At 44.8% G+C, this 288,358-nt stretch overlaps 3 protein-coding genes and 2 long non-coding RNA genes across 8 annotated transcripts in view; 1 reads left to right on the top strand and 4 right to left on the bottom strand.

The window, feature by feature from the left end:
- Nucleotides 1-764: 764 nt before the first annotated feature.
- LOC121142211 lies at nt 765-65,978 on the bottom strand. Its single transcript, XR_005879188.1, has 3 exons — nt 65,717-65,978; nt 63,748-63,874; nt 765-3,045 (listed from the first exon to the last, which is right to left on the bottom strand). It is a non-coding gene; the product is annotated as an uncharacterized LOC121142211 (long non-coding RNA).
- A 39,975-nt stretch (nt 65,979-105,953) lies between these two features.
- Nucleotides 105,954-153,849, top strand: Vangl1 (VANGL planar cell polarity protein 1). Of its 2 annotated transcripts, none has more exons than XM_040752140.1 (8): nt 105,954-106,109; nt 113,865-114,052; nt 121,297-121,435; nt 126,456-127,063; nt 142,337-142,470; nt 143,785-143,917; nt 145,138-145,372; nt 149,322-153,849. In XM_040752140.1, exons 2-8 carry the CDS (start codon nt 113,982-113,984, stop codon nt 149,580-149,582), a joined length of 1,581 nt encoding a protein of 526 aa, XP_040608074.1. In that variant the 5' UTR covers nt 105,954-106,109; nt 113,865-113,981; the 3' UTR covers nt 149,583-153,849. The 2 variants fall into 2 exon arrangements, with proteins under 2 accessions (XP_040608074.1, XP_040608075.1); XM_040752141.1 differs by lacking the exon at nt 105,954-106,109 and adding an exon at nt 106,240-106,914.
- A 7,344-nt stretch (nt 153,850-161,193) lies between these two features.
- Nucleotides 161,194-220,002, bottom strand: Casq2 (calsequestrin 2). Of its 2 annotated transcripts, XM_005076526.4 has the most exons (12): nt 219,232-220,002; nt 200,151-200,235; nt 197,136-197,236; nt 193,043-193,154; nt 187,603-187,676; nt 181,868-181,998; nt 180,593-180,638; nt 174,469-174,477; nt 174,153-174,207; nt 165,316-165,416; nt 163,314-163,388; nt 161,194-162,483 (listed from the first exon to the last, which is right to left on the bottom strand). In XM_005076526.4, exons 1-12 carry the CDS (start codon nt 219,463-219,465, stop codon nt 162,247-162,249), a joined length of 1,260 nt encoding a protein of 419 aa, XP_005076583.1. In that variant the 5' UTR covers nt 219,466-220,002; the 3' UTR covers nt 161,194-162,246. The 2 variants fall into 2 exon arrangements, with proteins under 2 accessions (XP_005076583.1, XP_005076584.1); XM_005076527.4 differs by lacking the exon at nt 174,469-174,477 and having other exon boundaries at nt 219,232-219,998.
- A 3,934-nt stretch (nt 220,003-223,936) lies between these two features.
- LOC121142212 lies at nt 223,937-224,850 on the bottom strand. The gene is made up of 3 exons (XR_005879189.1): nt 224,727-224,850; nt 224,250-224,369; nt 223,937-224,168 (listed from the first exon to the last, which is right to left on the bottom strand). It is a non-coding gene; the product is annotated as an uncharacterized LOC121142212 (long non-coding RNA).
- A 45,552-nt stretch (nt 224,851-270,402) lies between these two features.
- Nhlh2 (nescient helix-loop-helix 2) overlaps nt 270,403-288,358 on the bottom strand; it is a 21,677-nt gene continuing 3,721 nt past the window's right edge. Inside the window, exons 4-5 of one of the 2 annotated variants that reach the window (XR_005879379.1) lie at nt 284,817-284,966; nt 270,403-270,650 (exon numbers count right to left, since the gene is read on the bottom strand). The gene's annotated coding sequence lies outside the window, so the exon portion shown is untranslated. Of the gene's footprint in view, nt 270,651-284,816; nt 284,967-287,633 lie in introns of those variants that run through there. The other variant, XM_021230997.2, reaches the window with a different exon arrangement.

Raw genomic sequence — 288,358 nt, forward strand, 5'->3', positions numbered from 1 at the left:
AAAGGATGAGGAGAAGAAATAGAAGGAGAGATTTCGTACAAGGTGAAGTCAGCTTGTGCAGTTGAAGCTGGCTGAGTGAAACTGTACTTGTCAGAACAGGCTATCAGCCTGCAACCTGCAACTCCCAGGTATGGGCTGGACCTGCAGTCCACAGGTGGAAATTCTTCTGAGAGAAGCCTCCATACTACCTGTGGTGGTTTGAATGAAAATGGCCCCCCATAGGCCCATAGGGAAGTGGCAGAATTAGGAAGTCTGTCCTTGTTGGAGGAAGTGGAGGTGGGCTTTGAGGTTTCAGTGTCATTCTCTCGTCTCACTACCTACCCATCCATATGTAGAACCCTCAGCTACCTCTCCAGCACTGTCTGCCTGTGTGCCGCCATCCTTGCTGCCATGATGACAATGGGCTAAACCTCTGAGCTGTAAGCCAGCCCTGGTTAAATGTTTTCCTTTATAAGAGCTGTCATGGTCATAGTGTCTCTTCACACATTACAAACTCTAATTAAGACACTACCTTACAGACTTTCAAATAACTGAACCAGATGCCCAGATTATCTGTAGAACCATCCCCTGTACAAAGTCAACTGATACTAGACTTCAATCATACCTACAAAGTACCTTCCCTGCAATGGCTGTTCTAGTGTTTGAATACTCAAGATTAAGACAAAATAAGTTGACCTCTAAGACTGCCCCAGTAAAAGATATAGGACATTTTATTTTAAAACAAAGACTTTAATGACTTTCAGTCATGCACATAGGTGATAATTTGGAATCAAAGTCATTGAGAAAAGAAGGCTTTGTATTCTTGTCATTAACTCCATTTATCCAGTCAACAAATGTGTACTGACTACCTTACTGCCTGCCATCATTCTTGGTATTATCAGGAAGTACAACAGATAAAAATACTTCTCCCCATGAAATTCATATTCTTTGTATCATTGAGTGGTGGCTATTTTAAGCTTCCTTTTGGCAGTTAAATGAGATTGAAGATCAAATGTCTGAGATCCAAAGAAAGTGCTGTGGTACAGAGGTGAGGAGAAGATGGATCTAATATGGTAGCAGTTTAGTTAGAATCAAGGAAATTATGAGTAGTGTTAGGAGAAGTCAACAGCAACAACAATATCTAGGAGTCCCTTCCCTACTCTGCTGTATTAGCCTCCCTTGTCACCAGACATCTTTTAAGGTTAGAGACACCACCAATGGGTCACTGAGGTGAAATGGTGCCCAGCATGAGGACTGTACCACTGGAAGCAGAGGGCTGGCTGGAGGGAGGGGTATAGTATTCACAAGAGCAGTACATTAGTCAAGCTCTCTGGATAGAAATAGAACTAGTGGGGGGGTTGTCTTTGGAGATTTATTTCCGGGAATTGGTGCATGTGTCTGAGGGAGCCAGAAAGTCTGAAATCTATTGGGACGGCCAGCAGGCTGCAGGCTCCATCTGGAGCTGGTGCTGTGACTTAAGGCAGATTTACTTCTCCCTCCAAGGAATTTCAGTTCTGCTCTCAGGGCCTGAAGACTTTCCAGTCCTTTAGGCTGTTGATGTCTACTGGCTGGGAAGTTTAAGCACATTCACAAAGTACTTTTCCACAAGCACCTAGATTCATGGTTGCCAGAAATTGGCCAGGTAGGTACATAACATTAACCAACATAGGCGGAGAAGCAGAGTAAAGACGGAAGGAATCTAAGAGTCCTCTGAACAGTGAAGTGGAATGGACTTCTGTGAGTTGGTGCTTGAGACCATTTGTTTATTATAGCATTAGGGGGAAAAGACCAACAACTTGGAAGTAAGAAACAGAATGACCACATGCCTTGTGGGTGTTAGCCTGGAACAGCATCTCTACGGTCCACCCAAGGATGAGCTCATTTCTGGAGGCATATATAAGTATTAGAATCACTGTTTACTACTGATTAGATTTTATAAATTGTTATTCTTATTGGACTACAATGCAATTATTTTGTTTCATACAAAGAATATTTCACTCAAGAAATCATACTTTTCAAAGGTTATACTTTTATTGACCAGATCACTAATTAGTTTTGTTTCTTACTTCATTACTACTGTTTTCTGGCTGTCAATATCTCTGTGCATGCTAGATTCTTTGAAGAAGTATTATATTTTGCTTCTTCCTCATCAATTGATGTACAGCTCTTTGATGTGTACACATTCTATAGAAGACCTGTTTTTTTTTAAGATTTTATTTTTATTTGTGTGTTTGTGTGTGTGTGTATGTGTGTATTGAGTGTGTGGAGGTCACAAAAGGGCATAAGATCCTCTAGGACTGGAGTTACAGGTAATTGTGAACCATCTAACATGGATGTTTATCCTCTTAACCACTGAGACATCTCTGCAACCCCTGAGAGGCCTGCTATTAACATTTGAAAATGACATTTTGACCATAGGAAAGGAAAAATGACCCTGTTACATGACTTGCCCTACAGAGCTATGCAAAAAACATCTATTCACCACAGATAGGTATCTAATTACAGACCAAAGAAATGGTTCCATCTATGTCTAGCCTAGTGAACTTGTATGCTTATTGTAGCTACTTACAAGGGCATTTGTAAGGGTTACTTACAGGAGCATTGGTGATTTAAAGGCAGTTTCATGAGCCAACAACCCAAGCCAGTATGGGTGATTACTCATCAAGGGTGTATCTTGGAGCTCTGACTAACTTGCAGTCATTTATTCAACTTCAGTCTCTTTCTGCAACAACAGTCACCATTTTTATAATTTTAAGGAGGGATCTTGTGTTTCTTGCAAGTTTCAGGAACTTCCTGGGCCTTGTGAATTGGTTTACTTCCAGAGTCCTAAACTGCTTCCTTTTCTCTCAAGGAAGAAATGATTCCATTTGGTGGAAACAACTGCACGATAGTTCACTTCTCTTCTCATTCTTATCTTCTTTCCACATCCTCTTCTGTGGTGTTTATAGAGCTTTGGAAGGAATGACATGGATATCTGATTATTGTCTTCAATTTATGGCTGAACATTGGGCCACTATGCTCCTGCATCAGTTATTTAGTCTTGGAAACTGGAGTAGTTATCAGTACCTGCAGGGGAAAAAAGAACCTTCTGTAGTTGATTGGTTTTTACTCTTTACTATTTGGGGGCCTGCTACCCAGCTCCCAAATAAATACACAGAGACATTCTTTCTTATGAATGCCTGATCTTAGCTTGGCTTATTTCTAGTCTGTGAGACTTATTCTTTCTTATGAATGCCTGGCCTTAGCTTGGCTTATTTCTAATCTGCTTTTCTTAAATTATCCCATCTATCTTTTGCCTTTGTGTTTTTATCTTTTATATACCTTTCATTACTTCTTACTCTGTGACTTGCTGTGTAGTTGGGTGGTAGTCCCTGATGTCATCCTCTCCTCGTTTTTTCTTGCTCCTCAATCTTCTCTTCCCTGATTTCTACTTCTGTTTATTCTCTCTGCATGCAAACCCCACCTAGTTTTGTCTCCTGCCTTGCTATTGGTCATTCAGACAAAGTAACATAGCTTCACAGTTATATAAATGCAATATAAAAAATGCAACACTTCTTTGCATCACTAAACAAATATCACACAACATAAACAAATGCAACACATCTTAAAATAATATTCCACAGCAACCTTCTCTCCATGAATGAAAATCCCAACAACAATAATTTATGGGTATAAACACAAATGTTTTAGAAGGCAATTTGATGAATATATCAAATCTATATGTCAAAATGATAATAGTTGTTTCTCTTGGTGTGGCCTATGAACTTCCAAGCTATAAGCTTTTGCCCTGGCTTACAGACTAGATGTGAGTTCTTCCTATAGAGTAGGCATTAAATCCAACTGAAAGACAATTGGTTTCACCCTTAGCAGTTATAGCACTATTGCATCAGTAGACCAGTCTTGACAGATAATGTTCGTAATGTAGCATACAAGTTTCCATCGTCACAGAGGATTACTGGTGACAATTTTCTCTCATCTCTCACATGTTGTCTTCCACTATTAAATAGAGGAAGAGCTTTCTTCTCAGTCCCAGTATGATTTCTACATGTTACAAATAAAATATGATATATTCAGCAATAAAGATTTAGCATCTAGTTTTATCATGCAACCAATAGCAATGGCAATGGCCTTGTAGTTCAAGGACACCCCCACCCCAGCCAATGATTCATAGGGAGGTAGCCCAATTCTGGTACTAGAATTTTCGTTCAACAATCTTGTACAGTTGTTCTCAACCTTCCTAATACTGAGACCCTTTAATACAGTTCCTTGTGTTGTGATAACACCCAACCATGAAATTATTTTCACTGCTACTTCCATAACTATAATTTTGTGACTGTTGTGAATCATAATGTAAATATCTATGTTTTCTGATCATCTTAGACAACCCCTGTAAAAGGGTCATTTGACAACTAAAGGTGCCATGAGTCACAGGTTCAAAACCACTGCTTTAACTTCTGTTTTTGCTATTATTCAATATTAATTTCCAAATCTGTATAATACTCAGTCCTTTGCATAATATAGTGAAAACCCTTTTACAAAAGGTTAAAAGTATCTCCAAATTGCAATCACTATTCATTCCAAGTCAGTGCCAATCACTCTTGGATGTCTAAGAGGATATTAATAAACAAATATTAGCAAGGTTCTATGTAATAAGAAAACATATCATTATTTGCATCAATTACTTCACTAAAAGAAAAATGTTGAATATAACATCATGGATGGGGCACACTACTCTATCTAACTTTCCATAGTCCACAGTTAATTTACAAGAACCATTCAACCTTCATCCTGCAGTGCATCCTCAGTGACTGGGCATCTCTCCACCCACAGTCATCTTGGCAAGTTTGGATCAGGCCCAAGGGGCACAGAGCTGTCCTCTTGCCTATTGTACTTGAAACAGAAGTCATCTCCTCAGTCCTAACAGGCTCTGCCCAGCCCTGTGACCCTTGACTTCCCATAAACCATACCTGGTTGTAAAAAAGACCCCAAATAGCCAATTTTTATCCCTAGAATACTTTCTTACAGAGGAGAACAGCATACTCTGAGGAGAGGGCTAATATCCTACCTCTAGGAAGAGTTTACGCTTTTCCACATTTATACTGTTTTATTTTTCACACGTTTCATTAGCTGTTGTTTAATCTTCATAAAGGTTTCCAAGAAACTCATTAGGAGAACATTTGGTTTTCTGGTCATTGTTTTTCCCCTATAAACTCTGACTTGACACAAACTTTGCTACGTTTGCTTCTAAATCGTTTCCTTCTGCTAATCTGCCTTATGTCAATTGTTAACTTTGCATTGGAGTTTTCAAAAAGAACCTGGGAGTATGGAGGAAGCTGGAATTATTGTCCCTCTGTTGTAAATCCAAACCCCAGTCCTGGCCTTCTCTGTGCTGTGTCATCCCACGACTGGATACTGAGGAAAATACCCTAGAAATCTAAACTTTTCGCATTCTGTGTGACAGCCAGCTTTCTCTTCACTATGGAAAAACCAGAAAGAACATCTTAAAAGGAAGAAAGATTTATTTCACAGTTTTAGAGTTTTTTGTAACAGAATTTTAGGGCAAAATCCTAAACTATACTTGGCCACTCACCCTTAGTACACAGATTAAAGAAGCGATGATGAAAAACAGAGAGGGGGAGAGCTGGCCATGTGCACAGGGAGGGGGAGCAGACAAAGGCTCCCGTCATCCCAAGTCCATCTTCAGGATACTGGCATGAGCTCTGGGCTTACAAAGAGGAAGAATTGGACCAGGGATGAGAATTATGCCGAGTTAGGTGGGTCTAGTGAGGATGTGGTCCAGTTGATCTTTGAATATGGGTTCTGCAAGATCGTCAAAGAAACAATTAATGCTTCCAGGGGCAAAGTGATTCTCAGGAGATTATTTGTGCTCTAGGATACAGTCAAAGTCGCACTGTTGTGGATGGCTGATTTCATCCGGGGGCAGTCTGTCCTGAGAGATGTTGCTGATCGTGAAATCCAGAGTAAGTACAAGTTTGGAACAATGTCTGGAGATCTTTGGGGACCTTCGGAAGATTTGGAATAGGACATTATAAGACCCTGACCAGCCAGGCAGTGATGGTGCTGCACAAATTTAATCCCAGAACTTGGGAGGCAGAGGCAGGTGGATCTGTGTGAGTTTGAGACTAGCCTGTTCTACAAGAGCTAGTTCCAGGACAGCCTACAAAGCCACAGAGAAACACTGTCTAGAAAAAAAAACCAAAACAAAACAACAACAACAACAACAACAAAAAACAAGACACTGACCATAAGCTGTCTCAGTTGGTCTTATCTTTGTGCCTTTAAGTTCAACAGGTAATGGGATAGGTACCATTTGGTTTCTGGATACACACTGCTTGAGCAAGCATGCTAGCAGTAAGTCAGTGACTAAACGGATGGAGACAGATGGAAAACAAGAACAGTGATGTCAAGCTTTTACCCAGTATTTAGTTACTTTGTAAGTCCATTATGAGGAATCTGTGCTTCTTAATAAAAATGTTTTAAGTGTCACTGTAGGTTCAGGCCATAGTCAGTTGGTTCTATTATACGGGCCTGTGATGAGGCCTTCAGGGATGTAAGACTATGTCATGGAGCAAGGTGCTTACTGATGACACAGTAGTCAAAAAGTAGGAGGGGCAGGAACATGGCATACCTTCCCAGGACACACCCTTAGTGTCGTACTTTCACCAATCAGGTGCTAGCTCCCAATAATGTCATGTTGTTATAACAGACTAAAAACAAATTTGTGACAAATAATGGTGTCCTACCAGGAGGGAACTGACCTGTCTTTCCTTCGATAAGCTTTGACTTTCAACATAAATGACATCCAGCCACTTCTCATTCCTTTCTTTCACCTACTCTATCACAGCCTGTCCTTTCCACATGTCACTCTAAATCATAATGAGAACGTGTGTGACACCTCTTCCTCCCTTTTGAGCATCAATTCTTCAAACTTGCTGAATTAATGTTAACAGAACACAGGAGTTCAGACTTGATGCTTTCAAAGGAAAAGATAAACTCCATCAGAAGTAAAAGGCCTCTGCCTTCTCCCTCCCCGTGTTAGGTATTTTCTGTAGCTATGATAAGACACCATGACCAAAATCAGCATATGGAACGAAGAGTTTATTTTGCCTTGTGGTCCAGAGAGAGTGCCCAGAATGGTGGGGGAGGAGCTGATGCATGGTCCTGCAGCCATTTTGATTCCTAGTTTTCACTCTAGTCCACCAGCAAATCTGATTTATCCATACTACTGTCCAGCATGCCACACAGACTCATGTCAATAATGTCAATTACCAACCTCCAACCCAAAGGTGTCACTTGACTATCTGCTACAAAACTGGAGGATGATGGGAAGGTGGAGAGAGGTTCTTAAACAAGTCACACCCTAGTTCAGGAGGAAGCAGCCAGAATGATCTTGACACTCCCATCTGTAAGATTTTCCCTATAAAATTGTCCTTCTTTTTCCCTCATATGAGCATGTCATACAAGTAGAGAGTATGTCCTTCCTGGAAACAGGTCTTCCAGGTGGCACAGCACTAAATAGACAGGGTTGCAGGCAGGCTTAAGTACACACCCCGCTCCCTGGCTGCCCAGGCCTAGAAGCAGGCTGACCACTGTCATGTTACATAAGTCCTGTTTAACTAAGTCCATTGTTCTGTGGACTTTTTCATACTACCCCTACCCATAAATGTCCTTGAGACTTTCAAACACCTGCCTCAACCTAAACTGAAAAGAACACAGTGCCTCTTAGCCTAATTTGGTAATGTCAACCAACTGTAGACTCACTTTGTCTTGGCACATCCCCTCTCTAGCCCTCCTTCCCCATAAGGGGATCTTAGATGAACAGCCTTGTTTTCCTTAGGCCTGCAAAGCTTTATTTCAGACCCTTCCATGCTGTCAGCTTCAATAAACTTTCAGCTTAAAGGATAATCTGACTCTGTGCCTTTCTTGAACTCCGTGCCTTTCCCTAAGACCTCATTTTCTTTATGCACTCATTCATCTGTTGACAGACACCTGTGCTGAGTCCCTAACTTGGCTATTGTGAATGGAGCAGCAATGAACATGGCTGTGCAGGTTCCTCTACAGTATGATGACAGTGTTCTGGAGCCAGCTATACACCAGAGGTGGGGCAGCTGGGTCATATGGTAGTTCTGTTCTTAGTTTTTCGAGGACCATCCTTATTAATTTCCATAGTGCCTGGACCAATTTACATCCCCCGTAAAAAATATTTTCTTTTCCCCTCATCCTCACCAGCATCTGCTGCTATTTTCCTAATGATAGTCATTCTAAGATAAGATGGGGTCCTACTGTGTTTTTTGACATTTCCCTGATGACTAAGAATGTATTTCATGTTTCTTGGTCCTCTGTACTTTGTGTTTTGAGAACTGTCTGGTTTCGTTAGCTCATTTGTTGGTTAGGTTGTTTGACTTCTTGGTGTTTAATATGCTTTATTTTTATGTAGATATTAATCCTGTCAAATATATAGCTAGTAAATGTTTCTCCACCCTCCAGGAGGCTCTCTTCATGTCATCATTTCCTTTATTGTGCAGTATCTTTTTAGCTTTTGCAGTCCCGTTTATCAACTCTTGGCATTGTTTCCTGAGATATTGGAATCCTTTTCAGAGACTCCTTGCCTGCGCTTAGATCTGAAGAGTTTTCCCCTAAGAGTCTCTAAACAGAGGGGATGAGAGATGGAGAATATGGGCAAAGGACGTGGTATACTGGAAACAATACTATAAGTCGTATAGTGAGGAGATACCAATAACAATATTGTGAGAAAATAAAAGATGGGAATGAGTCTGAAGTTCAGTGACTCTACCTAGAGTGGAATGAGCAGGAATGTTCCACCTATCATTCCATAAAACCCCCTAGGTGCTTCTTGTTTTGAAACTGTGGAATATTTTTTCTTTGAGAAAGAAGAATCCCAACCCAGACCTGAATAAAAACTTACTCCCCAGGCTGGTAATAAGGTTCAGTGGACCACACAAGCCTGACAACCTGAGTTTGTTCCCCATGTCCCTTGTGGAAAAAGAAAGCCAATTACTGTACTACTGACTCTGACTTTCGCACATATCTATAGCATACATGACCTCACACACATACATATCAGACCTACATATGCAATAATAATGAATTACATTTAAATTATAAAAAAGAAATTTATTTCTCTACCAATCTGTTTCCTGGTGTGTGTGTGTGTGTGTGTGTGTGTGTGTGTGTGTGTGTGTGTGTGTGTGTTGGTGGTGGTGGTGTTTTCTGGTAGAGGCAGAAGGTTGAAGAACATTCAGCCTCCCATAATGTCATGATGACTCCATCAAAGATTAACAGGATTAATAGTAGTCAAGTCAGAACTGGCATGATTTATTCACTGTTGAGCAATGGGCTTCCAAGATATGAACTTTTGTTGGGGAGTTCACTTCATGTCTCTACCACACACTCCCTACACCCCTCCATAAAACTACTAATAAGCTACTACCCTCTTCCATCTGACAGTTAACAAGCCCTTCATGTTCATATCCTAAAATATATTTCTAGTTTTGCTCACTCCAGGGTCTTAGTTAGGGTTTCCATTGCTGTGAAGAGACACCATGTCCACGGTAACTCCTATAAAGGAAAACATTTCATTGGGACTTGCTTACAGTTTCAGAGGTTTAGTCCATTATCATCATGGTAGGGCATGGTGGCATGCAGAAAGATGTGGAGCTGGAGAAGGAGTTGAGAGTTCTACATCTTGATCTGCAGTTGGCAGAAGGAGACTGTGTGCCCCACTGGACATAGCTTGAGCATATGAGACTTCAAAACCTACCCCACAGTGATACACTTCTCCAACAAGGTCATACCTCCTAATAGTGGCATTCCCTATGGCCAGCCATTCAAACACATGAGTCTATGAGGGCCATATCTATGCGAACCTCTGCATTCCACTCCCTGGCCCCCATAGGCTTATAGTAATAATATAATGAAAAATGCATTTAGTCCAACTTCAAAAGTCCTCATAGTCTATCATGGTCTCAACAATATTTAAAAGTCAAACACCTATAAAAATCAAAATCAAAACACAGATCACATACTTCCAACATATAATAGCACAGGATATACATTACCATTCCAAAATGAAGGAAGGAAAGGATAGTGAGGAAATACTGGACCAAAGCAAGATGGAAAACCAACTGGGAAGACTCCAAACTCTGCATCTCCATGTCTGATATCAAAGTGTTCTTCAGATCTCCAGCTCCTTTCTTTGAGCTTTGTTGACTGCAGAACATTTCTTTCTCTTGGGCTGGTTCCATTACCTGTTAGCAGCTCTCCTCAGCAGGTATCCCACAGCTCTGGTATCTCTAACATCTTGGGGTCTCCAAGGAAATTCAGGCTATACCTTCACAGCTTTACACAATGGCCCTTCTAAGACTCTGTGCAGGGACACTCCTGCCACACACCTGGCCTCAGGGACTTTCCTTAGTCTTGGAGGAAGATTCCATAATCCCTGTCTTCTATCCTTAACTCTAAAGTCTGAAACACATAGCCAAAGCTGCCAAGTTCTGCTTGCTGGGACTGGAACATGGTCCCCTCATTCAATTACATCCTCACCAGCTTCCTGTCTTCCATGGTTTCCTTCACTGCCTATGCTTGGCTGTCATGGAACTCCATCTGTAGACCAGGCTGGCCTTGAACTCAGAGATCTGCTTGCCTCTGTCCCCTGAGTACTGGGATTAAAGCTATATACCACAAAGCCTAGACTTAAGCTGCTCTTTAATTCCTTTTTACAAATTGGAAACTTATCTGGGTGAGGTCTTGCCCTGAGGTCACCACTCCCTTTATTCTGTTTCTTAATGTTTATCTCCTTGAACACAGAATAATTTAGCTCCATTCCATTTCTTGGCCCCTTTTCTTCTCAATCTATACATTTTGTATTTCTACTTGCTCCTTTTCATTATAAATCTTCATAAGAGTGAGCAGTAACAACCATAACACAGAGTCAATACTAAGATATTTTGAGATTTCCTCTGCTAACAGAATTAATCCAAACTTCTTCAATTTAGCCTTGGGTAGACTCTTAGGACAAGGGCAAAAAGCAGCCATCTTCTCCACCAAAGTACCACAAGAATGATCTGTAGGCAACATACTAACATTCTTCTCCTCCAAAACCTCTTGATCCAGGCCTCCATAGTTCAAATCACCCTCAACAACATTGTCTTCCATGCTTTTACCAGTTGGCCCATTAAGCAACACTTAAAGCATTCCACTCCTTTTCTAACACAAAACCCCAAAGTCCAAATTCCTCCCTATGAAAACATGGGCAGACCTATCACAACAATACCCCAGTTCCTGCTACCAATGTCTGTCTTAGTTCAAACCATCACAGGGTGAAAGAACTCCTCTTTCCCCTCAGTGGTTCAGTACTTGGTTCCGATAATCAGTGTTAGTAGACAAATTAATGGGAGAAAAAGGTGAGCTCCGTGGTGCAGGCCTATAATTTCTGGTACTCAGCTGAGGCAACAGAATCAAAAGTTGAAGACATAAGTTTGATGAGGCGGGAGAAGAGGAGGTAAGAGTGAGATCATCAAAATTAAGTGTGTGTGAGGAAGCCTGATGGAAATGCACTAGATGGTAAACTAACTCAGAAATATAAAGCAAAACAGAGCTTGAATGGAGGTATACGGCTTTGGTGGACACTGCAGCTACCAGAAGACATGAGTTATTCAAATTAAAAGCACTGTGCCAGGTGTGAGACATCTTTCTGTGAGTTATTGTCCAAGAGGCACAAGAGGCCTCCAAAACAACACAGGAGATTGTCATTTTTGTTGGCTGCAGTCTTCTATTGTTTTGATAAGTCACCATGACCAAAAACAACGCAAGGAGGAAAGGGTTCATTTGGCTCTAACTTCAATATCACAGTTCACCACTAAAGGAACTGGAGTTCACCAAGGCAGGAAGCTGGAGGCAGAAACGGAAGCAGGGGCCATGGAGGAGTGCAGCTAATTGGCTTACTCTCAGTAGATTGCTCAGCCTGGCTTCTCATACAATGCAGGACCACCTGCCCAAGGCTGGTACCACCCACAGGGGTTTGGGCCCTCTCACATCAATCACTAGTTAAGAAAATGCCCCTACAGTCTTGCCACAGGTTATCTGATGGAGGCATTTGCTCACTTGATGCTTCTCATCCTTGATAATTCTTGGCTTATGCCAAGTCAACAAAACCAACCAGCGCAGTTGCCTCCATAACCACGGGGCAAGACTCTATCGTTAAACATACCACACTTATTGGAGGCAGGATATAGAGAAATAAATCTCAAAGTGACCAGAAAACTTCTTCCTTGCTGGGAAAAAAATTCAAGGCTAGACTGGGCTACAGAATGAGTTCAAGGTCAGGAGGGTCAACTTAGTGAGACCATGTCTCATATACAAAATAAAAAGATCAGGGTCCCAGCTCAGTGGGGGAGAGTTTCCCTAGTATGCATTCATCTCTAGAAACTAGTGAGGAAACAAATCCAACACAGAGTGCAAAGCAGGGGAAAGGAATAGAGATAAACTCAGCATGTATATGAGGTCATCAAAGGAAAACAAGTACCAAGTAGCCCAGGAAGAAGTGGAAGGTTACCAAAGCTCTACCAAACTCCTTCAAGCTGTCCTCTTGGTAAGAAGAAGGATAGTGAGGGGTGCAGGCCACATTAAAGAATGAGTAAATTGTTTTGGAGGTGATAAATAAGGCCAGGGAATAGACAACAGACTGAGAGTTTGTCTGGACTCTACAAGTGGTGTAGTCTACCTCTCCCTGATTGGAGACATTTAAAAGAGGAGTCTAGAAACTGAATGTCTTCTAGAAGTTCCCGCCTTTATGTAAGACAAGAAACTCAAAGGAAGGGTAGGATGTGTGAACTTTTGCAGAGCTGAAGAAAGGAATGGGCCTGGGCTTCTGCAAAAAGGGGTTGAGCAAGCTGTGGAGGCCCAGGAGGGGTGCAGAGCAAGAAATAAAGGTTTCTTGTTAAGCAGTGACATTTCCCAGGGAACAGCCACCTGTGGCCATCCCAGTCTGAACAAGTGCCAGTCTCCTCTCTGCTTCCAATGACAAGATCTTCCCTGGTCAGAAAGCAGGACCCCAGGTGGGAAGGAAGTCACCGGTATCTGCCATTGGTCTCAATCTGGCCCATGTCACCTGTATCAATGGAAACCTCTTGGACAAAGCAACAGTCCTCCAATGTTAACTGTGACTGCCAAGGTCGGCAATGGCATGTAGAAATATGCCAAGTAAACTTATTTCAGATGGCATATTTTGAGGTCTCAGAGTGCTCTAAGCTTGAATCTCAAAGCAGCACATTCTTGGGTACAGTTTTCTAAGTCCCAAATCACATCTCTTCAAGATGCCATAGACATCAGACCCTTAGCTTTCCAGACACTGGATCGTTGTTGGTTTTGTGAGCATGATTATTTGAACATGTGTCATAGGTGGCTTCAGCTGTCAAGTTGATGCAAACCTAAAAGACGTTTAGGAAGAGGACTGAAGAATTGGCTCTATCACACGGGTCTGTGGGCATGTCTGTGGGGCATTTTCTTGGTTGCTGATTGATGTAGGAGGGTCCAGCCCACTGTGGATGGTACCATTCCCTAGGCAGGTGGGCCTGGGCTGTACACAAAGGTAGCTGAATGAGAGCCCGGAAGCAAGCAGCAAGCGGTCTCTATGGTCTCTGCTTCAGCTTCTTCCTGGGTTCCTGCCTTGAGCTTCTACCTGGATTTCTGGATAAAGGACTGGAAATCAAGATAAAAATAAACCTTTTCCTTCCTTGGCTTGCTTTTGGTCATGGTGTTTGTCACAGCAGCAGAAAACCAAGCTAAGATAGTAAGGTCTCTTGAATCATGTGCATGAGTGCTCAGCTCTAGACTGTTAAATGAAAAGCAGAAAAAGAGAAAGAAAAAAACACCATCCTTGGGATGAAAAGAATATTTTCATTATCCAGATTAGCATAGAATTAGCTTTTCTGATAGCTTCAGTAGTTGACTGTACAGATCAACTTAGCAGCGTTTTATAAAAAGCTTCATGTCCCTCACCTAGGTATCATTTATTTCACCACTTCTGGTTTTCCTTTGTCTTTTTGGCTGATATGAGACAGAACCAGCTGCAGAGGTTGGGGAAAGACAAAATCTTAGAAAAAGAAGAGAGAGGCTGTGATTTGATTGACACAGTCTAGGAGTATGTTAAAGCAGACAGAGTCATCCAAAACTCCAAAGTGAATTTCCGAACCATCAAAAAGATTGCAATGAATAAGTAATAAAGCTGCATCTTCCACAACAAACAAACAAACCTGCATCTCAAAAACAAGCTGCTTGTGTTTGGTATCAAAAGCAGTTTAATTACATGGGAAGCCACTTGCCTCAGCAGCTGGATGCTAGTGATTGCATAAAGACAATGATAACTCATGCAAATGTGATAAAACCATCTTTTATCCCAAGAATAGCAACGACCTTACCTGAAAGTCATCAAAATGGATGAATTGGTGTTACTCTGGTTGCAGATAACAAACTCATTGGAGCTGGCTCGGGAGACTGGTCCCACACACCCACAGGAAGGGACTCATGCATGCTCACTAAGCCATTTCCTGGCTTGGCTTCTTTGCATTTAGCATCTATTTCCCTTCCCCCTGGGTGATGTGTACCCAGAGGTCTGAGGCTCTGAAGATGGTCTCAGGGAAGTGCACTTGGTGTTTTATCTCAGACTTGCTCATGCTTTCCTTTGTGGACATGGAAAGGGGTGATGGGAACACTTGGCTCAGATTAAATGTCAGCTTCTGAACCCAACACATGAGGCCAGCAGCTGCCACATGGTTATTCTGGGGAGAAGGAATTTGTGGAAGGCAAGATGGGACACTTTTAAATGAGGTCTCACTATGTAGCCTTCACCAACCTATAACTGACTGTGTAGACTTGGCCCTCCTGGAGATCAGCCTGCCTCTGCCTCTGCCCTGCCTCCTTCCCTGCCCCCACCCCACCCCGCTTCTGCTCTGGGATTAAAGACATGCTTCACCAAACCTTTATGATGAAGCTTAAGGTTTTCTCTTTGGCATACTATAAGCATATATATCACCATGAAGGAGCAACTAATAGGCTTGATTCTTTATTATATTCTTAAAGACAGGCCAACTTGCTTTTTATGGAGCAAAAACAATACCTTCCCCAAATGGTCTCCTGGATTATATGCACTCATACTTAGCACTGGACTGTTAAATGAAATGCAGAGACCTACCAACCACCCTTCTATGTATTCCATGTGCTACCATATTGTGTTTAAGGACCTGCAGGGCTAGGAAGGATTCTTGCTGCTTGTCAATTCTTAGCTCTGAAAGCTATTGTTTCTTGGCAGCCATCCATAAAGCCTCTGCTTGATTTCAAGGCAATTAGATCATTATGCAGGCTAGTCTCACTCTGGCTGGACCCAACTTCACTCCACCCTACTTCATCATTACTTTATTGATTCACTCAAAAAAACTTAAAGAGTGGTTCTTATCTGTCAGTCATGTAGATAGAAAGGTCATGTAGAGATAAAGTATGATCCTCTTGGGTCTATCAGAAAAAGCCATCTTACAAATAAATAGAGAATGTTCCATAAGCACCGTGATAGCCCATTCCACCCTCACTGGCCTTTAGGCCATAGAGCAACCTTATGCTTTGCATATCAAAATACTTGCTTATTTACCCCATTGCTGTCCACTGAGTCCTGCACAACTTGGCTATGAAAACATAACTGAGGTACAGAAAGAATAAAAGACAGGCACACTAATAGAAGAGCTGGGATCAAGTGAATTGTGCTCACTCTGATAGGGAAGCACCAGCTATGAAACAGCCCGGAACCTAGTGCTTTATTATGGGCAGCACCGGGGGAGGGGTTAGCTAATAGGAGAACTTTGTCAGGGAGCTATGTCAGGTTGCAGCAGACATCCAGGAAGAGGAAGCCACAGTTGCAAGACACGACTTCAAGGTGATCATCAACGAGCTATAACAATCTTTTGAAACAAAGGTAAGATTGCAAGATGGTTATAATAATTTTTGAAACAAAGACACCGTTGCCATTTTCTGGAACATGCAGTACCAAACCATTTGTGAGGCAAGGTGGGACATAGTCCAATCCTTGAGAAACAGATTTAATCATAAACAGGAATGAACCTAGTTTGTCTTTACTGTAAGATGGCTTTTATACCTAAAAACAGAGGCAAGCTGGTTCATCAGACCAATGAGTTTTTGTTCACATAGGCAAATTATTAGAACCAAGTTTTACCTTGGGCAGTTTTTTGTTTCTTTGGTTTATGTTTTGTTGTTGTTCTGAGACATTCCAAAATAATGTAACCCACTCTTGTTTCTAATTCTCTGTGTAGCCGATGATCACCTTGAACTACACACACACACACACACACACACACACACACACCATTGCCTCCACTTCTCGCCAGGGTCTGTACAGTCTGATGCAAGCACTCTACCAACTGAGGTACATACCAACCCTTTCTGATACAGTTTCACTGAGTAACGTTAATGGTTGTCTGGTTGGTTGGTTGGTTGGTTGGTTTTTGGCAGACATGCAATATTTCTTATGGAATCACCCTCCAACCTTTCCAACTCCACCCAATATTGCGTGGGCCTGGCACGTGGTCTATAGATCACACTTGGTGTTTTCAAAGAAGTAATTGTTGAGGAAAGAGCTCCTGCTTTCTTCTGTTTGGTGTTTTGTTTTGTTTCTGAGATCAGGTGAGTCTTGGGCCACCTGATCTTCTCCTTCCGGCTTCCCATCTTCATCTCTACCTCCTGGTGCTTACAATCTGGAGGAAATGAAGCTCTTAGGCTTGTTCGGGGAAATTACTGCTAACCCAGCCCTATTGATCCTGTATTGATACACCTTCCTCTGGGTAGTAATGGGCACTAGCTCTTTCATGGGAGAGCAGAGGGAGCATGTTCCAGGAGCTTGCTCTCCTGAGTCCTTGGACACTTTCAGACTTTTCTTGTTTTAGTGCAGCCCACAAACCAAAGGGAGCATTTGTTAATCTTTCTCCCAGGCCACTGTCCCCTAAAGGAGCCGCTTAACATTAATGTCAGTGGCAAAGCTTCTTGACCTGTGGGCTTTTGTTCAGAATTCCTCAGGCACAGGTGCCTGCAGTGAGACTTCTGTCCAATCTTTGTTAACCTGAGAAACTGCCTGAATAGTTAGCAAAAGTCAAAACCCCAGAGATCTTGATCCTGTGTGTGTGTGTGTGTGTGTGTGTGTGTGTGTGTGTGTGTGTGTGTGTGTATGTGTGCTCAGTAAGGAGTGTGGGAGCTTCCTGTGAGGCACACCAGCAGATGCCTATGGCCTGGAACCCTTAAGTCCCCAGTCTGAAGTACACAGTGTGAACCTGCCAACTCTACACTGAAAACCCTCCATATAGGTTTCTAACTATTAGTAAAATTGATTCAGTCTTTTATTCCTTTGTCCATTCATCTTTTGAAGTGGTCAGCGGGCTCTTATTATGTGCCTTCTAATCTTATTTTCCATCTTTAATTTTTTTTCCTTTCTGGGACAGCATCTCCCATATAAATGCAGACTGGCCTCAAACTCACAATGATCCCCCCGACCTTGGTCTTCCACGTGCCATGATTACCAGCATGAGCTAACATGCCTGGTTAAATTCCATCGTCAGTTTTAGTCTTCTTGGGAGAGCTGCCAAGGGTGAGGCTCAAGAGTGGACAGCCCAGCTGCAGGCCAGGAGGTGGGAGGCAGGACATGCTGGCGGCTGGGAATCATCTGGTAGGAAGCAAATCTGGCCATTTGTTCACCTAAGGAACTTGAGTGTTTATCTAAGTCTCCAGAGGGAGTGAGCCTGGCCCCATGTTGTGCTGGAGCAACTGCAAACTTTATGAGGGAATGAAGATTTCAACATGTGTCATCAGAAAGCTGCATAAGATTTTTTTTCTGGGCAGCAAGCAGGCCTCCTATACTCTTTGTTATTTTACTGTGATTATTTGAATTTTTTTGGAAGCTGAAGATGGTTGTGAACCACACAAAGTGATGCCCTACCAAGAGTCTACATAGGCCAATGGTCACATCCTCAGGACTCACATGCACTTGTAAAAGGAATCCCATCTCTCATTTCCAAAATAAGTGCTAATTTAAGCTCCACCCCAAATCAAGGAGTTGAATGAAGACCCTTTTGTAGAGTTCTTAGGTACCCACAAGGCTGGAGGCAGGCTGGCCCAGATGTCAGGTTGGTTTCATTTTCTAGTTTTCTTTTGGGAGGCAGTGGTAATATTTTATGTTTGGTGGGAGGGATAAAGGGAGGGAAATAAACCTACGTCATTTAGGGAGTAAGAAAGGTCTCCTACATTTGTTTACTATTGCCTTGATAAAACTTTTAACCAAGAGCAGCTTGGGGAGCTGATATGCTTCCAAGTCAGTCATTCCAGGAAGTCAGGGTAGGAACTCAAGGCAGAAACCCGAGACTTAATAGTTTATGAAGAATAAAAACTAAGCTGTGCTTAGTTCACAGCTCTTGGGGGTGGGAAGTCTAAAAGCAAGGTGTTGGTGACAGCCCAGCTTCTGATAAGGGCCTGCTGCTGCCTCACACCACGATGGAAGAGAGGAAGGGTCTGTGGTGGCAGAAGCAAGAAGAACCAGAGGAAACCGAGCTCCCTCTCATCAATCTCCTCTTGCCATCTATGCCTTCCATGCCAACCAGCCCCTTCTGCTAGAATGGAATGAGTCCCGTCATGAGGACGTAGCCCTAATGAGAAGATTCCTCTTCCAGGAATAACTTAGGGCCCACCAGTGCTCAGCACTGTTACCTCTGTAACTAAATTTCCACACAAGTTTTGGAGGAAGTGAACCATATATAAATCATAGCATTTGGCACCCCCAAACCCACATCCTTCTCACAGTAGAAAACATGTTCATTCCTCCCTATCAGCCCCAAAAGTCTCAATCGCTTGAGCACCAACTCAAAACTCTAAAGTCTATATCTGCATTGCAGTTTGTCTTAGTGGGATTCCTGTAGTCCCTGAGCCTGCAAATGCAAAACAAGTCATTGATTCCAAACTTCAGTGGTGGGATGGAGAGAGGAGAAGCAGAAGAAATAGGTAACAATCCCAGAAAGTCTAAGACCTCTTGAGCCTCATTGTCTTCTGCCTTGTCCTAGGCCTGAGTCCCCCTATCATCAGATCCCACTTGCTGGCTGTCCACACCACCCCAGGAAAGAACAAATAGGAGAATGTTCATTTTTGCTGGTAAGCAGTAACTAGTACTGGCTTCTGGTTTTTGCCCTCACCAAGGCCTTCCTAGCTTCCTAGCTTGGCGATGGATGTGCCAGCCAAGGGGAATGTTCAGGTATTTTGCCATAGTAACAGAAAATGGATTTGGACAACAGGATGCTAGCATTTCTACATGAACCTCTGCCATATGCCAGACCCTTTATAGTAAACGGTGAGCAGAATCTAGGACACATGTGGTGGAAAAACAGACACAAAGAAGGATGATCCGAGAAAGGTTCCATTAGAGCTTAGGTGTGACCAAGAGCAAAGTGGGTGTGGGATACAGGAGAGCATTTTCTTCAGCTGAAATATGCACAAAGCTTGTCGCAGGATACGGTGTGACCTATAAAGGAGCCCAACCTCAGTGAAGCTGAACAGGACAGTAGAATAGGGTGAGCTCAGCCCATACTGCAAAGGCCTTGGAGAACCTTGCACTTTATGTCAAGATGAATGAAACAACATTGTCACTTTGCAGGCAGAATCAGGTTAAAAAGATCCCTCTGAGTACCATATGGAGGGCAAGTTAAAGAGAGACAAGGTATAGATAGGTGTGTGACCACACAGTTGGTAATGTTACAAGTCCAGAAGAAACATGATGGTTTGTGCTTCTGACATTACTCTTTAAGCACTTAGTCATTCGAAGTTAAATTCAACTGACATGACCAAAAAAGTCCTAATAACTATAGATTAAAATGAGATACAAATTTATTTCAACCAGACAATCTGTAATTAGTTTAGGTTATGTAAGGTTAATGATTTCCAAATAGCTTCCATTTCTTGCTCTGCCTTCCTTATTGTGTAGTCTACCATCTGATCCAGCATTGCTGCCTGAGCTCAACCATTACATTTGTATTCCAGACAGCAGAAGATGGGGAAGAAAAAAGGGGCAGGCTTCCTCTCTTTGAGAGGATTTCTAGAAAGTCATATTCTAGATTTCTACTCCTACCCCATCTACCACAACATAGGCAATGGCCATAAGAGCTTAATGGGAGATGGGAAAATGTCATTTTTGTTTTGGGCAGTGAAGTGTCCAGCTTAGAGTCAGGGATCAGTTCTAAGAGGGAAGAATAAATGAAAGAGTACAGCTAATGGACTCAACAGCCCACTAGACCAGAGCTTACAATGAAAATACAATAACAGGCAAGAATAAGTAAAGAGCAGATACTTGAATATAGTAAGGAAAAATTTTTCAAGTCTCAATTTTCTACACATTTTGATGTTTAATTTTGGTTCAATTGATAGAATTAAATAATAGACTGAAAATATTCATCTTGAATGCAAAATGGTGTGCCACTGAAGAAAATGATTTGGCAATTCCCCCACAAGTTGAAGTTTAGAGTTATATGTGGTGTGATGCCACTGATCTACTCCTAAGCATGTATCCAAGAGAATGAAACCACATGTGCATATAGAGATACATACACAAATGCACACCGAATTCACAACAGCCCCAAGGTGAAGATACTACCAATGGCCACCAATTGATTAATGGAAAAGCAAACTGTAGAATATCCACACAGCATAATGTGACTCAGCATAAAAAGCAGTGGAGTCCTGATGCATGTTGAGTCATAGAAAGACTCTTAAACATGCTGAGTGAAAGAAGCTAGACACAACAGACCACATACTGTATGACTACATCAAACTGAAATGTCTAGAATAAACACATCTGTAGAGATGGAAAGCAGACTGATGGTTGACAGAGAATGAGAAGAGGAATGGGAAAGTATGAGGTTTCTCTTTAGAAGGATAAAAATATTCTGGAGTTAGTGGTAATGATTGTGCAACATAGTAAGTACACTAAAAACCACTAAATTGAACACTTCAGAATGGTGGATTTCCTGTTGTGCTAATTACATCTCAATTTAAAAATACTATCTTTGGTTTCATATAGTGTTTCTTTTAAGAAAGGCAAAAAATTCCAGTAATGTGTGTGTCTGTGTGTGTGTGTGTGTGTGTGTATGTGTGTGTATCTGTATGTGTGGCAGATAACATATTAATTCTTATTTTTTATTTATCACATCATAGTTACAGAAAGCAGAACAGTTATAATGTTTTGCCAGGACTTTGAATTTTTCTGAAGGATGCTTGTCATGGACTTAATGTTTCTGTGGCCCCCATGAACTCACTGACATTTCACCTCACAGTGTGATGGTATCAGGGACATTTGGGTTGTAACTAGATTCAGATGTGGTTATGGGGGCTTTAATAGAACATCTGAGACATTAAAGGACTTCACCTTCACTCACAGACCTGAAGTCTGAAAGCACAACCCAGGTTCTGATGAGATCCCTATGCTGTCTCACACAGGTAGAGAGCATTAGGAGGGAGTAGTTGGTCCCAAAAGGGGAGGGGAGGACAAATAAGCTCACCAGCATCATAAAAACCTGGTCTTATGAGAACTAACCTGATGAAAAAATAATCCAGGCCTTAACAAAGACATTAATCCTTCACTTAGACCCAACCTCCCAATGCCACTACATTGACAAACAAACTTCAGTATGAATTCTGGGCATGAGCCACATACAAAATATAGCAAGGGTTAAGCTTTCATGAACGGATTAGTATCCCCGTAAGAATCCCAATAGAAATTGCTTCCTCACTACCCTGTGAGGAACTAGCATAAAGGCTGCCATCTTTGAAGCAGGAAACAAGTCCTCACCAGACACAAGCTCTGCCAGTACCTTGATCTTGGACCTCCTAGTCATCAAAACTGTAATTAATAGATGTTCTGTGGTTAAGCTATCTAGTGTAGTACTAAACTGACTTTAGTGTCTATCCTCCAGTACTGGTGAAGGTGAGGTGTTCAGGTTTCTGCTGCTGTGAGGTGTATTTGTTACCTATCACTGTGTAACAAATGACCCCCAAGATGCAACAGCTTAAAACAAGCAATCCCACCACATCCGAGAGTAGCTAGGCAAGATTATTATGGCTTATTCTGCCTCAGGGTCTCTCAGAGAGTTTCAGTTGAGCTATCCTCCAATGCTGCAATGCTGAGAATATGCCTGGCATATAGTCCATGCTTCTGGGTGCCATCCCCTGTCTAGACCATGGGCTTCAACTGCTTGCTCTGTAGCTGCCCACAGAGATGCTGACAGTGAAGTTTCTACCACAGTGTTACCTAAGAGACATAAAAGATAGGGTGATTATTATATTTTCATATTAATCTCAGAAGTGACACCCTTCACATCTGCCATATTCTGTTGGCCATGGTGACAAGCCTAGTACAAAGTGGGAAGTGACTATGCAAAACATGAGTAAAAAGACTACTGGTGGCCATCTTGGAGTATAGATACCTCAGGGAACAGAGTTCAATTGTGGCTCAACAAACAAGTCTAACTAGAACCCTGCAGAGTGATGGTCACATCTTCCCGACTGGGTCACACTCAGAGTTCCAGACTGCAGTGTTACTCTCAAGCTAACACCAGACTCAGAGTAAGTCTGTGCCCACGCTAGTCCAGCATGAGCACAGACAGCACTCTTTCCTTCTCTGGGCCTCTGTCCCCTCCTTTGTGACCGAAGGGATGGTGACCTAGGCCACTGGTTTTTGTCCTTTAGGGATCCATGTGCAGCCAGAGAAAGCTCTGGTTTTATTGGGTACCCTTGTGTAAGTTTACTGGAAACAAGAAAGTAGGGCTGGAGAGCAGCTCAGCAGGTAAGAGGGCATACTGTTGTTGCAAAGGACCCAAATTTGGTGCCCAGAACTTATGTTAGACAACCTTCAACTGCCAGTGACTCCAGCTCTAAGGACCTCTTCTGGCCTCTATGGACACACAGACACACACAAGTAAAACATAAAATAAATCTTAAAAAAAAGGAGAGAACAAATAAGATTGCACCCATGCTCAAAAACAATAAGGACAAGGTAAATATGGAACCATGGTGCTCTGTGATACCCAAGCTCCAACTTGGAAACATCCTGTGCTCTGAACCACATAAGCCAAGGGTAGCAGCTTCCTTCCTACCTAAGAATTCTCACTTAGGCTCCATCCTGTGGTTTCCTAACTGGAGGGAAGCTGCCCTATATTACTCAGTCACTTTCTCTGTTTTGGAAGGGCAGGTCCCATGAAGGAAGGTTGGTCTTGGTGGCACAGACAGCAGGCCATTGTACGTGGACAGAAAGCGAAGCATAAGTTAGTTGACCCAGGCATAGTGAAGAGGATGGATCTAGGAGCAGTGATGGTCCTCTCAGCCCCACTGACCTTACCTGCAGTTGCCTCACAGGATGAGGCCATCGCTATAATCAAGGTTCCTTGGGGATGTGAGTAGAGGCTTTACTGTATTGGGGTGGGGTGGGGTACCTAAGGGCATCAATGGGAAGTCTCATAGAACCCCAGCCTCTGCCTGGCTCCCTCTGCCTGCTACCATGAGGAAAGCCAGCCCAGAATAGTCAGATCTTCTGTTTTCAAAAGAAGCCAGAAACGTAGGCTGAATTTTCCAATTTTTAACATACTGTTCAGGCCAAATAAAACATATTGCTGGGACAGACCTGATCCTTGGACCACCGGCTCACAGCCCTAGAATTCCAAATGAGTGACTCTAATTTAATCAAAACACCAGAAAAATAAAAATAATGTTTCCATTTTCCTGAGTGTTTGGCCTCTGGAAGTAATTATTAATTCCACTCTCAAGTGTCTATTGTGAAGCAGGCACATAGAATTCTAGAGTACACAGCTCACGCTTTCTTATCTCTCTCTGCCTAGGCCTTCTTTTACATGTGTTCCATGCCTGTCTATGTAAAACAGGGAAGAAAGGCAATGAAAGGGGAGAAGTTGGGAAAGTGTCTCATTTCACAAGTGCAGAGTAAAATTATGTTTCCAAATCTACCACCCCTGGACCCTCAGCAGGTAGCCCAGAGGTATTGAATGATCAAACATTGTGTGTCAGGCCAGTGAATTGTTGCATCACTGGACTGGGCACTTTATTCCTCAGAATGTTTCTGGAGTGCCTGGGGAAGAGACTCAGTGAGTAACACGTTTGCTGTTCAAAGATAAAAACATGAGTTCAGATCCCTTCACCCTTGTAAAAGCCAAGGGTGATGATGACCTATGTCTGTAACCCCGGTTCCTGGGATTGAAGCAGAGACAGTATGTGTCCCCAGGGTTCACTGGCATCCAGGCCAGTCAAAATGGTGATTTCTAGGTTCAGTGAGAGACCCTGTCTTCAAAAGGGTGGAGAAAAACAGGAGATACCTGAAGGTATAACTTTTGGCTTCCACTCGTGTACACACACACACACACACACACACACACACACACACATTTCTACAGCATGGATCTCTCTCATCACATGAAGAAACAGAACCCTAAGGATGACAAACCACTCTTCCCTATTCATAGGGCAAAGTTTGATTTGAGTCCATTGCACCTCAGTCCAGAGCACTAGCTTTTAATACTGGAGGAATGAATGAATGAATGGAAGAATGGAGGGTTGAATGAATGAGGAAGCAAGATGAGGCTTGCTCCCTTCCTCCTTCAACTCTCACATCCTATACTACCCTGCCTTCACTTCAAGCTCTGGTTTGAGGTCACATCTCTCCAATGTCCCCGAGCCTTCATCTTCTGTGACTCGGGGCCTCCCAGGAGCTGACAATACAAGGACACCTGCTCAGTTCTCTTCTCCCCACTTCCATAATGCTTAGCATCATGCTCCATGGAAGGGAAAGCAGCATGATTTACCATCGGAAGGTTATTCATTACCGGGGCATTCGCTTCTGTTATTTTTCGATGGTCTCTGGTGTGTAATCAGAGCTCATAAAAGTGCTACTGTGTGGGAGGTCCGCATTTCCTCCTGATCAAGCATCCCCAGATGTTCACAGACCTTACACTTTGTGCTCCCCCGCCTGCTTCCTTCACCTTCCATTCTCACTGTCCTCTGGCCTGGCTGAGGAGCCCGGCCTGATCCACCCTGCGGTTGGCTAATCAGTAGTCGGTCCCAAATGGAGCAGCTCGGCGTCTGCCTGAAAGCCCATTTCCCCTTGATGTGGTGGGGTGTCTGCTTCTACTCTGATTCAGAAATCCCTCTGCCAGGAGAACCCGACTCCGGACTGCGGATGGATTTCCTGACTGCTTCTGTAAATTACTGACAGCACTCCCTTGGTGCAATCGGAGAAGTCCCAGTGGGGTACAACATGGTTCAGTGGCTAGACAGGGGGTTGTCAAACATAGGCACAGGCAGTTCACAAACCTGCAAGTTCCGGATGCTGCTAAAGAGCCAGGGAACCACACGGTCCTCCAGTTAGGCCTGGGACTGCTTTCACAAAATACCCCAAATATGCTCCAGCAGGCCCAGAGAGGGGCCTCGTTACTTCATGCTCCCTCCTTGCGTCTATGGCTCTAGACTTAAGGCTTTGAGCCCTATTTCTGGGAAAGAGTACTAGAAAGGGCTAGAACAGTGGTTCTCAACCTGTGGGTCGACACCCTTTGACCATCAAAACAACCCTTTCAGAGGGCTTTCCTAACTGTTGGAAAACACAGATATTTACATTATAATTCATAACAGTAGCAAAATTATAGTTATGAATTAGCATAATTATAACCATAATTTTCTGGTTGGGGGGGTCACCACAACATGAGGAACTGTATTAAAGGTTGCAGAATTAGAATGGCTGAGAACCACTGCTCTAGGAAGGCTTACAGTACAACTTTGCCGGAACTGAGATTAAATTCTCATCCTGCTGCCATGGGCTGGTTCTGTGATATAAAAGAGAAAGGGACAGGGGATCCCACTGAATTTGGAGGATTATTTTCCAATGTCCATGAAGTGGGACTACCAAGAACAAAAATTATCACACCAAATAATTGTGAGAATTATCGTGGCTGAATGTATCTGGAATGGAGTAGGACTTTATCAAATGTTAAATGAATTTCTGAATTGAGAGATGGAAGACAGTTCCTCTCATTTCCCCTTCTCATTATTAAAGTGAAGACACAGTGTTGCCTGAAGCAAAGGAGCCCAGTGTGCAACTGAATACAATTCTCTGGCAAAGGAAGCGCTTCAGTTGGTCCTGGTCCTGGAGACTTGGCCTGGCCAAAAAAAAGTCTACTATTGTTCTGAATCAGAGATTCTCAACCTTCCTAATGCTGTGACCCTTCAATACAGTAGTTCCTCATGTTATGTGGCCCCCAGCCATGAAATTATTTTTGTTGCTGCTTCATAACTGCAATTTTACTACTGTTGTGAATTATAAAGTAAATATCTGTGTTTTCTGATGGTCTTAGGTGACCCTGAGAAAGGATTGTTTGGCCTCCAAATGAGTTCAGACCAACAAATTCTATTCTTTTATTTAATGATATTTCTTATGTGGCTGATGAAATGGCTCAATGGTCAAGAATACTGACTTCAGAAACTGGAAGCAACCTAGATGCCCCTCAACTGAAGAATGGATAAAGAATATGTGGTACATTTACACAATGGAGTACTACACAGCGGGGGGGGGGGGGGGGAAACAATGAAATCTTGAAATGCACAGGCAAATGGATGGAACTAGAAGAAACCATTCTGGGTGAGGTAACCCAGTGACAAAAAGACAAGCATGGTATGTACTCACTCATATGGATTTTAGACATAGAGCAAAGGATTGCCAGCCTACAATCCACACCGCCAGAGAAGCTAGGAAACAGGGACACTAAGACATACATGGTTGCCTGGAGAAGGGGAAAGGGACAAGACCTCCTGAGTTAATTGGGAGCCTGGGGGAGGGGAGAGGGAGTTAGGAGAAAGAGAAGGTGAGAAGGGGAGGGGAGAGAAGGACATAAGGGAGCAGGAAGATTGAGTTGGGGGAAGAATACAGAAGAATAAGAAAAGAAATACCATAACAGAGGGAGCCATTATAGGCTTAAAGAGAAATCTGGCACTATGGAAATGTCCAGAGAGCTACAAGTGTAGGGAGAGATCTTACTAGGTAAGATCCAACTTGATGCTTTGAACTGACAGTTACCACCCTAAACCTGGGTTGGGACTATATTGCTCTAGACAACTCCAGACTAGCTAGGTGAAATGGTGCACCTTCTTATTACACTCTGGACGAAGCTTCAGATAAGAACTTCAGTCAAGCATCTCCCTCCAAACAGAGACTAGTCTGTTTGAGACTTTCGTTACTCTAATTTTTTCTTCCTACAGAATCCCATGAAGTTATTGTCATCCCATTTCAGTAGGAAGTAATTCTAAGAATACAACACCCCCCCTTTCCCTACTGTTGGCACTAAGGGATAATTTACTTACTAAAGGTAAGACAGCCTTTCTACCTCCCTGCTTCTGTTGGTCAGTCTGATACTCTAGGCCTTAGTCAAAGCTGGTTGCCCCTATGCTGCTGTAAGACTTTGGGTGACTGTTCGGTAGCCTGCTGTTTCTGTCTTCGCTGCACCTTTGGAAGTTGCTCACATGCACTTCCTGCCTACCCTAGTATTGTTATCCTCCTTCTCGGGTCTTTGATGAGGTTGAAGATTAGACTGTCACAATTATTGCTCTCTCTTCCTAGATAGAAATATTAGGTACTAGACTTAAACTTTCCATCTTAGAACAGCTCTATAGTAATCTCTGTTATGCCTTTACCCTAGGACTGGATATGCAGTTCTTCCCATTTGCTCTTGTTGTTTCACTGGCTTTAGATCTTGAGGGTGTATGTTCGTACTTTTCCTTCTCCTGATGCATACTTGATTTTTGCCGTCTTTGTATTTAGTTTTGTATCAAGTCTAAATCTTTTCTTTAGACTAAAAAGGGAATTGTAGGGAGAGATCTTACTAGGTACCTGTGGTACAAACCATGCCAGTTTAGGTGTGGCCATAGGTGCATACAGGGGTGTATGGGATTAAGGCCTGAGTAGAGGCAGGAGCGCTAGCTCTCGGGGTGCTGGTCGGATCTCCAAGGGGGCTGAGATTGGATGCTCAGAGCACTGATCCTGGGTTATCGGTTTCACATGCAAGCAATTTCTCCCCAGTAAATTTAACCTACCTCACCCCTATCCCATGTATGGTAATCTTCTTCCAACATACAAGGATGACCCCAACTAACAATCTAAGCAATAGTGGAGAGGCTACCTTAAATGCCCTTCCCCAATAATGATATTGACAACTACCTTTTATGCCATTCTAGAACCTTCATCCAGTAGCTGATGGGAATAGAAGAAGACACCCACAGCTAAACACTGAGCTGAACTCCTGGAATTCAGTTGTGGAGAGGAAGGAGTGATGAGCAAAGGGGTCAAGACCAGGCTGGAGAAATCCACAGAAACAGCTGCCTGAACAAGGAGGAACTCATGGACACCAGACTGATAGCTGAGAAGCCAACATAGGACAGACCCAGACCCCCTGAATATGGGTATCAGTTAAGAGGCCTGGGCAACCTATGGGGCCTCTGGTAGTGGACCAGTATTTATCCCTAGTGTATAAATGGATTTTGGGAGCCCATTCCACATAGAGGGATACTCTCTCAGCCTAGACACACAGGGGAGGGCCTAGGCCCTGCTCCAAAGGATATGACAGACTTTGAAGATCCCCCATGGAAGGCCTCACCCTCCCTGGGGAGCAAAAAGGGGATGGAATAGGGGAGTGGTGGGATTAGGAGGGGGGGGAGGGAGAGGGAACTGGAATTGACATGTAAAACGAGCTTGCTTCTCATTTAAATTTTAAAGAAAGGGAAAAAAAGAATACTGGCTGCTCTTCCAGATGACTTCAGTACATTTCCCAGCAGTTGGTTGGTGCACCTGAAACTCCAGATCCAGGAGATCTGGTGCCCTCTCCTGGCCTCTGAGGGCATCTGCACACATAAATACACATAATTAAAAATAAAATATATATTTAAAAAATAATTTGTTTTATGAAAAATTTTACCTGTACAAAATCATTTAAAATGTAGGGAACAATGAAAACAATCCACCATCTAGTTCTAAACAATAACATTTTGCCACATTATATGTGTGTGTACAAATCTCCATTTACTAAGTTGTTATAGTCATGATTCTTCATCAGGCATTTACAAAAGATGCCATCCTTTCATACAACTTTAACATCACTGTAAAAACTAAGCAACAGTTCCCTAATATCTCCCACTATCTAATTCCTATTAATATTTCTCCAACTATCTTAGTCATTGTTCAATTGCTGGGAAGAGACCCTATGACCAAGGAAACTCTTACAAAAGAAAGCATTTAATTGCCATCTGTTTCAGAGGTTTGGTCCATTATTATCATGGTGAGAACATGGCGTCAGGCAGGCATGGGGCTGGAGAAGTAGGTGAGAGTTACACCCTGATCTACAAGCAGAGAGAGAAACTGTTTCTGGCACGGGCATGGAAACCTTGAAGCCCACTCCCAGTGACACACTTCCTCCAACAAGGAACTTCCTAATCTTTATAATCCTTTCAAATAGTGCCACTCCCTGTTGACAGAGAATTCAAATATTCGAGTCTATGGGGACCATTCTTAGTCAAACCATCACACTAACTATCACTAAGATGTGTCTTATGGCTTTGGGGAAAATTGGGATTCAGTCCAAATTGTTCTCAGTTGTCTGGCTCTTGAGTCTTTGCAAATCTAGAAGAGACCACTTCTCCACACAGCCCCAGCCCACACAGCACACACGCATGCATCACACACATAAACACTTCTTTTATCGCCTACTCTTTGGTTCTAACTATGATCCTGGGACTCCCGTGACTCTAAAGGAGTGGCTTGGATTGGCAGGCGAGTAGGGGTGTAAAGAAAGGATCCTGGCCAAGGCAAGAGCATACATGAGTAAAGACAGAAGGTCCTGGGCTGGGGACAAGGAACAAGGAGCCTTTAACTGGAAGGTGGGAACATCCTGAAGATACACCCCACAGTGACGGAAAATACATACAGGGGCTATTTCCAGAAATGACACAGGGTACTGTTGACCATGAAGACACTAAATCAACAAACACCCCTCAGCTCTCCCCCTTGGGCTAAAGCTAACTTCATCTCCCAAAGGTTTCTGGGAGGTCTCTTTCCCTTCCACATCCTCCTTCCTCTCCACACTCCCATCTTGCCTTCACCTCCTGCTGCTTTCTTGAAGCCTGATGCCAAGTCCCTCAGAAGTGTGCTGTCCTTAAAGAGCAGCTTCTGCAAGTCAGCTGAGTCAGCTGATGATCCTGCTAAGTGATCACCTCTCCCTGCGCTGATTCATGTGTGTGAAATGATCATACTACAAAGAGAGGAAGGAACAGAGGAGTGAGCCAGAAAAGCTCCACCTTGAAAAGTGAGGCTGGCAGAATCTACTAGAAGAAGGAAGGAAGAAAGGAAGGAAGGAACGAGGGAAGGAAGGAAGGGTGTGTGTGTGTGTGTGTGTGTGTGTGTGTGTGTGTGTGTGTGTGTGTGTGTTGAGGTGAATTTGGTCACGCAGGGCTTCAGAGCCAGGGAAGGACCAAAAAATGCTCTTTGACTGTTGGGGGGTGGGGTGGAGAACCATCCATGTTCGCAACCTGCTGGGATTTCAGGTATGTGCTAGCCACGGCCTGCAAAGCATCACCTCCTAGGGTTTCCATCACCTCCACGGTACCACTCTGGGTGCCAAGCTTGTAGCACATGCCCCTGGAGGATAACCATCAGGCATCCAGACAGGAAAACTGACTGGGAAATTCTGCAAGCTGCTTTCATTGCTGAGAGTCCATTTCAACAGCTGACCAAACAGTATCACAAACTTAGTTGATGAAGTACTGAGGAGTGCACATTCTTCTCCTCACACCCCTTACCTGCATGAGCATTTACATTTGGAAGCAGTCCAGCTGTTACTCTGGCCAGATGGCTCCCAGAATCGTGCCGAGGCACATCTGAGAGACAACATCTGGAAATCTTGGAATCGCATCTTTTTGCTAAAATGTGCCTGAGGGAGTGAGAGCTTCAGAAAGAAAAATGCAAAGCTTTGGTGACTGTTGTGAAGAAAGTGAGGTGTTAAAGTTTTTCTGCCTTAATTAAAACTTGCACAGAACAAAATAGAAATCGATTTAAAATCCTAATTGAAAACTGCTTAATGCCACAGGTAATGGGAAATCGACTTTTGAACTGTGTTGGGAAGACACCATTCATCTTCTTGATACTGGAGATCACAAGCTCATCATCTTTAGTACAGAGTTATGAAAAGGCTGGACCACTTGTAATGTCTGTGTTTAAATCATCTGTCCAGCGGTGATGACAGGTGACACCAGCCCTCCACAGGCATGTCTGTCCAGCAGATCTGGGACAAATAACCTTTCTGCGTTGTGACGAGGTGGAATGAGATAATGTGCAAGAGAGTTTGCAAAACAAAGAGCACTTTGTAAACTGGAAAGCATACACGAATACATCATTATCTGATAAAGAGACCATTTGGGCAGAACCCACTGGATAGAAAATTGACTTCACTGCACAGAAAGTTGTCATAAAGTCCAGCAAAAGGAAACTTATCAGCTCAGAAACCACAAAGCAAAGCAGGGATATTTCCTGCTGTAATGTGAGGGTCAACTGGCATCGCAGACCTGGGCTGAGGGGTAAAGAGCAGGTCTAGTTTTCCTAACTTTGACATCATTCTTTGTAGACTATTATCCTAATTTTGGACTTCCTTCCTGATTCTAGACTTTCTAGGAGCCACAGTTATCATAAAGAATTTGTGCACTCTTTGGCAGAGGCATCTCTGAGAGTAGGCTAGATAATTGCCCTTGAAACTATACTTATCAATGAATGAATAAATGGTGTTTCATTAATTTACATATTTCTATATTTCCATTTATGCAATACAACTTATTATCATTGCTATGTAACAAACTGCTCCCAAACTTAATCACCTAACATAATGACTCATTATTTTCATGATTCTGTCATCTGGCTGGGCGGTTCTGCTACTTGGCATTGGATCACTGATATGGCTGCAGACTGCTGGAGGCTACACAGATAGCTTGGCCTACAGATGGGCCTTCCCCATGAAGACTTTCATTTGTAAGAAAGAGGGCCATCTTCCTCCTGCCATCACAGCTGAACTAAGGCAAAGTCTTACCAAGCTGCTGGTGTGGAGTTAACGGATGCTCCTGTCACCACAGCAGGCTCAAGCTGCAGCCCAAAGTTAATGACAAGAAACTAACCAGGAGGTGTGAGTGCTGGTAGCCCACTGTGTGATCATCTGCTGTAGGAACCCATTTTGGGGGGACTTCAGTCAGATCCAGCCAAGTTGCCCAGTTCATATCTGAGAGGGGGAGAGTGGATTGAGAAATTAAAGATACTAATAAAAAGACAGAGACATAGAATAGTGTGAGGAGGGCAATTCAGTGAATGCTGAACACCCCAAGTTTATTATTTAACATTCTAATATAGCCAAACCAAAAAGGGGGAAAGGCAAAAGACTTCTTTACCATGATACAAGGAACAAGCAGACTTACTTCATTCAAACATTCAGTAACCACAGGTTAGACTAAATCTCTCATTATCTGACCTTGAGGGTTAAAAGTAACTACACCTGACACCAAGTGACCTGTTATCTAGGTAAGACAGCCACACCTTAGACCAAATCTCTCCTGTTGTTTAGGTAAGACACCTTAGACCAAGCATCCTTCAGTAGCCACACCTTAGACCTTATGACATTAACCTTGGAAGAGTAAGGATAGTTTTGAACTCTCTGACCTTAAGTCAAGATGAAGTGGAGCCATTTTATGGGTCTCCACAATCTGTGGCACCTTGATTCACTTACTGTAAACTCTAACCAGATCGTAAGGCCAGTAAGATGAGATGGCTCAGTGGGTAGAGACATCTGTGGGCCATCCTGGTGACCTGAACTGTACTCCTGGATGCCACAGGATAGCAGGAGAGAACTGACTCCTGAGACCTCTGGTTCCTATGACTTTTACATGACACAGTTCCAGAGATGAAGATCAATGGAAAGTGCAGCCTTGCAGAAAGTTCGCAGGAGGCAAGTATAAAACTGATCTGTTGTGCAGCTGAGATGCCTCAACAGGTAAAGGGGCTTGCCACCAAGGGCAACCCAGGTTCGATCCCTGGTACCCACATGGTAGAAGGACAGAAAAGACTCCCTCATGCTGTCCCACAGTATACACGACTATACACATACACACACTAAATAAATAAAACGAAAAACCCTATCTCTCTAAGCTAAGTTTAAATTATAAAAGAATATAAAATAATGCAGCATAGATTTTGCTAATTTCTAGATTCATAAAATTCAAAGTTAATTTTCTAAAGTTTCAGACCATGATTCTAAGTAAGAAAGACACTAGCCAGTAACCAGAGAAAAGGCAGAAAAGCATCAGGTATGTTAATGAGCTCTCATCACTGAAAAAAATTATATATACCACAACCAAATTTAAAGAAAGAAATGTTTCTTTTTGCTTGTAGCTTTGGAGGTTTGGAGCCGTGACTTGTCACTTTGGGGGTCACTGAGAAGGCAGGGCATCATGCTGGGAGCATGTGTGAGGATGCAGCCCACTTCACAGCAACTAGGAGGCTGGAGTCCTGGTACCTCTCTCAGGGCCATGCCCCAACCACCTAACTTCCTGCCACTGGGCCACACCCCTAAAACTTGCACCATCTCCCAGCAGTGCCACAGGCTGGCACTGAGCCTCTGATACACGGGCCTTTGGAGAAAACTTATTCAAACTGTAGCACTGGGCAAGCACACATGTTGACCAAGAGGCTCTAATCGTCATCCTAACACAGATGTGAAATGAAGTAGAAATTAAAGCCTGGTAATGAGATGGTTGTTTAACATCTTTGTGGATGCCAGTAAGCCGCATCTCAGTCAATCAGCTTGTATGTAGGAGACCCAGGAGTCTCCTACAGTAGTCTCCACAGGGGTCTCCCTCCATGTGCCTATGTTACCCAGGTGATAAGAAGGCAATCAAGGGCTTGTGGGTACCAAAATACGGCATCTACAGTAAACCGAACTGGGGCACTACACTGATGCCAAAGTAGAGGGAGTTACTTATGTCACCCTTCCTAGTGTTGCCATGCCATGTCCCCAGTTTTCTGTCTCAGGTTGATGTTTCTCTCAAAAGGCATGCTTGTTTCTGGGGCTAAAGCATGAAACACAACTAGGTAAGAGAAATATATCACCAAACAGCCTCTCCAAAACCTAAAGGAAAAATGACATTTGTAGGAGGCTAGTTCTCCAAATGGTCTCTATCTCTCCCTCCCTCCCTCTCTCTCTCCCTCCCTCCCTCCCTCCGTGCCCTTCCACACCTCTTTCTGGCACATATGTGTATACGACTACATGTGTGTGCATATGTGAATGAGGGCCAAAAGAAGACCTTAGGTGCTATTTATCAGCATCCGTTCACCATGTTTTTGACTCAAAGTCTCTTGCTAAAATCCACCAAGTAGGCTAGACTGACTGTCCAGCCAGTCCCAGAGATCCTCCTATCTCCACCTCCCCAGTACTGGATTATAAGCATGTGCCACCACACCAGCTTATTGTACTCAGGTTCCCATACTTGCAAGGCAAGCACTTTGCTGACCACGCTCTTTCCCCTCTGTCCACGCCTGTAGTTCCCAGGGTAGTTTCTAAATGTACAAAGATTACAATATTCTGAGATAGGGAGAAATTATTCAGAGTCACCCAGGTTGTGGGCTCTTTCATCCTTGAACAGATTGTTTCTCAACATTTGTACTCAGCAATCCTAGGGTGATGTCAGGACCCCTCAGCTGTGATATCCCATGGGATACATATGAGATTCCATCTACCCGGAGCAGTTTTGCAGAGCCTGGATGGACCCACTCATCATGAATTCTGGGCTCTGTTTAGTTTTGCCTATTTGTGAATAATTTATCTGTTTTAGCTAACTTAATGTGCAAGTATTCCAACTTCCTGGAACAGATCGTTTGCAGTAAGTAATGTCATAAGCAGTAGTGGAAGGAACTGCCCCTATTCTCCCAAGAACCCGGCTTCTGCACTTCCTCTGGGCCCCTTCCCTCTTCAGAAATGACTTCACCCTACTGTGTCCTCATGTAGAAGGCAACCCTGCCGCTTCTCCTTTGCTGCCTCTTGCCTCTCTCTGATCATTCTCCATCTCCCAGCCTTGTTTTCACCTGTTAGATATCCATCATCTTCAAAGGCTTCTCTCTGAAACAGAACTCATTCTAGAACCTACCACCCCATCTCTAGTCCCAGACTCTAACAAGAGCCACAAGGTAAAAATATTAGACAACATACATGGACTCTGCCTGAATGTCTGAATAGAATATCTTGCCAAGAGTTGGTCAGTTTTATGTATTTTTACCTTTCTTACCAATACCTTGGCTTGACCTCTGAAACACCATGCCTTGTGTTTAGATTAGTGACTATCTAATAACCTAGTTATTCTTCTAGGACGTAACCAGACTTGCTAACTCGACTTCCTACCTCCAACTCTGTCTTCTCTGGGATGTTTCAGTAAAACAGAGACACAAAACCTTTTTAATACATAAAGTGACTGTACCATATTATCAGCCCCACCCTCTCTCTCTCTCTCTCTCTCCTCTCTCTCTCTCTCTCTCTCTCTCTCAAAACGATTCTCTCTTTCAAAACGATTCTCTCAGCATGTTAAAAACCTCTGTTGAAGACCTAAAATAAAGAAAATGCTAGGAATACCTTCCAGAATGTGCTGGCCTTGTTTTGTGTGACTTCGTGGACATCATGACTCTGCAGACATAGCCTTTGGCTATCTTTGATTGATGATCTATTTTATGACTCTCTGGAGTCAGAGGCTAAGTTTTAGGAAACTGATAGTAATCAAAACGTTTTCTTCCACAGCAGTACAAATGATTTCTCTCTGTAACAATGTCAGTAAATACTGTCATGGTGACTATAAATCGCCGGATGCCAAATTCTGATTCAATGGACTTTGCTGTGGTTCCTTCCTCACTTAAGGAAGAGCCCTTCGATAATGCACATTATAAATTTCTATGAGAGAAATGAATTTTCAGCTTTGAAAATAATTACATTGCAGTAGGTTTAGATCCCCTAAGATGCCCCATGGACTTCTCCTGAGGGGAACAGGCCAATGGCAGCACACACTACTTGCATGTCACAGGACATGTTATTTCAAGGACATGTTTTCTCCACTCCCAGAGCAGCTCCAGGTGGTAATAGAGCCTTATTTTTCATGACCAACAAACACTTTATACCATCAAAAAGTGTGGCTTGTGGGGTTCAACTTAAATATATATTTGAAGCAATTAAATATATATTGCACATAATTAAAACCTGAAACCAATATTAAAGTAAGTCAATAAAAAAGTGCTGCATATAAACACGGATTCCTAAGGATAGTAATGATTTATTTACTTCTTATTTTTATATACTATAGAGAGGCCATATCTTTCTTTGGGTTCATTTCTGTCTCTTTAAGAAGGCTGGGTCTGGTGATGCAGACTTGTAGTCCCAACTGGAGGGCAAAGCAGAGGGACCACAAGTGCGATGGTGGCTTGAGCTACATAGTGAGCCTTTAATATACATTTGATGAATACATATATGGTCTTATGTGACTCTTCTTGGGTCACACAACATGAATCTCCCTGTACTCCAGATAGGGTTCTTGCAGCAAACAAAAGAAACAATTGTACTGTGGGTTAGCTTGATAAACCAATGGGTCCTGTTGAAGTTCCTCACAGGAGTCCAGGTGAGTGGCAGGCGTCTGGATCACAGACACACATTCCAGCATGGATGAAGCATGGATGATGCTGTTGCTGGGCGGGAGCTCCTTGACTCACATGCAGACTGCAGTGCCACGGGGGCTTTGTGAATCCTGTAACTTTACAGCATTTCCAGAGCCTTGTAAGTTTCCCTGACTCTGGGGAGTCTTCCTCCTCATTCCCGGAGGGAATGTTCTTACGTGGATGGAGTAACTACTCAACAAACAGCTGGAGGAGCACAGGAGATTTGAAATGCAAACGTTATGTTCTGTCCACACAGCACCATGCTTGCTTGTATGTGTGTCTGTCCTGCTTTGCCGCACTCTCCTCTGTGCTTCTTGTCCCTCTGTCTCCGCCATCCTATTCAACCAGCGAGTGAATCTAGGCATGCCTCAGGGTTTTTGCACTCGATGTTCTATCTGCTTAGGAAATCCTTTGTATGGGTCACTCCTTCTGTGGTTTGAGTATGGAATGTCCCCCCGTAGGTTCACATGACTGAACACAGTCCTCACTGTTTGAAGGGGTTGAGTAGAGCCTCAGTAAAGAAGTGGTCACTGGGGGCCAGCTTTGAGGGTCCATAGCTGTCACCCAGCCCCACTTCCTACCCACTCTTCCTCCTAAGTGCACACGCAATGTGGCCAGCCAGCCTCATGCTCCTGCCTACTGTCTGTCTTTCCTACTGTATTCCCTTGATGGACTGTATTCCCTTGGAACTGTAAGCCAAAAGAAACCCTTCTTCCAAAAACAAACAAACAAAAAAAAAAGCTGCTGTTTCAGAAAGCTGAGATCCTCAACAAATTTGAGGGGTCCTCAGAAGAAAGGAATTTACTCAAATGTGTAGTAACTGCAACTACGACCAGCAGAGAGGGCTCCCCTGTGCTTGGCTTTCTTCTAATAAGCAGCCCTAGTCCCTCTTCCTAAAATCCCTACTTACACTTTTCCACCAGAAGGTTCCCACACCAAAGCCAGATTTCTTCTAGGACCAGGTCAAATACCCCGGCTTCGGGGAAGCCTTTCCTACCTCCTCCAGGCAAAAGGACTCTCCTTCCATGGTTCTCCAAGTGTTTTCATGCTTCAGTTATCTCCATGGACACTGCAGAAGAGCTGGAAAGATGAAGACTGCTGAACATGTGATCAGCAGCAAATGAATGCGGAGACCGGCTTGTAGCTAAGATAGCATTCAAATCAAGGTTTCAGGACCAAAGCTGGCCATGGTGGCTCTCTGACATCCCAGGAAGACTGGCATGAGCTTGGGTTCAGCCTATGCAACAGGCCACAAACCTTGTCAAACAGATCTCTGTGTGTGTCTCTCTCTATCTCTCTTCCTGTATGTGTGTATATGCGTTCATTTGTGCTCTCTCTTCCTGGGCCCATGTGTGTTAGTGTTTTCTCTGTGTGTCACACACACATACACACACAGAATGGGAGGGAAGGAGAGATGGGGGAGTTAGGAAGGGAGAGGCAGGAAGAGAGAGAGACATATAGAACCCATATAGTTCTACACCAGCACTCTAGGGTCTGCTGCAACAATAGGAGATTCTTTAGCTTGGGACAATATTTGGTTTGGGATTGTGTGCGCCATTGCTACCCTCTTGTAGTAACACACTTGGCAGCCTAGTTCCTTCACCTGCAGGTACTAGACACACACCCCTGTCTTCAAACAATATGCTTAGCCACCTTACAACCCTCTCTACTCCCATCAGCATCAGGCTGCATGTACTCCCAACTCTGAATACCAGTGACTCCTCACCCCTATTAAATCAAAGCAGACAGTTTCTATTCAAGTTTATACCCATTGTATCTAGGTGTGGAGAATGGGATGATCAATCTGACCTGAACTGGTTTAGGGTTCATATACGATAAGTCAAAACTGTTTCCTCTAGTAAACTTTAGGGAGAATCCCCTATTTACCATCTTATACCCATGCTTAACAGAGTAGGCGTATGATTAAAATCAGATGCATTGTGGGAAGGACTATTCACATAGGAAAAATTAGTATATAACCTAACCTATCAATCAAAAAGAGAACCACTCTTACTATGGCCCTTAGTAAGCAACTATTTCTTCTCTTGAAGCCCACAGAAGAAGAGTCCCAAACAAGATCGGGAGCCCTGCCTACTCTCACACATCTGGCCTGCTGTGTACTATTGCTTCACTCCTAATAAAGTTACTTTGCTTCTTCACACCTGCATGAGCCCTTAGTTTCAAATCTCTGTTTCAGAGGCCTAAACTTAGTAAACCCCCGGTCCAGATCTACACCATCAGTAACAACTCCACTCCAGAAGTGGGAATGTAAATCCTCTTTACTATTGTACACTAATACACATTAATCAAAATCACAATCAAAGTAGTGCAAAAGACATCACCAGCAAAAAGAGCTTGGGAGGCCGATCTGATGTGGAATCCTCATCCCTTACAACTGGTGAGCAAGCAAATTACTTAATTTTTCTTCCTCTCGAGGTCAGAAAAACAATATCCACTATTTAAATTCTAGCAGGGCTGTTAGGATTTAATGCATGTGAAACACAGAGCCCCGTTACTGGCAGGAAGTAAATGTGGCTATTGTACTATTATCCTTGCTTCCTCCCTCGGGATTTCCTCTCTATTACATTTAGCAGATCAAGAAGAGGGCTGACCCAATTGCTCACCCTTAACACATTTTTAATCCTCAGAGTCTCCTTCTACTTGCCAAGGCTTTTGCCTCTGGAGGCCAGGGCCTGGGATTTGTAATCCTTCCTGAGCTGGGTGTGTATTTCTGGGACTCCAAGACTCTGAATGCCCCAGGTGACTGCAAGCAGCTTGAGTTCATTCCTGGTGAAGTCTCTGCAGTGTCCCCTGCAAAATCTGCATGTTTGTTTTGGCTGCTGGAGCTGGAAAGGCTGTGCTAAGGGCTGCCCCCGGCCTTGGGTGGACAGTAGCCTTGGGCCCTCATGTGAGAGAATGCATGGCCCACCCACCTAGAGGAAGCGGAGGGAGGGCTGGGAAGAGCCCTGGGTCTCCCCAGTCTAGAGTTACTGTGTGGACTCTTCACTCAAGGCTGTCATTAGAGAGGAAAGGCGGGGACAAATGGGCTGTAGGCTGGAAGTCTCCTGTACCAGTGGTGACTTCATCTTAGGTAGGCTGTGACCTGATGTCACCAAGCCTTTCACAACTGGGAAAACTCCAATCCGCTCCTGTTTCTGGAAGGTTCAGCTTCATTTTAGAGAATGGATGATTGAGTACTGGGATCATTAAAAGGACAAATTGCAAATGTTCCCCTTTAACAATTGCAAGAGTGTCACTGAATACCTGCCTTGTGGTTGGAGGGTGCACAGCACCCATGAGTCAGGCTCTCTGGGCATGGAAGACTGAGAAGATGTCCCTTGCTCTTTGCCAAGGTCCCCACACACATTCTGTGCAAGTAGAGTGGCATGTGTGTGTGTGTGCATGTATGTGTGTTCGGTGACTGTGGAAGCCATGCTGCTGCTGTCAACATAAGATGGACCTCTGGCCTCCTGACCTGGAGTGGGGAGACCACAGGGTGATGGGTACTTCCTCACCAGTGCTCGTAGCCTTGGAGCCACTTCAATCCTGACTGATGTTCATAGGTGAATGGATTTTCTTCCCATTGACCCTAAAACTACATCCAAGAACCCTTGCTGCAGGGTAGGCTCCCATGCCTTAGGAGGGCTGCTGCGCCCCACTCACGCTAGGTGAGATGCTTGCTGTGCCCTGGGAACAGGGAGGGCAGGAGTGAGCAGTGGGACACTGAGGACAATAAGGATGGACAGACAATGTCGTGGCTTGGAGGCTCCCTGTCTCTGGAAAGAGCGGAAGAGAAGCCCCTAGATAGTGAGACTTGAGGGCAAGGTCTTGTCTCTGCCTCCCAAACTGTCTTCTTGCAGTCTGCAGAGGAAGAGGAAACACTCTGAGAAGGGGGAGAAATAACAGGGATTGAACCCCTCTTCACTAAAGACATGCTATCCACAGGCCAAAAACAACTGCACTTAGCAATTTGAAGCCAGTACGTGCTGCTACACTCCGAGTCTGTACGAACATGGAAGACACGTGTTGTAATCCTCACTGTCCCATGTTAGACAATGAAGGCACCTGACCTAAGTGTCTGTGGTGGGGACAGATCCCTGTGACTCTTAGGCCCTAGCACTTGACCCATATAACAACAATACTGTGAGGTGCCGTTATTAATGTGTGTTACTCACAGGCCCAGCTTCCTATGCTGGTCTTTCTCTTGTCCTTCCAGTGTGATGGTCTGAGAAATGCCTGGGGCGGTGGTGAGGCACTCCCATGGGTGTGTCTGTGAGGGCTTCTCCAAAGAGGATTAACCTACCCCGTAAGTATGTGATGGTGTCACTGGCTGAAAGGGGAAAGGAGAATGCTAACTGGGTGCCAGCATCCATAGCTCTCTGCTTCCCACCTGAGGACTTCTGACCAGTCTTTCTCAACATGGCGGACTAAATTCCCTCAAGCCACGAGCCAAAATAAATCATGCCTCCTTAAAGTTGCTTCTTGCCAGGTGTTTGGCCACACCCAGGTCACCTTCCACCAATGCTTCCAACATTCTTGCCCTGATTTGTTTTTCTGCCCAGTTTTCACCTTGATGCCAGGGCTGGATTATGGAGGAGGTCCCTGACAATGTTCCCATGCAACTCCACAGCCAACGTGCTTAGGTAGCCCTTGTCTTCCGTGGGGTTCATGCCCCATCCACTGCCCAGGTTTCTCTTTCCTCAGTGCTACCCTTCCTTCCTCCCTTCCTTCCTTCCTTCCACCAGGACATGGCCCCCGGTGTCTTCCACACCCTAGGTCCCTTCCATCAATTCTCTGGCCTGAGGAACTCCAGGAATGATGTCAGCAGTGCCGACATTAAGCCAGAGGTGAGAGTGCTGGGCTAAGGGACAAGACTTGAATAGTCTAAAGCTGGGGCTAGAGAGAGGACGGAGCACTCATCACTCTGCTCTCTGTTCCCAGCACCCACGTGACAGCTCCCAACTGTCTGTAACTCCACTTTCTGAGGGTCTGACCCCCCTCTTCCAGTTTCTAGGGGCAGGGGACACATGTAATGGGTATACATATATGCAGGAAAAGCACTCATGCACATAAAGTTCAAATCCTCTAATTTTTCAAAATCTAACAGCTGGAAATACACACCAAAGGGGAGATGATGGAGGCTGGGGTAGGGTGAAAGCTACAGAACTGACTTGAGTATGAAGCATGTGTCCAAGGGTAAAGGCAGAGGGTACAGAGACGTGTGGTTCCTGCTTCTGCCAGAAGCAAAGGAGACTGCATGGGCATGGTCACGGGCAGCAATGGGACCCAAGACACCGGAACTCAATGCCACTAGCGACTCTCCTAGGAAAGCGTGACAGTTTGAAAGAAAATGATTCCCAAAGGGAATCGCACTATTAGGATCTGTGGCTTTGCTGGTGTAGGTGTGACCTTCTTGGAGGAAGTGCGTCACGGTGCCAGTGGGCTTTGAGGCTTCCTCTGCTTGTGCTACTCAGTTCATTTCCTCTTCCCTATGAATCAGGATGTATTATATCTCAGCTCCTTCTCTACGCCCTGTCTGCCTGTACGACACCACGTCCTACCTGCCGTGATGATAACGGACTAAATCTCTGAAACTGTAAGCCACCCAATTAGATGTCGTCCTTTGTAAGAGCTGCTGTGGACATGGCGTCTCAGCAATTGAAATCCTAATTTGTCAAGACAGAGGGAAAGAAGAAGAACAGAGTACTAGCTGTTCTTTGTTGCTGTAATAAAGCATGGTGACCAAAAGCAACTTAGGGAAGAAAGAGTTTATTTTGGCTTAGGGATCCACAGGGAAAGTCCGTAATGGTGGGATAGGCATGTCAGCAGGTAGCTGGAGCAGGAGGCTAAAAGATTTCATCTCAACTGCAAACATGAAGCAGAGAGAGTGACCAAACTCTCAAAGCCCGCCTCCAGTGACATTCCTTCTCCAGCAAGGCTCCCCAACCTAAACCTCCACACACAGCACCACCAACTGGGGACCGAGTGAGCCTCTGGGGCAGGGATGGGAATTGCTCCTTCAATTCTCCAGAGGGGTTGTTTATGGAGAATAGATAAGGACACCTGGCTCTGTGGAGGTGGGCATTAACGTACTTGCGCCTGACTCTGATGGGGGATTGTGAACATTCTGACCAAGAGGGATGGTGGTTTGGAAGGGAACGCCCCTCTGGGCTCTCCACAGTCCAGGCCTCTGACTGGATCTTCTTCGGTGCTTTTTGACCCCTCGCCAGAACTTCTGGCTGGACCAAAGTGTGCTTCCAGGTGATCACTCAGATAGAAGATTCCTCACCTGTCTGATGCCAGTAACTTTGGCCTCTTCCAGGCAGGCCTTTCGTGAGCAGACTGATAGATAGTAGCATGACTAAATGTCCAGCCGGATTTCTCCTTCTCTCCTCCTTTCTCTCCTCCTCACAGGAGGCAGAGAAAGACTAGGATTGAGGAAGCCGGAAAGTATCTAATTCTAGACTGTGCTTGTGGCGCCACCTAGTGTGAAGACTATGCCATTGCTTGTGCAGATGGCTGTCACGAAGTCCTGTCTTGGGTGTTGGTGTGTGTGAAATCCCTGAGATGTTTGCTAGAAATGAGGTTGGCTTCATATCCCGCCAGCTTAACTATGCTTGCCTGGTGTGGAATCTAAGGATATTGTCTGTCAAACATACAAGTGTTGAGAGTCGAACCCAGGGTCTTCTGCACACTCATCAAGTTCCATTGGGCTACACATTGTTGCAATGCTTTCTAGAAAACACCTCAGGTAAAATTTCCTAAGACAGCTCTATAGAGCATATGACAAAAACCACTACCTACGGATTGTCTCTCCTAAACGAGCTGTTCCCATTGGATAATATCATAGACTCGGCTGTTTTTGAGACACAGGCTGACCACTTCTACATCCATATCTTTAGACAAAATCTCCTGAATTTGAGATGGACTAAGTGGACTCTAGAACAACATGGCCACCTCTGAATTCTTAGTCTCAATATCTCACCCCTAATGCCAACACAGGCTTTGTACTGCCTGGGGTTCTCCAAACTGAACAATACAACATCACAGGCATGGGAACAAATTTGCTATGAGGCATTGGCTCATGCAATTCTGGAGGATAATAAATCCCCAAATCTGCTAGAGATTAGGGAGGAAGAACCTGGGCTCCAGTCCACAACCAGAGAACCTCAGACCTTAGAGGTGATGCTTTAGTTAGCATCTGGAGGCAGGAAAAGCCCCATGCTCCGGCTCACACACTTGGGAGGAGACACTCCCTTATTCCCAGCAGTGTGTGCTTTGTTCTCCTCACACCTTAGCTGAGACCCACCCAGGCTAAGCTTATGCAGCCAACTGATTTGAATGTTAATCTGTCAAAACTACTTCCACAAAGAGAATAAATAATATTTGGTCAAATGTCTTAGCTTCCCATGGCCAAGTTAACACGTACAGTTAATCCTTACAAGTCTACCCTTGTTGGCCTGGCACGTTCGTGCGCATGCTTTTGTGTACATACACACCTTTTTAAATCGTCTTTAGCCTTTAAATGAAGGCAATAAAATGGCCATAATCTGCTTACAGGGACACAGCTCTCCTGTGTACAACTGAAAACACACGAGACTCTTGCCATGGAAAGGAGGCCAAATCTTTGAGTGATGAATGTTCCTAATTTGACAATTTTAATATTACGATATAAAATTTAACATATTTGAATATTACCTGTATTGATTACTTCTTTTACTTGTGTGGCTAAAATATCAAAGAGGACAACTTAAGGGATGAAAGGTTTTATTTCTTTCCACTTCCAAGGGATCAGTCCATCATCCATTGGGCACCTCACAGGACAGCATGGCGGGGGAGGGGGAGGGGAGAGGATGAGAGCTGCTCCATTCATACCAGTCAAGGAGCAGAGTGAGTCAGGCAACAGCCAGTGATAACACACAACCACATGTCAGTGACCTACTTTCTCCAGCCACTTCCTGCCTTCTAAATCTTCCAGAACTTCCCGAAACAATGTCCCCAGCTGGGGACCAGTCTTTCAATACAAGAAGCTTCTGGATGACATTCATAAGCAAGTCACAATAATATAAATATACTACAACTATATTACATATTACATTATAAAACATTATATGTTTTATGCAACAAAAGGGAAGAGAGAAATAGGGGAAATCACAAATAATATATAAATACATACACATTCACTCTTTCTGTCTCTTGGTACCCTCATATTAGTTACCTTCCTGTTGGCTGAGATAAGGTACCATGAGCCAGGCAATTTAGGGAAGGATTAATTTTGGCTCACAGTTTCAGAGGGATAGAGTCCATGATGTCCGGGAAGGCAGGGCCATGGGAGCAGGAAGCAGAGAGATCATGTTTCCATCCATGCACAGGAAACAGAAACAAGCAATAGAGTGAGGCTATAAACCTTCAAAGTTCACCCACAGGGACAAAGTTCTCTACTCCAGCAAGTCTCTACTCCCTAAAACTTCAAAAACCTTCCCAAACAGTGCCGTCACCTGGGGACCAGGTGTTCAGCTACAAAAGCCTGGGAAAACATATGAATGAATTCAGGCTGGTCCAGTTTCTGGGAAAACTCTGACTGAAATAGGTTTGGGAACTCCGTGTGATGGCTAACCAAATACCTGAGGGAGCCATGGTTAAGATGGTATACAGAGTGAACCGTCCATTGTAGTTTGGACATGGAGTGCCCACACAGCCTCACGTGCTTGGTTCCCAGCAGATGGTGTGACTCAGGAAATGAGGGAAGCTTTCTGAGGTGGAGTGTGTTGGAAGAAGTAAATCTTGGAGGGCGTGCCTTTCGAGGGTAGCTTTTTCTGAGCCTCTCCCTGTTCCTGTCTCTGCTTCCTGGCCACCATGAGGTGAGAGGCTTGATTCCACCATGCCCTTCCATCGTACCTCCTTCTTATGCTGTTTTAATTCACACCCTGCTGTTCTTTCATAGGCAACTCAACAGCCCTCCTAACGGGCTTTACTGCTGTTCTCTCTCACTTTCTTAAATCTGTGTTTCCGCACATTAGTCAAAGGGATGCATTTCTTGATTCACTCTTTAAAATGCAAGAACTTTTAAATTTCCATAGTTCCCATGACCTGATGCAGAGGTTGGCAAAGGTTTTACTTGAAGAGGCATTGTATAGCCAGAGTTCTCTAGAGGAACAGAAGCAACAGGATGAATATATGCTTAATTGATTGTGTCTCTTTATATAAATTGCCTTACTGCTCTTTATATAAAGATTTATTAAATCATGTTAGATTCAGATAGTGACAACAGTTATCTTGCACCTGAGAGACTGAGAACCCAGTAGTTGATCAGTCTTTGACCCTGGGTGTCTTACAAATCCCAGTCTGGTGCCTAAAACCTGGAGGGTTTCTGGAGAGTCACTGATCCTTAGTTCATGGTGGCAGTATGGAAACGCTGGTTCTGATATCAGTGAAAGAAGCAGCAGCAGCAGGAATGGGGTAAATCAATTTGGGGAAGGCCAAGAGAGCAAAGGGCGAATGAATATTCAGCCATCCTCAGCCATGCCCTTTTTGTCTGGACAATTACCAGAAGGTGGTGCCCACATTCAAGGTGAGTCTTCCTACATTGATTACAGCAATGAGAACAGGTCTTCAGTTGAGGCTCCTAACTCAGATGATTCTAATTATATGTGTCTACACACCATACACACACACTCACACAAACACACTCACACAGACACTCACATACTCACACACACATCATAGGCACATATACACACACATGCACAGACACACACACACAAGACATGACAGACATGCACAAAGACAAACACACACACTCACAAACACATTGTATACATATTCACATACAAACATATAGACATGTACAGACACAGACATACACATACACACACCATAATCACAGATGCGCACACAAACAAACTTCAAGACATGTACACCCACACTCTCACATACATCATACACACTCATGCACAGACACACATAAAGACAGGAGAGTAGAAGACAAGTTGGAATGAGAAAGGGACTCAGTAGGACTGGGAGGGAGACAAGACAGGGTCATTGAGGGTGAATATAATCAAAATACATTGTATACATGCATGGAGATGTCATAATGAGACACATCGCTGTGTATAATTAATTATGCTAATAAAAAACTTTATTGAAAGCTTTATACCAGTTTTAAAAAATTAATAGATTATTAAACCCAAAGCCAGCAAGTGAAATCAAGACTCTGTCAATATCCAGGATGAAGGGGTGCCTCTTTAGACCACACAGGGGCTTTAGAGAAGAGTAAAGGAATACTCTAAGAGGCTCTAACTTAATGAAACTCAGATAAATTAATCAAGGTCTTCGAAGACACAAATTACCCATGATGCTACTCTACTAGAACCTTCTTAGATTTCTAAAGGAGATTCCAGGTCCAGAGTGACTTGACCGAAAGCACAGCTCTATTGTTTCCTTGCTGTGTAACCTTGAGATGGTCACTCAGCTTCTCTGGGTCTCCGCTTCCTGATGCGTAAAGATGCTTAATAATACTGCCTATGGTTATTTTGAAATTTAATGAACTAATGCTTGCCCAGTGCCTACCTTTAAAGGTGCTGAGTAAGGTCCCCATCACCCACTCTCTCAATCTTCTGTGGCCACTCCCGGCATCCAGAGGACCTGCCCACACAGGAAAGGCATCAGTCCTTCCAGACCCCACCTTCAAGCATCCCCAGCTTCAGGAAAGGTGTCAGGCCTTCCAGAACCCACCCTACAGCGTTCTCAGCTTCAGCTTCAGGAAAGAAGGAGACCAGTAGAGACAGAAAGACCCCACATGCACCCACTGGAAGAAGAGATGGGAAGAAGACAGAATAAGAGCTCACTCAGCAATAGAAAGACCAACATGACTCCACCAGAATCTAGAGAGCCAATGCCAGCAAGACCTGAATAGCACTACATAGACAAAGCAGAGGAGACAGACCTTAAAAATTATTTTCTGAAGATGATAGAGACCCTCAAAGAGGAAATGAGGAAATCCCTTAAAGAAATAGAAGAAAAAACAAAAAAATACATGAAATGGAGGAAAAGACGAACCAAAAAATTCAAGAAATAAACAAATATCTTAAAGAATCTAAAGAGTACCAAACAAATGAAGGAAACAACTCAAACAGTTGAAGGATTGAAAGCTGAAATAGAAACAATAAAGAAAACACAGAATGAGGGGATGCTGGAAATAGAAAAGTTGTGTAAACGATCAGGAACTACAGATGCAAGTATCACCAATAGAATACAAGAGATAGAAGAGAGAATCTCAGGTATTGAAGACTCATTAGAGGATATACAGTCATCAACTAAAGAAAATCACAAAACCAACAAATCCCTAACACAAAATATCCAGGAAATATGGGACACCATAAAGAAGCCAAACCTGAGAATAATAGGTACAGAAGAAGGTGAAGAAATACAGCTCAAAGTACAGAAAACATATTCAACAAAATCATAGAAGAAAACTTCCCTAACCTAAAGAAGGATATGCCTATGAAAATACAAGAATCTTACGGAACACCAAATAGGCTGGACCAGAAAAAGAAGTCACATCGCCATATAATAATCAAAACATCAAACCTACAGAATAAAGAGAAAATACTAAGAGCAGCTAAAGAAAGAGGCCAAGTAACATATAAAGGCAGACCTATCCGAATTACACCCGACTTCTCAATGGAAACTATGATATCCAGAAGATCCTGGACAGATGTCCTACAAACGCTAAGGGAACAAGGACGCCAGCCCAGACTACTATATCCAGCAAAGCTTTCAATTACCATAGGTGGAGAAAACAAAATATTCCATGACAAAGGAAGATTTAAACAATATGTATCCATGAATCCAGCTCTACAGAAAGTGCTGGAAGGAAAACCTAGACCCAATGAAGATAACTACACTCACAAAGACATAGGCAATAGATAATCCCACTTTACCAAATACCAAAAGAAAAAGGGAGAACCTACACACAATAACTCCACTATCAATAAATCAAGCACAAACAAGAATCATCAATCAATGGTCATTAATAACCCTCAACATCAATGGCCTCAACTTGCCTATAAAAAGACAAAGACTAGCAGAATAGATACAAAGAAAGAACCCATCCTTCTGCTGCATACAAGAAACACATCTCAACATCAAAGACAGACGTTACCTCAGAGTAAAGAGTTGGGAAAAGATTTTCCAATCAAATGAATCCAAGAAACAAGTAGGTGTAGCAATCATAATATCTAACAAATTAGACTTCAAATTAAAATCCATCAAAAGAGATGAAGAAGGACATTTCATATTCATCAAAGGAAAAGTCGATCAAGATGAAGTCTCAATTTTGAACATCTATGCCCCAAATACAAAGGCACCCACATGCATGAAAGAAACATTACTAATGTTCAAATCACGCATAAAATCTCACACATAGTAGTAGGAGACTTCAACACTCCAATCTCAACGCTAGACAGGACCTCCAGACAGAAACTTAACAAAGAAACAAAAGAACTAATAGAAGCTTTGACCCAACTGGGTTTAACAGACATCTATAGAACATTCCACCCAAATACAAAGGGATATACCTTCTTCTCGGCACCACATGGAACATTCTCTAAAATTGACCATATAAGAGGAAACATAGCAAATCTCCACAGATACAAAAAATTGGAATAACCCCCTGCATCTTATCAGACCACCATGCATTAACATTAGAATTCAACAATAACACAAATTGCAGAAACCCTACAAACTCATAGAGATTGAACAATGCACAATTGCACCATCCCTGGGTAAAGGAACAAATAAAAAAAGAAATTAAAGACTTCCTCGATTTCAATGAGAATGAAGACACAACATACACAAACTTATGGGACACTTTGAAAGCAGTGCTGAGAGGAAAGTTTATAGCACTAAGTGCCCACATGAAAAAAACTGGAGAACAGTCATACTAAAGAATTAATAGCACAGCTGAATGTTCTAGAACAAAAAGAAGCAAACTCCCCCAGGAGGAGCAGACACCAGGAAATAATCAAATTGAGGGCTGAAATCAATCAAGTAGAAACCAGAAAAACACTGAGAAGAATCAATGAAACAAAGAGTTGGTTCTTTGAGAAAATCAACAAAATAGGTAAACCTCTGTCCAAACTAACCAAAAGACAGAGAGAGAGAGCATGCTAATTAACAAAATCAGGGATGAAAAAGGGGACATAACAACGGACTCTGAGGAAATCCAGAGAGTCATCAGGGCGTACTTTGAAAATCTGTACTCCACAAAATTTGAAAATTTAAAGGAAATGGACAATTTCCTGGATAGATATAACTTGCCAAAACTAATTCAAGAACAGATAAACAATCTAAACAGACCTATAACCCCTAATGAAATAGAAGCAGTCATCAAAAGTCTCCCAAACAAAAAAAGCCCAGGCCCAGATGGCTTCAGTGCAGAATTCTACCAGAAATTCAAAGAAGAGCTAATTCCAATACTCCTCAAAGTATTCCACACAACAGAAGCAGGAGGCTCACTGCCAAACTGTTTCTACGAGGCTACAATTACCTTGATACCCAAGCCACACAAAGGCACAACTAAGAAAGGGAACTATAGACCAATTTCCCTCATGAACATCGATGCAAAAATACTCAATAAAATACTTGCAAACCGGATTCAAAAACACATCAGAAAAATCATCCACCATGATCAATTAGGCTTCATCCCAGGAATGCAGGGATGGTTCAACATTAGAAAATCTATCAATGTAATCCACCATATTAACAAACTGCGAAAGAAAAACTACATGATCATCTCACTAGATGCTGAAAAAGCCTTTGACAAAATCCAGCTCCCCTTCATGATAAAGGTCCTAGAGAGATCAGGGATAACAGGAACGTACCTGAATATAATAAAGCAATATACAGTAAACCAACAGCTAACATCAAACTAAATGGAGAGGAACTCAAAGCAATTCCTCTAAAATCAGGAACAAGACAAGGCTGTCCACTCTCTCCATATCTCTTCAATATTGTACTTGAAGTTCTAGCTAGAGCAATAAGACAACAAAAGGAGATCAAGGGGATACAAATAGGAAAAGAAGAAGTCAAGCTTTCACTATTCCCAGATGATATGATAGTTTATATAAGTGACCCAAAAAACTCCGCAAGGTTACTCCTAGAGCTGATAAACACCTTCAGCAATGTGGCAGGATACAAGGTTAACTCAAAAAAATCAGTGGCCCTATTATATACAGATGATGAAGTGACTGAGAAAGAAATCAGAGAAACATCACCCTTTACAATAGCCAAAAACAGCATCAAATATCTGGGGATAATGTTAACCAAGGAAGTGAAAGACCTGTATATCAAGAACTTTGTGTCTTTAAAGAAAGAAATCAAAGAAGATACCAGAAAATGGAAAGATCTCCCATGCTCTTGGATTGGTAGGATCAACATAATAAAAATGGCAATCTTGCCAAAAGCAGTCTACAGATTCAATGCAATCCCTATCAAAATTCCATCACAATTTTTCAAGGACCTGGAAAGAACATTAATCAACTTTATATGGAAAAACAAAAGACCCAGGATAGCCAAAACATCCCTATACAATAAAGGAACTTCAGGAGGCATCACCATACCTGACTTCAAGCTCTATTATAGAGCTATAGTCCTGAAAACAGCTTGATATTGGCACAAAAATAGGCAGGTAGACCAATGGAACCAAATCGAAAGCCCTAATTTTAACCCACATACCTACAAACACTTGATTTTTGACAAAGAAGCTAAAACTGTACAATGGAAAAAAGAAAGCATCTTCAACAAATGGTGCTGGCAAACTGGGTACTGGTATGCAGAAGACTGCAGATAGATCCATGTTTATCGCCTTGTACAAAACTTAAGTCCAAATGGATCAAAGATCTCAACATAAATCCAGCCACACTGAAACTTTTAGAAGAGAAAGTGGGAGATACTCTTCAACGAGTTGGTACAGGAGACCACTTCCTAAACATAACACCAGTGGCATAGGCACTGAGATCGACAATTAACAAATGGGACCTTCTGAAACTAAAAAGCTTCTGTAAGGCAAAGGACACAGTCAAAAAGACAAAAAGGCAGGCCACAGAATGGGAAAAGATATTCACTAACCCTACATCTGACAGAGGGCTAATCTCCAAAATTTACAAAGAACTCAAGAAACAAGTCCCCAAAACACCAAAGGATCCAATTAAAAGGTGGGGTACAGAGCTAAATAGAGGATTCTCAGTAGAGGAGGCTAAAATGGCCAAGAGACACTTAAGAAAGTGCTGAACATCCTTAGCCATCAGGGAAATGCAAATCAAAACAACACTGAGATACCATCTTACTCCTGTCAGAATGGCTAAAATCAAAAACACCGAAGACAATTTATGCTGGAGAGGATGTGGAGAGAGGGGAACACTCCTCCACTGCTGGTGGGAGTGCCGACTCATACAGCCTCTTTGGAAATCAGTATGGAAATTCCTCAGGAAAATGGGAATTAATCTACCACTAGACCCAGCAATTCCACTCTTAGGCATATATCCAAATGAGGCAAGTTCATACAACAAGGACATCTGCTCCACTATATTCATAGCAGCATTATTTGTGATAGCCAGAACCTGGAAGCAACCTAGATGCCCCTCAACTGAAGAGTGGATAGAGAAAATGTGGTACATTTACACAATGGAGTATTACTCAGCAGAAAAAAACAATGGAATCTTGAAATTTTCAGGTAAATGGATAGCACTGGAAGAAACCATCCTGAATGAGGTAACCCAATCACAAAAAGACAAACATGGTATGTACTCACTCATATATGGATGTTAGACATGGATCAGGATAGTGCCAGTCTGCACTTCCTCTGATAGAGAGTCTGGGAAACAGGAAAAAACCTAAAAGATATGCATATATGCATAGTACCCAAGAGAAGAGGATTGAGACAAGATCCTCTGAATGTATGGGGAACACGGCGAGGGGTGGGGGGGAGTGGGACCTGGGAAGAAGAGAGGGGGTGAAGAGGAAGAGAGTTGGTCATGGGGGAACAGGAAGTTGAGGGGGTGGGGGTAGAATAGGGGGAAGAGGGAATCATAGGCTCGAATACAGATCAGGCACCAGAGTGACCTCGAGTGATCTAAAGGAATAACACCAATTGGCAAGCTAAGCAATAGTGGAGAGACCACCTCGAATGCCCATTCCTGATAATGAACTTGATGTCTATAACCATCTGAGAGCCTTCATCCTGTGACTGATGGAAGCAGAGGCAAACACACAATTAATCACTGAACTGAACCCAAGGAACCCAGTAACAGAGAGAGAGGAGTGATGAGCAAATTGGCAAAGAATGGGCTGGCAAAACCAGCAGAGACAGCTGATCTGAACAGGGGAGAGCTCTTGGACCCCAGAGCGACAGTGGGGAGGCCAGCATGGGATTGATCTGGACCCCCAAAATGTGAGTGTCAGCGAGAAGGCCTGGGCAACCTATGGGGCCCTGAGCTGTGGATCAGTGTCTATCCCTGATATACAAACAGTCTTCGTGTGCCTATAGCACAAAGAGGGATGCTCTCTCAGCCTGGACTCTTAGGGGAGTGCCTGGACCCTACCCAGAGTAAAATGACAGACTCTAGATATCCCCTGTGTGGAAGGATTTGGCAATAGGGTGGGAGGGTAGGGAAGAAGGGGAGTGCGGGAGGAGGGGAGGGAGAGGGAACTGGGATTGACATGTAAAACAAGCTATTTAAAATTAAAATAAAAAATGATTAAAAAAAAGTTATGACCCAACTGAGTTTAACAGATATCTATAGAACATTCCACCCAAACACAAAGGGATATACCTTCTCCTCGGCGCCACATGAAACCTTCTCTGAAATGCACCACATAATAGGAAACATAGCAAACCTCCACAGATACAAAAAATTGGAATAACCCCCTGTATTTTATCAGACAACCATGCATTAAAATTAGAATTCAACAATAACACAAATCACAGAAACCTTACAAATTCATGAAAATTGTACAATGCACAATTGCACCATCCCTGGGTAAAGGAAGAAATAAAAAAGGAAATTAAAGCCTTCTTGGAATTCAATGAGAATGAAGACACAACATATCCAAACTTATGGGACACTCTGAAGAAACTGGAGAACAGTCACACTAGAGAATTAATAGCCCAGCTAGCTGAATGCTCTAGAACAAAAAGAAGCAAACTTACTCAAGAGGAGCAGATGCCAGGAAATAATCAAATTGAGGGCTGAAATCAATCAAGTAGAAATCAGGAAAACATTGCGAAGAATCAATGAAACAAAGAGTTGGTTCTTTGAGAAAATCAACAAAATAGACAAACCTCTGTCCAAACTAACCAAAAGATAGAGAGAGAGAGCATGCTAATTAACAAAATCAGAAATGAAAAAGGGGACATAACAACGGACACTGAGGAAATACAGAGAATCATCAGGGCATACTTTGAAAATCTGTACTCCACAAAATTTGAAAATTTAAAGTAAATGGACAATTTCCTGGATAGATATCACTTGCCAAAACTAAATCAAGAACAGATAAATAATCTAAACAGACCTATAACCCTTAATGAGATAGAAGCAGTCATCAAAAGTCTCCCAACCAAAAAAAAAAAAAAAAAAAAAAAAAAAGCCCAGGCCCAGATGGCTTCAGTGCAGAATTCTACCAGAAATTCAAAGAAGAGCTAATTCCAATACTCCTCAAAGTATTCCACACAACAGAAGCAGGAGGCTCACTGCCAAACTCTTTCTACGAGGCTACAATTACCTTGATACCCAAGCCACACAAAGACACAACTAAGAAAGAGAACTATAGACCGATTTCCCTCATGAACATCGATGCAAAAAATACTCAATAAAATACTTGCAAATCGGATTCAAGAACACATCAGAAAAATCATCCACCATGATCAATTAGGCTTCATCCCAGGAATGCAGGGATGGTTCAGCATTAGAAAATCTATCAATGTGATCCACCATATAAACAAACTGCAAAAGAAAAACCACATGATCATCTCACTAGATGCTGAAAAAGCCTTTGGCAAAATCCAGCTCCCCTTCATAATAAAGGTCCTAGAGAGATCTGGCATAACAGGAACATACCTGAACATAATAAAAGCAATATACAGTAAACCAACAGCTAACATCAAACTAAAATCAGGAACAAGACAAGGCTGTCCACTCTCTCCATATCTCCTCAATATTGTACTTGAAGTTCTAGCTAGAGCAATAAGACAACAAAAGGAGATCAAGGGGATACAAATAGGAAAAGAAGAAGTCAAGCTTTCACTATTCCCAGATGATATGATAGTTTACATAAGTGACCCAAAAAACTCCGCAAGGTTACTCCTAGAGCTGATAAACACCTTCAGCAATGTGGCAGGATACAAGGTTAACTCAAAAAAATCAGTGGCCCTATTATATGTAGATGATAAAGTGGCTGAGAAAGAAATCAGAGAAACATCACCCTTTACAATAGCCAAAAACAGCATCAAATATCTGGGGATAATGTTAACCAAAGAAGTGAAAGACCTGTATATTAAGAACTATGAGTCTTTAAAGAAAGAAATCAAAGAAGATACCAGAAAATGGAAAGATCTCCCATGCTCTTGGATTGGTAGGATCAACATAATAAAAATGGCAATCTTGCCAAAAGCAGTCTACAGATTCAATACAATTCCTATCAAAATTCCGGCACAAGTCTTCACAGACCTTGAAAGAACAATAATCAACTTTATATGGAAAAACAAAAGACCCAGGATAGCCAAAACAACCCTATACAATAAAGGAACTTCAGGAGGCATCACCATACCTGACTTCAAGCTCTATTACAGAGCTATAGTCTTGAAAATAGCTTGGTATTAGCACAAAAATAGACAGGTAGACCAAAGGAATCGAATTTAAAACCCTAATTTTAACCCACACACCTATGAATACTTGTTTTTTGACAAAGAAGCTAAAATTATACAATGGAAAAAAGAAAGCATCTTCAACAAATGGTGCTGGCATAACTGGGTATTGGCATGCAGAAGACTGTAGATAGATCCATGTCTATTGCCTTGCACAAAACTTAAGTCCAAATGGATGAAAGTCCTCAACATAAATCCAACCACACTGAAACTCTTAGAAGAGAAAGTGGGAGATACTTTTCAATGAATTGGTACAGGAGACTGCTTCCTCAACATAACACCAGTAGCACAGACACTGAGATCGACAATTAACAAATGGGACCTCCTGAAACTAAGAAGCTTCTGTAAGGCAAAGGACACAGTCAACAAGACAAAAAGGCAGCCCACAGAATGAGAAAAGATATTCACTAACCCCACATCTGACAGAAGGCTGATCTCCAAAATTTACAAAGAACTCAAGAAGCAAGTCTCCAAAACACCAAAGGATGCAATTAAAAAGTGGGGTACAGAATTAAATAGAGAATTCTCCATAGGGGAGTCTAAATGGCTGAAAGATACTTAAGAAAGTGCTCAAAATCCTTAGCCATCAGGGAAATGTAAATCAAAACAACTCTGAGATGCCATCTTACTCCTGTCAGATCTTACTCCTGTCAGAATGGCTAAAATCAAAAACAATTTATGCTGGAGAGGATGTGGAAAGAGGGGAAGATTCCTCCACTGCTGGTGGGGGTGCCGACTCGTACACCCACTTTGGAAATCAGTATGGAGATTCCTCTGGGAATCAGCCTACCACAAGACCCAGAAATTCCACTCTTAGGGATATATCCAAAAAATGCAAATTCATACAACAAGGACATCTCTTCCACTATGTTCGTAGCAGCATTATTTGTAATAGCCAGAACCTGGAAGCAACCTAGATGCCCCTCAACTGAAGAGTGGATAGAGAAAATGTGGTACATTTACACAATGGAGTACTACTCAGTGGAAAAAAACAATGGAATCTTGAAATTCGCAGGCAAATGGATGGCACTAGAAGAAACCATCCTGAGTGAGGTAGCCCAGTCACAAAAAGACAAACATGGTATGTACTCACTCATATATAGATTTTAGACATGGATCAGGATAGTTCCAGTCTGCAATTCCACTGACAGAGAGTCTGGGAAACAGGAAAGAACCTAAGAGAGATATGCTTGGTACCCCACAGAAGAGGAATGAGGCAAGATATCCTGAACAGATTGGGAACACGGCGAGAGGTGGGGGGGGGGGGAGTGGGAGCTGGGGAGAAGAGAGGGGGAGAAAAGGAGGAAAGAGTAAGTCATGGGGGAACAGGAAGGTTGAGTGGGGGGAAGAATAGGGGGAGAACAGGATGAGAAATACCATAAAAGAGGGAGTCATAGGTTTGAAGAGAGATCTGGCACCCGTGAGATCTCTAGCGATCTAAAAGGATGACACCAACTGGCAGCTAAGCAATAGTGGAGAGACCACCTTAAATCCCATTCCTGATAATGAACTTGACATCTACTGCCATGCTAGAACCTTCATCTAGTGACTGATGGAAGCAGAGGCAAACACCCACAATTAAACACTGAACTGAACCCATGGAACCCAGTGACAGAGAGAGAGGAGCGATGAGCAAATTGGCAAATAATGGGCTGGTGAGACCAGCAGATACAGCTGATCTGAACAAGGGGGAGCTCTTGGACCCCAGACCTACAGCTGGGAGGCCAGCATGAGACTGATCCAGACCCCCTGAGTGTGAGAGTCAGTGAGGAGGTCTGGGCAACCTATGGGACCCTGGGCAGTAGATCAGTGTTTATCCCTGGCATATAAACGGACTTCGTGTATCCATAACACAAAGAGGGATGCTCTCTCAGCCTGGACTCTTAGGGGAGTGCCTGGACCCTGCCCTGAGCAAAATGACAGACTTCCCTAAGTGGAAGGAAGTGGGGATAGGGTGGGAGGCTGGGGGAGATGGTGGGGGGTGTGGGAGGAGGGGAGGGAAAGGGAACTGGGATTGACATGTTAAGCAAGCTATTTAAAATTAAAGTAATAAAAAACAAAAATAAATAAATAAAAAGAATAGAAAAATGTCAGAAATAAACTACTGTAGTTTTCAATGGCAAAAAAAATCAATAAACGAAGATATAAAAAAAAGGTGCTGAGTAATGTACTCTGCTTCTTAAACAAAAGAACGAAATAAAAGTAAATCCACATAAGCTTGCAGAACACCAAAAGAAAATATCAAAGCAGAACAAAGACTTGTTCCCTTTTATCTTCTTACAATTAGCAATTAAGCAGGCTATATGCAATCTCAAGAGCACACAGCTGGTAAGTAGAGCTGTGATTTGAGCCAAGGTAATTGAGAATTCCAGTTGCTTAGCTCTTGTTCTGGGTGTTTTCTCAAAGGCAACAATGGACAATAGACTAGAGTAAAATGAATTAGATAAAAATAAATTTCAAATACAAGCAGAATAATTCATCTTCAGTCAAAAATTAGAGAATTAACCACAAAAGACCATCATTAAAGGAATTCAGGGAAGTTGGAGAGATATTGGCACAGTAGCAAGAACTTGTACCATTCTTCTAAAAGACACAGGTTCAGTTCCCAGTACCCACTTTGGATAACTGACAATTCCAGAGGGCCTGATGCCCTCTGCTGGCCTCCACAGGCATCTACACCCATGTGAGCATGCACGTACACACTGATACACACAATTAAAAATGAAAAATACATTTTTTTTGGTTTTTACGAGACAGGGTTTCTCTGTATTGTTTTCGAGGCTGTCTGTCCAGCCCAGCCTCGAACTCACAGAGATCCGCCGCCTGCCTCTGCCTCCAGAGTGCTGGGATTAAAGGCATGTGCCACCACCGCCCGGCTGAAAAATACATTTTTAAAAAGGAACTCAGAAGTTATTCTTTTAAAACAATAATTGCTCCAAAAGAACAGTATCTGTTATAAACCAGAATGAGAAAAAATAAAACAGTAACAATGCCACAAATGTGACTACGCTGCATGGCTTACACAATGTAATGATGACCAACCCTATGTGTTTAGAAAGCAAATAACATTAGCATAGTAATTACTGTAGGGTATTTGTACATTGTGTTTAGATATGTTGCTGTGAATGGTGTAATAAAAAGCTGGACAGCCAATGGTTAGGCAGGAGAGAGAGGCAGGACTTCCAGGAAAATGAGAGCACCTGGGCATGATTCTAGCATGCAAGAGGGACACCAATGAGACACAAAGGAATTGGACATACAGAATGAGAGAAAGATAAAAAGCCATGAGGCAAAAGGTAGATTAGTATAAATGGGTTAATTTAGTTCTAAGAGTTAATGGGACAAGCTTAAGCAAGACTGAACTTTCATAATTATTTTAAAAATCTCCGTATCCTTATTTGGGGCTGGTGGCAGAAAAGATGGGTGGGTGGACAGACCAGAATGGGTGTTCTAATGCCTTGTGTTCTGAGGGAGGACTAGTATGTATGGTAAAAGTTTTTCCTAATGTTTTTATTAGTATATATTAATCATACATAATAGTAGGTTGCAATAACATTTTCATGCTTGTATATTACTTATTTCTATCATTTCCGCCCTCTTTTATTCTCTTCCAGTTCCCACAAATTTTCATCTTCTTCCTGTCCAGGTCCCCATCTACTTTCTTATTTTAATACTTGGGTTACACATGGGTGCCATGGCATAATCATGGAGTTCAGAGGACAACCACAATACAGCCCTTGCCCTCCACCTTGCTCCTAAGGAATCTCTGAGCCTAGCTCCAAGCTTTGGGAACATTATCCTGTCTGTACCTCCCCATCTTGCCATAGAACTGCTGGGATCACATATGTCTACATTCTTTACTTCTAAACCTCAGGTGGTAGGGTTTGCACAGCAAGCCACTGAACCACCTCCCACACCACACCTTTCCCCTTTTACTTTTGTGTCTGTGTGTCTGTGTGTACATGGGGGAGGGAGACAGACCCCTGAGTTTCTACGGTTATTTGCAGGAGCATTAGTAAACTACTATATGAGAAAAAGACTGAAAAACTATTAACCTAGAAATGTGTGAAAATACAGCAAGAAAGTGTGTTTAATGCAAAAGGAAGACAAGAAAGAAGGGAAATAATAAAAGAGAAATGTTGGGCCCCAGCCCCCACAGGATCTCTATGAGTGGCTGGTCAGCCAACAAGTGCACCCTGTTTTCCAGTCCAAGTGCATCCTGTTTTCTGGTCCTGGCTTCCTGCCCCAGCCTTGCTCAATGACATCAACATCCAATATGAGGAAAGCACAATCTCTTCCATCTGGGGTTTTTCCACTGTGCTGTAAGCCTGTATATAAGGTTGCTCCCTCGCTACAATAATGAAGAGACCTCTTAGCACAAACGACTGGACGTCAGTTCAATCTCCAGGCTTTCGCCTGATATATTAGACTTGCTCGTGGCACAGGCACCACAGAGAAAGCAAACAGCAGCCTTTAAAGTTCTCATTATATGACCAAGATTGTTAAACTAGATTTTTTAAATTTATATAGGCATTGTTTCAAAGACAGGAACTATTGAGTGCAAAAAACTGGAAAACATATTCCATGTAAGCTTGGGGACCCAAGTTCCATCCTTAGAACCCACGTAAAGGTGGAAAGAGAGAACCAGCTCCACAAAGCTGTCCTCTGCCCTGCACATGTGCTTTATAACATGTGCATGTCCCCTCCACACATATATCATGCCCCACACACCTTACACACAATAATAATAAAGCAAATTTAAATACTGCAGCAGGAAGCCCTCAACTATATACTAAAAATTCTCAACACAGTCTCTAAGACCAACACAGTTATTTGAGCTAAAGAGAGTCCACGTGAAGATAAACGATTGCTTCTGACTGGAAAAGCAGCATTCCTAGGCTTCCTTGCTCCTGGCAGATCTTTCTATGAATGTAAATTGACCAGCAGAGAAAAACTCACCACTTTCCCCATGGATTTCTTCTTACCACCTCAGTAATTACAGAAATAGTGTGAAGAGAAGCCTGTAAGATTTGAACGCTGTAGTTATCTAATGAGCACACAGGGAACTTTTCATCTAATGAGAGAAGACACATCTTCCTCCAGTGCACATAAAGTTAATTTTGAAATAGGATGGTCTTAAGATCTGTACATGGAAATTTAGCAACATACTTCTTAATAATTCCTTAATAACTCGTGGACTCTAAAGTGCATGTGTGAGAAACAAACCCGTGTGCCTGCAGCCTTGGTCACCTACTTTGCCTCTCAGTCTGGGGTCTCCACACAAGTAGCTCAGTGCTCCGGGCTTTGGTGAAACACCGCTGTGTGGTCTGGATATGGCTGCTTAGTAGATGCTGAAGGGCCGGAGAGTCCATTGTGGAGACATCATGAATGAGCTGCCTGGGGTCTCCCTGTTGACTGATGGGAGGTGGACTATGAAAGGCAGCTGAGAAAATACTTCCTTGTCCTTTCTCTCTCCTGCATTCAGCTCTGAGGGGAGGGCCTTCCTTGCCCAGTGAGTGAACCAGATGCCAGAGGAATCCCTCGACCTTGTGACTCCTGTGAAGTAAACAGCATGCAGCATAGAGCAGCCTTGGACAAAGGTTCTCGCCTCAATTCTTCCTCTGTCACCTTCTCTGTCTTGGATTTTTACTGTCCCAAAGTAGTAAGGTCATCATTGCTTCAGACTCCTGTGTTTTTTCCTGGGGTGGGGGGTGGGGGTTCTGTCAGTTGCTCAGAGTGGCCTGGAACTCGTGGAGTCCTCCTCAGTGCTGGGATCTTAGAGCTATGACCAGCCAGGCTCTACATTCTGAAGGAGCTGGGTTAAGACATTTTACAAATGATGATCAAACGATTACCCACAAAACCCTGAGGAGTACAACTAGGAAGAGACGTGCTTTATATTAAAGAAGACTAAAAAACACTTACTAAGCTAGACAATAATAAACTGACCAGGGAAGGATTAGTAGAATAAACTAAAAAAGAATAGAGTAAAGGACACAGAGAGTTCAAAGAAATAGTAAATGAAATGGAAGACAAAGATTATAAACCAATAAACCAAAACAATGATTCATTGAAAATATGAATTCTTTAGAAAACTTGTGATACAATGAAGAAAATTGACACAAATAAAACACTAGTAATGACAAGATCAAGAGAATCTAGAGTAAAGACCTTAATGCTAGGGATCAAATATTTGAGGTAAATTTTATTTGGGCGTATTTGGAGTTTTACTTTAACACTTTAACACTGACACAAGAAGGAGGAACAGTAACTTTGGGTCAAGACTTCTGCATTTGGCAGGATAATGGTAGTCATCCAAAGACAGGTGTCTACGGACACGCTCCTAAAGCTACCCAGGACAACATACACAACCAGGATTACTCTTCTGCCACACCAACATGGAAAAGCATTTGCATACAGAGGAGGAATGAATCTGCCCAAGGGGCAGAGTCACCTGACTAACCTTCTCTTCTGTGGGGGAGCCAGAGAGCTGAGAGCTGAGACTAGACCCATACAGTAACAGAGAACAAACAGCCTCCGCCAGTCAGCTGTGGAAGGGAACACTTGAAACCCTTGGGAGGGTTAGAAGTTCAAGGTTTTCTTTGGTTAGAAGTTCAAGGCCAGCCTGGGCTACATAAGGCACCATGTCAAAATAAATAGATGGCTGTGATAAATAAATAATCTCTGTCAGAATTACAGCATCAGAATGAGAGCCTTCTACCCTGGGTGGAGATATTGTGATAATAATCTTTGAATTAAGTTCTTATCTGAAGAAAGAGTGTGAGCCTTAAAGATCACAGGGAGACAATCCTTAGAGGTTTGGTAATAAAACAAAACATAACACCTTGGGATTATATGACCTTGGAAACACTGTCATAAAATCTAGAACATGCCATCTAAGGTGCTACCTACACACACACACACACACACACACACACACACACACACACACACACACACACACACACACACACACACGGGACAACCCTTCATTAAAGAAACTGAATTTCATTGAACCAACAGCAGAGGGCGCTGTTGAATTAAAAACACAGTTGTTTCGGCTGGAGCTCAGTTCTTGCCGGTAGACTTCATGAGAGATGAGGGAAGAGCGAGATATCAAACCACAAGTTCTCATGCTACCACACGGAAGCCTGCTTCTGAGAAAGCTCCCTTCGAGAGGGTGTGTCCGGGTACTGGCTTTGCATTTTATTTTATTTTATTTTATTTTACTTTTTCCCCCCGAGACAGGGTTTCTCTGAGTAGCCCCTGATGTCCTGGAACTAGCTCTGTGGATCAGGTTGCCCTCGATTTCACAGAGATCTGCCTGTCTCCCAAGTACTGGGATTAAAGGCGTGTGCCACCACGCTCTGCTGGGGCTTTGCCATTTTGACCTAGTGTGTGCCAGTTTCAGTGTTCTCTTCCGGCTAAGACTTGGAAGATCTGCCTCATTATTTGGGGATCTCCCTGTCCAGTTCCAATTCCATTTCACAGGTGTCAATCGGATCTGCATTGCCTTAAGGCTTTTCCTACCGGGTTCTGCTTTTCATAGGAGCCAACACCTTTCACTCCTAATTCCATCTCTTTCCCGGAGCAGTCACGGGTCTCCCATTGCCTTAAGGCTTTTCCTACCACATGGCAGCGCTACAGGAACCCCATGGATGAGACACGCCAAGTAGATATGCATGTGCAATGCAGCTATAGATCACACCCGTGCGTAGCTAATTGCCCCAGTGGAAAAGCTGAGCTCCTGAGAGGTAAACCTGGACATTAAAAATGACTGATAACCAACTACCCTTTGCACCATCCTGATTCATGCCTAACCCTGAGTCCTGCGGTTAGAGTGTCATGTGTAGCCGTATTTAACAAGCAAGATGTAACAAATAAACTAGGTACCAAGGCTGTCACTTCTGCTCCTAGCCCTCCTCCTCTACCACTCATTTTAGACTTCCCTTCTACCTACCCAGAGCTTCAGTGGGGCCCAGATGCTCGCTGGGTATGGAGTTTCATGGTTTTGCATCCAGAAACAGATCCCCAGGTGGTAGATGTGTTTCCATTTGTGATTACGCTGCCAGTCACGTGGCTGAGGTCTGTAAACAGAAGCAGAGCTTTCCTTTTTTGTCTTGACCACTCAGTCCCAAAGAAACCACAAACGTTTATATTCATTCCATAATGCTCAGCCTATAGCTCAGGCTTATTACTACCTAGTGCTTACAACTTAAATTAGCCCATTTCTATTAAACTTTATTTTGCCACATGCCTCTAGCATCTTCCTTTCCCAGAGGCTGCTTGAATCTCTCGTGACTCCTCCCTTCTTTCTCTGAATATTTTGAGTTTGGCTTTCCCAATTAGCCTTATCCTAATCAGCTTTATTATCAATCAATGAGAGCAATATATATTCACAGAGTACTGAAGGATTATCCCACAGCATTTCCCCCTTTCTGTCTAATCAAAAAAGGGAGTTTTTAAGTTTAACGTAGTAAAATTACATACAACAAAACAGTTATCAAGTAAGAATTACAATTATGGGAGCAGAAAGGGGATGGGATGGGGGTTCGTGGGGGCAAGGGAAGAGGGGAGGGAGAGGGAACTGGGATTGACATGTAAAACAAGATTGCCCACATGGCTAGTTTTTGCCATAAAGAAAATTAACTCTATATGGAGTTTATTTGATACCCATCACCTTATCTGGAGTATATTGGTGCTGCCAGGAGCAGATGTGTCGCATTGTCATGAAAAATCTGTTATTAAAACATTTTAAATAAGCCAGGCATCGGTGGCACACGCCTTTAATCCCAGCACTCGGCAGAGGCAGGCGGATCTCTGTGAGTTCGAGGCCAGCCTGGTCTATAGAGCGAGCTCCAGGACAGGCTCCAAAACAATACAGAGAAACCCTGTCTTGAAAAACCAAACAAAAACAAAAACATTTTAAATACCCTTTTCCCCATCCTTTCTATGTCATCTCCCCTTCTTTTAGAAAAAGATTGATGACCAATAATAATTTGTAATCAACCCTCCTTAAATTAAAACAAACATTAGTAAACAATATTTTGGGAATTTGGGCATAATGATGGGTGGGCGCTGGTGATCTTTGAGGGACTCTGAGAAAATTTAAAATTATGGTCGAGTCCTGATTGATGTAGTCTGTGAGGTTGGATCATCTTAGCCAGCAGCTTGGAGAAGCTCTAAATGTAGAATTCAGAGGAAACTGCAACAGAGATTCTCTGAAACATTGGATCATCTGGGCATCCATTTTTAATCAGAGATTTTTCAGGGGGTCTTCCTCAATCAAACCTGATTTGTTTTTTAACCCAGAATGAATCCACAGCCTCTCATTTCCTGTGGAAATAAAAGCAGGACCTCTTTCCCAAAGTAACATATCTTTAGACTTGAATAATGAGGTTAAGAAATTTTTTAAATATATAGGTTGGTTTAATATAGTAGCTTTCACAATCAACTGTTTCCCAGTAACTAGCTCATTAACAGTAAAAAAGTCCAAAGAAAACACAATGAAATGTAAACCCCAGACTCTCTGTGCATATCCCATTTTACATGGCTTACTATATTTTATTACTCTATTCCCTTTTAAAAGACTTTATTATCCTTACAGCATTTTTTAAAAATCTATGACTGTTTCTACCCTTTTTCTTCTCTCTCCTAAGCCCACACATTTTTTTAAACACCTGTCTAGAGGCCTTTGGTCTGAGTCTGTCCTTACTGTGTATCTCTAGCACTTTTTGTCCATATGAGCAAAAGTTCTAAACCCACCATGCAGTGCCAGTATGTGTCTGGGTGAGACTATGGGAATCCGCCATGTTGCAGCTCAAGCCCGCGTGCTGCTCCCAGGGTACAAATCTCTGTACTGAGACCGACATGAAAGACACAAACTGTGAAGCTTCTCTGGCTTCATTTTTGTGTGGTCAGAACCCTACCTTTAAAGCTTTTGCAGGCTTTATGTGGACATCCGTGCACCATGTTGGAGGGCCATATGGAAACAGAGGTGGAGCTTTTCTTTAGTTCTGATCACCCGGTCCCAAATAAACACGCAAAAGCTTATATGAGCTCCAGAACGCTCAGCTTATAGCTCAGGCTTATGACTAACCAGCTCCTACAACTTAAATTAACCCATTTCTATTCATCTGTATCTTGCCACGTGGTTTGTGGCTTTACCAGTCTTCCAGCGTCTTGCCTCCCTGGCGGCTGCTTGCGTTATCTCTCACCCCACCCCCTTCCTCTCTGTCTATTCAGTTTCACTTTCCTGCCTAGCCTTATTCTGCCTTGCTATAGGCCAAATCAGTCTTGTTATCAGTCAATGAGAGTAACACATATTCACAGAGTACAGAAGGGTTATCCCACAGCAGAGATCCTTTGCTGTTAACAGGATAACAGCAAAGTTGTGACAGCTGTTCTTAGTTATCAGCTTCACTACATCTGTAATTAATTAAAACCCAAATGAATGGACACACCTGTGAGGGATTTTTTTTCCTTAATTAAAACATTTGAAGTGGAAAAACCCATTTCTAATCTGGATCTTTGAGGTGGGAAGATAGGTTTATCTTCAATCTAGACAGGCGGTTCTCAAACTTCCTAATGGTGAAAACTTTAATACAGTTCCTCATGTTGTGGTGACCCCCCAACCATAAAATTATTTTCATTGCTACTTCATAACCATAATTTTGCTGCTGTTATTAATTGTAACATAAATACATGTGTTTTCTTTTTTTTTTTTTTTTTTTTTGGTTTTTCGAGACAGGGTTTCTCTGTGGCTTTGGAGGCTGTCTTGGAACTCGCTTGGTAGTCCAGGCTAGTCTCGAACTTACAGAGATCCGCCTGCCTCTGCCTCCCGAGTGCTGGGATTAAAGGCGTGTGCCACCAACGCCCGACAATACATGTGTTTTCTGATGGTCTCCAATAGGGATCCACAGATTGAGAACCACTGATTTAGATCTTTTGAAGTGGGAGGACGGACCCTTAATCTGGACCACACCTCCTGCTGAACGCCTATATAAGGGACATAGAAGAAGGACCCCCCCCACTCACTCTCACTGGCAAATCCATACCCTGCTTATTTGAGATTCCATCATATTCTGAAGATATCCTGCCTCATGTACTGAATGACTATGGCCTTTTGGACCTTCTGTGCATAGGTAGCCATTGTTGGATTAGCTGGACCACAGCCTGTAAATCATTCTAATAAATCCCCCTTTCTACGTATAGAGAGATTCATTCTGTAAATTCTGTTCCTCCAGAGAATGCTTACTAATACAAAGGTCATGGGGAGTCACAGAGAATGTCTCTAACTGCTGGTGCTCAGGAGATTGCATAGCCCTTGGCACTTGATGGCAGCCAGAGATGTGACAGACTGGCAGGTGGGAGCAGTGGTAGGGAGTGGCCTCTGACGGAATAGCACCTGTGCAGGTCTTGGGTCTCAGCTCACTTAACCCTGCCACAGCTCCTGTGTAAGCCTGGGGAGGAGCCTTTACAGTAGCTAGCACTACAGCCTGCCGTGGCCATATTCGTGGCTATGACCACATTCACGGATGACATCACTAGGAAAAGAGCCACCACTGTTCCTTCAGGCGCTGTTGCCACCTCTGCAGCTCTCACAGTCCTGACTTCTCTGCAGCTGTCAGTAAGGCCCTCTGGCCACACAGCTGCATTTCTAGATCTGCCTGCTGACCCATCAGTTCTGCCCCTGTCATTTGTCATCGCTATGGGGCTAGCTGGGGCTCCGTCTCTGCCACTTGTCGGGGTCGCCTGGTTCCTGAAGTTGCCCTGCTTCTGTGGCTTGCTTTCCTCTGCAGCCAGCAAAGCATCCAGATGTTGCACCACTTCCCCAGCTTGGTGTGTGGGCCACTCTGCTGTCACAGCAGGTGCCCTGTACTTAGGTCCACAAGCCTGCCACCTTAGTGCCCTGTGTCTCAGAAGAAATTAGAAAGCAGAAATTGGTAAAGCAAAGTGGATAGATCCACATGGTGTCTAGTGTGGTAGAATATTATTTTCAGCTGTGTTAATTTTCTTTGCGCTGCATGCGTATAACTCTGTGAAGTTGTGATTCTTTGCCTGCCTAAAACACCTGATGGTCCTAATAAGGAGCTGAGCATCCAATAGCGAGGCAGGAGCAAGGATAGGCAGAAGGAGAAACAAGGAAGAGGGCAACTTAGAGAACAAGGTGGGGAGGACATCAGGGCAGCCACCCAGGCAGCCAGCCATGGTGTAAGACAGAAAGTAAAATATACAGAAGTAAAAAGAGGAAAAAGCCTAGAGGCAAAAGGTAGATGGGATCATTTAAGTTAAGAAAAGCTGACAAAGACCTGGGAGCAGCATCAGAGCCCAGAAGCAGAATCAGCGGAAGGCTGGAGCTTCAGACCTAAGAGCTGTGTCAGAAGGAGGCCCAGGAGCAAGGAGGGATCACCCAGTGAAACAACAGCAGCGGTTTCCAGCAGTAGCTTCCAGAAACTATAGCAAAAAGTTCCTGTAGAAAGAGTACCTGTGTCCTAGCCAGCATCCACTGCCATTTCTCAGTGAGAGAAACCCCACAACTACATTGACAACAGGACCCTCAGCCCCACCTACACCTCCATCGGGAGGAGTGTCCACTGGAGCTGTCACCCCACCTGCACCTCAGTGAGTGACCACCTGAGCACTGGGTCCACATCCACCAGGAGGACCGTTCACCAGAAGCTCTGCTCTACTCGTGCCCGAAGGAGCAGTCAACGGAGCACAGCCGTTGAAGTACAGAGATGCATAGACAACAAGGTAAGAACACACTCAACAATACAAAGACCAGTATGGCACCACTAGAAACTAGTGGTTCTACAACAAGACCTGAACATCCAATGCAGATGAAGTAGAAGAAAACGACCTTAAAATAACTTTATGAGGATGATTGAGGCCCTTAAAGAGGAAATGAAAAATTCTCTTAAAGAAATGGAGGGAAAGGCAAACAAGAAATTGGAAGATATCAACAAACCCCTTAAAGAAAACCAAGAAAAAGCTATCAAGCAAGTGAAAAAAACAATTCAAGACATGAAATCTGAAATAGAGCCAGGCAATAAAAAAACACAAACTTGGGGAATTCTGGAAATGGAAGTCTGGATAAACAATCAGGAACCACAAATGCAAGCATAAACAACAGAATGCAAGAGATGGAAAAGAGAATTTCAGGCGTTGAAGATAATTTGGAGAAATAGATTCATTGGTCAAAGAAAATTTTAAATTGAACAAATCCTTAACACAAAACATGCAGGGAATCTGGGACACTATGAAAAGATGGAACTTAAGAATAATGGGGATAGAAGAAGGAAAAGAAGTCTAATTCAAAGGTACAGAAAATATATTCAACAAAATCACAGAAGAAAACTTCCCCAACCTAAAGAAGGACACACCTATGAAAATACTAGAGGCTTAACAGAACACCAAATAGACTGGACCCACCAAAAAAGTTCCCTTGCCACATAATAATCAAAACAATAAGCATACAAAATAAAGAATATTAAGAATTGAAAAGGAGAAAGGTCAGGTAACATATAAAGGCAGACCTTTCAGAATTCCCCCCGACTTCTCAATAGAAACAATGAAAGCCAGAAGGTCCTGGTCAGATGTTGTCTAGACACTAAGAGATCATTGATGCCAACCCAGACTACTTTATCCAGCAAAGCTTTCAATAACTATAGATGAAGAAAACAAAATATTTCATGATAAAACCAAATTTAAACAATACCTATCCACAAACCTAGCCCTACAGAAAGTACTGGAAGGAAAATGCCAACCCAAGTATATCACCTATATCCACAAGAACATAGGAAATAGGTGAGCTTACAGCAGCAAACCCAAAAGAAGGGAATTGAACACACATTGCCATCACCAACAACAAAATAAAAAAAAACAGGAACTAGCAACCACTGGCCATTGATATCTATTAATATAAATGGTCTCAATTCACCTATAAAAAGACACAGACTAACAGATTGGATATGAAAGCAGAATCCATCCTTCTGCTGCATATAAGAAACACACCTCGGGCTGGAGAGATGGCTCAGCCATTAAAGGCTAGGCTCACAACCAAAAATATAAGAAACACACCTCAAACTCACAGACAGACATTACCTCAGAGTAAAGGGTTAAGGAAATTTTTCCAATCAAACGGACCTAAGAAACAAGCTGGTGTAGCTATTCTAATATATAACAAAATAGACTTCAAACTAAAATCAATCTAAAAAGATAAAGAAGGTCATTTGAAATTCATCACAGGAAAAAATCCATCAAGAGAAAGTCTCAGTTCTGAACATCTATGCCCCAAACACAAGGGCTCCTGCATTTGTAAAAGAAATATTACTAAAGCTTATGTCACAAATCAAGCCCCACACACTAGTAGTGGGAGACTTCAACGCCCCAATCTCACCACTGGACAGATCTGCTAGACAGAAGCTTAACAGAGAAACAAGGGGACTAACAGAGGTTATGACTCAAATGGACTTAACAGACATTTATAGAACATACCACCCAAACACAAAAGAATATATTTTCTTTTCAGCACCTCACGGAACCTTCTCAAAAATAGACTACATACGCAGTAGCAAACCTCAACAGATACAAAAAAAATTGAATATATCCCTGTACCCTATCAGATCACCACAGCTTAAAGTTAGAATTCAACAGCAACATTAATTTCAGGAAACCCACAAACACATGGAAATTGAACAATGATCAACTGAACCACTACTGGGTCAAGAAAGAAATGAAAGACTTCCTAAAATTTAAAACACAATGGAAGCAGTGCTGAGAAGAAAGTTCATAGCACTAAATGCCCACATAAAGAAGCTGGGAAAATCCCACACTAGTGAATTAACAAAACAACTGAAAGCACTAGAACAAAAAGAAGCAAACTCACCCAGAAGGAATGGATGGCAAGAAATAGTCAAGGTGAGGGCTGAAATCAATAAAATGGAAACACAGAAAACAATGCAAAGAATCAATGAGACAAAGAGTTGGTTCTTTGAAACTTCTAGCAAAATAGACAAACCTTTATCCAAATTAACCAAAAGACAGAGAGAGAATGTATCTTAACAAAATCAGAAACAAAAAGGGGGACATAACAAACACTGAGGAAATCCAGGGAATATCAGGTCATACTTCAAAAACCTATACTCCACAAAATTGGAAAACTTTAAGGAGATGGACAATTTTCTAGATAAGTGCCACATACCAAAATTAAGAACAGATAAACAACTTAAATTCACATATAACCCCAAGGAAATAGAAACAGCTATCAATAGTCTCCCACACAAAAAAAGCCCAGGCCCAGATGGATTTAGTGCAGAATTCTACTAGTTGTTCAAAGATCTAATACCAATACTTCTCAAATTATTCAACACAATAGAAACAGAAGAAACATTGCCAAACTCTCTTTATGAGGCTATAGTTACCCTGCTACCCAAACCGCACAAAAGACACAATTAAGAAAGAGAATTACAGGCCAATTTCCTTCATGTACATAGATGCAAAAATAATTAATAAAACACTGGCAAACTGAATTCAAGAACACATCAGAAAAATCATCCACCATGACCAAGTAGAATTTATCTCAGAGATTCAGGGATGGTTCAACATATGAAAATCCATAAATGTAATCCACCATATAAACAAACTGAAAGAAAAAAAAACACATGATCATCTCACTGAAAAACCCTTCGACAAAATCCAACACTTCTTCATGATAAAAGTCTTGGAGAGAATAGGGATACAAGGAATGTACCTGAACATGATAAAGGCAATATACAATAACCCAAAAGCCAACATCGAAATAAATGGAGAGAAAAAGCAATTCCACTGAAATCAGGAACAAGACAAGGCTGTCTACTCTCTCCATCTCTATCCAACATAACACTCGAAGTTCTAGCTATAACAATAAGACAATAAAAGGAGATAAAAGGGATACAAATTGGAAAAGAAAAACTCAAACTCTCACTATTTGCTGATGGTATGATAGGATACATAAGTGACCCCAAAAATTCTAACAGGGAATGCCTACAACTGATAAACACATTCAGTAATATAGCAAGATACAAGATTAACTAAAAAAATCATTAGCCCTCCTATTACAGATGACAAATGGGCTTAGAAAAAAAATCAGAGAAACATCGACCTTTACAATAGCCACAAATAACGTAAAATATCTCGGGGTAATTCTAACCAAATAAGTGAAACGCCTGCATGACAAGAATTTCAGGTCTTTAAAGAAAGAAAATAAAGAAGATATCACAAAATGGAAAGATGTCCCATGCTCTTGGGCAGGTAGGATCAACATAGTAAAAATGGCAATCCTACCAAAAGTAATCTATAGATTCAGTGCAATCCCCATCCAAATTCTTCACAGACCTTGAAAGGACAATAATCAACTATATGGAAAAACAAAAAATCCAGGATAGCCAAAACAACCTTGTACAATGAAGGATCATCTGGGGGCATCACCATCCCTGACTCTACTATAGAGCTATAGTAATGAAAACAGTTTGGTATTGGCATAAAAACAGACAGGTGGACCAATGGAGTTGAATCAAAGACCAGACCCTGATGTCAACACACACATCTATGAACACTTGATTTTTTACAAAGAAACTAAAAATATAAAATGGAAAAAAACCATATTCAACAAATGGTGCTGGTATAACTGGTTGTCAACATGTAGAAGAATGCAAATAGACACGTATCTATCACCATGCACAAAACTCAAGTCAAAGTGGATCAAAGACCTCAATATAAAACCATCCACATTGAACCTCATAGGAGAGAAAGTAAGAAATACCCTTGAATACATAGGCACAGGAGATACTTCCTAAATAGAACATCAGTAGCAACAATTAATTAATGGGACCTCCTGAAACTGAGGAGCAAAGAACACAGTCAACAAGACAAAATGACTCCCTACAAAATGGTAAAATGTAATGAGCATTCTTCCTGCCAGCCTGGTCCCAGAGCCCCCTCATCCCTAAATAACACACAGAGACTCTATTAGTTACAATGCTGTTGGCTAATGTTCACGGCTTCTCATTGGCTAGTTCTATCTTAAGTATTAACCCATAACTACTAATATATAAGGTCTTATCTTACTGGGAATGCTAGCCTCATGCATCCTCTCTTCCTGGGATCACATGATAACTCTCCACTCTTGACTACATTTCCCAGAATCCTCCTCAACTCCTAGTCCCACCTATCTTGCTTCCCTATTGGCCAACAGTGCTTTATTTATTAATAATACAAACATATACACAGAAGGACTTCCCCATCAGGAAAATATCTTCATCAACCCCACGTGACAGAGGGCTGATCTCCAAAATATACAAAGAACTCAGGAAACTAGAAATCAAACTACCAAATAATCCAATTAAAAATGGGTACAGATCTAAACAGAGAATTCTCAACAGAACAGTCTCAAATAGTGGAGAGACACACAAGGAAATGCTGAACATCCTTAGTCATCAGGGAAATACAAATTAAAACCACACTGAGATTCTATCTTACACAATCAGAATGGCTAAGATAAAAAATACCAATGACAGCTTATGCTGGAAAGGATGTGGAGAAAGGGGAACACTCTTCCATTGCTGCTGGGAGAGCAAACTTGTACAGCTGCTGTGGAAATCAGTATGGTGATTTCTCAGAAAATTAGGGTTCAACCTACCTCAAGACCCTAAAATACCACTAAAGGAGGCACATTCACACCACAATGACATTTGCTCAACTATGTTCATAGCAACATTATTTGTAATAGCCAGATCTTGGAAACAACCTAGATGCCCTTCAACTGAAGATTAGATTAAAAAAATGTGGTATATTTACACAATGGAGTACTACTCAGCAGTAAGAAAAAAATGACATCCTAAAATTTGCAGGCAAATGCACAGAACTAAAAAAAATATTCTGAGTGAGGTAACCCAAAACCATAAAGACAAATATAATATGTACTCACTCATAAGTGGATACCAGGCATAAAGCAAAATATATCCAAGCCTATAGTCCACAACCCCAGAGAAGTTTGAACCCTCTTCCAGAAACAGATGGAATCAGATGCAGAAATCCACAATTAACTAATGGGCCAAGCTCCTGGAGCACATCGAATGAGGGAGGATCAATAATATGAACAAAGGAGTCAAGACCATAATGGGGAAACCCACAGAATCAGCTGACCCAAGCTAATGAGAGATCACTGACTCAGGTCTGACAAATGGGGAACCTGCATAAGTCTGAATTAGACTCCCTTAATATAGGTGACAATGGTGTGACTGGGACAATATATGAGGCCACTGGCAAGGGGTTCAAGAACTAACTCTAATGCAATGATGCTGAGATTGTCCTAAGTCTTACCTGGTAAACAGAAACCTAAACTAAGTATCCTCAGGAACCTCGGGAGTTGGGTTTTCTGTTTGTCAAGAACCCTTGCCTGCTTCCAGCAGTCAACTACCACAAACAAAGTGCATCTGGTTCCTGAGTAACCTGGACAGTCTGCAAGGGATCAAATCCCCCAATCTGCTGACTTATATAAAAGCCGCTTTCTTCCCCGTCAAGCTGCTGTTTTCTACTGTCGTGAGACAGCCTGGCAATAAACTTTTGTTTGTTCCCAATAAACTTTTTCTACCCACAGAGTGGTCTAGTTCAGTGGTTTTACTGCACCTCGCTTGCAGAGATCATTCTCTTTCTATTTTTATTTTAAACATTATTATAAAAATAACATTGCAAATAACAAAACCGTCCCACATGGATATCAACCCAAAGCCCTTATAGCTCATGAACTTGTCTACAGTTAGAGCAACCATGCACAATGGAAGATGGGGGACTTCATGTGCTTTTCTTACTGAATATATTTTTAGGCATTTATCTACCACCAAAACCAGAAAATCCATGGCAGAACTAGCATCAGAAAAATGATATCCTCTCGAATAGCTCGTGTTCATTGCTTGAATTCAGTTCTTCCTCATCCATTAATACTCAGCCTTTCTCGTTTTCTTTTCAATATCTTACACTGTACCCACAAGTGCATTTCATTTGTTTGCATATGTGGATACATTACTGACTGGATTCTCTGTATGAGGAAGAACATGCTTCATGCTTTGCTTTCTTTCTGAGATGATAGGACCTTGTTTAATATTATAATCCAAGTCCATCCATTTTCCTGTAAATTTTTATTGCATTTCTCTTTAGAGCTCTCATTACTTGTTCATCTATTGTTGAACGATTAGGTTGAGTCCAATTCTTTGCTATAAAGAAACAATAAACATGGGGTGCAAATACCTCCACAATAGGGTGTGAAGTTCTCTGGATATATGCCTAAGAGTGAAATAACTGGGTCACATGGTAGTTCTACTTTTGATTTTTTTTTTTAGAAAACTACAAACTAATTTCCATGGTGGCTGTATTAACATGCAACATCAGTGGTGAATAAGGGTTCCTCTCTTGCCCCATCATCTCCAACATTTGTAATCACATTTATTGATGATTCCTTGAGTGAGGCGACATCTCAAAATAACCCTGAGTGTCTACAGGTGAGACAACATGAAAATACAAAGTTTCTAAACAGTAAACAGTCAGTAGAATTAACAGACAGTACACAGGATGGAAGTAAAATATTTACCGCCTACACTTCATAAAAGGAGCTAACACCCAGAGGTTACCAAGAATTGCAGAAACTAAATACCAAGGAAACAAAACTGTGAATCAGCAAATGGGCAAATGAACTAAATAGACAGTTTTCAAAAAATAAAAAAGAAACACAAATGGCCAATAACATTTTTTAAATGTTAGTATCTGTGGCCATCAAGGAAATGCAAATTAAAACTATGTTGGAGCTCATTTGTAAACTGAATTCCAACTGAGAGATCCCAACTCAACATTTTTAGACCCCTAGTGACTAGCCCATCACAGAGTGACTTGCCCTTCTTCCCTCTCCTGAGAAACCAGAGACCTCAAGATAAACTTAAAAGATAAACCTCCCTGATCCAGGAACTAGCTCACCACATCCCTGCTCAATGTTTAACTGTACAACGCCCAAAGAATGCTTGCTTGAGATAACCTTCCTGTTAAGACATAAGCTATCATTTAACTTCTCATCCTTTATGATGTTTGCCTAATCCCCGATTCGGTTTTTCCCTTTTAAAAACCCCTGACTGCAGCTACTAGGGGTCAATCTCCTCTGCCCCTGCGAGGGTCATGAGCTTGGCCCCAGTGCACTGGTTCCCCGAATAAACCTCGTGTGCTTGCAGCAAGAACGGTCTCTCTTGAATTATTGGGGCATTGGCTTATCCCGAGACTTGAGTGAGGGTCTCCCCACTCTGGGGGTCTTTCACAACCACCCTGTAGATGATGGCCTAGTGGCTCAGAAGTACTAGCAAACTCATTTTGTTAGAAGCTGTGTGGCTGCAGAATGCCAACAGGGTTAGTTACAAAGTCACAGGGAAACACAGAATGAAACAAATAAGAGCAAATTTTAAAGAAAAACAGATTTGCTTGGGAAATAAGTATTTGTAAGAGGCATGCATCTTCATGACTTTGACTGAAGGCAAGGCTCAAAACTAGGAAGAAAACACTTGAGTAGCCACAGTCAGAATTTTGCAGATAGTTTAACAACTGACAAGAGAATTCAGTTTTCCCATTACATGTGGTAGGACTCTCTAGCTCAGCATTCTCAACCTATGGATCATGACCCCTTGGGGGGATTAAATGACCCTTTCATGGGGGTCTCTAAGACCTTCAGAAAACACAGATATTTACATTATGATTCATAACGAAAGCAAAATAACAATTATGGAGTAGCAACAAAAATAATTTTATGGTTGGGGGGTCACCACAACACAGGGAACTGTATTAAAGGGTCACAGTCTTAGCTAAAAAAAAGTCAAAGTTATAAAGCAGTCATGAAATCTAAGCTTTGTGTGTGTGTGTGTGTGTGTAAACATAAGAATAATCTGCTACATACATATTATAAACATAACAGTTGAATACCAGTGAGATGACCCAGAGGGTAAAAGCACTTTCCATTCCATAATATAAGCTTGATAGCCAGGGTTCAATGCTGGAAACCATTTAAAGGAGAAAAGAGGGACTGGAGTGATGGTTAACTCCTAAGAGGGCTTACTGATCCTTGCAGAGAACCCAGCACCCACATGGCACTTTACAGCAGCCTGTATCACTTCTGGAGGATTTGAGCCCTTCTTCTGGCCCCCAAAGGCTCCTCTAACCATGAGATGTACATTTACCCACTCAGGCTCACACACATATACATAAATAATAGATGCATGAATTAATTTTTAAAAATAAGTGAAGGAGAAACAGATTCCACAAAGCTATGCTCTGACCTCTACATGTGTCTTGTGAAACAAGAAACCCTATACACACATACAGTAACAATGAGTAAAACAAAGTCTCAAGACATTGAGTCCAGTTATCCATGAAAAAGGATGGTTTGTGGCCAGTACTGGCTTTCTCATAATAATTTAATAATATATATCCTTACCAAAATGAATACTAATATATTTATTGCCACAACATTATTTATAACAAAATGCATAATAGTATGTGTTAGTAATAAATTGATGTTGAATAGCAATTTTATTATTCCACTAGTGAGAATAACTCATCTCAACACTGACAAAATACATGTAGATTTCATATGGAACAAAGCCCAGAAAAATGTACAAAAGTACCTCTACTTCTAGGGCCAATTCTTTGATTTATTTTAATCATTTATCTCTTAAATTTACATTTTTGGTTTGCCTAACCAAAAGCAGTTTGAACATTTCATAAAATAATATTTTAATAGCTTAATCACCATTTAAATACAATGCTTTTTCTCTTCTTGCTAAGGTCTAGCAATATAATACTCTTGTCTGATACTTTTGTCTAGACATGGTTATGTCTATGTTCATATTATACAATATAAATCAAACCTGTTACTATTTGGAGGGCTTGCTGTCTTGTGTAATCTCATTATGAAAAAGATTTTTACCATGAAGATCTTTTTCAAGATTTGTTTTTATTTGTGTGTGTGTGTGTGTGTGTGTGTGTTGTAAAGGGAAGTTTTTGTCCTGCCTGGTTCTGCAGCCAATCAGTCCCCAGACAAACACAGAGTGGCTTATATTACTGTTTGGACTATTGCTCAGGCTTATTACTAACAAATGCTTACAACTTAAATTAACCCATAATTCCATCTATGTTCAGCCACGTGTCTCAGTGAGTCATCTCATCTTGCTTCCTCTGCATCTGGCTGGCAACTCAGTTTCTTCCTTCCTCTTCCTAGAATTCTCCTAATCTGGTAGCCCCACCAATGCTTCCTGCTTGGCTACTGGCTAATCAGCATTCTATTAAACCAATATGAATGACAAATCTTTACAGTGTGCAAGAGCATTATCCTATGTAAGTGTGTGTCCATGGAGGTCAGACAAGGGCATCAGAGTCTTTGGAGTTAGAGTAATGAATAATTGAGAGCTGCCTGATATAGGTGCTGGGAATTAAACTCAGGTCCTCTGGAAGAGCAGCAAGTGTTCTAAATCCCTGAGTCATTTCTCCAGGAACCATGAAGGTCTTCGACTACTATATGCATTCATGAATTTGTTGGCACGTCTGCCTTACTAAAACCTTACCTTTAACAATTGTACATGTGAACGTTTCTGAAAAATAAGCCTCTGGCTACACTCTAATGAAAGGTTTTTGAATGCATATCATTTAGAGCTATTTAATTTTATGTCTACAATTGTGTTTTAAGATATTTCTATATCTTAGCAAAATAATGCCTGGTAGCATCTATAGATTAAGAGAATGTCACAAAGCAATTATAGTTGGTTTCTTCATATACTTCTCAAATCACTTAAAATAATACATTTGACCAATATAAAGCATTTTTATATCCTACTGTTTTCAATTATCCTTGACTACTTGGAAAATTAATGAATGCAAAATTTAATTTCTTTAGAATCCTTTTTTAGTAAAATTCCTTAGCAATTCATGTAGCCTATATCAAAGTTTGTAATGCAGCACACTTTTATCATATGACCCAATAAATGTTTCATGTAAGCAAACTGTATCTTTGGCAAAGTTGTTTTTGTAGATACTTACTGTCTCTCAAAAACACTTGCTTTAGAAGACAAGCTATCTCTTAATGACGTATTAGAAACATTTCAATGTTTTATGAAACATCGTGAATAGACACAAACATACTGTTTTAATAGAGTTTGAGAATTTAAGAGTGCCTACATTTATAAAGTAAGGCCATGCAGATTTATCAAGCCTATGAACAGATAGTTAAATCCAAATTATATTTATGAGGGAGTGAAACAAATGGAGACCATCTGTTGTCTTTATTGCCCTTCGTGTAAGCGGTGATGCCATCTCTTTTCTAGCATTTTAATAGTCATATTTCAGAGAGGCCTGATTGGGAGAAAGGCCCTGAGTAACCAGTTTCTCTGGAGAGAGACAACTGAAAGAAATGTAGCAGGCCCTGAGTCCAGAATTCATCCTAAAATTGCCCCCCCCCATTTTAAATCAGGCATGACAAGAAGGGCAATTTAGCATGCAGCATTTTAAAATAAATGAAGCAGCTGCAGGCACACTAGCTTTGTTCTCAGGAGCTCTAGAGACTGGTTAAGTTTTGTTTCATGCTGTTTTATGTTAGAGACCCATTTGGGTGGCTGAATCAAGGGTTGGATATATTAGGTAGCACAGGAAAATGTGCTACCTAATATAGATCCCTTATTACCAGTAGGCCAACTATCTCACTCAAGTGTTTCAGAATCTCAACTCAAGGGTGACAGGTAGTTCCAGGTGTGGACTCCAGGTGGGAGGCATCTCCAGGTGTGGGCTCCAGGTGAGAGGCATCTCCAGGTGTGGGCTCCAGGTGACAGGTAGTTCCAGGTGTGGACTCCAGGTGAGAGGCATCTCCAGGTGTGGGCTCCAAGTGACAGGTAGTTCCAGGTGTGGACTCCAGGTAAGAGGCATCTCCAGGTGTGGGCTCCAGGTAAGAGGCATCTCCAGGTGTGGGCTCCAGGTGAGAAGTAACTCCAGGTGTGGGCTCCAGGTGAGAGACAACTCCAATGTGGGGTCCAACCAATATGTGCAGCTCCTGGATAAACTGTTGCTGTGCCTTTCAGCTCTCAATAGACTATGTTCTTTTGATGACTCTCTATGAGACTGTGGCATCTAATGGAACACTCTGACACTTCTATCCATACTCCAGCCATCTAGAGTTTCCTGGAGTAATAGAGGAAGCCTTTGTCTCTGAGTATTGTCCAGGGGTTCCTGATATACAGACATCTTTAATGGGACAATCGTTGCAGTCATCAGATTTTCAGCTGCCATCACACCAACTATCTTATTTTGGTGTTCTATTGTTATGAAGGGACATCATGACCATCAAGGAAAGCATTCTATTTGGGCTTGCTTACAGTTTCAGAGGTTTAGTTCATTATTATCATGATGGGGAGCATGGCAGTATGCAGGCAGACATGGTTCTGAAGAAGTTTCTGAGAGTTTCAAGGCAACAGGCAGAGAGACTCTGGGCTCGGAAAAGGCTTTTGAAACTTCAAAGGCCCACCCCCACCCCATGACACACTTCCTGCAACAAGTCCATACCTCCTAATCCTTTCAAATAATATCACTCCATGGTGACCAAGAATTCAAATCTATAAGCCTACGGAAGCCATTCTCATCCAAACTGTCACACCAACCATCACAGATGCAGACTTGCAGACAACACACAAAAAGAATGTTATCATTAACTTAGCATGTACTCTTAGATCATAAAAGACCAGTTGGTCACCAAGACAGCATAGACTCAATATTCCTGATACCTACACACACTATAACAGAGATCTCAAAAAATGCATTTATATTCACATGCAAGCCAACTAGCTTCCAAAGTACCTTTCTTCTGCGCCACAACAACGGTTCGATGACTGCTCAAGCTTCTGACAATGTAGACAAGTAGCCAATGAAGATGAAGCAGCCAAGGTGAGTCTAAACAGCTTTTACACATCAGACAAGGAAATTAAAATTAAACCAAAGCCGGGCGGTGGTGGCGCACGCCTTTAATCCCAGCACTCGGGAGGCAGAGGCAGGCGGATCTCTGTGAGTTCGAGGCCGGGCTGGACCGATAGCCTCCAAAACAATACAGAGAAACCCTGTCTCGTAAAAACAAAAAAAAAAATTAAACCAAAATGAGAACACACAAATCCTTAACTAGGCTATACCGAAAATCGACAAAGAGAGTACTCTGCCCAACCAAATTTGAACTTCCCAGTCACATGCAATTTACCCAGGCATTTTGATTCATAGCTCTACTGCCTTAGTTGCTAAGTACTTTAAAAGAAATTAGGAAGTTGGCTCAGGGGTTTAAAACACTTGCTACCTTGCCAAAGGTTAGTTCTCAGCACCTGTAGCAAGCAGCTCATGACTGCTTCTAACTCCCACTCCAGAGGGTCTGACTCTCTTCTGGCCATCTTGAGCCTGCATAATACATGTGTCACACACTCACATACTCACATAAGAAAATCTTTTTAAAAAGTGTAAAAATCAGGAAACAGTAATTGACAAAGGAAAAATAATTTATTTAGTTTGACCAGATCCAGGAAGAGAAAAAAAATCTCAAATGCTCTCCCTTACTGTATCCCTTGTAAGTAGCTGTGTTATACTAGTATGGAAATCATGATACAAGAGTTACAAGATATGCCCATGTTGAGTTTTCTGTGAGATAAGCTGTCAGTGCTGAGTAAAATCTTTTCCTGAGAGACAAGTTCCTCCTCTGATGCCTACACTTTATTCCTTCCCTCTCCAGCTGGGGTTTCCTGGGGCAACATGAATTATTTAAGGCAGGGTGTTTGAGGGTCCCTGCTACACTGTTTCCACTCCCACTGCCCTACTCTGCTGCTTATTTTCCTTCCTTCCACGTCACCAGTTCAAATGCACCACCCTACTAAATGCGAGCAAGAAAATACCACACAAGAAAAGCTTTTTAATGGGCTAGATGATGCAATATTAGTAGCCACAGCACAGTAAAGTATCTGCCAGCTACTGACTTAATGAGGTGAACATCCAGCTTATACATCCATGGGAGCTGCATTTGCGCCAATCACTGCTAACTTCACAAAGGTTTGAGTTTGTACCAATTACTGTAAACCTTTTATGCAAATGAAGGTTTGTGTTTACACCAATCACAGCATCATCTTTCTTGCAGGGGTGTCAACAGTCCGTTTGCTAAGCTATCAGGGGAACTGCTTTCCTTCTGACCTAGACAGACATTATTCCAGGTGATCTATAGTTCACCAAGACTTGTGGAGCAAGACAGCTAGGGCAAACTGTTTGGAATAGTCCTGTCTGGAGTGTACCTTAAAGAGCCACAGCAAAGAGGTCCTTGTGTGCCTTCCTCCAGCTGTGTGTGAAGTGTTCAAAACTGCTAGCATAAGGAGAGTAGTCTCGCTAGATGTTTGATTGACTATCCTGCTCAAGGCAGCCAAGACAGCACGAGAGTCCAACAGCTGTCAATGAGGGAGTTGAGTTGCACCATCCCTCAAAGTCTTTGCTGATTCACAGGAAAATGAACATCAGAAGAAATGCTTAGAGTCAGAAGTTACAATAACTTATTATTAACATGGAGGGTGATTTTAACAGCGCTCTAACACCTGGTTAATGCCCAAGGGAGAGTCTGGCCCTTTATCTTTTTCACTCCCATCTTACTTCAGCAATCATAGCTTTTCACGGTAATTAAGAGCAATCATCCCCAGCAATATTGCAACTGCTTTCTTTGTCTGTGGCTCTGCTGTTGTAGCAAGTATAGCCTCATTGTCCACAGAGCCCTTAGAGCATCCTCGGGTGGGATGCATGCAGCAGCCTTCCCTCTCTATTTTCTCAACAACTAGTCAGATAAGAAAATGTCAGTTTCCCTACAATGCATGTAAAGCATTTCTACCATTTTCTAAATGTGTCATCCTTGACAGTCTTTATACCTGACTTGATAGTGAGGTGTCCCCCCATGCAGGGGACAGGAGAAGTGGCATTCCTACTCTGTTGGCTCCCTTGTCAGAACATCCTCCTTCCTCCCTGAGCCCTGCTCTCTCTTTGTAGCCCAAGAAGGGTGTCAATTCTCTTTAGAATGTGTCCAAGTTTCATTTACTGCTTTCAGTTTTGAAACTTCAGCAAAAAACTCAAGACAATAAAAAATGTCCAATTCAAAAGTTTTTAAATGTCTTATTTAACTAAAGCCCTGTAAATGCAATAGAAAAAAAGGTATGTCTCTTTTGATTCAGTATTGGTAGAAATTAACATGAGTAATAATGTCAACTACCTAGAGAAGTTCTATAAGAGCTAATGAAAATGTGACTGTAGTTTGATTTTGGGGGATTTTTGTTTTGTTTTGTTTTGTAATGAGGAAAGAACATTTTTATACATGGGAAGTGTATATTGTAATTCATTTTTAAATGTAATATTATATATTAACTTTAAAAAATACTCTTCCTTAAGCCTTTAAGTTCAAACTACAAATGATTTTATTCTACTTATAAATCTAGTAATTGAAAGGAATTGTAAAGGGTTTGAATTTTCTTTCAAAAACGTAATGTGTATGTATGTGAGAATGGTGTATGTGTTGGTGCATGTGAGTGCAGGTATGTGTGAGGCCAGAAGAGGGCGTTGGATCCCCTGGATCTGTAGTTACAGGTAAGTTGTAAGCTGCCCAATGTGGGAACTGGAACCAAACCTGGGTCCTCTGCAGGAGCAAAGCATGATCTTATCTGCTGAGCCATTTTTATAGCTCCTGAAAACAAATTTAAGAAATAACTTTATTGGGTTTTTGATCGATGTTAAGCTAACTTAAGTTTACCAGATGAATCCCTTTCAGTGTTTATCTACTTGCTTTTTAATTAACTACTTTTCTGGAAACATACAAAATTACAATCACAAATTTAACATGTCAGACTCTCCCACCTATTGAAACTTCTGTTGTGTCAGATTAACGAGTAGAATTATCCTCAGCAATTATGTACTTTTGTAAACTAATAGACCAATCTTTTAGTATGGGAAAGCAAAGTCTCTCACTCGTTTCAAGTATCATGAAAACGGGAAAGCAAACAAAGCCTATGCCAGGCAGCAGTGGTGGTTTAATGATTTCAAGACTTGTAACAGAGTCCACATAACACTGCCCAATTATACATCTTTTTGTGGTGCCTCTACACTTATTTGGATACCTGTTCAGAGTGATCCATTACTCTCCCCAACAAGGGAGGAAATTATCTTCTTGGTGGAATGAGGCTGTCCAAGATGCAGGTTGGACACGCACCAACTCTCACAGTTGTTCTCAGTTGTGTCTTTACCCTCTCTGCATGATGTACATTTGTCTGACCCGTTATTCGTTTTTTTCTAAAGCACTCTGTTGACAAAGACAGAGGTATTGGTTCTGTGTGGGATGTTCACACACAAATGAGGCCTCCATATAGCTTATCTTATGGTTGTGAAACAATTGTTTCATACTCAGACAAAGGGTACCACAGATAAATTCATGAATCTTCAGGAAACAACACTTCTAATAAGGTAACCACAGTTACAACAATCACACACACATGGACACACGCACACACACATATATATGTTCATGGAGGAATGCACACATGTATGTGCCTGCATGTATCAGGCATCTTTCCCAATCGCTATCCTCCTTACTTGTTAAGAGACTCTCTCACTGAGCCTGAAGGTCACTGATTCAGCTAGCTGGTTGGCCAACAAGCCCAGGGATCTTCCTGTCTCTGCCTCCGAGTTCTGGGATTACTGGAATGCTAAAAGCATGCACTGTGCTAGATTTTCTTTTTCTTTTCTTTTTGTAATTTGAGTGCTAGGGATCAAACTCAGAGCTCATGCTAGTGCAAGAAGCACCAAACTGACTGAGCCACCTCCCAAATCCTGCAATCTACTTGTCAAAAGACAGTTATTGTGCATTTGATGGCTCTTATATCTAAGCCTTTCCTTGAACCCATGGAGGTGATATCCCTTCCATTGTGAGTAGCTTAGAGACGGGACTCTAGGGTAGACATTGCCTCTACACCTGCATAACTTCTCACCCATTTTACTGTGTCAGTGACTTATATTCTTTTTTTTTCCAAGACAGGGTTTCTCTGTATTGTTTTAGAGGCTGTCCTGGAACTTGCTCTGTAGACCAGGTTGGCCTCGAACTCACAGAGATCCACCTGCCTCTGCCTCCCGAGTGCTGGGATTAAAGGCATGCATCACCAACGCCCGGTTTATATTCTTTTTAATAGTTTTGTTTTTATTTAATTACAACTTGTTCCGTAAGTGTACCCTTTGGACAGTTCTAAATGCCAATGGCAGTGTTTAATTTCTCTTTGGCAGCTTGAAGTTTCTACCTCATTAAACCATCGAATGTCCCAGAGTTCTCTGGACAAACAGAACCAACAGGATATACGTAGATGAGCATGGGGAGGTTTCTTGTGTTATGGAATGGATCCTGGAACTACGAAGGCAACAAAATCCCTCAATGTGTCACCTGCAAGCTAAAGAAGCAGGGAAGCTGGTGTGGTTCTGAATACAAATGTCTGGGAACTGGGACAGAAGCTAGAGAAGCAGGGAAGCTGCTGTGGTTCTGAATACAAACGTCTGGGAACTGGGACAGAAGCTAGGGAGTGGGGGAGTGCAGGCCTGGGGAAAGATTGGGTGTATGTCTTAGAATCCAAAGCCCCAAGAACCTAGAAATCTGATGTCCAAGGGAGGAGATGAATGTCCCAAAGAAGAGAGTCTTGTCATTCATCTTTTTAAAATTTTTACTGGACCCTCAGTTAGACAGTGGCATCCACGTGGGTGATAGTAATCTTTGCTCAGTCTGCTGATACAAATGCTGACCCCTCCTGGAAATTCCCTCATCTTACCTGTTATCTGGACACTCCAAGCTGACACATAAAAGTTCCTGACCCAAGAAAAACCCCCTTCGATCAGACAGAAGGCTGTTCTGACTGCTCCAGGTGCTGTGTGATGGACTTCATGTAGGGATACAATTGCCTTAAGAAGCCCTTCAAGCATGCCTGGTGGTGTATAACTTTAATCCCAGCAGAGACAGTTACAGGCGGATAGGCAGATCTCTGTGAGTTTGAGGCCAGCCTGGTCTACAAAGCAAGTTCCAGAACAGCCAGGGCTACACAGAGAAACCCTGTCTCAAAACAAACAAACAACAACAAAAATAATAAATAAAGATAAAAGAAAAAAGAAACCCTTCAGGTTGAAACTTCGAGATTTGAGCTGAAAAACAAACAGGTCCACAGGTGCTAGCCAATCCCCTGCAGAAACAGCCTGGGAAGTAGACTATCAGGACGGCCCAGGGAGCACTGGGCAGCCCATCCCCTGTCCCTCCCACTCTGAAGAGCATACCCCACCCACTTCTACTTTTGACCTCGCCTACCACTCTGTAGTCTCAGGATCTTCCTCTGCTTCCCCAGGAGGACAACTGGTTAACACTAGGTGGATGTGCTGCCTCTACTTTGGAGTGTCTTAATCTTCATGGGCCCCTGTTTAGTCAGGCAACTCCAACATGTCACACCACATTGTCTTATGCAGCTCTCCGTGGAAAATTAAACACGAAGCATGACATCACCAGGAATGGGTGGAGCCTATTGACAGCCCCACTGCTCTTTTCCAGAGCCTTCTATGTACCTCAAAGTATCCTAAATGGGAGGAAAGGATGAATGGTCCTACAAAGACTTCTCTATTGCCCATTTCTATTTCCAGCCCCCCCACTTCTGCCTGCATGTCAGAACCCCACCCCCAATATTTGTCTGTCTGCTTGGCCTTTCTCTTGGGCATCAAGCCTAACATCTCAAACTAAATGAACTCTCTATTCTCCAAAGTTGTTCCTCTCAGCCTTTCTGGTAAGCAGCGAGTCTGCCTCCTCGTTCATCCTCTCATGAACCACATTCTGCCCACCAAGCATCAGCCAGCTCCCTTCCGTGCTGGGTCTGATCTCTTCTCACCTCATAGCCACCATTTCCTTATACCACAAATACATACTGATGACACCATTTCTTTATACCACAAATACATCCTGATGACATCATTTCCTTATACCACAAATACATCCTGATGACATCATTTCCTTATACCACAAATACATCCTATGACATCATTTCCTTATACTACAAATACATCCTGATGACACCATTTCCTTATGCCACAAATACATCCTATGACATCATTTCCTTATACCACAAATATATCCTGATGACATCATTTCCTTATACTACAAATACATCCTGATGACACCATTTCCTTATGCCACAAATACATCCTATGACATCATTTCCTTATACCACAAATATATCCTGATGACATCATTTCCTTATACTACAAATACATCCTGATGACATCATTTCCTTATACTACAAATACATCCTGATGACATCATTTCCTTATACTACAAATACATCCTGATGACATCATTTCCTTATACCACAAATACATCCTGATGACACCATTTCCTTATACCACAAATAATACATCCTGATGACACCATTTCCTTATACCACAAATAATACATCCTGATGACACCATTTCCTTATACCACAAATACATCCTGATGACACCATTTCCTTATACCACAAATACATCCTGATGAGCTCCCTGGAGTAACACCTGCCCCTCTGCATGTGGCAGCCAGGCCAAAGGTAGTACCAGGTCTGTCCCCACTGACACATGCCTGTGGCTCCCACCTTAGGGCCAAAGCTGCTACCCTCACCTTGCGTAAAAGCCATAACGTCTGCAGAGCTTCTCCTGACCCTCAGCTCCGTCCCTTCACCTCCTTCCACTCCTCATTTCCCACTCTGCCTCCCACTCCCATTCTTCAGCTTACCTAGCATGCTGCCAACTCAAGAACTTCCTTTTCATCTTTCCCTCTTCTGCCAGCTTCCCCAGGACCTCTGACGCTTGCTCCCTTGCTTACCACATACACACACACACACACACACACACACACACACACACACACATTTGGATTAGGAGCTCTTCTCTGATACCCTCCCTTCTCCCTTTGCAACACTGTTCTCCAAAGACCTCGCTTCTGCTGTATTTTGTTTATTTCCTGCTCCAGCATATGCAGTCTATGATAGTGAAATCTTTGGTTCTTTGAATAACTCCCAACAAAGTGACACTTCATAGTCTCTCAGTCAACATTTGGTGACTACATAGACGAACTGGTGATTCTTGTGGTAGACATTGTGGGACGCACTCTATCTTCATTATTTGACTTAGTCTCCTCAACAGACCTGGTAACTATCATGTTTTCACTTTTCCTGATGAAGAAACAAATGTCCAAAGAGGGCAAAAATATAAAACCAAAAGTTCCATAGTGCTCTTTGCTGATAGTTGATGGAGTCAGAATTTTTACCTTGGTTCTTAACAGATTAAATCCCACACTGTTACTATGAAAGGAATCAAAGATTTTACTCTTCTTGGGAAGGTTTTCATTTTAGGGACTGGGGATTTAGCTAAGTTAGTAGTGTGCTTTCTTGGGACCAGACTACCTGTTCAAAGGTGCCTGAAGGGGGAATGAGGATTGGGAAAAGAGACAAGAGACAGAAGATAGAGTCGGGAGGGCTTTCAGTGAATACTGCCAAAGCACCAAGTTTATTACTCATAGTCCTTATAGACCCCAAAAGTAAAAGGGAAGGCAAAAGACTTCCTTACCATGACACAAGGAACAAACTATCTCCTTAACACTCAAAACATCTAGTAACATCCTATTATTTGGTCTTGAGGGTCAAGACATCCTGTAGCAACATCTCAGGCCAAGCATCCTGTTTTTCAGACTTGAAGGGCAAGAATAGGTTTGAACTCTCCGACCTTAAGTCAAGATGAAATGGAGTCAGTAACAATGGGCCCTGACAGTGCTTCCTTGTCATGCATGGAGCCTTGGATTTTGTCCCCAATACTGCCTAAATCAAGCATAGTAGCACATGCCTGTAATCATAAGTTTAAGGACATGCCTAGCCACACTGGGATCTCGGGGCCATCCTGGGATACATAATACTCTGCCTTAAAAATTTGCATTTTAAAATGATACAGTGCACAGAATATGGTAATATTCAATTCTTAACAGTAAAAATTTCATAGACCTTCCCCAAACCACACCAGCAAGCCATACCTTCCTTGGCTCACCCCGCAGCATGGAGCCCATAACCATGCTCCCTTCGTATAGTTATCCTGGAACAGCATTCTTCCCCAAAACCACATCACAGGTGACATGGGCAACATGAAAAGGAGGGGAGATGTCTTTGGAGAAGTTGGGGTCAAATTCCTCTCAACTGATTACTCACTGGGTGACCAGACAAGACATGGAACTAACTGTTCAGTGCCTGGTCTTGTGTGGCCCAGGTCATAGAGCAGCTATGAGAGGGTGCCTGGGAAAATGCTATGCAATGTGGTGTCCTAGTGTGTTCTGGTATTAGTACACTGCTGGCTAGTTCCTCTTCCTGAAAGACGCTTGGGCTTTACCTGAGCAATAGTAGTGATACATGTGGGGTTGATCTAACACTTCAGAAGATCTCAATCCCACTGTATCTGCATCTCTTCCCCCATGAGTACCCTCGAAGTTATCTCCACAGCCCATCCCTCATTCCACAACCGTAATGCACGCAGTTGCTAACTTTTGGATGGACACACATGTGTGCTTTCTCCCCAGGCTCAGCTTCAGCCAGGCAGAGCCGTATGAGAGGGCAGTCCCGTGGAGAGCCACTGTTTGGAAAAATACCTGGAAGATGATTGCAGAAGGGCTCTGTGGATTAGGCATGTGTGCTGTGGGAGGTGCATGCGAGCAGGTTGGAGGTGCTGGCCATGCACAGGGCAGGTAATGGAGAGCAAGAAGCTGAGAGTGAGGTGTCAGCCTCAATTCTGATGCAGTGTGAAGCTGCAGCAGTGTTTCTGCACAGTCTTCCTTCCTGGGTATTTGCGCGGGTCCTAATGTGGGGTGCTCCAGAGGCCACCAGGGAGGCTTGTGAGTGGTGGTTGTCAGCAGCACTGATGCTCCCAGAGAGGTAACCACTCAAGTACTCTCAACTCACCCGCTACCCCATGCGACCATTTCTGTCTTTTCCTTCCTCCATCCCAGCAGCACCTGGCAGGGTCCTGATGACTGGGAGCCCCGACTTTATCACCTGTCCACAGAAGAGCATAACCTCCGAGAACTTAGTTCTTCACATGGGAAATGGGAAATTCATGTCTCTCCGTCAAAGGGAATTCAGTCGGCTGGCGTGAGGGAGGCTAGAAAGAATGCTGTTCCTATTCTAACACTGAGGAAAAGCCAGATAAAATTTTATGGAGCCTCTGAAAAAGTTGAAACCACAAAGCTTCCAAGTAAACCAAATTCCAGAGAGCGACCAGGCCTCGGAGGCAGGGCTGGACACAGATGCTGCTTCTCTTCCTCCAGAGTAGGAGAGAAAGGCAAGGCCACCAAACAGCAAAGGAGGAACATGCTAAGACATTAGTAACTCCTTAGAGTGCAGGGCAGGGGTTTGAGGGGTTTGGCCAGGCCCAATGCTGTGCCCACTTATCAAGCCTCTCGCCTCCAGCCCTAAGTTAGCCAGCTGGTGGTCGTATCCCAAAGGTTCCACAATCTCCAAAAACAGTGCCACAAGTGTGGCCCAAGAGTTCAGACACACAAGTCTGTAGGGAACATTTCAGATTCATTCAGTAGAAGGTGATGGATGATGGGTACACAGCCTGCTAATGCCACCTGTCCCTTCCTGCCACATAACAAAGTTGCAAGCCACTACCAGGAGAGACAGTGGACCACCCAAGTCCTCTCTCCTTGCAGAAGAGGAGGAAGAAAGGCCCTCTTCTTTTTGAAGATAGAAAGTGCCTGCTGAAGGCCACCACCATGGGGAATAGAAAGGGAGCGACACTTTCTGCCCTTGGCTCCAGAATCTCTCCCTGATATAGAGAAGAGACTGTGGCTGGGGAAAGGCCACCGATTTGAGGGTGGTGACAGACGCAAAGCACAGGTTAGCTATCACCATGAGAAAGACAAGAAGCTTCACAAAGCCTCCCCCACCCACGCTTTCTGTAAGATGGGGGCCACTCCAGGACAGTAGAGACCACCCCCGCCCTACTGCAGCCCTGGCACTGAGCAGCAAAATTCTGCTGATATGGGAGGGGCAGGGAGAAAAAACGTCCTGTGGTGTAAGGACTGAGGAGCGAGTGGGAAGCAGGAACCCCAAGAAAATCTCTATGGCACCCCAGTGGTAGCCCACTACTAGAACATGAAGCCCAAACCAGGCCAGCTCCTGACTAGACAAACTCAGTCCCCACCTCATAGCTATGGACCGGAAAATAGATGGCTCCACTTCCAAGTGTGCTTTTCCAAGCCCCAGATGCCTGAGTAACTCAGTTCCTGCAGTTCTCCGGTTAAGATGTGTCAAGGGTAAGACATTCTGAGAGTGAAAAGCTGTCTGGAGGAAGCTGGGCCTTGTCCTCGTTCATCCCAGGATAGGATGCTCCACAGCACTAAGCTCTGACCCACATTCCAGACTATAAAACACAGTGGAATGCAGGGGGATGGCCACCCCAGAGTCCTTGGGGGGCTCCACAGCCGTGATGCAAAGCAGGGTGCAAGTAGCTGAGACTCCCTCTGCCCTGAGTAGATTTTCTGAGCCTTGAAGGGCTGCCTTGCCATGGATCTGAGGTTTCTATCGGTTCTTGGGATTTATCTGTGAGTACTTTATTATGTGGGTGCTCTGCCTGTCCATACTCACACTCTGGTGAGTCGGGGACAAACTCCACACAGACGTAAGAAGCTTTATAAAGTATAAATGTTGTTTATCCCAGTCTCTGATATTCTTCTATGTAGTATCTGATTTAAAAATGAGCAAAAAATTTTTTGTAAGGGTAAACAACCTATTATAGAATTCATGCATTGTTCACATATTTGAACTATCAGAGAGTAAGTTTACTGTAACTACATAACCTGATAGAGCCTGGAAGTAAAATATGAAGCCATGAGGGATGGAGGGAGATGGGAAAAATTAAATACTAATATTTTACCAATATTATAACCATGATACCAAATATGAACTTTTTCTCCAGGTGAGCTCTGAGTAAAGAAAACACAGCTGGGAAAAAAATATCAACCACAGTTAGTTTGAGTCAACAGACAGGATTCAAACTAAAATGCAAAGAGAAAAATTAGTGTAAGATCAAAGTATTCAAAGCTATGGGACAATATCAAGTGGTCTAAGATGCATATAACTATAGACTAGAGAGAGAGGTCAAAATGGAATAAATGTTTCAATATATTTTTAAATGATGAAAGACATGAAGCTATGGATTTAAGAGTTATTGAAAGCCCAAACAGTACAAATACTTAAAAAAAAAAAACCTATATACATGATTGCCAAATGGCTAATACCAAAGTAAAAGAATGCATCTTTGGAGCTACTCAGAGAAGACAGAAACGTGAATGGACAAAGATCAGCAACCCAACAATCTTACCAGACACAACACAAGCCAGAGGGAACAGAATGGCAATTGGGGGTGGAAAAGACCATCTCCCTAAATTTCTATACTCAGGAAAAAATGTATCTAAGAAATGGAGGCAAAGTAATCAGTGCTTGAGAGAAATAAAATTGGGGCAAATTAATTTGAGGCCCAACTGCTTTATAAGGAATATCAAAAGTTAAATTCCTTTGGGTAAAAAAGAGTGATACTGAATTAGAATCTGAATGCAACCAAAGAAGGACATACACATAATAGACAGCGAGGTAATATTAAATGAACCATTCTATTCATCCTGGATTGCACCATGAGATAATTAATTAGCTGATGGCAAATAGAATGTCTGTACATTTTACAATCGGTAAAAAAAAATTAAGTTGAAATGTCAGAAGAAAAAAACGATAATGTACATGTTATTTTAAACTTCTATGTATGACTGGTACAATACGCATACAAGATGTACATGTATATTGACAACTTAAGGGAAACCATGGAAGAAAATTACAAAGAATAATTAGAGAGCAATTACAAGTAAAATTAATCACAAATAAATAATACAAATGGAGGAAGGAAAAAGAACAAAACCAGTAGAAAGTAACAGCAATGTGGAAGACATGAAGTCAACCACAAAATAAATTAAATATAATTTATAATATAATTAATTTTAAAATAATTAAATATAAGTGGTGTAGGACTTCTGCTTTAACTAAGATGAATTAACAGTGAGCAGATTTATCCTGTTCCCTGAGCTAACAAGTTGTACAAAATATGCAAGATGATGTCTTTCATGATATTAGATAGTAGGCAACTGAGGACAGTATTCCCTGAAAGACAGGAAGAAAATATGATAAAATTTAGGATTTCCCAGGCTCACTGCCTCAGATAGCAAGCTCGAGAAAGCCATGAGAGACTGTCAGCTGCAGAGATGGTGCAAAGAACCAGGAGAACTAGGACAGAAAATCTCCTCAGCCATGTGTAGGCGGAATCCATGGCTCTGTTTCCTCCCCCTCATTATATGGATTGAATCTGAAACGCCCCTAGAGGCGTTTGGAATGCTTGTTCCCCAGCCAGTGGCACTGTTTTGAGGTTGTAGAACTTTCAGGAGGTGGGATCTGCCAGGCAGAAGTAGGTCACTCGGAATGTGCCTGGGGAAGGAGCAGCAGAGCCCTCCATCTTGCCATGCTTGCTGCTTCCTGTCTGCTCTGATGTGAACAGCCATCCTCTGCCGCACCAGCCACTGCCAGCACGTTTTGCTCAAGTGAATAGGACCAAGAAAGCATGAACTGTAGCTTCTGAGACGGCCAAACAATCCCTTCTCCCTTAAATCATTTCTGTCTGATATTGTATTACTGTAACACAAAAGTAACTAATACACACACTTGAAAACAAGTCCTAAGGGATCAGTTTGTTTCCAAGTATCTTAGTGGTGTCAGAGACAATAGCTTGCACATACACACAGACACACACACACACACACACACACACACACACTTAAATTTTTGTGTAGCATTCTAAACTGAGTTATTTTTTGTTTTACTTCATGTGTATGGTGTTCTGCCTGCGTGTGTGTATATAATCCTGTGTATGACTGATGCCCATGGAGGTGTGAAGGGCATCAGATCATCTGGAGCTGAAGTTAAGGATGGTTGTGAGCCACTGTGTGGGCCAGGAATCACCTCTGGAAGGGCAACAACTGCTCTTAACCACTGAGCCATCTCTGCAATGTTGCTGAACAATATTTATAGAAATACAAAATATATCCAACACACAAGATAAACTTCTAAGTTTAACATTAAAGAATATTTTTTAAACCACCAAGCAAGTCAAAAAGTAGGAAAAGAGAACCCAAGTAAAAAGGATAGGTTTATTGTTTGAAAATGATATAGAATTGGTACGGATGCTAAATCTAGCTCACAAGAACATTAAAATGAGTATTTTAACCACAATCCACACTTGCAAAACTCTAAGGATAAACATGGGTGATGCAGAAGAGATCCAAACAAAATTCAAGGATGCAAGTGTTTAAAATGAGCATGTGGACGCAATAGGATTGGGAGCAAATGAGATGTTACATGAGAAATGGTTAAGGAGCCTAATTTCTCAGACGTTGAAAAAAGCTTTTGTCAAATGAGTTCTTTCAGACTTTATAGGTCTGAAGACTTTTTTTATTACACCTTAGCTTTTTGTTTGTTTTTTGTTTCTTTGGAAACTGAGTTTCATGTAGCCCAGGCAGGCCTCAAACTCACTGCACAGCTACATAGCCAAAAATGACTTTGATTCTGTTCCCCTGGCTCCATCTTCTGGGAGATGAGAGCACAGGCATGTACCACCTCACCCTGCTCTACGTAGTGCTTGACATCAACTCCAGGGCTCCTCAAATGCTAGACAAGCATATATCAACTAAGTCCCAGCCCCTCCCCTTAAATTTGGCAAGATTTTTTGTTCACTTTTTTATTAATTTTTTACATTCCAATCCCAGTTCCCCCTCCCTCCTTTCCTCCTAAAACCTCCACTATCCCACTCCTCCAATCTGCTCCATGGGCCTCCCCTAGGAAGTCCACTAAGTCTGTCCCATCATCTAGTTGAGGCAGGACCAAGGCTTCTCTCTACCCCCACATCCCTGTGTCTAGGCTGGGCACGGTATCTCTCCATATAGAATGGGCTCCACTAAGTCAGTTTGTGCATTAGAGTTAGATCCTGGACCCACTGCCATTGGCCTCATATACTGTCCCAGTCACACCATTGTCACCTATATTAAGGGAGTCTAGTTTGGTCTTACGCAGGTTCCCCATTTGTCAGACCTGAGTCAGCGATCTCCCACTAGCTTGGGCCAGCTGATTCTGTGGGTTTCTTCATCATGGTCTTTGGCAAGATATCTTTACTGGGTAGAGATGGACACATTGTATAGAATTGCAAGTTACAGAAGTAACTGTAAAACAGTGACGCAAACACAACATAAAGAAAGAATGATTTAGTTTTGCTTAGAACTTCAGAGACCTTAGTCATAGCTCTTGTCTCTGTTGATTCTGGACCTGTAATGCTACAGAATATGATGATGATAGGAGTGAGCGGAGGAAGGGGGGGGAAGATGAGAACAAGGAAGGGATTGGGAAATGTCATAATCTTCAAACCAACTTCCGCCAGCCAGGCCCCAGCTCCTCTCAAAGTAGTGCTAACAGCTAGGGAGTGCTCAACACTTGGGAGACATTTCGTATCCAAGCCATAACAGTAGTTTCTTTAGGAACGGAGCCACAGCTCAGCAGAGTTTGGTGCTCTCACAGAGGACATGGGCTTCTATTCTGGCACATCCAGTGGCTCACAGCCTCCCACAACTCCAGTTCCAGGGGACAAGATGGCCTTTTGTGACTTCTGTGGTACCTGTGAAAATATGACATACACTCACATAGACACAGACAGACAGATATCCTTTTTAGAAATCTGTTTTTTTAAATGAAGATTTCTGAAGGAAAATGTTTGCTATATGGGATAAGCACGTAGATCAGAAGGTTCAACACTGCAGAAGGTTTGCGATTACGGACCAAGCCACAGAAATTATCAAATGAAACAAACACGAAGGAGAAAAGTTAAAAAATGAAAAGTAAACAGAGCATCCTCTTCTTCATCTCTAGAAGTTCGGCTTCTGCATCTTTACCACTCCCACGGCTTTACTCGCCACGCCCAGTCTCTCCTATAGTCCTGGGAACATACACTCATGCACCTGAATGGCCTCTTCAAGTGTCTGTGCCAATTCCATAATCTGTGTCCGTCCACGGATGCATTTTCCCTTCTCCTCAGCTCTTCTTCTTTACAGGTTGGGTTACTTCTCGTAGGATTCCATCCATTGTACATTTGCTTTGTTGGATGCTGAGAAATCATACAATGTTCCATACATACTTTGTTCTATGATAAAAAGTACTGGGAACATTGTGACACATTCAAGTCTTTTTTTTTTTTTTTCGAGACAGGGTTTGCCTGTATTGTTTTGGAGGCTGTTGGTCCAGCCCAGCCTCGAACTCACAGAGATCCGCCTGCCTCTGTCTCCCGAGTGCTGGGATTAAAGGCGTGCGCCACCACCGCCCTGCTCACATTTGAGTCTTGGATAGCCTTGTCTGGCACAAGCAGAGAAGCATTTAATTCAGAGCTTTTATCGTTGTCGCTTTTTGTTTGTTTGTTTCTTGTTTTTGTCCCACCATCAAGATGAGACTTTCTGTTCTGTTTACCCTACCAAACCCTACAGATGCTGAGGGTTTTCAGTCTATCTACTCAAAGCTACTGTGAGTTTTGGGCATTGCTCCCTCCCAGTCATTCAGAGAATGTTTTCCTCTTACACTGAACACATTGGGTTGGGTGGAATACCCAAGGGAGCTTTGGAGACTCCTAGACTCTCCTTCTCTTCAGGCTGTCACCTGGAGTTTTGTTATTCAGATTCCAGTCGCCTTGTCCTCCTTGAGTTCTGGCCCTGCCTCCTAGGTGTAGGGAGAGCCACAGAAGCTTAACTCTTTCCTGTATCACAGCCTGAGCACTCTCTAGGCAGAAAACTGGGGAAATTGTAAGGATTGCTTGTTTGCTTCCTGTCTCTCCCAGACCATTGTCCCCTGTTGTCTCATGCCCAATTGATTTCTTAGTTTCTGTTGTTTATTAATGTCTGTGTCCTGGGAATTGTGGCTAAGAGGCTTTGTTGTGGTTCCTGTAGGAGGAGGATCAGATGGGACAGGACAGGATCAGCTAGTTTGAATAATTTCTGCAGACTCCAGGATAAAGGCTATCTCTCCTGTCTGGCACCAGGCCCCGAGGTGCTCAGAGTAGACCGCAGAGGTCCAGAGTGAATGAGCAACACAGGAGGCTGATAAAGGAGGCAGAGAGGCAGAGATGTCAAGACACCAGAAATTACAGAGGAGTGACTAGGGCCTGGGGAGGTGGCTCAGCAGTTAAAAGCACTTGCTGCTCTTGTAGAAGACCTGAGTTTGATTCCCAGCATCCGTACGACCAATTGCAGTGCTCCATAACTCCAGTTCCAGGGGTTCTGAGGCCCTCCTCTGGCATCCATGGTCAACAGGCATGCAAGTAGAACACAAACATACATTCAGACAAAACACCAATACCCATGAAATAAAGATAGCTCCAGAGAGAGAGAGAGAGAGAGAGAGAGAGAGAGAGAGAGAGAGAGATATGACTAATACCATCCCTGATTGCCCAGATGTTTGTGTGTCCTACTGTGTCTAGATTTGGCCTACCTCACCTGCATTTCTCCCACACACCATCTGTGACTCAGGCTCAGGGGAGAGAATGGGTCTGCTGGGGGCCAGGAAGCCAAGGCCTTTCTTCCCTGCCTGGAGCTTTACACAGCAGGAGTCTGAGCTGGCCTAATAGTTCCAGAAGCTGGCCTTACCCTTGGAAAATAATGCCACCTGATGTTAATCCAAATAATTAGCTTAACACCATATGTGGTGTGTTATTCAAGTTTTTTCTCATACATAGTTAATGGGCCACTGATGCTATCACAGATTAAAAATTAGCATAAAAGAAGAAAGTTCAGCATCCCACAAAGGATCAGGAGCCTCGCTCAACTCTGCCCATGGTTGGCCTGTGAGCATAACCTTCTGTACTGCGGAAGCAATGGGATCGTTTTTTTTGGGAACACCCAACATTCCCGAAGTCATGTGCACAGGCTGGTGTCTTTCTTGGGCCCTCTGCTGTAGGCTTGATTCATATTCTTCTCCCTGATAACAAACAAGGTCGAGGTTTGCCTATGGGCTTGGAAGGATCCTGCTTCTGAGATCACATATCTACACACCTGGCATCACATTTCCTCCCTGGATCCGAGAGCCTATCGCCTACCTGCCTGGACTTGCAGAGAATCATGGAGGCATCCAAAGGGCTGGCCTTTCTGGGAAGGCAATATATTTATTTGGTCCATTGACCTTGACTGTTTAGGCGCCCATGGGCCCTGTGACTTCTCATGAAGTATATACTTGTCCACACATTGTCAGCTTGATGAGATTCAGGGTAACCGTGGAAACACACCTCTGGATGTGTCTAAGAGTGATGCAGAAAGGTTTACCTGAAAAGGGCAGATGCGCTCCTAATGGGGTGGCACCATTGGTGGGGTGGAGTCCTAGACTGATACAAAGATCAGAGGACATGGGTGTTCATCTCTCTGCACTTCCTGGCTTTGGCTGAAATGTGACAAACTGCCTCAAACTCCTGCCGCCATGACTTCCGTGATGGAATGCATCTTCAACCTATGAAACAAGAGAAACTCCTTCTGCCTTAGTTGTTCTTATCGTGTATTTTTCCACAGCAATGAGAGAAGTGAGTAAAGCCACAGGGCAGAGATGTAGCTCAATGGTAGAGCATTTGTCCCTCCTTCAACCTGTTGGGCCTAAGAAAGGCTCGGATGTGAGGCCCAGTGTAAGCTCCTGAGAGTTTGGCTATCTGTCTCTAACCTGTAACCTCCATGTGGGGGTGACTCAGCCAGACCTCCAGTTCCAGAGATCCAGGGTGGAGAAGTCACGTGTCTGAACTAAAGCAGGAAGGTTATACTGCCTGTAGGTAAGGGTTGTCTGCCACAAGCTGGGTTTGTGCTCAAGGATGGGCGAAAACTGAGCACTGCAGGCAGAGACTTAGGCTACGGCAAGTTCAGGGGAGGAGCTTCCACAGCAGCCAAGAATGCAGAATTGGATTTCTTGGTGCCTTTTCTTTGTGGGAGATTCTCTGAGAGGGCAGGGTATGGAGAGAGAGAGATGGGCTTCTCAGACCATGCAGGAGTGAGCTGGAGATTCCAACTGAACAGTTACCATAGGGTGATAAAGACCATGATCATAAGCAACTTGGGGAGGAAAGGGTTTATTTATATTACACTCCCATATCACAGTCCATCGTCAAAGAAACTAAGGGCAGGAACGCAAGACAGGAACCTGTAGGAAGAAACTGAAGCGGAGACCCTGGAGGAACATTGCTCACTTTTGGGCTTTCTCAGACTGCATTCTTACAGCGCACAGGACCGCCAGCCCATGGGTGGCATGGCCCACAGAGGGAGGGGCCCTGCAGCATCAATTACCAATCAAGAAGATGCACTGTAGGCTTCTCCACAGGCTAATCTGGTGGGGCGTTGTTTTCAACTGAGGTTCCCTCTTCCAAAATGACTCTAGCTTATGTCAAGTTGCTATAAAACTAGCTGGTACGTTAATGGGAATTGCATTGAATCTGTAGATTGCTTTTGGCAGGATTGCCATTTTTACTACATTGATCCTACCTATCCAAGAGCATGGGAGATCTTTCCATTTTCTGAGGGCTTCTTTAGTTTCTTTCTTTATAGACTCAAAGTTCTTGCGATACAGGTCTTTCACTTGTTTAGTTAGTCTTACCCCAAGGTATTTTATATTGTTTGTGGCAATTGTAAAGGGTGATGTTCCTCTGATTTCTTTCTCAGCCCTTTTATCGTCTGTATATAGTAGGGCTACTGATTTTCTTGAGCTGATTTTGTATCCTGCCACTTTGCTGAAAGTATTTATCAGCTGTAGGAGTTCCCTGGTAGAATTTTTTGGATCACTTATGTAAACTATCATATCATCTGCAAATAGAAAAATTTGACCTCTTCCTTTCCAATTTGTATCCCCTTGATCTCCTTTAGCTGTCGTATTGCTCTAGCTAGAACTTCAAGTACAATAATGAAAAGGTATTGTCTTGTTCCTGATTTTAGCAGAATCATGTTGAGTTTCTGTCCATTTAGTTTGCTGTTGGCTGTTGGTTTGCTGTATATAGCTTTTATTATGTTTAGGTATGTTACTTTGCATGCCTGGATCTGAATTTACCTTTTCTCTCCTAATCTGCCTGTGGTGGCTCCATTGTCTCGGGTCCATTTGTCACCGTGAGCTCCTTATTTTCTGACAAGTCATTGTCTCTGCTCCACATGTTCCTCCCACCAAGTCACCCTCCACACTCAGTCAAGATCTGCAATAGCCTCCTTAGTGAGCCCCACTGCCCCTGCTGGCCAGCAGCTTGCACTGCAGATGGCAGTGAGAGGCACCTTCATGGACATGCCAGGTCATGTCTCTGCCCTTGCCTAGTGCTCCCTTCCTTGTTATGTCCCTCAATCTCTGGGCTCCCATGGCATTCACATCCTGCCCCCAGCCGCAGTCACAGCACTGTGGTATTCCACTGTCTTAGTTTACAGGACCCTTTCCCAGCTGTGCCTGAGCTCCTCCAGGGGCATGTCCTGCACACGCCCCATCTCCTATCTTCTGTCTGTCTGCATGGCTCTCCACCTAACGCTTACGTTGCTAAGGAGAACATGTTTGTGTTGCTTGTCTGTCCCTCTTTCCCCAATAGGATATAAACTCCATCCATGCATAAGCTTTTGTCTGTCTTTTTTTTTTTTAAGATTTACTTATTCTTCACCCAACATACAAACAGTCTGCCTCCATGTATGCCTGCATACCAGAAGAGGGCACCAGACTCATTACAGATGGTTGTGAGCCACCATGTGGTTGCTGGGAATTGAACTCAAGACCTCTGGAAGAGCAGCAGTGCTCTTAACCTCTGAGTCATCTCTCCAGCCCCGCTTTTGTCAGTCTTACTGTGTCTTCAGAGCCTAAAATAGTGACTTGATCATGGTTAATGCTTAATAAATATTTGTGGGATAAATTATTGAATACTGATTGATGTGACACTACCTAGACTTAGATTCCTAGTAACATGCACTAAGAATGCACACTTCTCTGTTTACCATGAGGTTGAGGTCCCAATAAACCTATTAAGTTGAAAATATCCTAAAAGCATTTAACATACCTAGCCTATGAGACATCATAGCTAGGCCTGGCTTACCTTAAATCTATATCTATATCCCTTTGCTGTTGAAGGAGAAAAGCATCAACTATAAGACCTGTTTTACAATTCAGTGTTGACTGTCTTGTGTAACTTACTGGACACATACTTTGAGAAAGCAATATGCCACATTTGTGTTTTTAACCCCTCCGGTCACATGGTTGACCTAGATCAGTCGCTCCTTGTGGCTGCATATTGCTAGTAATAAAACCTGATACTCAGAATTCAAAGTTGGATTTCTTTTGGACAGGTGTTGCTTTTGTGAAGCACTGTGAAGTTGAAATGTGTGTGTGTGGTGTGGTGTGTGTATGTGTGTGTGTGTGTGTGTTTTCTACATACCTATATCTGTACACATGTGTGTGTGTGGAAACCAGTGGCAGATATCTGGTATCTTCCTCCATGGCTTTCAACTTTATTTTTGGAGACAAGGTCTCCCACTAAACCTAGAGTTCATCTACTGGAGACTAACAGCCCAGATCTCCAGGGATCCTCCTGTCTCTTTCCCCGCCCCAACTCTAAGATTACAGGCATAGGCCACTGCTTTTTACATGGGCATCAGGGACCTGAACTCAGGTCTTCATGCTTGCAGGGCAAGTACTTTACTGTCTGAGTCATCTCCCAAGATTGAAGACTCCCAAGTAGAGTCATTGTAATTCAGAAGCTTGCATTTATTCTTGGATTAATGAAGGTTTTATCATATAGCTAGCTTGCTTTTAAATGCTCAAACTCTAGTGTTGCAGGCAACGTTCCCTGCTTTCTGATCCTCCCACTGGCTTTTGAATTCCTTATGTCTGCTTAATTCCTTAGCTTCGCCCTGTCTACTCCCTGCCTTGACTGTATTCCAGGTGCTGCCCTCCACACCCATGCCCAGTCAGACAGACAGCGCTGGCTCTTTACTCTGCACTTGTGAGAGGCTTTCCTTTTTCCAGTCACCACCTGTGACTATTTTGTTTCTCAAGGTGAGGACAAACTGACCCTGGGGACCTTAGGCCACCCAGGCTCACCACCAGCATGATCAACAACAAAAAAAATGTTAAACATATGCAGATCTCACATTTTTACATTAGATGGCTCTTTAGATGACCAGCTTGGTTTACCAGTTTAAATATGTATGGGTGTTAATCTCTCTATCCTTTACTTTGCAGGTCCCCTGTCTTTCCTCTGTGTGCTAGCTATAGTTCTGCGGTGTGATCTTGTGTCAGAAGAAATGTCTAGGAAAGTGTGCTTTGGGGCTCCACAGTCCTCAGGATGAGCCCGTTCGCACTCCCAGGGTCTCTTTCAGGTCTCTAAGAGTGGGTAAGAGTCTCCTATGTGTAAGTATGTCCTCTTTTCAACTGGGATTTACGGGGCTGGAGAGACGGCCCAGAGGTTAGCATTTGCTCTTGCAAAGGGCTTTGATTTACAGCACACACAAGCTGGGATGCTCGTGAGGTTTTCTATCAGAGATGTTCCTCACTTAGCTCCTGTTTTTTGTTCTGTTTTGCTTATTAGCTTCCAAGTTCTGGAGGTGAGATGGTTGGCATCTGTAAAAGCATCATCCCTCCAGCACATTTAGCATGCAGTCATCACCACCTGCTGCTGTTAACTAACTTCGGTATGGATGTCATGGCTTTTCAATCGATTGTTCCCTGCTTACCCTATTAACGTCTCAAGAGTAAGAAGTAACCATAGTCACACTCTGCTATTTACAAGAAAGTAAGAATTTGGGCTGTAGAGATGGCTGCCTGGTTAAGAACACGTTCATACTGCTCTCACAGGGGACCAGAGTCAGTTTCCCAGCACCCATGTAGGGTGGCTCACCACCACCTGTAACTCCAGCCCCAAGGCATCTAACACTCTCTTCTGGATCCCTCTGTCACCTGCATTCACAGGTGGGCGCTCTCCCCACCCCAGCTGTCACACACACGTGTGTGCATGCCTGTAATTAAAATGAATTTCAAAAGTAATAATAAAACTAAACAAGCACTGTGTGGGAAGGTCTGTGACAGGGTGGGGAATGGCCAGATGTGGTGGCACACACACCTGTAATCCCAGAGCCCAGGAGGAGAAGAAAACAAGATCAGGAGTTTAAGGGCAGCCTGGGTTGACCCTGTCTCTCTCCAAAAAACCAACAAATAAAAGAAGCTCAAGTGCTTGGTAACGTGGAAGAGACTACATTTTGGTTAGAACTAGAGAAGGCTTTCTGTAGCCAGGGATTTGAGTTGGTCTTACGTAAGTTTCCTCTGGAATTAAAACTTCCCATCCTTTAGGAAATCCCCTTAAGCAGTAAGGTACATAATTGAAAATAGTTTCAGGAAGTCCCTGAAATTGACCAGATTCACTAGGTCCATCCCTGCCAGAGTAAGCAATAATGTTGAGAGTCCTCCTCAGAGGAAGAATGCCAAGCTGCAAAGAGTATAAGACCAGACCGGTTGCCCGAAAGAAGCAGAAGCCAGCTGAGCTGCCTGGACAGGGTTTAGTCTGAGGCACCTGGAAAGGACACTCTCTAGCCTGGTAAGCTGTTTGCAGGCTGTGCATGTAATCCAAGTTCCCAGCTCTGTGACCGGCCACTCGTGCTGAGGCGGGCTTCAGTGATGCAGCCGTCTTCCGATTATTTCTGCTTCTGTAAGTAACCTCCGTTCATACTCCTGTAAGCATCCCCAGTACAGCCCACTGGTCACCAAGCTGGACTTCATGGTATGCGTACTTTGATCTGTCAAGGTTCCCTATCTGGGCTGAGTAGATGTGCATTGCATCTCGCTAGGAAAAGTTTTGTCACTTTACAGCTGGGTTTTGGTTGACAGGTCACAGCAGGTAACAGCACTTCAAGCCTTGGGAAGGCAAAAATAAGAAGAGAAGAAAGGGGGACATGCAGGTGTTGCATGTGTGGGCTGGAGTTAGGCTGAAGTTCTGAGAACAACCAACACCTAGTGTCTCTCTTCCCCTGTTCAGTTTGGAATAAACGGATTAGCACAACAAAAGAGCAGCAGATGGTACTCAGTGTCACCTTCATTATTGATAAAGGTAAAGCTGGAGGAGTCACCTTCAGATGAAAGGCCAGTGGCACTGAACAGCTCTGCCACGAGTGTCTGGCTTGTTCCAGTGTAATACTGGGTACTGTGAACTGCCATCCAGTGTCTGAGCATCTTGACCTGAACTTTTCAACTCTGAAACTTGCACAAGGCGAATTAATTATTTACAATCATTTATTTTCTCGCCTTCCCCCAACACTCAAAAAGCATCCTATCATAAGGTTATTCAACCCAATCACCTAAAGTGAACTGAAATTCTATTCCATGAACATTCACTGTGGTTCTTCATACTACATGGGAACTGGGATGTCTTGTCCTGCTTTAATTCGGCAGTTCTAAATGTTAAGATGAATGATACTCAATTTCTGGAGTTCTCTACCTACCTGAGCAGCTATCATGCTGGACAGACAGACAGCTTTACCTGGAATCAGGCTGCTGGGGTCGAGAGCTACTCTCTGGAGTCATTTAGAGTCTGGGGTTCAGGCAAGTGTGGTTGGGGGCTGTGGAGTCTGGAGGCCAGGAGTGGGGAAAGTCAGTCAGCTACCTTGAACATCTGGGTGTACTTGGAAGAAGTGGCATGTATAGTAGGGGAAATGGGGTATAAAGGTATAGGAAAATGTGGGCAGTGAGGAGAAAAGTCTTCTTGAGGCTACAGGTTCCTGAAGAAGGCTGAGAGAGAGCCTGAGTTTCCCAAGCCAAATCACTCCCAGCATTCCTGCAGACAAACTGCCAAGTCAGCACTTCCTGCTGTGCATGCCCTCGTGCAAGCATTTTGTCATGACAGCAGTAGATCTGTCATTCTGGGTACGGATTCCATTAAAACTAAGAAAGAAGGGTGCAAATATTCATAAAAACAGTCGCCAACTGCTCAACACTTTGTAGAATGCTCACTACAACCCTTCAAGGTCAACATTAGCATCCTTACCACTGTCCAGACAAGGGAAACGAGACTCAGCAGGGCAGTGGCCTTAATCAGCTCAGAACTTTTGGCCCCCTGCCTTTAGAAATGCACTCTTCCTGCAGTTTCCAGTAGACCAGGAGAGCAGAGGCATGCCTGCTCTGGTAGGAGATGGGTAGGGTGTGGGCGTTCGTGGTTATTGGTTGGGTCATCTCTTGGACTACATTGGAGTTTAAGTGTGAGTGTTATGTGAGCTGCAATATGTATGAGTTGGGGGAGGGGTAGATATTGGTTCTTGAGCCATGTGAGTAGTGAGTATGTGGATTGAAGACTTGCTGCTGGCAAACCAGAGGGCTTGACTTTTCTGTTCAATTGTAAGTGTATGAGAGAGAGAGAGAGAGAGAGAGAGAGAGAGAGAGAGAGAGAGAGAGAGAGAGAGAGAGAGAGAGAGAGAGAGAGAGAGAGAGAGAGAGAGAGAGAGAGAGAGAGAGAGAGAGAGAGAGAGAGAGAGAGAGAGAGAGAGAGAGAGAGAGAGAGAGAGAGAGAGAGAGAGAGAGAGAGAGAGAGAGAGAGAGAGAGAGAGAGAGAGAGAGAGAGAGAGAGAGAGAGAGAGAGAGAGAGAGAGAGAGAGAGAGAGAGAGAGAGAGAGAGAGAGAGAGAGAGAGAGAGAGACCCTTGGAGGTATGTTGGGGTGCTGGTGGGGGAGACATTAACCTCTGGGTCGTGAGTGAGTGAGTGAGTGAGTGAGTGAGTGAGTGAGTGAGTGAGTGGGTGGGTGGGTGGGTGAGTGAGTGAGTGAGTGAGTGAGAGAGACAGACCTAGGAGACCCGCCCCGCCCTCTGTTGCAGGTGGGCCGGCCCAGTGGTGGGGGCCCGCAGCGCTTGCAGCTCTTGGCTGGCCGCCGCGCCGGGCTAGCAGGGCTGGGCTGGGGCTGCGGGGCGGCGCCGGGACAGGAAGCGGAAAGCAGCAGAGAGCGGCGACCGCGGCGGGGCTGTGCCTCCACTGCAGCCCAGCGCAGGCCGCGGAGCTGGGGCGCTGCAGCGCGGGCGTGGAGCGCGGCTGGCCGTCGCCGGGGTGAGTCCAGGGAGAGGCGGGCGCGGCGCGGCGGCCGGGGACTGAGCTAAGGGGGAGGTCAGGCCCAACTGCCCTTGTCCTTGCTCCCCGGCACTCCGATCGGGGTTCGGGGCCTCGGGCTGGGAGCCCCCGGGCCCCTTTGGGTTGCGCTTCCCGGCACCCGGGTCCTTCCATCCCTGCCCCGGTTCTCTCCGTCCCATTCCACTGCTCCGAGTCCTGAGGCTGCCTGAACTACCTTGGACGCCCCTTTGCCTTGGCTGGCCTTTGGAGCGCGCCCCTGGGTGAGTGTGCCGGGACGATGGTTAAGAAATGACGGCGTGTCCGAGGCAGCGGGCGGCAAGATGAGCCGCGCAAGACAGGACGCGATCGGGGTCCACGCCAGGGCCCGGGGTCATCTGACCGGTCTTCGGGCACAGGGACCGAGCTGGCTTGTGTTTCACATTTCGTTTACAAAACCGCAGCCTGGGAGGCCTGGGGGGGCGCGGCCCGCTGCGCATCGCGGAGCGCAACAGGCAGGTAGGAGTTTACTTTCAAAAGCGCCGGGGCGGAGCAGAGGCGTGCAGCCAGTCCCAGCCGGAGGAGGAGTCCCTGTCCCGGAGAAGCGCGCCGTGCCCGGGCAGCACCGGTAGGACCTCATTTCATCCCGCAACCAGTGAACTGCCCTCAAATTACGCGCCCAGAGAAATGGAAGCAGGAGTGGGGTGGAGTCGCAACCTGGAGGCTCGGTGATGAGCAGGGAAGACTTGGAGCCGGGCAGTCTCAGTTTTCACTTCTCCTAACCGGGTATGATGCCCATACAGTGAAGGTGAGCTCCTTCTGAAGCTCATGGGGAGTTGCCAGGGCTATTTATCATGATGATTATGTGGTTGGCGCGTGCGTTTTGTTAAAACCCTTTTGAGACTATGGTCAGAATGCATTTGGGTTACAGGGTAATTTTAGTAAGCTGTGAAGACTCGTGTTTTCACTGACATATTTATACATTTTACAGGGTTTGCTGAAAAATATTGTAAGTTGTGTCGCCAATCAACAATGCTAATTAGCCTTCTCCTTCCAGTGGGTGTGTTGATTACACAGCTCCTAGGCTCTGTAAGTGAGATGGCAGAAACTGCCTGAACCCAGGGAGGCATAATTAGCCATTTTATGTAACCACTAATTAGAGTTTTTAGAACTGAATTAAATCAGTGTGATATAGTAGGGGCTTTGATGTGTGGGAGGAAACTGTTTTATTCTACATTTCAAAGAAATATCCAGGAGCATTTAGCATTTCCAAAGGTTGGTGACTCCCAGAATGATTAGTCAAAACACCCAGTGTGAAATCTGCAGGGTTGCAGTGCTGACTGTGTGACTTTGTGGCAACTTAATTTGTAAGTAAAGTGGGAGAATTGTGAGAGTGTCTTATTTTTGAGACTGCTTGCCAAGCCTCATTTTTATTGTCTTATTTATTGAGCAACAGGAAGGAACCATACAGGAAATTGAAGTTTCCTTACTGAGCAACAATTCCATGACACCCTCTGTTGAAGAATTAATGTGTTGAATGTAGCAAGTACTCCCTTGTTTATCCCCCTGGTGTATTTATTACCTAAAGGCACACCAGGCTTTGCATCTGCTGTAGGTTGGGTTGGATGAGACCCTATCGCACTGGTTAATAATCAGAGGGTCTCACCTGGATGGAGGCTGCTTGAGATCAATTTTCATTCTTCTTAAAGTCCCATCCTGTCCTTCCTTCCCCATCCCCCCCTCCCAACTTCCCTCTACTGAGCCTATGAGTAGCAGTTGAACTGCAGGATTCTTTGTGAGGTTAGATGTGGTTTGGAACAATTTGCTATTGTTGTCTTCTCTAAGTAAACAAACAATTCTGGTAATTGCTACATAGCTTTCAGTTTTCCTTGGCTCTCTGAAACCAGTCTCCTGAAGTTCAAGCCCCTAAGAGAGAGATAGAGAGGGGGGAGGGAGGGAGGGAGGGAGGGAGAGAGAGAGAGAGAGAGAGAGAGAGAGAGAGATTGAGAGAGAGAGAGAGATTGAGAGAGAGATTGAGAGAGAGATTGAGAAGCACTTGATGTCAGAGTAGAACTGCCATCATTTCTGTGGAGTGAAGTGACTGTACCCAGAGTCCCTGCTGTACACAGACATGGTTGTTCTGAGGCTTTCCATAGGAGGACAAGATTCAGTGGCTATGGCTGGACTCTGTTTCTGATAGCTGTGTAGGTCCTCTTAGAGTCAGAAGAAAAGCTGCCTACATCTTCTGCTGTTCTGTCTGTACCCATCCTCCACCCCCAACCCAGTCCCACTTACAGCACTGGACCTGGCGCCACGGAATATATGGTGTGCATCAGATCTGTTTCTGAAGCTTCCAAATCTACTAGGGGGCAAGCATTTGCTTGAAAAGAAATATCTATCATAGATACAGTAACTATTCACAGCTCTTCAGCAATCTGTATCCAGCCATCAGGGATGTTCCAGAGGTAATTAATGACTCAATCAATGGCAGTTAGTCTGGGGGCGTGAATTGAATTCTGGCAGCCAGGTAACATGAGACTAGCATTTCTTTTCTGGTGAACAGTGGCTCATAGCCGTACATTTGAAGAGTTCTGTTCCTGGAAGAGGCTCATTGATTTGTCACAGGTGCCTGAGCCGTGCAGAACCTCATGTCATAGACTTGGATATTGTTTTATGATTTACAGATGCAAGTTCAGCAAAGTGTCTTACAGGCTTTGTCACACCCCTCTGCACCATCCTTCTGAACCCGAGAGCCTCCAAGTGAACCCACATAGGCTACCCTCTGGATGTCTGTGCAACAGCTTTCTATCTTCCCAAACAGAGCCCCTTTAATTAATCTCTCTGGGTAGAGCTGTTGATGTTTTTATAACTTCCTCTTCATAAAGGCTGGCTTACATTTACCATGCTCATTATCATAACCTGTTATTTGCCTTATATGATTTTTTTACCCTGAGCACTGTCTTTCTTTCAAGTAGGAGTCATGTATTTTATAGGAGTAAATGTGACTTTAGGGGAGATTCTCCTTGAGGTCACTGACTTTCACCTTATTTTAGTTCAGGGTGGTAGGGAAAGGTCATTGCACACTGTAAGATACTGTCTTGGCAATGTTCTCCATTCCATGCGGTTTGGTGTATGTACTCCAGTCCAAACTGGAGCAGGATCCTCTTGGATAGTAGCTGAAACAGTGGTGATGGTTGAGGGATAGTTCCAAAATCTCCATTTTATCTACTCTCTGCAAGCATTATTCTATGGTGAAGGTGTGCCTCCATGTCCTGAGATAGGCACCTCTCAGGACAATTTCGTTCACTCATTTTTGGCAAATATTTAATTAGGTGCCTCTTGTTGCCAGCAGCTGGGGAGATGGTAAGGCATGGGTTCCTGCACTCCAGGAGCGAATGTATGACTTGGAAGAACTGTGGGGAGAATGCAGGTGGCAGGCTGGCCAGGTGTGACCAAAGAAGTGTGTTTAAACTGAGAGGAATTAGCCACAGTGGTGCATCCGAAGAGATTGAATTCTAGTAGATAAACTGGGCTCTGCTAAGGTCCCGAGACTGGGGAGAACGGGCCCCAGAGGAATTGGAACAGCTGGGCAAGACCATTGATGACCAGATGGAAGACTCTGCGTTCTAAAGTGCAGGGAACACCACAGGAGGATTTGCAGCAAGGGTGAGGTCAGCCTGGCTGCTACCCTGCCTGGACCAAACACAATACTGGTCCTGTCAGGGGCCAGTATGATAGACAGTTGCAGGTTCAAGGATTTCCTCTGTACACCCCTAACTGCCTCTATCCCATTCTGGCCATAGCAACAACCACTCGTTAGCTTGCTACCCAGGGAAACGGATTTCTTTTCCTTTATTGTCTTTGCTGATAAAGGTGTCCCTCTGGCCTTGCCATTCATTTTGTTAATTCCTTGTATGTACATCCTCACAGAGATAAGCATCAGGATGTGTGTCTTTATTAACTCAATTGGGAGCCCCTGCCTGAGGTCAAGCCCTTTTCTGGAAGGAGTTCACTCTGCCTTTTATTAGCTTACTTCCTGACTGCTCACTCAGATCTTAGGTGAGGCACGAGTTGGTAAACCATGGTGAAAGCAGAGTGACTTAGGAGGGGCCCGGCTCAGTGTGGGCTGGGTCAGGTGAGGAAACCTGAAGTTCTCTGTGTTAGCTCTCTGCTGCTGGGAGCTGGGAGAGGATGGGGAGGACCTGAGGGCAAGCGGGGCTTGGCGGTGGTGGGATGCGTGGATGAACGGGAGAGAGTGCTGCAGACAGCATAGGGTGGGTCTGTCCACTGGCTGGCATGGCAGAGGATGTTGGAAAGCCTAAGCCAGGACAGAAGACCACAGCTGTGTGCAAGAGCTGAATGGGCGGGGAAGGAGCATTTGGTTTATTTTTCTGCAAGCGTTCATTTGGGGGAGGGGACCATTGCTTCTGACTCCAAGGAGTTGATCCTCGGAGATGGAGAAGAATAGCGGGGTGAGCTTTGAGTGTTAAGGGGGAAGCTTGATAGGGGGTGGATGGAGGAAGGAGTGTTAGAGGAGAAGGAGCAGCGCAAGGGCCATCAAGCTAGAGGCTCAATGAGGGCGGGTAGTGTGCCCCTGTTGAAGCCATCTCTCTAGCATTGCTGAGCAGGGTCTGGGTCTGCTGGCTACTCATAAAGGAGGAAGGTAAATCAACGGGGTAGGATGGGCCTGGAGAAAGAGGGCAAGGATACGGCCTTTGCATTTGGCACAAGGCAGTCTCTGGCTAACTTAGAGTTTCTTCTGTGGAGGGAGAATAGAGGATTTAGTGGCTATGGCAGTGGCGCGGGGGGGGGGGGGGGTCTTATACAAGATTCCCTTCTTTGGAGAGAACCTGGGCAAGAGTAGTTGGTAGAGTTAGGAAAAGGCTTTTCTCAGAGGGCTGTTGGGAGCTGTGAGTTCCTTTGAGGGACGTGTCTGGAGTTGCCTTAATGGATGGTCCACATTTTAACGAGGACAAAGAATGATGACCTTCAGCAGAGTGAGTAGGGAAGGAAACTTGGGTTCTGTGTGATAAAGATTATACCTCGGGAGTCTTGATTAATCCTCCTAATAACCCTGGGAAGGGACTATTAGTGATGTCATTTTACTGGGGACTAGGGTGTGGGACAGAGAAGCACATGCCCTGAGGTGTAACAGCAAGGCAGTGCAAACAGAAAAGGTTGCTGTGTGCTGCTTTGGGGCCAAACCTTCCTCTGCTGTGCCCCTTGATAGCTGGTGAGAAATTGGAAGTTAGAGTAGAACGGAGAGCCAGGAGTTACAGGCTGCAGGCAGAAGAACAAGTGTTAGGACGAAGGGAGTTAATTATTAACCTAGAGAAGAATGAGCGGTTTTCTGATGAAGATGCCAAACCTTGGAATCTGCAGGACAACAGAGAGCTGGGCCAGCAGCTATCAAGGGAAGAGGATTGTTTCATGCTAAGTTCCCTTCTCTACCTCCCGAGGTTGCTTGCCTGTCAGCCAGCTGGCCAGTGAGAAAGGAACATAGAGCAGAAAGGAGACTGCAGAGTGCTGAAAGCTCATTGGCTGTCTGGTGAAAACCCTGGGAGACAGCAGGGGGAGAAAAGATGGGCCAGTTCAGCCCAGGAGCCAAGCTAATGTTTTGAGAGATGCCTGATTGGCTTCATGTTTAGTCTTTACAATCACTCCCTTTCTCCCAAGCAGGCTGCTTGACTTCCTTTTACTAGGTAAGAAACCCACAGCTCCAGGGCTAAACTGCCTTGTTCATCCAGTACACAACTGGCGAGAGAGCAGGCAGCCAGAGGGGCAGCTCCTTTCTGCCCACAGTGGGTGAGCCTTGGGTGGGATAGCCTAGAGGGAGGTGCTGGCCATGAAAGACAAGGAGATCGTGGCGTTTAGAAACCACTGAAGGGAGCACTTGGGGCCACCCACTCTTACTTAGCCAGCGCATCTGGTGCCCATGCTGGGTACTGTCACCACTGTCAGCTCATATAGTCATCAAAGCACTCCTGATGCTCACAATTTATAGATGGGACTTCAAAGAGGTTTCGTCATTTGACTGAGGTCCTGCAGCTAGGACGCCAGTCAAGTCTATGTCTGTTTATAGCTTCGCTCTGGGAGATGGTGACTGGTTCACTGATCCCTGATTGACAAGTGAGCAGACTGAGATTCAAGAAGGCAAGGAAGGGTCTGATTGCAGGTGGCTAAGCATGGGCTGGACTCCATGCCTCCCCAATTGGAAACCAGCCACCAGCAGGGCCAGGGAAAGCAGTAGGTTCTCTGTTGTCCACTCCTGAGCAGGGTCTCCTGCCTGCTTATTAACATGGGCGTGACATGGATAAGAGAATGGATGAGTCAGTGCCGTGAGCCAGGCATGGAAAAGGGGGGCAAGGAGTGACCTTGGGATTTGGCTCCATGCTCACTGTTTCCTACAGACATGTGCTGTGTATTTGTTCCCTACCTATCCCTTGGTTTGGGGCGACGTTTTCATCATTTTTAGCTTTTAATCACATTAGACAGCGCGGAAATATTTTTTTCTTGAAGAATTAGTACTCTGCGATCAATTCCTAGTGAAATTGCTAGTTGAGACTTCTAGGACAAGGCAGGTAACCCCTAGGCACAGGGTCTCTTTAGAAAGAACTTTTCCTTCCATCCTGGAAGTAACAGAATGCCACTTCTAGGCTCTGGGCCAGTATAACTGTGTGCAGATGTGACTTCCAGGCCCAGTTAATGCTCCCAGTTTGAAATTTTCCCCAGTCTTAGCTGTTGCTGGGGTCTGGGAGCTTGAACCTGCTCCTGCTTTGGGGCAGGATAGGGCCTTTGCAACTCTTTTGTTTTCTTCATTCTTATCTCACTGACTGTGTTTGCAGTTTTAACCTCCAGGACCCTGCTGGGTGGGAAACCCTACTGAGTGAGCCTAGACCAGGGAGGGGGTGCGGTAAGAAGCAGAATTTCAGATTCAACTTTCTAGAAGTGAAGGCTGAGCATGTGGAGACTCAGGAATGTGCTTGGAAGTGTTTCCAATTTATTTTTATTGCAGAGCAATATTTGAGGGAAGTGGGAAAGGACCTAGGACCTTGCAACTAATAAATCACCTTTTCTGATGTCCCCTTGTAGCAGTCCCTGCCCTTCCATTAGTTATTTTATCGTGTAATGGCTGTGTAGAATCATTGGCTACCTGCAATCCCATTCTGCATAATTGCCATTTTATGCAGATACATGATATTCTCTTTGACTGACTGGCTCATATCCCTATTTGCATTGCTTCTAGCTTTTTATTATCATAGGCAGCAGGGCAATCATGGTGGTTGTTGATTTTTAATTACTAAGATAAATTTCTAGGAGTTGGGATTCTCAAAGAGACTAAGAAAAACCTTGAATTGACTTTTGGAAATGATGGCCAAAGTGCTGAGTAAGTGATTTCCCTGGGTGTTGCTTTTATAACTGACAGTTGGGGGTGGGGTAGACATTTGTCTCTGGGGGCTGGTGTGAGAAGCAGTTCCTGCAGCCAAAGCCATGAGAAATACGTGTCTCAACACCCAGATTTTCCCCAAACCTTCTTCCTTCTGTTGTGATGAGGTCCAGTATGCTCTGCACTCCTCTTGCCTCTCAGACATCTGTGAGGATTGTTCCTTGGTGAGTGATGCATTGCATTTGGAGGTTTGAGTTTTATACTTACCCCATGTTCCATAACAGGGACCTCAGAGGAGAGCTGGCTGTTGTTGGTTTATGTTTTGGCCCTTGACGTTGAGAATTAATGTCTCCTTTTTCTCCCCTTCCCAGAGTCCTGTTGAAGGCTAGCATCCCTGAGTCCCACAAGGCTTTAGGAGCTAGTAGGTGAGACTGCCCGTGGGAAAACAGTGCCTGCTGCATCATCACCAGAGGAAGTTCGCCATTGCTATGGATACCGAATCCACATATTCTGGATACTCCTACTACTCAAGCCATTCAAAAAAATCTCACAGGCAAGGGTATGTAAGCAGTGAATCTGTGGGAACGCCCGCAGGTGGGTAGGGCTTTCTGTCAGAGAACTAGGTTTTCAACAGACTGCCTGAAGGGCCGAGGATGCTGGGGGATCAGGCCACTGGTGCGTGAGAAGCCAATCTGTAAGAGCGGTTGACATGCTCGGGGAGTCACTACACTGCCAATTTACATTTTATAGCCGCCATTAGAGTTGATGACCTTAATTTCTCACAATTGGTTTTAAATTAAAGTTTTCCCAGCAGTTGGAAATGTTTCTCATTTCTAAGTGCTTCTCATCGATGTGAAGTTCTCCCTGCTCTTTACCAATTCTGTAAATTGAAAGTTAAAAAGCAGGTGTTAATTTGTTGCTTCACCCAGATGTGCTGACTCACAGGCCATTAAGCATCTGCCCTGAGGCTATCTGGGGCATGGGGGGAGGGGTGCAGTCCACCCCCACACCCCAACCCCCACACACTCACACACCCACACATGGGTGCGATTGGCCCGGCATCTGATTTCTCTTTGACTGGTCTTCCAAGTGAGCTCAGGGTTTGAAAACACTGTCCTGAGTGGTGGGGCCAAACTCTCCCGCATTGTTGATTGAAAAAGGCCTGCCCTGGTGTTCAGAGGGCCATGTGCATGCTGACCTGCAGAGTACTTGCTGAGTGGAGGGATAAATGGATGAACGGACAGATAAATGATGAAATGGATGGTTTTGTATCGTACAGGTTAAGAATGCGGCAGGTGAGGTGTCTCCTCTGTGAAATGGGTGTAGGGATCTCCTCCTAGAGAGCTGAATGACGTGTGGAATATGTCTGGAGACGTTTGGAAAATGACTAGCTCAGCCCATGGTAGGAGGCCTCTCAATTGTAGCTGTGTTAATGCTGGTTACAGCCTTGGTGTCTCAGCACCCGTGTTCAAGGTGACATCTGACCCTAGTGCAGAGGCCCACGTGCGGCCACAGCTGTGTGCTTATGGAATGGTTACTGTCCAAGTAACTGTGCCCAGAGTGAGATTTCAGATTAGGATGTATGTTTCATGGGTTGGTCCTGTGTGGATGGCCGCACCTGGAAAGAAACCTGAAAGTGTCTTCCAAGCTGCCAGGAGGGGCATCTTCAGGGAAGGGGCTCTTGGCAGTGGTGACTGGTAGGTGAGGAATTATCTATCCGCTTAAACTTTATTTTTCTGTACAAATTTGTATTTTGTAATTTTTTAAAAAGTGAATGGAGGCCAGGTAAGGGAGCAGGGGCCTTTAATCCTAGCACTTAGTGGGCAGAGGCAAGCAGATCTCTGTGAGTTGGAGGCTAGCCTGGTCTACATAACAAGTAGCAAGTTCCGGGCCAGGCAGGGCTACATAGTGAGACCCTGTCTTTAAAAAATAAATAAAAATAATAGAATAAAAGTCTAAAGGAAAGCTTTTCAAAGATAATGCTCACGAGACTACATTTTTTTTAAGGAAACAGGCTTCTGGGTGGTTCTTTTTAAAAAAATCACTCTATTTTCTAAACATGCCTGTATTGTTTGTGTAGCTCCATGTGCTGGAGCCTAGCTCTCTTTTCCAATGAGGACAGAAAACACTCAATGTGGGTGCTTTGGAGGTGACATTCTACAGCCCAGATCCTGAGAAAGTCAGAAGTTCCCCCGACACACTTGTTTTTAGAAATAATCACAGATTCCGATCAGTTGGGCGAATTTAACAGATTTGTTATAAAATTCCAGAAACAGCTGTTTTCAAATATCTGCTTTTTGGACCTAACTGGAAAAAGCAGCTGAGTTCTTGGGGTGTCAGGCTTCCTTGTCCATATGATGTAAGTAGGAATTCGGGGTTTCTTTGGAGTTTGGGGGTGAGCAGGAGAGGATGGTTTGTGAAATTCTGAAGGGAGCCAGCCCTGGCTTCTTTTGTCTGCATGGCCACACTTCAAGGCCCCTTGCTGCTGCTTCCCTGGGCCTCCTGGGGTCCCAGAAATGGATTCTCTAGTGCTGTTATGGGAACTCTAAGAGACTATAACTTCCAATTAAGATGACATGCAGAACGCTTAGTTCTTCCTTGATCCCTTGTGGAAAGTACTTGGCAAGTATGAGCTGGAGCTGAGGCTTTTAATCAATTGATCAAGGAAGGTTGTGGAAGGCCTACTGGGAGGGCTGAGTGGAGCTCCACTTCCCAACGGTTGATCAGGGAATATTGCTCAGTGGAGCCCAGTGAGGGACTTGAGCTGCAGGGCTGTGTAAGTACACTTAGTGGATCTCTGAAGCCCCGCCCCTCTGTACTGTGTGAGGGGGGACCTCGGAGGTCATAGGGGCCGTGGGGCAAAGTCTGTAATCCACAGCCAGGGTGAGGAGAAATGTCCCACAGTGAAGGAGCCCTCTACAGGTGTGAGAGCCGGCTGCCTGGGGCATTTCTGTCCCCGGAGTGTCCCGTAAAGGCTTCTCTGCGTAATGATTTGTGGGGAGTTTAAATAGAGGAGCAGGGAAAGAAAGGGACTTAGCCTTTTGGTAGTTCTAGCGCAGCTCCAACTCCGAAAGGAATAATGAAGTGCCTGATGACACTGATGGTCTTGGAGGATTGGCCGCTGTCCAAACCCATTTTCTGACAAAGAGATCACTGATGCCTGCTGTCTCCAGAGTGTCCAGTTAGCTTGTTGAGGGAGTAGTACAGACTACAGCCAACCTCATTTAACCTGTGGGGCTCCCGATGCCAGCAGCTGCTGGGAACATTAAGCATCATTTTGAGAGGACCTGCAAGGTCCATCACGGTCACCGTCTCCCATGCTTTCGGCAGTCCTAGAATAGTGGGGACTGGGGGGCACGGTTTGCTTTACAGGTGGTGAAGCTGAGGACCGAGAGGAGCGTGGTTACCAGATATCGCCAGGCAAGCAGAACCACTCGGCAGGTTTCAGGCTTCTTGGTCCTTTGGAGGAGAGTGCCACCTTTGAAAGGAAAGTGTGACTAATGTGTTAAAATGCATTGTTCTAACAAACTGCCCAGGCAGTGGTGGCTCCTAAGGCAGGCTGAGCCAGTTTGTTCTCCACCCCCAACAGGCCCAGCAGTCTGCAGGCAGAGGACAGGGTAGAGGAGGAAAGGGAGGAGTAACCGGTGGGATGGCTTTCCCCATTTGGAAATGGACAAGCAACAGAACAGGAGGAAATAGCCTTCCCAGGAAATACTGACTAAGTAGGGACAGTGTGGGAATTGCAGGCGTCCTGGCTAGATTGAGGGGGTTACAGAGCTCCCCAGGACTCAGCCAGCAAACTGCCGAAACGATGATGCACTCACCCTCACCCATGGCTGCCTCTTGCATGCCACAGCTTGCTCTCCCCACCCTCCCGAGCATGTGTACCTACAGTGCACGCATACACGTATCTTTGCGCCGACAGACTTATCTTTACTCCTGTGGGCTGAGGAAGCAGGAAGACAGATTTAGAGATAAAGACACAGATTCCTGTGGGTGATGAGGCTGCCCAGCAAAAGAGCCCTCAGGCGATCCTGACCACTTCGGCTGTTAAATCTTGACTGTGTCTTAATGTTCCATTTATTGGTTTAGTAAATTGTTTACCCCCCCACACACACACACACTTATTCCTATACTCTTTGACTCATCTTCATCATTGGGGAACTCTGTTCCAGGATAATTGGCAGCCACAAATAGAAGTCTCTTAAAGTTACAGCATCCGTTTGCTGGCCTCAAATTCTGTCAGTCACCAAGGGTCACAGGTATATGCCATTATGTCTGGTTTACGTGATGCTGGAGATTGAACCCGGGGCTCCAGTAATGCTGGCCAAGGGGTCTACCGACTCAGCTACATCTCCATCCCCTGCCAGTGCCTCTAGGGCTGCAGAGATGAGTGTTTAGGAATACTCTGCAGTGAAATGACCCCTTCGAGGTCTGTAGTTCTGCAAACTAGAAAGCGCTGGATGGATGACCAACTGTGTTTTTCTTGGACATCACTCTTAAATCCTGGCTTCGCTTGGAGACCTGCCCAGAGCAGTAACTAGCAGCAGGGATTTCTGTAACTGCCATGTGGTGTGTCTCACCCCCTTCTATGGTGAGACCAATACAAGGAGCAGCTAGCTCACTTGGAGAAGTGCTGATAGGAGCCTCCCTAATTCTGGGTAGCCCTCAGTCGGGACTGTGTGCTATCCTTCATCCATGCAATACCAAAATAAAAAGGCTTGTTTTTATTTCTGAGTCTGTGTCTGGGTGGTGTCTTCAGGGGCTCACAGAATTCAGGAGCTGGAGTTACTGGTGTTTGTCAGCCTCTCTATGTGGGTGCTGGGAACAGAACTCAGATCCTCTGGGAGAGCCGTAAGTGCTCTTGCCTGGCTGAGCCATCTCTCCAGCCCCGCTATTTTAATAAAGACATACTGTGTGTTGTAGCCATACACAGCTGAGCACCCCTGATTTTGATCCCCTGCCATTCACAAGGCTTTTCACACATACACAGACTTCTAAGTAGGAATTTCCACAGCCTCTCCACCCCCCACCTCCGAAACATGGGGTGGGAAACCCTTCGGGAATAATCCTTGCATCACCTGCATCCTGATGGCTGGGGGCGCTGGTGAGAAAAGTGTAGATCCCTGTTGTCTCTCTTCCAGACAGATTCTCTGAGGGAAGGGCCACCAGTCTCTTGCACCCACCGTGTCTGCCCGAGGGGTGTGAGAAAAGGGACAGTGGTGTAGACTGGCAGGTGCCGGTGGATGGAGGCTCCTTGGGCCTCTAGACAGAAAGTTCTTACCTGGTGCACTTCCGGTGTTATGCAGGGAGTCGTTAGACAGAGTTGCCTAGACACTGGCTGTTCCCATGTGGGTGCTCTTGGGGCTTTTAAGAGCTCAGCTGGGTGGTCCAGGGAGAGCAGTGTGCTCTTTTTTAGTCCTGGTTGGTTTCCATCTGCCTTCAGCCCTCACGTTGTTCAGGAACCAGAAGCTAGCAGGAAGTGAAGGGGTTGGTTCCAGAAGAATCTCTGTTGGCACAGGATTTGACCTGTGAGATTTTTCAGTAGAGAGCCGGGTTAGATAAGCATGTGACTCGGCTGGTGGCCAGCAGGAGAGATGGCAGAACAGTAGGGGACTGACGGGCATAGGATCACCCGGGGGCTGTCTAGCTGGCCGCAGGAGGCTCCTGGAAGAATAGCAGCTCTAGACCTGGCCTGCAGTCATTCTGAAGACGGACCAAGCTAGGAAAGCAGGAATCTCCCATACTGCTTAGTGTTGCTCCCTCAGAATGCCTTTTGGAGTGCCGGAGTTGGACACACAACTAAGGCTACTGATGGTCACAGCCAGTAGTGACTACCAATGTTAGCTTCAGAGGCCCACTTCGTAACTCCAGCATCGTGACTGCATGAGGGTGTGAACGTGAGCACTAGGAAATGTTTACTCTCAAAATGGCCCGATTTTGGATATTTAGGAAGAGGAAGAGGGCCAGTAGGAAGAGGAAATAAAGTAAAAGGGGGGTAAACATGATCAAAGTACATTATCTTCATGTATGGAAAATGTCATAGTAAAATTCTATTGATTTATATAGTTATATATGCTATTTTTTCTTTAAAAATCTAATTGTTCCTCAAAAACAGCATAACATGGTGGCTTTGAATAGAAATAGTGGCAACAGATTTGGCCTTAGTTACTGTTCTGCTCCTTACCACAACTTCTGGAACACACTTAAACTCCCTGAGCCTCAGTTTTCTCATCTGTGAAATGGGGCAGTAGTACTGGCCTCAGAGCCATTTGTTAGAATTGAATGGAGCTAATCCAGCCGAGCACTCAGCCAAGTGCTCTGTGAATGGGCCAGGAAAGGGGAAATTGACATCATTGGCTATAGCTCTGGGTGAACAGCTAGATTCTCTGCGTATTTGGCTGCCTGGCTCAAACCACACACAGCTAACCAGAGTACAGCTATTGCTATTTAATGGGCTAAGAATGGAGCTATTGTAACTGAAAAACTGTCTACCATGGGAAACCCTTTGTTCCTTGAAGGAATTATACACTGCTTTTCCAAGGGAGGGATTCTCAAGATAGGAGTCTGGCAAGAGATCTGCCATTTAGTCGTTTTGTTTTAGGGTTTTGTTGTTGTTGCTAAGTAGTAGGTTAATGGGAGATGGATGCCCAGTGGGGAAGAGGGCGTGGCAGTGTGCTCGGGGCTCTTTCACTCCCCTTTCTCCAGGACAACATGCTTTCCTTCAGATAGCTATTCTTTGCCACTGGCTAATAATGACTACTGAATGTTGGGCGCTCACTCCACACCCCTGTACTGGGCACATGCACTTGTCTACGTAGCATCATCATGGCCCCACTCCATTTCCTACATAGGGAAACTGAGGTCAGGTACCCTGTGCGGGTCACACAGCTAATGTGCAGACAGAGAGCTGTCTGGCTCGACAGCCGTGGGAAAGACTTGTCCTATGGCACACGGGGACCAGGCCAAGGAAACACAAGGATGCTCGCCACTGCAGGGCTGCTTTTGAGCCACTTTCCTTTACCGCTTACTGACCAGCTTGTGACCTTTAGGGCTTGGCCACTGGCTGATTCCTTTTGTAGTTTTAAGACTCAGCAGCCGGGTGTCCTCCCACGGTCTCTGGAAGACCACCCACAAAGTTCCTCTGGAGTCAAAGTGTGGAAAGCCTGCTTTTCTTAGGTGGCCTGAAGACACATGCCCCCTCTGGGTCATTTGTTTCACCTTCTTTGTTTCTGTGGGTGTCTTTGAGCTCAGCCAAAACCTGCAGGAATGGCTTTTCATGTTGAATGTGTAAGAGTGAACAGCAAATGATTCTCTGTCCTGGTTTAGGATTTCCTTTCTTCTCTCCTTGTCCCAAAGTATAGGATGACATTGTGTCCGAGATTTTCTTTTTTTTTTTTTTTGCCAGATCAAAGTTTAGATAGGATGCAGTGTTCTTCCAGTAAAAAACATTCCTAATTAGTTTAGGCAAATGGTAACCAAATCAACTGAGCAATTATTACAGTAAAATGTGCCCCGGCCTTAGCATTTCTAAAATTAAGCTCTGAAAAATGGGATCTTTGTTGGTGGAGGAGTGGTAGTCTTTGATTTGGGGGTAAATTGGCAGTAGGGAGTTCTGAGATTATCTTGCTATTTGCAGGCTGTGGGGATGGGTAGGTATGGATGCCAAGTGTGCGGGTGGGGTATAGGCAAAGGCATAGAGTTTTCTTAAACTCAAAATAAAAATGTATGTTTTGGTGAGCTAGAGAGTAATTAACCTGGCATAGGTTTGATATCTGATTATTGGATCCCCTCCTTCCTCAGGGAAAGGACACGAGAAAGACACAAATCTCCGCGGAGTAAAGATGGCAGAGGGTCAGAAAAGTCTGTCACTATCCAGGCTCCCACTGGAGAACCCCTGCTGGCAAATGACTCTGCCCCCACAGGCGCAGAGGAAGTTCAGGTAAGGATCAAAGACTCCGCTGTGGGCAGGCTGCCACTCAGCCCCGCCTCCTCCGCAAGCGTTTTCCTAAGTCTTGTTGCCGTAAGTTCTCTTGGGTTTTTAATCTTTATTTTTCCAGCATCTTAATGAGTTTCTCTACTCCTCTGGTTTTCTTGCTGGTCTAAGGACAACATGTCCTACCATGGGTAGCAAGGGTCCTTCTAAAGTGTCATTGGTTGGCCTCCTTTAAATGACATTGGAAAGAAGCCAGCTTGGCTGATGACAGGTCAGAAAAGGGAAAAGTTATAGACAAGAGTCCCTGGAGACTCATTCCAAAATGGAATGGGACTGGAGAGGGCAGGAAACTCCCTCTCCAAAAGGCACCCAGGGAGTGCTTGACATTGGCATGAGGAGACAGTCCAGAAACTAGATATATGAAAGAAATCAAGGCCCTGACATTCAGATGGCGAGCTGAAAATCTGAATGAATGAGGTAGCTAGAGTCAAAGATCAGGGTCAGAAATATGTCCAGCAAACTTTAGGGTTAGTAGCTGTGGTCTTTGGGGTGCCTTAATGTCAAGGCTATAGGTCGGGACTGGGACAAACTGGAAAATGGGAGACAGCAGCCTCTGTGCTCCAGACCACTGCCTCTCAGGCCTTGCATGTTTCAGAAATATTAGCATTAGGACTTCATGTGAAGCCAATCAATTTAAAAATATCAATACTTTATTACTTTAAAAAAAATGTATGGGATCTTCGTTGAGTCCTTACTGCCTGGCAGCCTAGTTGATTTAAATAAACATCTGAGCTATACTCAGAAGTATGTTTGCACACCCCCACATCTGAAATGTTGCATGCCCAGCCTTGCCTCACATAAACAAAGCAATGTACGAATACACAGAGATAAGCATATACCCATGCACACCTGTAGGTACCTACAGATAGGCATTTATAATCAGATAGGAACACAGAAACTACGATCCCTTATAGGGTACAGATGCCACTGGGACTCATAACTGTGCTTTCCCACTGAATGTGGGGTTTGTTCAGTAGTGAGCAAATTCCTTTAATAGTATTATGCTGCCTGCTTGGTTCTAGGAGGACAGATATGTGTGTGTGTGTGTGTGTATGTATGTATGTATGTATTGAAGGATGATGGGTGTGTGGTTATGGTCAGTCTTAGGACTGGTCCATCCTTAAAAGCTTCATGGATCAGATTCTCCCTGGATGTGGATTCAGAGGTGCTAGAAACCTACCGTGAAGGCATTTCCTTCTTTGTGACCTGAGCTGTCTGGGAAGCCATTGATGCTTACAGCAGGATGGTGTGATGGGAAGGACTTTTGGAGGTTGTGTGTGTTTCAGTAGCCATGTTAACTTTGTTAAAATTGTAGTTCCCAAATCTAGGGGATTAGATTGGTGAAGGTCAGATGCATTTTTTTTCCTCTCTGAGGACCTCAAATTTGAGAGAAGCCTTTGTACAGCTATACTTTGTTTAGACAGAGATGTGCATAGGTTCTTAAAATGAACAGGGATTTAGTTAGCAACTCGTTGGCACGAAGTTGGATTTACAGCCGAGTCAGAACAGTGGTATTATGCAACAAAATGTTCACATGACATCAGTAATGGTTACCTCAGCAGGGATATCAGTCACATGCACAGAATCCAGCATCTTTCTTCCCTGAGACATTACTACAAAGCCAACTGTTTCCTACAGCCTGTGAACTCGCCTTATATTACAGCAAGTTGTATGTCTTTGTGGTTTGTCTTCTCTTGATGATGTATTGTCTTTTAAACTGACCTAAATTTACATGCAGAAATCAAATAGTTCTCAAGGGTATACTTTGATAGCTTCAACAACAGAAGAACCCACACCCTTCAGTACAGAAAATTCTCCCTGCTCTTCCTAGTTGATCCCAACCCCCATCCCCACCTCTCCAGGGCAACCACTATTTTGATTTCCATCTCAGTGGATTGGTTTTGCCTGTTTGAAGAGTTGAATATAATTAGAATCATATGAGTTTTTCCCCACTCAGCATGATGATTTTGATATTTATCCATGGTCTATGTGTTTCAACAGTTCATTCTTTATATTTTGCTGACTAGTATTCCATTGAATTGACCACAGTTTATTATCTGTTCTCCTGGTGGATGGGCATTTGAGGTACACACATTCTAACTATGATGGATTAAGCTCTTATGAATGTTTTTATAAGTCTTTTGTGGACATATTTCCATTAACTTTTGGTAAAAGCTAGGAGTCTAGTTGCTGGCCAGATAGTTAACTGTATATCTAAGTCACTATGAAAGTGTCAGGCCAGTTTTCTGAGAGTGTTAAACCATCTTAAACCTCCATGAACAGTGCCTGAGGGGCCTGGCTGCTTCTCATCATTGTCTATGGTCATTTCTCTCATGCTCCATGATACCTCTGACTCCTCAAATTGATGGCCTATGTGTTCCTAGATTGAAGTCTTTACTGCCCACCCCTAATATTGCTGATATGTCCATAAATGGTGATCTTTTAATGATAAAACATTTCTTAGCCAAGATCTTTTAAAAATTACATATAATTTCATTAAGTCTTTGAGAATTTCGTATGTACATACAATGTATTTGATCATATTCACTCCTCCCAATAGCTTCTCCCTGATCCAGTCTCAAGTTCTCACTGCCTCCCAACTGTAGTCCTCTTTTCTTTCTTTAAGAACTTACCTAGCTAGTGTATTGGTATGAGTCATCAACTGGAGCATTGTCAACCTACCGTGGGCCAAGCCTTTAGAGAAAACAAAACTCGCTCTCCCTCCTCCACAATCCATTAACTGTCAATAGCTCCTCAGCTAGGAGGGGGACTCTTGGTGAGCCCCTTCTCTGCGCTGTGTGGGAAGGTTGAATGGCTTGATCTTGTGCAGGTAACCACAACCCCTGTGAGTTCATGAGCACAGGGTCCTATCATGTTCCAGAGATACTGTTTTTCCTGTGTCCTCCCTGACGACAGACCCTTCCAGTCCCCTCTTCTGCAGTGGTCCCTAGCCTCCTACAGAAGGGGTGTGATACAGCTGCCCCATTTGTGACTGAGTCACTTTTTACTTTTACTCTCATTCTGAATTTCTGTGTTAATTGCCATCCACTACACAAAGCTTTCTGATGAGGTCTGAGAGTTACACTAACCTATAGGTAGAGAGATGGGAATGTACACGGCGGCTTCATCTTATGTCCACTTAGCAGAATAATGGAAGTAGTGCACCCTTGAGATCTGTGAACTCCTCTCTGTGGGTTCTTGGCCAGATTGACTTCAAATCCAATCAGAAAACAGATGGTTACCCTTATAACATTCATGCCACTGTTGTGGCCATGGGCATCTCTTCCTACACTGGTTATTATTATAACTCACAGCTGAGTGAAACTATTGATGACTCCCCCCTCGCAACTTCCCAGTACCCTGCATAGCATCTTCCTGTTCTGTGAAAACTAGTCAGCAGGGAGGAAGGCTCCTTGTCAGTGCCTAATTGATTTTTCCATTTCCTTTGACACCCAACACTGGGCTTTTTATTTGATAACCTGTGGCTTTTTGGATGAACTTTATGCCTTGTGTAGGATGATTGCAATTAAACTCTTTTATATGAGTATGCGTGTGTGAAGTTTATAAAATAGTAGTTATCCCTCCCCCACTTAAACTTCCCTTTCTACCTCTCCATCCCCCTTCCTATCACCTGTATCCTTCAGCCCCATGCCTGTAAGGTCTTTCTTCTTCCTCCCCACCAGTGGTCCCTCTCTAATTTCCCAGATTCTGTGGGTAGTCCAAATGAAGCACTCGCATCCAAAGATTGACTGCTAGGATCCACGTGTGAGTGAGAACATGGTTTGCTTGGTTATGAGTGATCCATGCTGCTGTTTCATCCATGCACTGAAACTCCATCTGTCATAAGCTAATGTCCCCATTCCACCACTTAGCTACTGTATACAACAATGTGTTTTTCCTAGTGAAATCGTAACACGTGGAGCTCATATGGCTTCTGGTGCCTCCCGGCTCTTCTGTGCCCTCAGATGGAGTCCTGGTTGCCAGTGAAACAGCGGAAGTATTTAACAGACTCTTGCTGAGTGAACAGGCCAAGTGTTCCCACTAGCAACTACCTAGACGCTTAAAAGAAGAAAGCAATAAATATAATAACCCTGATATTCTTATGTCCTTGCTGTTTATTTTGTGATGAAAACATGTTTTAGAAAGAATTTTTGAGCTGATCTGGCCATAGATTGAGTTTTGAATCTTCTTTACTTAGTCAATGAGAAATGGTGTCAAGGAGTTCTTAACCCTGCTGCTTACTGAGGTAAATCCTATAAATGTCATATAGGACTTTAGATAATGTGCGATTCAGCTGTGGGTGAGTTTGACCTCATGTGATATGAATTCCTTTTTTTTTTTATGCCCTCTGCTCTGCAGAGCTCCTGGGGGATCTAGATGGGCTTTGCAAGCCTAGAACTTAGCAGGGCAGGGGCTCACTGGTGCAGTAGGAGGGCCTCTCCTGTAGCAGATCCACTGCAGTTTACTCTAACTACTGTTAGTCAAGTCAGAGCAGAAAGGCCAGGCCTCCAAGCTTCTCAGAACATGAGGGATGACACCGTATCATAGTGACAAATTGCCCAAACAAATTCAGAGGTTGGATTGTGTTTTCTGTGTTCAAAGGGCAAATGTAGAATACATTTTGAAAAATTTGCTGAAAATTACTAAAGTTTAAAAACACCCAGGTAGGGCCAGGCGTTGGTGGTGCACGCCTTTAATCCCAGCACTCAAGAGGCAGAGGCACTGGGATCTCTGTGAGTCCGAGGCCAGCCTGGTCTACAGAGTGAGTTCCAGGACAGCCTCCAAAGCAATACAGAGAAACCCTGTCTCAAAAAAAACCAAAAAAATAAAAAATAAAAATGACCCTGTATTAAAAGCTGATACTATTTCCATTTTCAAGAAAGTTGGGTAGCTGAAATGTCTTTCTTTTCTGGTTGATTTTGTTGTGGCTTTTACAAATCACTCTCACTGTCTTCTCTGTCATCAGGATGACAACTGGGGAGAAACCACCACAGCCATCACAGGCACGTCGGAGCACAGTATATCCCAAGAGGACATTGCCAGGATTAGCAAGGACATGGAGGACAGTGTGGGGCTGGATTGCAAGCGCTATCTGGGCCTTACCGTCGCCGCGTTCCTTGGACTTCTTGTGTTCCTCACCCCCATTGCCTTCATTCTGCTGCCCCCGATCCTGTGGAGGGAGGACCTGAAACCCTGTGGCGCCATCTGTGAGGGACTTCTCATTTCTGTATCATTCAAACTGCTTATTCTGCTCATTGGAACCTGGGCACTCTTCTTCCGCAAGCAAAGAGCGGATGTGCCGCGGGTGTTTGTGTTCCGAGCCCTGTTGTTGGTCCTCATCTTCCTTTTCGTGGTTTCTTACTGGCTTTTTTATGGGGTCCGCATTTTGGACTCTAGGGACCAGAATTACAAGGACATTGTGCAATATGCGGTCTCCCTTGTGGATGCGCTGCTTTTCATCCACTACCTTGCCATCGTTCTGCTGGAGCTGCGGCAGCTGCAACCTATGTTCACGCTGCAGGTGGTCCGCTCCACCGATGGCGAGTCCCGGTTCTACAGCCTAGGACACCTGAGGTAAGGGGCTCGCACACTGAACAAGCGGAAAGGAGACTCTAGAAGACTTCCGATTCTCAGCCAGTGGGGCTGAGGTGCAGTCCTAGATGCAGATGCTACGCTCGGGGCCTGACTCTCTGGCTCTAGTAAGGGCCGTGTGAGGTCAAGGGTGTTCATATTTCACAGTGGGGCTCTCGACTGTGTTCAGGGTTGTTAGACTCATTTCTACCTCTCTGGCAGTTCCCAAAGTAGTGCAGAAAAGAGGCATAGTGACGGCTGCCTCCACTGACTGAGGACTTGGTTTACGGATGATGGATAAGGTGACTGACTAGTGATTCCATTTAGTCCAAAATGATGCATCAGGTACTTGCTGTAGCCAAGTTTTGGAATCACCCTGGCTGTTCACTGGCAGATGAATGGATTAAAAAAATGTGCTGTGTGCTGTGTGTGTGTGTGTGTGTGTGTGTAATAGTAGTGATAGCAGTAGAGTTTTATTTAGTTATAAAGAAGAGTGAAATCATGTCATTATCAGGAAAATGGAGAGAATTAGAGATGAATGTATTAAGCAAAGCAAACTAGACCTAAAGATAATCACATTTTCTGTCATATAGAACGTAGGTTTTATAGATGTATATATATACACACACATAGATGCACACACCATGCCCAGCCTTATGTGTATTCCTTCCAATATTATGGGGTTGGGCTGAATTAATGATCCAATTATGACAGCTCTCCTTCTATATAGCAGCTTCTGTTTCCATCTGTTTCCTTCCATAAATTCTGAGATCCCTGAGAATACAAGCCGTGTCTTATTCCTTCTGACACCCATGGTGCCCAGCATGGAGCCTGGCACACGCTTGGCAGTGCCATGGTCCCTGGGTGAGTGATCCACTGTGGTGGTTTGGATGAGAACGGGCCCCATAAAGGATCATATGTTGGAATGCTTGGTTCCCAGCTGGTGAGACTGTTTGGGAAGGATTAGGAGGTGTGGCTTTGTTGGAGGAGTGTGTCACTGAGCGTGGGCTTGGAGGTTTCAAAGCCCACTTTTCCAATTCTCTCTGTCTTCTCTCTGCCTCTGGCCGGGGATGATATGAGCTCTCAGCTGCATGTTCCCTGCCATGATAGTCATGGGCTCTCTCCATCTGGAACTGTGAGACCCCAAATTAAATGTTTTCTTTTATAAATTACCTTGGCCATGGTGTCTTTTCCCAGCAGTAGAAAAATAACTAAATTACCCACCTGGATGTCTGGTTTTATAGATTCACCATCCTAAGCAGCAAATGCTGATGTGTATCACATGGCAGATCAGCTTAGTGGCTTCCAGAAGAAATGGCTTCATCATTGCTTTGGCTGTCCAGAGAGGTGGCCCAACCCCAGTGTGGAGTCAGAGCCCACTGCCCAGTCACTGTCATGTAGCATGTACCTGTGTCCATGTCTCTGGCTCAGCTCATACTGCCCGAGGACTGGCTGGTTTAGTGTTCAAGGCTTTGTTCTCAGGGGAGTTTCTGCATGTTGTGCAGCATATGTTGGTGTTTCAAATCCTCCACAGATGCAAGGAAAGCTCTGGAAGCAAGTAAGTCACTGGGGCATTGGAACCTTAGAGAACTTGCTTCTCACTCTTTATACTGGAGAGGGACCCCCATAATGATCCCTTACAGAGCCTAAGCCCAGAGTTTCCTGGGGCTCCCAGGCACTTGGAGAGAGACTGGCATATGACTTGGAAGTGGGCAGTTGTTGTATCGGGACTGGGGCGCAGGAGGACAGGGAATCTCAGACAGTGGCATCTATGAAGCCTGTTGGGAAACAGTCTGACTCTGAGGCAATTTTTGCTGAAGTCAAAACTATGCAGAGAAACCTGTGGTCCTGGAGCAGATGAGCAGCATTTGGTATGTGGCAGCCATAGACTGTGAGTGAGGCCGGATACAGCTTTGAGTACTGCAATGCCACTTGCACAGGGAAGTCTAGGCTGATGGGACAGATGGCTCCTCCTGGGCTCCCACCCTGCTCTAAAACACGTTGACCTCGCCTGCACACGAGATCTGGGTGTGAATGGGAGGGGCCAACTCATCAGCCTCTAGAAAGTAGAAAAACCCAGAACAAAAATCTGACAGCAGCATTGGTATCTCACCGCTTAACTATGTGGGTTGGGGCAGAAATGCGGAGGGCGAGGGGATGAGGCGGGGAGCCAACTGCTCTGTGGCTTCTAGTTTGCTGTAAAAACAGTCTCCTCGGTCCTCCAGGAAATCAGCAGGTGGCATATATCTAACAGACTTAGAGGGGAGCATTTGAGTGGAATTTCTTCCCTTTGGTTCCTCACTCTCCTTTTGTCAGGCTCCTATGTCCCTTACTCAGTGATTCTGAGTGCTGAGGTAGAAGGGAAGGTGCCCTGTCCCTCCTCACAGATAGAGCCCATCGGGAGGGCTAGGGGTCCTGTGACAAGGCTCAGAGAACTGAAGCAGCTTGGCACCTCCCCCTGGCACTGTGCTGGTCGCATCACCTGCTGATCCACAGGCTAGATCTGGTCCAAACCCAGCAGAGGCTGGAAGAATCGCTGGGCCAGAAATATAACTTCTAAACCCTTTTGTGAATTTTCAAGGCAGGAGGGACTGGGGGGGCAGGATGGACAAAGCAGGCCCCAGACATAGAATAGCAGGTCTTCACCAGGCCCAGCCAGAACCCCAGGCCCTCCCACTTTCCCTCTATGCAAAGGTTTTGCAGCCGCAGAGTGACCTATCGCACTTCGCTGCAGAGCGATGGGGAGGTCTTTCTTCCCGTGCTCAAAGCTGGTTTTCCTGAATGGACTGAGCTATTTTTGAGAGTGTTCAAAAGAATGCCTGTTCCCCAGGTTCATAAAGCAAATGGGCTTCTTGTTAGCACTCGGTAAAAGGCCCTTGCTGTGGCTTCCCTTGTGGGCAGGGATCATTTGGGGTTTATTTGAAAACCTTCCAAAATGGGAGAGACTATTGTTGCAGGATGTGAAATCCCATAAATAGATGTAAGACGTAACCTTTAACTAATGCCTTAGGAGATACAAGGGCTTTTCATGTTTGGACTTAATTTACCTCACCTCTGGGGGTCAGAGCAGGTGGGACGGTGGCGCACATCTTTCCAGCTGAGGACAAGTAAAGGGACCTGCTCAAGGTCACCAGCAGGCAGCAGCTTACGGTTCATTGCCCAGCTATGTACTCTATAGTACCTGAGGGGTGTGTGTGGGGGGGTCCATATACACCACTTGTCACTCTATAGCACCTGAGGGGTGTGTGTGGGGGTGTCCATATACACCACTTGTCACTCTATAGCACCTGAGGGGTGTGTGTGTGTGGGGGGGTGTCCATATACACCACTTGTCACTCTATAGCACCTGAGGGGTGTGTGTGTGGGGGTGTCCATATACACCACTTGTCACTCTATAGCACCTGAGGGGTGTGTGTGTGTGGGGGGGTGTCCATATACACCACTTGTCACTCTATAGCACCTGAGGGGTGTGTGTGTGGGGGGGGTGTCCATATACACCACTTGTCACTTTTGTAGCCTAATTCTCACAGCCATTTGCTTAATTTTCTTTCACTTTACTAGAAATGTAATCTTTTAAGGTGACTATGTGAGGGGGGGAAAACACAGAAGAATATGGAAAACAAGTTTTAAAATGACATTTAATAACCACGGTATCTTCTGGTGCTTTGAAATCTTTAAAGCAAAACTCAGTAAATATTGGAGCAGCTACTTAGTGGGCTGTCAGCAGGTGCCAGGCGCCTTCTCAGCTCTGAATGCAAAACTCAGTCTTTAGGACAATCTTGCAGGGTTGGCACTGCCTTCTTCACTGGTAGACGAGGAAACGGAGGCATGGAGGCATGTGTCGTTGTGAGAGACAGGATTTGAGCTATGATGGTGTGGTTTCAGAATGTTCTTAACCGCCCACGGTACTGACCCAGAATGGAAGTTTTATGTTCATGTTCGCATTCCTGATGTAAGAGCCCACGAGTGACTTGCAAACGAGCTTTTGTGGACTTGGTGAGTGCCTGGCAGGCACTCCTGATGCCTTGTGTGTTGTAGTCCTCTGGCTCTGTCGTATCCCTCTGGCTCTTCCTTTAGAGCTGAGTGGACAGGATGCCACATCAGGCTGGCTTCTTCCCTCTGGTCCCTTTGCTCCTCCAGTCCTTTAATTCACCAGGTGACAAAGGCTGGGCCTTGTGGCTGCAGCAATGGATTTCAGGCTCTGCTTGGACCCCCACCCTTTTTTTTTTTTTTTTTTTTTAGCCTTCTCTACTTTACCTGCTTCAAAGATGTCTTTGCCCTAGCGCTGTGTAATAGCTGGCCTAAAACAGCCATCGTTTTATATCTAACGGTTCTGCAGCATGGCTTGGGCTCAGCTAAGTAGTTCTTCTGTGGGTCTAACCTGGATCCCTGTGTAATTATGCACACATAGGGCCAGTGTGGCTTTGCCTTGTCCGTTTCTGCATACTTTCTGCATGTCCTGAGGTACTCTCCATCCCCACATGGAGTCTTTATTGCTCCTGCATTGGTGTCTAGATGTCGCTGGCAGCTCAAGGCTTCAAAAGATACCCAAGTAGAAGTTCTCAGGTGCTGGAGAGCTGAGGACTAAAGCTAGCCCAACACCACTTCTGATATGTTCTTCCTTGGTTAAACCAAGCCCAGATGTAAAGAGTGTATGTCGGCTCAGTTTGAGCGTGTAGTCGGTCGTGGTGGGAAAGTCATGGCTGCTGGAGCTTGAGGTGAGCGCTCACATGGCTGGTCTTGTCCTCTAGGTGGCTTATCCACTCTCTTCCAGGCCTGAGTGGATGACCTTGCTTTCCCTGTTAATTCTATGCTTTTCTGGTTAAAACAAGAAAGGGAGAGCCGGGCATCCTGGGACGTCTAATGCCCCTGACTGACTCCAGTAGTATCCAAGCTGCCCTTCAGACTGCACATCAGGCTCTCCTGTGAGGCTGGCCTCCCCTCCCACACTGGGGACCAGCACCAATGGTCTTGGGACGCTGCTGAGGACCCAGAGCCACTGGCCATGACACCAGGAGAATTTTTAAATGCTTGCTGGAGTTTTGGGCTCATGTTACTAGTACCACGGTTTCATATATAAACTGTTATTTTTAGAAATGGGTGTTCTCCCTTGTAACTACCTTCCGATAACGATAATTCACCAGCCTCCATGCTCACTCCCCTAAAAAGCAACGGATAAAAATGAATGCGAGCTTAAGACTGGAGGGTAAAGGGTTTGTTCAGGCTGTGCCGTAGGAGAATTTCAAGGCAGGCTCAGAGCTGCCGTTTGTGGTTTGGTGCTGTGGTGCCTCTTAAAAGTGGCTTTAATGGGAGTATAAGTTTCTGGACACTGAAGCACTGTTTATACAGCTGCTCTCTGGCAGCCTTCACAGCTGGGCTGGCTTGCTGTGCAGGCGTCTGCCCGAAGCCTCATGCTGAGGCGAGAGGACTCACCTCTGAGAGGGCAGGGTGCCCGTGGAAAGGATGCTGGTTTCCACTCCCTTTTCGGGGGACTGTAGCAGTTGAGAATGCCTCCCTAGAAGCCATTGCTGGTGTGGAAGGCCTTCCTGGGGATCATGTTTGTATGGCGACCAGCTGGTATTTCCCTAAGATCCATGCTGGGTTGAACTACCTTCTTGGATACTCGGGGTTGCTAGTATAGACAGCCTACTTGGGGGCCTGCTGGTCAGGGCAGTGTTAGTACGGGCAGCCTTTCTGGGGAAGCATGTTGGTGAAGGTAACTGTCCTGAAGAGAAAAAGCTGTGCTCCCTGAACAGGATGCCACCCCTTCCCCTGAAGGGCTCCTGTGGGTTGGTTCCACACTCATAAATACAGGTGTGATTGTGCTTGTCGGGGCACCGACGGGGAGGGAAGTGGTGACTGGCGCCTCTGTCCTGACTCACTGGATGGCACTCAGCTCTGTTCAGGTACAGCTTGGCCCTGTCTTGCAATCAGAGGTTCCATTGTGTAACTATTAGCTGTTGGACCCTGGGCTTACTACCTGTGCTGCCATAGTCTTCCTAAATCCGGGGGTGCTCATGTTGAAGAACGTGAGGCAGGGCAGAGAAGGCCAGCAGAGCCTCTCAGCTGTGTCCGCAGGCCTCTTAGTCTCTGTCTGGATAGAGGCTTTCAAGCGTGCTAGGCAGGCACTGGTCTCTAATCGTTGGGTCTCTGGTGTTATCTTTGTATGATTCACCACAGTAATGTGTGAAACTGAGAAAAGCCAGGTCCCAGACAGGTGCTCTGGTCCAGACTGGACTGACAATACAGGGAGGTGACAGGGCAGTGGGGTTCTCTGCTGTGCCTAAGGCAGAGCTGCAGCCTTTCGGGAGCTAGTGGCAGGGCCATGACTTTCATCTATGGGACTAGGTTTCCTGGGTACCCTATGGGAGAGAGTGCCAGCATCCTTGCTTGGCTCTGGCTGTGGCTCATCAGAGGCTCAGAAGAAGAATGTGTGTGAGTGCCATCACCACACTCAGAGCCCTGCACAGGACTGTACGTAATGGCCAGGGAGAGGGCACCATGGCAGCGCTGTGTTATTTCTTTCCTGAGAGCAGGTCTCTCACACACCCTTCCCGGGGTGCGCACAGTCTGTGTGGCTTCGCTTGCACTACTAAAGTGGGTATCTCCCAGAGTCTCACTTTCATTATAAACTTACAGTGAGGATAGGAGAAGCATGGTGAGGTGCTCAAGGTGTCGCCTTCCCTGCACTTTGGAGACCATCCCACGATGACTCAATCCTATTGGCTCCGTCTTGGATGTCTGGCTGGCATCAGTGCCCCAGGCTTCCCGTCTGCTCGCTCTTGCTTCACTAAGGATAAGGATGTGCTGTGAATCCTGTCCTGGTCTGATAGTCAGTGTGGAGGTCAGCAACACTTTGCAGCTTGTGATTTTTGACTCAAAGCTTCCACCTGCTTGCACTAATAGGCTTGGATGATGTCACCTGTGAATCCAGGCAGTGATGGACTAGGGCTTCCTACAGTCTCACCAGCCAGCCAGATCCACTGACATGCTCCCCCTGTCAGGCTAGGTAGTGTGACTGGTGGTTCAAGATGGCAGGCCAATGTGTCACTCGACGCTCTGTCCCAGAAAGTTCAACCTGTCTCCTGGATTAGTAGGCTTAAGTCAATTCCAGTGTTTGCCCCATCTTTTCTCTTGAGTTCCAAGGTGTGTGTTGTCTGTTATCTGTGTGGGACTTGATCAAGCTAGCTTCACAAACACAAACATCTTAATTAAAAGGCCAAGCGAGGGTCTGGAAATGTAAACACTATTTGTGCCTGGCTGAGGCAGTAGCACTAGGGGGTTAATTATATTTGTTTCTCTGGGACTCACACAAATACTGCTGTGAGTAACCCCAGCTGTATCTTGCTAGAGCTCTGGGATAGTGAAGTTTATGCATGCAGAGTGATCTAACTCTCATACATACTTTGCTGGGGAGAATTGGCAGTTAGCTGAACTGTGGTGGTGGGACATTGATGGTTGTGTTAGTTACTTGTCTGGTTGTTGCTGTCAAATACATCACAAAAGCAACCGGAGGAAGAAAGGCGTTGTTTTGGCTCCAGGTGCAGCCCGGGACTGTGGGAGTCATGGCAGCAGGAACACGAGGCAGCTGGTCATACTGCATCCAGAGAGCAGTCAGTGTCTGCTCAGCTACTTTCTCCTTGGGTCCCACCTCCTTTAACCTAATCTAGATCATTTCTCACAGCCTTGTCTCCAAAGTGATTTTTAGAACTTTTCAAGCTTGCTGTCACTATTAACCATCACAGTGGTCATACCCTGACTGAGAGTTTTTGACAGACAGTCGAATCAAGTAGGATTTGAGATCCTACGCATTAGCATTGTTGTAAGAAGATCTGGACAGGCTGTACCGTAAGAGGTATGAAGCAGGTATGCCTTAAAGGATAGGTGACTGGCTGCCTGGGGATGCTGGCAGCATTTCCATTGGTATTCTCGGTGTTGGCACTCTCTTCCCATTGCCCTGGGTAGAGCCTCAACTACCAGCGAGCGAGCTCCCGCCTCACCCTTGATTAGCTTCTCTTCTTTCCTGCTACATCTTCTTACTAGCTTCCAGGGCTACAATAAGAAACGACACCCCCCCAACCCCCCGTCTCTGGCTGTCTGTCTGTCTCAGATGTCCATGATTTCCATCCTCCATCTCACTGGGGCCTCGCTCCTTCTGGAGACTTAAAGGAGAGCCCTCCCTTCCTCCGTTCTTCCTGGGTCTGCCTGGTGCCATGTTCTGGCCGTCCTGGCTCTCCCTAGCTTGAGGTGGATCACCCCCACTTCTGCCTCCTAGTTCCTATCAGTACACCAGGATGAGTGACCATGACATCTGTAAAGATGCCATTTCCAAATCAGGTCACACTCTGAGGTTCCAGAAAGATGCAGATTTCAGGAGACCCTCTGAGAAACCTCCTTATCTGTGTTTCTCAGAGCCATCCAGTGATCAACACTGACCCGCTCTCCCACTGAAGATGTCTCTGCTCATACTGCCTCCTTCGCTTGGATTCTTTGGAGCCCAGTAGCCACAGCGTGGAGCCTACATTGACCCGTCAAGGCTTAGCTGGGGCACTACATTGCCTGTTGTGTGGACCTCAGCTAAAAACCCATCCCCTTCCTTTCCCTATATCTTTACTTCCACCCCTCTGAATCTCTTTTTTTTTTCTTTCTTTCCAAGACCGTGTTTCTCTGTGCAGCTTTGTAGATCAGGCTGGCCTGTCTAAATCTTTTAAGCATACTCATTGTTTGGGTGGTTGTCACCACCTGTTGGAGGAATGAAAGTCCTTTTAAAAGTCTGGCTTGTTAGAGGACACAGGCCCAGTCTGCGGCCACACTGGCCCCGGGCAGACACTACTACAGTGAACAAGTCTGGCAGAGAGAAGGGGGAGAAAGAGAAGCAGAGCTGTTTGTACACTGAAGAGGTATGGAGCTGGAGACTCTTGCAGCGAGGAACTATTGTGAGGCCTGATGTGGGAGGCCGCGCTGCCACCTGAGACCACGGCCATGTCTAGGCCTGCGCTGCCACTGAGGACCATATCTGGGTCTGTGGACCTGCTGCAGCCAGGGTCGTCTGTGGCCCGTGTCACCACTGACGGCCATGCAGATGGATGTCCATGGTCTGGGCCTCAGTATTAGGACGCGTTGCTGACTGAGTACCGGCTGAGCTGGGCCCACTCCTCAGCCACTGCACAGTGGTGCCAACAGTGACGTGGGCATGGGAGAGTTGGCTCCGCCCCTCTCCTGGGCAGTGCGGGAGAGCTGGCGGACTGACCAGTTCAAATAACCCTGAAGCCCAGATCCAGGGCTTTTGAGTTGTCCTGTCCCAACATCTACATTCTAGAACACCTGAAGGAACTGGTCCTGCAGAACCAAAGCTGTAGGATCTCTATGACTCAGGACACAGCATAATACCCAAGAGGAGTTTCAGTGAGGGTCCAGTATAGCAGAGGCCTTGGACTGGACCAATGACCCACTGCAATGAACATTAGCCATCAAAGCCCTTTGGACTAAAGTGTGTGTGTGTGTGTGACACACAGCTTTCATGGCGAGATTTTGTTATTTTCCTTGAATTTTTATTTTTATTTTCTTTTGGGGGAGGTTATAAGAGTGGAGACAGATATGGAAGGACTGGGAAATGAGCAGGATTGGGGTACATGCTGTGAAATTCACAAGGAATCAATAAAAAATATTTGAAAAACCAAGTCTGGCTTGTAGCTTAGCGTCTGGAACATCACAGGTGTTCGGGGTTTGCAGTTGCTGTGATAGAGATGGGGCAGCTGGTTATTCATCCTTTTCCGGGTGTCAGTGTAGTTGACTGGAAGGATGGGTACATACACCGAACGGAAGTCTCTCCAGGTTTTACTATGATGAGAAAATGGTTTAGTGGTCATCTGTCCACATACCTAGGTAATCGGAACAGTGGCTAACACTAATGTGGGGCAGTTGCGTGTATGAAAGATGTTCACATTGTCTGCTCATGGAGAAAGCTGTTCTGTTGAGCTTGATGGAGCCAGTTAATATTGGAAAGGGCTGTAGCTTAAGAAAGCCTTGCCTGTTTCATGCTCTGGTTCTGAGAGGAGTTGAGGATGGAAGGGCTTGAGCCTGGATTCATCCTAAGGACCAGTTTTCGTTTGTGAATTTAGTCATGTGTACTAGCTTGGTTGCAGAAGGCACAGTGGAGCAAGGGGAGAGCAATGATCAGCAAATAAAGGAATGTATGTGAGGTGCACATGTATGTATGTGTGAGCTCATATGTGTGTGTGAGTACATGCTTTTCTAGACTTCAGTCCCTCTCTGCAGCCTAGGGGGCGTTAAAAAGAGATGGTTGATAGCCACAGTTGTTTTCATAAGTAAGAGGGACATGGACAATAGCAGACGTTAGAGGTTAGTTGATCACGGTGGGAGAATGGTCTTCTTTTCTGAGTGTGGAGTTGCCCATGGTGTTATCAAAGGAATTGTTGCGTAGATTGGCAGGCTGGACTAAATTAATTCTGATTTCTTTGATTCTTGAATCTCTGGCAGAACATAGATGTCACTTTCGTTTCTAAAATTCTGGGAGTGTGTTGGTCAGTTTTCTATTGGTGAGACAAACTGTCTAAGGTGATCAATCAGTTTTTAAGGAGGAATGGCTTATTTGGGCTCACAATTTCAGGTTTTGTTTGTGTGTTTTATCTATGCTCACTTGGCCCTAACTCTTTGAACTTGTAGCAAGGCTGAGCATGGTGGTGGGGAACATATAGCCCAGTGAAGATGCTCAACTCATGGCAGCAAAGAGAGAACCCATCAGAGATCCCAGTGTCCCTTTCAAGAGCATAGCCCTAGTGGCCTAGCTTCCTTCTGTGGTGTCTTACCTCCTAGGATTTTGTCTCCACAGGGCCTTATGCTGGCAACTGAGAACATTTAATATACAAAGCATAACAAGACATTCAGTATAAATGAATGTTAAGCCATGCTTTTATGCCCAGGAATGGCATGAACCAACCAGCCCCATTCCTTATTATAAACGCTTGTGCCCATTATCAATAATATGATACTATATTCTGTAATCCTTTATAGTTTATAAATTAAATGAAATCATGCATTCACTGGCACGATTTCAGTTAATCTTAACAACTTCATAAGGTAGATAGTTTTATCTGTCTATCACAGGCCAGGAGGAAACATTCTAGAAAGTGACAGAACGACAAGATTAGGTCTGGAATCTCGATTTTCTGCTTCAGAGGCCAATGCTTTCTCCACCTATGAGTCATGGTGCCTCCCGATAAGTAGATTGGATAGTCACTAGGCTGAGCACGGTCAAAGGATGCTGGAACCATACGTGCTTACGGTTCCTCTCCCCAGGGAAAACTTTTAGGAGGGACCCATTTTGTCTCACTTCCAAAGGCAGTCCTTCTGGGCAGGAGAGATAGGCCCATGGGGTGAATCAGCCTCCCCAGCTTACGTAAGGACATAGAAACTCATGGCCATGGCGGTATCATTTAGGAAGCATGTGCCTTCGACCAGGCCCTTTAAATTATATTAGCTTATTAAATCTTACCAAGCCTAAACCAAACAAACAAGTCAACGTAAAAAGGCAGAAGGCAAAATCCTCAATCTCCAATATTTTTCCTGGTCTAAATGCCAGTTAGAATGAACTCTTAAAGTCAGAGCCATGAATCTTTGGACACAGTTCTCATTGAAGCCGGCCTTAGCAGGCACCCAATAGAGCTGGACCTCAGGGTCTCTCACTGGGATTTCTCACTGTATCAACTTGCCCAGCTCATTTCATTCACCATTCAGTGGTGCACCTCATACCAGCCATATTTAGCAGCCCACACACCACGGCATAGCCAAATATTCTGGCTTATTAGTCCCATCCTACTCAAGGGGAAAAAAAAGAATGAAATTTGAAGAAATGAATAATTTAAGATGAAATGATCTGTTATTTTTTTCAACAGAATTGGTTCATGGGTTGGGATATTGGACTAGAGGAATTATGATTTGTTTGATTCTTGAATTTTGGGGAGAACAAAGAGATGGATTTCATTCCTGCAATTCTAAGAGTATTGTGGGGTTGTATCCACAGCCTGTGCCCCAGGTTTCCTGCTTAAAGATGGCTTGGCCAGTTCATTGCCTTTCCTCTCTGAATATTGTGCTGACGGCATGATGCCAAGCTCCTCACCAGTTTGATTTTCCTTGCCCCTCTCTTTCCCCAGAGATTACCTTGTCTAGGAATCAGAAATCACTGCAGGATTTGACTTCATGCGTCTCTCAAGCCCCCTTTGCCTTTGATGGTTTTAGGAAATACTTCCTGGCCAATGTTAAACCTATGGGAATCCTAAGATTTCATAAATGGAAAAGTTGAGCCAACAAGTGTTATGTATGGAGACTCCCTCATGTGAGGGACTTCTGCAAGGATTTGTTAAAGAGGCAGGGACTGTACGCCTAACTTTGCAGCACGTTACTGGTCTGTGTATTGGGAATCTAGAGGCATCCATAGGGTCTAGAGAATGTGAAAGGCTTCCTTAAAGAAGCCAGGCCTGCTCTGGCCCTGTGTGGTACCATAGTTGAAGGATACAGGGAAACAGTGGCAAGGAAGGTATCTAAACATTGACATTAGCTGAAGGAATGGATACACTATACATCCGGGTCTTGCAGGGCTTTGACTTAAACTGACCGGTGCCTACACCGTTGAAATGACTTTGATAGCCAACAGCAGGGGAGAATGTTGAAAATGACATCAACCATAGAGTTCTGAGTTTGCCGGGAGCAAATGTGGGCACAGGTGGCCTGTAGCTGCTGATTAGACCTGTGTCTTCAGCTAAGTTGTGAACACAGGGAATCGCCATCCTGGGGCTTGGCAAGACTTCAGGCATGTAGCACTTGGTTTATTCTGTAAAAAGATGAAGCACAGTAATGTTGGGTGTTAACCCAAACGGTTACAACCCTTTTAAAGTTTGGGACACTGGTGTGTATTGTCTTAGTTCTGTGGAAATTCTCATTCCCTCATATTGTATTGAGTGCCAAACAAATGGTTCTCTGTAGGCGAGAGTGTGCACAGCTCTTGGAGGCATTTGTAAACTTGGCGTGAGAGTACGTCAGCTCCTGCACTAACTTGTCAGTCTGGGCAGCTGGCCAGGACCTTGCCTGGCTCTGAGTTACCCTGGTGCCTCTGTGAGATGACGGGGCTGGAGAAGGAGTGGGATGCCTGGTCTTCTCTTCTGTGGCTCCTAGGAGATGAGTTCCTCTGACCGTGGAACAACACTAGCCCTATCCCTGGGACATTCTTAAGGACTTGCCCCCGTGTTGGCAGCCAGGGGCCTTGTTTCAACCTGTCCTGGGCCATGCTGGGAGGTGGCAGGGTAGGAACTCCGCTAGAGTGGGGCAAGGACAGAAGTCACTTCTAAAGATGGCACTTGTGGGGTGAAGACATTGAGCAGCAGTACTGTTTTCTCAGCACATGAGTCCATGGGATTATCTGGGCCCCTCCTTATAGTCAGGGTGAAATCAAAACCCAGAAAACCCCACAAGGTTTGTTTTGAAGATGAGCCTGGGGATAAATTCTGCCTTTAGATTCTTACCTTTTTTTTTTAAGGATTTGTTTATGTTACTTTTTTATAGTTTATATGTACCTGCAGAGTTTATGTCCCCCACGTGCATGCAGGAGTCCACAGGAGCCAGAAGAATGTATTGGATCCCCTGGAGTGACAGTTCCCTGGGACCTCTACTAGAGTAACCAGTGCTTCATGGCTAAGCCATCTCTCAGTCCTACCCTCCAGTTCTTAACTTTTGATGAGGGGAGAATTTTCTGTCATAATCCGGGCACCTAGAGAAATTCTTCTGCTGTTATAGAAGCATGGGATGAACTAGTGTGAGTCAGTGTGTCTGCATATAACTGGAGCTTATTTTCATGCTTAGGGGCTTCGTCTCGCCTCAGGCCCAGCGGTTTGGAAAATTAGTACGTGGGCAGAGCCAGAAGAGCCGCAGCAATGTGCAAGGAGGCGTGTGTATGATGGGGTGGATACACCTTTAGGTACAGTCGGGGTGATGGAACGCTTGCCCCTCTCTGGAGATAGTCACAGCGGAGGCTGGGGCAAAGATGAAGCCACATTGAGCAGAGCTCAGGGCAACACAGAGACTCGCAATGAAGCCCTTCCAGTCAAGAGCAACGTCTTGCATCCAGCGCTGTCCTGGTGCCTACCTGGCCCCCATGTAGTCCAGAGGAAAGCACTCTGCCAGTTCTTCAAGCAGAGCTCAAAGGGAGTGGGGGTGATTTAGGAGGGGGACAAGAGCTGCAGCTGGTTGGTTAAGGGCTGCACGGTCGGTAGGAAGTGACGGTCGTACTGTGAGAGGTCATCCAGGAATCCGAGGCAGTCCCTGTCTTGGAGTTCTGGCTATTGTAAATAATCCCTATAAGTCCATCGTCTTAGAGTGCTGGGAAGGAGACTGGAGGGCGAGAGAAAACAGCGGTGGTATTTAGCACACTGGGGTTGGGGAGTGACTTCCGAAGCTGCAGGCGTCAGAACACACAGCACAGGGTGAAGAGCTCTAGCATCTAGGTTGTCAAACTGCACCAAGCCCTAGTCAGACTACAGCGCATACCATGCCTTTGTGTGGCTCATGGGTTTCTGTACCTTCACTTTCTTGCCTGGAGTGATCATGAGGGTCAGATGAGATGGGGTGGATGAAAGCCCTTCCTACATCATTGCTGGTTGATCTTGTCTGAAACAGCTCCCAGCATGCACCTGGGTGTGGGTGTTATCACCTGGTTCCAAGATGGCAGCTTGGAGCTGTCATCTGCCACGCGTCCAAGACAGCAAGGGCTCCAAGGATCTTAAGAACAAATGATCTTAGCTGAAGCCTCATTTTAAGCTGGCATTGCCTCACAGGGAGGCAGGCCATCACTGTCATCTGGGAGACAAGCTCCTTAGACCTGGAGCAGCATAGTGCGTGAAACCAAGCATTAACAAGGGCTTCAGAAATGTGACCATTCGTTCCTGATCCCTATGACCAAACTTCCTATCTTTGGGTGGGTCTGGGGCTCCTCAGTTTTCTGTTTTTCTTTGTAAACTAAGGACAAACAGGAAAAGTTTTGTGTACACCAACCCTAAGTCTCAGTTACAGGTTGTAACTTTCTTCTCTTCCAACAACTGGCTGGATGGAATATGGGAATGACAGCCTTGTGGGGAGTGTAGGAGCCAGCAGACTTCCGTGGGAGGTTACCCTGACTTGCAGTTACTGACTGCCACAGAAGGCTCTTCATTTCAGACCTGCTGTATTCTGTGAAAACCTGCATTAATTCTTGCCCTTGCTTTACAGCATCCAGCGAGCAGCGTTGGTGGTTCTGGAAAACTACTACAAGGACTTCACCATCTACAACCCAAACCTTCTAACGGCTTCTAAGTTCCGAGCAGCCAAGCACATGGCTGGCCTGAAAGTCTACAATGTAGACGGTATGTGCTTGAAACTGCTGGTGGGATGTGACGGCTGTCACCTGAACTCCACGGTATATTTGTCTCTCCCTGTCCTCCATGCTTGCCTTATAGACCTTCCTCACTTCAGGACAATTTGTTTCTGTTTTAAATGTAGGCAAACATGTTTTCCAGAGCAATGTCAGTTCACAGTCTGCCTGTATGGCAAGTTTATCTGTTTGGGGACATTGGTGTTGGAAACTATAGCTGTGTTTCCTGTCTCCTGCTGGGAACACCTTAGGTTGGAAGCTCTTAAGAATTCTGAAGGCTTTTCAAAATCTGAACAGATTACCCAGAGACAGAGAATGTTCCTCCAAAGGCATTGGGCCTAGAAATATCAGTGGTTCAGGCGCCCAGGCACTCCTCTTGGGCTTTTCAGCCCCGGCAAGGAGCAGGAGGTGAATGGTGACAAGAAGCTGGAGCCAGACTAGAGGAGTCGGAGCCCAGTTTCATTGAGGGTGTCAAGTGCTTAAGTGTGAGAAACAGGACTCCGTGTCATTTCTTGCTGGGCACCTAGGATAAGACAAGGGCTTTGCAGACTCCAGAAGAAAATCATGTTGTCAGCCAGTCAGCCGAATTACATAGGTATCAGCTTTGGTCACTCTCTTTTTTTTAATATTTGACGATATAAGGTGTAAGTTTCACCCCATGGAAAAACTTAGTGAAAGCAAGTCCACAGCAGCAGCAGCAGGTCACCTAGCAGGAACTGAGGTCTTGCTGTGTGTTTCCAATAGCTAAGTGGGCAGTGCTCAGGGTGACACAGGACTTCTGAGTCTCTCCGCAGAGGGGGCGTTTTGTAGTCGCTGGCGTCTGGGGTGATGACTTTCCGTCCGACCCCGGCCTGACTTGTTTTCCTGTGTGTGTTCACTGTACATGTCCTTTGACTTTCTTTTTTCTCTGTCTGTCCTTGTCCTCCCTTCCTGCTCACTCTCTCTCATTGTTTGCTGCATGTGATGTCCCAGCTGCCCTTATGGCCAAACTGAAACTTTGTGTGGCAGATGGTAAGTGACATCTTCGGCGCACTCTGGCGGGTGTTGTTCTTGGCCAATGTTTTCAGTAGCGAACCTTCTGCAGCCCTTTGGAGTTTTTTTTCTATGTCCCTGCCATCCTGGGGTTAGATGTCTTGGCTGCTGTGACTATGGAGTACCGTGCCCAGGGGAAGTTACTTTCAGGTTCTGTGTGTGCGTCCTCCATAGGGGTGGGAGGGAGGGGACCGGCAGACACCGGTACTGTTTTCCTGCTCCATTTCCCGGCCTTTGGTGTTAAAGCTATTCTACCGTTCTGCTTTCGTCAAAGGGCCCAGTAACAACGCCACTGGCCAGTCCCGAGCCATGATTGCTGCGGCTGCTCGGCGCAGAGACTCCAGCCACAACGAGTTGTACTATGAGGAGGCTGAACACGAGCGGCGGGTGAAGAAGCGGAGAGCAAGGTTTGTGGCCCTCACGTGCCTCCCGCCTCTGGTTGGATATTTTATTTTCACTGTTTTTAAACCTCCAGGGTTAATTTTCCGTTTGTAAACATGACCTGTGTGACTGTCTACACTCCACTATACTCTCGAGTCTCTCAGACTTGGTGTGTGTAATCATCACCAGACATACTTCTAACCACGTCACAGGTTCTGGGCCCACTCACATAGCTTACCGCACAGTCTGTGGATCTGGGGTTGGGCCTGGGAATTTACATCGAAAGCAGACTCCCAGGGGACTTTTCTGCTGCTGCCCTTGGGGAGGGCCAACCCCACCCACATTGTTTCCCATGTTAATTGAAGGTGGCAGAGGTGGCTTCCCTTATGCCTGCTACCTCATTCTTCCTTTTCCTGAGCTGCTGGGGATGGGAGGGAGGATGGATCATGGGGGCCAAAGATCTGTTTGGTTTTTTTTTTTCTTTCTATTTTTGTAGCCCAGGCAGGCTTTGAACTCTCTGGGTAGCTGAGGGTTACATTGAACTTATTTTTTTTGAAACCCTTAACACTTATCGGTTTGTATGTCTGTGGGTGTGCATGTACACAGGTATCTGAGTACATGTACATGTGTGCCACAGTGCGCATGTGTCTCAGGACAACTTTGGGGATTGGTTCTTTCCTTCCACTACCTGAGTTCCAGCGGTCAAATTCAGGCTGTCAAGCTTGGCAGGGGTCTTTACCCTGAGCCATCTTGTCAGTGTGACTTCTGACCCTGCCTCCACCTCCTGATGCTAGGTTACAGGAATGTGCCAGCACATGTGGTCCTGGGCATTTTTCCCAGGTCCTTGTGGTACTGGGCAAGTGTTCTACCAACTAAAGCTTCCCCAAGCGAGCCTGGTTCTCCATCAGCCGCTTCTGCACACCCCCTTCCTCTTCCCAGATGGAGCTGAGCGGAAGTCATCTTATCTCACCTTTTATTGGAGAAACTAAAACACAGGTTAAAGTGAGTTTTCTGAGCTCATTACTGACAGAACCGAGAAGTCCCCGGGACGGCTCCCCCACCCTTTCTCCCAGGGCTCTTCCCATCCCCTGGAGAACAGCTAGGGATGAGCCGTGCGACAGAACCTTGGGGAAGTTTGTGGTAGGCCAGGGTGCTGCAGTGGGCAAGAGGTCCTGTGGGTCTTAAGGGACAGTCCTAAACCATGCAGTGGGCACTGCCTTGCTGACCGTGCTGCGTCTCCTTCCAGATTGGTGGTGGCAGTAGAAGAAGCCTTCATCCACATCCAGCGTCTCCAGGCTGAGGAGCAGCAGAAATCCCCTGGTGAGGTGATGGACCCCAGGGAGGCTGCTCAGGCCATCTTCCCGTCCATGGCCCGGGCGCTGCAGAAGTACCTGCGAACCACGCGGCAGCAGCACTACCATAGCATGGAGAGCATCCTGCAGCACCTGGCTTTCTGCATCACCAACAGCATGACCCCCAAGGTGCGCTGCTGGGGTTGGTGGGCAGACCGGTGCCTGAGTTTTGCCAGTCACCCGGCAGTCTGTGTCACCCTGCTGCTCACCACATTACTTAGATTTCTTTGTTTGTATGCACTTGTGTGTTTCTGTGTGAGTATCTCCCGTGTGTGTTTAGATGCCTCAAAAAAAAATGACAGAAGACAATGTTAGACCGCCTGGAACTAGAGTCAGAGGTGACTGTGAGTCACCTGATGGTACCGGGAATCAAACTTGGGTCCTCTGGAAGAGCAGCAAGATCTCTCTAACTGCTGAGCCATCTCTCCAAAGCCTCCACCTCATTTTTTGACGCAGGGCCTCTGACTGTACATACAGCTCAGTGACCCTGCTGGACTGGCTGGACATTGAGCCCCTGGGACCCTCCTCCCTCTGCCTCCCCAGGAGTGGGGTTACAAGCATGCACTGTCAGGGCTGGCCTTTGTGGGCACACTGGAGATCTGAACACAGGTCCTCATATTTGTACAGCAAGCGCTTTACCTGCCGAGCCGCCTCTCCAGCCCAATACAATTGTTTTTAATATATGCTTTAAAAGCCTCCAGATTCTGTAACAGAGGAAAAAGATTTCACCTTGTGCCAGTATAGCGCAGTAGCTACGGTGGGCCCTAGAGCTAAACTGACCCATTTGAACCTGGGCCCTCCACCAGCTAGCAGGCGGCATAACTCTGAGCAAATAGCTTCTGGTGCTGTGCCTCGGTTTCCTAACTTTTAAATTGAGGGTGTTCCTAACACTTCCTGCTAAATAATGTCATCTGACTCAACCTAGCAATAGCTATCTATTTTTTTTTTTTTTGGTAGAAGTGATGCCACCATTTTGGATGTTGTAGAGTTTGTTTCCTGAGCAGTCTTTTGGATTAAGGCATCAGTACACTTTAGGAATGGATATTACAGTAATCGTCAGTGTTATTTAATAGAGAACTGGCCAAAAGAGAAGGGGTGGGTGCAGCCACTGACGCGGTGGGTTCAGATCATCGCCCCAATCGCTCAGTAGGTGTGTAGCTGTGCACACAGTTTCCCCTATCCTTGAATCCTCCCATATAAAGTATGAATATCTACTTATCATCTGTAAGAAAGGATGATAAGGTTACATAGCATGTGAATCACGTGGAAGCATGAATGACCTTGGCATTGGTGCATAGGTAATATGCCCTTCTCCTAAGGACATCTTACTCTTACACTTCCCACAGTTGACAGTACTTCTGACTTGGAAAAGCCATGCAGAAATTTCCAGTGAGAAACTGTAATGTTTTCTATCTCTTTGACTCAGTCAGGTCCATACTCAGCTCTCTGTATCTGTGGGTTCCCCATCTGTGGAGTCAGCCAGCCATGGATGGAAACATTTACCCCTGTCCTGAGCCTGTACACACTCTGTCCTGTCACACTGAGTATGTACACATGCTTTCCTGTCACCCTGAACATACACATACACACTTTCCTGTCACACTGAGCACACATGCATGCTTTCCTGACATATTGAGTAAGTACACAGCTTTCCTGTCACTGTCCTGTCTCAACTACTTAGCATCACATTGTAATAGATACTGTACAGCACCTAGAGATGATGGATTCTACAGTATACAGGTATCTGCAGGTAACTTGCAAAAGCTGTGCCTTTTTATATGAGGTACTCAAACATCAGATTTTAGTATATGGGGGGGTGTCCTAGAATCAGCTTTTTAGTTACTATCTATATGCACAAGTATACACAGAAGGTGGATTGCCCCTCACTCAGAATATCCTATATAACTCCAAACTGGAAATCATTTACAAATGTGTCTAATATGCTATGTGGTATATCACCTGTTGGAATGGGGAAAAACTTGTTTGAGTATTCAGTTACAAATCTCCAAATACAACAGAGCATGAACACAGGTTACAAATAGAAAACTATGTACCTATATGCATAGTTAATGGCTTCTGGCAAGAAAAGGGGACAGCTGTTATCCTTTCTTCAGGATTTCTTAAAGTTGTCCGATTTCCCATTTCATTTTAAAAACTTATGCTTTCTTGGATATTTATTGTACAAAAAGAAAACTCCAATGCAGAAGGCTCTATTTTGAGCCAGCTATAGTAACTTATGATTGTAATCACAGTGCTTGAGGGGGGGGAGCTGAGGCAAAAGATCACGAATTCATAGCTACCCTGGGCTATTATGTAGTGAGTTCTAGTCCAGCCTGGGCTACCTAGCAAAACCCTTTGCAGAAACAAAAAGAAAACAACCCGAGTTGCTGAGATGGCTCTGTAGATGAAAGTGCTTGTCACCAAGCCTGAGCTCAAGCCCCAGAACCTACCTGCTGGAAGAAGAGAACCTACTCTAGTCACACACATGCTGTGGCATGCATGAGCGTGTGTACACACATGCATTTGCACACATATAAGTAAATAATTAAAGTTATTAGAAACCCAAAAGCTAAAATTAAAAAAATTTTGAGAAAAAAAGCACTGTCTCCAGAGTTCCCCTCCCCCCCCACTTCTTACTGATATCGGCTGGCATATGGTCTCTCCACCATGTATGTCTGTGTTCTAGTGTGGAAATACTTTGATACTATGCATGTCTGTATTTTGGAAACCTGTTTTCTCCATCAAGGCTTCTTGAATCTTTCTTTCAATGCATGCTGACCTGACTCACACAGCTCCGACTTGCTCCCTGTGAATACCTGGGTCCGATTCCACCAGATCCACAGATTTGCCTAACTGCTTGTCTGCTGGTGCACATTTGAATTAAGTTTCACGAGTCAGAGCCAGGGGTTGGCTGTTTCTGTGACTCCGATTTCACTGGAACCCTTCTTGTGTACCTATCACCATGGCTACAGCTGTTCGCACACTGCACAGCAGAGTAGAGAGTTATGAAAGAGGATTGCTTGAAAACTGAGAATGTCTTGACCTCGGCCTAGGACCAGATGGATGCTTGCCAGCATTTTTCAGTTTATAATATTGGCTCATTCGTTCTCTCAACTAAACTGATTCGTGTATTCAGTTTTGTGCCAGATAAACTAGAAAGTCACACTTTCAAAAGAAGAAAACAATGGTGATGTCGTTCTGGCGCTCTATGAGCCTGAAGCCGGGAGGGGAGGAGACATAGTTGGTCATAGTTCCGAAAGTAAACTATGGCGTGAGGTCATCCCTGTGGTTCCAGGAGCTTTGACAGAAGAGCATGCTGGTCCATTTGAGTGGGGACAAAAGGTAGCACATGGTGTGAAGGGCAGGGAGGATGGCTCGTGGGAGGATAGAGCGGAATCAGAGAACTTCCGTTAGGTTGGTGTCCTGGAGCAAAAGCTCAGAGAGGGGAGGGGACATTGGTCTGTCCGTCCCTACAACTGGCCGCGTGGGTTCAGTTCTGCATAAAATCAGTCAGTTACAGTGTTCCGAATGAGCTCTGGTGGCAACTGCTTTGTGAGAGCTGAGCCTTTCCAGCTTGCGAGAGCCCAGAGAGTGAAATGGTGTCGTGTGCGCCCAGACAGAGGGTGAATGACTGAGTGAGTCACAGCCAGCAGGTGGCGGCGCATGCAGTTGTCCCTGTGGTTCCTGTCTGTCTGCCCTGGATTCACTTGACTAGTCCTCTGTGCCAGGCACTTGGCCTGTCCTCAAGGATCTTTGGCTTTAGTGGTGGAGGCTGGTGACTGTGCAGTGGTGCCTGTGTCTACAGGTGGAACGTCACGTTAGCAGTGCCTTATGACAGACGCTAGCAGCTACTCCATTTCTCTCACCCTCTGGTTGCAAATTGCCAACAAACAAACAAAAAAACCCAAAAAACCAATGAGGAAGTCTAAGAACTCTGCCCTCCCCAGAGAGGTCTCATGGGGCTTCAGCATGAGAAGCTGAACTCTGGTCTAAGGTCTCCGTGTAATTGGGTAACATTTCCTAAAGATCACAGCACAGCAGCCCTTGTTACTCCCTAATGTTTTTCTTTGACTTTCAGGCTTTCCTTGAACGATACCTCAGTGCTGGCCCCACCTTGCAGTATGACAAGGATCGCTGGCTCTCGACACAGTGGAGACTTATTAGTGACGAAGCTGTGACGAACGGGTTACGGGATGGAATTGTTTTCGTCCTTAAATGCTTGGACTTCAGCCTCGTAGTCAATGTGAAGAAAATCCCGTTCATCGTACTCTCTGAAGAGTTCATAGACCCCAAATCTCACAAGTTTGTTCTTCGCTTACAGTCTGAAACATCGGTTTGAATGTCTATATTTGTGGCTTTATGAAAAAAGAAGAATATATAGAGAGATATATATGTCTGGGGGAGTCCTTTTATAAAGATTTTTTAAATTTTTTCAATGCTGACTGAAGCTGGCAGATGATAGACCAGTATCCTTCGACCATCTGCACTTTATTTGGAAGGGAGCAGGAGATGTCCACCCTGACGAGTGACTGGTGGCATCTGTCTTTAATAGATGAGACTTCTGAAGAAGCTGTTCCCTGGACTTTCTGTGACAGCTGTAAACCAAAGTGTAGCTGCTGTGTCCTTGGGAGCCTTGCCTTACTGGTCCCTGCCTGTCGCCCAGAGCCACGTCCCCTGGTGCATCTGGTCGACCCCCTCACAGATTATAGGGGACTCAGTTTTATGGTTCAGGAAACCAGACACTACACATCCACACGTGTTTGTACACGCAATTATCCCATACCACCACACCATCCTGGGGAGTGGTAGGCAGTCCAGGAAATGCCCACCACCTGTATCTGTATCTTCGTTGCCTTAGATTCCACAGAGAAAGAGCTCTACAGAAAATGTGTACTGCTGGGTTGTAGCTGTTAAGTGATTTGCTTTCCATTTTCCAGAGAGAGAGAGACCTACTTGCCCTGTTCCTGGCCTGTTCCTCTGTTGGTGTGAAGCAGGTCTTCTCTAGTCCTGGGACTGCCCATCTGAACTCCATTGTAGCCTACTTTGAGCACCCAGACTACAGCCCTACCTGGTGGGCAGTCCTGGTGAGGCTAGCTTGGTTCTCCAGAGCTGACAGGGACTCAGTTTTCCAGTATGCCCACAAACTTTGCACAGCCTCTCCCTCTCCCAGTCTTTTTTCCAAAGTAAGCCCTGACCCTGGGGAGCCATTTAGCTGCAGAGCCCCCATTAAGCAGCAGCAGGAGCCTCATTACCCATTCTTCCTTAGCCCTGCTTCTCACAGACCAGGAGAGACCAATACTGTGACTCTCAGTCGGCAGGTGCCCCCTGGAGCCATCCAGTTTCCCAGGGAGACGAGTATTCACACAGCCCATGTGCCAAGCTGCCCTACCGCGGGAGACCAAACAGTGCCCACCAAGCTGGCAGCTACTCTGTCCCATCCCTGCGGTTTGTGCCTACGGTCACTGTGCAACGTACTGCAAGGGAATAGGCTACTCTGCCCTTGCTGTATAAATCGCCCTTAATTATTGGTCAGAAAGGAAAACGGGGTGCTGGGGAAAGGGAGAGTGGGGGGTCGGTGTTGCAATCCAGCAGGCCTCTTCTGGTTTTGTAGCTGGTTTCAGAGGACTATCCCCTTAAAGTCCTGTTTAGACATAGGTGCCTCCTGGCAGAGCCCTGTGGAGGGGAGTGTCCAAGGAGCCATGTCCTAAAACCTTTAAGTAGGCTTTCTTGGTCTCTCTTTGCCTGCCGATATCTGAAGCAATGATTCCCCAAGTATTCACTCTTTCCTTTCCCGGCTTCAGGGATCCTGTTTCAGGAAAGGAGAACACTGTCATCTCTGGGCCCATGCTTGTGTAGCCTTCCCATTTATACATTCCATAAATCACACTTTTATTTGTCATTAAAAAATTAAAATTCTCTTGTGATATTTGTAATATACCTTTACTTGGAAACGCAAGCGTTCTTCTTCACTTCGTGGCTTTTAGCTAAGGAAGGAGAATCGCATGGGCGAGGCACAGAGCCAAGGTGGCCCGTGTTAATAGCTTGGCTCTGAGGCACACCTGGTGGAACCACGGTGCTTTGGTCCTGGTTTTTCCCTTTAGGCCCCTTCTGACTGGAAGTTCCTCATGATGTCTTTCTCAGGAATATTTTAGGAGATAAGGTAAGGGATGGGTAGTCTGTGAGAGACTGTCTCTGTGTGGAGGGTGACGTCACAGAGTAGCTGCTCAGCCACAAATACTGTGCCATAGATGTAAGTAATATGGCGTTAAATGTAGCACTACTCACCAGTGCTTTAAAATACTGTGCTTCCAACACTGTCTTAAATTGTGGGTCTCTAAGGGGTTAAATTGGAGTTATGTATTGGTATGTGCATTCCCAGCAGGGCAAGAAAGTTTTAAATTAAGAAGTTAATTTATTTTCTCTCCTGCCCCCTCTCCCTCTATGACTCTTTGCATAGTAGAATTTCAGACTTCCTGAAATTATTGCTTTGGTTGTAAATTGAATATCGATTTTTTTCAAAACATGAAGTTTGCATTGATTCCTTGCTGAAAGGAAAACAAAACCAAGGGCAAATTAAGCTCTTGTGCTCCCAGCACCCTGACAGCTCAGGTTGCTAGTCAAGTGGGAACCACGTGAATGCTATTTTAAAAAGAAATGTAAAGGTGCAGAAAGCTGCGTCTCACAATCGAAGACAATAAATGTTTATGTCATTTCTTGGACCCCATAGCCTATTATTATTAATGGATATAAACTGTGCCCTAAGGCTAGTAGGATGTACGATCCTATTAGATTACACAAGATTCCATTACCTTAAATACTTATAGATTTTTCCCCTATAACTTTCAACCTAAGTTAGTAAAATTCTAACATTAAATGTGAAAGAACTCAGTGCAGCGTGTATGTCCAATATTGCTGTGATTCTACAAAATTAGACAACTTTTGTTCAAAAGTGTGTGCTTTAAAAAAAGGTAGTCTTTAGTAGTCCATGAATTGACTTCAAAAAGTCTGCACCATGGGGGTTAGAATAGATTTTAAAGTTACAAGTCTTATTCATCCTTAGGTTATCCATGATATAGGCTAAAGTTCATAAAGTAAGCCTCAGAGAAAATGCTTAACCGTCATTTCCTCCCAACCATTATTGTCTCCCTTTCTCCCTCTGACTCTTCCTTTTGAGATCTGCAAGAAGACAGATTCTTTACAGTAGAAAGTGTGATTTCAGTGGCCTGGGTATGTTCATCACAATTCGTTGTTAGGAGCATGGGGCTCCTTTCTACGAATGGGGAGACTGGCCATCCTAGGGTCTTAGAAGGCCTTACAGTACCCACTCTTGCCACCTCTTGAGTTAGAGGTGCTCCTTGCAGTGCCCTCTTCTTGAATGCATGGATTAAATGTAACACCGAGCTTTGTTAGGGTGACTACGGCTATGATGAAGCACATGACCAAAGCTCTTAGGGAGGAAATGGTTCATTTGGCTTATGCTTCCACATCACAGTTCATCATTAAATGAAGCCAGGGCAGGAACCTGGTGGCAGGAACTAATGCAGAGGCCATGGAGGCCGGGAAGAAGTGCTGCTTACTGGCTTGGTCCTCATGGCTTGCTCAGCGTGCTTTCTGATAGAACCCAGGACCACCAGCCCAGTGGTGGTCCCACCCGCAATGGGACCTCCTCCATGGATCACTAAGAAAATGCCCTCAGGCAGGTCTTACAGAGGAATTTCTCAGTTGAGGCTCCCTCCTCTCTGATAACTCTAGCTTGTGTCAAGTTGACATCCAACTAGCTGGTGCTGAGCTCTATCTGTAAGCTACTATCCACATATAGTCATAGAAATTAGCTACCCACTCCTCCTCACTGCCAATCATTGACCCAGTGAAACAACAAAGTGAAGTCCTCCTTGGTTTACTCTCTTTGACCCTGGCCCTGCTGTGCAGACTCCTTATATGTAGATGTGAATCACAGAAGGGATGGCTGGTTTCTGCCTGTATTTCTGAGTGTGTGTTGCCAGGTAGACATGTTGCTTGCCTGTTGGTGGTCATAACATTCATGTGACCAGTGACAAACCGGTGTGTCTCATTTGTACATGTGTGTATTACTGAGCCTGTAAGGGTCTACATCTCTGTTCAAGAGAGTTCCTCCACTCCCAGATTTTGGAAGGTTACTCTAAGCTGGCTCCTTGTCTGTGTTCTTCTTTATCCTTTACACCGGCCTCTCACTGAGAAGATGTCTGTGGGCCTGTTGTCACCCTGCAGGCATGCCTGTTACATTTGTTCTTGCGTTAGGAACTCTGTGACCTGCAAACGGAAGGGCAAATTCTATGGGGGTTACTGCTTAAGCCTCACCACTCTGGAAGCCTCCTGTGCATTTATTAACATAACTTTTAAAAGAAACAACCAATGATTAGTTATGGAAATTTACAGGAATGTCTATATGATCACTTAGAGAGTTCTGCAGCGGAGACCCTACAATTATAAAACGGTATAAAGTACTTCTGAGTAGTGTTTGCTCTTTATGGATCTTGTTACATCACCAAAATGAAATCACTACTGTGAATTTACTACTATGTAACCTTGTCATATCCCATTATAAATAAAACATGCCTTGTTTTTAAGCCCGGATGCAGTTCTTGACTGGTACTCGGCAGAGTGTGAGCTAACCCCAGTTCAACCCCACTGAAAGCATCTTATCGAACTTGAATCAGATGCTCAGAAAATCAGCTTTGGGACCACATTTTTTGATTAATTTTTGTTTTGGGGTAGTGTGTAGAGTGATGGGTTTCATTGTGACATCATTCAAACAAAAATGAATGGAGTCCCCATTTTGACAAACCATTGCATTTTGTCACAGAAGGGGGCAGGCAGGAAAGGGAAAGGTGCTGATACTCTCCAGGTGTAATAATAAGTCAGGTCTGCTCTGTGCAGCTTCTCCCTCCCCCTTGTCTGAATTGGGGATCCTTTGATTTGAATGTGACAGAGAAAGATGGGAGAAGAGACTTGCAGGGGACTCCTGCCTGGGATTTCAGACCAGCCCTTAGGAGGGCCAGGCCCTTCTGCCCACCACAGAGCATGAGCTAAGTGGTTTGGCATTTCTGGGTGTGGAGGCGGGACCTGGAGACAACAACTTTGAACCAGAACCTGAGGCAGAGAATTCCTCAGGAGATAGGTCATTTCTTTCACATTGGGCTTTTACTGTTTGGTCCCATGGGAAGCTTCTCTACCAGGCTGGCCCACTGGGATACAGAATGGGGAAAACTGAAGAAGCCTCTCTGCCCTCCTGGGAGAGCCCTAACCTGCTGGGGTTGAGTTGCTGCAGTGTTGCTCACAACAGCCAGGGCCATTGGCCTCCAACCCCTGCCTGCCGTTGCTAGGCCAGAGCAAGAGACTCACCAGGGCCTTGGGCCCAGGGGCCTGAACTGGCTTTTTCTGGTGGGAGGGTCAAGTTAGCCCAGCAGAGGTGGGATAAGGAATTGGTTGTAGCCAGCCTGGAGCATGGGGATCTGGGGCTCTTGGTCTGACCCCTTGACTCCATGTCCTCAGCTTCTGCACACTTCCCCATATTTACCCTTTGGACTGTGGGCAGAATACACCAAAATAGAACCCAGAGGTCAAGAAGAAAGAGCAGAAGACCTGTTTTCCCTCCATCCCACCGTCTGTAAGTTACAGTTCAGTTGTGCTGTTTAGCAGAAGATGGGAGGAGACGGATGGTGCTCACATGGCCACTGTGCTGGGAGTTCAGATGAATTCCCAAAGGTGAACAGGGAGTGAAAACGACTGAATGGAAATGCGAGCTTAGGTCGTGGAGTCCTCCATGCAGTCCCCTTTGACCTCAGTCACCCAGTTTGCTTCCCCTATGAAATGCACCTCTCTGGTGAATTATTGTGGAATCAAGCTTCTCAACACTGTAGATTCCTGGAGCCTGAGGCAGTGCAGGCGGGGTGCTTTCTCAGAAAGTCGGATGACTTGTTCTCATCTAGATGAATAAAGATGCTTTTGTATTAACTCCTGGGGACAAACGTAGCGACCTCGCAGCAGGCTTTTATCTGCGTCTTTTGGCTCTGAAATGGCATTTGGATTAGAGCATTTGTGTATGCAGTGCAGCTGGCTTTGCCTGTGTTTCCGTTTCTCTGAGCATTCAGGCGTGGCCAGGTGTGTTCACTGTGAATTTGCTCATTGTGTGGGAGAGCAGTTCTCAGCCTTCCTAATGCTGTGACCCTTTAATACAGTTCTTCTTGTTCTGGTGACCTCAACCATAAAATTATCTTTGTTACTACTTCATAGCTGTAATTTTGCTACTGTTATTAATTGTAATGTAAATGTCTGTGTTTTCCAGTGATCTTAAGTGACCCCTGTAAGAGGTTAGTTTGACAAGCCCCAAAGGTCTCAACCCAGAGGTTGAGAACCACTGATGTAGTAGTTTTCAAAGCCCCAGAAGCATCAAATGACAGACCTTTGCCCCGGGAATTAGTTAGGGCATTGAGACACCTGACCCACAATGACAAGTTCAGTTCAACTTGCATTATAAACAATATAGCCGGAAGCATGATGTTTCTATCATAGAAGCCAGGAAGGGAGATTGGCCATTGCTTTCAGATACTATTGCCTCTCAGCTATACACATAAAAGAATAGTCATTTTATATTGATCATTGATCCTTAAAATGTGGGTATAAAAAATCTAATGTTAATAATATCTAATTTTCATGATGATTACTCCAGGGTTTAAATTGTCAGCTCCTCTGGAATCCCAAAATTATGACCTGCTTAACCAAAGTTCATTTCTAAGTTGTCACCGATGAGAACAACTATTTCACAGAGTATAGGAAACCAGTAAGGATGCAATAATGACAGACACTGTCCCACAGGGCGAATGGACTGGATACTGGGGAGGACCAGAGATGTCTGGGCCAGGCCTTAGGAGAGAAGCTGTCTGACAGTTGCTTTTGTAAGCAGGAATTTTCATCTCTGAATTTTGAACCCAGAATCTATCCTTATCTAGTAGAGTAAACAATACAAAATATGTGGTTATGAACCATATTCTTTTTGAATAGTTCATATTGTGCTTTTTAACCAATAAGGGCAGTTTCTGCCTAGCCTGTACTTAGAGTCATCAGATACAACATGTATATGACTGGGGTGATTGAAAGAAAATTACTCCCAAAGGGAATGGCACTATTAGAAGGTGTGGCCTTGTTAGGGTAGGTGTGATTTTCTTGTTGGAGGAAATGTCACTATGAAGGTGGGCTTTGAGTTCTCATATATGCTCAAGATACCACCCAGAGTCTCAGTCCACTTCCTGTTGCTTGCAAGATGTAGAATACTCGGTTACTCCTTGAACACCATGCCTGCCTACACACCAACATGTTGCATCATGATAATAATGTACTAAACCTCTGAAAATGAAAGCCGCCCCAATTAACGTCTTTCCTTCATAAGAGTTGCTGTGGTCATGGTGTCTCTTCATAGCAATAGAAACCCTAACTAAGATCATGATGATGCCAGATGTATGCTGCCTCATTGATTGGGTTGTGTGCTCTAACTGGACATTTCTGAATATGTAAATTAATGAATTACATGACTGGTAGTCATGTGCACAAGTCCCCTTGTTTCTCTAATGTTTGTTCTGTGAAATTACCTCTCATCACCAGACAAGGCTGGTGTCTACCATGGATACACTGTACCTAGTAGATAACGTTGTTTGGTTTTCTCTTGGGTCCTCCATTGATGCCCTCATCCCTTCCTGATTAACTATAAAACATTTTACATATTACATATGCTATAAACTTGAAAGATAAATGGAGATCCCAAATTGTGTACTGTCTCCCTTTCTGATGTAACTATTTTAGCTTTAAGCTCTGCTCTCTTTTCAGGGAACATTTTGATCTTGATTTGATTTTCTGACAATTTCACGTTTCCATGAAAAGTGGATTATGAGAGAGGAGGGATGGTCATGAAGGGCAATGATCACTGTGATGAAAATGAACAGTCACTGGTCATTTTATGGGGAGGAAAATTCTAAATGAATATATAGTGAAAGATAAAATCTGAGGCAACTCCAAAACCTGGAGAGGAAGCCAATGTTTTTAGTAAATTGAGTAAAATACATATTTGAGACAAGGAAAGTGGGAAAACACTGTCACACCCTGGATAGGGGTGAGAGGTGCACCGTCAATTGTGTTTGGTAATTCATCTTACCTTGGTGATTGGTTTTAAGTTACTAACTTACTGCAGATGAGGGAACTAGATTATTTGATGAAGAAATGTTGATGCTGGCAGTTTCTACACTCAGCTGCCCTTCACTCGTATGGAATGTTGATAGCACACAACTTCTCACCAGTTGCATGGACAGGGTTCAGAGAAAGCAATTGATTCAAAGATACTTATCGTATAGATTAATGATAAGCTGTTTCCTTGGGCCACCAGCCCAGATGTTCACAGTTCATAAGTTCACAAGCAAACCCTGCTGGGACAAAAAATTAAAGCCACATGCAGACAGAAGCCAACAGATCTTTTCTGTGTAGTTATAGAGTATGGGGGAGTTTTGAGAATCTCAGATGATAAACTATCATATTAAAGAAATGGAATGAAGATACCAGGACAGCAGTAGGTAAAGCCCAGAGCAAGAGGCAGGTCCTGCTGGCAGTAGAGTACACAGGCAGGCTGTCATTCACTGTTAGTGTCAATTAAGTCGTGTGAGCATCCTTTAGTTACACAGGCTCATGTTGCTATAGATAGTCCAAAATGATAGTTGACTTTTGGCTCTGCTTCCTGGGTCCATGTCCAATTGTGTTTCTGTGGTCTCAGACTTCATATTTCAGGAAATACAAAGATGCATTTTTCAGAACTGAAGCCGAGAACTTCAAACATTTTTTTCCTCTGTTGTTTCTTTGCTCAGCTGACACATACACTTCATCATTCTTGCCTAATCTATATACAGCAAAGTTTAGGAGTCTATTGGTATATAGACTATTAAAGAGTCTACAGCCTTTTACTGACTGAGTGAATGAGAGCACAAAGTACACTCAACACCAAACCACTGACTACAAACTAATCACACGGGATTATTTAGGAGTGTTAGGGGTCAATGGGAGTTCCAGAGTTATCACTCAGATTTGAAGTTAACACTAAAGAGTTCAGATTGTAAAACTATGGAATTGATTCTAAAGACTCCTCTTAATCCATCTTGCAAATATTTAGGTCTGCTAGGTGGCTGTGGTCATCCCATTTCCAGACAGTATGACACTTACATGCTCGTTCCCAGGCTGCTGCTCTGTCCCTCACAAAGGAAGGCTGTGTTCCTGAAGGACTTTAAGAACTCGAGGGAAACGATTATCCTGCACCACAAATGTCCTCGCTAAGTCAAGGAAATTGTATGGGCCTGTTTCTGTAGCAGGCGGCTCTCCTAAGCCAATCCAAGCAGCTGATAGCATGCTGCCAAAAGCTATTTGGTTAAGATTCACTTTCAATAAACACTAGGTTTATTCTGTGTGTTTTTAATAGGGATAATAGTCATTAAAGTCAATTTGTATCATGATACAAAGTTATCACAAAATGTATTACTTGCCTACCCAAACTTGGGCAGAGTAGAAATGAGTAAGCCAGTCTTTCCCCTAAGGTTGCGACCTTTAGGCGAGGAACACATGCCAGTGGAAGTGAGATGATGTGTAATCTGTACATGATACAATAATGACTCCTCCCAGGGTGACAAACATGAAGACTGGAGAGGTCACAATCTCTCCTAGAAAAGATGAACTCTTCAAATTCTGAGATGACATTTAACTGACATACACTGAAAGGGATTCTTTGTTCCAGATTACACACTGAATCTTACTTTCTTTTTTTTTTTTAACAGAATAGCAGATCTTGTGTTTTTAATTAGCCCACATTTTAGTATTGTTTGAGTTGACTATGTACTCAGAATGGGAAGATAAATGGATTTAAGCAATAAAATCAGTTATGGGAAATTCACGTGAGTCTGTCTTCAGACACGCTCTGGAGGAAAAGGAATGCAGTGTTTTGATCCTTAATGTAAATCCTTTTAAGTAAAAAAAATACAGTTGTATCTATGTCCCTTCAAAGTGTTTGCGTAATCCTGAGAAGTTGCTTGAGCCCTCTGTGTCCTACTATATTAAGGACAATAACCAGACGCATCTCCCAATCTGCTGTGAGGATTAGCTGTGATAGCATATGTGAAGCACTTAGCATCATACTCTGGCCATGGAACAAAACACTCAGTACGTATCAGCTCAGAGTGTTGAGATTACTCATTGGACACTGTCCGGGCAGAAACAGCTGGACTCCCAGTGATCCTAATGCAGGAACACACAGCACAGTTTCAGCTTCACACATGTGGCCTCTGAGAACACCACACCTTCCTGGGCTGAGAAACAGACCACTTTTCCAATGGATCCCCCACTCCTCGGCTACTTGAAAGTTTAGAATCAGAGACTTCTTGGGACAGTCACCTCCCCAAGAGGTGTGACTGGGCTTGGGTAGATGGAAAACAGCACAGTGTGCTTAGTTTTGTGAAGGGAGAAAGGTATTCTGAGGCCATGCATTCTAGACTGAATTGAGTGCCCCCCAAAGTCATATTAAAGTGTTGGCTCCTGATGAAACTGCATTTGAAGACAAGGCCCTTTCAGGTGGCAATAAAAGTCAAATAAAATCATAATGGTGAGGCCTTAGTTTGACAGGAGAGACATCCTTCTAGAAGAGAATCAGAACTCCTGTCTGTCTGTCTATCTATCATCTATATCTATCTGCCATGTGAAAACAAGATGAGAAGCCAAGAAATGAGCCCTCATCAGCAGCCAGTTGGCAACTTGACATTGGATTTAACTGTGTGGGAAGGCAGACTTTTGTTGCTTAGGCTACCCAGACTGTGACATTCTGCTATGATATGGATATGAATATCCTCAAAGTTTGAAAGTTCAATCCTTCATGTGGCTGTGTTCAGAGGTGGGGCTTTGAGAGGTGACTGGATCGAGAGGGTACTAACCTGTCTTGGTCCATTGATGAGTTCATAACTACATGGACTATTAGGAGTTTGGAAAGTGGGTCACTGGAGGGAGAGGCACTAAAGGTTAGTTTGGAATCCTGACCCCTCCCTCTTTCTCTGGGGTTCCTAATGCAGTGAGGCAAGCAGTTTCTTCTGCTATAATGCTACCATCACAATGTCCTTCCTGGACTCCAGCCTCAGCAGATCTTAAACTAAAACCTCTAATATTGTGAGCTCAAATAAAACTCCTGCTTTTAAGTTGTTTATCTCAAGTATTTGTTATGGCAACAGAAGCTACCCACACAGTGTGAGGTACCTGATCCACACTGTAAGCTCTATACCCAACATGGGTAGGCAATGCCAACTGTTTTGGTTGACCAGTTATTCACATATTGACTCAATAAATACGATCTGCTCTGGGATAGGCAAAGCACCAAGTACTAGGCATACAAAGATAAGGAAATGTCTCTTAAAACCTGTATTTAGTGGGAGGATGGCTATGCAATGTGTTGTCATTTGAATGGTAAGTGCTGTGGCCACAGGTGTGCTCCCCATGTCATGGGAGCAAAGGTGAACAAGGCACTTCCAGTCCTCCAGACAATTACATAGATAGTAAAAGCACTCATCCAAGCTGGGACTTCATGAAATGTTTAGAATGGGGATGGGGAATGGGTTTAGGCTTTGTTGTGTTGAGTTTGAAGTCCATGCAAGTGGATCAGAGACCAAGGTCAAAGCCCAAAGATCAAGGTTAGAGACCCTTAGTGGAGGTCATTAACACACAGGGGTAGTTGATGATGGCATGGATGATAGTGCCTGGGAACCTGTACAGAGCTGAGAGACACTGTGAAATGCTAATTGAGGAAGGGCAGACAGAGGGGCAGAGAGGTAGACCTGGAGCCGGGCAAAAACAAACACAGAAAACCAGGGGAGGGTTATCAAGATAGCCAGGATCTGTTCACAACATGAGTTTAATGTCCGTCGGTTTATTTCTATTCCATAAAAGGACTGCCCCAGTTTCAAAAACAAAACCACACAGAGTGTTCTCCATGTTAACAGATTTCAAAAATAAATTAGAACACTTACTTAGCGACTAAAACTACCAAGCACAATGTTACTTTCAGACAATTCAAAAGGCACTTGGGGAATTTTTTTGCTTATTGCCTCAGGGCATCATGAACTCTAATTATCAGCTGCCCTGGTCAACTGTGGGAGTGCTGATGAATGGAGAGTTAATTGACCATTGGATAAAGTAATTTTAACTCAAAATGGGACAGCTCACTAGCAGGAACAGAGAAGGGGCATTCAGTCCCCAGATCACATGAGGCGGCCAGCAAAACTGTCTCCATTAGAAAAGTAAAAACCCTTCCATCCCACAGCCTCTTCCTTCTCTCACTGATGGTGAATATACATATGAAGCTGGCCAACTGTTGGGACATTCAGAGAGCTAATTGACCCCATACACAGCATCCTAATATTCTAGAAATGGTGATGATGCCCACATATTTCAAGGATTCCTAGTAGCCATTCAAAGGCTTGGATTCACTGAGATTCTAAGTTTGGGGGCTGAATTGAATAATCATGTATCCTTCCTGGGCTCTGTCTAGAAGTCTGCACTCTGCTTGTGAACTAATAGCAAGCTGTCAGTTCTGTCACTGTCAGAATCAAAGATAGCAAGTAAACTTGAGTACAGGTGTCGGGAGACACTATCCCCAGACTCCCAGAATTTCATTACCCCTGATGGTCTAGCAAAGAACAAGAGCTGTTTGTTCTTTGATGCTTAAAAGATGTCAACATGGGAATCAATCCCCTCCTGTCCCTGCTGAGTGGGACTTCTGGGTTTGGAAAGGCATTCACTGAAATATACCACTCCTGCCAAGAACCAACTAGAAAAAGATGCTGGAGAAAGGAAAAGAGCTGACTGAGTGTGGGCACCACTGCTTGCTGCCCCCTTGGGTTGCCTGTATGGTAGGGGAGTAGTTATGATGTACTTCTCATCAGATTCACCCAGGTCTGGAGCTATTCATCATCATCATCATCATCATCGTCGTCATCACTGTCATCATTATCCTCATCATCAGAATTATCATCATCATCATCGTCATCATTGTCATTATCGCCATCATCATCTTCATCTTCATTGTCATCATCTTCAGTGTTGATCTTTCCAGAAAGCACATCCTCAATCCAGTCTTCCAGCTCCTCAGCCGTGGGCAGGTCATCATCATCTGGGATCTCCATCCAGACACTGTCAGCCTGTGGTGATGATCAGAGCAAACCAATGAGTGAGTGAATGGAGGTTGAGACAGGCCAGGAGTTTCCAAGCAGCTGTATTGAGTGGGCCTCCAAGTCTCTCACACCTATCAGATATATGTGCAGATAGACTAATGGAAATGCCAAATTGCAGAACAGTCCTGTGCAGTGTTTTGTTTCAATCAGTAAATGTCTATTCTACTACCCAAGAGAATACATATATGCACATACACAATTAATAACTAATTAATCTTTGTTCAAATATCAAAAGTCAAGAAATATAGAGATTGATAGGACCCTTACCACAGGGCAGCAAAGAGACATTGTTAATTGGCCCCTATTCACAAAAGCATCTGCCTGCATTGGGCTGCAGTGGGCCCTCTGTTATGGCCCCTTCTCCCTACTGTTGAATCTGCCCTACTTCTGTCTTCTTATGTATCAGATGTCTGGACTGAGTCTATACTTCTTCCCACTCTATCAGTTCACCTCAGTAGCGTTTCACATCCTGTGTTCATCTGTGCTTAAAGTTCTGTCATGGGGCTTCCCTTCATCAACAAATCATCAGGATTTCCTGACTAGGTGGATGACTGCTGGCTTGGGCTTCTGGACATCTCTCTTGGGCAAAGGTAGCTTTAGACTTGAGATGCCTGTATAAGAAGGAAGGCCTTGTTCTTTAACTTAGGAAGTGAATACAAGCAAACTCCTAGAGTTTGGGAAAGACCCAAGAGTTCCACCTGCTTCTGTAGACTCCCAAATGATCTCATAGTTGGTGTTGCATAGCAGCCAATAGGGTGGCTGAGACCACGTGACCAGGCCTTGGTGGGGATACTCACGTCTGTTACATTCACCACCCCAATCTGTGGCTTGAACAGGTCAATCTTGAAGGTCTTCTCCCAGTAAGCAACAAGCTGCAGCAATGAAAAGGCCAGATTAGGCAGTGGGTTGAGGGCTCTTCCTGGGGTTGGACTCACCTGCCAGCCTACCATAGTAACTGGATTATGATTGATTGGATGTCGTTAAAACACTTGTGGACACCTAGGAATTGAAGGCTGGCTCCATCTGTAAAGCACTTTAAGCATTAAATAAAAGATGCCACAGCACTAGCTGTGACAACATAGACTATAAGTGCTTCCACAGTTCTCAGGGAGACTATCATAAATATGGCCAGTGTCAGTCCCCAAATTATAACTTGTTGATCATCTGTGAGTAATGAAAGAGCTATTTCTCTCTACCTGCATTTAAATGCTCCATTATTAAAAACCCTTATCTTGTGACACTCTGTCACATGAGATGGCTGGGAAAACATCGATATGCTGTAACTTGGCATAAAGTGCAAACACAAGCCAGGTTTCTTCAGCCCAGTGGGCTCCATCTAAACAGATCTCTGGCTGGGACAAGCTAATGGAGCTAGCGGAATCCATGAAGCTAAGAAAATGGAGAAATTCATGGACAAAGGTCTTCTTAGTAAATTGTGGATCCTGACATTGACTTTTGTGTTTGTGGATCTACAAATTAGAAACGCTTGGAAATTACTTTTTAAGATCCAACGTAGATACAGAACTGGCTAAAAAAAAAATGACAGGTCATTTACAAGTTTGGGTAATGAAATAGTACAGGTAAACTGGAAATATGCCCAGCAGAAAACAAATCAACAAAGCAATGTTATATGCTTATATGGCCATGGCTTTCTTATGCTTACCCAGAATAATGCCGTTGGCCTCAAATATCAGGGAAGTCTCTGCCTTTGGTTCACCCAGTCTCCATGTGTATAGGATTTGATGTCAGCTTTCTCTGTCTAGTCAATTTCACCGGTCATAACCTATGCAACTCATAGGCAGAGAATAACCAAATTTGTCTAATTACCAGTAGTTAGCCTTACCAGAAACAGTCATAGGTCAAGCTTTGACTTCACTATGGATCTTTGTGGGGCTTCTATATCTGCTAGGTTTAACATCTAGGTTTTGCTATTTCTCAGTGGGATAGGCATTATAACATTACCTGGTTTTAGGGTCATTGAGAGAATGAGTTATGAGGACATCTTCAAACAAATCACTATAATTCAGTACCTATGTGTTAGTCTTCGAGGCTCTTGAAGAGACTCAGGTTCAACCGCATATAGTGTTGGGGATCCTAGCTCTTGGTGCAGCATTGGATTTGGCCAATAGAGAATGTTCATTATAGTAGAGGATGTAGCTTCCTCCATTATTACATTCACTGGGTTTGTACATGGCATGAATTCTCTGTACATTGTTCAAAACTAAGGATTATCAATGCTTCTTGCTATTCTTTGCTGACAGAGACTAGCACTGGAGTGGTAAAGTCCATGTGCCTTTCACATGTGCTGCTCATGGTGCTGAGTCATAGGGGGCCAGCTTGTCTACAGCCAAGCTAGGTCTGCTCTCTGCCCTCAGACAGGTCATTCCTGTGCTTCGTCAAGTTCGTAACTCTGCAGTGTGTTCACATCTGGCTCCATTCTCTAATAATTCAGGTTGCCTCTGGAGGCTCAGAGAGGCAGGTGATGACAGAAAAGGGCCATATTGTCACTTAAAGAAGGAAGGTTCCCAGATCCCCTGGGTGGGCCTCTCCAAGAGTAGTCACCTCTTGGTGTGTCAGAAGTAAGGACACTGGTAAGTCTGGTCAATGCAATGACTACATGAAGCCAAGTTCAATTCTGTATTAAAAGCATATGCTCCCACTTCATGTGCAGTAGCCTCCGGGTTTCTTCAAGCACCTTCAACTATTTCATTTTGTTTCTCATGCTTGAAGACTTTGTGCTAAACACAAATGTGGATGGTGAAGGTGACCAGGGATGGGGCCTTAGCCTGGACCACTCACCAGTGGAAAGTCGTCTGGGTCAATCCACAAGATGCTCAAGTCAGGGTTGTCAGTGTTGTCCCGGGCAACTTGTTTCAGGATCTCCAGGAACTCATAGCCATCTGAATAGGGTTCAAGAAAGTTGAGTCACCCAGCACGCACACCACTCTTCATGTGGAGTACAAGAGCATGTTTTTTCCACAGGACTTTCGTGGCCATCTGGTGCCTACCCTCAATTACAGAGTAAGGCTATAAAATGAGTCAGACAAAGAGCCGCAGACACAAAGAAGCTCACACAGAGAAAGCAATGGCAATTTTAAACAAAGACATTGAAAGGTCACAGGAAAGTGCTCCCTTTCTAAATGAAGGCTCACCTTCATTGCTCATCAGGAGGTGAAAACTGAGTGGCCTTGGTGACAAAGTCAGTCCCGGAGCAGAGGAAATTATCTTCCTGTCCCCAGTGATCCTATGTGTTCCAAGCATGTTCCATCCCTGGATTCCCTACAACATCTGCTCTATGGACCAAGAACAACCTTCAAACTGGGTCGGCATCCCTCTGTTCCAAGGTCCATTTCTTGCTTCCCCTTACTTCCACACAAGCTGTGGTACACCCGTCTTTCCCTGTACTCTGTCAGCAATAGTCCCCGTCCCAGAGAGGAGAGATGAGTCAGAGGAAAAGCAGAGACGAGCCTTCCATACTTGGAGCCTAAGCCCTGCAGCATACAGTTTTTTTTCCATAAGCACAATTTTCATAAAAACAAAAGCATTAAGTAAATGACACTGTAAACCCTGAACACACCCGCACTCCCAACTAGAGCAGAGACAAGTGGTCTGACCCTGGCAGGTCCCTGACAAAAAACACTCTGAGTGTAAGTGTGTCTGTATACAGAACATAAGTCCACATGAAGACTCTTTGGAAGTTCAGGGAATCCAGAAGAGAACTCATATTGTGTTAAGCAATTAAATTAAGGAAAATGAAAACAGGGGCATTAGCAAGACTGTCCTGTATGACCAACCAAGAGTCAGTTGTCTCAGAAACTGAGCAGAAATAGGATCATGGTGGCAAATCTGATTATGTCTTTCAAGTGGTAGGAGAGGGCCAGTGGTGGCCTACTTGGAACAAGGATCACAGAGCCAACACAACAGACTTCTCAACAGATGCCAATGTGCACGGATGATGTTGATCCCACCTAGATGTGTGTGGCTGGGTGGGGCTAGAGGACCAATTGTCAGACCAGTTTCTGCCACTTAGTAGTATACAGCTCAAAATAGAAACATTTTTAGTTCTAAACAACAAGGTTACATGTCTCTGATAGCTGAGCTTGTGGCCTAAGATTCACACTCTGTACAAACATAGGAGCTGTGCTTTAGAGCCCACATATTTGTTGCTTGGAGGAAGGGGAAGGAAAAAGCATGTTCTGTATCTGCTGCATGTAGGCATAACTGGGAAAGTCACACTTTCCTCCTTTAGCCTCAAATGTCCTTGCTGCTCTTTGGGTACATGGTGGCTTCTCTTTTGGGAATGTGGCCATGTCTTAGGAATTCATAGAGAGTTAATTGTCTGTGGATTTGTGGATCCAAATGCATAGACCAGAAGAGGTAACTCCTCCAGACACAAGCAGTTATGACTGCACACCTTGGAGAATAAAAGGACAGTAATTGAGGTCACATGGCCAGTTATCTGGAAGATGAGACACAATTGTGAAAGGGACCTGGACAGGTCTGAAATTCATAAAGAGAGTGAGGTTCAGCAATACAGATCATGATCATGCAGACAGTAAATGTGGCTGGATCCTCTGAAGGGGAGCAGAGATTGCCCATGCCAAGGTTGCAGGAGGCCCAGCCTATGACCAGATCTACAAGCACTGCTGTGTTCTGATGGGAAAGCTCACATGATGCCATCTCACCAGTCCCAGCAATATCTATATCATAGGATGGCTGTGCATTAAATGAATGTCTGTGAAATACTTAGCACCTGGAACAGGAAGGCTCAGTCAGGTATTTCCCTCAGTAATCTGGGAGTCTGATGTCTGAATGTAAGGGAGCTGAAGACATCCACTAAGCCCAGACACTCATGTGTTCATTTATATGTCAGTGAGGTCATCTGTCCTAGATGCTCACACGCACATATACACACACACACACACACACACACACACACACACACACACGCACGCACGCACGCACGCACACAAAAGCTACCTCACAAAACAGAACATCAGGAGGTGGTGGGACATCAGGGACATCTGACTCCGATTGTTTGTTCTGCAACAGCAGCTGCTGAGGCTATGAGAACCCTGCCCCAATGACTACTGTAAGCCAGGTTTAACTACGTGTCAAGCATTAGCCTGCTTGGACACACTCAGGGCTTGCTGGCCTCTACCTTCTTCAGTCCTCAGCCTTGAACAGACCTATCTCAATAGATCCTTATCAACATCTGGGGGGCTGGGGTTAAGAGCCCTGGTTGCTCTTCCAGAGGACCCAGGTTCAATTCCCAGCACCCATGGAGCAGCTCACAACGGTCTGTAACTCCAGTTCCAGGGAATTTGATGCCCTCTTCTGGCACACAGCATACAGACATATATGAGGCAAAACACCCATACATAAAATTAAAAACAAAACAGTCGGATCTGAACAATGGCCACAGTCACTGTGGGTCTCCCTCTCTGACCAGAAGCCTTGTGTCATCTTTGTCACACACAGTGATCCCATGGTTGGGACACAGCTTGAGTCAACTGAGCCAGGAAGAGTCAAATGAATGCTTCCTATATCAGAGACCTAGCTAAGAGGCATTAGCCTGTGACTGCCTACCTTTCAGAAGAGAAGACCCATAATCTGGAACAAGCAGGTAGGAGAGGAGATGGCTGACTGAAGACTTTGAGGCTTGAAGTTGTCTAGCACAGCCATTGGAGAACTAGGCTACCAGAGGAGAACCCAAATTGGCTTCCAAGACCAGTGGAAACTCTATGTCCCCAGTGACCAGGCTGGTGAAGAGCCCCAACCGCCGGAATCCCCTGCCTCCCTTGTATGTCCAGGGTATATCCCTCTGCCCCTCCTTCAGTCTGATCCCAGAACCATTGATCCTAACAGCCGCACATCTCCTTTTCTGCACTCACCCTTCCTTGATGGACACAGAGTGTTTCTGCCACCTGCCACCTCAGCCTTCCCCTCAGGAGCATTTTTATTGAGCACTCACTGGGTACTGAGGATGCTTGCATTTCATCTTCCTATTAGTCTGCGTGGAAGGTTTTATTACCTTTAGTTTTCCAGAGAGCTCGAAGGAGGGGGCTTGCCCCTGTCGCCAATGAGTAAGCAGCAGAGCCAGGAGTCGAACTCTGGTCTTCGGTCTGCATATCTACAGCCATTTCCTATCCATCCTCCCTCGGTCTCAGCACTCCTACTACAGTGCCGCCATCTTCCTCCCTCCCAAGCCTGCTGTGAAACTTTGTCCTTAGGGAGGCACAGGCTAGGTGAGGAGGGAGACACAGTGTGGCCTCGGTCCTGGCGGGGGTGGGGGGTGGGGAGGGTGGGGGGTGGGGGGTGCGAGCTGCCTCTGCCTTTTTGACTGGGAACTGGAGCAGGGCTTCTGCCCTGCTTCTGAGCATGCTCCTGAGCCCTGCCCTGCCTGCGGGGTCAGCCCAGTGATGGCCTGGAGTCTCCAGAATGGCCTAAATTAAGAAGGCTGTGAGAACTGCAGGTTTGGGGCCTAGGGCTGAGATATGAGCCCGGGGCCAGGTTTCTCATGGCAAGCAAGTGGCCTCTGGGAATCATGTCCTTGTGTGAAGAGAACCCGGTCATTATCCTTTCCTGCTTCCCTGGCAGAGGCTGGTGGGAACGAGCCTGTACTAGGCCCTCGGGGACCAGGTCTAGGTCACTCACAGCCATCTAGGGAAAGGCCCAATTTGCAAATGTGATTATGTCTGAGACCAAGCCATGGCCCAGGAGCAAACAGGCCTATCATGCTGCCCAGTCTTCCCTTGCTTCCCAGCCTCCTCCTGGTTACTGGCTGTGCTCAGTTCATGGAGACTGAAGGATGTCCTGATTCCACACTCTGGACAGGTATGGGCTCAAGGCTGTCTGCCTGGGCTTAGGAAAGCCTCCTGTCATTGTTCATGTGGCAGGCTGGGGGTCAGCATCCCCCAGCTTGGAGGGTGCCTTTTCCTTGGGCGTGCTTTTGAGTGCCCACGTGCTGCAGACCCAGAGCCAAGTCCATACACCGAGGCGAACAAAGCAGGTGAGAGGCCCTGCGGCCCTCCCTCTTGGCCCTCAGCTGTATGGAATTCTCCAAAAGCAGAACTCTCCAGACTTGGTTCTTGTGGGGAGACTGGCTGGGAGCTCCCTTTTCAAAGAATAGCTGCTGCAGTTGAGACAGCCACTCAGAATAGAAGACGCCAAGGGGCCCAGCGGCTTTGAAGCAGGCCCTGCCTCTCCTTACCCAGCGTTCTTTCTCGACTCTGCTTTCTCCTGCTCTTTGGGTCCCAGAATCGGGATGAGAAGTCAAATGATACATTTCCACAATGCAGAGACACACAGAGATGGGTAGAGGGGTAGACTGCTGGGCTATAATACCAGTTCCGTCACTTCCTGTTCAAGAGAGCTGGAGTGATGTTTAACCTCATTGTACATTCTCTCCCTCCTCTATACACTGGAGAATATGGAATAACTCGCTATCTGCAGTGTTTTCTGGGCATATATGTAGCATTCAGCACCCAGCAGTAATCAAATAGTGAGGCTGATATATCAAATTTAAATTATAAAGCTCCCAGAAGCTCTTAGTGCTCCTATTTGAGACAATTGGTCTCTAATCCATTTTTGCAAGAACCCCAAGGCAGGCAAAGCTCAGGGGCAGCAGGGCTTGAAGCATCCTTCCAGGGCCTGTTTCTGACTCTGTTCAGGGCTTGCAGCCATCCTTGTGTCTCTAGCTTGTTAGTGTGACTATTCCCAGTGCCCTTGGAGGGTTTCCATCCAGCGCACACTCATGTAGAAACGCCACTCAGCAAACCTTTCATCAAAGACTGTAAAGAAGATGTCAGCCCAGCACAGACACATCTGGGAGCAGCAAGGAGGAATCTTTCATTTTCAATCCTGTCTAGAAGCTGTGCTCTGAGGCCAGCAGCCTAAGTGAAGGTGCAGTCAGAGGAGAGTGTGATACAACAGGCAGCTGGCATGTCCAGAGGACCTGGGATTGTCCTAATGTCCTTCCCAGCCAGGCTGGGGGAAGGTCACAGCAAGAGAACCTACAGGTCATGCTACAGGGCCCGAGAGCAGGCATGGCTTCCTGCAGAGAGACCCTCCTGATCTCAGCCTTCCTTCTTCCGAGGGGGAACACAAACTCTGGCTGTGAGGACAGTTCTTGGGGGCCAGGCCACCGAGTAGACCAGTGCTGCGGGTGCACTGTAAGTTCAGTCTGTATTAGGAACATCATGGGGCCCAGGAGGATGACTTATTATTAAGGGATGCTCAAGCTGCCAAGTAGCTCAGCTTAGGTCTCACTTCCTGGGCATGCTCTTTTGATCTACCAGCCCTGGCCCCTTTCCCACCACCCTGCAGCAACACTGCACAAGCTCACAGCCTGCCACCAGCTGGGTCACTGGTGAGAAGTGCTATCATAGAGAGGCCACACCCACGAGGAGCCATCAGCCACACCGTACCTCTAGCCCTGTGATTTTGTGCACACCACTGAACTGTCTGAGTCTCTGTTTTCTGGTGGTTCAAATGTTGGAGGCAGAGGGGTGGAGAAGGGCCGCACAGAAGGAGGGAGGCATGCCCAATGATCATGGGATGTTGGATGCTGTCTGAGAGCCATAGAAGTAGGCCTGCCCTGTGGTTAAGGGTGTGGACTGGGAAGCCAGACAGCCCTCACTTTATTCCCCTGCGCCCTAGCCTGGCAACCTCCCTCAGCCTCAGCATCCTCAATTGTAAGATGAAAATAAAACTTAAAACTTCCTTGTTGGATTGTTGTGACAGCAATGGTCATTATCACCACCTTCATCATACTCATGACGTTTGGATGTCATGGGGGCTGGCTGCAATGTCCACCTTGACTTAGAGATCCTGGGCAATGTGGTCCAATTAGTGAGCACTTTCCCATCCAACACCAGGATAATAAATAATAATGGCCACACACATGTCACAGAGTGGTCTCAGGATTAATGTGGTTGTCTCCCCACAGCTCCTCAAAGCAGAAATTCTCTAAGAAGCATCTCTGTCCTGAACCTACCACCTACCCTCTTTCAGAAAGTGGGTGCAGCCTGGTTAGGCGTAGGCTTTCCAGTGACCTGTTAGTAAGACCAAAGGAATCTGAGTAGCTGGCTGTCTGCAGGAAGGCACCCTCCAGGACTACAACCCAGCCTCGGACTCCAGGCTGCACATCACTGCGCAGCAGGTAAATGTTGACCAACCACAACGTCAAGGAGAGGGACTTTCATCAGAACCCTGCTCCATTAGGACCCTGAGTGCAAAGGCACCCCTGTCACTGAAAGACCATGTTCCTGACCTCTCCTGCCAGCACTGCTCTGCTCCCCAGGGACAAGCCCCAGCTTGGGATTTGGAGAGAAGGCTGGGCTTCAGGGCCCAGGGCTGTTTGCACAGGGAGGAGGTGGAAGTCGGTTCAGAAGCTTGATTCATTAGAGCAGCAATCTCTGTCAAACAGGTTTCTGCAGTTCAGGGAGACCTCTTTGTTCTATTGTTCCAGACAGCCAGACAGGCCTCCCTGCAACCCTGGAAGGGGGCAGTGGGGCGGGAAGGAAGCCCCCTGGAGTCTTGCCAGCAGGCAGCTGCCAACAGTGACTCTGATCACACAACACCAAGGATCCCATTCTGTCTGATTACAGCCTGTAAACCTGGGGGCTGAGGGTAGCCAGGATCTGTAAAAAGAAGCTGACACTACATAAAAAAAAAAAAAAGCAAGCCTAGATCCCAGGAATACTTGAGGAGGATTCTCAGCTCTCCAAGTCACGATGAGAAATCCAGCTCAGCAATAGACACTTAAAAGACTAGCTCTCAGACAATTTGGTTTTTATGCAATAGAATATTACTCAATCTTAAAACAATTGTCGTGATAGATACTATATAGTGGGGGTACACACACACACACACACACACTAAAGAAAAGATAGCAATACAAAAGGCTATACATTACTTGACTCCATTATGGACTATCTGGAACAGATAGTTAGACAAATAGTAAGCAACTGGCGATTGTACCCTGTGGAGAGGGTCAATAATAGGAGTGACAATCAATGGGTATTGTTTGTCAAGGTCTGGAGTGACATGGTCCTGATATCTGTACAGCCTTGTGAGTGTAAACCCTCCACTCAGATGTTAGTTTTAAAGAGTGACTGTTACAGTGTGTGGATTGTCTTGATTTTAAGAATCAGGTAATTAAGAAAGGTCTAACTACTTGCTCTACAAACATTTGCTGGTCATATGCCCTGTCAAGCCACTGTAAGGTATCAGCTTTACACAGATAGATGAGGCAGTAGGTCCTTTCTTCCCAGTGTCCTAATTCTCTCATGGATTAGGTTGAACTTCTATAAGTCTCTGTTTCTTGGTCTCAAGCTAAGATCTTTTCTGTTGACTGGCTGGTTTTGGGTGTGAGGTATTTTTGGTTTTTGTTTACTTGTTCTGGTTTGAGGTATTTTGGGTTTTGTTTACTTGTTTCTTTGATTTGAGGCAAGGTTTCATGGAGTCCAGGATAGTCTTCAATTTGACACATAGCTGAGGATGGCCTTGAACTTCTGATCCACCTACTTCTACTGCACCACCACACCCAGTTTTTGCAGTGCTGAGGTGGAGCCCAGGGCTCTGCGCATGCTAGGTCAGCACTCCCAAGTCCTAATCCCTATTGGAGCTCTTCTCTAGATAGTGTGCTACGACATTTGCTGGAGCAGTGGTCCCCAGACCCGATGGTCCACCTGGAATTGCCTCAGAGCAGAGCCCTGTAAAACTACAGGCCTGAAGGTGTTGTCTAAACCAGCCCAAGGTGGCCTTTGCTCTCTTAGCTGCACACCTGTCAGGTTCAGGAACCCCTGTCCCAACTCTTCATGGCCAAAGCCTGGCTGCTTTTCCAATGATGTGCCTTGACTTCCCGATTGCACAGCCTCACACACTCCACCTATTTGCACTTTTAACACCCTCCACCCTTTAGGATCATGGATCACTGTTTTGGGGAATTAGCATTTTTGCCTCTGGCAAACTTCATTGTTCTCTCCTTTCTCTCTCCACTGGTGTTGATAAGTTGGAAACCAGGGAAAGTTGTCCACAGCACAAGAAAAGCTAAGTTACCCTTCCACTGGTAGGGTCCCTCTCACTCTAAAAATAGGCTGCTTGTTCTACCCTGTCCTCACTTCTCAGCAGATGTTTCTAGACTGTTCCTATGCACAGATGGCATTTTACAGAGAAACACATACATTTATCATTATGTTAAAGAGGACTGATTTATATGTAGGCGTGATCATAAACACACACACACACACACACACACACACACACACACACACACACACACACACCCTGTAAAGCTAGGTGCTCTCCTTGTGTGTTCCTTCCCAGTTTGAATAGTTGAGCACAATGGATGCAAGTTGCCTAAGCTGGCCTTGAACTGCTGATGCTCCTATCTCCTCTCAAGGCTGGGATTACTTGCCCAGCTGTGTGGCTTTCTTTGAGATTCTACCGCTCCCGTGGCTGAGTTTACCTCCAAAGACATACTCATACCCACCAGGTTACCGATAGAGGGGGTCGATTTCTTGCAATTGAGCTGGAACTGAGCTGGTTTGGAAGAGTGAGAAGCCAGCTCCTGTCAGTGGCTAGCAGATTGGTGAGGGTGGGAATGGGCTGGGGGTTGGAAGGGTTCCTACCTGGGTCACTCTTCTCTGCAAAGGCCACGATGTGGATCCCGTTCAAGTCATCTTCCTGAAAGGGAAAGAATCAAAGGTTTATCAAAGGAGAGAAATACAAGTGAGTTGTCAGGGACAACAGCATGGAGGCTGGGATGGAAAGGGGACAAGGGCTGGAAATGGACACTGAGGCTCCAATGAGCAGGACAGACACACATAAAGGTGGCAGAGGCTGATGGGTAGATAGCAGCACACATGGAACATTGATAAGGGACTCAGATCAATGCTTTCTAAGACAGGACAACGGACACAAGAGTTAGCAATAAATAGTTCTCACTCCTGTGGTCTGGAGAATCCCGAGAGCAGCAGCAAAGGGGAAATTGGGAAAAATGTAAGTCTGGCTTATCAGGGACTCCGGGGCAACAAAACTCTGCAAACAGCTCTAGCGAATTTAAGTTTCAAGACAGTTCTATGAATGTGACAGTTTTGAAGTTCTCTACCAGGAGATATCACCAGGGATGGACCAGGTTACAAGGACTTCTAAGCATGGTCCTGAACTCCCACTTAGAGCAGTAATAAACCCTCAGCTCAACTAGGATTGCTCACACAAGAAATCAGGATTCAACCATTGCCTCTGGTTGGAGAAGCAGAGCCCATGGAGTAATTCAGGGTTGCCACCACATGGGCATATGATATCCAAGGAGGCCAGAAGAGGGTGTGTAATTCCCTGAAATTAGCAGCTGTAAGTGGCATGATGTAGGTGTTGGGAACCAAACTCATATCCTCTGCAAGAACAGCAAAGGCTCTCAACCCCTGAGCCATCTTCCCAGCCCGAAACAGGAAGGTTTCTATCAGTGGGGGAGGCTCCGAGGAGAGTTTGGAATTTGGGATTATGGCGGTGGATTTAGGATATCTCTGGGGAGGGATGTCAGAGGAGGGAAAGGAAACCAGGGAACATGTCAGATATTAAGAGCATTTCATAGCTGCACATCTGGGACAGGAAGCCCACCTGCCTGTACCACCTTCCTGTTGACTATTTACTGGAGAAGAAGAGTGAGGGATTGGAGTAGCCTCTTATATAAGAACTGTGACCCTCTGAAGACTCCATGCTATGAGATGGAAAAATAAAGCCCATTGTATACTGATGACAGCTGACAGCTGCCACGAGACAGATATTCATTGGGAACCCTCGTGTCACATCAGAGTCATCCTATGGGGGTAGGGGACCCAACCTCCCCCATCCCTGTTTTCCATTTCGATTGCTTTTAATGGCACTGCAATCCTATCTAAATGCTAATTTTCCCCTTTGAGTTTGGGATGAACAAAACCTCCAAAAAGTCTAAGATAGATTAAATAGAAAATATTATTATTAAAAACAAGAGAGTGGGCTCTGCATTGGCCAGATTCTCTGGGGAAATTGAATGTTACAGATATATGTGTGTGTGCACCAGGTTATTAGGAAAACCTGACAGTGACCAGAAGGAGAATCTGAAGTTCACTGTTGGACATTTGCTATTATTGCCAGACAGACTACCCCGCTCAGGTCTCATTAGACGGCCCCATGTCTCTGTCACCTGCCATCAGTTGGAATTGAGCACCCATGACTCTGTGAAGCAGGCTTCATTTCTGCCTCCCCTTCTAGAATGCACTTGGAAATTGGTTTTAGAATTAAGAATCCATATTCATTTTCTGACATGCTGCTCCAAGCAGGCCTGCCACTACCTTGAACTGAGATGGGCCCTGGGTGGAAGGAACACTGTCAGAGGAACTCTTTAAGCATCTCAGGCATTCGGGGCATGAACCTGTATTGAACACCTGTGGAGATATGGGCAGGCTGTGCTAAATGGTGGGAATTTTTGTCAATAAACCCGTGGAGCAAGAATCCATGTGCAAACCATGAGTCAAGTGTACATCATATTCCTATTCAGTACTTAAAGAATCACAGTGATGTATCTAAAGCCACAGAGGTAGCAGTGACCTAAGTGGGATTGATTGGGTCTAGCCCAAAGACCCTCAGTGCTAGTCCATCCTGTCTGCTATAACAAAAGGACACAAACTGAATTGCTTATCAACAACAAGAATCAGGGAAACTTATTTCTCACTGTGCTGGGGGTGGGAAGGTCAAAGTGCCCTCACCAATGAATTCAGTGTCAGACGAGGGCTTGCTTATCCTTTGGTCTTTGGTCCTCCTCCTCCTCCTCTTTTATAAAGATAGCAGCAGTCTCAAACTTACTAGCCTCCTTCTGGGAGTACATGCATGATTCACCATACCCAACTTGAGGCTTCTTTCATAGTGAAATCCCAACTGTGAAGACTCTGTCATGGTGACCTATCAACTTCCAAAGGCCCCACATTTGACATCAGGTTTTCAAAACATGAATTGGGGTAAGATAAAATATCAGTACCAGCAGTGAATTGCAGAGCAATTTCTATGAAGAAGCTCATTGCTTTTGCATACTATGAACACACTTAAAGAGGCTAAAGGGGCCTGTATACACAGAGGCCATGCACCACACCCCAATGAGCAGAGGACATGGAACCACTAGTCAACACTCTCCTATAGGTTCCTCAGCTTTTTACCTGTTCCTGTCTTAAAATGAAAGCCCTGGCTTTCAGCTATGGATGTTAACATTGTTATTATTATTAACTTATTATTATTATTATTATTATTATTGTTGTTGCTATTGTTGTTATGGAGCATGCCAAGCATGCATTCAGAGGTCAGAGAACAGCTTTGTGAAGTCAGTTCTTTCCTTCCACTTTCCTGTGGGTTCTGGGGCTTGAACACAGGTTCCCAGGCCAGTGCAGCAACTGCCTGAACTAGCTAAGCCACAACCCCTGCCCCTGAGGTGTTAAGCTTTGAGACTATTTCTCCTATTCAACCTTCAGCATTTAGCGTTGGGAAAGCAGCATTCACTTTAATAAATATCTTCTTAACACAATGTAACAATGTAACATACCATCCACCAACTCAAGACATAGAGGCAGTAAAACTTAGTGAAAAATGTTAGAAACGTAGCAATGCCAGGAAGAAGCTAATGCTACCAAATGCTTACAGCTATGTTTCCACCGTCTCTATTTTGTTCTGTTTCCTTCACCTCTGTTGAATGAACAGACTTAAAGAAAACAAAGCAAAGCTCCCTAATGTAACGGCATCTCCTTGGGGTTAATCGAAGGCTCTTAAGTCCTATGGTAGAAAGTATTCTGCACTGCAACAGAAGAAAGAGTCCCTCGGAAGAAATGACTGGGGCAGGTGAAGTGGCCCCACAGATAAAGGCACTTGAGTTCAGTCGTGGGTACCCACATGGTGGAAGACAGAAAAACCAACTCCTACAAGTTGTCATTGGACCTCTACGTCATCACACATAGGTACCATGGCATACATGCCCCTCCCCACACAAAATAAATACAATATAAAATAATGTTTTTGGAAAAATCACTGGCCCTCACACTCTGTGAGCAGTTGCCAGGGACCCTGGGTATTGACAAGTATTAGGAGAGCCTCAGAAGAGTGGCAAGCCAGAACTAGGTCTGGATAGGCTCTCTGACCTCGAAGTTCCCTGAACATATATGGTGGGGTCCCCTCGGATTTCCACACAGCAGACACCACTAGCCGCCATTTTCTTCCGTGCTGAGACATGGTGTGGCTCTGTGTGGGTTACTGTCACACAAACCTGCACAAGTGCAGAGGCCCAAAGACAAACTGTTCTTAGACCAGCTCACAGCAAACTGTTCTTAGACCGGCTCACAGCAAACTGTCCTTAGACCGGCTCACAGCAAACTGTCCTTAGACCGGCTCACAGCAAACTGTCCTTAGACCGGCTCACAGCAAACTGTCCTTAGACCAGCTCACAGCAAACTGTTCTTAGACCAGCTCACAGCAAACTGTTCTTAGACCGGCTCGCAACAAACTGTTCTTAGACCGGCTCGCTCTCCGGTCTTGTGCAACTGTTTTGTGAACAGTGGATTGAAGTGAAGACTTTTAAATCCATGAACTGGTCCCTTTCTGCAGCGTGTGTGGTTTGCTTGCTGTGGACAACTGACCCATGGAGACACCACTCTTTGGAACAGTGCCCCCTAGTGTGGGCACAGAGGCTGAGAGAGACTCCTCAGAAGATCTTCTGACAACGGGTGTCTGCTTTTCCTTTTCAAAAATGCAAAGATAGCCCTAGAAGGACCTGCGCTACCCTTTTCCCTGTTTGGGGACCTGGGTGAGGGCTGGCCAGATCAGTGACCAGACCAGACTACAGTGCTGGGAAACCATTCTAGCTTCTTCTCTACTTTGATGTCTGCGTGGCGCAGGGCAGTAAACAAGATGGTGGCGGCGTGTCCGTCTGCTGTTGATTGCTAAATGTAATAGCCTGATCGTGACGCTGAATAAATATGTCTTTAAAAACAAGAGTTGAGAGTTAGTCCCGGCAGGGCCAGGCAGACACGTTCTTCCCACCTCTGCCTGTGCTGCAAGGGGAGGATCTTAGAGGCGCATAGGCTCAGGGGCAGGGAGGAGACACAGCCATGGAGATCCCGGTCTTGGGTGTGTGATATGGCGGCAGAGAGGAGCGTCTAGGAGTGGAGACGTTTCTGCAGTGTGTTCTCTCCCTTCCCAGAGCCTCCTCAACAATCAAGAGTGGCCTCCGGGATAAAGAAAAGGCCTGAAGACTCCACAGATGAGAAAAAGCAGTAAGCGTTCTCAGTTTAAAATGGCATCTCATGTTCTGGAAGAAAGACTGGGAACCTGTTCTAGGGTCAAGGGCACTGAAGAACTGTAAGAACCAAGTGTAAGAGTCCAGTGCTGCATTAGATGCTGGGCCAGTGTAAAAAAGGTTTTCTTTCTCTCGCAGTGAAGGATGCTAGTGGGACTCATGGACAATTTGAGTAAGGCCCACAGTTAGATGAATATTGATTTCTGGATTTGTTTTTCAAGACCGGGTTTCTCTGTGAAACAGTCCTGACTGTTCTGGAACTCGTTTTGTAGACCAGGCTGATCTAGAATGATTTCTGGATTTTTATCACTATGGCTATGACAGAGAAGCACTTGAAATATTTTAGGATTTTTATATCAGTTAAAGAACTCTCAAATAGCACAGAAATTTGCATTATATGCATATGAACATACTTATATATATATGAGAAGAGAGAAAAAACAAGGTGGTAAAATATCAACATTTGAGGACTCCGGGTGAAGAGATAATGGATTTTTTTTACATTGTTTTAAAATCTAAAATTATTTTAAAGTAAAACAAGTTTTTAAAGGGAATGCTTGCCTGTCCAACTTACAGAAATATGTATAGCTGTGAATGAGGCCCAAGAAAAAACATAAACTTACTTAACACATTATGAGATGTATTTGGGGGGTGTTGTTTTGCCTTTTTGGTTTGTTTTATTTTTTTTTTCTTTTTTAATTTGTTCATGTGGTTCTAGAGGTTGACCTTTCTAGGTGACATTATGTCGGGCAATGTTACAGGCATTTCTATTCCTTTACATTCAGTAACAAACCCTTAAAGATTCATTCACTGAGTGTTTGCTGCACTTTCAGAAATCAAAGGAAGTTCAATGCTGGGAGAGTGAGTTATTCCCTGTGCAACTATGACACTCAACTATGAGTTTAAATTTTAAGTAAATAAAGTATTAATTAAGTATTTTACCACTACAATGGTAGCCTGTAAGGACATGGCCACTTTAGGAAGGGATACTGGAGAAAACATGAGATTTGGGTCCAGATAGCCTTGCATCTCAAGAACTAATTAGTTATGCTTATTAGTTATGTGTCCTTGAGAAATTAACCTAGGGTGATCATAGCCATTCTCTATGTAAAATGGGCTAAAATGGTATTTGTCTCACCAGCAATGGCCTAGATAACTTCCCACAGACTTTTGTGGTTTTTGTTCACAGACCACAAGTGGAGCTGAGGTGGAGTGGGGGTGCACCTCCAAAGGCTGTCGATGGTGCTGTTTGGGCCACCTGACTAGAGGAGGAACTGATGTCCCCACTTTCTAGTATCTTCAGCTGATGCTTTAAAAAAACAAAACAAAAGACCCCCAAAAGCTATCATTTACTAACCAAGCACCTGTCATGCCCTGAACATTCCATCTCACTTGTCCTCACAACAAGTCCCCATTTTAACTGGGGAAACAAAAGTCAGAAATACCATGTGACATGATACAGACACAAGAACACTCAATGGCGGATACCGGACTTGAATTCAGGTCTCTATGACTTTGTAGACGGGAGCTCTTCTACTATTCTGCCTGACCCAGTTGTTGGCACATGAATGGAAGCCAACCACTAAGGGAAATTTGAGCAATATTACTGAGAGAATAGTACCCAATGATCCTACTGGATCCACAGACACCGTGTTTCCAATACTGCACTCTTTAGATGTCCACCCCAGTCAATAAGACGAGGTAGTCAGAGGGCACCCCCATTGAAGGACACACAGCATGACTCTGCCATTTCCTTACCCATGTTTCAAACATGTCCTCTGGGCGCAAGCGACGTAGAGTGGGTCTGAAAAACAGAAGAGCTTCCTTGAGGAGGGGTAGTCACAGTAGCAACAAGTCTCAGTCCCATGCAAATGAGACACTGGTTTACTTCCGTGAGCCTAAGGAGCCCCGAACCCACCTCTGCCCCAAGGAAGCAGGGCTTTTCCACCTGCTATGTCAGGAGAGAACCAGGCCCAAACCATTCAGCCTAGTCACAGACCCGTTAGATCCAAGGTACACCAAGAACATGGGGATGGGTCAGAGGGAACAGAGACGGCACCTTCCCAGTGTCCCCTCCTTACAGTTAGGGATCTCGCTCTCTGTAAGAGAGCCTGGAGCCAATCTTGAACAAGGAAATGGAACAGACAACGATTATTCCAATGCAGAATGCCAGTTTTTGTCGTTAGGGTCATCCATCAAAAATCAGGACAGTAGACATCATGTTTGCCCCTTCCAGTGCTGTCTTCCTGCAGGGACAGACTGTGTAGGTGTAGGGATGACGGTGCTTCAGGATCAGTGAACACATTGTCCATGTCACGGAGAAAAGGTGAGAAAGTGAATCCACTAGCGTGGCCTATGTTCCCAGATGGCTCCTCTTTCCAGAGCAGAGACAGAGGACTCCAACTGATGGGCTAGACTGCCACACCCATCTGTTTACACATGAGCAAGGGCTGCTTACATGCTCCAAGTCCAGAGCTGAACAGCTGCGACAGAGGCCATTTGACCCCAGAACTGTGTAAATATTTACTATGTGGTTCTTCAGTGAAGAATTTTGTAGATCCCTGCTAGAGATGCTCTGAGTCCTAGCAAATATCCCTGTCCCAGAAGTTGTCTGTTGAATTGTCCCTGGTTATATTACTTAATTACTCAGTCTTAGCCCACTGTCTGAGAATAACAGCTCCATAAGGTTGGAGAGTAGCCACAGTTCCTCCCATAAAACACCAGGAATGTTGCTCCACATATAAAAAGTTGTCATTATAAATGTAGAGTTTCATCTGTATCTGGCTTGGGATGGGGGTAGGAGGTTGCCAACTAGAAGGAGGTAGTCTAACCCTACCTACAAATGCAGAGTCTCATTCAGAAGTCGTAGCACCCTTGAAATTGCTCAATGACTGTCAAAGTCACATTGGCCAGTTCTGTTCTACTAGGTGTCTTATTCTAGGTTGTTGCTCTTGGTGACTCTGGATTGTCAACACTGAGAGGCTCTTATCCATTACCCATCTCCCCCATCCCACCAGATGTCATCTTGAGTACCTTTGATGTTCCTTCACAAACTCCACAAGCTCCTCTTCTGTGTAAGGCTTGTTAGGGATGATATTGGGCTCATCCATAAATGGCTCATAGAAGCCAACTTCATTCATCTTCAAAGACAACTTCTTTGCCACCTGTAACAGGCAGAGATCAGTTACTCACCTGAATGCTAGCCTAGAGGGTGCTTGTGTTCTCTGGTAACAACATGAGAGCTTATGGGTAATTTTAACTTAAATGTTGAACCACTTGTAGTCTTGGCAGGACTTACTCTTTCGATCAAGGCAGGTTCAATAGAAAAAGGCATGTCTGGAGAATAAACATGACAAGGAGCGGTCGGAATAACAAGCAGTGCATGGTTATCTTCCCTCTGCTCTTTTCCAGGGCTGGAGGAGCAAGCAGAAGGTAAGAGAGGATGCTCACAGGGTGGCTTTAACTGAACTAATTAGGATGGAAAAGGCAATTGATGGAAGCCATTAGAGTACACAGGTTCACAGAATCAAAAGCCAACCCATTCACCTGTCCTTGATGGGCTCATAAACTCCAATTGCTAGTTTAGCTGAAGCATGGGACCTACTAGGGCTCAGTCTCTGTACCAAGCTCGCAAAGTGTTTGTCGGGCCCTGAGAACTGCCCAGCAATAAGACAACTAATCGTCCTGCTTTTCTTAGGAGAGAAAGGCTTCCTGGGACTTAGGACTTTCAGTGCTAAAGTGTGGGTTATTCCTAAGCTGGAAGAAACTGCTGCAGTCTGACAGATTTTTCTCCCTTGTTTAAGGGGCCACACAGCAGTGCGTTGTCAGGGCAGAATGGTTGCTGTGTTTGCCTGCAAAGTTGCTGAGCTCAGGACCTCTCGTTGTGACATGCTTTGAGTGGTCTGGAATGTGCAAGGCTCAATAGGAAGCCAAATGCTATTCTCCAGCTCAGCGCTGTGGTCCAAGAAAGAACAGGATCAAACAGTGGCTCTCTTTAAAGTGCACAGCATTGCCTAGGAGCTGACACCTTGTGGTGGTAACCACAGCACAGTGACCCAGTAACCCAGGGATCGGCACTAATGGGGGAAGGGTGGGTGTTACATAAGCTCTTACACAAGGAGCTCTATTCTGTGGAAACACTTATGTCCACAAGTATTCAGGTCACTCTGTTCCAAAAGACAAGCTTCAATCCAACATTCTATGCAGGGTTAAAGCCAACAGGCCACAGAAAGAGCTACAGTCAGGCTGGGGCTTGGTGTAAACCTATAACCCCAGCACTAGAGGCTGAGGCAGGAGAAGCACAGATTCAGCATCAGATTAAACAAGGGTGAGTTCAAGACTAGTCTTACTTACGAAGTCCTTGTCTCAAGATAAAAGTTTAAAAGTAGGCTGAGGATGGAGTTCCAGAGTGTGAGGTTCAATCCCCAGCACACACACACACACACACACACACACACACACACACACACACACGGGGGGGGAAGGAGGGAGGGAGAAAGGGCTACTGTGTGAGTGCCGCAGCAATGAGGCAGGGGTCTGTGGGGTGGAAGGGGCAAACAGACCAGGGCCTGTATCGACACAATCCCACAATCCTTTGCACACCTGCCTATGGTACAACAGGCTTGAAAATGCAGACTCTGCACACTTGCTCTTTCACTCACTCACACACTCACTCACTCATCACAGGTGGGTCATTCATCAGATCAGAAGGGCAGGGCCAAGACTGTGTTTCAACATCTTTTCCTTTTGAGAATTCCCTTCTCCTGGACCATGCAAAGAAAGGAATCTGTAGATATTCCAATTGGCAGCCTACATTCTATGAGATGTTTCTTTGTCATTCTGTCATTAGTTCTCATTAATTCATCCTACATCAGGAGAAGTAATCATGACCTCCTGAAGGTGAGAGCTGGTTAGAACTACATGTCACAAAGCATGTGCATGCCTGTGTGTGCACATGTGACTGTACACAGGGTCTCTGGTCCCCGGATGCCCCGGATGTCTGGGTCTGCAATGTTTGATCTATGAATGTGAAATTGAATTGTTGAGGCCTTCAGCTTTATTCTGGAAGAATCTAAGATTTCCAACCATCTCTTGGGGCTTTCCTCCCTCTCTATCTTCCTGTACTTCTCTTTCTTCCAGTCTTGTGTAATTGTATCTTAAATAGCAAGGACTGAAGAAGAGTTAACTGGCCAATTAATTTGTTAATTCAGTTTGTCTGTAAGTATTTAGTGTGCCTTCTGTATCCAGGGCAAGACTCTAGCAAAACCTGGCTCCTGGGTGTTACAACTACATGATGATACATTGTATTCTCAGATACCAGATAGTTCCATCAGATAAAATTGCCCATGATTTCTTTTGTCCTTTAATTGGAATAAGTTCTGGCACTTTCAAGCAAACTACAAAGAACAATGAACATTTCCCTGGTATTTGCATACATGGGGATTTTGACCCATGACTTTCCTGCAGTTTAACGGGTCAGTCCTGTGGTTAGCAATGAACAATCAGCTGAGCAGAAACTTAGGCCTTCTCCACATCTCTCTTCTCCGTCAGTTCTTTGGGGCCTCAGTGTGGCTCAGAACAGACTAAGTATTCCTTTCACTGGTCCCCAGGCAGAGGAGAAGGGTGGCCGGAGTGGTGTGAGGTCGGTAGAGCTGGCACTTCGAGGGCTGCCAGGTACAAAGGTAAGCTCCAGCCTCTTGCCCCATGATGTCCTCACGGGCCCTGAGCTTTAGGCTAACCTGATCTATACCATAGGGATCCGTGCGGGGTCCCAAATCTGTGTGTCCTGTAAAGTTCCCTGGGAAGAGTTTGCTTTTTTTAAGCTTTAGATTCCTAGGGCTAGAACGATGACTCAGCAGTTAAGAGCATATCCGGCTCTCTCAGAGGACAGGATCTGTTCCCAGCACCTGTGTTAGGAGGCCCACAGCCACCTGTAACTCCAGCTCCAAGGAGATCCAATGCCTCTGATATCTGTGGGTTCCTGCACTCTCTCTCTCTCTCTCTCTCTCTCTCTCTCTCTCTCTCTCTCTCTCTCTCTCTCTCTCTCTCTCTCTCTCTCTCTCTCTCTCTCTCTCTCCCACACACACACACACACACAAACACAACTAAAATAAAATAAATATTTCAAAAGCTAATTCAGATTTCTGTGTCCTGTCACAACCCTAAAAAGTAATTTCCTGGATTAATACCACAGACTAAGGTTCTTTTTTATTTTCTTTTAGCGTGTGCTCCTAACAGCTGCTTCTTCCTGGCTTTATGATGTCCTTAGTGGCTTCAAGTCTGATGCTTGGTTGTTTTTGTTTGTTTCTTTCAGCTCAGATTTGCAATCTCCAACAATTTCAGGATTCTCTCCTTTGTCGTGGGCAGCTGCCCTTGTGGCAAACTGAACTGTCTTCCCCCTCCCAGGTTTCATTACTTTTTCTGCTTTTCAGCTCTCTCGCCCCCTGCTGGACATTACTGAGGCTGCAGCCGTGCCTTCTGGATCACAGCACCTCCTCCCTGGGCACCAAGGGTGCAAGTCTGAGGTGGCATTAGCCTGGTCCCCGTTCTGCGCCCCACAGGGAGGTACAGAAACTTCCTTTTTGCAAAGAATGTGAACCTCACAAGGTCACGTGAGCAGCGGGACTTAGGACTCTGTCTTAGCTGGTAGCAAAGCAGCTTTGGAGGTTTCTGGCCTTCCCGTCTTCGTAGCCACAGATGTGGAGTCACACCATAGCCACAGACACAGAGCCACACTCTGGGAAGACTGGAAGGCACTTTTAAAAACAAAGTGAATGGACTATCACTCGGAAAACGAGGGCTCTGGAGATTAGCCAAGCCCACATACCCAGGACTCTCTCCTTTCTTCTCTTCAAACAAACCCTCCTCTTTAATTTAAAAAAAAACTATACTGGGTTACATAAGGCCATTTCCATGCAACTGTATAATCTCTCCATACTTCCCTGCCCCTGTCTTCCTTTTTGTTTTCCTAAGAAAGTTTTATTTCTAATTTCATGTCAGGTGTATTAGTGTTTTGTATATCTATATACAATACAGAAACCATGCATGAGAGAAATATGATAACTGTGTCCCTTAGACTGACTTAACTCACTCCATATGGTGATCTCCAATTGCATACATTTTCCTGTGGTGATATATTATTTATGATTTAATAAAGTTTGCCTGTGAGTTCAGAATGCAAAGCCATAGACACCAGGCAGTGGTGGTATACACCTTTACTCCCAGGACTCAGGAGACAGAGGCAGATGGATCTCTGTGAGTCCAAGACTGCCCTGGGCTACAAAAGAATGGAACAATCCAAAAGAGTAATGGAGCTCATGCCTTTAATCCCAGCACCTGGGATCACACACCTTTAATCCCAGCACTAGGGAGACGGACACAGGAGTGATATGGCTGGATGGAGAAAGGAATCTGAGGAGGAGGAGACAGGAACCGAGAGCTTTTGCCTTTGAGGATTCATGGAGACAGCACAGCCATTTCAGCTTGGTAAAGGTAAGAGCCACGGACTTGGCTGCTTTGCTTCTCTGATCTTCAGCTTGAACCCCAATATCTGTCTCTGGGTGTTTACTTTTCATGTTACATTTTCCTACAAGCAACTTCATTTTTTTGTGGCTGAAAAAATCATTATGTGTATATATCATTTTAGTGATTTTATGTGTATGGATGTTTTGTATACTGCTTGTGTGCCTGATTCACAGAGAGGCCAGAGAGGACATAGGAATTCCTGGAACTGGAGTAACAAATACCTGTGACCCACTTTGTGGGTGCTGAATCTTTGGAAGAGCAGCCAGTGCTCTTAACTGCTGGGCCATCTCTCCACCCCCACATGTCCTCCCACCACCCCTCTTTGATGAACACCTGAGCTGATTCTACTAAATCAGTTCTTTTCTTTCCGATGGGGTCTCATGAAACCAGGCCGACTTTGAACTTCCCCGGTAGCTGAGGATGACCTTGAATACCTTGCTAATGTATGCAGTGTTGGAATCAAACCTAGGGCTTGGTACACATTAGACAAGCACTATTCCAACTGAGCACACATACCCAGAACTCAGAGCTCTTAACCTACACTCTCTTAGTCACCCCTGTCTCAGCAAAACCATAAACTCGTGATGAATTCAACTTGGGTTTCTGAATTCATCATTGCACAATACACTACTGTGATCTCCCCTCCTCCTGGGTCTAGGTGTCTTTTTATTAACAGCAGTTCTTACAGCTGGTTAACATGTACTTCACGCTTACAATGACCAGACTCCAGCCACACACTCTACCCATGGCTTCTTTCCCTGAGCACAGCTGTGCAGAATAGCATCTTTGACATCAGGTGAGACTCAGACTACACTCAGCCTTACCGGTCAGTCACTGACTGTGATCAACTCCATTTATCGTTCCCTGCCTTGGTTATTCCCTCTGTACAGTGAGAATACTGGCCCCTCTTTTAGGCCTTTGAGAAGACAGAATTGCCCACCCCTGCATAAAATAATCACTTAAAATGATCATTATCACCATCATGCCATTTTTGTTCAAAAGCTGTCCCAATTGTGAACCTTGACCGACGAGGGCAAACTTTCTTTGAATTTAGATTACATTGGATTTGTTAGTTAGCCCTTCTTTTTGGATAATGGGCAAGAATACAGGGACCATATTCTCAGAAGTGGTTTTCCAGGCTCTTCTAACACTTCTGGACAAAGAAGCAAAGGATGGTGGAGAGTTTCAACTTTAATTGTCCATGCAGCTGAACGTGTTTAAATGGGGTTTTTATAGGTACTTACCCCCTTGTCAAAGGTGGCAAAAAACTTGATGTAAGGCTGGAAGTGTTCAGCTGCCTCTTGGAACGCTTTGTAATCTAGGAGGGAAGCCATAGGAGAAAGAAGATTTGCAAGAGGCAAACTGCACACTTAGATAACTATTCAATAGCATCTAAAAAGATAGTTGGAGTTGAAAATTGATGTGTTTCCTTCCCCCACAGGTTTGTGGACAGAAAGCAAGAAACAGAGGAAACTGAGGAAGAGGAAGAAAAAAAATACATTGAAAAACTCCAACCAAAAGAAAAAAAAACAAAAAACAAAAACAAAAAAGAACTCCTTCCACCCAACTGCATGGAGTTATAGTTGCACCCACTGAAAATGGGGTTTCCGCGTTAATGAGCCCATGGTAAGAAGGAAACTGACCACACTGTGTTTACAGTTAGAAGAAAGACAGGACCCCACAAAACACTCGAAGCTTCTCCTAAGGAGGGTTCCTAGGTGCATCTTACATTTGGTTTTCCCTTTAAGAGCAGGTTAGTTTTCACAGCCCTCCTCTCCATCCCCCCAGCTCTTATGTTCTTTCTGTCCCCCTTTCCACCATGTTCCCTGAGCCCTGGGGGACAAGGGCTGGCAGATAAGCGCCATCTACACTGAGCACTCACAGTCTCTGCATAGCCACTGCAATGAGGGGCTTGTGACCAGGCTTGGGAGCTGCACCAATGCATGGATATAAGCTTAAGTATTTCTTTACTGTTTTGTTTTTTGAGACAGAGTCTCACTATGTAGCCCTGGCTGTCCTGGGACTCACTCTGTAGACCAGGCTGACCTCAAACTCTCAGATACCTTACCACCCTCTGCTTTCCGAGTACTGGGATTAAAAGCCTGTGCCACCATGCTTGGTTAAATATAAATATTTAGAAGGCAGTTTGATAACATGAGATATAATGGGGGTCCTGGAAGGAATTCAGGGGGCAGAAAGGGGTGACTATGATCAAAACAAATTGTGTGTGTATGAAATTTTCAAAGATTAAAAGGAGGTTTACTTTTAAACCCTGACTCTAAGAAGATTACTTTAAACCAAGTCTATACTTGACTCTGGTTTCAAATGCATATCCTAATTTGTCACAGAAGGAAGGAGTCACACCCATGTGAGAACACTGCGATTTACTACATATACTTGGGCAGGGAGTGCATGAGGTATCTGGGAGTCAGGCCTTCTAGTCAAGGATGGGAATGGTGGCCACACTTGTTTTATTTTATAATCCAAGATTGACATTTCCCCCTTTCATTGGATTTCATACTCCGGAATTAGGCAGCCTCGTATAAGATTTGGTCACAGATTATTTCAGAATAATGCTGATTCAGCAATGCCCAGGTAAAACAGACAAACACACCAATGTCAAGAGACTCTTGGCCTGGGGAGGGCACTGGGTTTAGGAGCCATGGGGCTGGGGGAAACATCTAAGTTAAGTAGCTGCCTGGTATACCCAAGGACTTGAGTCTGGGGTCCAGTTCCCAGAACCCATCTAATAAACTCTGGCAGGTGACAGATGCTTGTCATCTCAATGTCAAGGAGGCAGAGACAAATGAATCCCTGTGTGATGGGGGAAGTCCTGTGTATTTGTCAATAAAGCACTGTTGGCCAATAGGGAACCAAGATAGGTTCTGACACCATTATGTAAAGAGAAGCCTTCCTGCCAGCCTGGTTCCAGAGCTGCATCAGTCCCAAATAAACACACAGGAGGCTATATTAATTATGAAGCTGTTGGCCTTGCTTGTTTCTTACTGGATAGCTCTGACTTAAGTAATTACCCCATAATTGTTAATCTAAGTATGTCTCTTGCCGGAGAAGTTTCCGGGCTTCCTACCCCATGGCGTTACATCTCGACTCTCTTGTTTCTCCTTCCCAGAGTCCTCCTGGACTCCCTAATCCCACCTATCTTGGTTCCCTATTGGCCAACAGTGCTTTATTGACAAATACACAGGACTTCCCCCATCACCTGTGGTTGCTGGCCCTTACTTGGAAAGTTCCAGGCCAGTCAGAGACTCTATTTTTTAAAAAACAAAATCTCAAAAAAAATACAGTCTGTTCTCAGCTGAACCCACATCTATATTAACACACTCTCCCGTACCCACACATGCATGCACTTGTGCACACAATACCCACACATGCAGGCACACATGTGAAGAACCACAATACATATCAGTTGTTCTAAAAGAGACGATGACAGCACACATTTGAAGGGTTTGGAATGTGCAGGAATGCTGATCTGGTACCTACTAATTATGTACACCAATACAGATATCCCTAAAGCCATGGGCAGTCAGAAAGACGTCACTGGGGGTAACTGAGTGTTTTGTGTGATAGGTAGAAGCATTTGAAAGAGCAGAGAGAAGAACTAAACAGAGGAAGGGCAATAGTGAGAGCAATACCAGAGCAACCTCAGAGCCTCAGAAGCCCTGCCCATCCCCGTCCCCAACATCTCTGTCAATCTCTTGCCACCTCCATGAACTGTGAACTCCTAGCCCAAGGATGACCAGAACCAGAGTGAGGACCCTCCTTCTTCTCTTATAAGTCTGATCAATGCTGCTGTCAAGATGAAGGATAGAGAGGTGGGCATGGTGGCATGTTACTTTGATGCTAGCACTCAGGAGGCAGGTGGATTCCTATGAGTTAGAAGCCAACCTTGTCTACATAACAAGTTCCAGGCCAGTCAGAGCTACTTAGAGAGGTTCTTTCTCAAAGCAAGTAAACAAAAATATTAAAGATGGATCTAGGGACTCCCAGATGGGTGTCTCAAAATTCACTGGACCTTCATTCAGTCATGTTCTACAGCAGTTGTTCCGGATGCCTGGCTTTGTCACTAGCCTGTCTGATGTTGTGAATCCAAGCATTCAGCCCCCTCCTCCAGTAAAGACTCATCTTACAGTTTCCTCATCCCCTTTCTCCGTCTCTCAGGAGTCCACATCCATTTCAGTGCCTCGGATTTTAGATACCGGTAAATAGCACAAGTTTGGGCCTGAAGAGACATGTCCAAGAGGCCATCATCTGCCTTACAAAGAACCAAAACAAGTTGTTGTGGGTGGAGCATTCAAGAGATAACCCTGGGACAGCAGCCTTGAGGATGCTGCCCAGTCTGTGTGTTAGTGGTGTGGCTGCAATGACCACAAGTCATAAAGGACTTCATAGCATGTGTTTCCCCTGAAAGTCCCGCGGGTCAATACCCACAGAAAGGCTGTCAAGAAGGTTTGCTCGTGATTCTGAATTCCACATAAACAGATGTCATAAATGTGACCCTGATAACATCTAAACTTAGCCACATAATCCTGTCTCTTTTAACCTTTGGGTTGGAAGTCTTCTCTCCACTCTTTCACACTAACAATAAACAGTGTTATCAACTAAGAAGTAAATTAAAAACAAAATGGGGAATTATAAACACTGAAGAATTTGGGAAGTTACTTGTGAACTCCAAAAAAAATGGTGAACTTAGTTGAGTATCTAACACAATTTAGTTTTAAATTACAGGCTCTCCTGTAGCACAGACTGGCTTTCAACTCATGATCCTTCTGCCTCTACACCTCAAGTTCTGGGATTATGACACAAGCTACCACCATCAGCTAGTATTTAGATTTTAATAGTAACTACAGAACAAGCTGGGCATTATATATATATATATATATATATATATATATATATATTATACCTGAGTAGTTTTTCATACATAACTTGCTATGGAAAGATACAGTTGGAGTTCATTCCCATTAAAGGTCACAAGAAACAAGAAGATTATAACTATGACCAAAAAGCAGAGCCAGTTATCTGGATGCAGGGATGCTTGCATTCACCAAGAGTAGGGACCAGGCTGGCTATATTGTGTCCAATGGTGAGAAAAGAATGTTAGCAGTGACAGAAAAGGCAACGAGTGTGGTCCATTCCTTTGCCACCATACAATGTGTGAACAAGTCTCTTATCAATGGTGATTTTCAAGGAATTGAAGAGCCTAGCACTTCAGCCATCATTGGGAATTGCATACTGCTATTTTAAGCCTAATACCTAAGTGTTCCTGGAAGTGACTCAAGATTCTCCTTCAAAATCAGAAAATGTACTATATGATCTGGTCCCCATCTCAGGTCTTATTGCTACCATTATATAAGAAACGTAGTAAATAGATAAATAAACAATAAACTCAGGAAGCCCAAATCCCTTGCAGGTTGCTCTCATCTCATGCCTGCGCACATGGTCACATTTGTTGTCCCCTGACAAGGCTCGAAGCATAGCTTGCTAGTTGGGGTCTGAGCACTAGAGCTAGGCTCCTGGAATTTACTTCCTGACTTCTGCACCCACGGTTGTTGATAAGAGATAGCTAATCAGACCTCTGTGTTCCACCCCTCCACCATCATGAAGATGCAGATACCCACCTGGACAGAACGCGTCACATGCCTGTCATGAGGCACTCCTTCTGCCTCAGCTCCGGTTATCACAGATGGTAATAAAATGGAGCCATTCTGGTTTTTGTCAGTGTGGTGGAAAAGGAAGGAGGGCACTGGAAAGCACGTTCTATACGGATCTTGGCCATGGCCCCTCCTGATCTATCACACCATGGTTAATGGAGGAGGAGGGAGGGGCAGAGAGTAGGAACAAATCGAGAGGGAGGACTGGAAGGAAAAGCACAGCCACTGCCCGTTCATGTGTGTGATGGCCCAGGTCAGGTTTCTGCCTTACTTTGTTTTTTAACTACTCAAAAGTTCTCCCTGTTCCTCTGAACTCACACTCTCCACCATCTCTTCTCTGGACACCCCAGTGCCATGATGGTGGGAGGGTCCCTTTGCTCACCCACAACCTGGCCACAAAGCCTTCATAGGAATGTGCCCCAGGGTGTGCTGCCATCATAGGCACAGACTAATGGCCAGCTGTGTGCTTGGCCAGCGGTTTTCCAGGGTCTCTAGCAACTACTGAGCCCATCCCTACCCAAAATTCAATGAATTCTCTCCAGCTGACAGGGAAGCTCTCCAGCTGGTGACCACAGGGAAATGGCCAATGGGTGTCCCATCTTTCAGGAGAAGAACCTGAGGGGGAGGCAGACAGGCTGGAGAGGGGAGGGAAGGGGAAGGAGCTTGTGTATTCTGTAGAACACACACATAATAACACACACACATGTTATACACACAATAACACACACTTGTAATGACACACACAATAACACATTCACATACATAATCACACATACTTATGCAATTACACACACACATACACACACACACCTTCAAGACTAGAGAACACAGCCTCTCCTTAATGATATTTCTAGTTCACTGCCTATTTTGCACAATTTCTGCATGTGTCCAAAAGAAACTCAGCTTCTACTGCCCCCAGCAAAAGAGTTGTTAAAGCCACGCCCTCGGTTGGGATGGCCTAGCATGCCTTGTCAGGGGCTAGCCTTCAGACCTGTGTTGACAGAGCACTTACATTCGGAGTCCTCATTCTTGAAAAAGCCGAGGAGCTTGATCTGGTCCTCGATGCGCTCAAAGGCCTGCACTTCCAGCTTGTTATTCACGATCTCCACGGGGTCCTCAATGAGCTGAAATCACACACCCAGGCACAGGCATGGTCACAGACATGTACACACAGACAGAAAGATGTCCAGAGAGATCATTTCTCCCCAGTGGAAGACGGAACACTCTGGAGGGAAGGGACACGCGTGTACAAATAGGCAGTGATATGGAAAGATCGTTAAGATCACACCATGCTCTCTAGCCTGGAAGGTGTGTGTGTGTGTGTGTGTGTGTGTGTGTGTGTGTGTGTGTGTGTATGTGTGTGTGTGTGTGTGTGCACAAAGGCCAAGGCCTTACACCCCATCCTGCTCCAGTGTGCATAGCAGCAGTCCCTCAGGATAACTTGGGAATTGTTGTCCTGCAGGCAATTCTATTCCTCTTGTCAGTTACTTTTTGGAAATTGTATCTGAAGTTACAAATTGACAATTATAACTATACATATATGTGCACACAGAGAGGGAATGTGTGTGTGTGAAAGAAAAAGTGACTGAGAGAGAGAGAGAGAGAGAGAGAGAGAGAGAGAGAGAGAGAGAGGTGCACATGTGAATGTGTGAGATTTGAATGCTCAAATGCAGGGACTGGTGTCTTCCTGTATCTTTCTCTTGCCCAGAGACAGGATATCTCACTGAACTGGGAGTCCGTTTTTCTTGCTAGGCTGGCTGGCCAGCCATCTCTCAGGACTGCCTGTTTCCTTCTGCAGGGTTTGCAGGCACAAGAAGACAAGGCAGGCTTTTTAAATGAGTGCTGGGGATTAAAACCCAGGCCTTCAGATCATTGTTCTTGCACAGCAAGCACTTTAGCCCACGGAGCCATCTCCCTGGCCCTTAACTGTTTGTATTCCTGGAACAATGCTAGGAGATACGAATAAACGGTGAAATGACCAGCTAACCAACATCTATCACCTCGCACACTTACCATCTGTGTGGTGAGAGCTTTTGTGTAGCCCTTAGCAATTCTGAAATGCATACTTTTATTTGCTATGCTGACCACACTGTGAGCTGTCTCAAAGGAAGGAAACCCTACTTATTCTTCCTGCCCACTGAGACTCTACTCTGTGGATCACAAGTTCCTCATGTTTGACCCCATTCCTGACTCTTGTAACTGGCATTGTACAGACTCGCTGCTTATGTTTCTTTTCAAAAGACTCAATTATCTTACATTCTACATGTAAGTAAAAATACGCCCTGTCTCTCCCAAGGCTTAAGTGTGGAAGGCTTGGCCCACACCTTGAGGTTTTACTCACTGAGATGTGATTAGATCAGTAAACCTCTGACTCCACGGTGAATCCACTGTCAATACTAAAATCTGATGATGCTCTTGGGTCCTGATGAGAATTAGGAGGGGAGAAAGTAGGTCACGGAGAATGTGCCTTTGTAGGCTGGATGTAGCCTTCCTTCCTTCCTCCCTCCCTCCCTCCCTCCCTCCCTCCCTCCCTCCCTCCCTCCCTCTCTCTCTCTCTCTGCTTTCTGACCAGCAAGAAGTGTTCTGCCTCAGCCTCCTTGCATCTGCTGCCATGATTTCTGCCTTGTCTCAGCCCAACACAAGGGATTCAGCAGACTTTGGGCTGAGACCTCCAAAACTGAGAGCCAAAGCAAGCCTTCTTTGCTTTGAGTTGTTTCCCTCAGAGATTTGTCAGTGGTCAAAAACAGATACAATGTGAAGTATATGCCCTTCTGTGCCCAAACTCATGAGTGTGATGCTCTCCGATTTCATCCCTATTGTTTTGGAAACAAGTCTTTATTCTTTCTTTTTCACCAGTTGAGTTGTGTTAATTCTATAACATCTCCTGACACTTGAGTCAAGAATGGGAAAGTGGCCCAGTTTTGGACAAGTGTGCTAAAGGTCTTGAGAAAACGATTCTTTCCTATTAAGAAAATGATGGGGGCAGGCTTTCTTTTCTCCCTGCATATGAATAAGGATGTGTGATAAATGGAGTTCTGATATGGCCCATCTCATCACCAACCTCATAACACCCATCTTGAAGGCCATGAGCTGGCTAGTTATATGTCAACTTGACCAAGCTATGACCATCTGAGAGGAGGGAACCTCAATTGAGAGAATGTCTCTGTAAGATCAGCTGTAGACAAGCTTGTAGGGTATTTTCTTATTATTGATTGATATGGGAAGGACCAGCCTGTTGTGGGTGGTACCACACAGGCTGTGGAATTATAAGAAAGCAGGCTTGAGCAAGTCATGAGGAGCAAGCCAGTAGGCAGCTCCCCTCCACGGCCTCTGCATCAGCTCCTGCCTCCAGGTTCCTGCCCTCCTTGGTTCCTGCCTTGGCTTTCCCCAGTGGACTATGAATCAAGATTTGTAAGCCACATCAACCCTTTCCTCCCCAGATTGCTTTTAATCATTGTGTTTCATCACAACAACAATAACTATAACTAATGCAGACCACATACTGAGGACAGAACTATCTATGGTTTACAGAGACAAAGCCCTGATTTGGTAAGTCTATAAACATTGCCCTGATTCTGGTTTGCTGCTTTTGTGGGCCAATCACACCTTTCAGACTTACAATGTCGCTTTTCTTGAAATTCCCTAGGACTTCTATCTTAATGAGATAGCCCAGCAGAGACTAGACACTATATTTGGCAGCCTCTTTCCGCCCTTCTCTGGCTTTTGAGAGTGTAGAGAGAAAGCAATGGACTGCTGGGTGTCTACCTGAAAATTGCTAGTGTGCACAGTCAGTTGTGAGCTCTTTGTGTTATTGTTGCTGTTTGTTCTAAGGACAGAGTTGCCCCACAGAGCCCAGGCTGGTCCCACAGAGCCAAGGCTACCCCTCACAGAGGCCAGGCTGGCCCCACAGAGTCTAAGCTGCCCTCACAGAGCCCAGATTGGTCTTTCATGCACAACCCTCCTGTCTCAGCCTCCCCAGTGCCAGGGTCATACCATTCACGGCAGAATTGGGTTCTTTATCTGTGCAGAGCATTGGTTCCAAAGCTGTTAGCCTCATAGCTATGGCTGGCGATGTAACTTTTATGCGTAGCCAAAATATTTTGTTATGTTTTCCCCTCTGTTGAAACTAATTAATTTGAGGATGTGACACCTCCATGGCTGAAAGTGAATGTGGTTGGTGTTTTTGTTGTTGTTTTGTTTTGTTTTTTTGTTGTGGTTGGTTTGTGTGTGTGTGTGTGTGTGTGTGTGTGTGTGTGTGTGTGTGTGTGTGAGAGAGAGAGAGAGAGAGGAGAGACAGACAGACAGAGAGAAAGAGAGAGACAGAGAGTTTGAGGGATGGTGTTCCTTAGCTCTGTCTTTCTTTATAAACAACTTCTTTTTTTACATTTACTTTGTGTGTGAGACGGTATGTGCACACCACTGTCTCTGTCTCTCTGTCTGTCTGTCTGTCTCTCTCTCTGTGTGTGTGTGTAGGGGTGTTAGAAGACAACCTGTGAAAGATGGTTCTCTCCTTTTACTGTGGGTCTGGGGAATTGAATCCAGGTTACCAGGCACGGCAGCAAGTGTCCTTACCATCTGAGCCGCACTACCAATCCACTGCCTCTCCTTTCCATAGCTCAGAAGACTTAGGGAGACTAGGCCTGTGGGTCCCCACTTCCATCTCAGGTGATTGGTTCACCCCCCTTTCCCACTTTTCATGGCTCTCTCCCAATGTCACTGTAGCGATTCCAATAAAATGCCAGTGAGCATCAGTGTGTAACTGGAAAAAGAATAACATATTCCCTCTCTCTCTCTCTCTCTCTCTCTCTCTCTCTCTCTCTCTCTCTCTCTCTCTCTCTCTCTCTCCTTCCTACCCCCCTCTCTCTCTCACACACACACACACACTACCCTTGGGTCACTTATAACAATTTCTTCAGTGACTTAAGGGCCAGCTCCCCAGTAAAAGTAAATTCCCCTGGGATGCAGGTACCCATTGCTGTTTTGTGAAACACAAGAAAGGCCTTATGCCATCCATGCCAGGATCTCCAGCTCCTCTCTTCTTGCATTAGAGTTGTAGCTCTCCTCTATGGAACAGCTGCACACAGGGCCACCTGCTAAATACTTACATCCAAGAGAAACTCCACCAAGACATCCGCTGCAAACTCCCCATCAAACTCGATTGTGCGATCACCCTTCAGAACATACAGGCTTCCTTCTTCATTGAAACCTGGGAGGAACAGAGGCCCAAGGCCGAGGTCATTCAGGTGCAGAAAAGCCTTCCAGAGTCTGAGTGACAGTGGGGTCAGGATCAGTGGAACTAGCATTAGCACGGACAGATCAGTCTGTCAGGGTGAGCCTTGAATTTGAAAGCTCCTCTTCATTCCACCAATAAAATGTATTAGGACCTGGGATCCTCATCTCCATGTGTCACTCTTGTTACTTCTGTGCTGTATGCTGTCATGAAAGGGTGTGTCCAGCGTGAGGCACAGGGTACGGCTTTACTTCTCTTTCCCTTTCCTCTAAATCTAGAACGACCTCCATCCATGAGTCCATCTTGGTTACTCCTTCAGGTTCTGGCTTAGGGCCCATTTCCCCCTAAGGTCTCTGCAACCATCTGAGTCTCTCGCAGTTACTGGTGTCCCTCCTAGTCTCATTGCTTGTAGGTGCTCACTCTAATAGGACAGTCTCTAACAATAGGGGTGTGGTCTTCTCCAGATCCCAGCCTCTTGCACAGAGCCTGGATTGTGTATAGACAATTCTGGGTCACTGGCCCCTTCATTCGGACCCCTGGTTGATGCTGGGAGGACAGACAGCAGCTTCAGTTTTGCCCCAGCACCCTTGGTACAGCGAGGTATACTTTAACCGATCCGGGCTGGGATACTGTATCCTTTCCCCAGAATGTTAAACAGCCAAGACTGCCATTATGGCCACTCCACCACATTTAATTGTTCAGATTAGCTGTTTGCAACTCTGTTACCCAGGAAATGCTTTCTCCTAATGAATCGCAAAGGATTTTCAGGAGCAGGAGGGCTGGACCACAGCCTGCTGCCCTGCACCCCATCTGAGGAGCCCCTGGCACATCCCAGCACTGGACGCACAGAGTATTCTTGACTCTGTTGGCATCTGATCTTAAAATGTGCCCCAGGGAGCATCAGTCAGCAGCTTGCTTCAGATTTTGTCTTGAGCGAGGCCAGGTAGGACTTCACATATGGCTGTAGCCAGCGCTGAAGTGAGGCATTCGGGGTGCGGGGAGAATGAGGGTGCGGGGGCAGGTTCACAGAGCACAGCCATATCCTGAAAAGCCCAAGCATCCAGCACCTAGAGCGCATGTGCTTTCATCCCTCCATGGTGACCTCAGAGAAAAACCTTTAGATATACCAAGCCCCATCATGCCCTTGGCAGTCTGTCCTTGTCAATTCTCATTCAGCCTGCGCTGGCTAGATTTGAGTATTTCTAGAACACTGGCACACTTTTTTTAAAAACTTTAGTAAAAATTATCCTAAATACCACTTGCTCATTAAAACTGTAGCGAGTTGGAGGGCAAGGCTAGCGATCAATCTGCTGGGGAAAGAGGCAGAACTCGTTACATGCTTTGGACTCTAGGAGGAGTTGAATGCATTTCACTTCTACGCTCAGGACGGGAAAAGCGTTCTTAATACATCTCCAGGGAAAGAGATATGTCAGTCATTATCAGTCCGTCAACATTCTACAGGCATGAGTTCTTCCTTGTGTCTAGCTTAAGCAGTCTTCAATAAAATGAATCTTATCATTAAAAATGTCTGGTCTCCTAAGGGATAAAACAGGGAAGAGTTGTTTGAATTTGCTAAGATAATGCACCTGCGTGTACCTGGGACGATGCACCTGTGTGTAACTGAGATGATGAACCTGCGTGACCTGGGACGATGCGCTTGCATGTAACTGAGATGATGCACCTGTGTGTAACTGGAACAATGCACCTGCACCTGCGTGTCCCGGGATGATGCACCTGGGTGTAACTGAGATGATGAACCTGTGTGACCTGGGATGATGCACTGCATGTCCCTGGATGATGCACCTGCGTGTAACTGGAACAACGCACCTGCATGTACCTGGGACGATGCACCTGCGTGTACCTGGACGATGCACCTGCGTGTACCTGGACGATGCACCGCATGCCCCGGGATGATGCGCCTGTGTGTACCTGGGACGATGCACTGCGTGTACCCAGGATGATGCACCTGAGTGTCCCCGGGATGATGCACCGCATGTCCCGGGACGATGCGCCTGCGTGTACCCGGGACGATGCACCTGCGTGTACCCAGGACGATGCACCTGCGTGTACCCGGGACGATGCACCTGCGTGTACCCGGGACGATGCACCTGCGTGTACCTGGACGATGCACCGCATGTCCCGGGATGATGCGCCTGTGTGTACCTGAAGATGTCCATTGAGCCACCACTAAGCTTTTTTTCTTCTACTGTGCTTACTGCTCCACACTCAACCTTTCTTCAAAGGTCCTGTTTCATAACCTCCTGCTATTTTTAATAGCCATTCTCCACTAGTCATGCAGAAAAAGCAGTGTTGGGGGTAGTATTTGAAAACCAGAGGGGCTCCCTGTGCCCTTTCTCCTTGGGATTATGGAGTAGGAATCTTAAAGGGCACTTGATCATGACATATTGACATGAGAGATTACAGCTTCCACCGAATTGTCACTTAACCATGCCTCACCTAAATCCATCCAGGCTGAAATTTTCCAGCTGGGGTTCAGCCTTAACTTTGGGACTTCTGGAGACCCTGCTGTAAATGCGTCATGTGCTGGCTGCTCTTGGGATGTTCCCAGAGAGACCCAGAGAAGCTACAGGGGCACAAAGATGCAGAAGCTGGGCTTCCAGATGCTGTAGGAGCTGTCAATCAAAGCTCCAGTGCCTCACATCAGTTTTTCTCTGCCTGATACTGGTACAAAGAAAAATTGAATGATCACTACCAAACTGTTAGACTGAGGCTTAGGTTTACTTTTACAAGGCCCCTCCCTAACCCAGAATGACGTATGCACTCATTATATGTGTTTGAAAATAATCCAGTTACCATGCAAGATAAATATAACTGATTTTTTACAAGACACATTTGTTTCTTCCTAACAGATTTCAAATATCAAACTTACCCAGTCTTTTGGCAAGCTTGGCTTCTTTCTTGGCATCTACCATCACAAAGCCTATGTTTTTATGTTCCAGTACCTGGGCCACCAGCTGAAGAGACAAATAGGTAGAAGTGAGTGAAGGGAAGAATGATGGTAGAAACCATCCCAAGTGTCAGGGCCAGCACCGTTCGTACGTCCTGCTACTCTGACCTCTGATTAGTCACCAGAATGCTGAGAACCTGAGGAATAGGCTAAGAGGAAAGACACTCCCATGAGCACAAGCTCCTTTCTGCCCTTGTGGATATAAAAATGGGGCACAGAGAATCCAAAAAGAACCAAGGGTGCTTAAACTCCCAGTAGGCATCTAGTCTGGGGCCTTGAGTCCTTCTGCTGTTGTCAGATGAACCTGTAAGGGACACACCTTTGAGTAAAGGAGACCTGAGGCCTGGAGGCCTCCTGTCCCAGCACTGGTGCAATGCAGGCGCCCTTGGCATCTGCAGGTTTCCTGCAGCCCATAGAGAAGAAGAGCTATAGGCAGTGTCGGGATGGAGGTGCCATTGACCCTGAAGTCCAGGAGGATGCTTCAGTGCCTTGGACAGGGGAGTGGCTACAAACCACTCTCAAATGACAGAGCACTGTCTCTGTCATCTTGCCATCTCACCAAAAGGGACTTGACAGAAATGGGGAGATCATGAAATACAAAATGTCTGGGGATTGAACCCGGGACCTGACAAATGCTGGACACACTAAACCATTGTGCTACACTTTGAACCTCAATATTGCTTTTAAAACACATATATTCATATGCTGTTATTAAGAAATACAAAAGTGAGATCTCTTAAACATACTCCTGGTTTCCTACAGAAGTGAGATCTTGTGAAACGGAGGCACGGAATCATGAACTGGATAGTGCCAACAATAGTTAAAACACAGAACGTGTCCATCACCACAGAGGGCCCTCTGTTGCCCTTTATAGTCACGGTGGCCGTGTGCTGCCCCACTCCCACTTCAGCCCCTGGAATCATGTGGCAGCTAACGTTTTCAGACAACTCTTTCACTTTGTATAATTATCCAGGGTCTGTCAGGTTGCTGCATGCATGTTCGCTTTCACTGTTGAGTAGAGTTCCATGGTGTGGATAGACCACAGTTTGCTTAGTCATTCACCTACTGAAGGGTCTATGAGTTGTTTCCAGTTGTTGACTATTATGAACAGAAGTCCTGTGCGGGATTTTGCCTTAAATATTAGTCTTAATCTCTGGGGGGGTGGACAACTAGGAGGATAATTTCTGAGTCATGGGGGTGTTTCAGTTTAGTTTTCACTGAAGCCTCCAAACTGTTTTCCAGAATGACTGAACTGTTTTACATCCTCATGAACAGTGTATGAGTTCCTCTACAACCTTAGGGGTGTTATCACTATTTTAAATTTTAGTCGTTCTCATAGGTATGTAGCAATGTTTCCTTATGGTTTTAATTTGGGCTTTGTGATGGTTTATTCCATGTTTATGTATGTTTCCTTCTGTGAAATGTCTCTTCATGTTTTTCCCATTTTTATAGTGAACATTAGCTTTTTTCTTTCTACCTTTTTGGATCTCCAGCATCCACGTACAAGTTGGGCATAGTAATGCGTGCCTGTAACCCCAGCTCTGGGGATAGAAACAGGCTTCCTGACCCATTAGCCTGTGAGTCAGCAAGAAACCTTGTCTCAAAAAATCAAGTGGAGCAGCTCACCCAACACACATGTGCAGTTATAAACACATGAAAACATGCATAATGCCTCCAACATACAAATGGAAAATTTAATTTCAGTGAAGTCTAACTGATCAATTTCTTCATTTATAAATGGGATTTTGTGTTATAGTTGTTTAGACAGGGTCTTACTATGTAGCTATCACTGACTGAACTCAATATGTAGATCAGGCTGTGCTTGAGCTCACAGAGATCCAACTGCCCCTGCCTCTGTGTGCTAGGATTAAAGGCCTGTGCTACTTTGCTTGGATGTGAATGGTATTTTAATGTTAAGTCTAAGTGCTAAATTCAGAACATTTCTATCTTTTCTCTGAACATTTACAGATTAGCTACTTTGGTGAAATTCTGTGGAAGCTGTGACACACTCTGGCATCCATTTTTCCTGTTAGGCTAGTTGACCCCAGTACCACTCGTAGACGGCCTTCCGTGCCCTGAATTTTACCCAACCTTTACCAAGACTGAGTTGGCACATCTGGGGGGGGGTTTAGCTCTACTGTCTCCATTCTGTGTGCATGTCCTTCTGTCCATACCACACAGCCTGGACTGTGGCCTCTGTGCAGTGAGTCCCCAAAGTAGAGCCGAGTGCTGTGCTTCTTCTCAATTCTCTTTGTGAGTTATTTTAACTAATTATTTTTCTCTTACACACAAGCTTCAGAATAACCTTTTTATATACAAAAAAGAATCCTACCAGGATTGGATAATTATACTATATTAGTGTAGTGTGTGTGTCTGAGAGAGAGAGAGAGCGAGAGAATTATATTAATTCTTCTATCAGCTGGGGAGAGTGGTGAAGTTAGAGTGTTAAGTCTGTCAATGAGGGAATACTGTGCCTCTCCATTTATTTCATGACTTTTCCGTCCACCTTGCAGCTCTGAGCATGTAAACCTTTTTCTTTTTTCTTTCTTGAGACAGGGCATCATGTAGCCCAGGCTGGCCTTGAATGTCTGATCCTCCTGCCTCCACCTCCCAAGTGCTGGGACTACTGGCATGTACCACCACCACACAGCTTAGCATGTAGGTCTAGTATAAGTTTTGTTAAATTTACAACTAAACATTTGGATTATTTTGCACTATGTGGTGTGGTTTTGTTTTTTGCATCTGTATTTTTGCTAGTACAGAATGTATAATTGTATTTTTATGTTTTTCTTTTAGCTTGTCACCTTCAACTCATCATTTCTAAGAATTTTTTTCCTTTGGAATTCTTGGGAATTGTCTGTGCAGGTAATTATGTCACCTGCCAAAATGTTATCCCTTTCCCATTTGTCCCTACTTTTCATTTTGTTGTGTTTCCTTATTCTGCTGATGAGAGCTCTAGTCCTGTACCAAGACTGTACTTTGCTTTCTTACCCGGTGTTTTGGTTTCATTTTGTTTGTTTGCCTCTCAGTCTTCTGGATGTATCTGTTTTCCCTTTCTGTCCTTTCAATCAGCTACATAATTTATAGGGTGTTCCTGTATATTCTACTATCATTGGGGGTTTCTTGTCTCCCCCAGTAACCCAGGGACTATTTGGCCCTGAGGTTAGCGCTCTTAGTCTGACCACCCTCTGTTTTGTGACTATTTCTTTCATTCCACCCTCCATTCCTGTGTCTACCCTGGTTGTATCCCCGACATCTTCTTCCTTCCATTCCCTTCCAGCTAGACTTCCTAGGTCATTCGTGGCCTAGCCATGCTTTCTTCTTGTCTGTTCTTAGTTTTTCTTTTTCTCTGGCCCAGAACCAGCTCCCTTCATATAAGACTAATCAGAATGTTCATCTGAGCACTGCTCCAGGAATGCCCTGGTGCCTGCTGTGGAGGAAGGACCCCAGGAGCAGGCAACCAATGCCACCCTGCTCACCCCAGAGCTTTTCTCTTTGCTTGGATGTCTGGGCCTGGGGAGGCTGGGAATGCATCACCACCACCAGTGCAATGGTGTGACTCACTGTGAACGTTCCTGAGGTTCCCCCATGCCAGTCTTCCTGCAAAATCACTTGCGTGTAGGCTTTTGCATGCAATCCATCAGACCATGTTGTGTCTTCTTTTCCTAACAAATCTTTTTTCATTGCAAGCCACCCTGTCCTATTTATAGAAGTCAAAATCTTAAGTGACTGTTCCCCTGTCAATCATTCAAAGTCACAACACCCAGCTTTACAATACAGTAAATTCCCCCCTCTTCTGCTGCATGAGCCTTGACAGCAGCTGTTAAACTCCACTATGCACAAGAATGACCTGGGGCTCTGTTTAAATGGGGCTTCTTGGTTCTCCTCGACTGAAAAGAGAAAATGGAGCTGGGTGGGGCTCAGGAATCCACATTCTCAAACACCCACCGCACAGCCACAGCCCGTGGTTGTGATGCCTCAGCTCTCAAGTCAGTCACTCTCTGGAAAGCAGGACTATTAATGGCTGTCGCTTCTTCTGAAAGCTACACAGCAGTGTTCCAGCTGTGGGGCTCATGTTGGCTTTTTTGATCTCTCTCCGTTTAGTCTCGGAGGTGAGTATTGATAATAATAGTAAAGGGAGGCCATGGAAATGATTCACTGACCACTGAAGGCCCTTGACACCAAAGTCTCACATCTTGCATTCTATTCCCGGAACCCATGTAAAGGTGAAAGAGGAGAGCTGACTCCACAAGGTTGTCCTCTGACCTCCATAGGCCATGATCACCGTGACATGCGCTTACCACATTCCCACATCTCCCTCAACACACACACACACACACACACACCAGGAAAGAATGAAAACTTAACTTGGAGAATTAAACAAGAGTGTTTTATTTAGACTTCTCCTCAGCACATCATCACTTTATTTATTTATTTGCTTCTTTATTTATCTATCGATTTATTTATTTTAGGTAAGTGCAAATGTGCTCTTCTCTTGGGCATGTGAAGTATGACCTTTCCTATCTTGATATCTACATGGGACTTTGGAATATACTGAATAGTAAGTAGCTGCCACTGTCCTATGCCACAGATGGACAGACAAAGCAGACGGTCACAGATGGGTCAGGAAACCCTACTACTGAGATGTGCCTTCCTCCTCCTCCTGTCTGCTCCTGTTCCTCCTTAGCATCCTGACTCCAGATTCCTGCAGCTCTTGAATCACTGTCAGCTTCCATCCTCTCTTGACCCAGAGCCTGCCCCCCTGAGCGTCATCGTCTCCATCACCAGCTCTAGCATGCAGCCTTCACAGGCCTAAACCAACGGTAGCCAGGGTTGCCAGACACCTAAGAGTACTGCAGGACTGAATGCAGACGGTGGTGTGGTGAACACCTGGGACCTCTGGGCTAACTCTTGACATGACTGCGTCCCTGAGGGCCAATAGTCTTTGGAGAGGCTGCAGTAGGCAAACAGGCAACTGCTCCCTCTGGTGTGTGCCGTGCTTTCCTCCGTCCCACTCCCGCACCGTAAACCTCAGTTCTCTTGCCCTCTCTCCTGAAGGTCTCCAAACCTTAGCAAACTTGGGTTCCCAGGGCAGGCGCAGGCTCATCTCTCACTCCAGTCTCCTTTCTAGAGCGTCAGTGGCCCATCCCCAGGCGTGAGCTCTGGCACCTGCTCTGTAATCACCAAGTTGGGTTTACACCTCTTCTGTATTGTGACTCTTTCCTCAGTACGGCCGTCTCCAGTGTCTTCTGTGTTCTGTGCAGTTCCAGGGAGACAGTGGGCGCACAAATGGATTGGTTGGAATATATCACAAGTGCAAGGAGCTTGTGAGCCAGAGAGGAAAGGAGCAATTATCACCAAATACTGTGAGTCCTGGGTGAGAAAAAATGTCATCTCCATGTTTCTTAAATGCCCAGAAAACCAGAATACTCTTTATATGTGACTGAGATCTTTCTCCTACTAGCTTGCAACCATTCCCAACTGGTTTGAGCAAGGTGGGCGGATTGATGGATTATTTCACTGAGATAACCTGCGAGTCTGTCCTAGAAACTAGCCCCACCTGTTGGCTAGTTATGAACAGCTCCCGGAATGGAAACATTGCTCACTCTCTCAGAAACATTGGGATTTGGTTTGACCATTGCTGAGTTTTTTTTTAACCCAAAAAGAACTTTTGACAAAGTTCCATATTAATAATATCAAAGCTAACATGATAAATAGACAATATAATAATTCCATAGCTGACAAGTGTATGTTTCTGGCATGTCTATCTCTTTCTGCTATTATAGTACATAGACATTACACTACCATTGCTGCTGGAATGATGAGGTCTACATGCATGTCACCTTTAAATGAGTAAGTGACCTATGCTTGCTAGACCCCAGTGATGAAGAGCATGGGACTTGGTGTTAATTCCTGGATTGCTGATTTTGTCACCAGTCTGTGCTGTGACTTCACTGCACAACGTAGGCAGTAACAATATCTACACCACACAGAAATAATGAATATGAAGTGCTTGGTGTGGGTTTTCACATAAGGTATATGCTTAATAAATGGTAGATTTCTTCCTTGCTAGTATGATACTGAATAGGGTTCTGGATTGTGTACTGATCCCCAAATACCAAAGCCTAGATTATCAGAATGGAAATAGAAGTAACAATCGTTAGCTAAGGATGAGTTAATGAGGGAGGGAGCCAAAATGGCAGGGCAGATTTAAAGGTTGTGGAGTCTCATAAGACAGAGCAGTGGGCAGGAACAGGGGCGGGGGGGGCAAACCGTACAGAGCCTGGCAGGTCATAATGAGTGCTGTGGGTTTGGTTTCTATGCACTTTGGGTGTGTCTAAACATCTCTCCATAGCCACACAGCTCTGCATGGTGTGGCCCGCTGCCTCTTCAACATAATTGGAGCCTGCCTCTAGATATGTCCTTCGCTCCATCTAGAAGACCCCCTTCACCATTCTATACCAACTCTACTATCTTTTAGTGTACCTGGACATGTTAGTTCCCCAGAAGGTAACCCCTGACCCCAGCTCCCAACTCAATGCTTGCTCACAGACCCTGAGATTTTCCTCTACAATTTTTCCGTGTTTGCATATGATTATTGTGATTATTGCCTCTCTACTGTTGGTGCTAAACCCAGAAGGCTCTGCGTCTGTCTGCCTTTCTCCCCATACTAGCCCCAGAGCCCAGGAGAGTAGCTGGACTGAACCGCAAATTAGTGCCTCGAGTAAATGAACCAGTTAAAAGGGAGATCGCTTGTGAGAGCAGAGGCCAGTGAGACAATGGATCAGGGCAGGCAGAAGGAATAAATGCATCCACAGGGAAGAAATAGTGTCAGCACAGGTTTGAAGGTGGACACATCAGGGTTGGACCAAAGCAAGCTAGTTTGGTGGAGCAAATTATATTTGGGGGAGCTAAAAAGACTCCGATGTTTAAGATGTCCAAGAAAAAGAGCCAAGTTTTGGACACTGTGGTTGGAAGCTATGGTTTGGGGTTGAGTAGAACAAAGAGACTGATCTGAGTTCAGAGAGGATAGATCTCACGATGCAGAACAGACAAAGAAAGGATATGGAAGGGGGAGGCAGCCAGGTGGCAGGCAGGTGTGTGGTCTGATTGGGAGATGGCTCTGGTCTCAAAAAAACGTTGGGACCATGAAGAAGCGACAGCCTGTAAGGTGGATAGTGTGAGTTGGGTCCCAGTGAGACCCAGTTGCTCTTCTTTGGCCTTTGAGAGGGAACAAAGGAGAGCGACTACAAGGTGACTCAGGGTTTCCAGCCAGAAAACAGAATAAAGGACAGATGGTAACATCAGGAGAATGTCCCAGGACTGGGGTCAGCTTCTCAGAACAAATACAACTGCAGTGAATTCATGGTCACAGAAAGCACTCAAACTACCCAAAGGAGCTGAGGGTGTGAGAGGTGGGGGCATTTGGGGGCCGGGTCATGAGAAAGCCTCAGGCCAGAGCTGGCCATGGTGGAGGCATGTGAAGTGGGTGCATGAAGCCTGAAGAAGCTCCTCCCCTGTGTGAGGAGGAACTGCTCAGAAGCGGAGAGGCATGAAAGGAGCACTGTGGTGCCCTAACTGCAAAGTCACAGAGGCCCGGTGTCACAGGGAGTCCAGGACCTCCACCAGGCCTCCTTTCTGGACCGGTACGTCATGGATGACCTTGCAAAGAAAAGCTGGGACAGAAGCCAATGCAGGCAACTGGACAGTCGAGTGGGTGGCAGGAACGGGCTGGAGCAGGTGTGACTTGCCTGTTCCAGAAGTTTGTCCATGAAAGGAAGTCATGGACACGGCTGGGAGAGGGACAAGTCCCCCTGCTGCCTGACTGTCGCCCTGGGCCTCAGGGGACAGGACATCTGATAGGTCTGTGTGTGCCTCCCAATCCCCGTACAGAATTATCAGCTCTAACACAGCGGGAGAGGCAAAGACACTTAGTGAGGAGAGGTTGGAGTTCCCTTCCTGGCTGGAGGGAAGATGGGAATGAGGTGAGGACACTGGAGAGGGCCACTGGAAGGGAGGCGGCTGTGCTTTTCTGCAAACTCAAGAGTCTGTAAATGTCAAAATAAGGAGCTTGAGGGGAATTCTGCAGCTCTCCGCTCAAAGACAGGGCCCCCCAGGCCAGCCACTAACAGCACCCTGACTGCACTACTGTTCTTTCCAAGCAAGCCAGGAGCCAGAGAGATCTGCTCTCCCTGTCCCTCCCTGATACCATCTGGCAACATGTCAGACTATTCAAAACTGTGTTCCCTGAAACCTGAGAGCCCACGTTTATCTCCAGTATCTCCTGTCACTTTTGGCCACTCTCAAGCAAGGCCTGGGCTATATATAGCCTGGCAGTTGGCATACATTCTGTCCACCAAGAAGGCTGGCTGGGGACGAGGACAGCTATTTAGGAGCATCAAGCATTTACTGAAGCCTTTGAGGTTGGTGTTGGGTAGCCCTGGAAAGTGCTGAGGGAGAGAGAGGCTACTGATTTATTTTACTGGCACTTTGGGAACTATCACCCCACTCAGTGCCAAAACAAGGGTCTAAAGCCTGGTGTGTGTACTACACCCCTCTAGGATGAAAGTCTATAAAACTACTGCAATAAAACACCAATTAGGGGAACATGTAATGGCTCAGTGGCAAAGGCACTTGCCACTAAACTTGACAATCTCAATTTGATCACCAGTATCCACATAGTGGAAGGGGACAATTGACTCCACAAAGTTGTCCTCTGACCTTCTTACATGCCATGATATGAACACATGCGTGTGTGCACGAACACACACACACACACACACACACACACACACGCGCGCGTGCTTAATTAAAATGTTAAAAGATAGTGCTGAGTAGGTATCCACTATGCCAACTACAGCGCTCATTATCTCATGTGAATTATCTTTTGGAATCTTCACGAAGGTCTCTTAAGAAAGAGCTTTGCAGATGAGAAAATGGAGGAACAGAGGGGCTAAGCAATTTGTCCACGACTACACGGTTTTTAAACAATCCCACTAAGAGCCCAACCCTGACACTGCTCCGGAACCTAAGCCCTCCTCCACTGCAACCTACTTCTGCAGAGGGAATCAGAGGGACCTGAGCCCACATCCTGGCTCTGCTGATGGCCAGCTGTGAGCTGAGAAAGTTACAGCTTCCTTGATCTCTAAGTTTCCATTAAAAAAGGAAGAAGGAGCCAGTTGTTGCCACACAACCTGCATGCAATCACTTAGTGGAGATTTATTCCCTGTAAAAGCCATTGCAGGGCGAATCCTATGCTAAAGCTTGCCCTGACCACAAGCATACATCAGCATCTCTTGCATGGAGAACTGGTGCTAACACAGCCCAAGGAGCCCACCCAGAGCTTCTCACTTAGCAGGTCTGGGGTGGAACCCCGGAGTAAGCATTTCTGATCAGATCCTATGCAGTTAGCCCTGGGACCACACGTAGTGAGAACCTTTGCTCCCCACAGGCTTCTAGCAAATGAGCACAGTCTCTCATTGCGCAGCTTTGGGTGATATCCAAGATGACAGAATGAGGGAGGCTGTCCCTGGAGGTCAGGGCTTCTGTTTATCCATTTTACACTAACAAGGACCTTTCATGGAATAAAAAACAAGTGGATTTAATTTCCAGTAACACACACACACATGTGTGCGCACACATACACACACACACACACACACACACACACACACACACACACGAGCCCAGACCCTTTGGGGGAGCATTTCTCTTGGTTTCACTCTCTCTTGGTTAGCATCATCCTTCATTAGAAGGGGAGGAGCAGGTGCCCTGCCCGTGGAGAGACTCTCCCATATGGGAACGAAGGAGTTGCTTGGATTTCTTTGTCTTACGTTGCACATAGAAAAGCACAAATCTGTTCGTGCTTGGCTGAACTTTATGAAATACCCGAACCTGACTGGATCCTGGAACTCAAGAGGTTGGAGCAGATGGATTTGCATCATCAAGTCACGGTCAGTCTGGGTGACATAGTGAAACCATGTCCCCCAAAACAAAACAACAACAAATTCTGACTAAAAATATTTTTGATAGCATCTACTAAAGACAGAAGATGCCATGGAAAACTAGCTTGTGTGGAGAGAGGGAGGTTTTATGGGATGTCATGTATGGGTGAGTTCAAAAGCAGTATTTAACTGTGCACCAAATGTGTGGGTCACTTTACATGTGTCTCATGTCTGTTTTATCATTGTAAGATGGCCTGGAAAGAAAGTACATATTGTGGCCATTGGAATATTTTACAAAACAAGCACTCAGCTTTGGGGAATCCCATCCTGCCCACAGCCACACTGCTAGCACACAGACTCAAACTCATTTCTTCACAGTAAATTGGGGTTGTGTGGTCAGCTAATAGCTTGATATCCTGGCCTAGGATGGCTGTGGAGAAGGCATGAGGCATGAGGCAGAGGCAGGTGAGGGCCAGCCCAGCACACAGCTGATGGTGGAGAGGGTGCCTGGCTTGGGTACCCAGCAGCAGGAGGGGGCTCCTGGAACCAGGCACCTTGGATACTCCAATGCCTCGCCAGTCCATTGCATTGCAAGATGGCATGCAACCCCTTCCTGAGAGGCTGTCCACGCAGAAACAGCTTGGGTGGGTACCTCTGGCCTGGTTCGTGTAGCTTAGACCCCACAGAACCTTCTGAGGCACCTTCAAACGTGCCAGCGCTTCCGGACTGAGCTGGCTTTCTAGGGAGAACAAGTCACATTAAGTGTACACCGAGACTGCGGCTCACAAGATATATCCCACACCAACCTCCAAAGCTGCAAGCTGCAAGACAGCAGGGCTGGTGATGGGAGTGAAAAGTCTCCCAAGTTCCCCAGCTGATCCCACGGCTTTTTTTCTGTAGCCGCTTTGTAGTGTAAGAGTCCTTACCATATTTCCATGGTGCTGGTTTCATGGTAGCTCATGGCCCCATTTAAAAATGTGTATACAGGGGAGGATGTCTACCCCGATAATACAAGATGGTGTTCCCAAGTGGGGATGCTTCGAGATGAACTGTGGCCCTGACATACAGGGTAGGACTATTTTTTTTTTTTTTTGGTTTTTCGAGACAGGGTTTCTCTGTATTGTTTTGGAGGCTATCGGTCCAGCCCAGCCTCGAACTCACAGAGATCCGCCTGCCTCTGCCTCCCGAGTGCTGGGATTAAAGGCGTGCGCCACCACCACCTGGCTTGGACTATTTTCGTTGTTGTGTGTGCACAATGTGTGTGGGCACATGTGCCATGTGGTTCATGTGTCACAGCATGTGTGCGGAGGTCAGAGGGTTCCAGGGATCAAACTCAGATTATTATGTTTATGTGAGAAGCACCCTTACCCACTGAGCCATCTTGCCAGCCCTCCATCTGTAAAATCTTCACTTCTTTGTTAATTCTACACAGGGAAGGCTTAACTACAGTCAACTGAGCCCATACCCCTCTGACAGTACTTCTTGTGTTTTACGCATCCAAGATCACCTGCAATACATAAAGTGAGCGGCAAAGGCCCATTCTCCAGTTCCACAGGAGCCGGGTGGGGTGGGGATGCTTCTCCTGGAACAGCACGGGCTCTGTGTAAGGGCTCCTTCTCAAAGCCAAACCAAAATAAGCCTGACCTCATCTTTTTTTTTTTCTCAGAATGGAGCAGGTGTGAGACTGAAGAGGGCTGTCTTTGGGCGGGGAACAGTTGGAAAAAGTCCCTGAATCCTGCGTGTGTTGCTATTCTCTGCCCAGAATTCCCACATCATTCCATCTGTAGGTTTACTTGATTCCAACAACTTCATTCTGCCCCGGGGTTTGGAAGAGCAACCACTGGGACCTTTGCCAGCGCTAAATAGGCTCGGAATGCAGGGTCAGCCTTAAAAAGCTTGGGGCTTTCTGTCTCTGTGCACAGATACATGTGGGACTGAGAGTCCCACAGTTTGGGAAACAAACAAACAAACAAACAAAAGCATGTTTGACTTAGTTCAGTATTTCAGTGGGAGGAATTAAAGGAGAAAGCATAGATCCCTGGATCTTACAAATTCAACCTCTTTTTCTATACTTTGCAAAAAGAGAGAGAGAGAGAGAGAGAGAGAGAGAGAGAGAGAGAGAGAGAGAGAGAGAGAGAGAGAGAGATGGCTCAGGTTGTAAAGATACTTGCCACCAAACCTGATTAATGTAGATCTGGGGAGTGCCAGCCTATAATCCCATGGCCAGAGAGTCTGGGAAACAGAAACTTCATTCAGTGGCTGATGTAAGAAGAGGCACACTCCCATGGCTAAGCACTGAGCTAAACTCAAGAAAGCCAGTAACAGAGAGGGAGGACTGATGACCAAAGGCATTAAGACTGGGCTGTTTTAACCCCCAGAAACAGCTGACCTGACAAGGGTTAACTCTTGGATCCCAGGCATCAGCCTGGGAATCCAGCATAGGACCGATCAAGACCCCCTGAATGTGGGTGTCAGTGAGGAGGCCTAGGGAATCTATTGAGCCTTGGGCAGCAGATCAGTACCCATCCCAAGTATACACACGGACTTTGGACTCCCATCCAACAATGTGAGGTGCACTCTCACCCTGAACTCATGGGGGAGGGTCTAGGCCCTGCCCTATATGAAATGACAGACTATGGACACCCCCATGGAGGGCCTCACCCTCCCAGGGGAAATGAGGGGATAACGGGGGGGGGGGGGTAGGAGGGAGGGCACAGGAGGAGGGGAGGGAAAGGGAGAGGGACCTAGAACTGACTTGTGAAGCAACCTTGTTTCTAATCAAAATTTAAACTTAAAAGTAACTTAAAAAAACCCTGATTAATGACCCTATGATCCCTATGACGTACATGGTGGAAGGGAAAAACCGTCTTTAAAACTTGCTCTCTGGGCTGTGCACTATGGCATGCAATACACGCCCCCCACTCACCAAACAAATTAGGTAACTTTAAAAAGACATAAGGAAAAATGTATTCCAATAGAGACAATGTGTGTACAAGTCCTTTCCTTTTCCATTTCTCTCTCTCTCTTTCCAACTATCCACCCATTCATCCATCAAAGTTTATTCATTGAAGTCTAGCTGGGTGTTAAGCTTCTGCCCATTTAAACACAGTAACTGCTTCGGAGCCACACAAAGTCCAGCTGTACAATTTAGCATTGCTAAGTGTGGGTGAAAATCCAGAGTAGCAAGACACGTGTTTTCATAACTCAGTATTGTTTACAAACCTGAAACTATCCCACTCAGCTGTTCACTTGTATAGTGGAAGGAACATGCCACCAGAACCTAATAGGAATGGATGCAAATTCTGCTTCATGCTTTATTTCATAGCTTTGTGATTTGGGCAATTTTTAGCCACCACTGCCTGGCTAAATTCTTTTTAAAATAAAAGTTGCTATGGTTATGATGTCTCTTCACAGCAATAGAACATTGACTAAATCAGTGACACTTAAACACATTAGATCTAAAGGAAATTGATTTTTATCATTTACAAAAGAGAAACATCACAGACATCAAAGGCCATGTCACCTGTCTCTGCAATTAAGATGACTACTTGATGAATAGATGGAAGGACAACTTAGTTTCCCATTACAGAACATTCTTCAATCTGCTCTGAGCACTTCTGCATGATTCCCACGGGCTATCATGGCATCTTCATACCCCATATCCATATTCCCCCACTGTCCTCAGATGGTACATCTTTCATGGAAAAGAATAAAAAGACACAGCGGCCAAACAGATGTGTCTGCTCTTCTCGGCTAACTCCTGAGTCCCCTCTAAGTGTACGTTGAAGGTAACTCTCTGATTTGGTCTCAGAAACCCCGGCAATTCTATGGAAAACATCTCAAAGGGGGTGACACTCCTTAGATTCTCATATTTAGACTCTTTTGGGAAAACCGTTCCAAACATGAGGGAGGGGGTCAATGGGAGCTACCGGGGAGATCTGGTTGAGTCCCACAGAAGTCTTGAATTATTGTACCACAAGACCCAGCTTGCTATTTCCAATGATTACAGGTAGTATACTATTTAGTGTCCATTTTCTGTCATGAGAGATGCCATGCAGACACTGGGGAGACAGCTAACAGAGCTTCCCAAAGGGTGATTTTTTAAAGCACAAGTATGTTCTCAGAAGGGAACGCTGAAGAGCAGCCCAAACCTTAGACCCCAGAGACAGACTGTTAGGAAGCCACCAAAGCAACTGGTCAACCCAGTGCTTGACTTAGTGCCAAAACTTGAGGTTGCTTGCCAATCCAAGAAACCAAGTTCACCCAAAACAAATGGACCAGTCCTTACTGCTTATGATGAGGAAAACATTGGTCTTCTGTTACCCACCCACCCCCACATTCATTTTGTTACACTGAGATAACTGTGTCTGCTGAGAGCAATACATACTGGTAAATGGGTGGATATGTCTATCCAGGGATCCACAATGCTCATTTTCATGTTCTAAAACATTAGCTTGCCTGTGAAGTACCTGAGACATCTCACCACTTACTTAACAACTGAATTGTGGGTTGGTCTATTGTTGCTCCCTGCCTTCCATTCATACCCCCCAGGACATAGCCCACAAAGCTGCCACTCTCCCAGTTTATGCTGGCACCACAATAGAAAAATAGGGGAAGGGCACAGATAAATCATTGTGGAAGAAAAAAATATGTGAATGGCAAATAATTTTATGTAAAAAAATCAATGCTGTTATGAATTTTCAAACTGGGCATGGTGGCACATGCCTTTAACTTCAGCACTCAGGAGATAGAGGCAGGTAGATTCTGTTAGTTTGGGGCCAGCCTAGTCTGCATAATGAGTTCCAGGACAGACAGAGATATAAAGTGAGGTCTTGTCTCAAAAATAAAAAAAAAACAGAACCAAAAATTTATTTTTGGGGGGTGGGTGTTTTGAGACAGGGTTTCTCTGTGGCTTTGGAGGCTGCCCTGAAACTAGCTCTTGTAGACCAGGCTGGTTTCAAACTCACAGACAACTTTGAAAATCTAAACAGACTTAATTTTTAAAAAAATACTTTAAAAATTGTGCCAGGCTCTAAAATACAAAAATGACTTTTTAAAATGTATATAGCTATATAGTGGAATATATGTTTACAAATGTAAAACTATTTAATGATGTAGAATAAGTTATAAAACTGTAAATGCTATAATCCTGACTGAAAAAATGCATGTTTAGGCATAGGAAAAATACTGAAAACATGTCAGAATACTAACCATGCTCACTCGGTCATGATAGTTTTCATGGCATCCTTCATCCACCAGAGAGAGAGAGAGAGAGACAGAGAGAGAGACAGAGAGAGAGACAGACAGAGAGAGAGAGAGAGAGAGAGAGAGAGAGAGAGAGAGAGAGAGAGAGAGAGAGAGAGAGAGAAACCTGTGCTACATGGTTCATGAGTAATGAGGGGACCCAGCTGGGAAGTGAGCCTACTGTCTACTTGATGAAGAGCGCGTAGCCACTCTTGCGGGAGGGAAGATGTTCCGAAGAGAAGCTGCTGCTCTTCTCTTTGCCAGACAACTGAAACAACCTGCCCCAAGAAACTGGAATTTCCCAGGGGTCTCAGGCTGGAAAAGGGAAAACACTGAAGTCTGGTGCCAGTCAGAGGAGGGTCCTGTGTCTCAGGAAGAGATTTCACACAGTTCTGACAACTGCAGGCAGGCCAGGCTGGGTCTCAGTCAGTGCTGATGGGCGGGACCACGGGTGCTGGGCTATGAATACCTCTTACCTTTTACCTTGTATTTAAACCTAAACCTCATGCCAGGACCCAAAGATGGACTTTGGGGTCACCGAATCCCTTTGTTTGTCTCCCCAACATGGCCACCATGCCTAAACCTCCCTTTTCTCTCTTCCATTGTTGCTTGTCTCTTTCACTGGACTAGTGAGAACAGGTGGTTGAGCCTAGGTTGATACGGCTTTCAGGGCCAAGCCTCTGACCCTAATAACCCCCGTAACAGCCACATATATGAATCCAGAAGAATGCCTTTCAAGGGCTGTCTCTTCCAGAGGGACTTCACCAAGGAGGAATAAAAACCTTACTCTAAAGCAGTCAGATGTACCCCATGGACAAACTTTAGTGAGAACTCACAGAAGACATTCAAGAGCTGTCAGATGCTCCCCCCCCCACTCTGCCCCTTCCATCCTTAGTGTTTGGCCTGGGAAATTCCTACTCTCTTCCTGGACCAGTTCTGCCCTGTCATACTTTCTATGTACCCACACAAAGACAGTGGGGCTTTTTTCTCTTTCTGGTCATGCCAGAATGAGATGATCCTCTGGTGATAAGCTATGAACTCCTCACTCCCGTCCTTCAGTCACTGCATCCCTCAGCTGTCTCCACCTGGGAATGGGACGGTGAGATCAGTTTGATAGGTGGGTATTGACTTTTAAAACCAAGACAACAGTCTGAAAATGGAAAAAGATTTCTTTAAAAATCCAAGCATCCCCCCAAGGAGTAGTATTGCGCTGTGAAATTTGTGTTTTGCTGCTATGAATGTCTGTGTGACCTAGGTCACCCAGGGTTACTTTGCAGTAAGACACTCGGGAAATTACTTCCCTGTACTACTAGATGGGTAGGGATCTGGGTGGACTCCTCAGAACTGTGTGTCATGGCTGAGACAGTCCTGTCCCATGGACACCAAGTAGCCACAGCCCTGGGGCTGGAAGGAACTCTCTCTAAGTTTAAGTTTGAGGTACATGAGAAAAGCAAGAACAAACTAGTAGTTTTGACTAAGGAGAAAACTTAGGGTGATCACATCTACCCCTCTGACAGGTGTCTCAACAGAAGTGAACCCCTTGCCCGCATTCCCAGGAAGCCCAGCTTCTTGCCACTCCTGAGACCTGCCTCCTAGACCCAGCACTCCTCAGCCTTGGTGTCACTCAGCTGGGACCCCAAAGCCTGGCCTGGGGCCGTATGACTCTGTTCATGGAAGGTACCAGACAGAGCCTTGCACAGGGCAGCCGGCAGCACCCTTCACACCACCTGACATCAGGAGAAATGCCATGGAGGAGCTGGAGGAGCTCAGACTGCCTCACTCAAACGAGAGAAGCGCCATTGGGCAACTTGGCCTCTCAGGTCTCCATCTCCAGTGTGTGGACTGGAGACAGTGCCCACTTCACACTGTGACTGAGGATTAAGTCAGCTAACACACACAAAGTGCTTTCAACAGTCGCTCCCCAGCAAGTGCTCCACAAGCCACCATCCTTATCAACTCCCCCATAACCTAAGGGTTTCTTTATCTTCACATAGCTATGAATAAGAAACTGAAATTCCAAGAAATAGTTATCAGTCCTGGCTCACATGCCCAGTAGGGGCAAAGCTAGAACTTACATCAGAGCTCCTGGAAACCATTCCTATATTTCCTTTGCTTTAATGTTCCCTGAGAAGCATCAGGCTAGACCCTGTGCTCAACTTGCGTTTATCAATCTCTGCTAACTCAGCACCCTTGCAGGAACAGTGTCTGGAAGAATGGGACCTCAAGGCAGTCCCTTCTTATGACTTTTCTTGGGGCCCCAGAACTAAGTCTTCAAAAGGGACATACTTTAAGTAATGTGTGTAAATGTGCTATTTAATAAAAGCAAAATAATAATAAGATGGGTATTTAAAAATGGTTGTCACTGTGCCCTGGTCATGTAGGGGTTCTTTTAAGTCTGGTTTTAACTAGTCAGTGATGAACTTACCCAGTAGAATCCTTATGACGTTTGTGAATGTAGTTCATACGACAGTTTCTGGGTAACTAAGAATGGCAATTGGCAATGGAGATGATAATGTGCCCATTTAATGGGCTAAGCAGCCGGTGTGCTCTGTGCCTGTTCTTTTTCCAATCTGTGGCTTTTCCCATTTCTATAGCTTCAGGACTCTCCTTTTCCTCCACCCGCTGCCTACAGAAAGGACAAAATCACCACCATCACCCCCAGGGTGGATGGTGTCTGGGAAGAATATAATGGCTGTGGAGGTATTTTTAAACACTAGCACTCTTGGCTGATTAGGAGGCCCTTCCAATTCTGAAATGCTTTTTCCATCTTTTAATGTCATTTTGATATCTTCAGGTGGCTTTGCTGAATTTTATTATAGTCATTTTTTGAGGCTTTAAATCTCCTTGGCTTTATGTGGTGAATTTTTTAATCCTATTATTTGATTAGACTGAGTGTCCTGGAAGTCCTGCCTGGTTGATTCTCAAGCAGCCCTTCCTGTGGCTGTGTGCAGAGCTGGCCATGGGGACTAAGAAGGACTCTTGGCAAGGTGGGTATTCTTGAAGTGTCAGTGCCCTTCAGCTGTCCAGGAGGAGATGCAGAGAGTCTTTCTGTGGCACTTGCAAAGGATTAGAAATGCCACCCGCCCCGTGCCAGGTGACCAACAGGTCATGTAATACAGATAAAATAAGAAATGACTTCAGCTTGGGCCCCAAACTCACATCAAGAACTTTCTGAGAAGACAAAAAAAAAGCTGCCTGCCAATGAATACACAGCCCAGAAGAACACACATCCAAGCTCTGGAGTTGACTGGGAAAATGAGAGGAAGTGACACAGTCAGTCTCCTTCTGGGCAAGGTCAAAGGACCCTGGCTTCTCTGGATCCAGGGGAGGGTGTAGACAAGCGTGGAGAATGAACTCACTGAACGAACTCATAAGAATCCCCTGGTTTCCTTTAAGCCAATGGTTAGTGATATCTGGAGAATTCTGAAAACAGACAGGTGGGACTAGAACCCCTGACACCTCAGAACATGTGAAGGAAGACCTTCAGATCAGTTGCCTAGAGCTTGTCCTCTGGGGCCTCCCATCTTCCTGCCCTGCTCTGATTGCACACACCAGTGTGGGTGAGCGTGAGCTATTTATCCTGAGCAATGACCACACAGCTCCCGGATAAAGAAGGCTCAATGTGCAGCCCCGTCACCCCCTTCCACCTTAAGAGTTTGTTCACTTCTGCAGCGAAAACAAAACAAAACTCTTCAATTATGCGAGACTACAGCACACAAGACCTCTGGACGTGTTCTCCGTGCCCTTGTTCCCACATCCCTGACAAATGCCACGTGGGCTCTCTCCGACGGGTGGCTGCTGACCCTCTCACTCACCTCCAGTACTATCTCCTTAAGCTGGAACTGTTTCTGGGCGACCTTGTCTGAAGACACCGGCTCATGGTAATAGAGGCACAGCAGTTCATATTTCTTCAAGATCTGCTTGAAGCTCTTCTCAGAAAGACTGACCACGCGGTCTTTCCCATCATAGGTGGGAAAGTTCAGCCCCTCTTCTGCCCTGCTAAAGGACAGCAGATAAACCCCCAGCAGGAGCAGGTGAGTTCTCTTCATTTGGGAAAAGTCTTGTTTCTCGTTCCCCAGAGTAGAGACCAGGAGAGACAGGCTGGGAGGCTCTTGGAGGCTTTGCTGAGCCCGGTAGGGAGAACAGAGGCTGATCTCACCTCCGCGGGTCCTGCAGCTGTGGTGTCTTGGGCTCAGGACAATCTGTGGAGGCTTAATGCACACATGCGCAAAGAGCAAGAGCCAGGCAGCAGGCTGGGAGGCCAAGCCCTAGATACCGTGCATAGCTCTTCCAGCCACTGTCTCATTAAGAACTCCATTTTTAGGATGCAGTTGTTCAGGCTAAAAATAAAGCATGCAATGAATAATAATAATATAAGAAGTCAGATATGACACTATTGAGGGATTTGTCCGTGCAGTGTTACCGTGTGTCAGCGGTGGAGGGGTGGCAGGTGGAGCGAGAATGAAGATACTGTATGTACGACAGTGAAATAAGGAGGGGCCAAAAGTCAAAGGAGAGAGGGAAACTCATGGGGAGCGATGAGACGAGAGCAAGAGGGGGTGATGGTGCCAATAGGAACATGGAGAGGTTAGGACATCAAGAATGCCGCTTTCAGACATTGTGCTGCTCAATTCAAGGGCAACCATGCAGCCTCTCTCTCTGGCTGCACTGCCCTACTGAGACCAGCACACTCTCCACATGCCTTTCCAAGTCTTCGTGGAAGCCCATCCTGGCGACACCATGTCCACATGTCCTTGCTAGTCAGGGACATAGAGACATACTTTCCCACTAACCCAGGCCACAAAGGACCATAGCAGTCCCTGCTCATTCTCCTTTCCAGGTCCCATGGCTGAGGGCTGCCAGAGGCAGGAGAACTGATGATCATTCTAAAGTCATTTTTTAAAAGTTTTCTGGTTCCCACAGGAACATTCTTGAGTTTCCTACTAATGTCCTGCCATTTTTCCTTCCCTTTTCCTCTCCCTCCTTCCCCTCCACCCCACATCCTCTCCCACGCCCACCTTCATTAACTCTAAGGCATCGTTTTGCCCCTTTCTTCATCAGCAAGACTGATACGGAGTTTATCCAGGCTGGGAAAGAGCAGAAATCTCCACTCTGCCTTCTTTGTGGCTGGTAGACGCTGGAGCTCTGTGCGTCCTCCCCGAGTCTCCGGTCCCCATTGTTTAAAATGAAGAAGACCGCAACCGTGGTGCTTAGGACACACAGGAGGAAGAGCCTGACACAAAGCAAGCCCTCGAGAGCCGTAGCCTTGTGTTGGATTCCTTCTCACCGGAGTGGGTGGAACGTGGGTGGTTACAGTAATCTCTCCATTTTTAACATCATTGGTGAAGCTCATCCACTCCATCCTCACAATGAGCTCAGCCGGCCACAGTGTAGGCCTGCTTCCTGCAGACGAGCTGACTGGGGCTGTGCCCTGTACCGTGGATGGGTCTGGGATTCTCAAAGGCCCCATACTGCTGACATCAGGGCTCTGGGCTGTGTGGCTTCTCACTCAGCAGTGCCCTTGCCTGTGCCATTCTGGTGGCTCATTGGTACTTTCTTCTGGTCTGATAAAAGTTCTCTTATGCTCTTCACAGGGTGGGTGGCACTTAGGAGTCTGGCCAGTGTTTATCTTCTTTCTGCTAGAAAGCCAGTCACCAGCACCTTTCCCAGCAGCTGGAAGAAAAAGCTAATTCCACTGCTGTCTGACTGTGTTGAGGCCCTCTGCAGCCAGGAAAACTCTGATGACTCCTCACTTTCACATCCAGGAGGGCGGAGCCTTGGGTAGCGCGGCACTAATAACCCTGACCCATTGCAGTCCTTCCCAGGGGCTCAGTCTTTCCCAGGGGTACAGTCCTTCCCAGGGGTGCTGTCTCTGTGCTGTGTAAAGGGAGAGTCCTCAGCAACAGTCCTTGCCAAGCCTTCCAGCTTCCTCCTTCCTTAGGGGTGGGTGGGGGTGTGTCTTGTCTTTTTGAGGTCAGCTCTGCAAACTTACCAGTTGTCTAAATCTCACTGGGTTACCTTTATTTAGAAGCCGCTCTACTTTCCTCAATAAGTAACTTTTTTTTTCCTGTTTTTTTCATTTCTCCACCGGCCACTGAAACCTTTAACTTCAGAGTCTTTGCATTTCCTATTGACTTGTTATCATACTTGGGTGTCATGACCTGTCCCCCAAGTGAGACCAGTATCCATTCTCTAAAAGAGTCTAGTCGATAGAGCAGAAAACATATTTATTCAATGTGTGTCCATTGGGAAAAGGGGCAATGAGGTCCAGTGACCCCTTCAAGACCATCTTTAGGGTTCTGGAGTGAGACTGAACCTTGAAGAAGGGGCCCAGGATATGCCACCTAAGCAGGGTACCCTTTGCGGTGAAGGTGTGACCTTTAAATGCAGGTGAGAACGTATGTGTTTGAAAAGATACAACAACCTGAACAAGAAAAGGAATGCTGCTCTCTCTGTCTCTCTCTGTCTCTCTCTGTCTCTCTCTGTCTCTCTCTGTCTCTGTCTCTGTCTCTCTCTGTCTCTCTCTGTCTCTCTGTCTCTGTGTGTGTGTGTCCCCTCTGTCTCTCTGTCTCTGTCTCTGTCTCTGTCTCTCTCTCTCTCTCTCTGTGTGTGTGTGTGTGTGTGTGTGTGTGTGTGTGTGTGTGTGTGTGTGTCCCTTCTGGGTGGTCCCATCCATCACTGGCACTTCATTGTCTGGCTTCAGCCTCATTCTGTAAGGTGGTCTAACAAGTTGTTAGAACTGTGCGAAACTTTGTGGGAGACAAGTTGTCTCTCAGGCTGTTGCATATGACTCCTGGGGAAATTCCCATTTCTTTGGGACCCATTGTTTCCCAGACAGAGAGACACAGTCTCTCCAGAATGCTTTCATTTCTGCCAAGCTCACCACAGATTTACAACAGACAAAACTACAAGGGTAGAGGAAATTGTTTTGTTTTGTGTTTTTAATTGACGTTAGACTTCAAGTCTAGCTTCTGGATTGATGGCTCCAGTGAGAAGCTCCTGTCAACAGGTAGACTCTGCAGGGCCTGCAGACCCACCTGGGGAGCGCACAGTCTCTGACAAACCTGTGGTGCTGTGGTGCTGAGGGTCCCTGTGTATCCTCTAGTAGTTGGAAATGGGAAGATGAACTTGTGTCCACCTTAAGGAGGAGCACGTTTTCCTGTCTGGCCATGCACTGTAGTGGCCTTCTCTCCCCCACTTTTGTTTTCCTGGAGTCTCTTGCTTTCTTCCTCACCAGCCTTAAGGATTTTATAAACACCAATGCTGCATCCATGTCTAGATCAGCCTGTGTGCCTCAAATCAGCTATTTCAGTCCTGATCAAACCAATGTGAAGCGCACTTCCAGGTCTGTGTGAGCCTACTGTAGCCTGTGGGGTTACTTATGTAATTAACTGGCATTTTTCAGTTTCACTGCATTTGTTTTTCAACAAGAAGGAGTAAACAAACAAATACAGATAAATGTTCATTGTCACAGTGTGACACAAGCCCTTTGTAGGTGGACTTTTCTGTCGCACCATTCAGTGCCCAAATAACCACACAGAGATTTAACATTAATTATAAATGCTTAATAATAGTAATAATAACCCAGGCTTGTTACTAGCTTACTCTTACATTTTAAATTAACCCGTATTTCTTATCTACACTCTGCCACGTGGCTCGGTACCTTTTCTCAGTACGGCAAGTTCATCACCTTCTCTCCAAGTCCCCTCATGATCCCCAGACCCCTTCTCCTCTTGAATTCCCTTTTTGTCTGTAAGTCCCACTTAACCTCTACCTGTCCGGCTATTGGCCAGTCAGAGTCTTTATCAACCCAAGTATCATGACACATATTCACACCGTGTAAAGGAATCCTCTACAGCCCTTGGCTTTCTAGCAATTTCTACCTATTGTCTCTGTGAACTGGCACATATAGGGTCCCCCAACCGCATCCCTTCACTTGTTTTTCTTTGAAAGGTAGCAGATGATTTCAAGAACGTAATTCAGGCTGATCTTCACAGTGATCTGATTCACAGGTAAGCTTAGACATGAAGCTATGAAGTTTTCTTTCCTGGTCAATTACACAGATTTTTCCAGAACATCTACTTTTGTTGGTACAGGGGATAGACACACAGTAAACCCCAATTCATGAATTCCCATCTTAAAAGAAAGGGCCAGGTGGAGCATGTGTGAGCGCTTACATAATGCAATTGGTCACATAGGGAACTATGCTCTCAATAGCAGTTGAGAAAGACAAAAGAAGAGACGATGACAACAGGCTAGTTGTTGGAAGAAAGCAGTTGGGGGAGGCAGAGGCAGGAAGATTGCGGCAGTTTCAAGATCAACATAATGAGTTCCAGGCCAGAGAGGACTAGAGAGAGATCCTTTCTCAAAAAAAAAAAAAAAAAAAAAAAAGAAAAGAAAGAAAGAAAGAAAGAGCCTTTTGTTACCAGAGTGAGGGCCAGAGCCTGTGCCCTGGCAGCCCCAGAGGCCTATGGCTGGCCGCTTGTCCTCAATAGGCCAATCAAAGAGACGATAGTGAAAAGCAGAGAAAGGAGTTTTATTCAGTGTGACCACACCCGAAGAGAAGCAAGTTAAGTGGGTCTGGGAATCCCTCATGCATCTCTGGGGTTCTGGCCTGAGGTTTAGGCTTACAGGGAGGGCAGGAGAAGTCCCGGTCAAAGTGTGGTCCGGTCCACTACAGATCAACCATTGTCTGTCTCCAGTCTCTCCTGAAAAGTGGTCTGATGAATTGTCAGAGCGGTGTGAAATCTTCCTGGAAGGCAAGTTACCCTCAGCTAACATCAGAGCTTTGACCTTTTCCTTCCCCCAACCCCACCCCCAGCATGAGACTGACATGGGAATTCCAATTGCTTGGGGTCCAGCGGCTCAACAGTCTGGTTGCCATAGGAAGGCGCATCCGTGTCTCTCTAGAGATTCTTCATTTCTGCAAGGGCGGTTACATACAGGGTAGACACTGTAAGGACAGAAAGCAAAGCAGAGCTGATGAGGCTGAAGGTTGCTAAGAAGATCCCAGGGCCAGCCTCCCTCTCCGCCTGTGGGCTGTCTCCAGCCCAATGCCAGAGGGCTTCCCTGGCCTCTCTCCCCCATGTCAACAGTCAACATGACTTTTCTTTTACAGACTGTTTTGCCCTTTCAAACACACACATAGTCATTTATATTTAAAGGTCACACCTACATGCAAAGCATAGGCCAGTTTTTCCCCCTCCCTGGCTCTCAGATTTCCAAGTTGTGAAAATTAGACTCCCCCGTGCCTTCTTCTGGTTCTAAATTTTTCATCTTAGTTCTAAGAGTTCCTGGGAGTAGGACAGACCTGGAGCCTCTCCTGGGCTGGCCTGGGCTTGAGGAGGTGAGGCATGCGGTCCCCGTAGAGGAGGGTTTTGAGGGGCAGGACCCAGGATGAGCCCAAGCTTGCCTCTCTCTGCGGTGAAGCCCCACTCCCTCATGGCGCTCTTCTTTGACTAAAATACTCCACCCAGTGGACAGAGCCGAACATGGCATCTTTCTTTTGTTTGCCTTAGGAGCATCCTGGAGCAGCCTTGTTGCAGCTGCTCACTGTCACCCTCGGGGAGACACTGGTGTCCAGCTCCCCCTGTTGCAAGACTTTGCCGGCACAGGTAGCTGCCCGAAACCTTCCTTTCCCCAGAGCTCTGAATGTCAGGGCCCTTTAGGAGCCTTTCGACCTCGCCAGCATCTGGAAACTTCTGAACAGAATCAAGTACAGGGAGAGCAGCTAGGCTGACAAGCCCCAAGGCTCCACTAGAGTGATCCGATTCCAGCTTTTGACAAATGTCACTTCCTTGGGGAGGGTGTCAGTCTAGGCTGGGGCTGCCATTCACTTCCCAACACGTGGCACTTCTCCTTGGAAACACCACTCCCTCTGGAGTTCCTATCTTCTTAGATGGGCCTAAAGGTTATTGGATCAGGAAAACATCTGTTACTAGCATTGTCATAACTAGCCTGGGCCCAGAGCAGAGCTCAGTAACTATGTATTAAATAGCATTGTGGAGTTACTTTGTGTCAGGTATTTTCAAAAAGTACTGCAGATCTATTTCTTGTAGCAATTCTATGAAGCTGGTAAATTTACTCCTCCCACTTAGCAGATGGTCAAAGCAAGCGACAGAGAGGTTAAGTACATTGTTTAAGGCCATATGGCTAATGCTGGCAGAGCTAGGATTTGAACCCAGCTGGGGGACTCTTGTGCCTGTCTCCCATCACATGTAACCACCAGTTTTCCCTGAGGTCCCGTATTGCTTACACAAGCCAAAGGCTGCTACAGAGCTGTAGCTGGCTGCCCACATGGAGACTGCTCCATGGGAGAGACTCTGGCTTTTCACACTCAACCAAATAAACTTCCTGATTGTTGAGAGTACAGGAAGGAGGAAGAGGCTATCATAATCAGAACTATTGCTGTGATGAACTCCATGACCACAAGCAACTTAAGGAGGAAAGGACTTATTTCCTGCACTTATTCTTGCTTGGTACAGTTAGTTCATCACTGATGGCAGTCAGGACAGGAACTCACACAGGGCAGGAACCCGGAGGCAGGAGCTGATGCAGAGGCCACGGAGGGGCACTGCTTACTGGTTAGATCTGTCTTCCTTCTTATAGAACACAGGACCAACAGCCCAGGGCTGGGCCCTTCTCTATCAATCACTAATTAAGAAAATGCCCTAAACATTTGCCTGCAGCCTGATCTTCTGGAGGCATTTTCTCAATGAGGTTCCCTCCTCTCAGATGACTATAGCTTGTGTCATATTGTCATCAAACTAACCAGTGCAGAAGCTAATGCTTCCTGTGCTTGCTAGGGGGCATCCAGGGGACTCTTTACACTTCTATACTCTTGTATTTCAAATCCATTGAACCGAGAATCAAGTCTTCCATTTCACAGGTGAAGAAACTGAGGTTGGGCAAGGTCAGATAATTAATCGGCTTGTTGTCACACAGCTGTGAGGAGCAGACTGTGTCTGGCCTGTGTGACTTCAGCTTGGTCTGCATAAGAAGGGTGGCCTGTCCCATCTCCTAGAGAGGAAGAAGCTCAAACAATATAGAATTTACAAGGCAGGAGAGAATAAGGGAAAATAGATGTTTAAATAGAAGAAACAAGAAGCAAAGCAAAGGAGGAAGGGAGGGAGGGAGGGAAGGAGGGAGGGAGGAAGGAGGGGAGGGAGAGGAGGTACTTCATAAGAAGAGGTAGACAAAAACAAGTGAAAACTCAGAGTTAGTTTGTCACGGAGTTGGGGGCAAATAACTTTTCCGGGATATCACAGAGAAAAAAGGTGTCATAGAGGCGATACTGAAGTGTCCAGGTGGGGGCAGCTGAGGGAGGCTCCCTCCCACGAGACCACAGTTCCAGTACTCAGACCCATGAACTGTTCCCTCCCAGGGCCAAAGAGACTTTGCAGATACTGTTGAGTTTATCCTGAGGTGGAGAGATAAGGTCCAGCCTAACTGCCCTGGTGGCCCCTGTCACCAGGAGGTGGGTCAGCACAGAGGAGGTGTGAGAGCTGGTATGCTGTGGGACCCCAGGACTCTGGCCTCTCTAAGAGGCAGAGAAAGGAAGGAAAGCAAGGCTCTTCCAAAGCCTCCAGGAGGAATGCCATCCTGGGGAGCCACTTTGGACTTTTTAATAACTGTAAGATAATGTGTGTGTGTTGTCTTGGTCGCTACGTCTGTGGTGATGTCTCGAAGCAGTCATAGGAAACTCATGCAGAGGGCAGGACAGTGAAGGTCCGCTCCTCCAGTGAAGAAGAGGCACATATCTAAGCCTCAGCTATTTATAAGAATAAGGGCTTGTTTAGCCAGCCCCACTGCCCACACCAGGCACAGGAACCAGTTTAGTAGAGTAGCCAAACAGGCTCTTGTACATCCATGGTCATCTTGATCCCCGTTCCTCATGGAGGTAAGATGAATGTTTCTATGGGCTAGACATGCCCCCACCTTCCAGACTCTCTACAAGAGGGGGACAGCTATATATTGCTACGTCACCTTGGCCTCTAAACTTTCCTTGTGTACAGTAACACAGTCTCTCAACATCTTCTCCTTAAGAATGTAACAGAAAGGTATTTCTCCACCCCACCCCTGCTTTTGTTTTCTGAGACTAGGTCTCTCTATGGAGTCCCAGCTGTCCTGGATGTTTAGACCAGGCTGGCCTGGAGCTCATAGAGATCCTCCAGCCTCTGCCTCCTGAGTGCTGGGATTAAAGGTGTGGGCCACCACACCTGACAAGGTTGCCATTCTTGCATAACATACATAAAAAGAAGAGTCTCAAATTGTTTTAGCTGAATCCATTATTCCAAACTCTATTGTGTTTTAATTTTTTGTGTTTTTTATATACGTGTGTGTTTGTGAGCGGGTGCATTTGTGACACATGTGGAGATCAGAGTCAGGTTTTCTCCCTCTACCGAGAGGGTCCTGGATGGAACTCAGGTCATCGGGCTGGGCAGCCAGAGCCTCTGCCACTGCGCTCTCACCAGTCCTATTATGTTTATTGTAATGTCATTCATAATCACTACAAATAGGTTAAAGACGAGTTTCAATTGGCTGGTTTACAAATGATTAATTCTGTTTATACTTATTAAAATAATTATGCAAGAGAAAGGTGACTTCAACAAATGTTTAGATAGCACATTGACTAAGCACACACACACATCAGATATAAAGCTAAGATGTTTTAAAGTTATATCCTACATGTGCTGTTTGGAGGACAATGACCCCCATAGGCTCCTATATTTTAATTTGGTCTGTGTGTCCCCCCCCCGTCCCCCCCCCCGTGTTGGTGGAACTCTTTTAAGAAGGATTGGGGTATATATGGCCTTGTTGGAGGAGGAGTGTCACTGGGGTTAGCTTTGAGGTTTCAAAAGCCCATGTCAGTCCCCGTCTTTTCCTTTCCTGGTGCTCCTGGATCAGATGTAAGCTCTAGGCTACTGCTGAAGCCAAGTCTGTTTCTCTCCGGCCATTCTCCCGCCATGATGGTCACGGACTCACTCTCTGAACCTGTAAGCAAGCCCCAAATTAAATCCTTCCTTTTGTAAGTTGCCTTGGTCATGATGTCCCCTCACAGCAATAGAAAAGCAACTATGACACCACAGTAAATTGTGAAAATCTAAAGTACAAAATTTGACAGGCAGGCAAGATGGCTGAGCAGATAAGGCACTTGTCACCACGGCTGATGATCTGAGTTCAATCCCTGGAACCTGCATGGTGGAGGAAAAGAACTGACTTCCACAAGTTAACCTCTGACCTCCACATGTGTGTCACAGCATATCAACACACACACACACACACACACACACACACACACACACATGAATGTAATGAAATGTAGACTTTGAGGCATTTTGACTTGTACACACCCACAAAGCCATCACTGCAGTCAAGACAGTGACTGTGTGTGTCACCCACAGACTCATGAGTCTTCTCTATTCCTCCTCTGCTCCTCTTCCTTCTTGTCCTCTTGTTGTGTTAGTTTACATTTGGTGCAAATTCCTATGAAGGAGGTCACATTTGTGTCTTTTTTATTTTCTGGTTGGCACTTTTTTTCTCACTGTAGTTATTCTGAGATTCAAGCAGGCAGTTGCATACATTAATTGTTCGCCACTTTCATTGCTAACTAAAATTGCATAATGTCAACACAATCAGCTTGTTTATTTGTTCCCCGTGGTAGAAATTTGTTTTGTTTTGATTTCTTTCTTACATAGAGGTACTAAGAGCATTCCACTCAGATCTGTGGTTCCTATTAGGTCACTGTGGAGCAAGGACACAGTTTTATTATTATTTGTCTGTGGATAATCCATCAGTTTTGTGCCCTCTCTGGGCATGACACTTTATCTCCATTGTGTTGCTTTGTTGCTTTGTCAAAAGTCCTTTTTCCACGTATTTGCAAGCCTAGCTCTCTATTTGTTCCTCAGATCAATAGATCTCTTTAAATGTTAATAGTGCAGTCTCAAATTCTGTAGCTTTGAAAGTCTTCAAGGCAGGTGCACTTTGTTCTTTCCCAATTTGTTTTAGGGTTTTGTTTGTTGCTGTTTTCTTTTGTTTTTGGCTTTTTTTTTTTTTTTGTATTTCCATCTGAACTGCAAAATTAACTTATGAACTTGAAAGAAAAATAAAACAGTTTTTGCTTCTTTGCTTTAAGAGCTAGAAATAGGGGGTTGAGTGTGGTGGCGCATGCCTTTAATCCTGGTGCTTGGAAGGCAGAGGCAAGCAGATCTCTGAATTTGAAGCCAGCCTGGTCTACATAGTGAGTGTTGGGACAGCTAGGGTTACACAGAGAAACCATGTCAAAAAATGACTAGAGGGCTGGCCAGATGCTCAGGGGTTCACAGTGCTTTTCGTTCTTCCAAAGGAGGTGGGTTGGGTTCTCAGCACCAACATAGTGGCTAACAACAGTTCCAGGGGTCCTAACACACTCTTCTGGCCTCCAAGGGCACAGAACATGCATGTGATACACAGATATTCATGCAGGCAAAATACCCATAAACATAAAATAATTATAGCCAATAATAACACCCAATAACATAAAATAATATATATATATATGAATATCTTTGGATACTAGATAAACAACTAGATCAGTTAATACCAAACAATGGTTGTTAACAAAAATCACCCATTGTCATTTTAAAAAAGAAATAGAAATAGACAGCTTATCAAGATGGGTAAAGTGTTCCTGGGGGTAGAAGTAAGCAGGGAAAAGCATGTAGGTAGCCAGAGTCTCGGGCCTTTACAGGACAACCTCTCCCAAGCTTGTGTGTCCCAGGCTGTTCTTTTACACATACTGTTTGTTTCATGGTGTCCAGATGATAACTAAGTAGATTTCTGCTGGGATTTCTGTTTGGTGTTCTGCTGAGTCAGTAAGATGGTTGGGGAAAACCAACATGTACACAATGAGTCTTCAGAAGGATGAAAAAGAGGAACCGTGCTCCACAGGAGTCTTCTTTAAGTCCAGGCTTGTGTAGTTTCCACTCCACAGGCTTTTCTCTTCTGTCACATTTATCCAGACATGCTTCATCCTTTTTAATCCTATTAAAATGCTACATCTGTAAAAATACAAGTTCTATCTTTTTGTTGATAGTATACAGAAATACAGTTGCTGGTTGTATATCAATTTTGTATTTTCCAAACTCGCTAAACTCACTTGTTCTAGAAATTCTTTATGGATTCCATAAATAGTCATAACATTTGTATATAGGGAGCCTCTAGTCTCTTCCCAGGAGATTCACAGTACCTTTTATTTTATTTTACTTACTCACTGCATGGGCAGGCACCCCCAGGTCAACGGTGAGAGAACATAGGCAGCTTAGCCCCATCCTCCTCTTAGAAGTGCAGTCTATTCTGGTAAGTGTGATAATATCTACATATTTTTTAAAATAAAGATTCTCTTTATTAGTTTGAGTTCATTCTTTTCCCAGTTGGTTAGAGTTTTTAATTAGGAATAGGTATTGAATTTTGTCTAATAATTTTTCTCTATCTACTGATTTGTTCAATTATTTTTGGCTTTATTGATTTGTTTAGCTGCCAAACTGATTTATAGAAAGAATGTAGATAAACCTCTCTGGGTTTTTTTCTATTTCATTGTCTCTGAAGAATACAATGTAATATTTTGAATGGCCATTGGCATCAACATCCCCTCACAGGAGGACTTTCTCATTCTCGTGGTGTAAGTCCATCGGTGATAATTCTTTGGCTTTCTAGTTACTATTATTGATATTTTAGCTATGTGGTGGGGTGTATGCACGGAAGTGCAGGTACCTGGGAATGCCAGAGGCATCAGATTCTTTCGAGCTAGAGTTAGCAATGGTGGCTGTGAGCCACCGATATGGGTGTTGGGAACATGGCTCTAGTCCATTGCAAAAACAGTATGCATTCTTAACCCCCTCTCCTGTCCATTACTTTTTTAAAAAGTTTTTAAAATTTTACTTTTGTCTCTGACAAACTTTTTTTTCTGGGTAGCCCAGCAAATGCTAAAAGCTGACAGTTTTTGCTGTGTTCTTTCTGCATCTCAAACTTGTTCACTAATCTTTTCCCTTCAATGAATCTGTTATTGCCACTAAGTGCATTTTTCACCTTGGGCATTATGATTTTCATCTCTAAAAGTCTAGCCCCCTGGCTGTCTCTGAGTGAGCTCTGCTTGACAATCACCCCCAAATCCCAAGCCCCATCTAGCCCTTTAGGTCATTCTTTCTTCATCTCGAATGGTTTCTTTAAAATCAGCACATGGGCTCCAGTGCTTGGCTCAGCATTTGAGGGAGATCCTCAGTGTATCTTCAAGGATGTCTCGGGTGGCAATCTTCTTCCTTTACTTACTTTTTTAGACTTACCTATTTTATTTTATGTGTGTAAGTGTTTTACTTACACATATGTCTGGGTCACCATGTACATGCCTGGTGCCTGGCAAGAGAAGAAGGCCTTAGATCCTCTGGGACTGGTGTTGCAGATGGTTGTGAGCCGTGAGTGCTGGGAACTGAACCCGGGTCCTCTGCGAGAGCAGCCAGTGCTCTGAACTGCTGAGCCCTCTCTCCAGCCTTGGTGGCAATCTTTTGTGCTCTACCCATTTGTGAACTTCAGCCTCCTCATCTTCTTGGACCCTCAGCTCCAACTCAATATAAGGACATCCACTTCCCAGAAGCTCTCTTCAGGGAAATGTGGACATTGGAGGCCAGTTTATTGGAGTTGGTTCTCTTCTTCCACCATGTGGGTCCTGGGAACTCATGTTCTCAGCGTTGGCAGCAAGTACCCTAACCCTCTAAGTCATAGTCCCCACCCTAGATGTACACAACTTTAAACACTGTTGTAATAAGTGTTTTGTTTGTTTGTTTTGGGGGTTGGTTCTTTCAGATAGGAAGATGTATTTGTCCCTGTTGCTCTATCTGGGCTAAAAGCAGAAGTGTTAGAAAATAGGAATTCAGCCGTAGTCCATTGTGACTACTGTAATAGAGTTCTGTACAAAGATGGTTTATAAACACAGAAATGTGGTTCATGGTGCTAAATGTTCACAATTCCCAGATCAAGGTGCTAACAGACTTAATGGCTGATGAGTTACTATCTCATAAGATGCCTACTTTACTGCAAACACACATGATAGAAAGGCTGAGGGACCCCTTCCCCCAACAGCCCCTTTTATAAGGAAAAAACTCTCACTGGAGAAGGTTGTAGACCTAATTGAGTCCTCCAAACCCCTCACCTAGTCCCACAACACTAAAGATTGGGAATCCAGCATACTAACATTCTAGTTGGTCAACGTTATTGCAAGTAGTTTAGGTTTATATTGTGGTTGTTATTTTGTGTTGGGTTTGTTTGTTTTTCTATTTCTATTTCTAAGTAAGACTACAGTGGCGACTTGACAGGTAACAGTGGCCACACCCCTTTGGGCGTGGCTTCAGGCGGATGGAAGAGAAAGTCCTTCATGGGCACATCAATAGGTGTGTGTTCTGTATGATTCTAAATCCCGTCAGTTCACACCTCAAAGTTACCATCACAGGAAGCAATCTCAGTGCCAGTCTAGGTAGGCGTTATGCTATTCGTAAACACTCCAGAAAAATAACCAAATACAGATGTGAACTGTCTCTCCAGTCCTAAAACACAAAAAGCTGTCATAAAAGGAAAGAACCACAGGGAATGTCAAGGCTGAAGTATGAGTTAAGAAGAAGCATGCTAAAATGTTAATTCTGGACAAGGAAAGGTGGTCTCTAGAGCCCTGCTAGCTTGATTTATTGACCTCAAATCCCAACTTACACGTCTAGATGTCTCCAAACTATCTCATCAGAGTTAGGAAGTACTGTTGTCATTATGATGAGGCTGGCTTTTAGTGTTCTTGCCCTTTATGACGGTGTGTTAACAGGCACAAATTAGGCAACCTGGTGATGTCTAAGAATAATGATAACTGAAAGTTCTGCAATAATCAAAACCACAGTGGCAGTTGAGTGACAATCTGAATGTCTGACTTAGGAGCTGGCCCATCTGATATCCCTAAGGTCTTCATGTGCTTCTGGGAGTCTGAACGCTCTCGGCAGTTTTAAGTGACAGGACAATTTCCTTATTGTATGGGGTAATTTTTTTTCAAAACAGAAGAAGAAACCTTAGTGCTACTAACATGAGCACTTAGACCACTGTCACTTCTCCCTTCAGCAGAAAAGTGCTGGAATGGGCCATTTGTAGAGGTCGCCATGCATCTATCCAGGAATGAATGGGATGCCTGGCAGATGAACTGTGAGATGGCTCCTGCCATCATCTACATTATGGACAAAGAACCTGAGTTGCAGAGACAGGATTCCTTTGTTCAGTGTCATGCATAATGAAGGATGAAGCTGGGACCTGAGCAGCTGGGACTCTGACTCTGAGCATGTGTTATGAAGCACACTATGCCTCTGCTAAGTGCTTGAGGGGAAAACCATAGAAATCGTGCCTTGTGGCTTTACAGACACGAATAAACCAGTGTAAGTGTTGGAGTATTACTGTAGCTCTCTCTGCATTTCACACCAAGCTCTTGTCCTGGGAATTACTACAAATGCTACCACTTCTGTAGTTAAAGTCTGAAGGCTCCATCAGCACCTCTCACTCTCCTTTCTCTAGGTACCTTCGGCAATGTCTGTAAACACTGTTGAGTGGTCTTAACTCCAGGGGTGAGTTGGTAGAAATGTCACTGGTGTGGGTCAATATAGGAGTACAGTAAATGTTTTACAAAGCACAGGAAGGAATAATCCAGTCCAAAATGTCACTGGAGAAGTTCTAGGTAAGACTCAGAGCTCGCAGTCTGCTCACTCAGGTTTGCTCTATGTGGATACTACCCATGGTTTGGGTAAATACTGGAGTAGCAGGAAGCTCATTCCTGCTCACAGAACCTGGATAAGTAGCACACTCCACTCTTGTACGTGAGCCTGCATCTCTAGCCCAGTTGTGGAGCCAGCTGTTCTCTAGAACTGGGTCTCTCCGTCTGCTTGTCTGGCAGGCTGTGGGTTAAGTATAGACTGGGAAGAACACTATCCTTAGCTGTTCCCTGAGAAGTATCCGGGACACACTTGCTTCTTTGTCTTTCCTTGGTTAGGTTCTAGTGTGGTCCTTGATTCCTATTTCTGCTTTCCTATGGTAGCAGATTCCCAATCCTGTCTCAATGCCCTGATTATTATCCTCACTAGACAAGCAGGCTGATGAAGCCAAGGTGCTCAAGATTTTTTGAGAGTCTGTTCTATGGTCTGGTTTCCAAGCATACAGGGACGTGTGCACACATAACCAAGTGAGGCATGAGGCAAGTCTTTCTGGTGTTCCAGGGCATGGGACACGGCCTCTGACCCCTGTGGGCTCTTAATATCCCCCCACTTCATGATATCAGCAAGCTCTAAGAATAGCCACTGTGATCTTGCAATGTGTGGCTTGGGTACACAATATCCAAAAACATTCCTCAGCCCCTCCTTCTGAGGGCAAAGGGACTGCTAATCTTCCCTCTGACTCACAAGGAAAGCCAGCTTCCAAAGTGGTGAGAGAGCTTGGAGAAGGGGCCTTGAGTCCCACATACCTACTCCACCTGTTTGTGGATCCAGCAAATTCCTACACAGTAGCTAATCTTACTCTTGCACCCCAGTTCCTAGGTGAGAACCCTTAAACTCAAAAGTTAAGTGATTTTCCTAAAGTGACACAAATAACCAGCTTGGTGACCCATGTGTACACACCACACTGCAAATGTCCTGTCCCTTGCTTGGGTTCTTTCCAAGAAATGCATTGACCTTGTTAAGCATGGTAATGTCTGTAAGCACTGTTGATTGTCTCAACTAAGGAAGGGAGTTGATGAAGGTTGTTGTAATTTAAAAAGAGAGAAAGATGCCAAACTGAGCTTATGGAGACAGAGAGACGGGCAAAGAAGGAAAGAGACACACACAGAGAGAGAGAGAGAGAGACAGAGACAGACAGACAGACAGACAGACAGACAGACAGACAGACAGACAGAGAGGAGGATGGAAGGTGGGCAGGGCCCCTTTGAAAGGTAACATAGTGAGTGTGCACAGGTGGTGCTCTTAGTGGCTGCAGCTGAGGGCATATCCTGTCAGAAGCCCAAGGGCAGGCCAGTACAGATGCCTGAATACTAGCAGAGGTGCTACTGGAAGAGGTCAAACTGAGTGTTGAAGTAACAAGCAATACGTCCTCACTAGCAAAACTACATGGAGCTTACATACATGACAAATAAAATACCTGGAAACAAAAGGCAGATTCAACATTAGTGGAGAACAACGAGGCACAAGAATGAACAACGAAAACTAGGTCTAAAATAGAAAAGAAAGAGCCGGGCTTTGGTGGCGCACGCCTTTAATCCCAGCACTCGGGAGGCAGAGGCAGGCGCATCTCTGTGAGTTCAAGACCAGCCTGGTCTACAGAGAGAGTTCTAGGACAGTCTCCAAAGCCACCCTGTCTTGAAAAACCAAAAAGAAAAAAATAGCAAAGAAAGGAAGACTGGGGAGAGAAAGGGAATAAGGAGAAAGGAAGGAAACAGTAGAAAAGGGAGGATAAGGAAAGAATGAAGGGGAAGGAGGAAGGCAGAAGAAAGGACACACAGACAAACCAAGCTCTGTTAATCTGTAAGACACAATCAAGTAACCTAGGACACATGTAATTGGAGTCTTTCAAGAAGCAGAGGGCCAGAGACAATGTTTAAAGAAATAAATGTCTAAACAATTTTCAAGTGTAATCAAGCGCATAGGTCCACAGACCCACGCAATTTAACAAACCTCACCAGGAAAGGGGGAAATGCAAATAGGCAAAGCCAGCAATAAACCTCTGGAAAGAGGTGATAACGGGAAATAGTGGAGAAAGCCAGAGGAGGTGATGTGTAAAGGAACAAATGTAAGAATGCTTCTAGCTAGAAACCATACAAGCCAGTGGAGCAGTGTCCAGCAGATAGTTGCCGGCAGCATCCTTCTTGCCTGTGTGAGGTGGTTGGGTTAGAAAGTCGGTAAGTACCAGTGAGAACTTCACCAATGACTTGGGTTCCATATCTATGAACACTGCTCTGGGCACATGTAGCCAGTGCCTGTCTCACCGAGAAAGGTGTGGAAGGAGTCATCTTTTCCTCCAATGGTCTTGGCACTTGGCATCTTGCCACCAGGAGAGGTGCCATGTTCCAGGCAGTACACTTCTGATGCATTCACACAAGGTTGCTGCTCCATGGCTGGGGAGAGGCAGACGTGAGAGGAGAGAAGGTGCTGTATCTTACAGCACAGCTCTTAAGAGTCGGGGTAAGGAGAGCAGCTACGTTTGCTACTTTATTGAGCATCATACTGGAGGTCTATCCAGTGTAATATGGCAAGAAAACAGAATTCAACACATATGGAATTAAAAGGTACAATAAAATTGTCCCCATTTATAGATGACATGATTGTCTGTATCAGTGGCTCAACTTTCCTGATGTTTTGACCCTTCAATACAGTTCCTCATATTGTGGTAGCCTTCAACCACAAAATTATCTTCGCTGCAACTTCATAGCTGTAATTTTGATGCTATTATGAACTGGAATGTAAATATCTGTGTTTTTTTATGGTTTTAGATGACCCCCGTGAAAGGATCATTTGAGCCTTTCCAGGCTGGTCTATATAGAAAAAATAGTAACCTTAAAAGCTCTTTTCCAGAAACTCTAATATTGTTATTATGTGTACCATTTACTAAAAGCTGCAAAGTATTGCAGTGAAAGACTATTTAGATCAAGGAAGAAATGCATCATGGTCATACGCTGGAAATTAAATATTAAGATTTGAATTCTTTCCAAACTGATCTCTAGGGGTCAGCACAATGATTCAGAGCCTGAAGACCTAAATTCAATCCCCAGGATCCATGTGGCAGAAGAAGAGAAGTGGCTTCCACAACCCTTCATCCACCACACCCACCCACCCTCCACCCACACACAACAAATAAATGAGTAAATCACCAATTGAGCTGTAGATTCAATTTACTGTGGATGAAAATTTCAGGAGTCATTTTGACACAAACTACTAAGTTGATTTAAAATTTTATTTGGAAATATAAATGGGTAAGAACAGTTAAAAAGTTTCAGATAAAGAACTGCTGAGTTCTTCCTTTGTTTAAGAAGTTACAGTTATCCTCCTTGTTAAAATTACACTAATGAGGACAGAATTATATTCACCAACACCTAGAAACATCCAACTATGTAACAAACTGGGGGCTGAGAAGTAGAGTCATACAAACAATTGAACAGTTGACTGCTGGAGATGTGATTCAGTGGTGGGCTGCTTGCCCAGCACGGGTGAAGCCTGGGGGCTGATGCCCAGCACTGCACAATGAATGAGTGAGAAGATAAATGGATACGAAAGAAAGGTTGACTGGCCATTAACAACATTGCTATACCAGTGTTATAGAGTAAAAGATGGTTTTCTCACTACCTAACATTTTGAGGTTTTAACTAGATGTGGTAAGTCAGAGGAAACTCTCCCCTTTTCTGAGTCTTAAAAACCAGTAGCTGAGAGAAGACACTAGTCACATCAGGAGACTTCACGGGACCCACACTCAATAGAAACAGAGAGGGAGAAAGAAATTTGGAGTCTTTTCCAACCATCTTTAGGTCAGTAACCCCTGTCCTTCCTCTGGGCTTGAATGTGTAAGCCAGTAAGTTCTTACATTCCCTCCCTCTCTCCTTCCCTCTCTGTGGAGGCCCATAGAAGGAGATCGGCTCCATCTTGACATAAAGTTGGAGCTTATTATTGCTCCTTCAAGGTCAAATAACAGGATGTTTGGCCTAAAGTGAAGAGGCTTTATTATGTCTTGCCTAGATAACAGGATGTTTGGCCTAAGGTGTAACTACTGGATGTTTTATTCCTCAATATCTAGTAACAGGATGTTTGCATTAGGGCATAGCTATTAGATGTTTTGAATATTAAGGAAATAATCACTCTTGTTTGTTCTTTGTATCATGATTTAAAAAAAAAGTCTTTTGCCCTCCACTCTGGCTTGGGGTATAAAAGGGGCAAATTCAGTACCCACTGGATGCCCTCCCAACTATATCTTCATTGTCTTGTCTCTTTCCTCAATCCACGCTCCTCCTTTCAAGATTGGATGAACAAGACACCTCCCTCCTTCCCTTCTCTCCCTTCCTCATTCCATCTGTGCCTGCTTCCTCCTTCCTTCCCTTCCTTCTACCTTCTCAAGCAAGGTCATTTTTACCTTGTCCCAAGTGATCAAGACTCAGTGTTCAGGAATTTAAGATATATTTAAATATCGCCTTCCCCCTCCCCCTGGATTTGAGTGTAAAAGAGCAAGCAAAGTCAGGTGTCCTGCCTGGGGCAAGTGCAGCTCTAGTCTTTGTTCTAGTGGGGGCAGTGTAGTTTCAGGGAAGGTGGTTGCTAGTCTGACAGCAGGAGGGACCTGGGAGGTCATCTGGGCCAAAGGTGCCATAGGACTTGCAAGTTGAGTTTTCGAGCTGTTGGCTTTGGTAGACACATCACACACACTTCAAGGAAACAGTTTTCTTCCTAAATTGAACCCTGTATTCATTCCCAGAGCCAACTGAGAGGAGTGCTGGAAGGAAAAGCCCTGAGGACGAGGGCTCTGGAACAGGAATCCTTAGAAAATGGTCCCCTGAGCCTCTTCTCCCACTTGGGACTCTGGCACATTCGTTTCCACTTAACGCTCAGGCTCATGATGGACAAAACTGCTTCCCTTCATTCTTCATACACAGCTTTGGCAAGCTGACATTTCCAGAAAGAGTTTAACTGGATGCTAAAGGAGAACAAGAAGGAAATGGGGTCCAGTTTGGATACCTGTTCCGGAATGGGCTGCTCTTACGGACAGTGTGATCATTGGAGTAGTAATTGGCAAATATTCATCCCCAGACCTTCCCGCCGGGGATGCAATATACACTGCTGTCCCATTGGTGACCTTATTTGCCCCTTGGAATGTTAGGGGACATAATGTGAATGGAAGCTTCTACTTGTCAGGCTTGGCTTTATGTCCAGCGACCTGTCCTGAGAAAAGCTAGCCTCGGGTCACACTTCCCTACAGTCAGGCCTCAGCATGACACATGGGAAAGACCTGAGCCCATCTGAGCCAGCATCCCCAGCAAGTGACCCACAACCTAAAAGGTCCCCCAGTATATTGACCAAGATACAATTCTTTATGCAAAAATAGGCACAGCCATCTCATCATGATGCAAATTTGATTGCATCTTTAATAAAAGATAAAACTGCACGTACAGCAACCAACTGCTTAAAGTAAATTTCTTTATAATCTATTATCAGTAAATATTGGCAACATGGGAAAAGCCTGAGTATGCCATACTATCCTGATACTATTTATGGCAGGGAATGTGGGCTTTTTATTCCTGAGAAGGGCAGCAAACTTCTCCTTCAGCAGAGGGTTTCCCCAAGCTGTCTGGCCAGTAAGAACCAGGTAGGGGCCAGGCCGTAGTAGTGCACACCTTTACTTTAATGCCAGTACTCTGGAGGCAGAGGCAGGCAGATTTCAGTGAGTTCAAGGCCAGCTTGGTCTACAAAGTGAGTTCCAGGACAGCCTGGACTGTTACACAGAAAAACCCTGTCTCAAAACAAACAAACAAACGGAGCCAGGTAGGAGTGGTCTGGACCAGCACCTGTGCGGCAGCATGTGCTATCCTGATTCCAAGAACAAGTCACCAGCACTCAGTAGCCACTCTAGCTGGCCCTGCCACATGTCTGGAGAGGTACCAGAAGTCCCACTGATCTGGGAGGCCTGCCTCCAGTCCCACCTCTTTGCTATATGGAGTATTATATGACCTGGCTGCTTAAGCTTTTCTGCTTTCAGTCTCTTCTGCCTGAGCCATGTTTCCACGGCTCCAAATACACAGAAATACAAATCAAACACTTACTGATAATAAATCATAAAGAAATAGATTTTTAAACAATCTGCATACACACAATTTTGTCAAGTATTAAAGACAAGTGCATATTTGCATACTGATGAGATGTGCCTGTTGTGAAGAATGAAATCTTAGATAAATACTGGACCCTGCAGGAGCAGAGCATCTTGAGCATTTGTCAGAGCTGACCCGTGCCTTTGCTTTATAATCTCCAATGATGAGGCTGGTGCTTTGCACGAATGCATAGTACAAAAGGCAGAAATATATTTAGGGTCGTTTCCAAAGTTGTTAGAAAAATCTATCCAAACCCCAAACCAAAACTCAATGATTTTTTTAAAAAACAAAATCCAAGTCACCAACTCAAACAGTTTTAAGTAAACACTCTAACACAATACAATCCAAACATAACCTCATTTGACACTTGCAAGCTGAGAAACCATGGTAAGAAAATGCTCAAACTCTGCTTCCATAATTAAACAATGCTGTTTCGTGCGGGGCAGAAGACATTGTGCATTAGCAAAAACATCGCAGTCCATAACACACAGCCGCCTGGGATTTGTGCTGAGGTGTTTCTGGCAGACTGAGTTGGCCTCACAACGCTTGATGATGGGCACAGTTCAGAACCAAGGCTGCAGTGATGTCACATAGGGCAGCAGGGGCAAGCACTGCCCAGACAGATTAACTGTGCGCTTGTTTTGGAGAACGATTTTGGTCACTGTGTGTTCAGAAACCTTTCTTTTCTTTTCTTTTTCTTTTTTGCAACCTATATTCAGTTGCCTCAAGCCCTAGTGCAATAAACTGGAGCCGCTAGGGCTGAAGCACACACTAACACACAGTGCAGAACGAGCCCTGGCCACCGGCAGCTGCCAGGCTGAGTAGGATTTCATCTCTGCAGGACTGGTTAGTTCATTTCTCACTCAGCGCAGTTGCTACCTTCTCACTGGCTTTTCCTGGCTGTATCAAGTCCACCACCAGAGACACTGCCGTCCCTTCTTCATAGTACTTACAGGTACAGCTTTACGTTGTCTTGTTGAGCATTTGTTCAATGTTCATTTGCCCCTAAGCACTGGACAACACACATAGGCACACAGTGCTGAGCAGGTCCCTTTTGCTCAACGCTGTGTGCCTGGTACCCAGCACTGTGCCTGACACAGAACCCTTCATAGTCACCAACTGAATAGACCAGAGACATCTCCCCGAGGCACCAGAGCTGTCCCTCTTCTACATAATCTCTTGATTCCCTAAACTTTCTTCTTCCAAGAGTTCTTTGGGATACAGCTTATGAACCCAGAAGCTTCTTGCCACAATTGTAAAGTCCATTCTGGAGGCCCCAGAGTTACACATACAGGAATAGAAATGGATTGTTATCCTGGGCAAGGGGAGGAAAGATCTTACCATGCATATATTGAAAACAGGAGCGCGTCTCCCTCAGCGAATAGCAGAGGAAGCAGGCACACTGTCATGCACATTTATGCAGCTGGTCATTTGCAGGAAATTGATTCAGCTCCCCTTGGTTGCAACTGTGGGTCTAGATTATTCCTCCTGTAACAACATTTTGGCATCAAATGCCATTGGTCTGGAGCCCCCTCCTCTCGCCGTTCCTTGTTAACCACCCTGGCTTCAGAGGCTCTGTGGGTGAATGCAGACAGTTGGGTACCGGCCACCGGCCAGGTGTTCCGTAGCAGCTGCCACTCTCCTTCCTTTGTTTTTTCTACCATGTCTGGTTTTAACCCTCATCTGCAAGGCCACTTTGTCTGGGACAGGGAGATAATTTAGTCTCCTGTCTGTTTGGCAGTTCCCTGATTACCAGCTGAGCCTGATTACACAGTCTGTGCCTGTCCCAGGACACATGTGGCAGGGGAGGCAGAGGCGATGTCCAGTGCAAACTACACTCCAAGCCTCCTTCCAGCACCTTTCCTAGCTAGGCTAGCTGCCATTCCATTCACCTAGCTTCAGATGTCCTGGTTAGTCAAAGCTGCTTTGCACTTCCTTCTCTTTCCAACAGGGGGCCGAGTGCACAGACCAGATCGGGTCTCCAGGAGGTCCTACCAGTTCCTAAGGGAATCCTTGGATTTCCTCAGGCTGCCTCCTCTGTTTAGTTGTTTAACAATGTAACTAGAGCTTTCTGCCTACCCTTCTGAGGAGCTTCAGTGAGAGGAACTCACTGAACAACTTAGGAAAGTGTGTAAGCCAGACATCTTGAAACAGACACTTAGGGACGCTGTTTTTGCAAAAACAAACAAACAACAACAAAAACACTGACTCTCTTCAGATCTATGAGGCAACTAAAAATGGGACGGAAGCCTGGCATCTCTGCCTTCATTTCTCATACCTGTCCTTAGGATGAAGTCACAGAGATAAACTGTTGTCTTGAGCCGTTCCTCCTGGCCTCCAACTTTTTAGTTATTTTCATACCTGAGGCCTTACGTTCATAGGCTTACCACTGAACTAGGTCCCCAGGCCCCGTCACCTTCCCTGTTGAGTCACCTTGAACTCTGGGGAGAGTGAGCCATCTCAGGACACCCCTCACGCCGCCAAATGAAGCCAGGTATCTATGAAGGCAAGCCTGCTGCCTCGGTAATTAATAGCTTAGCTAAGTAATAACTTCAAACCACCTTGCAAGACCAGAGCTGAGCAATCAAAGTCGTTGATGGATGGGACCACACCCTTATCAGAACGGCTTAATTATGTATAACTCTTGCCCTCTATTAAACCTAATCCGCTGTTAGAACCCCCTGAAGGCAGACTGGACACACTGGATCCTCTTATTTGTTCATCTTTCTAATGTGGCCATATTGAACAAATCTAATTCTTACTGTTACCTGTCTCTTTAACTGACATGTAGGAACAGGCAGGTAAGTGTAGGCCACTGGCGTTGCTGGAACACAAGCTTTTGGCTTAAAAGTTTTAGTAACAAGCTGGGCGTGGCAGTGCAAGCCTGTAATCGGCGTTCAGAAAGTAGAAACAGGAAGGTCAGAAGTTCAAGGTCATCTCAGCTAAATAGTGAATTTGAAGCCAACCTAAGAGATATTTTCCAAACAAACAAACAAAACAGAACACAAAAGCTAGTGCTAGAGAGGTATCTCCGTAGTTAAGAATTCTTACTGCTTACAGTTTCATTCCCAACACCCATGTTGGCAGCTCACAACTGCCTGCAACTCTAGATCTTCTGCCTCTGAGGGTATCACATGTGCTGCTCTGCACACTCACACATAGGCATACATGTATACACACAAATAAAAATACATAAGTCAACAAACAAACTATGATAACAATACCGCATCAGGAGCTCTCATAATAGAGACAGAGAAGCAGGCATTCTCACTATGGGGACTTGGGAATTAGTTTTGATAGACAATGGGAAAGGAAGTGACTCTGGAAGACTTCACTGAAGAGGCTTCTACTGCTCATCCTAACAAGAATGGCTGGGCAGACACCCACAGCTAAACACTGAACTGAACTCCTGCAACCCAGTTGCAGAGGGGGAGGAGTAATGAGCAAATGGGTCAAGACCGGGTGAAACCCACAGAGACAGCTGATCTGAACAAGGGGGAGCTCATGGACCCCAGACTGATGGCTGACAGGCCAGCATGGGACTGATCCAGAAACCCTGAACGTGGGTGTCAGTGAGGAGGCCTCAGCATTCTTTGGAGCCTTGGAGCCAGTATTTATCCCTGGCATCTGAATGGACTTTGGGAGCCCATTTCACATGGAGGGATGCTCTCACAGCCTGGACACATGGGGGAGGGCCTAGGCCCTGCCTGGGATGATATGACAGACTTGGAGATCTCCCTGAAGAGTCCAGTGGGGGTTGGGTGGGAGGTTGGGGGGATGGGGAGGAGCTGGAATTGACAAGTGAAGCAAGATTGTTTCTAATTTAAATAAATAAAAAATGTAAAAAAAAAAAAAAAGGAGCCGGGTGGTGGTGGCACACGCCTTTAATCCCAGCACTCGGGAAGCAGAGGCAGGCCGATCTCTGTGAGTTCGAGGCCGGGCTGGACCGATAGCCTCCGAAACAATACAGAGAAACCCTGTCTCATAAAAACAAACAAACAAACAAACAAAAGGAATGGCTGGGCTTATTACTGTTCATAACGGGACAATCCAAAGAGGCATAAAAACCAAAGCCCTGGCCTGGGAGAATAGCAGGTGACCATAGGTGCCTAGAAGGCTCCCTGTGAAGACCTACCCCTCCAACTCCCTCCGCTCCCCCCTTCCCTCCACCTTCCTATTTCTCACCATCTCTCTTTGCCCAGCTAAGTAGAATTGACTGGTGAAGTGCAGAGGCACTGTCTGAAGGTGACCTGTGACTCATAACCAAAGCACATTCCTGTGGGTCAAGATTTAAGATGCTAATGAGATCTGTGATGCATGGAATTGTATGTAGAACTACATATAAAAAACAAAGCATGATCAAAAAAATTCCATGCTTTACCAGTGACCTCAAAAACCTTTACTGTATGACATAAACATGCCCATAGTTTGGACAACATTGCCTTTGAGTTATTAAACTCTTTCTCTGTTCTGGTCCACATCTTCGCTCCTCGGAAATAGGTGTATCACCTATTAATAAGCAGCTTCTTCTCCTACTGATGTCCATGTGTCCTTATCTAGTTCCTTGTTTTGGGATATAAGAGCATGGAGTTCCCCCAGAGGGGCCAGCTAAACCCTAATATTCACTAATATCTCCACCACCTTTCACAGAACACCTTCATAAACTTAGAGACTAAACTTAAATTCCATTTATTTTTTCAAAAATTTTAATTAATTTTTTTATGTATGTGGGTGTTTTGCCTGCACAAATGTATGTGTACCACATTCGTGCTTGGTACCCAAAGTGACCAGAAGAGGGCATCAGAGGCCCTGGAACTAAAGTTACAGATGGTTGTGAACCACAACATGGGTTCTCTAGGGTCCTCTGCAATAGCAACAAGTGCTTTTAACAGCTGAGCCATCTTTTTAGCCGCCTCCTTTTTTTTTTTTGTCTTTTTGCAACTATATTCAGTAGTCTAATGACAGTCAATGTCTTAGTTGGGGTTTTTATTACTGCATTAAAAGCACCATAGCCAAAAGCAACATGAGGAGGAAAGGGTTTATTTCAAGTTAAAACTCTCAGGCCACACTCCATCACGGAGGGAAGTCAGGAAAGGAACTCAAGGGGCCTTGGCTGGAGGCAGGAAGTGAAGCAAAGGCTATGGAGGGGTACTGCTTACTGGCTTGCTCACGATGGCTTGCTCGGCCTGCTTTTTTATACCATGCAGAACTACCCACCCATGAGTGGCATGGCCCACAACAGACTGCATCTTCCCATATCCATCAGATCAAGAAAATGCTTCCACAGACTTGTCTCCGGGCCAGTCTCATTTTCTAAGTTCAGATTCCCTCTTCCCAGAGATGTATAGGTTCAGTCAAGTAGACAAAAAACAACCTACTCAGACACCTAAGACAATGCATGTCTCCCAGCAAGCAGACCCCAAAGTTGCCTGTGTTAAAGACCCTTGCCAGGCCACTTTCAAATATCTACAGCCAGCGATGCTTTACCCTACCACGCTGAAGGCACTGCCCCAGGAGTCTCCATTCCCATGCTTTCCAGCCTTTCTTACCACCCTACCTAGCTGCTGAATCTCTCAGTCCTCCTTCTGCTCCTCTGGGGTCCACAAATCCTCTGTGGTGAGTAGCCATCTGCAGAGTCATTTTCATGTGGCTTCCCTTCCTCCTTCAGAGAAGTAATAAAAATATGAAACAGGACTAAGTCTGGCTCGGACTGCTGCACCCTGCCAGGCACCCCCCCTTGAGATGAGCTGCCTCTTGTCACTGGCCTTTCTTCCTTGCAGTTGTTTGTCCAATTTGTAGTCTGCTCTCAGCTGGCTGATCTCAACCGATGGAGGAGATGAAAATGTCGTGAGCTACCCACAGATTTCCTAGCCAAATTCGGAATCTTTTCCCATTCCCCAGGAAGTGATCCAGGCAAAGCCTGAATGGGCTCATATTGAGCACCAACCCCACTTGAGGTCATCCGGGAAGATGACCGGTTCATTTCTAACAGATCACTTAGAATCTCGAGTTCATGGTTTTAACAATTGCTCAACAAGGATGAAAATTGTCCTTGGTCTCCTTTTGATCACAAACTCAAACTGGAGATTTATTACATGAGTAAAGCCAGCCGACCTGAATATAACAACAAACTCCAAGACATGGCTGACACAACTGCAAAGGACTGATTACCCTCTGGGGAAGCTTTGTCATTTGAAACAAATATCCCAACCTTGTTTGGGGACCCTAATCACAAAGAGGCCAGGCAAGGCCAGAGAGATGGCTCAGCAGGTAAAAAAAATCAAAACAAAACAAAACAACCCACCTTCTATACAAGCCTGAGCTCAGTCCCTGGGACCCCTAGTAGAAGGAGAGACACAGCTCCTGAAAACTGTGCTCTGATCTCTACCTGTGCACTGTGGTGCACGTACACACACACACACACACACACACACACACACACACACACACATACACACACACACAAATACACACCACACACACAAATACACACCACATACACACACACACACACATACACACACACACATACACACCACACACACACACATACACACCACACACACAAATACACACCACACACACAAATACACACACACACACACACACATACACACACACACACACACACACACACACACACATACACACACACACACACACACACACCACACACCAATAAAAATAATAATAAATACAGTTTTAAAAACAAAAAATGAAAGAGGCCAGGCAGTCCATTATTTTGTGTGTATTGGGGTGGCAGTCCATTTTGTGTGTGTGGGAGAGGATCTTCCATTGTTCTGAAACCTGGGAGACACCTCATTTCTAAGCCTGTGCTCTGATGTTGGAAGGCGCTAGAAGCATAAATCACCTCTCCTGGGCTGAGCGCTCTATCTCCTTGCCTTCCTGAGTACAGGCACACGACATTGGAAGCTCACGTGCACTGACCCCTGAGAAGCATCTTTTCCCCCGGGCCCTCATCCCTGTAGTGAGGATAGGGAGACTGAAAATCCAGAGGACCAACAACTCTCTAAGCCACTCATGGGAGGAAAGGAAGCCTGTCCTGAATTAATCCACCAGGAGGGTACTTCTCTTTCCTTCCAAATATCCTGCAATTCTTGGGCTTCCAGAAGAATAGTGAAGGGAGAGGTTTTAACATTTAGACTTTTTTAAAAAAATCTTTTGTGACTTTTTTCCTCAGTCAGAAATACATACTATAACAGGCAAGAGCATTCAAGCAGAGAACTTTAATCATAATTTCTGTATCACGAGGAAACAAAAGAGCTTGGATTACTCTAGCCGTCATCCTTGAGATTTTAACTCTATTACATGAAGTAAAAGAGCCAAATAGTTCACAGAAACTTTATCTTTCTATTGTTTGTACTCTTAAGATTATACATGATGAGAGGGTGTCTGAAACAATGTATTTAAGTAAGGTGTATGTTACAGATTGATGTATTTTATTTGGATTGTGATTGCCTGTGTCATGTGTCGGGTAGACGCATGGGAGGATTAGTTTTGTGTGTGTGTGTGTGTGTGGTGTGTGTGTGTGTGTGTGTGGTGTGTGGTGTGTGTGTGTGTGTGTGTGTGGTGTGTGTGTGTGTGTGTGTGTGTGTGTGTGTGGTGTGTGTGTGGTGTGTGTGTGTGTGTGTGTGTGGTGTGTGTGTGTGTGTGTGTGTGGTGTGTGGTGTGTGTGTGTGGTGTGGTGTGTGGTGTGTGGTGTGTGGTGTGTGGTGTGTGTGTGTGTGTGTGGTGTGTGGTGTGTGTGTGTGGTGTGTGGTGTGTGTGTGTGTGTGTGTGTGTGTGTGGTGTGTGGTGTGGTGTGTGGTGTGTGTGTGTGGTGTGTGGTGTGTGTGTGTGTGTGTGGTGTGTGTGTGGTGTGTGTGTGTGTGTGTGTGTGTGTGTGTGGTGTGTGGTGTGTGTGTGTGTGTGTGTGTGTGGTGTGTGTGTGTGTGTGTGTGGTGTGTGGTGTGTGGTGTGTGTGTGTGTGTGTGTGTGTGTGTGTGGTGTGTGTGTGTGTGTGGTGTGTGTGTGTGTGTGTGGTGTGTGTGTGGGGTGTGGTGTGGTGTGTGTGTGTGTGTGTGTGTGTGGTATGTGGTGTGTGGTGTGTGTGTGTGTGTGTGTGTGTGTGTGTGTGTGGTGTGTGGTGTGTGGTGTGTGTGTGTGTGTGTGTGGTGTGTGGTGTGTGTGTGTGTGGTGTGTGTGTGGTGTGTGTGTGTGGTGTGTGGTGTGTGTGTGTGTGGTGTGTGGTGTGTGGTGTGTGTGTGTGTGTGTGTGTGTGGTGTGTGTGTGGTGTGTGGTGTGGTGTGTGGTGTGTGTGTGGTGTGTGTGTGTGTGTGGTGTGTGTGTGTGTGTGGTGTGTGTGTGGTGTGTGTGGTGTGTGGTGTGTGTGTGTGTGTGGTGTGTGTGTGGTGTGTGTGTGTGGTGTGTGGTGTGTGGTGTGTGTGTGTGTGGTGTGTGTGTGGTGTGTGTGTGTGTGTGTGTGTGGTGTGTGGTAGGTGGTGTGTGGTGTGTGTGTGTGGTGTGTGGTGTGTGGTGTGTGTGTGTTGGGAGTGGTGGTGAGGGGCTGTTTATAAAACCATCCACAAATGTTACCTCTCTGGCTAGCCAGCTCATTGATATGGTGATGTGTGTCCTCTGCACGGCTTTTCTTTGTATCTCCTACTTGGGGTCTCGATGGCAATGGAGTGGGAGCTGTCCCTCTTCTGAGTCCCTGAAGCCAGGTTGTGTTTGTGTATGGGGAGAGTTAATGAGAGCAGAATGCCTTTCTTTCCCCAGCTTCCCCAACCCCATCTGTTCAAACAAAAGGCTGAAAGGGAAGGAGAAGGAGACCCTGCTGGTCAAGGGGGGAGGAATAATAACATATATCCTTGGGCAACATTTCAGCACATGCAACCCTTTTACACTGTGCTTAAGCTTCTGTTCAGACAAAAGAAGTCAGGCCAATGCCAGTTTCTTTCTTTTTAAAACCTTACTAAAAAAAATGACATTAGGCTCAAAGGCTCAGGTTATCTTTTTTTCCCCCTCCAATGGCTACATTTGTAAGTCTAGACTGGAAAATGGAAAATATAAAAAGGACAAAGAAAAAGCAATTTGATTGCAGCAAAATGTAGAGAGTAACCCACCTGTGTAGCCTGCTGCACAAGACTTAATTTCATTTACTTTGCATAAAATTCAAATACAACCAGTTCACGCTGCCGCAAAATGAATGAGGAGATAGCACTTTCCAAGGAGAGTCTATGAAAACATTGTGACTTCCAGGGGACAAGAAGGTGCTTCTCCCAGTCAACATCACAGAAGAGCTGCTGGCATCTGATGGGACAGAATGACTCCCTGGTTTCATTTAGGTTCCCAGGCTCCTAGGATACTGGAGGCCACTCTTGTGGGATTACATCACAGGCCTCGCTAATGCTCGGCTAACCACCACTATCCACTATCCATCAAGGCAGGAGAAGAAATGATTTCCTGGTTTGAGATCATCACATTCAAATTACAGCCATTTTAGGCCTCTCACCATAGATGGAAAGTGACTGCCATCAAACAGCTGATTTTTTTAAAAAACTGTATTACAAAACTTAAATTTCAAGTTGATCATTCCCACAGCTGGCTATTGTCACATATATGTAGGCTTGTCTTTTTCTGGCTATTGTCACATATATGTAGGCTTGTCTTTTTCTGTTTGGGTGGGGGAAGTGCATAATAGATTCTCTGCTTTTTCTTGAGTTAACTCTGATTATTGCATTTTTTTAGAAGACTCACCAATGGAGGCTGTCAAGAAATTAAGATGTTTAAGTCCCTACATAGTTTTAGATATCTTTTAAAGAGTGAAAAAAGGAAAAGTAAAAAAGCAAATGTGAATTTTAAGAAATATTATCATTATCATGAGGCTGGAGAGATGGCTCAGCTGCTTTCTAGAAGACCTGGGTTTGATCCCCAGCAACCACACAGCAGCTCACAACTGTCTGTAACTTTTATACTTGAGGACCTTGATGCCCCTTCTGACGTCTGCGGGCACCAGGTACAAACATGGCGCACAAACTCAGACACATAAAACAACACATTTTTTAAAAAAAGAACCCTTCTCACAAGATCTCCTAGGAACTGGCATCATCTAAGGACATTGCGTGAAGAAATATGTTCTTGACACTAGGAGCCAGAGTGTGGCTCCCGCCACAGAAGGTTCATCAGCTGCCCATGCAGCAAACCAACCCAGGAAACCTGCAATGTGTGGTCTCCGAAAACTGAAGACTCAGAATTGATGAGGGATTTGGGAAGTTCAGAAAGTACATCTTGACCATCTCAGTAGAATGTTTCTTCAGAAATGGTCAAGTTAATTGCATTGTCAACAATCAATTATGCACACAAACAGAAGGGAACGCAGGGCGAGAAAGCCTAAGAGACCACTGAGAAAAATGTCATCATCAGTTTTCGCATTCTGTGTGTGTGTGTGTGTGTGTGTGTGTGTGTGTGTGTGTGTGTGTTGAAGAAAGCCCAGGGCCTTGTACAGGTTAGGCTCTACACTGCCGAATAGCATTGCCAGTTGTTTTGTTTTTGAACAAGAAATTTTCTTTCCTTATTGTTTATTTTTGCACGGGCTAATTTTAAAATGTGCTCTTATTCCCCAGGTACCCAGGTCAGTGTCGGCTCAGAATGAAAGCCACGCCCTGCTGGTCCACAGGGAATGTAGTCTGTAGCATAATAACAGTGAGCTGAATTCATTTGCCCACTCCACTTCCCTCCTTTGTCCCCGAAGGGAACTAGGAATGAGAATTCACTGGCATTGCAGAAGAGATGTGCTCTTCAACTCCTGGCTACAAAAGAAATTTGCTCTTTAACAGAATTAGTTTTCCATGAGCCTTCCTTGCTAAGCGAAAGTGGCACATGCCGTCTTGCTGAGGGTGAGCTGAGCATAGCAACACACTTAACACTAGGACTCTAAAGACAGCACTATGCTTGCACAGGGCTACTATGCCTTCTCTTCCCAAGGCCAGAAGGGCCACCACACCTGTCACAAAATGGCAGGTTAACAAAGAAGTGAAACAGATATGTTGGCTTCTAGTTTTACATGACAGAGGAGATTTCAGACTGAAGGCCAAAAGACCCAGGAAAAACTCTGTTTTTATCTTAGGATCTCTAAAAAATGGCTAGTTGGGGGACGTACAATTGTGTACAACCTAGTGGGAATTGACCGGTGGCATTTTTCCTGGGAATAGAGCTGGAGGCCTGAAATAAGGGTCTTAAGAGAGGTTAAAGAAAACCACTGAAAAGATAAATTCCTCTACTTACAGCTATAGTGCCTAAGACAGGACCCCACTCAAGATAAACACCTGGAATACTTGTGGATTGTACCGCAACAGTTCTTTGTCCCCAGCTACCTGGCAGAGGGGTTTTTTGTTTGGTTGGGTTTTTTTTTTGTTTCTTTGTTTTGTGTTATTTTAAGATTTTATTTTTAATTGCGTGTGTTGGTTAGCTTTTTGTCAATTTCACCCAAGCTAGAGTTATTTGAGAAAAGGGAACATCAATTGAGAAAGTGTCCTTACCAGATTGGCCTATGGAGAATTTTCTTAATTAATGATTGATGTGGGACAACCTAGCCCATTGTGGGTGGTACCATCCCTGGGTAGGTGCTCCCAGGGTGTATAATAAAGCAGGCTGAGCAAGCCATGAGGAGCGCACCAGGAGCAAGGTTCCTCCATGGCTTCTGTTCCAGTTTCTGCCTCCAGAGTTCCTGCCCTGACTCTCTTTGACGACAGACTGCTGTGTGGGAGTGGACATGACATAAGCCCTTCTCACCCCAAGTTGCTTTTGGCTATGGTATTTTATCACAGCAATAGAAACCCTGACTAATACTCTTGTGGGTGTGTAAGTGTGTGCTTGCTTGGATGCATGTGCTCTTGTGTGTGTGAGTGCATGTGTGTGTGTGTGTGGTTTTGTGCACAAGTGCAGTGCCTGCAGAGGTCCAAGGATGGTATCAGGTCCCCTGCAATTGGTTTCCAGCTGTGCTGTACAGATGTGCTGAACTCTGGACCTCTGTAAAGCAGTACAGACTCTTAACTGCTCAGCTGTCTCCCCAGTACCCTGTACCATGCACCCACATGGACCTTCAAACCCCAAGGTTTTCTAAGCAATTAAGCATGCCTTTTGTTTTCACAAGAGCCTGGGATCATAAGAGCATATTAATGAGACGGCTCAGAATGGACTCTTAGAAGACCCCAAATGAGGGAAAAGTCAAACCAGAAGCCCCAGACTTTCCAATCCCATGTCCTCATCTCTGAGGAGAACAGAGGTGCCAGAGATGGAGTTCAATCCTATGGTCAATGACTTAATCAATCACACCTATGTAATGGAAGCCTGGGTAAGAACTCTGGATACTGAAGTTCAAGGGAGCTTGCTGGTTGGTGAAAAGATTGAAGTGGGAGTTTGACACCCCCACCTTCCAGGAGACAGGAACCATGAGCTATGTCCTTCCATTTGACTGTTTGGGACTTGAAGCTTTTTCATCATTGTCAAAGAACCAATGTCTAGCAATTTAGAAATCTTAATAGACTTTACTTTCAATTTCAGAATCAGACAACACTTAACAGGATAAAAGAAGTGTTCCAGAGGGTAAAACTAAAGAGTTTGGTTTTGCACACAGAGAAGGGCTGCAGGAAAAAGAAACTAAAGAAAACAGTCAGCTGTCAGTTACTTCCCATGTAAGCTAAGAAACTGAGACAGTAGTGCCGAGCTAAGCATGTGCAAGCACACACACAGGTGTGGGGATGTATGTGTGTAGAGTGTAGCTTTCCCCGCCACTTGCCTGGGCCCTGACGTGCTGTCTGAACCCCCAAATAACACACATGACACTATATTAATTATAAAGCTGTTGGCTGTTTGCTTGGTTTCTTACTGACTAGCTCTGACTTAAGCATTTAACCCATAATTATTAATCTAAGTATTTATCTTACCAGAGAAAATGATCTGGACTTCTTACTCCTCTGGTGGCCTACATGGTGTCTTCCTGTGCCTCTCCTTCTCAGAATCCTCCTCGACTCTAGTCCCATGTATCTTGCATTCCTATTGGCCAACAGTGCTTTACTCAACAACCAATAAGAGAGACAGATTTACAGAATGACATCTCCCATCATCTCCTCTTTTCTGTCTAAATAAAAAGGTTTTAACTTTAACATAGTCAAATTACATAGAACAGGTATCAGATAAGAACTATAGTTACAATATTTTGTCCATTAACATTTAGTAAGATGTAAAGGAAATATCATCTATTCTATCTTTGTGAGTCTAAAGTCTTATATGTAGCTTATCTTTTATCATAACTAAGGAAAACTATAATTATAACTATATGTCTTCAACTCCATCAAAGACCACAGAAGGATAATACATAAACACTAGAATTGACAGAGACATCTCACTACCTGGACAGTCACTCGAAGTTCTTCTGTAATGTTGGGGCATCCATCTTCAGCCCATATGCCACAGTGTGTCTGGAAGACTTCTCAGCAAAGCAGGAAATTTCAAACTGCCCATCTGGATTGGCAGTCTGTCAGTCATTTTTCTGTGTCCTGCAGAAAGTCTGGTAGACTCTTCCATGAATCAGGAGTCCTGAAAGACTGAGTTCAGTAGTCACTTTCCTATGGGTCCTCCATATCCAGTTTATACAGCAACAGTCAAACAGTCCAGGCAAGAGCAGTTTCTTGCCCAAATGGTTAATCTTGCCATGTTGAAAGCAAACTCCATAACAAGTTTCTTCGATGCCCATCTTCCTTTCAGAAATAATTGGTGCTGCCAGTAGCAGACATTTCTCATTGTCAAGAAAAACCTTAAACCATTTTAAATGCCATTTTCTGAAGGTCTTTGAAAGGTTTGAAGACTGTCTATCTATCTCAAATATATCTCTATATCAAGAAAACCTAACTAACCTAACTATAAATTCTGACTATTATAAGTAACTATCTATAATCTGTATTTAATTATGCATTACATTTTAAAAGATCAGTATAAACACAATACTTAATAAAGAGGAGAAATATACATGTCACAAAGTTGACCTTGAATTTGTATCAATTAATGAAAAACCATACCAATACAAAGTATTCATTTCCATACCATAATCCCCTTTTACTTTTAAAAAGAGATTGGTTGTGATCATTAACCAATTATAAGCAACCCCATTCAAATGAAAACAAAGATTTATAAACAATATTTGGGAATTTGGACATTGCTTATTCCAAACTGCTTCCTGCTGATAGGGGGCGCTGTCCATACCATGGTGATAATGACAAAACTCAGAAACATGGCTAAGTCCTTGGTTTTTGTAGTCCTTAAGGCTGTATCATCTTTGCTGTCTTAGATGTTGGAACACCTGGCCCACTGCTTCCAGGGGTCTTGGTTCATCAAACCAAGGAATCCACAGCTTTCCATTTTCTGTGGAAACATAAACAAATACTCTTTTCCCAAGTAACATGTCCTTTTATTTAAAGTTAGAAGTCAAAGCATTTTTGAAATATATAAGTTGTATTAATTCAGCAGCATTTATAATCAAGTATATTCCAGCAGTTGTTCCTTCCTTAGCCACTGAAGAACTGAAAAACACAATAGTATACAGTATCTAGACTTTCTGTGTATTTTCCATCTTTACATGGCTTATATTACTCTATTTCTTTTACTTTTATTTATTTTTTTCTCTGAGACAGGGTATCTTTTTGGAAATCTACCTGCCTGTGCCTCTGGAGTCTGGGATTAAAGGTGTGAGCCACCAATGCCCAGCTACTCTCTTTGTTTATGTTTTTTTCAGTATCTTGTTACTTTTACTCTCCCAAGTCTACCTATATCTTTAAATACAATAAAAAACTTTTTTGAGGTTGTACTTCATCTGAATCTGACTTTACTATAAAACTTTGTTTTTCTGGCCACATGTCTTATATAGGCTAAAGAACATTGCTAAAGTGGAAACAGCCGCTGGCTTCCCAACATGGCAGTGTAAGTTTGCAGCCAGCTCACTGCATCTAATCTATGCCGACATCAAGCAAAAGCTGCTGCCTTGGAGATGTGGTCACTGCTACTTCCAACTGCACATACCCACCTTTCAGTTGTTATCAGGGCTTTTGTTTTTGTTTGTTTGTTTTTTGTGGGTTTTTTTTTTGCTTATGTTGTCAAGAAGACTCCCTTAGGAGAGCCAAGTGAGTCTCTGCTTGTCTCTAGCAAAAAAGAGCCCACCTGAGAAAAATGCTGTTACCAAGAAGCTGTGTTTCTCTCTGTTCTTTTGTTTCTAAAACCCCTTTTAACCTTTTGTCATTCTACATGGAAATTCATATTTCACTTCTGACACAATATGTAGAGTGTAGTTTTCCCCTACCAGTTGCCTGGGCCCTGTGGTGCTGTCTGAACCCCCAAATAACACATAGGACACTATATTAATTATAAAGCTGTTGGCTGTTTGCCTGGTTTCTTACTGACTAGCTCTGACTTAAGCATTTAACCCATAATTGTTAATCTAAGTATTTCTCTTACTAGAGAAAATGGTCTGGACCTCTTACTCCTCTGGAGGCCTACATGGTGTTTGCCTGTGCCTCTCTTTCCCAGAAGCCTCCTCAACTCCTAGTCTCACCTATCTTGCGTTCCTATTGGCCAACAGGGATTTATTCAACAACCAATAAGAGAGACAGATTTACAGAATGACATCTCCCATTATATGTGTGTATATATTTATATCTGCATTTGTGTATATGTGTTATTTGGTGTTTATATTTGTTTTGAGACAGGATCTTGCTATGTCACCCAGGTTGATCTTAAACTCAAAATCCTCTTGTCTTTGCCTTCTGAGTGCCAGTGTTACCTGCCTGCATCACCAGGTCTGACACTTTGTGCTAATGACTAAGGCAAGGGGAGCTTCATTATCACACCAGTTGAAACTGGCTGTTTGGGAAATATGGCTGCCAATTCCTCCTAATATTCCCCTGATGGTTAGTTAAACAACCAATCCTCAGTGTGGTGACAACATGGAACCTTAGCATAATCAACTTCATTGTGACTTTTAGGTTGCTCTGTGGGTGGCCTAGTGCAGAGGCTTATTCTAAAACAAAGGCCAGCTCTAATTTTTATTTAACACAAGACTCTAGCTACAAAGTGCTTTCAGTGAATTCTGTGAATTTTTCTAGAAAATGATAGAACCATCATGCCCTGATTTAAAGTACAGAAATTCTGGGAACACACAGTCCCTGGTGTCTGAAGGGTAGTCTTCTGGGGTCCGTGGCTGTGGTCCTTTAGGTGGAGTCAGACCCTAAGAACTTTGTCCTCACCCCATGTGGCCAGATCTGAATTACAGGCACTCAACTGTTGGAAAACTAGTGGTAGAACACAGTATATATTTTCACAGGCCACAGTCCTAGATATTAGAGCACCCACTCTGTGCCAGCCTCTGTCCCGAGTGTTTTGTAAGTACAGTCTCATCTATTGCACATTCTGCATATAGGAAATGGAGGCATGCAGTGGGTAATTTCAATGCTATGCAGCTGCAAAAATTGTGATTTGAACTCCAGCAATTTGGCCTGAGTGTGCATACTGGAAACAGTGCCCCCATCCAATCCCCTGCTCCTCAGCTCCACCCTCTGGACCCTCAAGCAGCTGGTGGCAAACCCTGAGAAATATGGAAACCCTTTCTCCCGAGACACTCCACCCAAGAAGCTGTGATGTGGTTGCCAGGTCCCTGAGAATGGAAGTGATGCCACCTGTCTCCTCTCTGACTGAGACATTAAGTGTGAAATTCCTCAGACTCAATCAGTGCTGTCACCAGAATCAATATTCATTACAGCCAAATGCATGAACAAAAGTTAATCACGAGGAGGGCCTAGAGGCTGCTCCCAAATTGGTTCTGCACAAAAGGGGAAGACAACACTAAAGGAGATACACCTTCCTTCCTGCCTGCCATAGGAAGATGGAACATAGCAGAAACTTCTCATAGGAATGGATTTAAAGTGCTCGGCAGCTGCCCCCTTGTCCTCTCATAGTTCTTCATATGCAAAGTATTTTCTATTTGGAAGACAAAGCAAGACTAGATTAATGGTAGGGCTAGTGACCCCTGTATACAGAGGGCCTTGGCCTCTCATGAAAATTCTTAATAGAGTTCTTTCCCTTTAATTGCATGCCACAATCTTTGGGGGCCCATCCATCTCTGTGGATGCTCCAGGCACTAGCCTCTCTTTGTAATATGGTTCTGCCTGAGTGTGGAATCAGCTGATGAGGCCAGGGGTCCCAAGGCAGTACACCATCTGGCCAAGGTCATGGGTGGCAGATTACCAATTAGGAAGCATGGCAGGGAGGATGTTGTGTGGCTGGGGTCCAGGAATGGATGGTAGAGCAGCCATTAGTAAGGGAGGTGGTGTAGGTGTTGCTGTAGATTAATGCATGGCTCTCTGCTCTCAGGGGACCCTGCATGAAATCTTAAATTTGGTCACTGAGAGATTTCAGAGGTGGGAAATGAAGCAACTTTATTAACAGATGTGCATGACTCAGAACAGTGTTTCTCAAACTTTCATGAGCATATGAATTATCAAGGAATTTTGTTGAAATATAATTTTAGATGTAGTGGGTTTGACATGAGTCTGTCTAGCATTTATTAAAATCCAGAAAGAGAAATAAAGATAAAATCCAGGGGATGTGAATGCTGCTGGCCCATAGGTCACTCTGACACAAAGTCTTAGATCCTATGTGGTTCTCTGTTTCTCCTCTAGAAGGTTTTGTCTGCAGGAATCTACATCATTGAAACCTGGGTCCTATAGGCCTGCCTCCATACCAGACCCTTGAAATAAATGGGTCCTCTTCTGTATGCTGATTTAATAATGATAAACAAGAAAGAACTGCCTCCTACATTTATTTTTTCACTAATTTTTAAAAGTACAAGTGATATATCTAGAATATTTTACTTAAAACAAGCATCATGCCATTTCATTTGTGGTATCTTCTTCTATCTATAATAAGGAGCCATTATTAGTTCATGGAAAGTTGATAATACATCTAAAATCCCATCCATGTACAAGTTTAGTAACTTTTAGCATCAAAGTCCTTCTAAGAAATATTCTCATATTGGTCTCCATGTAGGCATCAGAGAGAAGATATTTTTATCTTAACTGAGTTAATGAGCAACATGGAACTACAGAGAGAGATGGAGAAACACCAGTTACCTTTGTAGGCCTATTCCCAATCTTCGACTCAGCAAGATACATCTTACAGTCAGGCAGCAACTCAGTAGGACCCAGGTAACCACCTACTTTGGGAGCAAAGCAAGGAGACATTCCAAACAGTGTTTCCCATGGCTGCTGGCCAAAAGAAAGCTGCCATTTTCAGAGTAGAAGAGGTCACTGATGTCACACAGAAGGCCTCCTTCTGTCTTTCAGGCAGTCTGAAGAAAACTTCATGTGGTACTGTTCTATTCATGGGGTAGTAGGTGACCCTTGAACATCATCAGTACATTGATGATGGGGAAGGAAGGTGATGGAGGCAGATGGAGCAGGTGGAGGGAGACGGAGGCAGAAGGAGGGAGATGGAGCCTGTCCAAACAGCTCGAAGGAAAGGCTAAGCTTTGAACATGAATGGTTGATGACAGGCCACCCATTAGGGGAGCCCTTGCTGATAATGGTGGTATGCAGGAACCAGAGAAGATTCTTAGAGAGATATGTGTACCCCTTTTGAAGACACCTTAGAAGATCCATGTAAAATCCAGAGGGAATTAGCAACTTTCCAGAAGCAGCAGCCCCCTTCCCTTCCCTTCCCTTCCCTTCCCTTCCCTTCCCTTCCCTTCCCTTCCCTTCCCTTCCTTTCCCTTCCCTTCCCTTCCCTTCCCTTCCTTTCCCTTCCTTTCCCTATGACACATCCCTGTCTACCCCCAGACCCCCAGACTTATCGTTACAAATTATTGCCAACTGCAGGCGATTTGGTCTCCTGTGGGACACTTAGAAATGCCTGGAGACACTCAACTGGGTGATTGAGACTGGGATTGGAGTATTAGAGTACAATGCACAGGGCAGCCCCAGCCTTTAAACGTCGGCAGTGCTGAAACAACCAGATTTAAATCGGTCTTGTCCATCCCCAGTTATGGTTACACTACAATACACAAACTCCTGGGCTTTCAGGCCTAATCCTTCTTAGGAATTCATCTGAATTCCTACATGCTCACTCTCCAGGTTCATGCATTCTTCCTTCAGAATTATCCTAGAAACAGCTCTGGAGTAGCCTTCAAAATCAAATGTCCCAAATGCATTTCTCTTTTACTAGATAAGTCCCCACCATATTCCCACTCCACTTCCTTCCTCCCTTCCTCTCTCCCATTCTTACTTCTGAACTGTTTTTGTTTTCCCATACTTCATATTGTTTGTTTTAATGAACAGAAAAACTCAGACTACTGGGGTTGGTGAAACATGCCTCCAGTCCCAGTACTCAGGAAACTGAAGTAGGAGAATAGTCACAAGTTGGAGGATAGTCTGAACCACAGAATGAGACCCTGTCTTGTCTCAAAGGATGAGAAAAGAAAGGAAGGAAGCAGGCCAACCAGAGAAACAAATGCAAATCTCTGGGTTAGAATTCTGTCAATACTCCCTACAGCCTATATTCTGAGTTAAGGTTGATTTCCCAAAGGTCCACTGAAGCAGGGTACTTCAGGGGCCATTCAAGTTCAAAACTAAAAGACTGACCCTTGACAGACAAGGCTGTGCTGGGGTGAGTGAGGTGGGTACCTTTGCTGATTTTGAAAATGGAAAATTGTGCATCTGTGCTTGTTGAGTTCCCTCTGGTATTTTGATGATAGTCACAGAAAGTGTCCAAGGCAGAGCCGGAGAGTCACAGGCTTCTCAGATTGGAGCTTGTTTCCTGGAGCTAGGCATGACACTAAAGGCCTGACTCCAGGGCCTTTCCAGATCAGACGCAGAGCCACCCACTCCTAGTTAGGGACCAGGAGCTGGAGTAAGCAGCTGAGAAGTAGTCAGCAGAGATATAGTTGAAGAGACCAGTTAGGCTACAAAGGGGGAGATGATTCGGCAGGATTGCTGAGTCTCCTGCCTTTGCCTTGGAGCTTAGCCCTTGGCCCTTACACCATCACTATTAACAGGTAATTGGCATCACGGTGCTAATTCTTTTCCCAGTCTTGGAAATGATTTTCGAATCACTACAGGGCATAAATAACTTCTTCAAGGTCAAACAAAAGAGAGAGGGACATATGTGTGGGAAGGGGGTCGAGGATGGGAATAATATGGGAAGAGGAGAACTGCAATGTTAACACCTAGGCTCTGGAGTGTCCAAGGAGACAGACAAACCACTACCCATGGAGGGATGACATGTTCAGCCTCAGCACCAGATGGGTCTCATAACAGCGGGCACACAGTGGATTCCCCACTTTCCTGGTTCTTTAATGTCACCTCTTAGAAATCTACACAGTCCAGACTTCCTACTCCTTCAGTTGGTGGCTCTAACTTTTTTTTTTTTTATCTTTGCCAACATTTCTCTTGTCATCCCCATCCACATCCACTCCTCTGAGTCCGTTCAAGTTCTTGCCTTCCCTGTTCCTATATTAGGATTGTTGCCACAAGGGGTGCCTGGTACATGCCCAGAAACCTGGCTGCGCTCTTGCTCACTACATGGAATCTCTATCCCTTTCCTCACCCCTCTGGAGCTGATATGTGTTAGTCACAAGCTTCCAGAAGGAGTCAGTGTTGCTACTTCAGATGGTGTCCTCCTTCTTGCCTCCAGGAAGCCAAGAGCCATGGCTCATGCTCTCAGCCACCAAGTCTCCTTAAAGTTCATGCTGAATTTCATGGCAAAGCAGAGGATTCCCCTTTCCTTGCCTGTGTGGCTCTTGGAAGCTTTGCCTTCAAAGACACAAAGCAAGGCTTGTGTAAACAGATAACTGCAGTTCAAATCTCTCTTTGGAATGCAAGCTTTTGACTTTTCTAAAATAAGCAATGTCTACAGAGATGCAACTCTATCCAAACATGAATAACTTTCTACTTTTCACATTTCTCTCCTTCTGGTTAAACTGTATCAAGCATCTCACTTCCCAGTGAGAGGTTTCGCTTTTTTCTTTTAATTGATCTATGTATCTACTCTAGGACATTCTCAAGAATAACTTTCATGTATGTAGGTGTTCCTCTTAGGCACAGAGTTCCTTACAACAGGACAGGACTTAAATCTGAACTCAGGTTCAAGTTTATTCAAGCTTTCCACTCCATCACATGATCTGGAAATGACTTCTTCCTACAGAGACAATAGCAGAAGGCACACTTCTCTTGTCTATATCTGTCCCTAGGAATGCCAGGCTCATTCCTACTCAGGATCCTGATCATATGCAGCCTGTCAGAACCTTAGCAGCCTGCAATGAATGCAGAAAAATTTCAAATTCCATTTTGGCTTTGCATTGGTTTCCTTTCTATGGCTGTGATAAACACCCTGACCAAGACAACTTGCAGAAGGAAGGGTGTATTTGATCTTACTGTTCCAGTAACAATGTGTGACTTTAAAATTTCAAATCCCACCCCAAGTGACATACTTCCTCTTGAGAAACCACACCTCCTAACCCTACCTAAACAGCACCACCAACTGAAGTATTCAACATCTGAGCCTTTGGGCACATTCTCATTTAAACTACCACAGTCTCTTAGCACAGTTCCTTCCTGGAAATCACTTGTCATACCGGGAGAACAAAATGAATTTCCTTTTCCAGGCATTGCTTACAACCAGGACTATGCATGCTATTTAGGCTCTGCCATTCACATGCATGAGCAAGATTTTAGTATCAGGGGTGAAGTAAGGGGCCATCCTCTTGCTTTATATGCTGTTGTTGCTGGGAATAATGTCAGGGACTCAGGGTGTGTCCTGCAGCTGTGCCAGCCCCTCAATTCCTGGAGATAAGAGCCAGTAGAGGGGAAGGCAGCTGAGGATGCAGGCTCTTGATGGCAGGCAATGGGTACCTGAGCTCAACAGTCTTGTTTGTCTGCCTGGAGAGACAGTCTAGAATCAATTCCTTTGGTCCTTCTAATGACAAAATACTAACTCATTTCCTGTATTGAATTTTCTTCTGCTTAAAATAGCCTGTTTTGTACATTAAGCCCTGACTCATATGAGGTCATAAACAATGAAGAAACCCCTGCCTTTTCTGGCTCTAGGTGCATAACCTAAGAGCCCTGTGGTACCAGAGAGTAGGACTAAAGAATGGGGTGTGACAGGACCAGGGGAAGGGTGCCTGCTAAGACTGGGTTATGGGGAGACCTCAAAAAGGCTTTATGAATTTAGACAAGGTTGTGTTCTTGAAAGTATATTTTTAAGCAAACCATGGTAGGTTTCTTGTTCCCACTCTCAGAGCTGAAAGCAAAGTGGGCTTAGGCTATACAATGAACAGAAATACCTATTAATCTAAGTCCTTTAATAGATAGAAATGAAGAGGAATTGTGATTGTTAATGTCAATCTATAGGATCCAGGATCACCTAGGAGACAGTCTTCTGCACATGTTTGTCAGAGAGCTTCTAGAATGAGCTAATTGAAGAGGGAAAACCCTAACTATGGGAGGAACATTTCATGGGCAGGGGTCACAGAGTGAATTAAAAGCAGGAAGCAAGCTGAGCACTGGCATTTGTCTCTGCTCCTGACTGCCTGATGTGACCAACTGCCCCCAAGTTCCTGCCTTCCAGGCGCTTCCCACCCCTGCATCTTCAGACTGTGACCAAAATAAACCTGTCCTCCCTTCCTTAAGTTACTTGTCAGATACTTTGTTACAGCAGGGAGGAAAGTAACCAACACAGGAAGTACCACTTATTATGCATCTATCACATCCCACAAACTAGAAGTGATAAAAACTGAGTCAGTGCAGAAGCACAGAGTCATGTGGATAAAACTCTTAGGCTTTCTGTCAGGGATGAACCTTAATGGGTGTGGAAACCAGGATTCACTAGACTCTGTTTATATGAAGTGGAGTTTATTAGGGAAAAAGAACTTACACAGAAAACAAGCAGCACTCCAGCTCCAGGGATGCAGACCCTGCCACCCTGATGCCCCCCAGGACTAAAGGGGCTTCTGACCCCCGAACCTTTTCCTACCAGTCATGTCTGCACCTGTGACCATGCCCAAAAGACATGGTCAGTACTGTGTGTGGAGGCAGATCTATCACTACAGAACTATAAAGAGAAGTTGAATTTCCTTGCTGTATCACAGTGGGTTATTTGAGTAACTATTATGAAGTGTATTCTATTTCTAGGGCCTGCTGGTGCAATGACTAACCATGGCTGTTACCTTGGCACACCTGGGAAGAGTGTGCCATTGTAGGGAAAAGGGACCAGTCAAAGAAACACACCCTGAGCAGAGCCAAAGAAACACACTTTGGCCCTGCAACCACAACCAAAGAAATGTACCCTGACCCTAAAACCAGTGCCAAAGGAACACACTTTGTCCCTGGAATCAGAGTCAGTGAAAGAAATGTACCCTGGCCCTAAAATTGGAGCCAAAAGGCTAAAAAGGACCAGAGAAAGAAACACACTTTGGCCCTGAAACCAGAGCCAAATCTGACCCTCCTGTGTAAAAAGTAACCAATCCCGGAGCAGAGCTCTAGCCAATCTGAGCTCAGCACTGAAATCGGACCAATCCCTACTCTGGAAAAACTTCCCCAACCCCAAGAATCCCTATATAAACCTTGTGTATGTTCAGCTTGGCTGGTCCAGCTGTCTTCCAATAAACCCCTTTGGATGAGCTTCGGGTGAAGATAGACCCTGGGCAGAGCAGAGCAGAGCAGAGCAAGCAGAGGCGACCCTGGGCAGAGCAGAGCAGAGCGAGCAGCGCTGTAACACTTGCCCGGGAAACCTTCCTTGGCAGAGCAGAGTTGTTACACTCTGCTCCCGGCTCCCTGCTCTCCAATCTCCGCTCTCCAGGAGCAGAGCTGAACTGTACACTAGGCGAACATCCCCAGCTGGAAGACCCTGTCCTGCCGGAGCGGAGCTGACACACTGGAGAAGCCTTTCTCTGAGGCAAGGCTGTTAAGCTGCCAAGCTTACTGCAACCTGTGGTGGTCCTTGGCTCCCGAGCTTCATGATACCTTTCCACCTGAGCTGTGTAACACTCAGTATTCTTGGCTCCCGAGCTCCAGGATACCTTTCTACCTGAGCTGTATAACACTCAGTATCCTTGGCTCCCGAGCTCCAGGATACCTTTCCACTTGAGCTGTGTAACACTCAGTATTCTGTGACTCCCGAGTGCCAGAATACCTGACCCACTCCTGTTCCATCCTGTCCTGACCCATCCCGAAACGCTTACAGCCATGATCAGAGAATGTCCTCCATCATGACCTGCGGTCATGCTAGTTGATGCTGGAGGAGCAGCCTGCTGTGGACAGTAGTGTCTCTAGGCAGCTGGGCGCAGGCTGTATGAGGATGGTAGTGGAGCAGACTCTAGGGACAAGTCAGTAAGCAGCATTCCTCCATGCCTCCTGCCTCTTCTCTGCTCCTGCTTGAGTTCCTGCCCTGACTTGCCTCAGCAATGGACTGTGATCAGAATATGTAAGCCAAACAAACCCTTTCCCTCCAGTTGCTCTTCATCATAGGGTTTATCATGGTAACAGACAGCAAATTATGACAACTGGAAACTCACTTCTTTTGTTTAAGGTAAATTCTGCTTTATGATATCTGGAAACTGCACAATGTTGACATAACTAGCTGGCAAAAAAAAAAACAAATTTGAGAGATTCAAGGGGGACAGTTAAAGTTTTCAGAAAAGCTGAAGATGAAAAAGTATAATGTTCTGTTGGATAATAAAATAAGAACCAAGCAAGAGCATTCCCCACCCCCAGGCCAATGGCAGAAGGGCACACTGGCCTTGGATGACCAGGAGACATCTGCTGGCACTCTCCAGGATGTTCCTTGTGGTCTACTATGTCAAACCTACTTGTCCTGGTTATGTTTTTGTCAAATTGATACAAGTTAGAGTCATCTGAGAAGAGGGACCCACAACTGAGAAAATGCTTCCACAAGACTGACCTCTAGACAAGCTGGTGGGGCATTTTCTTAATGATTGATATGAGGGGGCCCAGCCCATTGAGGATGGTGCTATCCTGGGCAGGTGGCCCCAGGGTGTATAAGAAAGCAGGCTGATGAACATGGTGACCTTTACCTTTGATTCCAGCATGTAGGAGGCAGAGGCAGGCAGATCTCAATGAGTTCAAGGCCAACCTGGTCTATGTAGCAAGTTCCAGGCCTGCCAGAGTAAGAGGGGAGGGAGGGGACAAGAGAGGCAAAGAAGGAGGTAAAGTAAACAAGCAAACTGAGCCAACTATGGAGAGCAATCCAGGAAGCAGTTCTCCATGGCCTCTGCTTCAATTTATGCATTGAGTTCCTTCCTGCCCTGACCTTCCTGGATGATGTACTATGGGCTGTAAGACAAAAATAAACCCTTTCCTTCCCAAGTCACTTTTGGTCATGGTGTTTATCACAGCAATCGAAATCCTAGCTGACACACTACCCTAGGGATGAACTGCCAGGTTCTCTATGTTTCCCTAACTATCCCTTCCTCTGGCATGCTAGAGTGAGGTTTATAGCAGAGAGTCATGGCCTGCCTCAGGCTTCCTGACTCATTAGCAGAGCTCCCCAGACTCAGAAGAGCACTTCACTCATGGTTCCAAGTTATTACAGCAAACGGATGCAGATTAACATTGCCAAATGGAAAAGACGCATGGGATAAAGTCCAGAGACCAGGTGACCTTTAGGTTTCCCTCCTAGTGGAGCTGCTGGGGTTGGGTTTGATTTTCTCAGTATCACTCAGCACACACTAAGGAGGCTCATCCAGCCCTTGGGGACCAGACACTCTGCAGTTATGTGACTGGCTTCAACTATTCAGATTCTAGTACACCCTTGTTCACCCCAGTACAACCTGGCGTGAACTATCTGATCACAAAGATGACACCTTGTAGACCTAGGACTCCAGTATATAAAAGGCTTTGAGCCAGTAGAATATTCTGGAGGCTCAGAGCTCATCTCCCATGGGCAAAGTCAAACCTCTCTTGGGAATATGCCTGGGTTGAGGAACCATGGTCTCCAGAGCTGACCTGGGAGGAGGAAAGACAACCCTCCTGGTCAGAGGTCCAAGCAATGCAGTTCCTGTCCAGATAGTCTTGGTGGTGTCTTAGTAACCACTGGAGTCCAGTCAGACCCCTGCTCGAAGCCTTAGGACTGACCTGTGGCTGCTGAATGCTCCTGGTGGACTAGACAATGAAATCCAAGTTCCCTGACTACTAGTGGATCATTCTCCTGCCCTCTGCTTGCTCTTGGCAGTAAGAGTTGCTTGTGAGCTCACCCAGGTCTCTCCATTCCTGTATGGCCTCTGCCTTTGCTTGTTCTCCTGTCTAGAACATCAACTTCGTCCCTTCCTTGCCTTAGCTTATCCACCCTTTTCTCCCTCCATACCTACTCTGCCCATCACCTCAGAAATAAGTCTCCAGCCCCCTCCTCACCCCTAAGGTCAGGCTAGTGGCCCTGCTCTATCCCTCTAGTTGCCAGCTCTCTTGTTGGCTTCTAAGTCTAGAATTTTCTTGCAGATGATAAAAGAAATGTTATCTTTTATTTTCCTAAACACCTAGCACAGTTTCTGCTGCATAATTGATGCATGTTATATCCTTAGCTTATGAATAAAAGAATGTAAATTAACAAACACGTGACCAGATGTGGGAATAAACCCGACTTGATCAGACTTGCCTTCCAAGTTTCCTGGCAATTTGTTTTTTCACATCCAGTCGGAGACATAAACTCCAGTGTGCTTTGTAGGCCTAGTGTTTAAGAGAGTGAGTTCAGACCAGTTGCCTGGGCCCTCTGAACCCCACTTTCCTCAAAGTGAAGCAGGGACCACAAGTAAGGGACTCTTGTCAGTGTGAAGTTGGGGGAGACCTGTGAAATGCTTGACTCGGTGTTGGCCACATGAAAAGTACTTTTATTATTCCTAACCAACTTTGGCCTCCATCCTAGATGGTCCAACCGGAAAAAAACAAAAGAACAAACCCTCGTTGCTATAACTCACAAGAGCCAGGCTCTGGGAACTAATTGGCCACCATGCCTGCTGAATCAACCTCCCAGAGTTCTCCCTACACTTCTCACTGCTAGTAGACTTCAAGTCACAGGGAAATGAACCTAAACCATTGCTTCCACAGCCGTTCCCAGTGCCTCTTCCCTAACCATGCTGGTCTGGCTCCTTCCTAAACCTGTTCACCATCCTCATGGGGTCAGTGTGAAAGCCTGGGTCATCATCAGGCCACCATCACTGCCTGATCCCTTCCCATTCCTTTCCTGGAGGCTCTCGCTAGTCTGTCATTGTTTACAGAGTGAAGTCCCCAATCCTAGATGCAGCATTCATGGCTGTGGATGATCAGAACTACCTGCCCTGAGCTTTCCCAGCTTCAAGCTCATCCTACATTATTCCTTTCATGGAGAATGCTTCTCCCTCACTTTGCCTGCTAAAACTTGTCCACAGAAGCCTGGCACAAATAAAACTTCCATGAGGTCTTTCCTGAGTCACTTAGCGACAATTACCCACTTTTCTCTTGGACTTCCATGGGATTTAACTTATTCATCCATTCTACCTCCCTTTGTCCTCTGCTTGTGGTAGAAGCTGTTGTTATCAGAGATGTCTTACCTCCCTCCAATTAGAAAACAACCCTACAGCACAAGCACCCATTGATTGGCTTGCTGAATGAAGAGGTGTTGACAACAGCAAAGGAAAACATGTAGATGGGGTCAGACCAAGCCTCCACCACAGAGCTGTACCAAAACTGTCAAGAAAGAATTATGCCACAGAAGCTTTCCGGGGGAAAGACCCACCCTCAGGGTGAGCTTCACTTTCCTACAGGCTGCCCAGATAAGCAGGGCCTAAGGAGAAGGCACTGTGCATGCACCTGTCTTCCCAAGCCTCTTCTGGGCAATCACAGGTAAGGTGGGTTCAGGACATGCTGTAGCTTCTTTATGTTGCTGGTTTTTTCATGTCCTGCCAGGTCCCACTGCTGCTCCAGCTCCAAATAAACACATGGATGCTATATTAATTATAAACTGTTGGCTGATGGCTAGGGCTTCTTATTGGCTAGATCTGTCTTAATTATTAACCCATTTCTATTAATCTAATTAATTCCACAGAAGAAGGGTCCGGACTTGTTACTCCTTCCTCTGCTACATGGTGTCTCCTCGTGGTGGGCTTTCTGCCTCTCCTCAAGCATTCTCCTTGTCTCCTAGCCCCGCCTATCTTCCTGCCTCTATTGGCCAAACAGTATTTTATTCATCAACCAATAAGAGAAACATATATACAGAAGAGCATCTCCCATCATCTTTGACCTTTCTGTGTGGATTCAACATCAGTGGTTCTCTAGGGAGCTTCCAGGCTTTCATCACTGAAGTGGAATTGCTAGGGCGTCCACCTTCATGAACTCAGCAGGTCCAGGTTCTTAGTCTTCCAGCCCACAGGGGACCATTGGGCTGCCTAGCCCCATACTTTAAGCTAATCTAATAAGCATAATAAGTAGTACATGTATGTATGTATGTATATACATACACACACACACACATATATATATATTTCTTCCAGAGAATCCTACATAATGCAATGACACTGTTTTAATTTATTAGAATTATTTCTGTGTTGGTGACATATGTAATTAAGACATCCAACACCACAAACAGGTAATTATAATGTAATACATGAGCTTTTTGTATGTGTCTCCTATTTAAAAATCAATCATGTTTAATTCTTTCCATGTTTAATTCTGGCAGAAGTTCTGTCTATATCTCTAAGTCACGGCATTATGATCTGCAGCATGTGTGTGCCTGGTGCCTGGAGAGGCCAGAAGAGGACATCATATCTCTTGGAGCTGGAGTTTCAAATGGTTATGAGCCCTCATATGGGTGCTAGGAATGGAATCTGGGTCCTCTCCAAGAGGTCTTAACTGCTGAGCCATCTCTCCAGCCCCAGCTTCTCTAACTTTGGTAAAAATATCTAAACCTCACTTTCTTAGTTTGTCAACTCCTCTCAAGGATTCTCTATCCTTCTCCATACCTTATCTGTTCATCTTTTCCCCCACAAATACAATCAATTGTAGTTTTCCTTCTATATTACCCAAATTTGAAAATAATTATGTTGTAACTGTTATTAACACCTCTATTTGGCTATAGCTTTATGCCAAGATCTAAACAATAGATACATACTATATAATTGGATAAATGAAAAATATATAAACCTAATATAGCATAATAAATATAACAACAGAATTTTTAAGATTATTTTATTTTAATTTGTAAGTGCTTTGCCTGAAGGTGTCTCTATGCACCATGTACATGCATGGTGCTCACGTAGGTCATAGACGCCATCTCTCCAGCTCCAGCAGGATGTCTACCTCACCCCACCTCTAATAAAGACAAGTTGGTCATGAATTCCATTTGAATGGGAAAATGAGGGACTGGAGAAATACCTCAGTGGTTGAGAGCACTGGCTGCTCTTCTAGAGGATCCAGGTTCAATTCCCAGCACTCACACAGTGGCTCACAACTTTCTGTAACTCTCGTACCCAAGTATCCAATACTCTCTTCTGACATGTGTGTAGGCAAAACACACACACACACACACACACACACACACACACACACACACACACACAGTAGAAAAACTGCAGAGAAATAGGGTTGGGTAACAGACAAAACCTATCAGAAATCACACACCCACACTACAAATGTCACTCTTTCTCGGAGGTCCAACCAAACCTCCCTGGTGCTGGCCCAATCTTGAATGTGGGAATACCAGACCTTGAGCAGAGACCCACTTTTTCTTCTGCCTGGGAGTAGGCAGCTGTAAGACAATGTTTTACTAAAAACATGTTTACTAAAAACAATACAATGCCCGGGGCAATAAGTTTCTGGAAAAGGCCTGCCCACAGAAACCGCCCTGACCTCGACCTTGTCCAAAGACTAACCGCCTCTTCTGACACGCCCAGATCAGTTTTTTGGTGTCAGAGCAGAACCAGCCAGGGGAGAGGAGAGAGCAGAAGCTTCTCTGGAGGGAGCCTTTCTTAGGAAGTTTTCTTGAACCTTTTTGGGGCCTGCTTAAAGTTTTCTTTACATCGTTGAGCGAGTCTCTGTGTTGTCAATCCCCGACACCCTCCGCACGTTCTCGGACACAGGCTGCGCGGCAGGTGCGACACTTGAACTCCAAAATTGTCAATAAAACTTCTTGCCTTCATAAGCAGCCTGCCGTAGGCACTGCACTGAAATGGGCTGACACAGCACTGTACTAGATGCCTCTGCTTACCAGTCCTCCCTCTGCTGCTCTTCTTTCAGGAACACTTGTATGAAACACCCAGCTTCCAGGAACCTGCCACCAGAAAAATCAAAGTTGGTGATGGTGGCTCACACCTGTAATTCCAGCATTTGAGTGATAGAGGCCGGAGAATTGCTATGAATTCAAAGCCAGCCTGAATTGCATAATCAGTTCCATAGTATCACCCCTGTCTCAAAACCATATATGTTTGCACCATACTGTCATCTATCAAATGTGCGCCAGCATTATGTCTAAATAAATAATGATGTGCCTTAATTAGAAATACCATTGAAGGGTTGGAGAGAAGGCTTGCATGTAAGAACATTCGTTGCTCTTGTAGAGGACCCCAGTTCAGTTCCCAGCACCCATATTGGGTGGTTCACAGTCACCTGTTACTCCAGTACCAGGGTATCTGACTTTCTCTTCTGGTGTCTATGAGTATCTGCATGCAAGTGTGCACCTTCCACACACATTTATATAATTGCTAAAAGTTGCTGATGAACAGTGGTGCTGGTAGGGAATGGCACTGATAAACTGTTCAGCACGGAGTCCCCACAACTCTTCAACCTGGGAGATTTCATACATGTGAAGTGGAATAATGAAGAGAGTAATAATATCTCTGTGCATTCACATAGGCATTCATAGGTTGTTGCTTACACACACACACACACACACACACCGAGAACTTAAGACAAATTCCTCAGGGAAAGTCAGGAAATAAGGTGGAAGTAGAGATGGAAACACAGGAAGTACATTCTTTCACTTGATACATACAGTTTTTGAACCATGCACACAACCTGCATAATCCCATTTTAAAAAAGTAATTATGAAAAATTGAAAGCAAAATGAAAGAAACCATTATAACTATAAATCCAGTTGGTGCCATCCCTACACAGGGGGAAACCGTTTTAAGTAATTTTAAGATGCAGTAAATAGCCTGTGTGTCCCCAGAGACATGTGCTCTGAGACACAAAGGACTCTAGGTAAACAATCATAGATTTTTCACAGTAACTTTGGTTCTGTTGTTCTTAAGATTGTACTGCACTTTTATGTAGGAGAAGGCAAGTGAGCAGGTCATTATATCTGCAGCATACAGAACTGGCATATTAATGCAGAGAAGGAGACAAACAGTCTCACATAGGAGTGGTCAGTAGCTCTGAGTCTTGAATTTGATTCAGAAGTAATGATCTTTCCTGGAGCCAAACAAGCAAATGAAAGTATTTCCTAATTCTTTACACCAAAAATGTTTAGTTATGGGGTCAAGTCAGAAACAATGAGACTCTCTTAGCAGCAATGGCCAAAGCCAGTCATAGCAGAGAAGATCCTCACTTGGGCAATGGTCTGTGAGCACCACTGTGTACTGACAGGAGCTAGAGTATGCCAGAGCAATGGCTAATTTTAGACCTGGGGAAGAAAATGTTCAAGATAGTCTGAGAACATCTTGTCAAAGCAAAGGCAAGAATAGTAGTGAAGACTAGAAAAGTCATGTCAAAGGGACCTAGAAGTCAACCTATAAAGGATCTTGTTGGCCAAGGAGGGGAAACATTGAGCTCCAAGAAAATAATGACAGCAATGGGTAGAGGCACACTAAAGTCTTTAAATTTGTGGTTTTACACACATATTAAAGGTCTTTTAAGTCTCTTGAGCCTGTTATTTTGGGTCTGGTGCAGCTCAACACACCCTAGGAAGCCTGCTCACCTGACAGTGGGGAGCAAAGAGAAGAGGCTCCTAACTCTTCTTCAAAGGGAGATCTCCAGCAACCTAGCATCCATCCTTAAGCTCCATCCCCTAAGAGTACCACTGTCTTCCAATATTGCCACAACTGGAGAGCAAGCCTTCATACAAGGTTCTTGGAAAAACTCTTATGATCTAAGCTACTGTATGTACCAACCCGTTTGTAGAGTTTGAGAGTTTATGCTCATTTATTTATGGATGTGTAGTGATAGAAAAAATTAATGCATTTCCAAATACCAAATACAATGGAAAGAGGAAGGAAGAAATTTTATTTGCTATGAGATGGATCATGGAGGGTGGTTGGTAGGCATATAGTTAATTGTAATATATGATACTTCTGTAGGTATCGGAAAAAAACCTTTTTGATTGTTTTGTCTTTATAAGCATAAAAAACAAACAATGCAAATATTACTTACAGCAAAGTTAAATAACATATTGCATTATTTATTCCAGTTTGGGGCCTCTTAAAGAAATTTTTCCTTTTCTATTGCTTTTTTTCTCCTTTTTTGAGATTTGTAATTTCTTGTTTGTATTGGTAGTTTTCTAAGAACGTGTGTGTGTGTGTGTGTGTGTGTGTGTGTGTGTGTGTGTGTGTGTGTGTGTGTGTGTGTTTGCTGAGTTTGAACACAATGCCAGGTAAGTTGTCTTCCACTGAGTTATCTCCCTGGCACATCTTTTTACTTTTACTTTTTGAGACAGGATCTTCCTAAGTTGCCAAGGCTGTCCTGGAACTCATTTCTGTGGTACACGTAAGGCACTGAACTTAGGAATAGCTCCACCATCAAGTCTGGCTTCTCGTGACCTTCAGAATTGTTCCAGCAGTCCTTTTAGCTTAATTTCCCACAGGTCTTAAGTGATTAGACTTGTTTAATCAGTGGCTTCTGTTGAAATACTGTTGTTCTCCTCCAAACTGGACTACTTGATTTCTTGGTAACATTTTCATCCTGGAACTGTGTGGTTTTTTTTTTTTTCATAACTAGGATGAAGAGTTCTTCCCATCCCCGCACCCCTCTGATTTTTTTGAAACAGGGTTTCTCTGTGTAACCCTGGCTGTCCTGGAACTGGCTCTGTAGTCCAGACTGGCCTGGAACTCAGAAATCAACTTGTCTCTGCCTCCAGAGTGCTGGGATTAAAGGCTGCCATGCTCAGTTTTTTTTTTAATTTTCATATTATCCTGGTATTTCTTCATTTAAGCCATCATTTTCCCTTCAGAAAATATCCAAATAATTTACTAAGAAACAGCAATTGAAAGGCAAGTTTCCTCAAGCTTTATATGTTTATAGAAAGATTTCCTTTTGCCTTCATACTTGATAGTTTGGCTGGGTATTGAAACTCTGAGGTCAAAATTAGTTTTCATCCAAGCTTTTGAGCATATTGCTCTTGCATTTTGGTATATGTTGCCCATTCTATTCTATTAGTGACAACTCCTAAAATTTTGTCTTTATTTTTGAAGGACTAAATTTTCCTAAAAATGGATTTATGTGTGAATGTGTTTGTATTCATCTTGCTCTTAAATAATACAAGTACAAATATGAGACAAAGTTTATTTTTAAGCATTTGAAAGTAATTTAGATATAATATACAACAACTCCATAATATAATTATTTCCTCCACTTTGCAGTGTGCCGCCTGCACCACAAGCAAGTCCAAAGTATCAGGAAATGAAAGACAAGACGTCTGGCTGTTTGTGCTAAGTGAATGCATGTGCTACCTTTATTGCCAGGTGTGTGTGTGTGTGTGTGTGTGTGTGTGTGTGTGTCTTTATTGTAAGTGTTAAGAGGTCTCTCTCTATTGTAGAGAGGGAGCAGTCTTATACACAGACCTACTGCACAGTGGAAAAACCTCAGGTGGAAGAGATCTTGTTTTCCTCCTGCTAGATGTTGCTGTCAGTGGGGCAAGGTGGGGGCAGTAACCCAGCACTAGAAAACAGGATGTTCTTGGACTGGAAAATAGGATGGATTTGTTGGCTGACCAGAGACTCACAGAGACCCCATGGGGGCTGGGGCCCAACATGGCAGAAGGAAAAACTGAAGTACAAAGAAATTTTTTTGAGTATTTTTTCACTTTTAATAATGGTGTATCTAACCTATCCATGAAAAGGGTTCTTTCTCATTACGTCTTTATAATTTTCTCCTTTTCACATAGTTCATTTTATCTTTCCAGAATTACTGGTTTTGTTCTCCTGACACCAACATTACATGATTTTATCTTTTCTCTTAATTTTCCATATTTTTAGAAATGTCACAAAATTCCACATGTTCACTGTTAAAGAATGGTATTTATTCTAAAAAGGTATTCTGGTCACTGACTTTTCTTTATTTTTCCTTTATCTTTTAGTGAAAATGTCTTTAATTTATTTAATGTAATAAATCTCTTAAGGATTCTACTCAAAGCTAATAAACAGCATCTATTTTCTGATTATCTTTCTTAATTAATTTATTATTCTTCTTACACTTTATTTTTATTCTTAATTTGGTTTAAAGGCAGAGTTTCTCTGTGTAGCGCTGGCTGTCCTGGAGCTCACTCTGTAGACCAATCTGGCCTCAAACTTGGGAAATCTACCTGCCTTTGCCTCTCAATGCTAGGACTGTAGGCGTGTGTCATCATGCCCGATCTTCTTTCTTAATTCTAATGTCAGAGTCTCTTGAGAGTGACGTCAGCAAGATGGCAGCATATGCCTTCCTGGAGCATTTATTTCATCACAAAATATCAATTTGAGTATTTATTTGTATGGAAGACACCTTCATAAGACTTAAAAGAGTCTAAGTGAGTGATTATAGCACCCAGGAAGATCACAGGAGGAAACACAACTCAATGAGGGTGGGAAGGCACCCTACAGGTTCTTTTCCAAAGGGCTCTATCAATTTTGCACTCCCAGTAGTAATGCATGAGAACCCCAGTTGTTCAACATGAACACACCTGCCAGGACTGGGTAAGTCTAATGATTCTAATGGCTACGCAGCAATATCTTGAACAGGCTTCATTTGCATCTTCTCTGGCAGAGTGACTACTTTAAGTCTTTTGCCTGGCATTTCTTTGTATTGTGTGCTGTCTTACTCTCGATGCTTGAGGACTCTATATATGCTGGGTCCTTTCTAAATTATGTTCTAGAAACATTTAATTTCTTCCACGGGTCCCTGAAGAAGGTGTTGGGTACTGTTTCCTTTTTGAGTGGGAGACATCAAGTAAGCATGGCTAGTGGCTTCCTTTTTGTCCAGACCTGGCAGGAAGTGGTGGCCCTGGGAGGAGCCGACACTAATTCTGGAGTTCATGCTCTGCTGTAGGGTTTGGCACACTTTCTCTAAGGAGCTAGGTGGTAACATTTTAAGTTTTGAGAATCAAAGTTTCTGCTGCTGCTGAACTCTACCACTGTAGGTCAAGGACAATCACAAGTAAACAACACAGATCATGTGGGTGTGGTACACACCACCACATTTTTGTTTCACTGAAACTTGAATGTTACATAATTTGAACCATGGGTTTTACTGACCCTCAATCTGAAGCATTGTATGTAACATTTTTTATTTGAACTATTGACAGTTTCCCCTCAAGTTCCTAAACAACTTTGAAGTACTCTGTATAAAATATGTATTGACTTGTCTTTAAAATGTGCATTTCTTTCACAACTACTGGGATTTCTGGTACAGGCACAGTGGCATGGATCCGCTGGACTTCAATAACTGGATTCAGTGCATGCATGGGTGAGACAATACATTTCATTCCGGGGACTCTTCTCAAATGTTTTCTCTCGATTGTTACCAAGTACCTCTTCCAAAGCACTTGTTCTTCGCAGGTCACAGTTATTATCCTTCATAAGAGCAGGTTTAATGATGTCATCAACGTTTTTCTTCTTCCTGGCCAAGTTTCCATGTTAAATCCTCTTCAACAGCTCATGAAGTTGCCTCTGTGTTCTTCCAGTCCAAACATTAACTGAGGGCTTGTCATACACCAGGCCCATCACAGACACTAGTCAGATTGCCCATCTCCAGCAAGCTCATTAAAAAAAAAGTCAGAAAAATAAATAAACCCATAATTCATGCAATACAGCAGTAGCCATATTATCATAAATGCTGTTCCAAGGGGTTATGGGGGCTCCTAGAAACCATCTTTAGAGGTATTCATTCACTTCTTAAACTGACCCTCCTTATGCCAATTTAATGACTCTGTTTTACAACTGAAGACACCTGCGCTCTGGTCCATCTTATTTGTGTGGGAAGGCCACACAGATCAGAGGCAAGTTGGGGTTTTGTCTGGCTGATCCATTCATTTCTGCACCAGTCAGAAAGATGGGCAGAGGGCTTGGAACCCTGCTAAATTCCCAGCCCAAATCTCAGGTGCCAGCTCTGTGATGAGAGCAGAACAGGCTCGCTGTCGGGTAGGTGTTCTGCCTACAGCATGCTCTGGGCCCCTGCATCTTCTTCTGGAACTGCTTTTACCTCACAGTGTCTTCTCCATTTGTTTTCTGTTTGTCCACAGTATGGCATTGACTGTGTTGCATTTCTTCTTGCATAGACCATGTTTATCAGTGACTGCGAATGCTGTCACCCGTGGCGATTCAGCCTATAGCAGCATTAAGTCTGCAGGAGTGTAAGGCAGCTGTGCAAAGAGAGAGTGCTGTCTAGGCAACAGGTTACCACATGCCTCTGCACCAGGGTAAGGAAGGCAGAGTGGGTGGGGAACTATTGTGACGGGGGTTTCCGGTCACAGTCTGTCACTTACATCTTAAGTTAATTTCTTACTGTTAGGGCTATAATTACATATAAATATTTTGCCTTTTGATTGTACCTTTCCTCTGAAGCTGGTGAATGCAGCATCTCCTGCAAATCTCTCTCTGCTTGATTCCAGAGATCGTACCATCTCTCAGTGTCATCAGCTCTTTGGGGGGAAAGCTCTGAGAGATAGGCTGTCCAATAGAAGAATAAACTTGATTTAAAAAAATTCCCTGTTCTTTGTACTAGGAAATAATTTTAGCATCACACTCTGTCCATCTGGACATCATTAATATTGTCAACCACTCCCTTCAATAGCCTTTAATGTCTAAATAATTACTCCCTGTGGCCATAATCCGACATGATGTCACTCCCCTCCTGATTTGCATTTCATAGATAACAGACAGCTTGGGAATTACAGAGCCTTTGTGAGCTGCTCTGAAAGCCTAACACTTACTCCCACCGTCATCTCAATCACATCATGTCTCCTCCCCTAAATCTGTCACCAAACTGTACAACCTTCCCCCACTCAATTACCCTTTTCCTTCTGTTACACCATGATTGGCTTAGAGGACACCCAGCATCCTGGTGGATAACAAGAAATGAAGTTGAGTAGCCAACATATCAACATAGCTCAGCTGCTCACTGTGGCTATCCTTGCCTGGAGTTTGGACTTTTCTCTCACATGCCTGGTAGCTCCTCCCCTCCGCCTACACTGCTGTCTTCCTCTCCGTGGTCTTCCTCTCCATGGTCTCTCACGTGGATGGCCTCACTCTGTAGCCTGGACCAAGGCGAGATTTCCTCCTGAGTTTCATTTCTTAGTCATTCTCTTACACACTCTCCTTTGTCAGCTAGACCTAGACAAATGCTTTTCATTAAACCAGGCAAGAATACAGCCAAAACTTACGAGTTATTAAGAAATAGAAGTTTGTTCTCCTTTAAAAAATGTACTTTTAAAGTATTTTAACATCTCCCCGCATATATTGTCCTTGAAGTTCTCCTCAGTTCCTCCTTTGTTGTTCGTTTAACCCCTTCTTGCCATTCCTCTCCCCAGTGTTTGAGTCCAGATTTGCTGTTTTATACAATACCAACCATCTGGATGCGTAGTTTGAAATATGCTGTCAAATATCCAGATGTTTGGAAACATCTGGGTATTTGGGCACCTCACAGCAGTAACAGCTGGATAATGGAATTAATTTTTCACTTCTTAGTCCTCACTCGACATCAGATGGACAGAGTCCTACCAGTTACAGTCTAAGCAGGGCCCATTAGCTACTGGATCCCCTCCCAAGTGAGGAATTATCTCTGTCAATCATCTCATTGTCAAAAAAAGAGGGAATTCTGTCTCTTCTCGGCCCTACCATAGCCACTCTAAGTGTAAGCCTTGGTTCTTATTGAAAGAACTGGTAGGAACCAACAATTTCTTAACCTTTCCTGCCCTGGAGGCAGGGCAAAAGATCAAGTCTGCAGAATTTGACAAGAGCTTATCTCTTTATACAAAAGCTCTCTGGTCGCCTGAGTGTCTTGTGTCCTCCCCACTTCCCTGTCCCGGTCCCCCAGGCTTCGTGTCATTCCACCTACAAAAGAAAGCAGAGTGATGGCAATTTGTGATTTCTGTTGGCAGAGTGCTACAAAGGACCTGCATTGTCTGTTTGTGTTGTTCTGGCCCCAATGGGACCTCCCGCTGCCAAAGGCGATCTCTAGAGACTCCACCTCCACCCCCACCCTACCTCAGCCAGACGTTCCTAGTTCTAGGTTAAGTGAGGCATCCTCAAGGTAACTACCCAGCGGTTAATAAAGCTGCTGACACCAACAAGGCCGAAGGTCAAATCGCAGTCAAGGGACGGAAGCCGAGGTAACTAGGCTAAGATTGAGGCAAACAGGACCAGGTGCTTGGTTGGGTCTGCTGGTGGTTTCTTTTCAGCAGACTAGAGACAGGGCTCCGAGTCAGGACAGACGGGAAATAGATCAATTTAGTGAAAGGCAATTCTAGTTTGAAGCGGGGCCGGCGCCACACAGACGAGCCAGAGGTCGCTCTGTCCCCGTGCGGGGTCGCGGTGATGGTGGAGGCGCGGGCGCAGCATCCTGACCCGCCCGCCCGCTGCCAGCTCGGGGTTTTCATCCCCCGCCGGCCCTCTCCTCCCCTTCCCGCCCCTCCTCGGCTCCCGTCCCCCTCCCTCCTTCTCCCAGAGGAGGTGACAGACGGGCCTGTAATTTGGTTCCATTCACTCGACTGGAGCAACACCTGCCCCCCTCCCCTGGGACGCGAGGGTCTCATCCCAAACCATACAAGAAGCCAGAGACAAATCCGAGCCCACATGCAAACAGGACCCGGAGGAGAGGAGCAGCCGGCAGTCACAGACAGCTAGGAACTCCTCAAGTTCAAACTCCTAAATGCCACCAGAAGCTCTCACTTTCAAGTTTTCACGTAAACAATCAAACAAACAAACAAAACTCAGAGAGCTACTCCTATAGGGAACATAGCTTCCTCCCAGGATGCACACCACGGTATAAACAGAAAGCGTGGAAATGTAAGCGTGGAAATGTGCTGCCACCACAGCCAAGTTCAAAATGGGTGATAGGAGATCTCAATGTCTCTGTCTCCTTTCCTGTCTCTTTGTCTCTCGCTCTTCCTATAGGGAGAGGGGGAGAAGGTCCCTTCCCCTCCCCCCTCCTTTGTCAATGCATGAGCTTTGGCATTTTCTTGTTCTTCCAATTCACTTTCTCATTTCAGTCCTTTCCGGTAAAGTGGTGACCTTGGGCATTCTACCTGGCTTAGCCCTGAAATCTGGGCATCTTCATCTATAATTTAGGAATCAGTTTTTCCTACAGTCCTCCCTGAACTCTGAGAAGAGGACTGAGCCATTGATGACCAAGTGTGGCTCTGCAGGTTGCAACCAGGGAGAGCATGTTGGTCTTCATGTGGACAGAGCACAAGACCGGTGGCAAAGGACTCCTGGGTGAGTGTGTGCCCAGAAGGCTATGACACTGCAGGGGAGGCACCTACCTCTCCTACCAGTGTCACTCAGGCCTCTGTAAGCTACTGCTGTCCAAGAAGATCCACAGGTCCTCTTCCTCCTCCAGGTCACTTCCTGTTCCCAGTGCCTGACCAGCATCTAAGAAAAATCACCTGACTTACAAAAAAAAAAACCTGCCTAAAGGAGGTGTGTCTGTGTGTCCAGTCAAACACGCTCTACAGTAGATGTGTCTGTGTGCCCCGTCAAACACGCTCTACAGTAGATGTGGCTGTGTGTCCCGTCAAACATGTTCTAGCTGTTTCTGACAGGGTGGCCTTCACCTTTAATACCGGCCTGTGCTGGGGATTTCTGGACTGTGTTGGGGCCTTTGGAGTTCACCACTCATGACAGGGAGGGGAGACAGGGACCTGTATCCAACGAGAGTGAGAGAAAATGCCAGAGGGTAGAGGGTGAGTCTTCAAAGTGGAAAAAGGGTGACCAGAGAGAGGACCCAGCGGACTGGAGGCAAAGGACCACTGGGAGCACTGATTTGGGCCTTTGGTGAAATTCCTCTGAGAAATGTGGGTTCCCAGGGCTGACACTTAGAAAATGCTGTTAGCTTGCTTCCCATGACAATGGTATTTTTGTTATGCTAAAGGCAATGCAACAGTCCTCAGCTTTTAGAGAGACTTGCTAATGTTTTCATGGATGAAATGATGCCTGCATGCTTAGAGTTTGCTTCAAAAAGCACATGGTTGTTTTAACTTACAGTTTATTAATGCCTTATAGCTTTACATGGAAAAGGCTGAGCACAGAATCCCTGAGGGCATGCAGACTCTCCTTTCTCATCGTTTTTGTCTGGATGAACACATCCTTCCTGGATAATGAGTGAATTTCCACAAATAGGATGGCTTTCAGGGAGAGGGGCTTAGAGACATATTGGCTTCTGTGATAAAAATGTTATATAAAGTTATAGATGCGTTATTAAACTAGTGTGTGCTGTTTCACAGATTTACATTTCATGCAGAAGTATGGAACTCAAAGTTGTTGATTTTGGGTTTTTCTGTTCCCATCATTAGAATTGCTTGTTTCCCAGTTCAGAGGTCATTAGACATATAACTGTTAACTCAATGTTTCTAAAAATTAGTTTAAATACTCCAAGATAAAAGTCTCTATTGAAGTGTTTTAGACTATTATTGGCTTTAGTATATAGGAATTTATTTCCCTTTAGAATATTAAGACTTGGGGACTGGAGAGGTGGCTCAGCAGTTAAGAGCACTGACTGCTCTTCCAGGGGACCTGGGTTCCATTCCCAGCACCCACATGGCAACTCACAAGTGTCTATAACTCCAATTCCAGGGGATTCGACACCCTCAGACAGAATATATACAGGCAAAACACCAGTATACATTAAATAAATTAATAAATATAAATAATAAAATATTAACTGAAATATATAGTTATTTGATTCAATTGTTTTGTTTTATTATTAATTCTATAAGCAATAAACACTGGCAATACTAGAAGGGATATTTTCAAAAATTATCTTGCTGGGTATTGGTGGTGCACACCTTTAATTCCAGCACTCAGGAGGCAGAGGCAGGTGGATCTCTTAGTACAAGGCCAACCTGGTCTACAGAGAGAGTGCCAGGATAGGCTCCAAAGCTACACAGAGAAATCTTGTCTCAAAAAACAAAAACAAAACAAAACAAAAATCTTGATTTACTTTCAAATGTATTTAAAAGGTCTACTTTTGTTCTGAAAATAACCCAATGTATTTATGGTCTAATCATCTTTTCAAAATTAAAACATGAGGCAAATATTATTATTACTGTTATTGTTATTATTATCTATATAGTTATAGCATGCTTTAATATTTATAGGAAATAAAAAATTGTAAAGTTTAAAGGAATAGTAAAAGAGAGAGGATAAGGCTGCAAATGGAATGCACTCACTAACAGTAGATACTGGGCATGCTACAAGCCATTTTGACATCCCAGTTTTTGTAACTCTGACCCTCTCCATAAGAGTGTCTTTGAAAATGATGTACTTCGTAAGTTTCTGATGACACAGTTTTACCTACTGAGACCCCAAAGGATTTACACATGGACTAAGACAGTCTTATGTCACTCTCAGAGTTCCATGCCACCACAGCTGGCCAGCCACACCAAGGGAGTCTCCAGGCTTGCCTGCTCATCTCTGAGGGAGCTCTTTTCATTTCTAGCTCCTCCTCAATCGGACCCTCCCCTCCCTCGAGACTGACTTCAGTGACCTTTCCTCCAGGCCATCTGATGTGACCCCAGGAGACCCTAAACTCTAGGACCTGAGAGTTTAGGTCCTCTTCCTCACATCTATACCTATACCATCTTTGCTGTGATTTAAGAAGCTCCTGAACGTGTCGCCCTCCCACAATACCTTCCTGGATAACTTTCCAGAATGATCTGCAAGATGAAAATTTTCCCTTTGGACCTGGAAGTACTTAGCAAAATTGAAGAGGAAACCCCAGCAATTTTTTTCCTCTGTTCATTTCCTCATGAATATCTTACTGTTAAGTCTCACCCCACCCCACAAAAGGTCACTTACTAAAAGATCTAAAATAGTGTTACTGAGGTTTTTAGCATGCACAAAGTATGTTCCAAGTGCTTTACATGAAATAATTCACTCTCCCAAACATGCTGCCATCTGGCTCTCGTGTCACTGGGGCTAGAGAGATGGCTCAGCAGTTAAGAGAACCGGCTGCTCTTGCAGAGAACCTGAGTTTGGTTCCCAGCACCGACATCAGGTAGCTCACAACCGCCTGCAGCTCCAGCTCCAGGGGATGTGATGCCTCTTTGGAGCACCTGCACTCTTGTGCACGTGTAGACACCCAGATACACACACAGATAAATTAATAATTTAACAACCATTTAAACATTTTAAGATAGTAGATATCATAGCCCACATCCCCATTCAACAGAGAAACTAGGGCCCAGAACTGAGAAATTTGGTCAAGGCCCAGTTGTAGGAAAGATTTGCATGAGCTTGCTATGCCAGCATCCATACTTCTGACTGTTCTAAGTCTAGCCACAGGACTTAAGGGTATGGGGAACACACACACACACACACACACACACACACACACACACGCTTGCACGCACACAGAGATCAGGTAGTAGAATGAGGCTGTCAGGAATGTAGGTGATCTTAAATGTCTGCTTTATGGTAAAGTCTACAATTCCTTGCTAACCACATGCCTTCCTTCAGAGGACAGGGATGGATTGACTGACTTATTGTAGAGTTCATAATGTGTTACATGCAGATGGACACAGTTGATGGAGATCATAATCACAAGTGCATTCACATATTGATACTAACTTTAGGGACTGGAGATATCGCTAGGTGATTAAGAGTTTATACTGCTTCTTGAGTGGATTAGTTTGCTTTCCAGGACCCATGTCCAGTGACTCACAACCACATAGAACTCTGGCTCCTCGGTGGGGGTTGGTGCTCTCTCTTGGCCTCTGCAAACACTGAATCCACTTGTGCGTAACAACACACACATACACATATAAACATTATTTTAAATGTAAGAAATAAAATAGATTTATCTTCTATGCAGCTTCCTAGGCAAGTAGAAATACAAAGATGCTGGTAAAAGGTTACACTCAGTGAGCACATCTCAAGCTTTGCTATCCTGGGAAACTGCATACTGTTCCAGGGAAACCTCCAACACACACATCTGAGACCACTACATATATTGTCTTACCCTTGAAAACACTAGCTTTATGAGGAGTTGGTGACATAGTCAGTGACTAAGTCACAGGCAGTATCTGAACTTGACTCTAGAGTCAAGGCATATCACTGACAGGAATTAGAGAAACAATGAGGTGTGTATGTGGGACCCAAAGAACAGAGCAACTGATGCTGTCCAAAGATATCAGAAGAGCACCAGCAAAGTATTTCCATATAAACTGGGTCACAGTGGAGGTGCAAAGGCCCAGGCTAGGAAGGACCAGGTCTCTCTCTCTCTCTCTCTCTCTCTCTCTCTCTCTCTCTCTCTCTCTCTCTCTCTCTCTCTCTCTCTCTCTCTCTCTCTCTCTCTCTCTCTCGTGTGTGTGTGTGTGTGTGTGTGTGTTTAGATATGGGTTTAGCAGCAATGTTTAATCTGAAGAGTGACTGCAAACTCTCCCCTGGGATTGGTTCAGGGCCATCTTACAAAGTAAAAGAAGGCCTCTATTCCTCCAACTCCACATTAGGGCACGTTTGGCTTGGCTGACAGCACAGCTCTGCTTTGAGCTCCACCCATCCATCCTGTAGACAAAGCAACCTCATTTATTGAAGTCCCTGCACTCCTCTGCCTGATCGAGTCATCTCTTAAGTACATGGATGGGCACTGTCTGTACTGGGGTCAAGGGGCAGGCATACACATGGCATGGCACTCTGATATCAACAAACAACTGTAGAACATGACAAGTTAAGGACAGACATGTTAATCGACTGACAAATGTGACTTCATGAGTTGGGCAAGGTGTCTAACTGCTTTAGGCTTCAGTTTCTAGTCATTAAATGGAAATGATGACAGTATCTGCCTTGTTGAGTGGTGGAAATTACATGAAGTAATGCAGGAGCAATGCCACTCTTGGTGTGTACAGAGTCTGTACTCAACATACAACTCATAGATATCTCAACCAGTATTAGTACTAATAAATGAGAAGTCTGTTTTAAACTGGGAAAGGTCAGACATGCTCTGGAGATAGTTGCTAAATGGGAAGAAAGTAGATATGATGGACAGCAGCAAGGGTGTTACATAAGCCCCAGAAGCACAGAGGCTAAGTACTTACCTCCCATGCCGTGTGGGGACACATAGGACAGGGATGGGGCTGTAAGAGGAATTCATGAGCAACTAACTGCTCCTTGCTCCCTTTTGACATTTCCATCTTTCCATGATTCTTTGTGCTGCAGAGAACCCTGATCAGGTTCAGGTTAACCAGCTGCAGGAAAGCAAAATCCACTGTGAGGTTCTTATCAAAGAAGGAAGGAAATGGCCTCTGGATGACAGAGACCACACGCAGTGCACAGCACAGACTTCTGACCACCATAGCACTGTTCTCAACTTTTTTGTTTTTCCCATCAAAGCTTGGTCCCTGGAATCCACTGAGAGAGATGTGAGATAGTCAACTGTGTCATCTTCAGGACCAGCTTAGAATAAACCTGTTTCCTCCCACTAGCTGTCTTTCAGATTTTCTGTAGAGCTGGCTACCAATGGTAGGACCTCTGATTCCAGCAGGTCTTGGAGAAGGCTCCCAGCCTGAGGGTGTCCCCTGGCCTCTGCCAGACTCTCCATCCAACCTCTTTCCGTTCTATACCCCTTCCTCTCTCCTCAGTCTGCCCTTCCTTTGCCACTCTACCTCACCACACGCACTCTCCCCGTGACACAACCTTGGCTCTGTCCCTGGAGGAATGTGGTTTGCTCAGCACTTATGTGCCTTACTTGTGAAAGTCATGGGCAGAGATAGGAGTGGGGAGAAGTCTCTGTAGCGGGTGAGCATTGGGCTTGCCCCAGTGGCCTGTCTACAGGGCAGGCTGCAGAGGAGCAAAGCCCCACGGGCCCTTGAGCAGCTTAAGCGGAGTAGGGCTGAGAAGAGCAGTAGGAGGAAACCGTGTCTGACATCCGTGCATAGAATTGCATGCTGAGTGAAGCACAAGACTGGGGCCAGCTGGGAAAGATAGGTGAAAAAAAAAAAAGCAGCTGATCCTGGTGACAGCTCTCCCTTGTGGTATATTAGAACAAGGTGTAGCTTGAGTTTGGACTGTCTTCATGGCATGACAAGAAATCAAAAGGTCATGAGAAATACCTGTGGCAGCAACTGTGGGAGCTGGCCAAGTAGAGCCGTGTCTCTATGCAAGGTAACAAGACCTTCCTTAGCCCTGCAGCAAACACTGCCCTCAGCACACCTGCACAGCCTTCTTCCAGCTCCTCACAGCATTTAGTGGCATTCAGAATCAGTGGTTTAATCATCTGTTGCCAGTGTCCTGCTTGGCGTTGCCTAATTTGATGTTACGTTTTAGGATCTAGGACATGTCCTGACACACAGTATGCCCTCGGGAAATTCTGGTTGAAGTGGGAGTGAATTACCTCAGTGCCTTTATTGAGAGAGTCCCCTCAGTCCTCCCAACCCCCATGGTGCTGAGTCCATGCTACCTTCAAGGGGTAAGCTAGTCACCTTCTGCTCTAGTGAGAGTCCCAGTGCTTTGTCTCTCTCTGGAGGATCTGAAACAACATTGTAAAGACCCTCTTGGTTGTGTGTGTACCTGGGGATGTTGCCCTTTGCCCTACATCAAGGGCAAGTACACATTTGGCCCCACAAATTGGGTGAATAGATTTCTCCTAGATGTGAAGGGGAGGGCTGTGTTGGATCGCAGCTCATTTGTCCAGGACAAAGTCTGTGGGAGGTTTCCTTAGCATAGGAGCTTTTACTAGAGAGATGGTATGAAGATTGGGAGCTGTCACCTCTTCCTCTCCCTAGAGATGCACACAGCTACAACAGTGTACCAGGCCACTCGTGTCTTTGCTGCTCAGAGACCGAACGTACACTGCTGCAGTGGCCAAGACATTGTCCAGAGAGATGTGAAAGGAAGATGCTGTTCTTTTCGATACCCTCAGTAGGATGTACTTTCATCCCAAACACATCCAGACAAGAAAAACACGAAGCCTTGCTTGCTAAGGATTGGTGAAACTTACTACAAGAAACCTGGGAGAAAAAAGGAAAACACTGGGAGCCCACAGACTGTGTGTACATAAACTGAGAATCCATATAATCACCTGTTTGTATAGAAACGAGGTTTGGGTGATACAGTTCACAAAAGTCTGTATGAGCACGTAATACAGGAATATGGTTATAAGTTATTCATGGGTTCTGCTTAAACAGTATGCCATGTTTTATGCCAGATACAGGTTATGTAGGTGACTTTTTTTCCCCTATGTAAGGCTGTCTTAAGGCCATTTCTCATTGCAAGTATGCCATGTGCTTAATGTGGGGACTGATTAACTGTTTCAGTTAGCATATACCTTGTGCTCAAGTGCCTGGAGGGAAAGCTGTCACAAAGGTCGCTCACTGACTTTTTGAGAGAGGGTCTCATGTAGCCCAGGCTGGCCTTAAATTCACTACAGTTGAGGATGACCTTCAACTTCTGGCTCTCCCATCTCGACATCTCAGATACTGGGTTTATGGGTGTGAACTACCATGCCCAATTTTTCTTCGGTCACTTAATGTGGGTACCTTCTTGGTCCTGACTTTTCCCAAGAGCTTGGGTTAGGCAGTTACAAAGTTTTCTTTTAAAACAAAAAGACATTTATGATGTGTGTGATGTTTTTACATACATATCACCCAGCTTTTCCTCATGGACATGGCATGATCTATACCATCTCAAGCTGTGCTGTATCCAAATTTATCAAACCATCAAATGGTCCAGCCCCTGAGCACATGCACACGTGCACACACTCACACACACACACACACACACACACACACACACACACAGCTTTGTTCTTGTTTTGTTTTACTAATTCCTTTCTAAGGAATTGAGTCCATTAAGACATTTCGTGCTCAACCAGCTTGTTCAATTTCTAGACAGATGCTTAAAATAAAGAGGAGGAGTTTTGTCTGATACCTTTATTTATATGCAAAACAGCGCACCAGTCATGAGATATGAAAACTCGTCAGGTAGAAACCAGGTTATATCTATTTTCACTACAAAATATTGCATTATATAAAGCAACAGAGACACAAAAAAACCCTGAAAAAGACTAAAATCTTTGGATAGCAGATGTGTTTTTTTTCTTTCTTTCTCCCTTGTCTCTAAAATACACCTCTTGCTTTCAGAGTTTCACAGCTGAGAACATGAAACATTTCCAGGTCATAGACTTTTCTTTTTGGTTGTCACAGAGGAAAGTAATTCTGAATTCTTTTTTCTTTTCTTTTTTTAGGAAAATAATGTAATTTCCTAAAATCATCCCACGTACAAACGTCACACATACGCACACACAAGAAGCTATTCTCCTTATAAACAGTTTGTAAAGTACTTTTCAGACAAAACTACAGGCAAGAATAACAACACTTAACTTTTTATAAAACTATAGAAGTGAAGGGCTAGTGTTGCTGATCTCACAAAGAAACAACCAACTTCTTAATATATAAAATATGCTTAGAAACGGGGAAGTGGGAACTCTCTTGTACAAGTGCAATATAATCAGAAAAAAAAGAGGAAAGACCACAGGATAATCTCAACAAACACATAAAAAGTTAGACTCAATTATTTCACGGGAAAAAGTGTAAACACTTGACTATAAATAAATTGGCACGGAGTATCCAAAGTAAAATTA

Source organism: Mesocricetus auratus, unplaced genomic scaffold (assembly GCF_017639785.1).
Source record: "Mesocricetus auratus isolate SY011 unplaced genomic scaffold, BCM_Maur_2.0 Super-Scaffold_100009, whole genome shotgun sequence".
In the NCBI taxonomy this organism is placed as follows: domain Eukaryota; kingdom Metazoa; phylum Chordata; class Mammalia; order Rodentia; family Cricetidae; genus Mesocricetus; species Mesocricetus auratus.

What these genes read in the sequence shown, in the direction of transcription:
- Vangl1 (XM_040752140.1), top strand. Translation starts at nt 113,982, where the DNA reads ATGGATACCGAATCCACATATTCTGGATACTCCTACTACTCAAGCCAT. An exon ending in AAAAAATCTCACAGGCAAGG is followed by an intron (nt 114,053 to 121,296) that starts GTATGTAAGCAG and finishes CTCCTTCCTCAG; the next exon opens with GGAAAGGACACGAGAAAGAC. An exon ending in GTGAAGAAGCGGAGAGCAAG is followed by an intron (nt 143,918 to 145,137) that starts GTTTGTGGCCCT and finishes GTCTCCTTCCAG; the next exon opens with ATTGGTGGTGGCAGTAGAAG.
- Casq2 (XM_005076526.4), bottom strand. Translation starts at nt 219,465, where the DNA reads ATGAAGAGAACTCACCTGCTCCTGCTGGGGGTTTATCTGCTGTCCTTT. An exon ending in TGGTGGAGTTTCTCTTGGAT is followed by an intron (nt 193,155 to 197,135) that starts GTAAGTATTTAG and finishes GTGTGATTTCAG; the next exon opens with CTCATTGAGGACCCCGTGGA. An exon ending in TTGCCACCTTTGACAAGGGG is followed by an intron (nt 181,999 to 187,602) that starts GTAAGTACCTAT and finishes TGCCTGTTACAG; the next exon opens with GTGGCAAAGAAGTTGTCTTT.